The following is a 266,139-nucleotide window of genomic DNA, read 5'->3' on the forward strand; positions in this document are numbered from 1 at the left end:
AGAAAAATGGAAGCAGCCACTTCTTCCTCAAAGACAGAGCTGAGTCTGTGACTAACCATGCACCCCCCTGCTCTGCACCTTTTGACAGAAGATGCAACAGTGCCTAGTGAAAATTACCACTCAAGAGGCCACGTTTGTGCATAAAACTGGTCCTTGCTTGCCCTGCCGGGCTCACTGAGCAATGCTTTAAATCTCTATGGTAGCACGAAGCTCGCAGGGAGCCCACTGCCCACGAGGCACAAACCCAAACCCAGGCTTTCACTCCTACCTTACAGATTCTGGCTGTTCTCGATGGATCCATCCAGTGGTGGCTGCAATCGAGAAGCTCATACAGTGAAGATGTCTCATTCGACAGGCAGTTCATCATCACGTAGAGAATCTCTGGAAATCGTTGTTCTTTTTCTATGAAGGAAGCACAGAAGAACCTTGGGGTTGTGTTTTCCAGCTTTTCAGAAAGATGCTGGATCATCAAAGTCGCTCCAGCTTTCTCACCGTTATTTTTAAACAGCTTCTTATCAAAACACGCTTTTCATTCATAGTCAAACACAAACGGATTGGAATAAAAGATGCCAAAAAAAAAAAAATCAGGCTAAAAAGTCTGAAAATGTGTTGCTTAAACTGCGAAATATCAGAATTGTTGTCAAATTTTGTACCTTGAAATGCCAACATCAGTGTAAACTATCCATACATCGGTCCTAGCGGATGAACTCCTTCTCTCATTACCAGAAATGCACAATGGGACCACAAACCTTTTCCATAGTCCTATGTAGTCTTAAGAGGAATGAACGTGAGATGTTGTTAATGGGATTTAACAAAGCTCTGTAGAAATTATAAACCCTGACAAATCAAATAATGAATAAGACTGTGCCAAGTTTGAACATCAATCTACAAAACTTTATCCTAAGGAGATCATTTCCTACTGGATTTGCTCCAGTGCTGACCAGACGGAGGAAAGGTTACCAGTTTCACTGAATGCTAAAAGCCTTCTCAAATGAGAATCCATAAGGAAATACATTATATGCTGAGGCAGTGCCAGGTTTTAGGGGGATGAGATTGTAAACTTGCTTTACAAACTCCTTTACTGAGGACCAAAGAAAATTAGATGGCTCTCAAGGCAGCGTTAGAGGTAGTTCCACAACCAGAAGCATCCATCAACAGTTGTGATTCCATACTGGAACTAACGGCACCAAGCACCTTATTCTCTATTCCATCACATCTTTTCTTTCAGGAACAGCTTTCGTGCAGAGATGCCGTAACCCACTGCAGCAGCTCTCGATAAAAGTTATACCTTATTCACCATCTTGTTCTATGAACAAGAAATGTCACTGATTTTTAAGTTCCCTTTCAACCAAAACCACTCTGATTCTAACCTCTAATTTAATCACAGGGCACAACAAGGAGGAACCTCCAAAGGACAGCTCAAAGGACACTCAGCCTTCCACGAGCACCAGAAAATGCTCTTCAACATCCCACAAGACACAAGAAAAAAAGAAGACCAAAAGCTCCAACTCTAACATTTCATAGATGAACAATTTAACGATGGCAACTGTCTGCTTTATAGCTTACTGAAAATGGCAATAACAAACAGAAAACAAAATCAAGATCTCCAGCCCTGTTGAGTTTTCCATGTCTGTTTGCTCTGCCTTCATTTATTCAACACCACAAAGGACACACGGTGGCCATGTTTCAGAAAGCACCTTTGGAAACTATTCCTAAGTTCTGAGAACAGCAACAGCGCACAGGAGGGAGGGGCAGACAGCACTTCTGTCCATATCCAATCTGCCGTTCAAGCTCCTGGTTCTCAGGAAGAACACTGGAGACAAGCAGGATTGCTGACTGCTCACAGGTTTGCAGACTGCTCACAGGTTTGCAATGATTTCGATAAAAAGGACCTCTTGGTGAGTAGCTGAGGTTTCAGCAAAGACAAGCAATGTGTTTGCAGATGCTGGGAGCTATGGTTCTCCACTCTCAGGAGCGAGAATCCTTCCCATTACCTGGTCCAAATGAAACACAATTAGAGAGGCTGTTGTGCAGCAAAACCCCAGACTTTAGTGACAGGGAGAGAAGACAGCGATTCCCCTAAGCACATGCAAAGCAATGGATGGCAGTGACATCATTGGGGAGTCAAAGCTTCCTGCTGGTTCACCGGCTGCAGCTCTGACTGCAGTGCAGCCTGGCGCCCTGCGACCCGTCTATTGGATGCTGCAGAACTTGTTTTGGTAGTTCTGTGACACAAATCCCATCGGCTTTGCTAGTACTTTGCTTGTGCAAGGAACATGAAAGCCTCCACACACCACTCCATGGCTCTACGGGAATTCATTCATTCTCGTTGTGAATCATTTCTAAAATAGCAGAGAAACAAAATACCTATATCGACATTTAAATAAACTCCATTATCCCCCTATGGACGTAACACAAGCGCAACTGTTAAAAAGAGACACTTATCTCCCTTTAGTCTTGGAACACTTCTGAAGATCCCCGCCAGTTCCTAGCTCTGCTCCAGCTTCATCCCTGATCAGAGGCACTCCAGTGTGGGTGGACAGCCTATGGACATATCAGTGGAACTGGAATGAGCTCCACCTGGACGGTACTCCCTTTTCCAGCAGCAAGACCAGGCTCCGTGCAGTTTGGCAAGGGGTGCTCCTGGGCACCGCGCAGGAAAGCATGGTGCCACCAGGGCCAGCCCAGTTTTAACTGTGTTATGAAAATCCCATTATCATATTTTCCAGCATTACGGTAGTTGATTCTGCGAGCAGTAAGTTTCCACATAAAAGAAATGGCACTTTTTCTTTACGTGCTGCCAATCCTTGCGAAGTGTACAACAGAGAGCGCAAGTGTTTAAGAGATGGAGAGTCATCGTCTAAATCAGAGAAGGAGAAAGAACTTGCTGTAAACTTTTCAATGTTTTACCTCCCGCTGGTGTCAGTCTTAGGATAAACAGACGCATCCATCTGCCCAAATATACAAGTAGTTTGCATGAAAGCAGCTTGTATATTTTTATAATTGAAGGCTGACACAGAAATTACTCTATAAAATGTCAAGAGGTGCTTTTCCTTCAAATCTGAAAGGAATCAATACAGAGAAATAAAGACCAACTTGACAGCACCATCCTATATGGGCACAGACCAAAAGAAAGACACGAGCATATAATTTTTGACAGTTTGCCTCTTTTGCTGCTTTTCAGACCTTACTCCATATGCCCGAGCCAAGAGAATATACTTAGAAACACCAGGAAACAGAAAGGAAACATGGCTTCGAAGGAAAAAAAGGGAACAAAGCTTCCTATCAGAGCCACACAGGAAAATGACATCTTTTCCTATACAAAATCCAGCCCCTTGCCCGATATCCTCCCTTAGCTGTATGTGTAAGAGTGTCACAAAGCATTGCACAACCTGAAATTTGCCTCCAATTCTCACCAGGACAAGCTTCCAACCAAGCAAACAACACTAAATAACAACCCCAGAGCCACTTGACCCAATATTCACTCAGCAGTGACCTGCACTGCTAAACAGTGCTACCCAGGGGCAATGGAGCTTGGCACTCGCTGTAAACAAGAGCCATGTTCCCAATCCGGAGACTCTGGCACAGCCTCTCTGGCCCATCAGGTGGGAGAACGTGCACTCCAGGACTTAAGATGGCATGGGAAAGGCACGACTCTGCTTCCTGTGAAGGAAGAATGCCCAATTCCTTGACAGCTGCCTCTGCTGCTTAACGGTCACATTCCCAACAAACTCTGACTTTCCAGTTGACTTGACTTTGGAGAATGACAAGTTCAGGAAGCCCAGATTTTTATTTTATACAGTGCTTAAACCAGTCACATATCCTATTAAAGAGAGTGGGAGATGCAGATGGAGGGCGAGTGAAACGAGCAGCTTCCATTGTATTTAATTGCCAAAGAACATCTTGCGCTTTTCAAACACAGAGGGGAGGGAGAAGCCGTCCTCGGGCTCCTCTGTCCATGCTTCTAGCAGATTCCTGCTTCCTCTCCCAAAGCCCTGTCCCCTTTCCTGCTGTGTTCCAGCCCAAGCAAGAAGCAGTTGTGGAGCATGGGCAGCACAGGTGGGAATACCCCTGCTTGTGTTGTAGTGGCTGTGCCAACCAGGATGTGATCGTGTGCGTAAGGCTGGTCAGGAGCATCGGCTGGGATCTTCCAGGGCGAAAGCCGCTAAACAAACACACACAGCCATGGCCGGTGTTTAATTTCAAATGGAACGTATTTTTCTAAGAAATAACTGAATCAGTGGGGAATGCTGGAATCAAGTCAGAACATGAGATTCCTCGAATGTTTGCCAGTCCTAGTAGCAATCCGAGAGAGGGCCAGGTTTGGCATACGAAAGGATTGTTTTTCAGTCCGATAATAGCACAGCAGTGAAAATTAAAATAGGTCCATCAAGTGAAAATCGTGCAATGGTCCCCCCGGCCCTAGTGGAACGCAGACATCTTCATGGTCTGTGAATGCAGCACACGCTGGATAAAAGCAAATAAGTTTACATCCTATCCCGTATCCAGTCCTGATGTTCTTATTTGAAAACCACAAAGGAGTGGAAAAACTGCATACAAACAATTCCAGGCCCCGTTCTGAGTGCAATGAATCTAGAAATTGAGCATTTTGCAGAGGTGACAAGCATATGGCTAGGTTACTCAGCACTTTTGACTGTGTCATTCCATTGGCATCACGCTGGCGATAGCTAAAGTAGCCATGCAGCAGGTGAAACAGGCTCATCCCACCCGAGACATCAACACACAGTCTGGTACCCAGGCAAAATGGATTTCACAGCTCTTGCAAACGCCAGTTTCACCACAAGCACAGAAAGAAAACAACGCACTGTGCACTTGGGGCCTTACTACAGTTCGGATCAGGCTCCTGGGGCTATGTTTGGAACACGTGAAAGCGCCCTATAGAAAATGAAGAGCAGGAATTAGGTTTCAGGTATCAGAAAACCAACCAATGCCCATCAGAAGAGTCTGTCAATACCGACAACAACTAAAATCAGGTCTATTTGCAACAAGAAAGAAAGAAACAACTGATTCTGAATCCGATCTGGAGAGATTGCCATGTATTTACAAGGACCACAGTGAGGACACCCTAAGAAGCTCTTGCCCACAGGTGAGCCATGATAACTGTCAGCGTGGATAGTCTCCTTTAGTTACAAATGCCAACTTGATAAAAAAAAGAAACTAAAAGTAAACCAAACTCCATCCACGCAGTTTAAGTATCCTTGTTACCTAGTGTGCTTTAGGCAAACACACTTGATGTTGCACTTACTGCGTGCAAGGAGGGTGCACTTAATTCTTCTCAACCATTCCTCTTTCTCTGTTTTAACAAGATCACTCCCTTTGCGCCTCCTGCAGCCATCTTGCTTTGAAAATAAAGGACCCGTCATGCCACATCGTGCAGTTCCTTTCCAGTTCCTTTTACATCAAACCGAACGCTCAGGCACGAGGCTGGGCAGAGGAGGCCACACAGCTGGCTCCCAGACACGGCCACCACACTTCCTCGGTGGCGTGGAGTTCTCAGGATGCGGACAGCCAGAGTTCTCTCTTGTGTCTTTGATCTCCTCCAGACAGCTGGAAGTCGCCTGTGAAGGGTAATGACGCTAAGATACGGTTCTCGCTGACAGCTCTGTCCTTTGATCTTGAAGACCTAAGGCAAAACTGAAGTGAGCCCTGCCAGTGCTACAAACCAACATTTCCATCTTGTTTTTCTCTTGCATAGTCAGGACAACATCAGATTCCAATGACATTCGGCCTTGTCTGACCCTACATTCCCTCCAAGATAAGGAAGGCATTGACTTCGGCTTTCCAAACACACAGCTGGAACTGCATGGACATTTCAGCCAAAGGCATCATGAGGAATAAACCACAAATAGGACAGAGTTAAATTTTGTTCGTTCATTCACATTTAGCCCAAGAAAACTCCATATCCAGCCTACTAATCTAGAACAGAAACCTGTGATCAGAATGCCATTTCAGGATGCAAACAGGGATACGACACACATGATTACAAATGAGCTTAATGAAGATACACATTTGGTCACAGCTGTTGCTAGGGCTGGATTGGAAGGAACCCAAAACAGTAGGAAAGGAGAGCATTAGTAAATTAGAAGGTGGAGCTCAAAAGCCTGCTTCTGTGAAGAAATCCCCACCTTGAAATCCAGAATATTTAATCCCAACTACCAATGGCTCTTCCAGACTCATGGAGTCTTTGAAGACTGGCAAAGGGCCACCACGACTTGTCTGGGTCCTCCTTCAATTGAGGCAGCAAATAAAGGAAGAGCTCACGCTTACAACGGCTGCTTACACCTCCACACACATTTCAGAGCTGGGTATGCTCACAAAATTAGAAGACTTTTTTAATTGAGAAAGAGTATTTCTTAACTAAAAGTTGTACAGATGGAGCATAGCATGTCAGGTGTGGGAAGATTGGGGCCAATCCTGTTAGACATAATAGGACTCTAATCATTATAGATGAAAAGATGCAGATCTTACTGCTATGTGAGAGGATCACTTCAGCTGTGGTTTAAGCAAATATAACTTGGAAAAGGGGGAGCTGGACAACTGACACAAACTGGCTAGCAAATTCCAAAAGCTGCTGGAATATCAGGGATATCACCTCACCTGGTCAATGCCTGTAATACAGAAGTAGAATTTCCATTATGAAAAGGAATAACTATCACAGAATGGCTTGCTGTTATCTTATATAGGAATTAGTGGGGCTATCAATCCTTATCAGCAAGGCATAAGCTGATCACCAGCTGAGATCAGAATGAAATCCCTTCGCGGGATGTAGTATTGGATAATTAACAGAATATTGAGCAAAGGAAGATTAACATCTTGCTTAAAAGCATCCAGAATGGGAGCATTAGGCCAGATGGACAACCCTCAGTTCTACCAATGCAACTCCCACTCAAAAATACACCAGTGCTCAACGGAATTCCAGATTATGATTGGGTTTGGTGCCACATCGATCACTTGAATCACTGACACTGAAGCGGGTTTGCCATATTCTGTTGTTCCCGAGGTATCTCCAAGCTGGGATCTCTTCCACCACCTTCACTAATAGGGAATAGCCTTCTCCTTATGCCCCGGTGAAGCAATAAAAGGATTCCTGCGCCACAGGATGTGCGGCCTGGGGCTGCAGCCCTCAAAAATCTGTCTGGATTGCTGCATCATGCAGCTGCTGCCATTATGCTCCACATAAAGAGCCTGAATTGTCTAACAGATAGAAGTCGCCTTTTTTTGAGACAAGATGCTCATGTCAAAGAACTTAAGGAGAATGAAAGCAAGCACAAGTATTCAGCCCGCATTAAATTATTTTGGCAACAGAAGTGATGAAAAAAAACACAATAAAAATGCTGCAAAGAACTTTTCCAAATGTTTCTTTGAAAGAATTTGCACCCTGCCAAGAAACACTGGTCCCACACGAGATTCCTCTGCCAATCTTTTCTTTCTCTTTTCTAAAGACTTTATTGGTACCTTTAAATTTCGAAGGTTTTTATAAGACGGAGAGCGTGCCTTGCCAAAGACTCTGCCTCTGCAGCTCTGGAGGTTTGTTTGCAATGTTTTACCAGTATTTTAAAGTAATTTAGATTGCAAGCTCTTCAGACTTTGCATGACTTAATGGTGGCAAGGCTCTCTGTAGTGTCTTCCACGGCAGTGACATTGTTAATGGCTTCATGGTTCACACAGGAACCCTAAGGGAAAAGTCACCCTGGAAGAAATGAAACCCTTCTGCCTGACAGCCTCACGATTGCTCAGCTGCGGTTGATAATAAGAAAAGCCACTGCAACTCTGCTTTCCTAACACAGAGCAGGAACGCTTTAACAGTTCCAGTTCCACACTTTTAAGGCAGAAAAAGCTCTGGTAAAGCCTATTCTTTTAAGCATCCTCTCACTTGCTACTTGTCACTTATTTCCTCCATCTCCTATGGATTTCAGGCAGCTGAAAGAAGTTTTAAAAAGACAAAACTGAAGCCAAACACTAAAACTTTTGGTTTGCTTTCAGCTGCTTAAACTCTTCTTGGATGTTCAGTTGCAATGAGGATTACATACAATAATGCTTTTTGAACTGCCCTAAAACTACGGTTCATTAACGGTCCGGTTTGATTTTCTCCTGTTTGCCTTTGATTCTGTATAAATCAGGACAGGAGTTTTCAAACGACATTTGCTTCTGGGAAAACTACTTTCTTTGACTTAACACAAAAGAAATTTCCACTTACTTCTACTTTCTTTATATCAGAAAAATGTCTGGGAAATACCCAAATAATGTAACATAACCCAAAACCGAGGAGGCTGCCCTGGTAGTTTTGGAAACTGCAATCTGTTCTGGGTTACACAGTCTACAGCAGACTAAGAACGTATACGATACTGGGAATGCCATCATGGTAACTTTAACCCATGTGCGAGATGAGGACAGGACAAGCAGAAATTCATTTCAGAAGACCAAGTCACACCGTGCTCCACACACAGGGATCAGTGCCAGAAGGTTTCAGCTGAGCACCGAGTCCCTACAAGCACCTGTAAAATGAGAGTTCTTGCAGCTCATCTTACTAATTGTATGGACAAAGCAATCCTCAGGTACTCAGGAACATCTACTAACTCTGAACCACTTGCAAAAACAACCTCTGAGAGTACTATTTGTCAGCTGTCCCAAACCACTGCACTGGCTTTGGCTGAAGTGGTTGGCCACCCTGCTTCCCAAGACAAAAGACAAATGTTCCCGTGTCCCCTTGAGTCTGGACTCAAAGCAGTGGAATCCTCCTCCCTTCCCATCAATCTCTGAAGCACAACAAATGACATCTTTCAGGGTCAGGAAAAATATTTCACCAAACAAACCCTATTGCCTGTCTGATTCTTGTGGTTTCATTATGCTGGCTGGAGTTGGGGACAGCAATAATTCCGTAGGCTCTAAATCAGCATGTTGGCCGGCTTTGAGGCTGCTCTGCTGAGGACACCACGAAGCCTCTAACCACGCACGCCTGGCAAATGAAGATGGCTATTCCGGAGCAGAAACTCTCACACACACAAATCTCTCAGACACCAAGACTGCTGTCATGAATGCTGTGTGCGCCAGCTTGAATTCAGGCTCTCTCTCGGGTTAGGAATGCTCATGCAGTTTTGTAGCAAACGCTGGAACCCACTCCAGAAGCCTCCCTGGTGTAAGCTGATACGGTAATTGTGGAAAGTCAACAAATCTAAACCCAAACTTCATTGTGCAATAACACGAACTGCAGAAACACTGTATGAACTTGGTGTTTATATCTGATAGTTTTATTAACAGGCATTCTTCAGGCAAAGTCCCTAAGCAAAGCGATGCTTTTTGAGCAGCCTTGGGTTTTTTTAAAGATTCACCTGCGCTTCAGGCAGTCTGTTCGCTGGTCCTGCACCGTTCATACAACACAGAAAGGGGCAGCAGATATGAGAAGCACAGCAGAGCCCCTCGGCACCAACCTGGCTATTAGCTGCTTGGGTGGAAAGTGGAAGCAGCGCATCTGCCACCCTTTTTCAGCTCTCATCTGGCCTTCATTACAGTTGTCCAAAATGAAACTTGCTGGTTTGGGAGAGGCAAGGCAGCCACTTCCATTCTACTGTTCACATTTCCTTGCCAGCTGCTACTTCAGCACATGCATCACAAACCAATAAAGGAATCAGAAAACATTGTCTAGTCAGACCGAGCCCACCGGCCCCCCGAACGCCAGGGCCTCCAACAGCATGTTCTAGAACAGGAATAGCCATGGCCTTTGCCCACCCTGTGCCAACGCAAGGGCACAACATGTGATGGGGAGCTGAGGCAGCACTGGGTGCGAGCTATGAGAAGAGAGAGGACCCAGCCACGGAACCCACTGCACATGGGAACCCACCACTACCACAGGCAAGACAACTGCGCTGCCCAGAGCACCTGCAAAGGGAGCTGGAGCGGGCACACGCTCTGCTCTCAGCAATGAACCAAGACCACCCTTGGGAGTCACCTTGCGGAGCACGGTATAATTAAAGGAATATAAAGCCACACAAAAAATGTTTTTAAGCAAACAAACTCATCAGAGTCGGCACATAACACTAATGATATTAATAACAGTCATATTACGCAAGCATGAGCCTAATAAAGAACACAAGCCTGCTACTCCCCAGAACACGGTTCTTTATCTAAACCACTGTTACTTTTGGCTGCATTTACCATGCCTGTTGTATTTTTCTGAAAGAAAACAAGATTTATCCTGTCCTCTCTTGGATGAGACATAAAATAACAATCCTAAGGAGGTGTGGCCATTAAAAATCATCTGCTAGCTTTGGCAAACACGGAGAGCCAGATTCAGTAATCCAGCCAGGTCTCTAGTGCAGAAAGAATAACTCTACCCCTTATCCGCTTTCTAGGTGATTGCAGGTGCCGAGCTGGATCTTAGGCTGATGTTAACTTATGTCATTCTGTTCGGACACAGCCACACTGCCATGTGCCATTTTTGGTCACTCAAATTCTCTAGGCTTCATTTCCTACCTTTAAATCCACAGGTTAATGGATTTAGCTAACGCCAAATCAATTATTAGTGTTAATTTCATCTTCAATTCTAAACTGATTGCTTAACATACACCCCAAAACCAAGCAACCAAACAGAAATCAAATCTCATTGAAAGGAAAGAAATCAGTTAAATTCTCATTGGTTTTGCTGCTCCTTTAAAGGGCAGGGGTGCCCTCTTCTGGGCATAGACTTTGCTTCAAACCAAACCTCTTCTCCACTGTAAAAGCTCCCCAAACTGCGACTGTGCTTCAAGAAACAAATGGCAACTTGCGGGCAGCTGGCTCCGAAAAGCACATTAAGCACTAAGAGGCACTGCACTCCATGTGTGTTTGTGAGAAAATGTGCACCAGGGTGCCACAAAACCCTTGGGAAGAGATGCTCGTTCCAGGCTAAAAACTACTGGCAGCCTGAAAGACCTCTACGGATGCACGCAGAAGTGCGCAATTCCACCTGCTAGCATACCTGGACTCATTCAGTCCAACAGCATGGATAACAGCAGCAGTGGACACAAGCAGCAGCAACTGTATCGCACTCACACAGAGAGCAGCTTGAGCAAGCTGATGTAATCTAGTGAGTCAAAAAAGAGGTAGTGGGTTTTCTCCCTTCCAGAATACAAATTCACAGTGAGAAAACAAAAACTGACCCAGTCAGAAAAATAAGAACAACAAACGTAAGCAAACAATTCGGTTCCACACAGTTCCTTTATTCCTGCATCTGCAGCACAACGCAGTGCCGCTCTCCAACATGGGAATGCTCAAGTTTAACCAAACACACTGGAAGAGGAGTCATCACCCTTTTTTTGTGTAACGTATGTAAATACTAATCACACGCAGCCAACAGCTAGTCTGGACACACAACTGCAAACACTCCTCAGAATTCCAACAGATAGCAGAGAGATAGGTGTGTGTATGTATTTAAGCACCAGAACATACTTAGCACGCTTGTGGTTTTAACCTTCTTTTAAAGCCAAACTGTGTCTTTCTCAGCAGTGAAGAGATTCAGCCACTGCTGGGATGTGCTATCAGAAAGGGTGAGACCTCTCTGCGTAACAAGAATGATGATAAATTTGCCTCAGCAGCCAGACGTTGCTAATGAAGAGATGAATTCACCCCAGGTGTAACTGCAGGAACTGCTATAGGATAAAAAGGCCAAGTGTGATTCAAGGGCAACATAGATTTTTTTCAGAGCCTTAAAAACAATTTTTCCCACCACCCTGGGCATGTCTCACACAAAAAGACATCATCTGCTGCCTTTTTTTTCTCCTCTCCACTTTTATTTGCCCTACCGGCCACAAAACACAGCGGTTAAAGCTCTTACAATGTAAGAAGCACAGCACACACACGGAAAAGACAAACAGGCCAGCAAGGAGTGAGACCACAGCTAAGATAAAGCCCGCCAAGCGCCCACATGCTGCCCAGCAGGGATAAGGAAGGAAGGAGCCTCAGCGTGCTTGTCAGGAGAGATTTTAAACTGCCAGAGCTGACCCACGGAGCTAAATTCCAACACGGACTTGAAGAGATGTGCAAGCTGGAGGTCCCTGTGGCAATGCTGTCACTGTATGATTGTGGTCTGCACACACGGTTGTGGTCGCTCAGGTCTGGTTTCAGGAGTGCTTTCCCTGAAAATTCAGGGTAGCTCTTCTCCAAGTGCTTCTACCAGATCAGGAGTCCCTCTGGTAACCAGCAGCTGGGAGACTGGGGATCTCACCCTACTTCTCAGCAACCTGTTCCCAGTTTTACTTCTCCTTCAGCTTTGCATAAACCCAATCTCAATTCCGTTCACACAGCACTGAATAACTGCAGATGGAAGTGGGATGAAAAGCATTTAATATATAAGAAAACTCTATGAAGAGACATTTGCTCTTTCCATTGCTTGAAGTTGCAAGAGGCAGCTCAGGTAAAGCACCTTTCAGCCCTCTTCACCGCAAGTAACAGAACAGCCTGTCTTTCTAAGCAAAGAAATCAGTTCAAATGTTTTCTAGTCTGATGCTTTTAATCCAGAATTCACCGAAGAGTGGTTTTTTATGGACTGAGAGGAGGCAAACGCTTTGAGCACTTGTACAGATGGCAAGCGTGAGAGAAATAGGGAAAACGCCAACATACTACGGACTATTTAGAGAGGAAAAGCAGCTACGCACACAGATACAGTACCTTCCCTCCCATCTAGGATCTCCAGACCTTTTGGCAACAGCAGATAGCTGGACTTCAGCAAGCTTAGACAAAACGTATCTGTGTGTTCCATCACAGCTGACAGCTTCTAGAAATGGTGCTGGGGTTTGAGTTCACCTTCATTAATAGGGAAGTAGGGAACGAAAATAAAAACCACTGGAGACCAACTCATAATGCACATCTCTGCCTTTACATGCTGCTGCCTTCAGATTCTAAAAGCCATCTCACTCGTTGGAAGTGAAAGGGATCCATGCAACCTTTCAGTACTCAAACAAGGGGAAACACTGGCGTTGTGCTTTTTCAACTTGCCAAGCTGAAGGAATGTTATTGAAGACTCTCCTACATAAATGTTCCTTGACCTCTGCATGAACTAACAGGTCTTAAAAACTGCATTAGCCAAAGCAAATTCCCATCGCAAATAAAACATTTAGCCGAGCGCATCACATTTTTCTCTACGCTGCACGAAGAAAACTCCAAGACTAAAAATGGCAAGTTAGCATTTCCTGTTTGGGTCTAAACTCCAACAAACTCATGATGAGCAGATGCTAGTGTCTATATAGCAGAGGTGGAAGATCAGGGAGGGCAGCGATATGATCAGGGAGAACAGTTTGAAGCTGCAAGATGGGAGATTGAGATGACATCTTAGGGAGAAATGTTTTCCTGTAAGGGTGGGGAGGCCCTGGCCCAGGGTGCCCAGAACAGAGGTGGCTGCCCCATCCCTGGAGGTGTTCCAGGTCAGGTTGGATGGGGCTTGGAGCCCCTGAGCCAGTGGGAGGTGGGACTGGATGGGCTTCGAGGTCCCTTCCAGCCCAAACCATTTAACCATATGATTTTATCATGATTCTACATATCTATAGAGAAAGGGAATACAAGGCAATATGAAAGACGGGGATCCATGTCCTATACAAAGCATTACTTGGAGTCTGTTACAATGTGAGTACGGAAGACCAAGTTTCCACCCAGTTCTGCTACAGACTTGCTTCACCCCTTCAGCAATTTCATTCGCCTCAGTAAGTTCTGGCCAACACTTCTTACCTTTATCACACCTGCCAGTGACAGGAAACATGACTGAAAGGAGGGGACCCTGTCCAAGAAGCTTCACAGAATTCCTGTCATTAACAACACATACCACTGGCAAATCATAACCAATTTACTAATTCACCACCTGGAGCTCCAAAACCATCTTTAAGATTATTTTTCCCTCTGTAACCATTAAGTTTAAGAGAGCCCCTCCTCATGGCAAGGCTTTTCATCAACGGTGACGAAAATAAACTGTCCAAGACATTTGCATGGAGAGGAAACCATCTCCAAATCCTAACTGTCTGCTTCAATGAACATGTCCTGCAATTACTGCTTTGAACAACAGTGTTTCCAACTCCTAAAGGGCCTCTTGTCCTTACAGACGCTTGAAAACTCCCTCTCAGCAATAATCACCAGCATAGAGGTCAGTTGTCTGCTCAAACTCAGGTGCTGAAAGAAAACCATTGTACTTCAGTGCCCTGGTACCTCAGCTTGACCTCTCAAATCCAGTTCAGCCCTTCAAAAACTTCAAGCGAAATCTGTATTTAAAATCTTTAGAAAGAGTTCAAGGTTCGCCATTTTCTAAAGCATGTTTCCAAAGTGGCAACCACATGCAATGACAAACAGTCATCTACATGGCCCTCAAACAGGAACAGAGACTAAAGCCAGCCGGATGTTCTCCTCTACTCCAGTTCAAGTACTTCAAAAACCATCATGTCTCCGCCTGAAGGATCCTAGCCCGTCTCGGTGCAGCGTAAAAAGGTCATCTTAAAAGACCAGAGTAGAAAAGCAGCTTCTTGGCTTGCTCTAACTTGGCTGCTAGAGTGCTTTTTAACCACAATCCAAAGATTTATGTTTACCCCCTTGCACTTCCAAAGACTGATCACTCACCCCGGTTTTGCATTCCGTCCCCTCTGGAACAACAGCACTCCACTGCTGATCAGCACTGAGTCCCCAAGCAAATTCAAAACAAACAGAACAAGGCCCAAACTCCTGGGTCTGACAGGCCCTTTCCCTCAGAACTGGCAGATGCTGAACACTGGCATTTGGTTCTAATTAACAACATTCTTCCCATTACAATGTGTGTGGTACCCAACAACATTCCAAACGGCTTTTAAGCCTTTCTGGCCCCTCCATTTAACACGTTTGAGCCTCAGACTGAGGAAGCCAAACCCAAGCCTGTGATAACACCATGAGTTCTCAGCTACGCTCCTGGAAGAAGTACCAAATCCATCTCTTAACTCTTCACGTGATTTCCTTGCAATCAACTGCATTAATTCACCTGTGAGGTGAGACAGTGCAGTCTCTAGTGGGATATTTATCTGTCCTACACCAGCCTGCCATCCATGGACAGAGTTCGACACAGGGCAGCAGGTAATGGCTCCTCCTATAGAAGAACAATTGCTGTGCCACAGAAATTATTCACCTATGCTGAGCCTCTGGGTGGAGCTCACCAGACCCTGAGGAAGCAGCTGCAATAAGCAAGACGTGAGGGAATTCCTCCCTGCCAGCCTCACTAGGCTGTCTTTACGCTCCCATCGTCACAACGTCTGGGGAGCGCTGTAACAGGATGGTTTGCAGAGCAGAAAAGATTATCCGTCACTTACAGAAAACTGCGACCCTTAATAAAGCCTCCCTCATGCTTTAAGTACATGACATATATTAGAGAGCAGAGGGACCCAGCACAAGCAGTTTGGATAACTTCTGAGTGTGCTGTTCAAGTGAAACCAGCTCCCCAGCATTTAACATCCTATCACTTGCTCCAAAGATATTAAGTACGCGAGTTGTGAAAGCGTTCACCAGTCCCTAGAAGCACACTGGCTTTTTGTAAACATAGTAATCGTCCATCTGAAACCTTGGAAAATAATATTATTTGCCTCCCATTTTCAAGGGTGTCACATCACATTCATTTATTTGATCCAGGACAAGCTATGTTTTGTCTAAGTGATTCATCACATACCCTGCAAACAAGCTAAAGTGCACATAAGCAAACAAGAAGATAATGTGTTTTTGTAGTCTGTTTTATGCTGTGCCTAGGAAAAATAATTATCAGAAAACAAATACTAGGGATTAGCTTGAAAGAAAAAAACCCCAAACCTTAAATAAAATGGCTCAGACCATAATGCTTAGAATACAGAGGAAAAGCTTTGCCACGTTCTAGGGGTTTCTTCAGATTTGCACCCCTCTGCACGGTCCTCGGCCTCCTCCTACCAGTACTGAGTGGAATACAATGTAACTGCTTCAGAGAAACATTGACGGTCTTAATTCACCAGTTGAAATATGAAATTAGATAGAAATCATAGACTTGAATCCCAGTTCTCATTCATTGTAGTTGGTAATACTGCGCATTTCTTTGCTATTTTCTATTGCACTACTAAGTAAAAGCAGAGACTTAATTTTTATTATCATTTTATCTCCTGGTTCAAACCACGGAACACAGAATAATTTGGTCAATGAAGAATTGGTCAGAGTAACTGTGGCTGGGTGGGACACTCAGAGAGTGTGCTTACCAAATTCAAGTGTCTGACCCCGCCCGTGGCAGCAAGCAGACTCAGAGAGGCATCCGCCCCGCGGCCAGAGAGAACCCTCATTCCCCAAACAAGGGTAGTAGGGGGCAAAAAGAGCCATCTGGGCTATCACCCTCATCCAGAAGCCAAATCCCCATAAACAAAATAGCAGTGGTCTCTCCTGAACAACTCCTGCCTTTCTTCTTTGAAAAAAAGTAAGGGATCATATTAAATAAAGCATGTAAAAAAATGTTATTCACTGGTACTTCAATTGCAAAGTTAATTAAGGCATTCAAATTGTGAACAGGCAGTCAGACAAATGAGCTTAGAAAGCCCAGCTCTTCCAAGGGACACATGAATGTGTACATTCACCTTAATCTACACTGAAATTAGGCACCTAATTTACATAGGTTACCTTAAAAATCCACGACCAAACCTAAAGCCCATAGCACAAATATTATGAAATCACTGCTCAAACTTACAAAATAGAGGGGGACAAAAAAGAATAAAAAAAGTGATTAAAGACATTTTCTGTATCAGTTTTTGTGCAGGCCAAATTCTTCATCAGTCTATCCGGTCTCAAAATTTTAAGACAATACTACCTTGTAGTCTGTCAAAAACTAAAGCAGCCACTCTTATGAGAACAGCAGCTGCTGTTACTCCTAGCGCTCTGCTAAACTTCACAGGAACCAGAAGTGTTTTATTTACCACAAGGAATAATTCAAGTCAATTAAATACAGGTAGTCCAACAGCAAAAAGTGAAAAAGGGAAGAGTTCTCCTGCCAGCTGGCCGTAGCGCTGCACACCCAGACGGCTTTGCAAAGACAACCCAGCGGTCAGAGGGATTGTCCCAACACCTGCCAATTCCCTTGCGGCATCCTCAGCCCACAGAGAGGGAGCAGCTAGCCAGTCATCTTCATTATTTTAAAGATCAGCAGCGTTAAACACTGGCTTACTTCAAAGGGACACAGCAACGACGTGGAAAAGCAGAGTACACTGCAAACGGATGGGCTGATTAAGCTCTGAAACAGCACCGAGAGGAAAGACAGAAGAAAATCTTTTTGAGCTGTGGCTGCCTGCTCGCCCTCTACTAGAGAACCACGACAGTCCGACAGCTGACAACATGAGCTGCAGCTTGAGCATCCCCGTGTGTGCAGCAGCATACACAAAAACACTTTAGCATCCACATGTTCTTTCTTTCCAAAACCATGGAACTGAAGCGCCAGAAATGATACTTTGCCCTTGAAAAAATTCTTCCTTTGGACTAAAATTCTTTTGAACTAAGAATTTGGGTTCTCTGCTACAAGCACCATGAAGCAGAGCCAGGCCATGCTGCAGAGCACCTGACTCGGGTGGACGACAGCACTCCCCACTAGCACCCTGCAAATGGTGCTCTCTTATACCAACATTTGCATCTTGTTTGTGACAGTAATCAACCTGTCTTTCCTAGAGAACTTCACACTAAGAAGCGGAGGGAAGGTAAGGAGCAGACCCTCTCCTCCCTTCTAAACTCTCCAACCTTTTTAGTACTGTTGGGTTTTGGTAATTTACTTACAATTTCTTAGTTTTCAGTAAAGCCAGAATGGGAAGCAAGCAGAATAGAAGACAAAATGGTTAAGCTATATACCACACTACTGAAATAATAGCTATCACTCACGAGTAACGCTATACAGACTATTTCAAGTTTCACTGTGTTCCTCTCCAGAAACCCAACTCAGCTGGCCTGTTTGCAGAAAGGACACCCTCTAACAGGGCAGGATCGCTTGCCCGGTCACTCCCTAATCAGGCCAGCACAAAGGAGACGGCAGAGACCTCAGTGGGACCCCTTCTCCCCACAGCCGACAGGCTCCTTTGGCTGGAGCCAGGCCATTGAACCCTTCTTTGCTCCATCCCTGTCTCAATGTGGACTGAAAACAAAGGAATGATACCCTAGGCAGACGTCACAGGAAGGGACACAGCAAAGCTCTGACATTCGCAAGGAACAGCATCAAACACCAAGACAAGGGTTTTACTACAGATAAGATGCTTTGACAGAGTAACGACCATGGCTGAGAACAGAGGCAAAGCTTCTGGGCAAGAGCCTTTTTTCCAGGTCAAAACTATCTGAGTTAACAAGCATGGCAGCCCTTTTCCAACAATGATTTAGGATGTAGAGCAAGGGGAGCTGTGAATCGGAATGTCCTTATGGGAAGTGCCTGCATGTAATTACACTCATGCTTGCATGTAAAACTATTGCACACAAGCCCTTTAAGGCATAAAACATTTACACTTACCTTTAGGACTTATATTCAGATATTTAGTTTATTACCATCATTCATTCTGTTTCAAGGTGCTACTTGCCTAAATGTAGTATGTAAGCAGATGCTACTCTATTTCATTCATGTAAAAGGGACCAGAAAGCAACAGTGCTGTAACTCAACAGGTCATCACCAGAAACGATACAAGAAATTCATCCCGCTAGCTCCAAATCTAACGCACACAAGACTGACGGCTACCCATTAGACTCTACTTTGCAGCTACAGGAAACCAGCCATCAGAACTGTTACAAAGAACATGATGTGCACCACCTGGATATCGAACCAATCTGCACCAGTACCTTGATTAAACAAACCATTAAGTACAGCGTCTGTCCATCTGGTCTTTTCCCTCACCTCAGAATTTGGTGTTCGATAGCCCACAGGTCACATCCGCTTCACCACACAAAGGCAGCCTAGGCAAGTCACAGGTTTATTTAATATTCATCTGTACAATTCCTTACAATAATTCAGGAGACACTACTGGACTATTCTAACTGCCAAACTTCCCAATAAACATCCACTGGTGTTGAACAATCACTCACTATGTCCAGGCAATATTTTATTTGGAAAATAAATATAACTCCAGCTGTCACACTTTACAGTAAATAAGTACATCTCAAGCAAACGCAATTGCCCACGCCACGTTTGTGGGACAGCTCTCCGGACAGGTCAGATGACATCATTTCTTAAAACCAAATTTGGTAGCGAAGGCAGACACGATATCCCTGTATGGAGTATCCGAGTCCAATCTGGTCCGTGGTACGCAGCACAGTCGACGGAAGGCCGGAGACCGCAGCAGCAGGTTGTGTGCAAGTCCCACAAAGCTCGAGGACAGCCAATACAGTGCCATGGACTGCAACGAGACAAAGACCAAGTTCAGCCTCCCTAAACACGATGAGAATTTTCAGTTTGAGGCAGCTCTTCATGAACCACAACCACTGGTTGCTCCCAGTTATTGAGAAAAACAACTCACCTAGGACCACTCCTCTCAATAACAATGGCTTCCATTTTTCACTCTCTCAACTCTTCTGGGAAAAAAGTGTCATCTACACTGAAGTCTGACAACAGTTCACACATTAATTCATATTAAACTTGCTTGAACTTCTACATTTCAGACTAAAAGTCGACGAGTCAAGCCACCAGATACTCTGCTTTTGCTAACCACTGCAAAAACATTCAGAACCAGAACACCTGGTAAAAACAAGAAGTGTTTCAAGATGACTGTGGAAAATATCCTAATCGAAGAATTGTTCCGTTCTCCTCTTACAGTCAGCAAACCTTTATCTGTGTGTTCATATCTGAAGTTCTCCTCCCATTTTTGAGATCACAGAAAGGACGCTAACTCGCTCTTAATGTCCTTCCAAGCCCTAGCTCGTGACAATGATGTTTAGATACAGCGTGCGCAGAGTCTTTCCTCTTGAACAAAATACCGAATGTGTTAAGTATTTAAACATACGCATAGACAAAACAGCCTCTACGTTTTAGGGCATGCAGCGTTAGAGCAGCGCCTATGAAACCCCCTAGGCTGCTCTTTGAGCACCAGAACATACCGGTCACAGGAGCGCCGCTGAGACGCTGTACTTACAGAGGGGACTGTGGCAGCAACGGGGATCATCACGACTGACAGTACCCGGAAGAAATTCGTAGCAAGCTTCTGCAACCTGGAAACCTCCTTGTGCGAAGCAAAGAGCTGAAAGGCAAGAAACCCAGATATAAACAAGCTCCTTTTGAAAGAGCTAGAAAGAGAAAAAAGGCAACAGCGGGGTTCCCTGTAACCTAGCACTCTGCATCCTCCATTTCCATTTATACACTGCTACAACCTTTCCTTGAACTTGTGTGACATTTTACACGCCTGGTCCTTTGCAGGAAACACCACACCAACCCAGCAGAGTCCCTCGCCATCATCTCAAAGCAATGCAACTCGACACAGTCACTTATACACAGCTCAAGTCCCAAGGGCTCAAGCTCTCTGAGAAAAGCTGCCAACAGGGAATAGATCCAAACCGGTTGACAGGGAACTGAGTGAAAACAGAATCACATCTAGTCACATGCTGACTTTCCTTCTCTAAGTCCACTGATACAGAAGAAAATGGAGTAAGAGTGGTTAGAGTTTGACGAGAGGGGCGGGTTTAGAACAAAGCAAAACACCCCACACATGCTTCTGGACGCTTAATGCCCTAGAAGCTCATTAGAACATCATTCCAAGAGTCACATCTGAATTTTTTTGAGGCTCAAGTAAAGCCAGTGAAGCGTCTAAGATGCGTCACAGCAGTACGTGTCACCTCTAAACAAGGCACCCACACGTTCAAACTCACAGAACAATCAAGCGATCTTTCAGTATGATTATCTGGAACTATGCTTACGTTATCATGCGTAATACTGTCACACAAGCCTAGAAAATGACTTATTCTTTTGCAATCACCCCATCTATTCCACCAACATACCTCCACTATCAGCAAGTTCACCAGCCCGAGCAAAACTGGTAGGATCCAGGTGGAATCTGGTGCTGTGAGGTCTCTGAACCACAGCGCTCCACCAGTGGAAAACTGTTCTTGAACTACAAGAATGAAGAGAATAGGGAATTAAGAAGGATTTGGTTCCTCATGTTAGTCAGAGCCATCCTGCGTATGAAAATCAAATCAGCCACATTTCTGGCTACACCTCACTTCCATGAAAAATCGCTTTAAAGCGGAAATCTCTGTCTAATGGACCACGGGTCCAGGTACTCTGCTACCCATACGCATTAAGAATGGTGGGAGGTACAAGCTGAGGCCCAGCTGAGCTCACGACAGTCACCCATCAGACAATCCTGTGATAAAAACTAGCTTGAGCTCAACCACCCTTTTAACAAGCCAAGGAGGAAAATATGCAAGGGACTAATCTACAGTGGTTACACACGTTACAGTTTGGAAATGAGCACTTTTCTTACTCACTCCATAACTTGTTACTTTCTTCCTTAAAGAAGAAACAATAACAATAACTCCGTCCTTGTTGAGGCTGATAATGAACCTGCTAGCTTTGCCTGCACATCATGGATTCACACAGGCTCAACTGTCCTTGTGCTTCACTCATTCCCACCGCAGGGCAGGAATCTCAAGTGTTTTTGCTGGGTTTATCCCAGGCCCATGTTATCTAAGTACAATAGTTCTATTCCCCATACACACAAGACCAAACAACAATTAGTCCAATTTCTGTGTTTTCCTTCACCGCAGCTGCAAGTCACTTGAGCGTGTTTACAATCCTCCCTCATATTCACACATTGCTGGGAGAGCTCAAACCAAAGGGAAGGACAGGTCTCGTCCAGATGCCAGTTCTTTGTTTGTACGAACTGCGGACTAGTCGAGGACAACTTGTACAACGTACCTAATCAAAGTCTTTGAAGTTCATTTTTATCAGATATGGCTTAAGCACAGATGAATACTAAGTTTAAAAACTTGGTAGTGGAGCAGTTTTTCTATCAGCTTATACGTCAAGCTTTGCAGATTGTATTCTTTAACCACCAAAGCACGTGTAAACACAGTAACAGAATGAAAACCAACTGTTAAGAGCACATCTGTTCAGATCACTCACCTTCCGAGCCTGCGGCACCAGTGCTGCAGTTGCGCAGAGCGAGGGACACGCAGACCCACAGTGGAATCTGCACCCACACCAGCAGAGTGGCTTTGAAGGGATGGCAGTTGTCTCGCACATAGAGCTCCGTAACAATCCGACGCAGGTTTCTCTTGAAGTGGAACCTTTCAGAAAGGAAAACCAAAAGCCCTCTCACAATACCTGCTCCAGAGTTACTTCTCCAATTCCAAAACAGCATTTCTTCAAATTGGCTCCTTCAGGTGCAGCTCTAGAACACCTAAAAGTCTTTCGTCTTCAAACACACATCTCTTCTCACCCACCCCACTTCCCTCACAGCTTTTAACCCTGTTGCTATAAGCAACTTTCATATCAAAGCTTCCCATTGCCATCGCCACCCACCAGTAACTCGTGTGCTGTTTTATTTCATTGTGGTTCTTGTCCAAATTAAGGTCTAACTTCCTCAATACAGAGGTAATCAGCTGGTTATACGATCCCCAGTTTACATACAGTGCTATTGCGTAGGGTGAGACCAGGCCCACAACCACAGAAGTTGCAGTGCTATTTAGGTACCATAAAACAGCTAAGAAAACTTCAGCCACAAGTAAATACAACAAAATCACTCCTGGAGTTGGTTTTGTGAGCCTAAACTTACCACCAGGGCAGAGCTTTAAAATGGATGAACTCTGAAGGGCGATATAACACACAAGTGGTAGAAGTGACAAGAAAATCCAAGCTTTGGGCAACAGGAGAATCGTTCTACAGGATTCTCATTTGTAGGACTTTCCCTCCTGCCACTCCTCAATCTGGAGAGGGTTTACACGGCACATACAATCACCAACTTACCTGGCCACCTTTTCAGACCAACCCAGCTGCTTCCCACGCACAGACACCTCATAGCGAAGACGCTCAGACAGTGTTTTAATCTCAGGCTGCAAATTTTCCAACTAGCTGAAGAAAAAGAAAGATGTTTATGCACAGTTACATGGCACAAACACTTCCGTGCCCCACGCAACACCAGACAGACACCAGAAACGATTTAGAAGGACACAGCTCATATCTGCAAACATCTTTTATCTTTAAACATAATGAGCACCCAACGGGACTAATGAGAAGTGCTGACAGTAACAAAGATGCTCTCTTGCTGATAAATTAAACAAATACAGAATTGGACATTATTTTGTTCTCAATAAGTAACCTTTTGTCTCCATTCAGGAACTGTGACCAGCTAATTAACAAATAAAAGCTGTTAGTGCCACTTCAACAACAATTAAAACCCAAGAGGATGCACAACATTGCAGTCACAACTCTGAGGAACTAGCACAGACCCAGTTACACACAAGTGCAACACAATATTTACTTTTGCAATCAAAAAAGAATGACAAAAGAACAAGCATTACTGTAAATACAAAAATATCCCAAAGCTGCCACAATAAAAGAAAATGATGGTTTTCTTGTAGGGAGGCTACAGGGATGGTAGTCACTGAGGGAGCGTGCCTAGCCTGACTGTCCTGACCTTCACACAGGTGGAGAACCATTCCCAGCTGAGCCCAATCCCAGCAGCTGTGCAGAATCACCATAGCCCTGCTGGGCGGGCCAAAGAGCAGCACAGAACAGGCTGAGTGCCTGCTTCACACCAACCCCAACCCTCCTCCTTGCTTTTGAAGCAAAACCAGGCATTTATGGCTGGTTCTGTCAGTTTGTGTTGGAGCAGCTTCAGCGAGGGCTGTGTTTCAGCCAGCACCTAACACCACTAAGCTCCTTCACAGCTTTCTGATGCCCGTGTAGAAACCAGTCACCCCAAGAAGCACATTCTCACTTTCCAGGTTTATCTAGGCTCCCCAGGACAGCCAGATGCAGGCCTGTCCCCACAGAACCCCTGCGCCAGCAGGCCCTGGTGAAGGGGCACACGGGAGCAACCTGCAGGCTCACAATGGCTGCACCACAGAGCTCAGCTCCTTGGGGGATACATCATGAGCAAGCCCACCTGGCACGCTGAGAGACCCGGAGCTTGGAGGAACCAGACACCCCAAGGGACCCAGAGCTCAGAGGAACCAGGCACCCCAAGGGACCCAGACTCCCAAACAATCTAAAGCCCTGAGAGAACCTCCTGAGGGATTTGTCCTGAGGGTACCCAGAGCCCCAAAGGGACCCACAGCCCTGGATTACTCCTGAGGAACCCTTAAAAAGTCCCTAAGGGAGTCCATCTTGAGGGACTCAGAGTCCTAAGAAATCCAAAACTCTAAGGGACCTGCTGTGAGGAATTCAGAGACCACGGGGACCCAGAGCCACCCATAACCTCAAGGAATGCCCTGAAGAACCCTAAGCCCTGAGGGACCCAGTGCCTTGAGAAATCCAAAGCCCCGAGGCACCTGGAACCCTAAGAAATCCAAAGTCCTGAGGGACTCGCTGTGGGGAACTGACCCTTTAGGGAACCAGAGCCACGTACAGCCCCAAAGGACCTCCTGAGGGATCCAGCGCCCTGAGGTACTGGCTGTGAGGAATTCAGACCCCAATGAGAACGAGAGCCACCTACAACCCCGAAGAACTCCTTCAAGGACTTGTAACCCTGAGAATTGTCCCTGAGGGACCCAGCACGAGAGATCCAAAACCCTGAGGGACCTGGAAACCTGAAGAACCCAAACCCCCAAGTAATTGGTGCCCTGAGGGACCCACAGCCTTACGAAATCCAGAGTGCTGATCCCAGAGCTATCCATAGCCCCAAGGGACAGCTCGAGGGACCTGCAGCCCTGAGGGCCCCCCTGAACGACCTTAAAAAAATCCACATTCCTGAGGGACCCGCTATAAGAAACTCGGAGCTCAGGGGCACCCAGAGCCCTGAGGGATCGGGAACCCTGAGGGAACGGCTGGGGAACCCAGAGCCCCCTACAGCCCCAAGGGACGCCATGAGGGCCCCGGTTCCGCGGCCGCACCTTGGCGAGGAGACGGCGCTGCCCGGCGGCGAGAGGCAGGGTGACGGCGGTGCGGAGCAGGGCGGCGCCGCCCGCGATGGCGGCCCAGCACGGCAGCTCCGCCGCATCTCGCAGCGACAGCAGCGCCTCCTCGGCCCAGTGCACGGGCGGGGCCCGGCACAGCCGCTCGCCCAGCGGCACGGGGCCGCCCTCAGGGCCCGCGCTAATCGCCGCCGCCGCCAGGCGCCACACTCGGGGCGCGCGCCACATCGCGGAGGGCGCAAAGGCGTGATGCGGCACCTCAGCCGAGCGCCCCGCGGGGCGGAGTGATCCGAGCGGGAAAAGGCGGGACGGGGACCCGCGCACGCGCCAAGCGCCACAGGGCGGAGTGGGCTCGCGCCGCGCACGCGCTAGGGCGGGGGCTCGCGCACGTGCCAAACGCCACAGAGAAGGCGGGTGGGCTCGCGCCCCGCGCACGCGCCAGTTGGGGGCGGGGGGAAGAGTGTGGTGTGTGGTGGCGCGCGCGACAAGCGGCGGAGGGGCTCGCGCCCCGCGCACGCGCCAAGGGCGGGAAGGGGGAAGGAAGGCGGGCGGGGCTCGCGCTGCGCACGCGCCAAGGGAAGGCGGAGGCGGCTGCGCACGCGCAACCGCCGCGAGGACGGAATGGGCTCGCGCCACGCACGCGCCAACGGCGACGGGGGGGGGGGGGAATGGAGGAGGCTGGGGCTGCGCACGCGCCGCACGCCACAGCGCGGAGCGATCGCGGGGAGTGGGGGAGCGCACGCGCCAGCCGCTCCGAGAATCCCGGCGCGCGGAGGGATCGGAGCTGTGTAGAGGGTGAGGAGGCTGTGGGGCGTCACGTCCGCCTGGCGCCACGGCACGGAGGGAGCGGAGGGGGCGGTGCTGCGGCTCCGGCCCGAGGCTCGTTAACCTTTGGTCATTAAGGCCCGACACAGTAAAGGGGCGGGACCAGTGCAGTTGCTCCCATTGAAACCAGTGCGGGTGAAATGAAATCAAAGTGTAGAGAGATGAGAGAAAAAAGGAGAGTCCTGATCCCCCTGCCAGAGCCACAGCCGAGTCCTGGAGTCCGAGGACCGAATTCCATGATTCCATGGACTAAATTCACGACTGCCCAGACCAAATTGCTCGGATTCCCTGGACAGGACCGCACCGTCCCATGGGCGACGGGGGGCTGAAAGTGCCAGGGCAGCATCCAGCCTCTGCCTCCCCCCACAGTTTTTCACATCACCGAAATGAACAGCCTCTTTTCCTGCGGCCTCATCTGGAGCTGCAGGAAAAGCTCAGCCGGAATACCGTGGGATCAGAACACAATCGTGGAACGGTTTGGGCTGGAAGGCACCCCAAAGCCCATCCAGTTCCACCCCCTGCCATGGGCAGGGACCCCTCCCACTGGATCAGGGGCTCCAAGCCCCATCCAACCAGGCCTGGAACCCCTCCAGGGATGGGGCAGCCACGGCTGCTCTGGGCAACCTGGGCCAGGGCCTCACCGCCCTTACAGCGAAACATTTCACATTTCTCCTTAAGATCCCATCTCAGTCTCATCTCTGTCAGCCTCAAACTCTTCCCCCTTGTCCCCCCTTTCAGCACTGGAAGCTGCTCTGAGGTCTCCCCAGAGCCTCAGCCCTGAACCCAAGTCTCTCAGCGCATCCTCAATAACCCAAAACGGCACTAGGCAAAACCTAGTGCCAAATCAGGGCAAAAGGCCATTCCGAAAGCTGGGAGCGCTTCATTACCTACGCACAGTGAGGAGCCACAGTGGGGGCTCCGTCATTCCCTCAGTCTGGCCTCCCTTGTGCCACCCTCAGTTCCTCACACCACGGATTTCAGGGGAGACAGTGAGGAAAAGGGAGCTCACTTTTATGCAAGCGTTGCCTTGAGGCGTGGGCTTAGCACAGCCCCGCCACATGCATACACCTCAACTTTCAAGCAGCCCAAAGGGCCTTTTCACAAGGGCTTTGTTCTTCTGGCTTAGGAAAGAACATGGTAAAAAAATAGTAAACAGCACTTATTCCATTCCAGCTTCAACAGCGGATGATTTAACTCATCCAGGTTACTTCTTACACAGGTTGTATACCCCTCAGGACGGTATCGTCCCCAGCAGTGCTGATCCCAAGTACAGGCCAAGGACAAAAACTAGCTTTCCTTCAGCCTGCCTCCATGCAGGATAACCAGCAACCCAGCACACCGGCCCTCGCTCGTCCCGCACAATAAATCCACCTGGCAGATCCATAGGCACATGGACGGTGCGTGGATCCTAGCCAGAGCCACGTGTCCTGCCTCGCAGGATGCACCCCCATCTTCGCCTCTGGTGCCGCCCTTCCCTCCAAGTGGAAGAGCTGACAGCTCCTGAAGATGGCCGGGGGGGGGAATCCACAGTTGGACTTCTCCAAACAGACCTTCACGGGGCAGGGACACAGTTTGGAGCAAGACATCACAACTCCTGGAACAAAGACACTTACGCTGAAATAAGCCTTCCTCCAGAGCCCGCTGGCACCAGGGAAGCACTGCTGCAGCCGGAAGGTCATTCTTGAACTCGCACACCGAGTGCTCCGAAGTGCCTGTGCCAGGCAAAGGAAGGACCGGGCCGAAGAGGAGACCTGGGGGAACTCGTGAAACAGAGCAGACTTGGCTGCAGGCATAATTTGCATTAGCTACTGCGGCACGATCCATTGACCACACTTACCAGGCAGAGGAATTCAGCGTGGAGACAGCTCCGAGTGCACCAAAACGCTGTGTTCTTGAGCACTTTTTGCTGAAATGCAAAAAGCGGTCCCGGAAGGAGGGAAACTGTGGTATTTGGTTATAACTGATGTATGCTGTCTCGAAGACATCCAACACATTGGGACAGAGCCCCCTGATAACGCCCCGTTTTTGTTTATAACGTACTTAAATTACACAAGTAGAAAAGTTATGCTTATTAATAGTTTAATGTATGAAGGAAACATCCAGATTTCTGAATATGAAGGTACATATCTCACATTAATTTAAGTCTACATAAAGTAGAGCCTCTATACTGACATATTGAAATTTACTTTCTGCTTAGCCATTTGTTATGTAAACAATTGTACATTTATTTGCCATTCTAAAACTTCAGGATCAAGTTTACATAATTTTGCTAAATTTCTGTGTTTGCTCAGAAGCAGTTTACAGTACTAAAACCAACCAGCCAAAGAACAGCTTCAACAGAAAGTTATGTCAGAAAAATAAAGAGGAAAGGAAAGAAGAAAGGCTAACTAAGTTGAAACGTATGATGGTGGGGAATGGGCGGTCACAATGTTCACAGAAAAAGGTCAGTTAGTAAGTTCTTCTGCAAAAAGCCTACACACTTCAGTCAAGCACATCAGTAGAATGATCTGGGAGCACATAAACTGTTTCTGCCGTTTGTATTTTCCTCTGCAAAAAAAGGAATCCCAAGGCTAGCACGTTGATCCCACTCAGCCAAGCTGGTTCATATGCACGCTGTTCATGTGAGGTGTCCAAGTTCCAGTCCACACCTGAAACAGAGAGCTGGCTTTAACACCGTGCTCGACGCAGCATCACACGGCAGCGCGTAGGGCTCTCCCTACACCTCATTAGAGCCCCGTGTCGGACAACATGGCAGTCAACTCTAGAATCATCACAGAATCGCTTGGTTGGAGAAGACCTTTGAGATCAAAACCTCACACCACCCCGAGCTCCTTTCAGCACTGTCACCCTGCTGTAATCGGGTGAGGAATGAGGGAAATGGGGCTTTAACCTCCCTTCTGCCTTGGCCAAAGGTCCCTCTTTCTCTCCTTTTCTGCTCAGTGCGCAGCAATACTGTCCCTCGGCCTGCCTGCCCTCATGGCAAAACACAAGGCAGACATCAATGCTGTTCATGTCCACCAGTTCCTCCTTCGTAGAAACACTGATGTAAGAAATATTTCACCATCCCTTCAGACCAGGGAAATAAGCACTCCCCCTAAACACATCAGGCCCACTGCCAAGAGGAGCGAACACGACTCCTGATAAATGCCAAATCATCTGCAAGGACAGCGTCTGGAGACTTCCAGAGCAAGAGACCCTCTCTCTCTCCTCTTGGCTTTAGGAAATGCAAACCATCAAGAACTTGATTTCTGGCACCTTCAAGTACTTCCCTCCATACCAATACCCTCCACTCCGGGAAATCCAACTACAGAGCAACGCCTTCCTCAAGGGACGAAGTTTCCTCACTAAACGAGAAGTCACCTCACAACAGTCACAGCCACTTCAGAGCACCTCTGCCCTGCACAGCCACCGCCTGCCAGCACCGGGAGCTCTCTCAGCAGCTCGGATGGTTCCCAAGCCCAAACTCCAGAAATATCTTAGTTTAAAACAGTGTAACAGCTCACTGTATAATAAAAATAAACACAGGACATAACCCAGCAGGAGCCACTGCTGATCCATTACAATATCAGCTGCTGGCTCAATACGGACAAGAGGCTCAGGGGAATATAATCCCTGTTCCTAACCTGTAGTTACGGGGCAAGCCTCTAACGCAGGCGAGATCAGAGCAGTGGACAGAAGCTCGAGTTACTCCTCAGGCAGTGAAGACACTGGACCTTCCAGAGCCTGGAACAACCCTTCCGACCCAGCGCTGTGTTGGGGAAGGGAAAGCTCACCCAACAGCCAATAATGGGCTCTTCTCTCAAAAGCAAATCGATTGTGCTTTACCCAAATGCAGAACCGCACAGACTGAAATCAAGATAATATTGAGTAATATGTGCAGTGTAAAACTATCTTTTCTAGCCAGACTTGCCCACAACACATCATCAAAAAGCATCTGATTCGCAGTAATTACGCAGGTGTCTGCTCTGAGTAAAGAGGCAACTTCCTGAGCTTAGCTGGAAGCACAAGTCCCAACTCTCAAGCACAACCCCGCTCACAGAAGGAAGCACAGCACTCTCCCTTGAACTGCTTAAACTTAACGACCCCGGTTGTTTCTCAGGACAGGCCACACGCGCCTTTGGAGGGATAAATAATGCTTAGAAGCGGTCAGTAAGCGCATACAGCCCCGGCGCTGTAGTGACTAAGAGGCTGTATCAGCTCCTTGGAGACACAAGCAGAAAAAAGCAGCACTAAACTCTATTTCCATTCATTCTAACAGCTAGGATCTCACCTTCCCCGCACTGTTTAAGTTGAAATGAAATTGTGAATATAAAAATGGAAAAATTACCGTCTGAGGCCCGTTATTTTCTGTGGAATTAGAAACCATCTTTATCAGCGAGTTCCAGGATGGGTCAGCAGCATGAGGCCCATTAAATATAGGGCCTCCAGTACCATCTGCGATGGGGGCTACAGGAGGAATCATTGCGTTCCCGTACACGGAAAAAGGCATACCCTTTGGGGAGGAAAAAGCAAGAATCAGTGTGGGTCCATCAACACTGCTACTGCCGCATGGGCAGCAGGACACAGCGGGGTTCGGGTGACACAAACTCTCTGTTTTAAAGCAGCCAGAAAAAGGCTCGAATTTAAGAGAAACTTTTCTGTGCATATATTCGGACAAGTTGTTTTTCACTAGATCCAGGGTTCTGCCATACTGTGAGGGCAAGTTAGCGTTTTAGCTCACAACACTCAACTGCAGAGTGAACAGCACCTCTGTGTCGTTCATCTGCCTCACATACCGACAGGGAAATCGAGCGGCACCGCACACGCCAAGCCCAGTAAGGTCATTACCCCGACTTTTGGGAAGTCCATGTATCCTGCGGGAACGGGCTGATGGAATGTACCGGAAGGCGTTACGATTCCCGTGCTGTCTCTCTCCATGGCTTGGTGGGAGAACACTCCTGGGTCCGACATGGGCCGGTGGATCATGTGGCTCCCCATTCCGCTGTGACACCAGTCCACTTTATCTAACAGCACAGGAGACACAGCAACAGCGTTGTAACACCCGCTTTCCAGCCAAAACGCCTGCACACCCCTAACATTTCTAAGTGGCATTTGCTCAGGTCGTGGTTCCTGTGCCCCTACACCTGCAGCCAAGCTTTCGTGCATGGAGAGCATCAGAAATGGCACCTGCACATATGGTGACGCCAGGGCAGGAACCCTATGCCAGGGCACGGAGTTTGGGACAGCTCTGTGCACCAAAGCACCACCTCTGCAGTTTGCCTTCGTTTGAGAAGGAGACCTGGCATCTGTACTACTGCTTCCATCTCCAAAGCCCTCAATTCCTTGTGTCTGGTGCTGTGAGAGGGGTACGTATGCCAGAAAGGCAATTTCCTCGACTTCACTGCCATAGTTTCTGAATGATTTAATGAACTAAGAGACACAGAGGCGCTTTTGAAAGGCAAACCCAGGAAAGGGCCAGCTAGAGCCACGCGCTCCTGTTCTCATTACATGAATGCAGTAGAGGCAGCGTGGTATTGTCGCTGCAGCTCAAACCAGACAGCCAGTTTTACAAGAAAAAACACAAGGAAATGATATTTGGAGGGCAGGAGAAGGAATACAGAAACATTTCCGAAGCCATCCTAACACTCAATAAAAGCAGAGCCAGTCCTTTTCTGAAACAAACAGCAAAACGTTGCATGACATCAAGAGCGAGCAGCGCTCTGAAAGCACAGACGGCTCTAGTGGGCAACTTGTACAGCTGAACAACGCAAAAGAAAAAAATGCGGTTTCTAAGGCGTTAATGTTGAGTAGCCTTTCACTACACAGATGGGAAAAAGACCACTAGTGAGGTATAAAACGGTTTGGGTATGTCCTATCTATCGTGTATCCGGGAAAGAAGCCAGGACGGTACAATCATCGTATGCAAAGCACGTGAACACTCTGTCTATTAAAACCTTAACCTGTTGGACTCCTCAGCCAAGCAGGCGAAGGCGCTTGCCAGAGAGGTTGAGCAGCTTCCCATCCTCGGAGGTTGTAAGGATCAGACTGGAGAAAGCCCTGAGCAACCTGGTTCAACTTCTCAGCGGAACCCATTCTGTGCAGGAGGCTGGGATGACCTCCAGAGGTCCCAGCCAACATCATCTCAGGATTCCTCCCCCCAGCCCAAGCCAGAAGAAAAACCAAACCCTGACCAAATAAAAACCCAACTTGAAAAAAACATCTGTCTCCTATAAATTGCATCCAAGATTCCTGAAGTGTTTGCTGATGAGCGCTGTCCCATCAGGAACTTTGGTTTTTAATGAGTACTTGAATACGGAATTCTCCGTGGGTACAGCAGAGCTGAGCGCCCTGCGTTAGTAGAGAAAGAACAAAGGCAATGCAAACTCACAACCATGAACTGCACGATCACCACCAGAAGAAGGCCTGCCTGGGCTCTGAGTTAGAATGCAGTATTAACTCCCGTTGTACAAAATCATCTGTTTATCAACGGAAAGTAGGAATATTGTTGAGACATCACTTCCCCTCTTCCCAAGTGAAAGGATCCTTGCTCAGTTCATCCCTGTAAACCCTGTGGTTTTATTTCCTCTGCTCTTTCTCGCTTTGAGTGACCAAACTTTCCAGCGAGGGCATTTCAGAACCCCTGAGGTTTCTCAAGACCTCGTTAAAACCAAAACTGAGTGAACATGAGGGCCACAAGCCTCTGCTCCCGCTCCTTTGAGAAAAGCACTCCTATATTGTGAGACACACACTTCCACATCATCCTCCAGCTCCAAATGCAAGTCAGGAACACAAACTGGTGGCCAACTGCAAGCGCAAGGCCATCTATAAGCACTACGTACCTTGGCTGCCGCCTATGCCCTCGAAGGACCAGATCCCACTGTGCCCCACCGGAGCAGCTAAGTTGCTCCCGATAACAGACGGAGTAGAAGTTCCAGTTTGCCGAATACGTGCAGACCGTTCAGTCCCAATCGGAACAGGAACTTTTCTGTCCTGAGAAACATTGCTGGGTTTTTCTGATCCCAAGGACACTGCTGAAGGGGTTGGAGATGGGGCTCTTACTCCAGAAGACACCGACTGAGTGGGAGATTCTGCAAGGAGGGCAATGAGCGCACTTAGGAATGCCAGCAAGACGTCCTCCAGTCCCCACGAACCCACCCTTTCATGCCAAGCCACACATCAAACCCGTGAAACAGAGTTGTTGATGCAGAGTAGCACAGCAAACACTTGGGGAGCGCCGGAACACTTGTACTTCCAAGATCAGAGAGTCGTTCAGCATTGATTTGGGCTCTTACATACAGTGATTATCGCGCCTTGCCAGCCCAGCTACTGGCCATGCACAGCGCCCAATGGCAACAGCGGGTTCAAAATATGAATTGAGCATTCCTGTGCATCAGCAAGACAGAAATTCAGGATTATATCCCAAAACACAGATGAAACAAACCCATGGTGTGGAGGGGGTGGGTTTCTTTCTTCTTGGTTTTGTCTTGGTGTGAAGGTGTTTTTGTTGGGAGTTTTTTTGTGTTTTGTTTTTAACTACTGATTTGTTCTCTGTGGATTTTTTTTTGTGGGCTTTGTTTTTCAGTATTTTAACCAATAAAAGACTGATTTGTTCCCTGAATAACCCAGCACTCAACAGTTGATTTGCTTTCTTGACGAAACACGCCACTGCACAGCCAAACTCCATGGTACAGAGGTGGAGGAAGGCACCAGGGCCCCGCATTGGTACAGCAGCTTCTCAACTCATTTCCCACTGACCAGAACTCACCGTTTGATGCTGATGAACATGGAGGCAACAAACTAAGTGGGGAAAAATGCTGTCTGTTAAAATTAGCAGCTGCAGGCGCTCCGCCGAGAGGTGCCCCAGGCGCATAGATCTGACCTCCCGAGAGGTTCGAGGCAAAGTTACCCAGGTGCGTAGAAGAAGGTGTTACAGAAGCATAGGGTGAATCCATACTGACAATACCTGCGAGAGAAACCAGCACAAGTGAGTCGCAGGACTCCAAGAGCTCCATGAAGAGGTCGCTCACGTAAGAAAGAAGCAAGAGGATGAGGCACATGAGCCCCCTGATCCGGTGGGAGGTGTCCCTGCCCATGACAGAGGGTAGAACTGGAAGGGCTTTGAGGTCCCTTCCAACCCAAACCATTCCACAATTCTGTGATTCCATGAAGACTTTTATCCAGTCTGCTGGGGGTTGTTACTGTTCTCCACGGAGAACAAAATAACCAAAATAACAGACTCTGTTCTTCTGGCCCCTGGAATTCGTGGCTGCAACAAAAGCTCAATAGGATTATTGTGGGATAAGAACACCATCATGGAATGGTTTGGGTTGGAAGAGACCTCAAAGCCCATCCAGTGCCACCCCCTGCCATGGGCAGGGACACCTCCCACTGGCTCAGGGGCTCCAAGCCCCATCCAACCTGGCCTGGAACCCCTCCAGGGATGGGGCAGCCACCGCTTCTCTGGGCAACCTGGGCCAGGGCCTCCCCACCCCCACAGGAAAACATTTCCCACTAAGATGTCATCTCAATCTCCCCTCTTTCAGCTCAAAACCGTTCCCCCTCATCCTATCCCTGCACTCCCTGATCAGGAGACCCTCCCCAGCTTTCCTGAAGCCCCTTTCAGGACTGGAGGCTGCTCTAACATCTCCCCGCAGCCTTCTCTTCTCCAGGCTAAACCATTCCAACTCTCTCAGCCTGTGCTTGACTGGGAGGTGCTCCAGCCCTCTGAGCATCTCCCTGCTCCGAGTTACTGGATTAAGAGAGACAAACTCAATTGTGATTACAGAATCAGCAAAAACTATATCACAGTACCCCTTCATTTACCGTAAGTGACTGCAAAAGCTGAGCAGTCGTCAGCTAAGTGTATTATGAAGGTGTGAACGCAAACCACAGGCTTACCTGAGGGACTTGGAGCTGGCCTTTGTAGCGGTGGCCTAAAACCCGGGGCTTTGGAAGTGTCAGACTGATGTAAAGGATCTGAATTTGGCAAGAACGAAGACTTTCCCGACAGCATGGATTCCGGAGTTGTCTGAGATGAGACGACGGAACCGCCCCAGAAGGCATGAGCAGACGTAGGGCTGTTCTCAAATAACGTAGTGAAGGGCCCGAACGGTAAAGTCGCACTGAAATTGTTGCCCATGGGCTTGTTCGCTGGGTGGGCTGAACTCTGAGAAGCACTTTGTGTACTTAAGGTAGACGGAAGCTGCACTGACGAAGGAACACTGTGAGGCCTTTTGATGTGATTCACATTGAGGACTGCGACGGGAGAGTTTTGCACAGGAGCTGGGTTCTTATGGACGCTACCGGCTCCGTGGACAGGCGGTCTGATGGCCGGGGTTTCCATCTTCGCTGCAGGTTGAGAAGACCCCATCGAGGCCTGAGACATGGGATAGGTCATCGCGGCATTTGTTGGACCTGCCACAGGAGCCGACGAGCTTGTCGCTGCTAAATTTGGAGGCACAACCATTCGAGGATCTGGTGCAGGAACCTGAGGTTGCTGGAGAGGGGGTCTCGCCTCTTGCAGAGGAGCTCCCGGAGGCTGCTGATGAGCAGGATGCACGGAAGAGCTGCTGGGACCAGAACTGGGCTGCCTACTGCTGGCTGAGCTGCTCGTTTCCACTGCTGGTGGACTACCCGCTTCCGGATCAGACGAAGGTGCGCCTTTATTCGGAGAGGTTGCTGTGCAGTCAGAAGGACTGCTTCTGGAAACACCCGCTGGCTGCGCAGGAGGAGAAGGAGATGACGGGGAAGATGCAGGGTAGTGTTCTTTGGCAGTAGGAATCGGATACGTGGCATTTGTCGGCGCTGTGCTCGTGTTACTCGCCGTGGTCGTCACCGTGGTCGTCGTGGCGTTCGACGTCTTCACGACAGTGACAAAAAGCTGTCTTCTGACTGAAGGTGAACTTGGACTGCCGTTTGCAGAAGAACCAGGCACGGTAGAAGCCACTGAGCTTGTTGTAGCTGTTGGACTAGTTGTCAAAGAGCTTGCTGAATTCACCTGAGAACCGCTGCTGTTCTGGCTGCTGTGGCGAGGCACCATGTGAGGTTTCGGCGAGTTGGTAGCTCTTGCAGGGCTCAAGGGCCTGACAGGAAACGGACCCCATGTGGACTGCGCTGGTGGGAAGGTACCTCCAAAGTGCGTCATGGGCAACCGAGGCGGACGGATCTGCTGGAAAGTCTGAGCAGCGAGTAAAGCGTGTGCAAACTGCGGAGGAGGATATGCTAATGGAAGAGAAACCTGGAAGCCGGGCCGCACGTTGTTCACTGGGTTCTTAATGGTTTTGTGAGTGGATGCTGAAGAAATTGCAGGCACGGAGAGTGCAGAGGCAGTCTGAGATGTTGACGAAGCAGCTACAGCGGTCACTTTGATGCCCACGAGGGAACTGTTAGCAGCCGTAGTGGTGACAGGCGCTGATGACCCTATCTTGGAATTGGTGGCCGAGCTTTTCAAGCGGTTCTTTGGAATAAGTTCATCGATTTCTTTATCTGGATCCTTAATGAGAGCATTGATCAACTGCGTGGCCTGTCTGGTGGATTCTGTGCCCCCCCTAGAAAAAGGCAGGAAGGGAAAACACAAAGTGCTGCATTTAAAGCATTTACATATGTTATTGCCAAGAACCTCCAACCCATGATCCAGCCTTCTTCTGTCACGCTAACACAGACAGAATTTAACTCTCTAACTGAAGACTGAGCCTGGCCGTGTTCTTGCTGCTGACAATTATTTAAGCAGCTCAAGCTGAAAACACCAACTGCCAAAACACCCAAATACTTCAGACCTTCCCTTCCCTAAATACAGGTACTTCTTTAGCCATGTCTAAATACAGAATCCTTATGCCTATGCTCCACCTTGGCTCACATTTCGTCTTCCGTACAAATGCAACAGTTGTTCTTTGTTTCCCCACCCTACTCGTTTCCCCTGCCTCAAAGAAATGTCTCAAAGCCATCTTTTCAAGGTACAACGAGGTCAAGCCTTTCCATTTTTCTGTACCAAGAAGGGTTTTCCAACTCAAAGCCCCACAGGAACAAGCAAACGGAGCAACCCGCTTACCTTATTGTTATTATCCTGTCTCCGGTTTTGTCCTTCTGTTTGTCAATGTCAATGTGGGCTCCCGTGCACTCGCGGATCGCATTGATGTTACATCCTCCTCTGCCGATGACTCTGGAAATCACAGTTGATGGAACAGAAACCTTCTTGGATCTGGACAAAAAAGGAAACAATATTATTTCAAGCAGCAAGCCGGTCAAAACAACGTTACAATCCATGATTCAGCAGTTTTGTGATATCTATCGGCTCCACAAGATGATCAGTCAGCAATTCCAGAGAAGGCTACACCAGACAAAACATTTTGAAGGCGAACATCAGCCAGGGGAGTTAGGGGAATGTTCTGCTTACCTTCTCACAACTTCCTTCCATCCTTCTTCTCTCTTCTGACCACGTTTAGGACTAGCAATGGTTAGCTTCCCATTTGGAGAAGAAAGGGGAGAAGGAGCAGACTTTGTGCAAGTAGACAAGGAATTACTCGTCACTTCACTGATGACTTCGGACAACCTTTCCAAGGAATTAAATACTGTCATTAGGCAGTGGAAAAAAAGGCAAGATGACTTGAACTCCACCCGTTCTCCAGCCCCTCAAACCATTTTTCTCTTTTGGCATCGAAGCACCGTATTTTGGAGAAGTTGCTTAAGTTGGGATGCTTTCATCTCCAAAGAGCCCAACACTTCCCTAACTCCAGACCCACAACTACGGTTCTTGGGTCAGAACCTACTACTGAGTTCAAGTTTGCACTGCAACAGCATTTACACTGCTACGCGCCGCAGCAAGGACGTGCTGCTGCGTCCACTTCCTAACAACTCGCGAAGGCAAGTCCATGCAGACAGGGGCACAGCATTAAAACGCAGGGCCGCCACCCCCCCAATGTGGCAAGCATGGCCACAGCAACTCACTTGAGGGATGACTTCCCAGGAACTGCTTTCCTCTCATCCTTCGGACAAGTGACAAGAACCGAGGGTTGCTTTTTGTTGCTCTGTGTGTTGGTAACGGCTGTGGAAGAATGATTGTCACTCTTGTGGCTGCTGTTGCTATTGCTGCTTTCGTCGCTACAGCTGGAAATCCTCATGTTGTCGCTATCGCCGCTTTCACTGGTACTGCTGCTCTTGGACTCACCGTTCACTTTCTCCGGCTGGCTATAGGAAATCGGGAGCTGATCATCAAATATAATCTGGACGTTATCAGGGGTGACTTTGTTTTTCCTGTTTTTCCTTTTGGAGCTAGTTGTGGTGATGGTATTATTTCTCTTCCCATGGGAACCCGCTAATGTGGTCCAGGTTGCAGAAATACCTATGGTGGTTGTAGTGGTCGCACTGGGAGGCTCCATAAGGACCTCTGGTTCATCTGATGGAAGAGTACAGAAACAGCGGTGATTTAGCTGGCCCGAGGAACCTTGTGAGGACATCTGTAAAGCTATGCTACCTGTCAGCCTGTGGAGCCACTGCCCTGGTTTATGCTAACTCAGACATGAGTGGCATTTGTTTTCTGGAACAAATGCATTCAGGCACAGAAAGAGAAATGCGAGCAATCAGGGAGACAGACAGGCCCATGAAAAAACAGGAAAACACTGTACATTTTCCCTTTCTTTCAGCATCTCGGAGAGAGGGAAATCCACTTCTCAGACTAGTAGAATTCTGGAACGGTTTGGGCTGGAGGAGACCTCAAAGCCCATCCAGTCCCACCCCCTGCCATGGGCAGGGACACCTCCCACGGGATCAGGGGCTCCAAACCCCATCCAACCTGGCCTGGAACCCCTCCAGGGATGGGGCAGCCACGGCTGCTCTGGGCAACCTGGGCCAGGGCCTCATCACCCTCGCCATGAACAACTTCTCCTGAAGTCTAATCTAAATCTTCCTCCTTCCAGTCTAAAGCCATTCCCCCTTCTCCTGTCATTCCAGGCCCTTGTAAAATGTCCCTCCCCATCTTTCCTGGAACCCCTTTCAGCACTGGCAGCTGCTCTAAGGTCTCCCAGAGCCTTCTCTTCTCCGGGCTGAACAACCCTAACTCTCTCCGCCTGTCCCCACAGCAGCGGTGGTGCTGCAGCCCTCAGACAATCTCCATGGCCTCCTCTGGACCCACTCCAACAGCTCCACATCCTCCCTATGTTGTGGATTCCAGAACACAACATACAACTCAAGATACAGAAGAGGCAGCTTCCCATGGGTAAAGGAGAATCAGACAGATTTGGAATTGCCATACTGCCATTTTTTTCAGCTAACTGTTATTGTCATTCTGTTTGAGAGCCAAAAATAGTTTTTGACTACTGTCAATAACTGTGTGGACTTCTGTCTACGAAGTACTGTGACCCAGAAGAAAACACCCAATCCAAAAACACCCCCATGGTGATTTGAACCTGTAACTACTCCCCGCGAAGCCGCCAGCAGCAGAACCTTGCCACAGCAAGACACCAAAAGAGCCATCATAGTAACCCCTGGGCTTAACGGAACAGGTAAACAAAGGGAAAGCTCAGCAGGGCATGAGAAAGCCTGGAGGCCTGCCAAGAACGGCCATTTTTAATACTGGGCATAAAATCAAAGCCATGTTTCATAAATAAGGCAAATACTTAAAATCACCTTCAGCTTTTAGCTTCTCTTTCTCCTGAGCAGCCTGCAGTTCAAAGTTCTCTTTATTTTTTGCTTCAATTTCTTCTAGTTTTCGTCTTTGTTCTTCTTTCTTCTTCCTCCTCTTCTCCTTTCTTTTCTCTCTCTTGGCAGCCAGAGCCAGTCTCCTGCTTTCCTCCCTTAGCTGCATGCCAAGCACACGGAACAGGATTACGAGATGGCCCATGAGTTCCAAGAACAGCAAACGCTTTCTATTTCCCAGGAAGCTGCACTTCCGTTATAGTCTAGCAACATTTACCGAACAGAAGCTCAACTCCCTATGATCCGTATTTTCATGTATTTACATCTTCCAAAGAGACTGTTTGCTTGTGTTAACAGAGGGTCAGTGCAGAAACAAGAGGACAGACACCATATAAACTTCACTCCGTTTTCCAAGACTCGTTCTCTGGATTCCTGGGACTAACCTTGTGTGTTTCAACAGCACAGGCCGAACGCCACCCCTCTCCCTTTTCCCTTTCAAAGATCAGAGCGTAAGATGGTTTCAGCCAGCTTGGCTATAAAGCATGTGCTCATGTGACACTACTTGTTCTTTGATTTTTCCATCACATTTCTACCATATTATTACTATTATTTTTAGTAACTTTATTACTATAATTTTTAGTAACTTTATTACTATAATTTTTAACATTTAAGTCACAAAACAGGGTTCAGACCTAAAATCCACATCAGTGTGGCTGGGAAAGCCCACCTCTCATGCGCTTGACAAAGGACTATAGTCAGAAATCCTTCTTTTGGTGCAATATTATTCCAGAGGAAACAGTTACAGTGGAGATTCTTGATCCAATTTCTTTGAACAACAGTCAAAGATCAGAGATTACCTGAACAAGAAGCAGCTCAGGTCTAGAAATTGCACATACAGTAATTACACCTATTTTCACCGATCCTTTATATTTAAGGAAAGTGAAATCGGAATTCTATCCAATAACGTTCACAGCTCCCAACTCTTTCAACTTGCCTTCTCCAAGTCCAGTTCTTCTAAAAGAATGCTGGCGTTTTTGTTGGCTTCAGCGGCCTGTCTGTCTTTGGCTTGAACAATGGATTCCATACACAGGTGGCACTTCTTGAGCATCTCCTGGAACAACAACATGCGTCAGCCTTGCGTTTGAAGAAGTAACACCACACGTGTTGAACTGCGTGATCCCAAGCTTAACCTGGAATTTAACACCCGCTGCACAGGAGCGAAGGTGTTTAAATGCACACATGGAAGTGGGGAGTGGTCGCAGCCATAAAACACACCCCGATTTAAACACCGGCACTTCCTCAGCCCCAGCACGCCGATCACAGCCTGATGCCCAGAAAAATGACAAGTGCAGTGCGGTGGCTCACGGAGAAGACAGAGCATTATGACCGCGTTTCTGCAGCAGTTGCTGTTGTCAGTTCTCTTACTACAGAATAGTTTTTGCCCTGTTCATCTGGATTGAAGATAAACCAAATTAACCTGACACCCCTCCCCCCCCCCAGGAAGAGCAGCAGCCCCCTTGCAAGGCTGCAAGAAGCTACTTCACTGTCAATTATGTTTTCTATCTTTTCTAGTACGAATTTGTTTATAGGGTTGTGAATCTTCACACTGAGGCTCAACCCACAGTCCTAGCAGAGGTTCCTTCTTCTACCTCTATCCCACTGGAAAAGGCTCCATAAATTCAGTACGCAGGGAGGATCATGGAGCAGATGGCTGTAACGACTCAGGAAGCACTCAAAAAGAAGCCTGGATAATCAAGATAACGAATAACAGCACCTTTACTCCTGTTTCAAGCTCCAAGATGCACAAAGCTACGGTGGCTGCGTGTTGCCTTTCTGAAAATCCCACAGGACTCCTGGTCCGGCTGAAGGCCGGCGTGCCAGGAGCCTACTGACCATTCCCAACAGCAACTCAAGAGCTGCATCACAGCACTATTCCATCTCCAGTGTTTTCTCCTTCACCATCTTACCTTGTCAGTAATGGTTGCTATGTATCTCATGCATTCCGAGTCCGATGGGAACTGGTTCACCTCTTTCACCAGGTACCGCACCACCTTTACGTGACCCTGGTAAAGACAATATTTGTGTCAGGCCAGCTGCTTCTGCTTTGCTAAGAAACACTTTTTTAGCCCAAGCACTCACTGCAATACATTTATTTTCAGTTCTTTCAAACGATACTCTCAACACTTGCTTTGTTATTTGGACCTTTATTATCTCCTAAAAGAGTGAGGGATGTTTCTGGGCATTTATGGCAAAGGCAACGAGCAATTACCGTGCCTGCTGTCAAGTGACCCTTACTCTGGCCACACCTTCACACCCCTGTTTCTTTTATCGTGGTACTTTTCATACGCGCAGCTCTGGCAACCGAACAGCTGCCATTTTTCAAGTACTGCAGCGCTGGGAACACAACCCCTTGCTGGCAGTAATTCTCTCACGAGTCACATCGGGCTAAACTTCACTCGTTTCAGCAAAAGCGCTCATCCTCTCTTGCATAAAAAGCTAATCCATTCCCTCCCAGTACTATCCCAGATTCCCTTCTGCACAAGTACACTGTGATTTTCACCTCTCAGGCGCAGGAGAACCAGCGCCAGTGAAGCACCTATAGAGCAAATTTCTATTACGATTTAACACAGATATTGTAAAGGTGACACACATACCCGTTTTTGCACGTTCCATGCCAAGTATTAAAATTAGTTGACATATTTTTCCATGTGTACTTTCTGTCAGCTCTTTTATAAATAGAACAGCTGTGTAGGGACGATGGAGACAGTACTCTAGCTAAGACCAAAGCTGAACTTCACACCCTACCTTCCGAAAGGCTGCCATAAGAGGAGTTATTTTCCGGTTATCAGCAGCATCCACATCAGCACCAGCTTGCACCAGCAGCTGGACAACGTCTAGGTGCCCTCCATTTGCTGCCAGCCACAGTGGAGTATTCCCCTTCTTGTTCCGCACGTCAATGTGAGCTCCTCTACAAAAACAAACACCTTCTGTCAAAAAAATGGACATGCAATAATGCGGTAAAATTAAATACTTGTTATTACCTCAAGCAAAGCATTTGCAGAGTGCTTCAGCTTCCAAAATTGTATCATTCTTTCTTCTGATGCTGTCAAGAGCTTCAACTCGGCTAAAGGTGATACTCTAAATCCTGCTGTTTGTCAGCTATCTCTGAAGCTTCTCTCGGCACTGCACGAGCTCCCACCCACCACACACTATCCCTCAGCAGCTCACTCAGAACAACCTGCGACATCTTCAGTGCAAGCCGATAACCCGTGCTACCACCTAGAAAACGACACATCCAACAGCTACCCAGAAACATATTTACACCAGAGTGCGTGGGGATCAACCAGAAGTGATTGAGATGTATGTTTTGTGCGTGTCTTCAGTCGGTTCGCACCCTGAGCCAGTGGCGGCTGTCCCTGCCCATCGCAGGGGTGGAACTGCAGGGGCTTTGAGGTCCCTTCCAGCCTGAACCATTCCACGATTTATGATTCTATGGCTTAACACTGCCATCTAAATTGGCTGTGTATCGGGATTATGAGGGCCATGTATGTAAATCTTACAGGAAAATGCTTATTTCTAACATCCACGATCCTGGAAAAATGGAATTAATACATCTGGGCAAAAGCAAGCACTCGATAACACCAAGAACTTAATTTGATCATTTCTGATTAATAAAAATAGATAGTACTGGTCAACAGACAAATTCCCATTTCCTACCCTGCGGTGAACCTTAGGAAATACTGCAGAATGTTGGGAAAGATCAGTGGCCGTCAGGCCGCAGTCAAGGTGTTTGCCCTGAGGCCGCACACTCGCACACACAGTACCTGCTAATGAGAAGCTCACAGAACTTGTAGTGCCCTTTGTCTGCTGCAATGGTTAAAGCTGTGTCTCTGGAGGAAGGTACTGGAGGAGCGTTCACATCGGCACCTTTGTCCAGCAGCACCCTGCCCACTTCTGCATATCCACCAGAAGCTGCTTCCATTAACGGTGTGAGGCCAGTCTGAATGAAGCAAGACAAACAAACCATCCGTTCAGGAGTGGGAGGTGTTTCATTGAGCCAGGATTTACATCAACTGCCAGCACCCAAATTTCTAGTTCTGCTGTACGTTGTGCAGTTCTCCAACAGCTGAGCGACACTTTGAAGGAGAGCTCACCTCCCGCAGCCTGGAGAAGAGCTCTCACCCAGCAGCACAGCGCTGAGAGAGGTTCAAAGCCCACAGTTGCTCAGCACTAACCCAACCAACCCCGAACAATGAGCACCACCAGCATTAAGTCCCATAAAGTGCTCACGCTGTTATATAGATGATGCAGATCTTATCTCCTACTTTCAATACCAGATCCACCAAAGCAACACCAGAAAGCCAGTGTCCCTGGCTAAGTCAAGGGGACACTTAACGTCAGCAAGAGGAACACCCGGTGGCAACCGGCACCACGCAGTCCCTTCGGTGCTCCCCTGTGGCAGCCATCAATTACAGGGGAGATGGAGAACACAACGCCGCGCTTGTGACAAGTATTTTTTTCTTCTCTCTCTCAATATTGTAGCCATTTCTCTAGTGAGCAGCCTTTCCTCCCATTTAAAGAGCTGAAGGCAACTAACAGACTCAAGAACACACAACCCTTGTAATTCTCCATCACCACGGTGGATAGGAGCAGACGGTCAGGCAGATCAGACTGTGGGTGCAGCTAGGCCAGGATTCTAGCTGATTTTTCAAGAAATAGAAATCAGAAATGTATATTATAGAAAAAGAAATGTATATTAGGTTAATGCCTTGCTATTCTTATGCTTGTAAGCACCCGAAACTACTTAAGGCTTCGGAAGAAACACTTGTTTTTTGATCAACCCCCCGATACCAGCGCTTTAGCGCAGTCATCACTTTTCTTTACAATATATGGTTCATCTCAGGCAACTGAACCAGAAGTCAACTTGCACACAAGGCAGAAAGATCATCGGATGACCCTCAAGAAGAAGTGGCAACTAACAAGCACTGCTCTTTGGAGACGTACTCAGCTCCTTACCTTAGCTCTATGCTCCACATTGGCTTTCCTGTCAAGCAGCAGGCTGACCACCTCGGTTCTCCCTTGGAAACAAGCCAGGGTCAGTGCCGTGTTCCTGTTGGTCTCTATCTGGGCATTGATGTCGGAGCCCATGTCCAGTAAGAGCTTGACAGCAGCAGTGTGCCCATTCATGGCTGCCAGCATTAAGGGAGAAATGCCCAATTTGCTACCAGTTCTGCAGCAGGAAAAGAAAAAAGCCCACTCTTTAAATCATTTCTAAAGTGACTTTAACCAAACCACTGAAGGTGGAAGACTTATCCAAGACCAAAACATCATCTACGCAGCAAATGCAACTGAAACTACAAGAGGTTCTCCATAGCAGCATTGCTTAGGACATGTTCCTACCTAGGTGTACTATGCAGGATGCCTTTAACCGCTCTAGGTTTAAAGGCATCGCTTACAAGTGGTATAACTTTAGCTAGGACTGTTCATTTGCTTTGGGCCCAGCACAGCCGAGCCGTTTTCTCCCAATGGATGCAGAAGCATGCACGCACACACAGAAAAAGCTTTCCTTGAACCACACAGGGAAAACGAAAGGATAAACACAAACACACAGAGTCTTCATGTAACCCAGAGCTCATTTCAATCCAGCAGGCTAACGGAGCAAAAAGAGGATTTCTGTCTTTGACAGAGATGACTGACTGTACGATACAGGAAAGAAGTTTACAAATGCATGGAGGGAGATGGAAGTTAAGGCAGAATTAGAAACACACCGTCAAAACCTTTCATTTCCAACTCAACGGGCAAGAAGCCTCCTAAACGTGAAACACTATATTGGTTGCGATCATGGAAGAGTAGCAAGATTTTGTCCCACACAGCAGTTGTCAAGAAATCCTTCTGGAAAAAGTAAAAGCTCTGAACACAGCAAAAACCGTGAAAGAATGAATAAAAATGGAACTTGCCTGGAATTTATTTCTGCCCCAGCATTTAACAGAATCTTGATAATGTTGACGTAGCCACCAGAAGCAGCAAGGCTTAAAGGTGTGTAATCGGAGACATTGCGGTGCTCTTTGTTTGCCCCTCGAGCTAGCAGCAATTCCACCACCTGCAGTGATTGAAGAAACAACATCTGGTTTTCTCCCCAACTGGCAAACTCACACAGGGCAAATGTTCCTGAAGCCTAAATACACCATTGACCTCTTCCAACAGTGAGAAAGCCGTTCTACGCAGTTGCTTCCCCGTACTCCTCGCCTCTAAAAACACAAGAGGCTCCAACTATGCTTTTAAAGCCACGTAAAACTTCCTTTAAAAAAAATCACTCCTGATAGCTCATTACCGTGCTTAAACCATTCACAACAGATTGTACAACGCAGTGAGGCAAAACCGAGGGCTTTTTATGATCATTTCAGCCACCTTTGCACCGCCAAACCCAGAAATTCAGTTTGAATGCAGTCTAAAAAGTTGCACTGCTTTCTGTCCTCTCCCATTTTAATGCTCAGTTCACCGATGAGTTAAAAACTCATCCTCAACCCAAAGTTGAGCGGTAAACCAGAAAGCACTGTATGCTTCGAGTTTGCGTTCTCTCTTTACACCTCTGCCTGGAAGTGTGTCAAGAGCAATCCGGTGTGAGAGCTGTTAGAGTCATTAACATTTGCATCCTTGTTGGTTTTCTCTGTCCATTAACAAAACCAGCATTTCTTACATTAATTATTCCTTCCTTCCACGTTTCATTTAGAGCCCAAGCAACCGGCAGCATCCCCCGTTACCCATGAAGTTTACACTCTGCGATGAGATTTCTGCACAAGGCTGGACAAGAAAACCAACTGTCCAGCAATGTAAAAACCAAACAGAACGCTGAGGTGAAAACCCACTGCCTCACTTCTAGTGCCACATTTAATTAGCTCCGCGTTTGAATTTTATGCTTAAAACTTATTTAGGTTCAACCCACGCAACTGCAACCGAGGGCTTCTCAGTCATAATACTTTCCCTTCAAGTCAGAGGACAGAAACAGCCAAACACAAAACTGGGGCTGGAGGGCATCCCAACTGCTGGCTAGTGCCGGAAGCCAGTGTGTTCCCGTATTTTTTCCTTAAAACCATGGATGAAAACACAATGTGTTTGTCCAAGGAATGCTGTTTGGAGAAGCATGGCTTGACCTCTGAAAGGTGAGCATTAATTCAGCACTGCTGTACGGGGCTGCTGGCCTCGACGGCCGTCGTGACAACCTGGCTGAAAAGCTGCCTTTCCCTTCCCCAGAGCACACGACTGGCACTGTGGCTGAGCCCAAATTCTTCTGATGGCACCAAAAACAGGCCAGGAGAGCGACAAGTTTTCAGCAAGATCCTCCCTAGGGAAGTCACCACCTTTCAAATGCCATAGTATCCCTGGGCAAGCTGTGTCTCCAACCCCATTAATTCCCAGGTGGCCGCAGAGGAAGGTGACCCTGCACCAGATTATCCAGCCTCCTCTGTGGCTTGCACAATCCAGACAGCAGGAGCACGAACACAATTATATGCTGAAGGTTTGTAGCAACCATGAGAAGAAATCAAAACACTGATTTCATGATGAAATTACAGAATACAGTGTTTCATTTAACATTCCAAATCACCTCCCCTACATTTATTTCTCATCAATCATCCGAAAAGTGGGGTTTGTGTTTAGTCAGAGGCACTGGAGCCATCTGGAGCACTCTGACATCCCATGACCTAGACAGAATCTACTGGAAAGACTTCTTGGCTCATATCAAGAACTGAACTGTGCCAAACTCCAGCTTCTAAACAACACTGGTCACATTCACTTCCATATCTACATCCAATTAGCCTGGCAAAAGCCCCATAATGAGCCACTAATGATTACAGTCACGAAGTCATCTGCACAGCACTGGTGCCTCTTACAGAAAAACGAAAAGCAACCTATATATAATTTGGAAAACAGGAAACTCCTCGCATCCTCTTACAAAAACAATGCGCTGAAACAGAGCGGCGAGTTAAGGTACTGTAACTTCTATAAGACCGCTTCAGTCTAACTGACACGGTGAGCAATCTACAGTCTGCTTTTGAAGACGCAAGTTGTACTTCACCTCTTGTCTCCCTCCTGAACAAGCCAAAGACAAGGGAGTGTCCTTGGTTCTCTCAGACTGGGCTTCAATATCAGCTCCGTTATCCAGCAAGATCTCAACCACGCCCACGTGGCCCGCTGTAGCAGCCAAAATAAGCGGAGTAAACCCTGAAATGAAAAAGGATGTTTGACAAGCCCGTATTCGTAGCTAAGCGACACAAGTAAAATCAGCAGAGGAGCAGGCCCAAAAGCTTTGTGTAAAGACCGTGCCCACTGCTTATTTATTTAGTGGGATATGCTGGAAAAATGGAATGGATCTGGACTGCCCCAGCGAGGTACTCACCTTTCTTGTCCCGGTGTTCGATGTTAGCTCCTCTCTCCAGCAATGTTTGCACCAGCTCCTCGTGGCCACCAGCACAGGCGAGTGTCAGTGCTGTGTCATGATTACTCTCAGTCTGAAAGAAGCAGAAACGACGGACACAACAAAGTAAGTATTTCCTTTTCCAAGGAAAGGTGGTCCTTTTCCACAACCCTTGTTATGTTGCATATCAGCCCAAATGCAACTATGACAAAATCAAGAGCTCCTATAAGGCCTAAGGCACTGCTCCGGGTGACCTTACTGCTCCCTTTGTGTTCAAGTTGCTAACAGGATTCTACTGCTCAAGTGAGCTCTGTTGGGGATTTTAGAACAACTCCTGGCACAACTGAGAGTCCTCACAAGCCCAGGTTTCACCTGTGTTTTGCCAAGAAGATCGACTTCTCTGCCACTGCCCAACTGTGCCCTCCGGAGGGCGTAACGAAGGCAAAAGTGCTACCTCCAACTCCTAACTCTCCGGTTAAACCAAAGGTGGGAAAATCCCCAATCTCACCACTACTGTGGCCAAAGCCTCTGAAGAGCAGAAATTAGCTACAGTGAGCCCACAACTCACAGTCATCGAACAAAACAACTGAAAATGTACCAAAGCCTTTGAGCTTATGCTCTGCTTTCAGGTTGTTTCCTTTTGGAGCACTCACACACTGTTTCCCAGTGAGCACTTCTGGTAGCAAATAGTTCTGGGCAGCAGCATGGAGCCCTCACCAACCTTGATTCTGCCTACTCAACACTTGCAATGAATCAACGTGCACCTCATTTCTTCGTGGTACAGCCCTTGCGAATGACCACCATCCTACTTGGAAGAACAACTGAGCTACAGCGAGGACCATGGCACTGTTACAGCACAGAGACTGACTACAATGACATCTCACTCTTCTTAAACCCCAAAACAATGAAAACCCCCACATTTCTTAGCTATTATGAGAACTTAGTTTTACTCTATTCTGACCCAGGGCAGCTGGCGACTTATCACAATGTTGATCTGGTGTCTCCCATTAACGACAAGGCTGGCCAGGTTACGGCAAGCGCTCCTGCAAGTGGTCGCAGTAGAATCCGAGCAGCTGAAGCAGCCAAGCTTTGTTTCCCAGAGGTGTCTCTCCATTTCTCCACAACAATCTCTTGCCTCTCCCCCTCCACACCCACAGCTCACTCGTGTTAGGTGTACGGCCCAGAGCTCTGCACGCACACACGCTAGTTTGTACACGCAGGCTATTTTATCGGAAGGCCGGCAAGCGAATGCAAACCAGCCCTTTGTAAAACTACTTTCGCTACAGAAATGCCTTTTCTTTAGCTTTGTATTATTTCCTCCTGTTAAAACCTGCGTAAGTTATTAGTTTTAATACTTCAACACTTCTGCAAAGTTGGGTGGCCAACAACTTCAAGGGCAACCAGAATAAACAGCATGCAGCATTTTACGGCTTATTTATACCTGACCATATCAGGCCAGAAAAACATTTCATTTCTGCGGGAAGACAACCTCGCTGCTTCTCATAACGGCTCCAACAACACAGAAACATTAAATACAAGTGTTAAGTCATCCAAAGACCTCCTGTTTTATTCATGGAGAGCACAGAGGAAAGCGGGTTGCAGCCCTGCAGGGAGCCAGGACTTCCTCAAAGCAGCAAGGCAAGTCTTTAGAGCCCAGTTCCTCACACAACAGCGCTGCTGACTACCGCTGGATGATTCAGGATGCAGAAGGGAAAGAGCTCCCCGCATCTGCGTTGCAGTGCCACCGGCAGGCTCACCTGAGCATCGATATCTATAGCAGGATAGATTGGCAGCATGGCCGAAGGAGAAATGATAGGACTCGGAGTTGGCGTCTGAGGCTGCGAGACCGACGTTGCAATGCTGTGGGTAGGAGTGTTTGACATTGCAGATGCTCTTCCGCTCACTGCTGTTGAACACAAGAATCACACTTAGCAAAAGCAAATCACTTGAGTTCAAAAGTTAAACATGACAATGAATGGACGGTGGGACACGGCTCCCACCAACAAACAGAATGCCCCAAAACCTTCCTTCTCCACAAATACACATTTTCCACATTTAACCTATCTTTGAACCTTTAACTCTGAATTTAACAGCTATGACAAAGGTTAACTGTATGCAACCAAAGGAAGAGGTACGTACCAGATTGTCATGTTCTCTGGAAGACCACCACAAAAGAATTATTATTATTATTATTATTATTATTATTATTATTATTATTATTATTATTAAACTAAAAACCTACAAGTCAGCCGTTATTCGGAGCAGGATTTCCATACCTTTGGAAGCTGGACTGCAGGATAATTCTGATCAATGGGAATCTATGCAATTCTTCTTCAACGAGTTTAAAGATTCTCATACAAAAATGTGTCCAACCTTCACCCCCACCCCCAGCCCCACCAACATGACACAAAAGCAATGGTGCTGCTGTCGGGATGCTCACACGGCAGGATTTGCTGAGACCAGAGAAGCAGAAGCTTCTTAACAGCCGTTTTGCAGAAACGTTGGTCAAGATTGTTAGACAAGCAGAAGGTAACACCATCGTACAGCTGATGACAGTATTGACATGACACGGGATAGCACCGACTGCCACGCTTCCCTGGAATTCATGCATGCACGTTTAGAAGTACCGAGCAAACTTGAATCTCTAACAGCCTTTGGGGAAAAACTCCTATTTTACTACTTTTTGTGTTGTCTCCTTAAAAGAGGTCCACGTCTTTCACCCTGACCTTTCTTCAGGTGTGACCAGCAAAGGAAAACGTCAACCACTGGTCACTTCTCCCAGCAAGTGGACAAAAGCATCTTTGACTGCAAAATGCACGCATTGCCATCGTTCATACAGCAGAAACCACGGAGTAACCTGACAGAACATGAAAATAACGCCTCTTTATCCCCAGCTCCTCAAGTCCTGTTCATTTTCTGAATGGGTTTGATAGCCAGCTGCATCCCTAACCTCCAGCCATTGATAATTAGGGCCTATATTTAAACTGAGGTGGTAAGTTTTTCAACAGATGCCACAAAAATTATAGCCTAATGTGCCAATGTGTGTCCTCCCTCCTCTGCAAAGCAGCTCTGCTTGTCGTTCACTACTGATTTACTCTCTGGACTTCCTACGCCAAACTCCAGCAAACGGCTGATAAACGTCACTAAGAGAAACAGAACCACCAAACTGTAACATAAAAAGTATGATTAACCTTATATTTAAGAGTAAATCATGATTCAAACTCTCCTGAACTTTATATATGAGTGCTTTTTGAAAACCCTGATCTTACAAGACAGATCATGCTAGACATGGATCAAAAGGAACATAGAGGAGCTAAGCCAAAACATTCTGGCAGAAAGAGAAACATCGTAGCGTAAGAGAACTCTGTACAGAGCACAGCTGAGCAAAGGTCATAACAAGGTGTCCTCCAGTGGAGCACCAAACTTTACCCCGTCTCATTCCTTATTCTGACTGTAAATTAGAGATACCACCTCAAAACACAACTTCAAACTGGTCTCGCAGAGAGGCTGTCAGTTTAACGCTTGCTCCTCTCTTTAAACACATGGTTATAACCAGGAATTTTGGGCAACTGGCATATTTACCTTCTTTCTGTAAGTTCAAAGAGGAAGTTCAAGCAGCATAAAACAGTAATGGAATTAGAAAGGATAATGATTCTTGGCTCTTGCATCCAGTCCAAAAGAACCCAATAAAGATGGCAAAGTGAACTGGAAACAAAACGAATATGCTGAACTCGGATGATGTAAAAGCACGATCATCAAATAAATCCATTTTTTTACACGTGAAAAATGTTAACCCTGCTAGAGAAGCTATTGTACTTAAAAGGGTTGCTAAGAATCACTGCTGCAGCCACAGTACGGGGCCGGGGGGCATCGGCTGTGTCACAGCCAAGGTTCTTAGGCTTAATAAAAACCCAACCTCCAAAATCCAAGGTGCTTAGGAAGATAGTGCCTACTTTTTATACCAGTGGTGTCGCTGTGATTCAGATGAGTGAGCCATGTTTAAAAGCCAGCACCCCTCTTTCCACAAGAGGCTGTACCTTTATTGTACAACCTGTATGGAAATCTGCCTATGCGTGCCACTGGAGGAGAACGTGCACGTTGACTTACAGTTCTTGGGTTAGATATATTCCAAGCGTGCTTCACAGACAAAGAGAATTCACATCCCTACAGCACATTTCCCTGAAAAGAGATATTAATTTTTATGGGCAACAACTGCCACTGTATTCATTTCAGCATCACCTGCGCAGAGCTGAAGTCTGTAACGAACGTGCCCAGGGCAACGGACAGGATCTTTGCAGTGTCCAAATGAAAATATGAGGAGTTGTCAATAATCCAAAAGGTTTTCACAAGAGCCTTGAGCAGTGCAGAGTAACCACCCAGCCCGAACATCAAGTCTAGGCGTACTGACAGCCTGAGGTTTATCCTTCCCCTCTGCCCCTCTATGCACTCTGATGGAGCAGAGGCAAAATTGAACTACAAGTCTGTATGTTGACACTAAAACATCATTACTCCCTGCCTGGGAAATGATGTCCTCAAAGCTAGCTCAGTACCAGAATATTCTAGTATACGCACGCCTTGGTAGGGACCAGCTACCAGTCTTAATCACATTACAAACCAAGGCCAAGCTGCTCTGTCAGAACACATCACTCCAAGCACCATATGACCGCTCCACTCAGCCTTTTAGGTTTGTTTGGGTACGGACAATCAGTTCTGTGCTTACTGATACCAGGAGCAAAGCTGCTCTTCAGATTCATTCATTTCTGGACAGTAACTTCCTCTTACCTTAAATTAAAAGAAAGGACGTCCTGACAGGTGCTGCCTTCTCCCCAAGCCCAAGGCCTCCAGACCCAGAGGAGCACCTGGCTCACAGGCGCAGCCCGAGCAGCAGGGCAGAGAAGCCAACAGCCGATCCAACCAAAAAAAATTATCTGAAAACTAATGCAAGATACTGAACACTGGAGCCAAGAGGACTGTCACCTTTCTGATTTACATGTCCTACATCAAAACACACGCCTGGAAAAAAGCCTGGCACTTGGACAAGGAACACGGGTTGCTCGCACTGTTCAAGCTTGCTGTTTCTTTGAACACACTGTATTTTCACTAGGTGCAAGGTGTTACCAAACCCAAGAGCCTTTATAATCCCATTTCACCTTTACTCTGACCACTAAGTCTCTTATTAATGCTGTATGACTGTTGGCACATCCCTGTTCCTGGGTGTTCATCCTTTATCTCCTGCAATGCAGGAGATGTACTAGAACGGCTTCACATCACATCGCAACAAGCCAAGACGAGGGACTGAATAACAACATGTCACAAGAAATATATGAGACACCTCAGCTTTGTCCGACTCGTTTCAAGCTCAACAGGCCTGTCCCATACCAGCTTGTCCTCCTCTGCTCCCTGCCTCTCTTTAGAACCTTAAGTTACAAAAAGCTGCGCTCCTACCACACATGCTTAAGGTCAACACAGAGCACTCCAGATGCATGACATACTCTGGCATATCTCTGACTCATGTATGTTCTGAATTCAAACGCGAGCACACAGGGCTGCTCTGCGCACTCACAGCTCCACGGATAAGGCCTGAGACCCACCTCACGCCTACAGCCTTGATGAGCATCAGCCACAGTCTGAAAGGTGGGCTGTCAGGCTCCTCCACCCACCCAGCGGCCTAGCGACAGACTGAACTCTGGATATTCCAAGGACAAAGCTCTAAATGCCTTTACCATGTACGCGCAAGATCAGCGTAACCACTGCCAGCAACCAACTGCAGTGACACCAGTGCATCAGAGCCTGCACCCTCGCTTCCTGCGGCGCCGACAGAGGGCACGTGTGGGACTGAACCTCCAAACCCCTCTGTGATGCTGGAGTTCTATGGTTGTTATTTCACAAAGAGTTTCTGTGAAGAGTCAATGCATATTCTTGCTTACATATAATTTACAGTTACGGTCAGAACTGACTCATCGCACAAGGCAGCCCCCAGGAATTCATCTTATCTGGTGCGCCAAGATTCGTGAAGTTCTTTGGGAGCCTCTGTTACTGGGCAGAATCCTTGCAACAGTTACTATTTGGCAAAAACCTTAACTATTAAAAACAGAGACCTCATTTCTTTCTTTATATCCTCATCACACCAGTTAGGGTGTGCAATGTTTTATGTGAGAGTTCTGTAACTAACCTTCAAACCACTTCTCCCCACCAGTCTCACCACCAGAGCACCTGTCCAGCATCTGAAGCTGAGGAGCAAACCTTTCATTTATCATCAATTCCAGCAAGACCGCAAAAGAGCCATAAATGAAAACCAAAAGAGAATTCACTGCTATTTCACTTTATCCTGTTTCTTCCTTAAACAAAACCCCAAACCCCTTCCTTTGTTATGTTTTCTCCTGGTGTTTCCAGCCAAGTTCCGTAGAGCTCTGGTAACACCAATCGGCATCCTTGCTAGCCAGGAATCCCACCAGGCAGTCCCGGAGCTGACCCAGCAACACCACTCAACCTCAGCAGGGATACCCACGGCTTATAGTCACCCTGACACATCTCAGCATTTGCACACCCAGTATTGCTTTAAACAGGTACTTAACATGGGCAAATTACACCCATTGTTTGTACTCACCAAGCACAGTGAGGAACATGAAATGAGGCACATTTGTTTGTACTCACCAAGCACAGTGAGGAACATGAAATGAAGTCTGCACAGACAACGTGAAGCTTTGGGTTCGTAACGGGCGTTGCAAGCCACAGTGGTGGGATGGAACTATGCTCAAACCATAGATTTCACTCCAAGGGATTATCCCACTAAGGCAACGCACAAAGCTACTGATAAAATATTCAGCTGCTGCATAAATGTTTTGTGTTACATTGAGACCATTTCACCTACACACTAAGTTCTGATGTGTGAACCCAAGCTGGCACTCAAGTTGGGTACTCAGGTCTGTGCCTGCTCTCGCTTAAAACATACTAAAATCAGGCACTTCACAGAAAAGTGAAGCTGGAATTGCATTTGTACAGCTGTGACAGACTTGCCTCGAGAGCCCTCCAGAGCACAGCTCGCTGGGGGATGAAGGCGTTGGGAGCGGCCCTGTGGAGAAGGACCTGGGCGTGCTGGCGGGTGAAAAGCCAGACACAAGTCAGCCACGTGTGCTGTAAGCCCAGAAAGCCAACCGTATGTTGGGCTACACCTGGAGCAAAGCGGCCCGGCAGGACGAGGGAGGGGACTCCGCTCCTCCGCTCCAGTCCGATGAGACCCCAGCTGCATCCAGCTCTGGAGCCCTCAGACCAGGAAAGACACGGACCTGCTGGAGCCGCTCCAGAGGAGGGCGCAGAAATGGTCACGGGGATGGAGCATGCATGGGGAAAGGCTGAGAGACTTTGGATTGTTCCAACTGGAATAGGGAAGGGTCCAGGGAGACGTTTTTGTGGCCTTCCAGTATTGAAAGGGGCTACAGGAAAACTGGGGGGGGGGGGGGGGGGGGGGGCTTTTTATCAGGGCCTCTGGCAATGGGAGAAGGTGGAATGTTTTTGACGTAGAAGAGAGGACATTCAGACTAGGTATTAGGGAGACACGTGTTACACTGAGGGTGGAGAAGCACTGGCCCAGGTTACGCAGGGAGGTGGTGGATGCCCCAACACTGGCAACATTCAAGGTCATCAGGTTGGACGGGGCTCCAGGCAACATGGTCCGTCCATGCTTACGGCAGGGGGATTGGAGTCGGTGGCCTTTACCAATCCCTTCTCACCCAACCATTCCATGGTTCTATAACTTTAAGGCCTTGTTCCCGATTGCATAGGTGCATGCACACATCCTAAGAACTGCGACTAAGCAGTAGAAAGACACTGACTCAAGTACACACCAGAAATACCTGACCTTCCCAAAAAGGGGTGCACGAGCATTTTGGGTATGTGGCAGATGACCTCAAATGGGAGATTCTCAAGATGTTCTATGCAGTTAGACACATAACAAATGTCCCCACCCAAAGTTCAAGTTCTAGTTAAACATAGTTGAAGTGCATTGCAAAGATTCTTCCTTAAGTAACCAAGAACTGCACTTATCCCACCTCCTGAACCGAGTACCTGGTATCATTATGTATCCCAGCAGTTCCACACCAGAGCAATCTTCATTAGCAATGCATGGTGGGCGTAGCTTTACCTATTTTTTTTCATATGTCCAGCTTGCTTTTTACCCACTGACAGCTTCCCATCGGCTTCAATTCTAACCCAGGTTGTCAGAAAGGACCCTCTGCAGCTCCCCAAGGTTCAGCAATCTTTAATGAGGCTTTGCTGGAACATCAGCTTACTCATCAGGTGCCTAATTCGAGAAGTGCTGTTCCAAGTGCTTTAAACGATCACTACGTGGCATTTTTAACCATCAGTTTCCTCTACTCGCCCTGAACCATTCCTGTGCCCTGATAAGTCCTGCAGCGCACACGGGACCAGCCCCGCACCTCTGGGCTAACACACTCTTGGAGACTTGGCTTTCCCCGGAACACGCCCTCGCTTTACAAAGCGGGCACGTCAAAACAGACAGCACTCGTAAAAATGACACTTCAACAGCTTAACCAAGAGCATCTCAGCGAGTTTTCATTGAATGACAGTTATTTTAATGCTCTGTTCTAAGAGTTAACCTGCATTCAGCTAAGCAGACACAACAAGTATTCCAGCGACTACTTCAACACAGAAAGGGGATTAAGTGAAACAGAAGCGGGTATAAAGGAAAGCAACACTAACTATTGGCATTTTCTACAGTATTTAAAACCTGTTTCACTGTCTTGCTTTACTACTTAAGGCCTTAAAGCGCTGATGTCACTGGGTAAGGAATTCTCCAAAGCAATTAAGAAAAAATCAGTATGGCCGAATTTTTTTCTTGCTGGCAAAGCAGCTGTTTTAAAAAGGTATGGGATTATCATCTTTTCCAAAGAGAAGTAGAAGCTTCCAACAGACAAACCATCCAAGGCCAACTAGAGCAGCTCTCAATCAAACAACAAGCCTGCAGGTTCTGTACACATCACAGGCTCCACGTGATGCAAGCGCTGCTCACAGCCAACTCCGAGTGCTCCAAGTCAGCTCTTAGCTAGTCTAAAGCAATTACTGCTATCATTAAAGGCCAGGTTGGGTGGGGCTTGGAGCCCCCCCGATCCAGTGGAAGGTGTCCTTCCCCATGGCAAGGCCTGGAATCAGATGGGCTTTGAGGTCCCTTTCAATCCAAACCATTCCAGGACCGTTCCTGAGCTACAACCAGGCCAAAACAGAACCACGAGACCCTAGCACACTGCCCCCCCCAAACCGCAAGAGTGAAGAACGCCACTCCTGACATACCAACCTGACAGAGAGGCGCCAGTTAGCTCAACAAAAGGCAAGGCAACCCTGCAAGTTGAAAAGTTAAGGCTGTTTTTCTGCGCTCCGACAGACAGGGAGCAGGAGGCTAGTGGCACTGGCTGCGGAGCTAGCAGGAATACACGAACACACACACACACAAAGAGGTGGACATACCCTCAACTGGTAAAGCAAATGTTATACCTGCTCATAACAATATAAACCCACCTGCCATGATGTCATCCAGCGTGTCATTGAGCGTCTGAGCGGGGCTGGCTACCATTAACCCTTGCTGTGTTTCTGTCAGTATTCCTTGCCCCAGCCCTGCTAGTTGTGCTTGGCCCAACACTGGCTGTCCAACTATAACACCTTGCAGTTCTGTAAGGTTTGCGATGGACCCCGGAGGTAAGGAACCTGCTGCCAGAGGCAAAGCTTGTGGCATCGCCAGAGGCTGAATTGGTGCAAAACCCGTCTGCGCAGCAGCTTGCTGGGGATCATCTTTAAGCAAGATGGGGTCCACTTGCTGTAATCGTGCATAGTCTCCCTCTGAGAGTTGTTCTCCTACCCCAACAGGAGTCAGTAGTCCCAGATGCTGGCAAGACTGTTGCTGCTGCTGCTGCTGGAGCTGAATTCTTTGCGCTTTTACCTCTAGATATTGCTTTTTTAGCTGCTGCTGAGTTTTCAGCTGTAACTCTCGCTCCACCTTCTGCAGTTCCTCCAGAATCTTTTGTTTCTTCTGAATTTGTTCCTCTCTCGTTTTGTTCAGCTCCTCAATCTTCTCTTTGGTGAGCTGGTCAGCGTGCGCCAATTCCAGGGACTGCAGCTGAGCGTTCTTCTCTATGGCTTCTTTTATCCTCTGCTCCAGCTCTGTCAACTTGCCCTGAGCCTCTTCTACAATGCTCTCTGGAGACTGATTGGTGATGTAACCCTGTACATCCTGGTTGTTTGCTGGCAAATGACTGCTGGACTTTTGTTTAGAAGCAGCTGTGTGAAAAAGAAACCCCCTCAGAACCAATGGAAGTGCATACGAATGGCATCCTCACTCTAGAGCTACCGCTGGGATGCTAAATCTGGCCGGTTACGCACCAAGACAGAAGGGCAGCGTGTACTGTAAGGCCCTCACAGGAAACTTGGCTATCAATTTGAACACAGCAGCCAGATGGCAATTTAACAGGACAGATTACCACGCGTACAACCCAAATAGCCCTGTCCTGGTGCCTTATTTATTCCAACAATCGTTTACTTTTGCCAAATGAAGCGATTGCCTCAAGAGCCGCTGTTATCAAGTGGTGCTACGAGGTAAATGGAAACAAAAAGTATGCTCTCGCTTTATTTGATGTTTTGCGTCTGGTGTCGTGTTAAGACATAAAGGTATGGTTACAGCCCTGAAAGCACAGCAACTGATGCAAAAACATCTCGAGGCACAGGTGACTCGTTCTAGGCCACCAGCTTTGTGAGCAACTCGGTACATTTTAGGAAGCATTACACCTTCTGGGAGTACCGAATCCTTTCACTACAGGTATCCAGCTTTGCTCAGTTGACAAACAGCGCTAGAACCCAGGACAGTCATTTAGATTTAACATGATCTAACAGGGTACGTTTAGCCACTACGTTTTATCCATAGCAGACATGACTTTGCCTGTGTCAAAACTCGGCTCTCTGCGCAGGCAAGGCCGATATTTCAGCCTTCCTGCAAGAACGAGCGATGGACTCATCCAATTCAGCTTTTATGAAGAAGTCCACAGTAACACAGCCGACATGGTCTGCCATACCGGTTGGAGGAGGAACAATCGGTTAATTTTGAAGGGCGAAAGGCAAATCACAACTCAGGGTCTGAGTCAGTGGAGGTGCCCAGTTTCTTCCAGCCATCCTCGCTGCATTCCCAGAACAATACAAGTGCACACACAGTATTAATTTTACGACATGCACGCCTGTATTTGCACTATTGCTGATCCTTGATAAAAATTGGTTTGGAAGAGAGTTCTTAAGTACAGAAAGCGTTAAGTGTCAAAATGGCGATAGCAAAATAGATGCAAATTTAGTCCTGGGAGGACCTGAGCCACATCAGACTGAATATAGCACAAGAAATTCCGCCTTCAGTCAAATTAGTCAAACCCACTCCAAGACTACTTTATCCTAAGTAAGCAAAAGTTATCAAATCAGCTACAATATGGAGATTAACATTGTTTTTACAGCTTCCATTATCAATTTTATATAGGCTTCGGGGTGACACTTTGCATTAGTCCAGTATGTCAGCCTAATATGTGCTTTAACAGATTTACTTAGGCAGATTTCTTGACGCTTTATGGTTTCAGGGTTAGATGACTGACACTCTGTATCTGGAGGATAAGAAAATCCTTACAAAAAAAAATTGCCGTTTCCTTCTCTGAATCCATAAACACTCTTCAGAGGAACTACTCTGCCAGAAGTGCAACCCTCTATCTTCTGCCTAGGAAGGATATTCAGAAAATAAGCTCCAGAGCTAAGACTGACCTTTATTTCTGATGGGAAGGGTTGTGGCGACATTAGCAGGGGGTTTGTCAGGCTCCTGCGGTGGGACGACCATGGGCAGCGCCTGCACTGGTACACGAGGAGCCTAAAACGTTGGATACTAACAGATTACTTTTCTCATACTCTAGTCTAGTTAAAACTCAATAGAAGGTAAACAAAACCTGTTAGAAAAGCAGACTTGAAAGGTGACCAATAACATTTAATACTGTTTTTAAGATGTTGAATTCAAGAGTTAACAATGTGAGATCATCTGACTTCTATACACTTTGCATTTTCAACCAAAGGACTCGCCACGCAATACTCATCTCAGCGTTGTAAAGCAAGTACAAGCCGCAAGCGGCTACAGACATAATTCTGACGAGTCTCATTAAAGCAGACCTTTTCACGTGCTGATTTTTTTTTCCCCCTCATCATTTTTCACAATGACAATTACAGAGCAATATGAAAAACGATGAGCACACTACATGGTGATGCTCAAAGAGTCTTCACCGCTTTCCCAACAGCTCCAAGTACCTGCTGGTGTATTCACCTACAACGTGGCTGACTCTTCCCTTGTATTTAAACTCCTGAATAAGCTGCCAGAAGAAACGTAAACAAGCCCCACAAATCCAGGAACAACCAGCCTTTAAACCTTACCCTATTTAAATCATGGGATGGTGGGGTCAGCTGAGTGGCATCAGGTGGAGGAGCAGAAAGCAAGTTGTTTGGGTAATCTAGGAGGTAACAAACCACGCTGGTATGACCGCCTTTCGCGGCCTCTATTAACATAGTTGATCCGTCCTAAAGAGGGAGAGATCACAGGATTAGAAAACAGCGGCATCAAAACATGGCAGCACTGCAGCACTTTGGGAGACATGACACAAAATCTACCAACGCTGCTTTAACAAGCATTCATTCCATCTGCACTAAGTCCACAGCAAAACTTAAGGGCTTCATCATTTCCACAAAACTGTCATCTTTTAATATTAATATACTAAATATGTAATATATTAATTTTAGTATCTTCCTTCCTCTTCCACAGTTAAAACCTTACAACTGGAGTGCAATCTTGACATTCATGGCACTTAACAGACCTGCACTCCTCCTAACCCCAACTTCTATAAACACGTTCACAAGCACAATGCCTGCTCCTATACCCTTCTTCGCTATAAGACGCGCTGGGTCAGTTGCAGAGAATACAGAAGGATAAAATTTGCTTGAGTTTCATTAGTTTGAAGATTAATGAATGACCACCTCAGAGGAAAATACAGTATTTGAGCAACTAACCTTCAGTCTGTGCGTAGGATCAGCACCATGGGCTAGCAGTAACTCCACAACTGCCAAATGGCCTCCAGCGCAGGCCAGCGACAATACTGTGTGATCGTTGTTAGCTGTGGTCCTGTTCACGTTTGCTCCTGCAAAAATAGAGGGAAAGATTATTTAGAGAGACTTCAAACAGTTCTCCTCTACCAAAGCATACAGCAAGTTAAGCTGTTTCTTCAACATGATGACATAGTTCTCCTTGGCTGCAGTCTTACAACTGATAAATTAAATCAATGTCAATTATTACCATCATCAGAAAAGCATCTAATGTCACAAAAAGAAGAGCACCATAGCACTCCAAACTCTGTTCAGACAGCTAAGTGGGGAGAACAGAACATCAAAGAGCAGGGGAACCTGCTGCTTTTAAATCTGCCAGCAACTGTGTGAGGGCTGTGCCTCTTTGTAAAACAAACAAGTGAAATTCAAGCACCGAGAACCAGTGCAGGGATCCATCCATCTCAGCACCAGCAAGCAGGTGGTCAATCGCAGCTATGCCTCCTTCCTCCACAATCTACACACAGAAAGTCACATGACACTGGAGGCTTCAGGCCAGTCCTTCTCCGTGCAAGGAAGGTACGGAAAAACCTGCCAGTATCAGCTCGAGAGAGAGAAAACAGCAATTCCGAGCTCTGTACCAACTCTGCGCTCAACAGGGACAGAAGGCTGGAGCTGATGGTTCTGATATAATCAAGCAGTTGTAGGCAAAAAGTGGAACCAAAGAGGCACTGGTAAGTGGAGTTACCCTTCTGAAAAGGCAGGGCTCAAATGCTACAGCAGGAGCATAGGAACACCCAGTAGCCAGTGCTAGGAATTAGACTGGAATAGAGCTAGTTTTAGAAGTAGTCACAGCTCCAGTAACCTTAGAAACCAGAGGTGATGGTTATCACGTCTAGTCTGAGAATCAACGACTCAGGAGAGTTACAATACCTGAAACCAATTCAGGAAATTTACCCTCTAGTGACGTGTTTATAACTCTCAGGGTTTCTCACAGCAGGAAAACCAAACTCTCTTCACTCTTACCTTTGCTAATCAAGAACTGAACAGTGCAAACGTGGCCTGCCCTTGCAGCTTTCATGAGAGGAGTCCTTCCACCTTCAGATTCATGCTCCTAGAGGACAGAGAGAAAGGCTTACAAAAATGCATGTGGGAGGGATGCGATTCAGCCTTCCGGTTTTTGGGATGAGAAGACACCAGGCACAGAAGATTCCTTCTTAGCGTTTCACACATAAAAAATTAGTTAGTGTTTGAACTGTGTATATCTTGCAGACAGACGAAACTCTCCAGTTACCTGTGTACAGGTCTGGGACTCTGGACAAGGAGCACTCAAGCACATGGTAGGCATTTTAGTTAAATAAATTGTTTTCTGCCACGCTTACCTTTGTTTTCTGATAACACACTAGGCTATAAGCCTACTGAAATGTAAAAACTAATTTGCCTCTGTCATCTTAATTCCCTAACGGTACAGCAAGCAGAACTAGCAACTGTGCTGTGTAAGGAATAGAGCAGATTTGGAGGTACAAGTCGTACCCCATAACCTGCACGGAGATTCAAGGCTGAACACCATTCAGGACCGCGCGTGACCAACAAAACCCTCTGTTCTTCTGCACAAGCAACGTCAGAAATGCTTTAGACCTCAGAGCACTTTAACTGACCTAAGCACTTTCGGGTAACTCAAGAGCCTAAAATCCACTCAACAAGCAGCACCAATTCCTACCTAGCTAAAAGGAAAAGGCTGAAAGATAATATGAACACAACTACGATAATTAATAGCAAGCTCAATAAGTCTGCAGCAATGAAACATAAGTAGGCATTTATCGTTGTGTTTCCTTATCTGATTTTTTAGGAAGGTAACTTAAACGCTTACCAGATCTGCGCCTGCCTGAAGTAAGACATCTGCTACATCAGTATGGCCGTTTTCACAGGCGTATGTCAGCGCTGTGTCGCCCGTTGCTGTTGTTGCATGCACGTTAGCCCCTGTGGCACCAGAAATGAGCACATAAGCTTTATGAAGTTCATGACAAGAGAACATGCAAGTCTCATCATAACCTTTATCAGACCAGATAACACTTTTTGAACTCCTCCCTTTCCAACCCAACATCTATGAAAGTGAGAACTTAATGACACTCTGGAGGAATAAAAAACTTAAACACAAACTCCAAGTTCAGTTCCCAGTGAGTTTGCATCAACTTAATCTTCAAGACCTGAATTAGGGTCCAACTAGGGTCCACAGTCAACTTCCAGAAGCTGCTAATGAAAACGTATATGAATACAGACAAAGCCAATTTTCTCTTAACGCTACATGAAGTCTCTATAAAGCTGTAAACAACGTTACTCCATACCTGCCGCTAGTAAGTATTTCACCAGCTCCAAATGCCCCTCTTGGGCAGCCTCCATCAAAGGTGTGGAACACCCGAGTTCTATGTCAGCTCCTGCTTTAATAAGGAAATCGGCCACCTCCAGAAAGCCTCCGCAGCAAGCCAGAGTCAGCGCCGTCTCTTGTGTCTCCTCTGTCTGAGCGTTGATGTTTGCTCCTGAAACAACAACAAAAGAAACTCCAAAACCATACATAAATCAGAAAACTCAAGATACTGAAATCCTGTCAGTGACAAAGCCGCTTCCTGATGCACAAGGCATCTTCTTATTACACACCTCATTACCTAGAGCTGCAGAAATCATCTTCTAAAACTGTAACCTATCAACCTAAAAGGCTTCAGCCTTGTTTAAGTGCTTTGGAAGCCCCTCCTTAGCCCTTTCGGCGCTTCTCTATAGCTTTTCAGCACTAACATGACCTGAAGACAGGCCAAGGCCATCGCACAGAGAGTTACTGTCAGTAACTCTTCACTGTTTGAAGTCTGCCTGACAAATGCTAATCTGTTCTAAAGAAGGGCTCAGAATGGCCATTTACTGTGTGAGTGAGCAAAGCAAAGGCTATTTTGCTAAAAAATAAAACGCCAACAACTGCTCGAGAAGTTGAGGGACATTCAGAAGCTGAAGAAGGAAATAAGAAGTGCAGTAACCCAGCCTTCCTCATGCAATGTATGTGGACACCTATGGAATGACAGCACACAGAAGGCAGCACAGTAGTTACCTTGACCAAGTAACAGTGCCACCATCTCTTCATGGCCTTCTCTAGCTGCCTCCATGAGTGGTGTGTATCCTTCATCGTTCACCTCTTCCAGGTTAGCTCCACGTTCGATCAACAGAGCTGCCAGTTCGACATGCCCGCCGCAGGCTGCCAAAGTCAATGGAGACTCAAAGGAGTCAGCAGGCATGTTCACCTGAGCCCCGCTGTCCAGAAGTAACCGCGCCACTTCCACATGGCCGTCCTAGAATTCAAAACAACAACATCAAAAGATTAGCAAAACAGAAAAATTGCTCTTCTCCAAACATTTTAGTTACCGACTCAAATTCCGTCAGAGGAGACAGAAAGCAACGAGTAAAAAAGTTCAAAAATTTAATGGAATTTGCTCAGTATTTTTCTTAAGTGTCTGGATAGAAGCTGAAAAGCTCCTGTTAAATAGGCACCTGGAGGCCCTCAAGTGTGTTTGACTGAGTGTGTTCAATTCAAAACAAACAGATTGTGAACCACAGCTCAAACCTCTCTGCCAATGGGGTAAGGAACACGCTGGGCAGTTTCTTCATACCAGACTCAAGTTCAAGGGTTTGGGATCAGCTTAGCCAAGGGACAGATACAAAACAAAACCCAAACAGCTTAGAGGGAGGGAGAGCTCGATGCTATTGTAGAAGGATGCCTCCACCCCAGGAACGATTCCAACTCCTCTAACAACCCGCACTCCTCTCAGTCAAAGGCTGCAGACACAGAACTGTATGTGCTACATTACCTAAGGAACATAGGCTCCAAGAAATGGATTCCACTCAAACGTACTCGTTGCGTTCTGCCAACAAATTCACTACTCGCACCACAAGCACTCAAACAAATAAAGGAGGATTAAGAAAATTTCAGTAAAAAAAAAAAATCCATCTTCTCTATGATACAGGAACAAGTTTTCATGTTCTTCCTAAAGACTACAAACCCTTCCCCTTGCAAACCAGTCACTCACTGCCAACGCTCCCCACTTTGTCACAAAGAGGGGATTCGGATTTAAATTTAATATGCAGCTGCACAATTTGTTAAATAGAGCATATTTTAGTTATAAAAACAACACATCAGGAATACAGCTCGTCCTCACGTCCACGCAGACGGTTAGCGTCTCGGGATATTTACATTACAGACTCCCGGCTTTTGAGGTGGGAGGCAGAAGAGAGGACAGGATTTCAGTTCAACAATTCTGCTTCCTTCCTCTAATGACATCGCCTGCCTCTTGGCTCCTACATGACTATTTTGCTGTTCAATTTAACAGCAGAGTCAGGACTTGCTTTTTCCCTCTGCAGGAAAAGCCAGAACAAGCCTGTTTGCCAGGGGTTCCTCACACATGGCAGGAGTCACCCGAATCCTTGGCAGGATTTCCGGGTACCATTATCATGCTGTCAAACTCATTCCAACGCAGGTCCTAAGTTTGCTTTCTTCCTTTAAAATATCAGAGCCTATGTTCTTTGTCACGTTTTCAGTATGCCGTAAATCCAGGAGTTATTTGAAGTGGCTTTTCAGCTCCGTGCTTCCACAGGAGGCCCGATGGTGACATATCCAACTGCCACGCAGTTCAGCTTTTGTCTGGGCAGAGGCTGAGGCTGACTGCATTGCTGCGGGCCAAAGGCAGCACAAGTCTGTTTTCCCCAGGAGGAAATTGCCATCACTCAGACGTGGAGTAACCATAATGGAAAAGCTCTGACGCATGAAACCGAGGGCTGCGTAGAGAAGGGAGCAGCTTGCCAGGAGCACAAGGGTGTCCCAGAGCACTCCCTGGACAAGGCAAGCACACCTGGATCTCAGATTAACTAAGAGGCAGCAAATCACAGCCACTGCCACCCTCACCAAGTAAGAATCACAACCCCAAAAAACTCTTTTCCAGACCAGTGAAACTGCCTCTGGTATTGTTATGCTTCATTTTCTTAAGACTTATATTCCTCCTTCTGATATCCAGGGAGCCAAGCGTGATTTCCTCTCGGAAAAATATCTAGGACATTAACTAGGACATATTCCCCTTCTACATGAAACGGCAATACTATTTTAGGGAGAAACTCCAAGACTCCACAAACAATCTTTCCTCAGGGGAACGCAGAGATGGTGCCTCAGCCATCAGGATCTGCCAGACAGCTCAGTCATCAGCCCCAATTCCTGACGACGGTGGCACACAGCAGCGTAAAGGGATGCTTCAAAGCTGCTTACACGGGCTGGGCAGCCTGGAGGAGAACTGCTGCTGTACCAGGGCCAGCACCAAAAAAGAGGGACTGCATCGTAGCTCTAGTCAACAAATGAAGACAGTCGTCTGCAGCCCTTCCGAGCAGAGCCCTTCCAAGCTGACCCACAGCTGCACACGGTGCTGCCAACGTCCAGAGCCACTGCACAGGTCATGTTCTCAAAGGCTGTTGAGGGTCTCCATTGGTTTTGCTTTCACATCTTCTACCGGCAACAAATGGGCTCCTCTGAGCACCGCTGGGATCTTTGGGATCTCTTCACCATCAGCCTCAGACAGTAACTGAAATGCTTCCATCACAGATTTCTTGAGTTTCACAAGAAACTGGATGTTCAGATGTTCCCTCACTGTTCCCTCCACAGAGGGACATTCCCCAACTGAGGGTAAGGAAACATCTCTATTTGAACACATATCCACTCACACTGAGTGAGGCGGTCGAGCTGTGCCAGGTCTGCCTGGGACAGGTCAGAACACGTTCCGTACCCCTCTCTCGGTCTCTCTCCTCCCACTCTCAGTTCCTGAGCTATCAGGTTAGTCTGAAGTTTTCTGTCAGACCTCAAACAGGCACACAAGGTGGTTCTATCCATGCTTTAACGAACCTTGCGAGGGAGCAGTGCGTTCAGCTCTTCCACAACAGCTGGGAAAAGCCTCACTATTGCTATTAGATCACACAAAGCCGCCTGACCGACTGCCCAAGGGTGCCAGGTGTATTCTAAAGGTCAACCGCCGAGAGCCCTAACTGCAGAAGACAAGGCTGCTTTGGTAAGAGGAAGCTCAAAGCAGACAAACCTGCTCTTTGCTCCCACAAGGCAAGGCACATCGCCCAGAAACTCATTTGCCTCAAACCGATGTTAACTGCTGTCCATAAAACACGCTCTACGTCAGGAGTCTTCCCGAACGCCTTGTAGGACAAGGTTTAAACAGTATCACTGGCTTGCTAAGGTACTGAGACTCTCAACTACCTGTCAACTCTAAACAGCAGCACAGGAACGCCTCCTTAGGAACAATTCCCTGCAGAAATACGGGAGACAGACTTCTTCTTACTGCTCAGGCAGTCTTAATAAAAAGTGGGTCTCAACATTTCTGTGAGCCTGGTGGACTTTTCTTGGTCTGTTGGAGAGGGAAAAGGGTGGCAAGGAACAGAAGGATAGCTCCTTCTCAGCAAACTTCTCATCTGTGAAGAAGCCTCCCCAATGAAACAGCCACCACAACATCAAACAATGTAATTTTGTCACTCCCTTCCAGGGAACTCACTGGAAGGACAGCCCCGTGGAATTCATATGGTTAGTCTATTAAGAACTCAGGCCAAGATAAACCACAGTCCTGTTTATCCATACACCTTTCTTTCTCTGCTTCTTGAGCAGTATAATGGGTTCTGACGATCATTCCCCTATCCGAAGCCATGAATTTCCTTGAATAGACAGAACTGGCTGATTTTAGAAACATATCAGCTATTTCTGGGAAGGGAAGACTAAGTATGCATTTGCGGCACCCCTCCATGGCCACAGATTCACAACGTGACACTACAAAAAACACAAGAAGCCCAACCGGTGAGAAACCTATTCACAGAGGAGGGTGAAAAAGGAAACCTAAGAGCTAAGTTTGCAGTTTTTCGCTTGTGTTCCCTATTCAGACAAAGTACCTTGAATACATCGGCATAAACCAACTCCTGACCTACCTAAGCGTGCTGCAGCCCCGCATCCTCAACAGCAGAGGAAACCTCTGCAGCGAGCGACGCACAACAGCCTCCTGCACTCCAGGATCACAAGGGAAACTGAGGGGGTCTAAAAATGGAGCCTAATTCTGCTCGGTTTTGTTTAATTTTCATTTCTCCAGCAGGACAAGTTTGAAAACATTCTCAGTTCTAGAAACAGCAACCGATGCCCACTGGCCTTGTCACCCTGTGAGCTTACCCCTGCCAACCCTTGATGGCGGCAGGGGTAAACACCACAGCAGAGTATTCCTTTCTCCGAGAGGGGTACATCTAAACAACGGGCATTTATTCCATCATCAAAAGACATCCTCAAAGGAAAAGGCCACAGCAATCGAATCCTATTGCCTCCGGTAACACAGAGGAAATAGTTTTCTATTTGAAGAACTGTTAGGCTCGAACAGCTATGCAAGTCCATACACCAGAGCCTTTTCTTTAAAGCGTGTATTCTATTGGAAATCTATCTGAAGACACTGAGTTTTCTTAAGCACAAAAGAAGAATTTCAAGTCCAGCATCAATTATACCATTCCAGCATGAAAAAGTATCCATACATACACTAGATATAGGTTGAGGGGGCTGGAACTGCAGGACCTTTAAGGTCCCTTCCAACCAAACCCATTCTATGATCCTAGTACATACATACTCATAGGTAATGTTTTCAAGGGAAGCTTCACATGAATCTGTCTTCTACACCAAAAAAACTATTATGCAAAAATCAGGTCTTCTCGGAATCTGACTGCATTTTATCAAAAGGTGACTTGGCTACACTGCCATTTTACAATTACCTGAGGTGGGCAAAGCAGCAACATGAAAGTACTCTCAGGACTAAGAAGTTAATGATTTCCCCTTCCATTTCCTCACTGCTGCCCAAACAGCTTCCAATCCTGTGCTTTCAAGGAGCACAGGGCTGTGTGAATCATATTGAAATAAGTGGTCCACACACACCTGAACGTAACCACCTACACTGAAAGAGAACTTCCCTTCCAAGCTCCCAAAACATGACACCTCCACGAGACAGGTGATGACCACATCCACTGCCTCTGTTGAGCACACAGGAATTGTTAAAAGCATCCCAATAACTAGTGACGTTCTTCCATTTGAAGTTAATTTACTTTGAAGTTTCCTGTATGAAGGATTTTCCCATCTTAAAATCAAAGTTGCCCACCCAGAAGTGTTCAAAGCTACACAAGGCACAACAAAATGGTTCTGTTCAAATACACCACTACTATTTACTTTTGATTATATCTTAGAGTCATTAACTCCTCTGAACTGAGGGCACAAAACCATTTCTAACCAGCCTCCATAATGATCAGAAGGGCAAAAAGCAAAGAGTAAGTGACATGTAGCAACGCAAGGTGGGATGCGGCCGACAGAAGGTGTTTTGGACAGTGAGCAGAGCCTCAGTCACCAACTTCGGCCACTGCAGAAAAGAAACAGCATGTAACTGGACATACAGGAACTGACTGATCCACGGATGGGTTAACAGAGCCCTCCTGCTAAGTAACGCTCACATGGTGCAGATTTTGACTGACGTCTCTTAAAAGTTCGGCTACATTGTCAGCCATGAGAGGAACGAGTTCAAGTTTCGCCATTTTAGGAAATACTATTTTTCAGAAAGGTATTTCAGCCACTCACACCCCCCTCAATGTCTTCTGCTAAAGGGCCATCAAGAACACAGGAGGACAGAACCATCCCATAGTTAGGTTCTGTACCAAAAGGAGACCAAAAAGATTCACTTTATTCGCCTCTGGGGAGCGAGGAGAGCGCACATGCGCTTCTCTGCTCCAGCAACGGGCCTCTTACCATGCAAGCCTCCATGAGAGCCGTGTGCATCTCATCCGTTTTGTGTTCCTGGTCTGCACCAGCTTCCAGCAGAAACCTCACCATCTCTAGATGCCCTGCACGGAGAAAGTATCGAACAGAGAAAGTACCTTAGAAAGTGCATTTCACAAGTCACAGGCTGGGTCTGACACACACCATGAAGGGAACAGAAGGTCATGTTGCCCAGCAGTGACACCCAAAAGCAAGGTCCAAAATTCTACGTGTTTTCCTTGTGCTGAAGCCCTTTAAAATTAAAGGATCTTTGCATCTAAGCAGAAGGATCATGTATAATAGAGAAAAGTTTACCATATTCTAAAATAATGCAGATGAGGTCCTCATCTCCTAATTAATTTAACAGAGACTCCTTTAAAGCATCACAGAGACGCAGACAAAGGCTTTATGTCTTGATCCTTACACTCTCCACACTGATCACCACTGGTGCATACCCTGCTGTGTGGTATCACAGCCACGACTAAAGCATCACAAACTGTCTATTTACAGCCTTAAAATTGACTTTGTCCGTGGCAGCAAGGCTGAATAAAGGCGTCTGAAAAGGCTTTTCAAACCTATCCCAGTTCTCCCCTCTGTAAGGAGCGTTATACTGGTACCGTACCTTTGTAGCAAGCCAGCGTAAGTGCGCTCTCCTTGAATTCATTGGAATGCGTGTTGATGCCCGCTCCGTTTTCTAACAGCACTCTGGCCACTTCGACGTGACCAGCACTTCCCGCTTCCATCAGAGGAGTGTGACCGTTCTCGTTGTGGTCCTCAATGCTAGCGCCCGACTCCAGCAGGACTTTGACGACATCCACGTAGCCTCCCGCGCAGGCGTACGTCAGTGCCGTATTGCCTGAGGCCCCAGGAGAAGAAGGGTTAATAACAGCATTTGGTAGCACTTCTGCACTTCAACTTCCGCTCCCTTTCATCGCTACCACACGGAACGGCCTTTTTCAGGCTACAGACCAAGAACTATAGGGAGGGAAAACCAGCACAAACTGACACGTGCTCAGACACTGAAGGTCTCCATGTGCCTGGTGACTGTATCCATGTACTTCTCTTCCTGTTTCTATCCCAGCTTTTGTCACAAACCCCCACCCCTTTTCCCGTTATCAGCAGGGCAGTACTATGCTGTAAAAGGAAAGCTCAAAACGTGGAGCAGAAGGAAGTGCTGCTTCTAAATCAAGTCCCGAGATCTTTAAAGGGCTGGTTCAAGATTGCCCACAGTCTCTACGAGGAGACGGAAACTACAGAGCTGTGTATCTGAACAGTCAAAGAATCTGCAGTTATGAAAGGTACCTTGAAAAAAGTTCAAGGTCAAAGCAGCATTACGGCTCAGAACTGCTTCAGTGAAGGAAAAAAGGCGTCTCCTGGTATTCCAGCTTTCCTGGTCACTTCAGGCCAGTGCTCCGTTGGTCAATGATTGCTGACTAAACAAAACCTTTCCATTTCAAGGTCATACAAGCCAAGAAAACCTCCCACTTTGGTCACACCCACACAAATGCTACCGAACTGCCAGGGGAGAGGGGAAAGAAGGAAAAAGGAGGCCATCTTCTCCTGTTTAGTGTTTTCACTTAGTCTCCCAGATCTGACACCAAAAACTTGTCTAAGTACAGTGAAACTTCTGGAACTGTGCTGTAAATACCATGTGAAAAGAACTCCTACAAGGCAAACACCTTTCTGTTACTAATTGACTGCATCCACCTCTGTAGGTCCACAACCAGCGTTTCACAGCTTCCTTAAAAACTACAAAAGCTGAGCAATAAAACCACGAGGAAGCATTCTGCGCTGCTTGGCCAAGAGCCATTCTTCCCAAATTTTCCTCCACACTGCAAATCTCAGCTTTCCAGCAGCTCTGGACAAGCTCTAGGACACTTCTTTACCTGTCGATGACTGTGCATTCACATCAGCACCATGAGCTAGCAGCAGCTTGACGATTTTGACGTGCCCACCGTTAGCGGCAGCCATGAGAGGTGTGATGTCTCCCTTAATGCCTCGGTCCTCCACATTAGCATGCATCGCCAGAAGAACCTGCGAACAGAAGGGCTATCAACAACACTGCCAGGTGACAACTTAGCGTGTCGAGATGGCTGAAACCCTACACAAAGCCCCCACCTTCAGGACCTCAGAGCTTTCTGTTAGAAACTATATGGCTTAGTTAGTGTAAAGAATGCATGAACAGTGTTGTGTTAAGCCTTCATTTGCCACTTAACTGACATTTCCCACCAGCTTAGCACCACCTTGCAGGTGCTTAAGACTGGGGTACCTTAATTCAACACTTTTTGTACACTACACACATACTACAACAGCTGGGAAACGAACCTGCGCCAGCTCATAATATCCTGCCGAGCAGGCTAAACAAAGGAGGCTTTCTCCTTCTTCCGTGTGCTCATTCACACTTCGGCCTTCAATCAGCAACTTCCGCACAGCGTTTACATCTCCTTCAGAACACGCCTCGGCCAAACTGCGGCTGATAAGACAGAAAGCGTTTAAAAGTGAAAACAGACTTGAAATGCTTGCTCTACGCGCAGGGCACGAACCCAATATGTCACGAGGACGCAGTCCATGAAAAAGGAAACACAATATAAGGAAATGTCAACTGCTAATTACAAAGGTGCCATTGCTACACTTGAGGTCTTCCACGTAACCTCTGAAAGATGAGCAATGTGCACGTTTCACCATTACTAATTTTTAAGGGAAGGTTTATGACATAACATACAGTCTCAGCCTATTCCTGCTTTGTAGTTCCAGTCTGAAAACCCGAGTGGGACGAAACCCATTTTCTGAAATCAGGTTCAAAGAAAAAGAGAACAGATTAAATCATGGCAAGTACACCAGCATGAGTATTCCCTTCCAAACTGGCAACTGCTGTGCAGAGCTGCATTCATGCTCCCTTTCACCCCAGGACCAGAGGACATGCAAGTCACCCGTCCATCCTAACAAAACTTTAACTTCTGATCAGCACTGTAACTGTTAATTCAATTAATACTAACCACCTGCATCAATCTTCTCCTATAATAAAATGCACCACTGCCCTCCTGCCCCCGACCATGCTGAAAAGCCTGGAATTGTGTAGCACCACCTGATGTTCCAATTATGGCCCAAACTCAACCAAGCAGCGAAGTATAAAACTCTCCTAGCTAGGCAAGCCCTGTGTCAGTGTGCTTCTGCTTCTCACATCACTCTGAGTGCTTCACTTCTATCATCCCAATTCTGGTTTGGTCAAAGAAGTGCCTGCTGGCAGCATATTATCCATCCCTCTGATTCTGCCTTTTGTCTACACTGCCTTTATTCCAAAAGAGTTACTGCTTTGTGAGAAGCAAAATTCCGGTCTGACATATTTCTCTATTCTGCTCCAAATAACTGGATGAGTAGTAATAAACCCAAAACTCACCCGACCCACTGCTTTTTCTCCATTTAGGAAGCTTCACCCACACAGAACTACCTCAAAAAGTGAGTGGGAAAATAATGCATTTGACAGAAAGCTTTGGGCAGCTATGTAACTCAACCAGAACATGAGCAATTCATAAGACACTCAAGGTGTAAAAGCGTGTATATGTGGAGCAAGGACTGACTTACACCTGTATATTACACCCAAGACTCCTGCTTGATTTGTGCCATCAGATATAAACTTAATACACAGAGAAAAATGTCTCAAATATGTCTGTTCACTGCATTTCCCAAATTCGTTCTTATATTCCACATCCTTTCTCCCAGTCACAACTTCGTTCACAAGTAAAGAGGCAGCTGGGGCAGGGAGGGAAGCGCTAACCCCAGATGGTTCTGCTGCTCTTCACATGTCCTGGTCAACACACCAGGAGATGTTTCTTTGGAGTTATCCAGTACACTAACTGCCAACTATCACAGAATCATAGAATCCAGGTTGTAAGGGACCTCAAGGGTCGCCTGGTCCAACCTTTCTTGGCAAAAGTACGCTCTAGGCAAGAGGGCCCAGCACCCTATCCACCTGAATCTTGGAACTGCCACAGCAGCACTTGGGTGTTCCTCCCAACAGTTTGTTGAGCCTTAAAGACAGTCTAGAAGGCAACCCAAAGGCACCATCACAAGGCAGTGACTCTGGCAGAGGCTCTGCCCCAGGTCCTACCAGCCACGGGAAAGCTGCAGACCGCCAGGAAGGCTCTGGTCCCTCAAAATTGTTTTTCCCTCCTCAATTAAAAAGACACTCCAAAGTTCTCTAAATCAACAAACTAGGTAGTTTTCCCTTCTCTTCATTCCAAAGCTATGACTGAATGACCCATGTCAGGATTTGCTTGTTTTAGGTTCTAAGGGCCATTCTATTTAAGAGCTTAAATAAGTTGTTTCTGTAGTTGGTCAGGTTTAGTTTCTTGGAAGTGTGATTTCTGGATTCTAAGCAGTATAACTTGCTTTACTCCCTGGTGGGAGACCTGACACTCCAGGAATATTTAACACGAGAGTCACAGGTGGAAATCTGGCATTAATTTCACTTGAGTAAGAGCTTCACCACCGTGTGACGAGAAGCAATACAACAAGAAAAACTACTTCTAAAAGTAGGAAGCTACTGTAAAAAAGAGTTTGGCTTACTTGTCCGTCTGCCCTGCATTCGCTGTGCTTTCTGCTCTCATCCGGGTCAGTGCAGCGGCAGCTTCATCCAACGCGCAGCTGACCGAGGAAGTCAGCCTGCGCAGCACCTCGGGATCTGCGAATGCTTTACCATCAGCTGTAGACAGCTTACCTATTCCTTCCATTCCAATTTACGGCAAGCAGGGACACGGGCCAGAAAAGGAGAGAAGAGACAATTTGCAATTGAGCCTATGAGATTTGTTGGCAGAACCATTCCAAGCATAATAAACTACAGCTTCCACAATGGAGGGATTAACTGTTTACAGCATTGATTTAAAAGCTGCGCTCAGATGTGATGCGCGTGAGTGAAACCCTCCAACTAGTGAAGCTTTTCATATGGTAACAGTTACAAAACAAAGCCGCACTGAGCTATTTATTTTTGATCCAAGTCAGGTGTCAATTTTTACTCAGGCTTTAAGAAACTTAGGATTGGAAGAATTCCATTAGAAGCACAACCTTCACATCAAACTCTGACTTCCTAAAATTTCCAAAGATTTAATGAACTCCAATGACTTTTCTGTCCAACGACTTGCACAAACATGCTGAGTTCAAACCGCTTTATGTTCTGCATTTGCATTATGCTCATATGGATTAGATTTATGCAAGCAGTTTCAGCATTGTCTCCTGTGTAACGGCTTCGGGGTTAAACCTGTGTGGGACACGGGGACTTACCTGCAGCTTCAAGTAAAGCTTCTAATCTTGCCTGGGTTTCTGGATCTACTGTTCTCAGGTCAGCACCATCAGCCGTACTGGACAAAAGCAACTTAGAGGCTGTTTCCAGCATCGGGTTTTCGAGATCATCCTGATCCAAGATAAACGATTCCACCTGAAAAATAACACATCTGGCTTAGGAATGATATAACTGACCAAAATATACTTAAAAAAAAAAAAACAACCCAGAGTTGCAGTTATCACTTCAGTATTTGCTTCTCAAGTCCTCTGTTAGCCATTTCAGTGATGGAAGCAATGAGATTTTCCAATCATAGACAGAGAAGGTATCCATCACTTTATTCATTTGCTCCAAGACTTGAAGTCACGTTATACTAGAACAGTTTAAGACTGACTTCACAGCTGCATGTGGCACTTTGCAGTTTTCAAGTCCAACTTAACAGTGGGAGGGAAAAGCAGAACCACTGCTATCACCCCCGAAGGGTTGAAGGTAGCAGCTCCCAGGAGCGTCTATGCAAGCTGTTGGGTTGGGGTTTTTCTCTCCCCAAACCATGAAAGACACATACAACAAAGACAGAATTATTTCAAACAACCCAGTCATCTTTCAAAGAAGTAACCTCCCCTCAAATGGTATTAAACTCAACTAGCACAAAAAATCAGAAGAAATTAGTCATCACTATTTTAGTGTCAATTATTTTCTTCCTACTTGCAGAAAAATCCTTCCAGTCCTCTCTCTTCCTTAGAGTTTGATGTCTCCTAATCCAGCAGATGGGACTTGGAGCCCCCTGATCCTGTGGGACGTGTCCTTGCCCATGGCAGGGGGTGGAACAGCATGGGCTTTGAGGTCCCTTCCAACCCAAACCATTCCGCGATTCTATGAATAAGCCAAGTAGTTTAGAGAGGATGCTCCTCTAAGATTACTTTCACGAACACACCACTAAACCCGTGCATGAACAAGCCAGCAAACCATCTATTAGGTTAAAAAGACAAAGTTTAAACAACCCCCTACAAAGCTCAGCTGCCCCAAAAATCCACACCTTCAAAAAAAAAAAATGAAAGAAATTAAAAAATAAAAGCTAAGACCAATCCATCTGAATTGCATCTCAATGCAAGTCTGACAGACAACCCAATAGCATGTGCCAGCCACCCTACCACAGAGTTAACAACTTCAAACGTGTGGATAAAGCAGCCACTGTCTGTAGTACAGCAGCAATCTATTTCCACATGGGATCCAGCAAGACAGGAATACAATTTATTTCATTCTGAAGATTCACGCATGTCTCTGAAGTTTCAAAGCCATCTCATGAGCATCACAAGTTGAGATTCCTGCAGATAAATGCCCCGATAAGCCAGAAGACTGACCACTTCATCTCAGGACTCCTCAGTGGTCTCCATCCTCCCAGCTACTCTCTCATCACAAGCGAAGAGTTCACACAACTTGTCCTTCTGCCGCCTGCCTCCTGCTCAAACCTTACTGGGATATGGTACTAGAACACAGCTTGAACCCAAACACCTCGTTTGTTTAGGAAGGGAGGCCCAGAATGGCTTTCAAAATGCCTTCGATTTATCACTTCAACAATAGCACTAAGAAACAACATCTCCCACCAGACAATACACAAGGACACATGTCAAGGGCATCTCTGAAGCCTGCTTCCACTCCACCAAAGCCTCTGCCCTCCTCCTTCAAGCCTGGGAACATAGCAGGCTGATGACTTCCAGCTTCCGACTGCATCGGGTCTCATGCTGCCAGCCACTGACCACAGGACAGTCCGGCAGGACTGCACATTGCTCCTCAGCTTTCCTGTTTCCAAGCGATACTCACGCAGGCTGCGGCTTTGGCAAACTGGTAAGGGCACCTCTGAGTCCTCCACCAGTCCTAAGGCACAGGTCACTCCTGCCTCACTAGCGTCCTTGCCTGGTCGCTGCCAGCTCTGCTCTGTGCACCTCCACTGCCCTTTTTCAGCTGGGTCTGGTTCATCTGAGGACTCGCCATTTGTCTCCTTCCAGAGGACTAAGCCCACTGCAGCGAGCAGCAACAGAAGGGAACTGCGCCGCTGTTCAGGAGCCAAGTGACAGATCTCACCACTGGGAAGGCAAACAGCTGAGCCGTTGGAAGGATTCTTGGCTCACTCAACTCCTGCACAATCCCTGCTACCCAGACTAGCTGAAAGAAACCCATCCGGGTGCGAGATTTCACAAGTGGCCACAGCTTTTCCTAACCCTGTGAAATATTGGCTAAGAGAGAAGTCCAAAGAGGAAAACATCTCTCCCCACTTATATCCTCTCCCGCCAAAGCAGACCTTTTCTTCAGTTTAAGTTTCAAATGGAAAAACCTTCCTATTTTCCTTCCAGATAAGAATAAGCACAGTATGATTAAATAAACAACTTAGTAGGAGAACGGAGAGAGAACAAGCAATTCACCTACAAACAATCAAGACAACCACAAGTCATCAAGAGAAAACTCCTCCTGCAATAAAGTTTTGAAGATGTTTATACTGTGTACTGTCACTCAAAACATTCCTGAGCAATAAGAAATTAATTTATTAAATGACACATTTAGACTGTTTTAGTACATTAAATATAGCTGTGTTTCCTTTCCTAAGGCAGAAGAGATCCACCTTCAACCTGAAGCTTGCAGACTTCCGTCAAGCCTCCAGCTACGTTCTCCATATTCCCACAATCCCCTTTTAGCTTTGGAGCTTCATTCCATCTACAGCCTTGTCCCTTTGGCCGGCTCAGCGTGACACCCAAAAAACACACAAGGCAACAGAGACAAAATACGGTGCCTAACAGCGGTGAGAAAAACTACTTTAGGAGAAGAGAAAACCCTGTTTCCATCTTTCAGAAAATACTGCCCTCCCTACAGAAGCTACAAACCGAAGACAAAGCGTTTCCATCCACCAGGCCAAGTAAGCAGATATTTCCTTAAACAATCTTCAGATGCCATTTCTTTTATTTCACCAAAACCCCTCAGAGCAGCACATAAAAGCTCCACCTCACATATCAGAATATCTAATCTGGGTTCTCCCTCAGCATTTGTCCAATCAAACCATCATCTGACATAACTCAACTGTTCAGACAGCCCCACAGAAGGCCACAATTCTACAGGGCTGCCTCCCCCTCTCACCCCGCAACAACCACCTCCTGTCCTGCCCTTGCCAACTTTTTCTTTGACCATAATCACTTCTGGGGTATTTGATGCTTTTACAATCAAACAAGGTGTCGGGGAAATGAAAGTACTGAGTTCTGCCCCATCTCAGAAGGAGCAGCGTGCAGCATTGAGGCCCTGAGTGCAACTGTGAAGAGAACAGGAAAAGCGGCTCAGAGCCGCAGCAGTAACAGCTACATAAATCCAAGCCACAAGAACAGCTCACGCCACAAGGACTTTAGCATATGTTTCGAGTAATATCTTACCAGGCAAAAAAGTAATTCTAAATTCTCCAAGCACTGTAATGCCAGACTAAACTTCTATTTTCAATATCACATGCTTTTATTATATCTTATTAGAAAGAGGAGTTCTTCCCTGCTTAGCAAACCTTTGCAACACCACCAAATTGGGTTCTACACTGTCGCCCTCTCGCTCAGCATCATTTCTGCTCCCTTGCCCATGCACATCCCACCAGACACCCGCCATGTGCACGCGCTCGCGCTGATCCAGGCACCCCGGTTCTCTCTTTTCTAAAGTACAGGCTCAACCCCCCCATTCTTCCTCCTCCAGCCTTGTGGTGACCTGTTTGCTCCTCGGTTTTCCCCATCAAGCAGGAAACAGAACATCAAGGGATGTCCTCTTTACCAGACCAGAAACAGGAGGTGTCACCCTATGGGCCCGGCTGCTGCTTCTGCTTGCACAAAGAAACGTACCTCTACATTTTCGGTGCTGTTTTGCACATGGACGCACAGAAACCTCGGCCAGGTAAAGCTGACCAACCAGGACCCATCTCCATACACCTTGAAGACAGCCCTGCAAGCTGTCAGTAGTTTTATGTTCTGACTGCGAAGTACCAGATACTGAACATCCAGATTAATAAATGCCAGGTTAGAGCCAAAAAAATCCAAGCACAACTGCTTTACTTGGCTCAAACTGCACAGCTCCTGCCCCCACATCATGCTAGATCAACAAGAGACATTATTCATGCTTTGACACTAACTCAGACTCGATCAGCTTCTCTCCATCAAGCCATACGCCTATAGACCTGCCACCAGCAGAGATCCCACAAGGACATGATGATGTAAACAGCCTCTGGATCCCCGTGCCAGAGGCTTCGAGTCCATACACACAACTTCCCATGGTCCCACACACAACCCAAGGTCGAACAAACTTCCTCCTAGGGTCCTCTTCACAAAAAAAAAAACCCTAATCCCACCCGAAAACACAACCAAAAACCCAGAACTCCCCAACTCCATGCATGAAGGATGTGAAGAGGAGCTGTCAGTCCTCCACCTATCTCAATTTTACAACTTGTGAGGCTAAACACAGACTAGCGTCTTCCTAACTTTACATCAATCCAAGGAAGGCGGGAGGAAGGCAGATGCATTCCATCAACAAACAAGTACTACACTTATGATACAAAACCACAGCCCTCCACAACAGAACAACTTCTCTAGAGCCTCGCCACTAACTGAGCTATTCAGCTCGGCAAGGTACTTTCCTACCAACATCAGGACACAGAACCTAAATTAACATTACTAGCATAAAAGAACAGCAATTCTTATCTCACTCTCAGCAGAACTGCCCGCCATATAGTGGCAATTTAGAATGAAAACTCCTTAGTCACATTAAAACGCAGAACCTGGTGTCACACACCTGACCACGACACGGTTCAAATCTGATGATCTCAAACAACTCCATTGATAAGAAGCTCTATTCTTGTTTGATGCACAAAGAACCCAAGAGAGAAGCCAAGCCCTTTTGCTATGCCAGTGACCTGGGTACCACTGGTTTAGTGTCCGAGCTCCCTTTTTTCACACACATCTAACACTTTTATACGCACTTCACACCAATAGAGCCGCCAACTAAACTTTACCAGAGAGCTTTATGATGAGCTAAGCTTTATCAATAGTAAAGAGCAATCAAAGCAACTATTTAATGTGTCGTTTAAGAACAGTGGCAGAAACGAGTTAGTTTCCAGCATGCACCATGCACTAAAGCATGACAGAAGCCCATTATTTATCCATGCCAGCAGTGCATGGCTGCTATGAGGAGCTCTGGTCATTCATCTGCAGCATCTCGGGCATTTCTTTATCACTCTTTTACAGTTTTTCTTCAATCAGAGCTGTGCAGTAACACAGGCATTAAGTAAAGGCTGTAAAAAGTCATTTTCAGCTTCCCACCTCAGGTTCCCTGACTTGAAGAGCCCAAGAGTATATTTGGCCCACCCTATTCCCTGGTCCTGCTCTTTAAGGCCATCAGGCCCGCACACAGTTTCCATCAGCTGCGAAAGGGGAGATTGAGATGAGATCTTAGAAAGAAATGTTTCGCTGTGAGGGTGGGGAGGCCCTGGCCCAGGTTGCCCAGAGCAGCCGTGGCTGCCCCATCCCTGGAGGGGTTCCAGGCCAGGTTGGATGGGGGTTGGAGCCCCTGATCCAGTGGGAGGTGTCCCTGCCTGTGGCAGGGGTGGAACTGTGTGGGCTTTGAGGTCCCTTCCAACACAAAACATTTCATGACTGTATGATTCTTGGAAGCAAGGCAAGTTCCTACCTGTGTTTTAGCCACTGTTTATTATAACAAAACAGACAATATAATTCTGTATTCTGAAGCCTTACATAAAGACAGGCTCAAAAATAAAAAAAGTAGTAAATGCTTCTTTAAAAGTCTCCAGCCGACAATGAAATGCGGTTGAAGTGTCTGGCACTTGGGCTGCAACCAGCAGATCTCGCGGGCTGTGAAACAGCAAGTTGCACTCATTAACATAATAGGATGAAATGCTTTTAAGCCTCAGTGTTGTTAAGCTTCATAAACAACAGCATCTGAAACCTGGCTTGGATGAACCACACTTGCCCAGGCAAGTCTTTTACAAGGCCCAAAGAAACTCTTTTATGAAAAACTATCTCCTCCGCATGTTCCTTCCTTGATTTTGGGTCTGGCCCCTGTTTTCCAGGTTTACAATCCAGCAGCAGACTCAGTTCTTACCTTTTGCCCAATGACTCCCATGAATTTTGCCCCATATCAGGCACATTTAGAATCTGCTAAATTTCTACCTTTGGCCTTTGATGTCTCATACCCAGAGGGCGCAAACGGTTCCTACGTGCATCCAGACGTCGGACAAAGCCTTTCAGAAGCCCCTAGCTCCGGAACAGCTCCTAGCAAGTAACAGCTCATGGCTATTGCCATGTAGTCAACTCGACCGCAAACAGACCTCAAGAACCCATTTGTGTTGTTCCTTGTGGAGGTACAGGAGGACTTTTCTTCTTTTGCAAGTGCCACAACAATTGATCTTCCCAGCTGTGACATTTTTGAAAAGCAGCAAAAGCTTTTAAAGACAATATGAAATTTAACAGGGATTTTCAAGCCCATCAGGTACTGCAAAGCTCCCTTCAGACCAATACTAGCACTGCCTTCCCCTTGTGCTCCAACAACTTGTATCCAAAATGATCTCAGCACTTGCTCCAGAACAGTTTTAGCTCTCAATTCCACAGGCACAGCACTGTTCTTTGCTGTTCCCATCCTTTCCATCACTAAGAACTGCTCAGATAGTTCTTATGGCCCATGTCATTTACTTGCTCAAAGTTGGCCCTGCCGCACTTCCACCTCCCGGGGTGGTGTGCAGGACTGGGCAGGCTGGAAGGGCTCACACACACAAACCTTCCCTTGGAGACCCGGAGCCTGGGACAGGATTAGGGATTTGCTTGTATCTGTGCTTGTATGAAAAATGGTCCCCAAGTCTTTTTGGCTGCTGATCAGCTCCTCTGAGCATCTGCTGATGCCCTCCTGCAGCCCTGGCAGTGACAGTGGAGCCATTTCAAGTTATGGGAAGACGCTGCACCAAATAAATAAATACATATATATATATATATATATCTGTCTTTCATAAAACTTTCATGAGCATTTCTTTGAAGTATTTTCCACAGTTCCCTTCATGACTACACCACATGAGTCTACTTTACACAAAAATAACAGCTTTTATACTATTACTTTGCAATCGGAACACACAAGAGGAAACAAAACAGCATTCCCAGTGCAAGAACAAAGTCCAGTCCCGACTAATAACCAGCTCAGTTTTCTCTGCACGACACTGCTAGGTATTTTCAATGTCTTATATCTAAACATTCAATGCACAACAAGAAACGTGTGAAGAAAGAGTGAATCAAAACAAAGAAATGATATATTTGGAACATGGAAAACCAGGCCAAGTATTTCAAGCACTGGATTGTCACTTAGGTCCCCAAACCCTAATGTACAAATAGCAAATCCAGAAACTCTGCAAATTACAGTGTGTAATTCCACTGTTGTTTTAGCCTTAATGCGCTAATAAAACTTTCATATGCAGCTCTCGGTTCTAAGTGTGAAGAAATCATTGGGAGTCTTTAGAAGACAAACAACTCACTATTCCAGAGTTGCTTCAAAATGTCCACATTACTGACACGCACTGCATTTCTCACAGATTCACAGAATGGTTTGGGCTGGAAGGGACCTCACAGCCCATCCAGTCCCACCCCCTGCCATGGGCAGGGACCCCAAGCCCCATCCAACGTGGCCTTGAACACCTCCAGGGATGAGGGAGCTACGGCTGCTCTGGGCACCCTGGGCCAGGGCCTCCCCACCCTCACAGGAAAACATTTCTCCCTAAGATCTCACCTATATCTCCCTCTTTCAGCTGAAAACCATTCCCCCTCATCCTGTCCCTGCACTCCCTGATCAAGAGCCTCTCCCCAGCTTTCCTGAAGCCCCTTTCAGTACTGGAAGCTCTTCTAAGACCTCCTCGGAGCCTTCTCTTCTTCAGGCTGAACAACTCCGACTCTCTCAGCCTGTCCTTGTACAGGAGGTGCTCCAGCCCTTGGATCATCTTTGTAGCCCACTTTCCTTCATCTGAGTCACATGTCCATTCGGGGTAAGAACGGGTGGGAGTTTTTTCAGCCCCTCATGTCCATGCTAAAGGTAGAACTCCACGCCTGTTCTCCTTTCCCCACTGCCTTGCAGCCCTCAGAATATCCCCTCTTACACTTTCAATTCGCAGTATCGCATTCTAGCTGAAAGGCAGCTCACTGGAAAAAATACTGATTTGAAACATCCAGACAAACATCAACGTGCACATATCCTACAGTAAAACACTAGGAATAGATTTTGACTTTATCAAATTGAATATTAAGGTGTAGTGGATGGTTCTGTCTTTCCACTTAAGGCTACATGTTCTCAAGTAAAAAGCAACCCAACACAAGTTTCAAGCCATTTCAAGAGGTAGATCCTACAGCATTCATAATATGTTATAGCAAAAATTCCATCTCAGAATTTTACTAAAGAGAAGCCTCTGGAGCTGCTTGCCATTCTTGTGGGGATAAATCAAACACCACGACCACCTAATTTATAGGGACGGCTCTGAATAGAAGTGATGGTTTAACTGGAGATTGACACAAGACACCCTGTTCTTTAGATAAAGATAAGTATTTCCTGAGACGGAAGGCACACCCTGCAGCTAAGCCAAGCAGACGACTTTGCCCACTCCATGTCAGTCCTGAAGGCTTGAGTCTTTCCTTCAAATCTATATGGAAGCAGGAACACACTGTGTGCTTCTACCTTGCCCTCCCCTGCTACTCCAGTGACACCATTACCACAGACAGCAAGCTTTACAGCAGTGTTTCTTCCCAGTAAGGGAAAGATTGCTTCCATTTATCTGGGATCCATCATCAGAGCTGTTGTCTTTCCGACACACAGCAATCCTCCCCAAACCTAAACGCCTTGTTCAGCAGAAATCTGCAGTCCGGCAGCTGGAATGTCTCAGCAGCCTCTCCCTTCATTTTATTCCATTAACTAGATGCTCTGTTATCCCGCTGCTGCTAAAATACAACAAGAGGGAGGGGGAACGGTGTGAGGAGTAACAGTCTGTGCTGCTGAAACGGCATAACAGTGCTCGGGGCTGGCACCAGCACCATTCCTGCTGCAGGGACACCTGCATTATCACTGCAGTGTTCCTGACAGCAAGGCAGGTGCTGAGATAGTCACGGGAAAACTCCCTCTTCTCTTTCTGTAGTCTGCATCCCCAGCTTTGCAAACAACGGAGAGGCAGGCAGAACAAAACCCACACCTACAAGAAGGCTGCGAAGCTACAGGGGAAGAGACCTTCGGTTTAGTAGTTTTTCCCAATTCAAACCTTCATCCCACGCACTCAACATACCTCCACATTAAGCCCATTTATGCATTAACTGGTATTCAACTGCAATTGTTTGTATGAAAAAGATATTGCGCCAGTGTAAAAATAACAGCTCAACTCATTATCTTAATAAGTTCCCTGCCCCAATTTCACATTTGTGGGGAAGAAAAATACAAACTTTGGCCTCTGACATGTGTAACAGGAGATGAAAATCACAAGAAATTAAATTATCAGAGCACTGGCTCTAAAAGTGCCTGCCTTCATGCTCCTGAAAGCCCAGCTTCTGATATTTGATGTTAACAGTACACAAGCTGACACGTTCCCAACCACTTCAACACAGGTATGCACTTCCTCTCTCCAAAGCCCTGCAGAAAAGTTCAACGCGAACAATTGACAAAAATTTCACTTGGCGCGAGCTTGGAAAGCACCAGCCACAGCCGCAAAGCTTTGGAGGTGTGTGAGGAACTTAGCCTGCTGTCTCCGGCCCAACCTCGAGATGTGGTGGTCTAGGGCACAGCCGCTGACAAGCAGGGAACATCCATGAAGGTTGCTCCCATACTGTCACAAACCAAAAGGGAAACTGCTTTCTGCAAAGCCATCCTGACAACCAAGGGGTACTGAACAGACAGCCTGACCCTACCCAGGCAACCTCTACTGCCCTTAGTAAGTAACCCATCACACTTCCCCACCGATATGTCTATACATTAGAGACACAAGAAAAGGGACAACAACCACAAAGAGATGAGGCTACGGAGCTTCCCAGAACCACCTTCTCCCCTCATTGCCGAAATCCTCCAAATGTCACTCTTGAGGAACAACCACAGCCTCTAAGATCCCTGCATATCCGAGGTAAGCATCGCTTAAGCTACTTAACAAGTTACTTACGGGCCCACACAAACCAGAGCGTACTCACGACAGCCGTAACAAGCTTGGAGAGCTCTGCTGCCTCCGACCGCCCAGCCACCTCTCCACCCAGGCCATATGACAGGCTCTGAGCCTTCACAGCTATTTGAACGACACTGGAGAGTTTCCCACTTCCCCTCCCGCTGAAGGACAGCTCGAGGGCTCTCAGTCTCTGGACAACGACCACTCAAGGCACACCCTGACAACCACCCCCCAGATGCAGGCTGACACCCAAGGATGACCTGGCCAGCTTCCATCGATCCACTAATGAGAATGAAGGGATAGAGAAAACACAAAGAGCACAGAACAACATATCTGTATCAAAGTCTTGTCGGTTCTGCCATTCGATACGTGAAAATTGAGAAGTAATTAAGAGTGACTGTCCTTAACAACAGGTTTTAGAGGGCTACCTGAAGAGCAAGTACCTTGATTCCCAGCGATGCCAGCATCTCTGAACAATGTGCGTGCTCCCGAGAAATAGCCAAGCAGAAATGTGTGCCCTGCTATGTCCTGTTCCTCACTGCCCTACTTCCAAGGGACTAAAGATTTTCTTAAGCCTTGTTCAAGGAAGGTGAGCTCACAAGAAAATCATGGACTCGCCTTTTGCCTTGACTATGTACTCCAAAGATAAATTCAGTGGATGAACTCTCAATATAAGTATTTCCAAACTCGGAGTGAAGGGCGTTACTGCACTGACAGACCTACGACAATCAATTTAAAACCCTGAAGCATCCTCCTTTTAAATGACACCTAAGGACAAAGTGAAAGCTTGAAAAACAAAATCATGAGCTGTTATGGGAACATGTGCATTGTTCCAATTCTCATGTAAGAGCCACGCTTGAAATCCAAATGATTATGTCTTGTCTTTAATATCTGCATGTCTGTTGCCTGCAGAGTCTTCAAGAAGCACCTTGAACTTTCTTTCCGCGGCTCAATAAGCAGCCATCTCTCCGTCGATCTCAAGCTCTCCTATAACCTATCAGGACTCTTACCTAATCCTTTGAGAAGGGAGTTAGAGCAGCTCAGCACAACTGAAGGTGGCCCAGCCCATCACAAGTGCTTTGTTTGGAATGTCACCAATTCCTTTTCACTGGCCTGATACACTGGGTTGAGGTTTCAGCTCAGAGCCACACACGCCCATCCATTTCCAGCTGAAACAAGTTGTTATTCTAAGGACTGCAGGTCAGCACAGCTGAACAATGGAAACACGGCATCACAACTTCTACGTGGACAAAGCCAGCAGCCATACAGCTCCAGGCAGTGACAGCGCCGTGAGGCCCTGCCTTCACCTGGCTTTTCCAACAGCACAGTTGAGGTCTGTAGTACAAGAGCTGCTCTCCCAGATGTGACCACACACTTGTTTTCTTGCCACGAGGCCAGGCCTCACATGACCCGAAGTGGATTCTCTGTAGCCCACGCCAAGGAAGTGCCGAACTCAGCAAACCATGGAGATTCAGAGGAAAGGGAGGACATGCACTCCTAGCTATTCCTGTCAGTCATTGCAAGACCATCCTCCTATCCCCAAAACACAGGAATCCTACGTCCATACAAAACATGTTTTCAAAAAGAAAGCCTCCATGAACGCTGCTTTGTGGTGAGTTTTCACTGTTAAGAGTAAGGTTATGAGGAGGGAAACCACCAACTTCCCCAGCATTCATGAGGAGATGCTTCACACTTGCTACGCTCCATCTATCATAAGCATACCTCAGACACCTCAGCTTCCAATCATTAGCCTAGTCAGCTTGGCTTCAGTCCTCCCTGCACCCATAAGTAACTTCTGTAGTGGTAAATCAGGGACAATCCCCAACAGGAGTTTACTCCTTCCTTCCTAAGTTAAATGGCTTATTTCTGTTTCCCAACTCTGACCTTACAGCCAAACTAAACCCCAAAACACAAGGAGGCTCATGTGCTCATGTATTCCACTAAATGGAATACCATTCATTAGTGAAAATGTCCACCTAATCTGGAAGTCATTCTGCCAAACAGAAGTCAGATCGCTCTGCTGTGACATGCAGACAAACTATTAAGTCAACAATATTTTGCTTCAGAACTCAAACGATCCATGCTTGTCCACAGACTTTCATCCCCAAACACAGATACTGATATAGAACCCATCAGACACGCTTTTCCCAAACTGGCACTGGTGGGATTGTGCTGGAAGAACTCCGCAGTTACTCATTTCAACACGTTGGTGAAGGTGCATGGGGCTTAGATCACAAGTGCACTCCTCCATTACATCAGCCTTCAAAAGGTGTAGGAGAAACTGGTGGCAGTTACACCAGTATGACGGTACAGAGCCACCAGAGACTTTGTACCAAATCCCTTGCACAGCAAGATGCACACCCAAAAACTATAGTTTTGAGGGCACCACACTGAGGGTGAAGCTCAAGTTTCCCCTCAAAGCACCGTATTTTCTCATTTTAATAGAGCCTGATGTGGGAGCTAGCATGAAGCATCAGAAGTAACAGCCATCTTGGGCTGGGAAAACAGGATTTGCCATTTAAAGGATGATTTACCAACCCTGGGGTGGCAACACTCCAACTGTGGTAGTGGCGCAGCAGCTGCTGAGCACAGGGAACAAAGTGCAAACGACGTCCTGCAGCCCCAGGTGAGATGTGCACCCCGCTCAACCCACCCACTCCCTGCCTCCTCCAACACAACGCTGGAAGGGTACAAACCAACCCAGAGAGCCCAGAATCCCTCTAGGAAATGAACAAACGGTAATAAAACTAGTGTTAACCTGCCCTCCTAGCCCCTCCCTGTCTGTCCCCTCCACAGCGGCAGACAGTCTCTGCGCATACACTCAGAAAAAAAGATATGCTGTAGAGGAAAAGACGTCCCAATGACAGACATCCATCCTTCCCAGCACAGCAAGGCAGAAAAGCTGTTAGCCTCCCACTCCAGTCTGCCTGTTTTGTCCACTATGCATAACCTCTTCCCCATCCAGAGCATTTTTTTATCCTGTAAGACACCACCAGGGAAATCAAGAAGAACAACTTCAGACAAAGAGCATTTTCACTGCCCTCAACCATGACGCTCAGTAGCACTATTGCTCCTTTTCACCAAAGCTGCATGTTTCTTCCTCACTGTTCCTGTTAAAAAAGGAAAATCCTCTTGGATTCATGTTCTCCAACACATGTATTTTGGGCATTGAGTCCACAGCCACCAAAAGGACGGGTGAATTCATTCTACTACTATTCACTGTGGCTACTGAGCACAGAACACAGTGAGCAAGTGGCCTGAACAGCCGTTGGGCTTGAAACAGAAATAATGTTAAGCAGCCCACATGTTTCCTTACACAGATTTGGCAGGAAACCATTCCCTTCTGTAAGTAGTTTCGGTCGGCTGTTTTTCACAACAGCAAGTGCTGTGCGGTAAAGGCTGAAGGCAGAAGGGAAAGAGGACATGTGGAGGAGGGACAGGATGAGCATGCCGTGAGTCCAACTCAGAATTACCTTTGGCATTAATGAAACACCGATGTGTGCACAGGCATGTTCACAGCACCATGGTACTGACTTGTGTGCAGAGATGTACAGCAAAACACAAGAACGCTGGAACCTTTCTTGTCTTCAAGCCAGGCAGCGTGTAGCTTAGCTTTGTCACAGCTTTCCCCCGTGTCACCCAAGTGATCGGAGCAGCAGCCCACTGCCTAGGGCTCCATACCAGCACCAGGCTCCATCCCTCTCAGCACAACACGCTATTCCAGGGACTAAAAACCGGAGAAACACGATGCACATCCCTCAAGCCATCTTTCTTGATGCGAGGTGGTAGTGCCTTTAGTAAAGCCATGCTAAATTAAGTGACCAACAGATAGGAAAGATGGATACTAATGTACATCAGTGACAGAAAAAACAATAGAATATAGGGAAAAATCACAGTTCTCTACCAATTTCTACAGAAATTACATTTCTCTGCTGGTAAAAAAAAGATTGAGGCATAGCAGACATTTGTGCTTTGTTTCCAGCCTCCCCAGTGTGTAAGTAAACTTGCCTATCTGTTTAGCACATACAGATTCAGTTCTCATTTCCTCCCATCTGACTTCCAAAGCGAGGAAGAGATGAGCAACACCACTACTGCTTAACTTGACCATTGCAGCAGAGCAGTCCAGAGAACGGCTCCGTCAGTAAGGTGCTGTAAGTCAGGATCAGTGGAAAGGGTTGATCCCAAGCAAATCAAACACTGTGTGCCATTTAACTGCACAAACTACAGGAAGCCCTTTTTTTGTCCTGCGCAGATGACAATTAGGAACTCGCTAGGATATTGCCCCCATAAGTTCTGCGGCCTGCATCCAACTCAACCCATCGGGATTGGGGAGGGGAAGGTGGAAAGCAGCAGCCCTTTGAAGCCATCTGTTTCCCAGCACATACTGATCCTCCTGAATAGCCCTTCAACGTCTCTCATCACGCACCACAACCGAGTCCAGATATCAAGTAAAGATATTTACGAAGTTAACCAGTAGTTTGAGGAGATACAAAGAGTTAGGTCACGAGCTCTGAAATGACTTCAAGTCATTCCAGGCTTTGTGGTATTTATCCTTGTCCTGTAAAGCTAAATGGAGAAACAGCTACACAACTGTCCTGAAACAACCAGCCACGCTTACAGACATAGAATTGGAGCCCAAAGAAAAGCCAAACGGAACCACCTGAACTATAATGCAAACTGCCTTTCCGGTTTGGGCATTTAGAACTGAAGCCTTCATTTCAGCAAAAGAACTGGTATGGCCTAGATTACCAATCTTCTCTGCTGCTGAGCAGCGAGAGGATAAAGTTACAGTAGGAGACAGCCGAGTTCAGTATCTGATTAGAATTTCTATTGTTACTGCCTGAGGAACTAAGCAGAGGGAATTATTCCTAATAATTTCAAGTCATTTGGTTAAAATTCTGACAAGCTATACAGTCATTGAACTCTGCCTTCAATACAAACCACTGTTAGGCATACCTAATAAATGAATTACATTTATTTTTGCTCTATTTGGCACATAACTGAAAGCTTCTGCACACTGAAGAGATTCAAGCAGTTCTTACACATACTGAACTACAGACTTCTGGAGGTAGCTAAGTAATACACTAGTATTTGACTAAACCCAAAGAGATCATCTTCTCTTACCAAAACAAGGTCTTATTAAAAAATAAATCAATCAAGGTTTAAGGGCAAAGACAGCGATTTTGAGTCCTTCCTTTTCAATATTGGCTTCACGCACTAGATATAAAAATCCTGCACCAAATTCCTTCAAGCCACTACCACAATTTTGATTTCTACTTTTCCCTGAACGCTCTGATCACATCTACTCCACAAAGATATTTTAGCTTATTTCTTCAATGCTTACACAAACACAGCTCCTCAGTAGGACAAGCTGCATCAGGAATCGTTTCCTCTCCAGCCTCCCTGAGTAACAAACCACACTCAGCCATCTTTCGATCACAGGCAGAACTGCTGAGACGAAGTTCCCGTTCCTACCACAACACGCCAGTCCACAGTGAGAGACAGGAATATCACACTTCTTCCCAAAACAATATCTAAGATGCCCAAGTCCATCCAGGAATGCTGTTTAAGAGCAACAAAGCTGAAGAACCTGTGCCAGAATCGTGCAGCACGGGAGGAGATGGCCACAAAGCGATGGAAACACATGGTTCTGCCTATTTCCTTCTTGCCCAGTGGGGATGCCGGGCGGTGTAACAGCTTGTTTGGAGTGTTACTCGTTACTGGTGTATGGTTAAGGTTACTGTTTTAGAGTGTGTGACCTCCTACTAGTCCCCACTACCAGCAAATTCCAGCACAGCAAAGATCTGGAGAGATTTCAGGCACACGCAGGAAAACACAGAAAAGTATCTTAGCCACAAAAAGAGCCCTTTCATACATTTCTGCAGCAATTTAAGGACAGGATTTATGGAGAAAAAATCTAAAGAAATTCACTTAACATGTCTCTCAATTCACTTGCTGGTTTTGATGAAGTACCTGATTTGAGCTTACTACTTGCAAGACTAAAGATGCTCGGTTGGGAGAGATCTTTGTAGAGAGCCTGATCCCACCCGCTTGTCGAGGCTTTGGCTAAGTTACCCCAGTCAGCAAGACCCTCACCAGCTGTGTAACATTGACCTCTCAAACAGCAGCTCCCCACGTGCCCCAGCACTTACTGCCTTAAAGAGCTCTCCCACAGTAATTGCATTTCCCTATTACTGTGCCGAGAATGAACCATCACTGAAATAGATAAAGCAATAACACATAAATAAAAGGGACAGATACCAGCTATACCAGCGAGCTTGTAATCTCTTCCTGAGAGGCAAGGAGAAACAGCTTCAGACCCAAAGAAATCATATCGACCACCTTTTACTGCTTGCTGGTTGCACAAGGGAGCCCAGATCCAGCAGGGAACAGCCTTACCCAATTAGTTGGAAGGGGAAAGGAACAGGGATCAAAGCTGGGGTTTGCTCTTCTTGAAGACTCCACACATGCTTGTCTTAAACTCTCTGCCTCCCACCACAGGCAGAAGGGCTGAGGATGTAGTATCAAGGGCAGAGTGGTGTAAAGGGAAGGGCAATCACCTTCCCAAGTTGTGCTTGAAAGCCTAAGACAAGGATACAAAGAGCCCTTGGGCAGCAGCCAGGCAGCTTCGCTTGTGTTCCCACTCACCTTGGTGAGCTGGCAGAGCGTCGGTGACTGCCAGCGCTGCCGCTCTGTCAGGCTGACACCATTCTGCCACCTCCATCCAGCCTGGGGAAGGCAGTGGCAGCACAAAGAGGTTTTTGCTGCATCAACAGTTGCGTGGTAGATCAGTAAGATGTATAAACACCTCAGCCAGCACGCTCAGAAAGATTTCATCCGGGAAAGCTCCTCTTCTCTGGCCGATTCCAGTCGTGTGACTTGTCTGGCTAGACAAGGATGTGGTAGAGGTTGCAGCGTCCTGGCGCTCCTCACAGGATGAGCCTCACCAACAGTGTCTCTACTCATCCTCACAGGCCATTGCCAGCGGTATCAGTGCCACCTACTGAACAGGAGCTGGGCGATGAATTCCAGCCTCTCCTGTTAGCATGTTCCACTCGCTTTTCTCAGGCCAGTTCTCCTCTCTGAACAACACTTGAGGGAAGACACGCTCAGTTTTCCATCTTCCAGAGAGCTCCTGGAACCTGAGTTTACCTCAGAACACCCTGAAACAGCAGCCATACCCATCTGCTCTTCTTACAGTTCAGGCAAATTCAGGATCAGGTAGCCATCGTCTGACAGCAGGGCACCACACCAACCAGAACCAAACCACCAGCGCAACACAAGGCTGGATCTACTCTCCAGCAGAAGACACACCCCAATAAGAGGATCATTTCTCCTTCAGCCCATTAGACAACAGCACAAGTTCCCAGCTCCACAGCAAGTCAGAGCCTGGCTCCTGATGTACTTCTAGCACTCCATACTCCGTTCCTACTTCTCTGTCACCAGTTTCAGCAGAACCTTCTAAACATCGCTGTGGGGCAACCTCGCAGCACTTAAGTGCTGTCCTCAATATCTAAGAGAAAACGTCAAAAATCCTTGGACTCAGTCATCAATGAAAGCTTCCAAAACTCATCCCCTGCACTGAGACAGGACATGGCCCAGATTGGAAATGATGCCTTAACAGAAGGAAGGCTACAGCAGTGCGCCAACTTACTCCAAATAACATGAAGGAGTTACTCCAACAGACAATTTAGGAACAACTGCAACACATCACTAGGGAATCCTCTAGCACACTAGTAGCCAGTGCTGGCTTCATATAGGCACTCGCTTTAAAACGACAGGAAAACAGGTAGGAAGTAGAACAGACAAGGTTACCAAGAGAAACTCTGAGAAAGGGAACAGGGAAAGGATTAGCCTGTTCAAGAGCTGGAACGTGGGAAAGCTACTAATGCCCAACACAGAAATACTGTAGCATAACCCTGATTTCTATCTTCAGAGCAGGAGACTGCAAGGTTTATAAATATTAAAAGCCTTGGCCTGATAAAAAAAAATGGCATTGCAGAGGCCTCCCTGATCTCCGAGCATGCATTAAAGACACCATTCCTCTATTTCATGCTTGCTCTTACTTGCATCGTTGTTTCACCACCGTGGACTCAAGCAGAGTGGGCTCTGCTCTGAATAAAGCTTTTGTGCACCATTTAAGCCACACACTACAACGTCTGCGCTGTGGCTGACAAGGCTACAGAATGATGGAATGGTTTGGGTCAGAACGGACCTCAAAGCCCATCCAGCCCCACCCCCTGCCATGGGCAGGGACACCTCCCACTGGCTCAGGGGCTCCAAGCCCCATCCAACCTGGCCTGGAACCCCTCCAGGGATGGGGCAGCCACGGCTGCTCTGGGCAACCTGGGCCAGGGTCTCCCTGCCCTCACAGGAAAACGTTTCTACCTGAGAGCTCATCTCAATCTCCTCTCTTTCAGCTTTAAACCATTTGCCCTCACCCTATCACTGCACTGTCTGATAAAGAGCCCCTCCCCAGCTTCCTATAGCTACTGAAGGTGCAACTGGTGACCCTCACACATCACCTCACCACTCAGCCACTCAGCGACATCAGCAGCAAGCACACAGAACATAACCAAGGCAGAACCTTCAGGGTTATTCAAACATCCCCGTGACGCCAGTACAACACTGAAAAACATGCCTGCAGTCAGGAAATACTCCCACCATCACAATAAGAATGGAAGCTTTGTTCGCCATGATCTTCAGATGCACGTCAAGGTAGGTGAAAGATATTTACCTTAAGCTAGAAAATTAAAGGGTTGGTTTTCTTTTAAATGCACTTACTAAGGACACAAAGAAACTGCCGCACGTGGGCCTGCGTTGCACTCCAGCCCTCTTTCTCCGAGGTCAAGCACAAACAAGCTCTCAAAGAATATGAAGGTCAAATCACATGGCTGCTTCTCTTGAGAAGCCTCAGATCAACACAGGGAATATAAATTTACCCCTCAATTTTCTGCTGTGAGCCTGAGTTCAGTACACGACAATACAGACCACATCCTCATCTCTCAGGACATAGCGCACCTCCTTTTCTCCTGACTGCGTAACGTTTCTGTTGACTAACTCAAGCATCAGACACTCAACTGCAGGTTTATGCCTCCCTTTGGAGACCACGGCAAGGGCTCCTGCAGCACAGTTATTCCTTCACCAGCACAGGAACCAAAACCTGAGAACTTACACCAACAAAAGGCCTTGTTGTCAGTTAGGTCCCCCATCAACACACAAGTATGGCCAAAATACACTTACCAGAAGAGCCAAATGAGCAGAAGCCATCTGCAGATGAACCCTACAATAGCTACATTTTATCCAACTGCATTCCCACGCAGTCTTCCAACACCAGATTCCAGTATCAGAGCCAAGACAATATTGTTCTGCAGCTGGCAGCAGCAAAGCCAGCTCAGGTTCTGCATGAGGGACACCTTCCTTGAAGGTGGTGTAGGCACACGGCAGTCAGGCTGCCACACGGCATCCTCTAGGCTAGCAACCATTTCTGCCAGCTGCTACATTGATCTGCAGGATGTCTTGTAGTTTTATCCTCCAACAGGAAAGAACTACATTAGAAACCACTTTTCCCAAGTCCTGCAACTTCAGTAATGAAAAGAGCAGAGGTTATGCCTCCACCTCATCTTGTTTACTCCTCTCCCTGAGGAAGCAGCCTTCGTATTGGGGCAAGATAGAATATTCAAACTATGGATAACATGGTTAGTATCTACCTTTTTAACTCGGGAGGATTTTTGCCCCAGAAGCATGCACTTGCTGCTTGCAGTGAGGACCTCCAGCACGGTTTGACCTGTGGTCTCTTGCTAACTTATCAACATCACCAGCATGCTACACAAAATGCCTTTTTTCCCTGTTTTACATTATAGATAGATTAAAGGTGACAACATTCATCAAGATTTTATGAAGAGGTAAGGCCCGATCCCTCCAACTTTAACTACTAAGCAGTACCAGGTCTGCTTAATACTACAGAGACCAGACAGCATCTGCTACCTAAGCAAGAGCAGTTCTCTCCATCTTCACAATGCTGTCTTCAAACGAATATCACAAGCTGTTCCGCAGGAGAAAAGAAAGCCTCAAGTGAGAAAATAAAACACACACCATAAAAAGTTATAACAGAAAGGATTTTCAGGAGAATTGAGTTCTACTTCTGGACCCTTACCGGGAACACCATTATGCTGCTTCTACTGATGCACTAGCAATTCTGAGCCACCTCTAATGCTATTAGAGTATTTCAGAGACTCATGAACAACCGATTCAGTCATAGCTTACACAAACCTCAAGTCAGACAAGCCATACTTGTTCTCTAAAGGTATTCTCCTTGGATGCAGTTGGTCTCACAACCAGGAAAAGAATGTGTGATGAGATTATCGACAGAAAAGTCATAGAATCATAGAATGGTTTGGGTTGGAAGGGATCATGAAGGTCACCCAGTCCAACCCCCCTGCAGAAGCAGAGACACCTTCTACCAGATCAAGTTGCTCAGAGTCTCATCCAACCTGACCTTGAATGTTTCCAGGGATGAGGCACCACATCCTAGTCTGAGGAGCAAGATATAATTGCTTAGTTCACAAATACAACCCCAAAGTACCGTTATATGGACACAATTAATTTGCTAACAGCCTTTCCAAACACGAATATTAACAAACACCAAGCATTTCATTCATTTACAGTACTGCACCTGACAATTACAAGAAAGCAAAATTAGAAAGAAAAGCTTTCTATTCAGTGAGACGAGTGAGGAACCAAAGCATTTCTCTAATGGCAGAGAGCCCAGCTCGCTGTTGGTCTCCCAACCTCACCGCAACAACCGAGCCACAGGCAGGCACTGCTAAAAGCCTCGTCCATATATCTGTACTAGTTTCCTAAGCAGAAACTGCAGTTGTGTTCACACACTGGATATCATTATGTTAAGCAGTTCTAAGGTCTACAAGGAAGTTAATGTCAACACCACATACTTCAATCAATATAACATTTTAAAACCACGTCAAGAGCTACTTAAGAATGGCTGTGACAGGAAAAACCCTACAGAACATGGATCACTAAAAGCACCATTCTGTTTAAATTCTAACAGCACTATGAGGTAGCAGCTTCTTGTTACGATGAAGAATAAACGCAACTTACTCTGAACAGCTATCTGGCAGTGAAGTTATGTTTTCGCTTGCAAAATCAAAAAAACCCCACAAGAACACCATTAACAAAGATATCTCCTTGAACAATTCAAGCTAACATGATCTGGAATAGAGCTGTTTGTCAGTGTGAACACAAGTTTCACTTCAGGATTCCTAGGTAGGCCTCTCTTCACACGGCTAAAAGATCCTTTCCAAGTTCCCCTCAACAGAAGGGACAATGTTATTCATTTTCTAACGCAGCACCTCATTCGGCAGAGGAAACCCAAGCAGAGTACGCCTAGGACAGCTGGGAGCACAGAACCTACAGGCGTAGCACAGGCTCAAAGGGGGAACAGGAGCACTGGCGCAAACAGGAGAGAGTGATACCCAGCGGTAGCTCCACAGGAGGGCTCACCCTTGGCCACATCACTCTGTTAGCCGCAGGCTCACAAGGGCACTGACTCTCTAGGACTGATCCCTCGGCACCCCAAGAACCAGTCCCCTCCCATTTCCTGTCAGCAGCAGTGGCATCCAACCCTGGGCAGGAAGCAGGCCCGATCCCTCATCACCCCAGGAACTAGTCTCCTCTATACAGCATTGACCCATCCCTGGACTGCTCCCAGCACCCCAGAAACTGGTCCCTCCCACATCCCATTGGACCAACACTGGGTACACACTAGGCCTGACTCCCAGCACCCTAGGGAACAGTCCCCCCCATATCCTAAATGCACAGTGCTGGTGCCCAGTCCCCAAACATGCATTGGGACTGAACCACCAGCACCTCAGAATCAGAACCCCTATTCCATAGGGGCAGCACCAGTGCCCACCCCCAGATAGACACCATCCTGATCCTGCTGCGGGCATCACCCCAAGAACCAGTCACCCCGATTCGATAGGAGCAAAAAAGGTGCCCCGCACGGGGCACTCATCTCCAGCAGCGGGAATGAGTGCACACTAGGCCTGACCCCACAGCACCCCAGGAATCAGTTGTCCCCCCTCCACCCCGGTGGCCCAGCCCTGGGCACGCACTGGGACTGACCCCTCACAGCAATTCAGGAACCTGTCCCCTTCATGCCATAGGGGAAAAAGAGCTGCCCTGGGCACACAAAAGGCCTGATCCTGTGGCACCTTGAAAAATGGTCCTCCCAGCACCTCCTTGGCCTGGGCCTGTGCACACAAATCCGACCCTCCCCAGCACCCCAGGAACTGGTTCCTCTCATTCCACAGGGGCAAAAAAGGTGCCCAGCTCTGGGCACACACTGGGACTGACCACCCCCAGCTCTGGGCACACACTGGGACTGATCCCCCCCCCCAGCGCTGGGCACACACTGGGACTGACACCCAACCCCCCCCAGCGCTGGGCACACACTGGGACTGACACCCAACCCCCCCCAGCGCTGGGCACACACTGGAATTGACACCCAACCCCCCCAGCGCTGGGCACACACTGGGACTGACACCCAACCCCCCCAGCGCTGGGCACACTCCGAGGCTGCCCCCCAGCATCCCGCGAAACAGTTCCCCTCATTCCACAGGGGCAAAGCAGGCGTCCAGTTCTGGGCACACATTGGGACTGACCCCTCTCCTTACCCCAGGAATCGTTTCACCTTACTCTATACGGGCCAAACCGCTGCCCAGCGCTGGGCACACAGCGGGACCGACCCCCGGCCCTGGGCCCAGCCGAGCCTGCCCCCCCAGCACCCCGGGAACCGGCGCCCAGCCCCGTGCTCCCCCCGCCCAGGCCCCGCCGCGCCCCGGCCGCTCCCAAGGCCGCGTCCCCTCTTTGTTCGCGGGCTGCCCCGGTCGTACCTCCAGGATGTCCTCCAGCACGTACGCTTCCATGGCGGCCCGCCTCACCGCGCGGCCATGCCCGCCGCGCCTGGACGGACACACGGACCGGTAGCCGGCGGCCGCCCGCCCCCCCCCCCCGCTGTCACAGGGGAACAGGAAATGGACTGTTCCACCTCGCGCCACCAACGGCCGCGCCGGGACGTACCACCAGGCCGCGCGGGGGGGATGCCAACAGGCAAGGGTAACACGGGTCGGGGGGGGGGAATTACACGGGGTGGAGGGAGCTACCACTGACTGCGGGGGTGTGGGTGGGTGTGAAATACTACTGAGCTGAGGGAGCTACCACCGGGCTGTAGGGGGTAAGAATGTGTTAGACCAGAGCAGCCATGGCTGCCCCATCCCTGGAAGCGGCCAAGGCCAGCCTGGATGGGGCTTGGAGCCCCTGATCCAGGGGAGGGGTCCCTGCCCACGGCAGGGGGTTGGAACGGGATCATCTTTAGGGTCACTTCCAACCCAAAGCATTCCACAGTTCCATGATGCTACAGATCTTTGAGGGCCCTTCCCAGCCAACCACTGCACGGTTCCATGAGTCCCCCTGCATCCTTCCCACACGAATGGCGCTGCAGTGCCACTCCTCAGTTCCCCCCTCCCCGAAGCCCAGAGCTCCCCACTCACCCCACGTTCAACACAGACACTCCAAGTCTGGCCAGGGCCTCAACCAACTCACTTGGTGGCCACCAGGCTAGGAACACCAGCTCTCATCTGCCTCCAAGCAGGTCCCCCAGTGGAAGCTCCATGACGTTCCCTCCCATCATGAGGCTGCCCCCCCCCAGCAGGAGTTCCACGAGACCCCCACCATGAAGTGCCCCCACAGCAGGAGCTCTTCAAAGTCCCCTCCACGAGCTGTGTGTCATCAACTCCCCCACAGGAGAACCTCTATGAGATCTTTCCGTCTGTGAAATCCCTCCCTAAGCTTCCCCCCAAAACAGGAGCTCTGCGAGGTCCCCCCTGGTCCGTGGTGGGCCTGCTGCCAGTCTCTGCACACTGAGAGCGACTGAAGGCTGTTGGGGCACCCATCACCAACCCAAATGCCCATTCTAACCCAAGGCTCACAAGTCCAGGTGCTTTCCTGGAGCCCATCCGTTGCCACCGTGTCCTAACCACTCTTGAGAACGTAGCCTACTCCTCAAACCATAAAACTACCCCAAGCTCCAGACTGAGCAGATCCACAGCAACGCCCACATTGTGTCTGTGCTGTGCCCTGGCTTCCCGTGCCAGCCAAACCTCCTCAGCCAGCCCACCCACCCCCAGTGCCCTGTTTCCAACCACTCCATCCATCTCGCCTCCACCAACCCAGGGCAACTCCAGAGACAGTCTGCGACTCGAACGACAAAGCTATCCATCATGGGAAGAAAGGTCTCCACAAGGTAGTTGTGAGAACCACCATCATCTCTGCTTCACCCAAACCACTGAGTCTTAATTTGGGCCAAGATAAATAAGTTTTACAGGCTCCTCCCGACACTGGGTGATGGTGACACCCATTCTACACAGAGAAGGTTCAAATCACTCAGCAGTCGTATCTGCAGCTCTCCAAGTATTAATTTTCCAGGTCAAGACATAATAAATGTCGTCAACCCCACAGAAGTCTCCTCTCGTGGGCTCATCTGAGCAGAGCACAAATGGCAGAGGGAACTGAATTCACGGTTTTTCTTTGAGAAATGGAAGGAGGGTTTGATTCTTTTAATCAACATCATCTTTTTCCAGAAAATACTCTGCTGGTAACAAATACTCTCACAACTGGAAGAACGTTCTTTATTTTAGAAGGGTTCAAAACACAATGGATGTGGTGCTTTGGGACATGGTTTAGTAGGCATGGTGGGGTTGGGACTGGATGAGCTCGGAGATGTTTTCCAACCTTAATGATTCTATGAATCTGTGAACACTCCAACCAGGTTTAGACAGCAGACCAGGCCAACCACTAACATCACAAAGGGAATTTCTACTTGATCAGTCTAAATGTGAGGCACAGCTATGTTGTTCCACTAAAAATTCTGTTCTTAAAAGAAAAAAAAAATACCAAAACAAAACTAAACAAACAAACAAAACCCACCCAAAAAAAGGGGCAATCAATCCTGCCCAGCTCTCAAACCCCCTCGTTTTCCACAAACACTGCGCCTGATCAGGCCATCCATACTATCTCTCCTCTTTAGGGGACACCCGAGATTCTACACCAAGTTACTGGAATCCATTCAGTGAGCACCTCCTCGATGGTGGTTCATCTTGAACATTGTGTAATTGTCTTAAACCTGCTGTCAGAACTTACTGTGTCCTACCCAATTCATGTCACAGAAGAATTCTTATGCTCTCCATAGAATCCTGGAATGGTTTGGGTTGGAAGAGACCTCAAAACCCCCTCAGTCCCACCCCTGCCATGGGCAGGGACGCCTCCCATTGGCTCAGGGGCTCCAAGCCCCATCCAACCTGGCCTGGAACCCCTCCAGGGATGGGGCAGCCACGGCTGCTCTGGGCAACCTGGGCCAGGGCCTCCCCACCCTCACAGGGAGACATTTCTCCCCAAGATCTCATCTCAATCTCCCCTCTCTCAGCTTCAAAGCGTTCCCCCCTCGTCCTCTCCCTGCACTCCCTGATGAGGAGCCCCTCCCCAGCTTTCCCAGAGCCCTGAAGTACTGGAAGCTGTACTAAGGTCTCCCTGGAGCCTTCTGCAGGCTGAACAAACCCAATTCTCTCAGCCTGTCCTTAAGGAACTCTGCCTGTTTGGCTGTTCAGGTTTCCTTTCCAAGGTATGATGCTGGAAGAGTCAACGGATACATCTAGCCATCAATATTTTGTCTGCTATTCAGCCAGTGTTTTAAGTTCTAAACAATGTAAAATGTTCAAGGCTGGGCTGGATGGGGGTTGGAGCCCCTGATCCAGTGGGAGGTGTCCCTGCCCATGGCAGGAGGTGGAACTGGGTGGGCTTTGGGGTCCCTTCCAACCCAAACCACTCCATGATTCTAAAAGCCAATCCAGTGACTCATCCTTATTGGAGGTTAACTCAGGACCAAGACAACATTTGCCAAGATCTGCTGTAGACTCCAATCCACTTAGATATGCCCACTTGCTGCAGGGCCTCTTCCAATGATGCTGGACTTCCTACCAAACTTTACTGGGCACGTGCCGATGGAAGCAGCAGCTCAGCAATCTAAGCTTAGATAGGCAAGGGGACGCGTGGAAGTCTTCGCTGCCTCGAGGGAAATGAATCACGCTGACATCTACATATCGCAGCCTACTTCCCATAGCAAACTGTAGTCCGTGCAAAGAATCACTGGATGTTCCTGTGTCCATGTTCCCCTCAAGGAGTGCATTTCTCATGTCCTTAACAGCCCTTTGCACCTGATCCTGTGTACATGTAATCACACACAATGTCAGCCCAAGTACCAAGCTCTCCCTGCCAAACTGAAGGATTCCTATATATAAAACAAGAAAAAAGCCACCATCTCCCGCCAAAGGCTTGTGTCTCAAAAGACTGGTTTATTCACTCTCCTGAGCATGAGGGGGAATTAACAGATACCTTATATCACACACAAAACAAGCATAAAGTACCCAGCTCAGCGCTGAGATGAAGATACGAGACACACAACACCGAAAACATTCTCTGATGGAAAGACAGCACAACACAGGAACAAAAGAAGCTGCCTGTTCCACACGAAGCAAACTGAAAAGCATCACCTTTCCTGGTGTTACGAAACAAATGTGAAGATTTCAGCAGAAGAGAACCACACTCACCTCAAAAGCTGAACCATTTCCCATCCCACTTCGAAGACTACAGAGAGTTCTGTCCACAACAACACAACTTCATTTACAAAACCCTAATTGAAAGCATAATTCAGACCAACTCACCCAGTTCAAAGCTTCTCAAGTTGTGCTGCACCACCAGAAACGCCTCGAGGAGGCGGGTTCTACGCATGAGCAATGCAGGCAGCAAACCACCTACCCAGTTAGATATTTCACCAAAAGCAAGTCACACTCAACTTCTGTTCACTTCCACACCTAAATACCAATGCTCCAAGCTCCTTTGTGCCCTTGTTGCCTGCTCAACTCCTCCCCTCTCCCAGTTCTCCTTCTCCACCCACAGCCCTCTAGTGCAGGCCTGGAAAGATCCATTTGTTTGCAAAATGACACCCGCTACTAACACTTAGAACTTAAAAAAAGTATAGTCTGGAATATCCAGAACCTCCATTCCCAATGCTTTATTTCACACCACTGTGAGATATTCAGTACAACGGGCTTCCATCCCGTCCTTGCAAGAAAGGAAACAATGCAGGTGGAAAACCCAACCAAAAGACCCTGTTTAGATGTCCATGATTCATTTCTTTACTATTTCAACTGTGCGATTTTGGGTTTTAAATACAGGTGAGGAAATATATCTTCAAGTACTACAAAGGTGAACACAAATCCATTTCTTCCTTGCTTTCAAGTCCAGTTGCGCGAATTACCTGCACTAGCTGTTTTTAGGATAAAGCCCACTACCTTTTTGAAACCTGTCAGCTGGTATTTGAAAGCTGATTATCTCTGTTTTGCTGTACTTTGAAGAGCTTGATCTAGTCAGCACTCTCATCTATCACCAAACAGCAGCCTTCTGAACAAGCAGTACTGCAAAGGAAGGCAGCCGTCCGAGTCACACATATAGAATCATCATAGATTCATTCAATCACCAGGTTGGAAAGGACCCACCGGATCATTGAGTCCAACAGTTCCCAGCGTTCCCTAAACCATGTCCCTCAGCACGTCATCCACTCATCCCTTAAACACCTTCAGGGAAGGTGACTCCCCCCCCTCCCTGGGCAGCCTCTGCCAGTGCTCAATGACCCTTTCTGTGAAAAATTTTTTCCTGATGTCCAGCCTGAACATCCCGTGGCAGAGCTTGAGGCCGTTCCCCCTTGTCCTGTCCTCTGTCACTTGGGAGAAGAGCCCAGCTCCCTCCTCTCCACAACCTCCTTTCAGGTAGTTGTAGAGAGCAATAAGGTCTCCCCTCAGCCTCCTCTTCTCCAGGCTAAACAACCCCAGCTCTCTCAGCCGCTCCTCGTCAGACGTTCTCCAGCCCCTCACCAGCTTTGTTGCTCTTCTCTGGACACGCTCCAGAGCCTCAACATCCTTCTTGTGGTGAGGGGTCCAGAACTGAACACAGTATTCGAGGTGCGGTCTCACCAGTGCCGAGTACAGACGGAGATATCCATCATCATGTTTCCTTAGTCCCGTCTCTAACATTCCATAAGCCTAAGCCACCAAAAAGTCCTGATGTTCCCCATGCAGAAACTGGAGAGTAAACATTTAAAGTGCAGCTCAAGGAAACAAACTTGGAACAGCACTGAAAAGAGAGCCCTATTGCAATCTATGCTGGTATGTGTTAGACCGGAGGGAATCCTGGGGTGGCATTTCGTGAAAGCCAAAGCCAGGGACGAGCACAAATCAAGGGTGGTTTACTCCATGCTATGTTCCCAACACAGCACCTAAGCAAAAAGTGTGTGATTTGAGCAAAGGGAGAACAAAAGCACCAGCAAGAGCACAGCTGTTCATGCAGGATGAAGTTTATAGCGTAGCTATAAATGCTCAAGAGCTGGCGAGCAGGCAGTTGTAAAGAGATCTCAGTTCAATCTTCTGGTACGAGAGAGGATCAAACCAGACCAGCACCGTGCATTCCGAATGGGCACTGCCTGGATTACATCACCCTGAAACACAAGCGTTTGAACAATTGATCTGAGACAGATTCTGGCACCCAGAAATGAAAGCGTTGGAACAACCTATCAGACAATTCCCACTCTTATATCACAAAAGCACACTGTTGTCTGTTTACAGCTGATCGAGCAGTACTGGTCACCAACCCTCTCACAGCACATAAACATACTTTTTGTGTGCTCACGGAGTCGCAGAGCTCTGTGTCAAGGTTGGGTTGTTTAAACCATGGCCCACACGGTGCCAACACCTTCTCCAACAGAACCACAAGGTGCATTCATTGCTAAAAACTCAAATCATTTTGAGATGGAAAACCAGCCCTTCAGTGCAGTACAAAGCATCTCTCTGCTACCCCCTTCAGCACGCCTTTCTCATGCATTTCTCTTCCCAGGTAGGCAGACAGATGAGCTCAGATCAAATCAAGAAGTTCCCGAGACAGTTCAGATCAAAAAGCAGGGTGGGTTTCCAGTTGGAATTTTGTGACATTGCCATTTTCTGCTAAGTGTAGAGCGCCACGACAAAAAGATCCGACCGTTGTCACACAAAATACCTTGTGAGGAGGCATCTATCCTAAGTGAAATCAATTTGAGCATGTTCAATATGACAAGACACACTTGCAGAGACAAGACTGACATTTCACAGGGATTAGAAACACCCAGAAAATGAGAAAACTCAATCCATAATGGGATAAATTCCACCACTGAAACTTACTAATGACCACGTTTCCTCTTCTAATGTGAAACCAAAAACTACGAAGAGATACACGAGCAGTTGTTCACACGCAAGAGAAACATCCAGTGGTGTGATTAATATTGAGACAGCATTTTCAAAGGCTGCTTCAAACTTGTTTTTGAAAGACTTTGTGGGCAAGAAACACACCCAGGCTCGCAGCAGTGAAGTAGTGGATATGGTGGTGTAGAACCCAGGAACTCAACCCATTATGGAAACTATCCTGAGTTTTATCATTGGCACTGGGAGCACACTCCTAGCGCTCCTTAAGGGGAGAGCAAAAAACCCATATGAGACAAGGAATCACCTACAGAATAATCAAAAATCAACACGTCTTGACGTTTTGTAGTCTGGACTTGCTGTATTCTCTCTTAGAGGCTGCAGAAGTGCATCACCAAAACGTTACTTGGAATGCAACCACCTCCTATAAACCCAGGCAGCCAGTGTCCCTCGAAGGCAGAGGCACTTACTGAAGCTGTTCAGTATTAATGCATATGGAGTCACCAAGATTACCTTAAAGATAGCACAGGGACAAGTGAAAAAAGGCAAGAAACCTAACTTAACTGGTGACACACTAACGGTAAACAACTCCAAATGACACACTACAATTACTCAGCACTGAACCCACCTCTCCCCCTCCTTCTGCTAACACCGGCTTTCAGCTCTGGGCCCATTTCTTCCTTTTTTAGAGAGGAAGACACTCCTACCCACGTTCCCTTTGCTGGACTGAGCCAAGTCCTCCCGATCTGCTCTTGGAGTAAAAATAGAATTTCAAACTGTCTACAACTAAGCCAGAACCAAATGTTTCCCCAATCAGACACTGCTGCAGGTATACATGACTCCAGAAAAGCTCACTGCTTTGAAAAACCACAGTAGCATTTCTCAGCCTCAGATGGGAACTCCATCCCCACCCATGCATAGACCTTTCATCACTCCATCACATCATTAGCTCGCTCAGATAAGCGCCAAGACACTAAACATGTTTTTCTCTGCTAGTTCTCGTATCACCCGTGGTTTTGGTTTGTAATACAAAATTCTTTTTATACCACAAAAACATGAGCTCTGCTTCCAAGTAGTGAGCACCACCTGGTGCTTCTTGTAAGGTCCCTTAGTTCTATGTCAACACCAAACAGAGAGCTTTAACCCTACTGTTCCAGCTTCTCTCTCCAGACAGATCTATCGCACTCTTCACCCTTGATCCCCAGCGGTTCGTGACTACGTAAAATCAACTCCATCCAAACCCGAACCTCAGGAATCATCTGAAACTGACTCTCACCTGGATTTCCTATTTTCACACAGTGTATTGTTTTCTTTTCCTTCACTTCTTACAGCAACCACATCTCCACAGCTGCCACCCTGACTAAATGCCCAACATCCTTCAGGCAGGTGCTTTAGGGAACTTCGGATGAAAGAAATCACTTCTTTCCTTTACTCTTTTTTTTATTCGGGGGAGAGGGGTGCAGGGATGACAAACTTCAACCTGGTAAAATCTACCCTTTTTAACATCCACTTGTATTCTAATTACTCTTTTTTCTTTTATCCTTACAATTCAGTGTCTCTTACTGTGCTTTCAATGCACAATGGAAGCGGAGCATTCCCTGAGGGTTACAATCGCAAGCTTATCCTCGCTGCCCATCCTTACTATCACACCATTCTTGTTTCAGCACTGTTCCCTCCCACAGATAAGGAAACTTCCAGAAGGAATCCACCTATTTTTTTGTTCTCTAACAACTATGTAACAACTCCTTTTAACTCTCCAAGATTACCTCCTGCTCAAACACCAAGATTTCTCCCAAGACAGCTCTTCCATTCCTGTCCAGCACGTTTCTCACTTGGCCCAGGGCAGCAGCAAGGCATCCAACACCCTTGTGACACATTGAGTATCTTCCATTCATTTAGTTACACTCGTTTTGGTAAGCTTATAAAGCTGGAGTGGATGAAATTCTATTCCCTAGGGGGTCTTAACGTGGCATTCTTGAGAGCTAGGTTTTCCACAGCTCCAAGGAAACTGGTGTCTTTGAAAGGTGTCGGTGTTTAACTACCTTTGAAAGTGCCAAGATAAACATGTCCGAGCTTTTTATGTCAATTTAAAAGACTGCATAAAACTCAAAAGCTTTTAAGACTGACTGCTGACCAAAGACGTGGACATTCATGATCTGTTTGAGTGCATAAAGCCGCCTGATTCCCTTCACACCACCCTCCTCCGACCTGTTCTCCCTTAACAGAAGCCCTATGCAAGCAATGTATACTTGGCAGCTCACATCAGCTACCGGGTTCTGGTGGGATCAGTGAGGATACCACTCTGTATCCAGAGAATCATTTTCAGATATATATTACCGCCTCCCAGTCATTGCTGATTATCTCAGCATTCACACCGCATTTCACAGATGATTTCTTATTCTAGGGCCAGTAAAAAAGGCAGTAGCTTCCACAACTGAAAAAGGTTAGCCACACAGTGCCAGGGAGCTAAGGGAACCAGAAGGATTCACTGACAGCACTTACAAGCATTCAGCTTACAGCTCTTTTCCAAGACAAGGAATGCCAAAGGTTAGCTCCATCTGAAGTGTGACTGCAACACTCGAGGCATACAGTTAACAGCCTTAAACTCTACTGGCAGCCTCTCGCTCTTAAACCACCAAGCTCTAAACAGAAGGTAGAAGCACCATATAAAGGTATTTCTAAGATCAGGCTTCACCTATACCTAAATGAAATCACATCTAAAGAGAGTTTTACAGCCTAGCAAGGGAGCGGCATTCCAGCACCGAGCCAGAGAAACCCTTCCCATCCCCTTCCCCAGGAAGTGCCTGCATCAGCCCCATAATTTTGGATTTCAAATCCACATGGCAAATCTGAGCATGGGAAAAGGAGGAAAGAAGATGTCTTGACTCATACCTAGCACTGTCCTGACGACAAGCTCAACTAGAACATTATTAAAAGGCAACTGGGTCGAGACATATCCCTGAGGTTCTGCCTTCTCATCCATCCAACGCGTTCTCTCTCTCTCAGTAATGGAGCCGCTGCGATTTTGCTCTGGAGGAACTGCCCGACACCGGTTCGAATGCAACTGACACCAAGCAGCACCAGCATGACAAAATTACAGAGCGTGACACAAGCATTCTAAAAGTGTTTTTCATCAGAGCTGTAACAGTAGTGGCACAAATATTTGTCTAAGGGGAGCTTTCTGTAGAGGAATGCCCTTTATGTTCTCTGCTTTAAGTAGCCCATGTTTTCAGAGCACAGAACCACGTTCCAAATCTTTAGTCCAAGAACTTTCAACACATTAAACTTTCTCCTTCCACATGTGAAATACCGGTGATGGGAAAACTACGTTTAATGTAAGCAGCATTTATACAGCCTCTAAACAGAGCAATGCTTTCTCACCTGCTGGAGTCACACACAGTCCTGATACATTTAGGCTAACACCTCTCAAACTCTAAGATGGGGACAAATCCAAGTTATCGTTACATTAGTACCTGGAAATTTGAGTGCAAGGTAAAAACCACCTTCATTTAATGTATGGTCTACGTATGTACTCTGTGTGATACACAAGCAGGAGAATGTGCCTGCTCCTCTATCTCCCCCAGTTGATATCAGAATACAAGCCCTCAGACACTTTCTCTTCTACCATCTGTAACACAAGGTACCGTCAGCAACTTTGGCTCCGCACTCGCAGAACACTATGAACAGACAACACTGCAAAACCCCACGACCACAAAAAGGACTGAACGCACTGCGCAGGAGTCTCACCCCTCATCCAGTTCTGCATATATAATTATATACTGGGACCTGCACTTTCAGCAGGTACAGCTGAAAGCCCTTGGAAGCTCTGGAACAGCTGAAGTGCAAACATTCCCTGCAAAAGCTTAGGAAACTCTCAAACAGAAAAAGCCACTTTCTAGAACAAAGCGCCTTCCTCCTTCTTGAGCGGGCTGGTCCATCAATTTCTTGCTATGCATAATCAGTTAAGTGAACATTGATATAGAGTATTGCCACATCAAATTCTATTCCAGGATCTGCTGGATTGGGATAAGCGGTCCCCTGTTTTCCCAGCTGTGAACCAAACAGTTATTTCAACGGCTCTACATGCAGGCAGGCTGTTCGTAATCAATGTGGACTCGGTTATAATCAGATGTCCTAACAGTCACAGAAATAAGCAGGACCCACAACAATGTACTTCATGCTTCTTTCACAAAGCCCACAGTAATCAGAGTTCCTTAGCCGGCTTCTTCAAGTTCACGGACTAAACCAGCTAGGAAGCCTATTCCGCTTATTGACAGCCTGGAATTTGACAGAGAACAAGCTGGTAGAAAAGGTCGAAGAAAGAAAAACACAAACTGGTCACAGGTTCAGTTCATCTCACATTACCAGGAGAAAGACACAAACGCTAACTTGCAAAAATTTGCCCTTTGCGATTCAAGATGCATGCACAGTAACAGCCTGATTTTAGCCCAAGATGAACCCTAAAGGCTTTCGAGAATCCAAAACCAAAATATCTTCAGCCTTCAACAGCACAGCCAGCAACACTCACCACCCTGATAGCTGAGGGACCCTTTCAGCCAAACAAATCCGCGCTGCCTCCCCCTCCACTTGTAAATTAAATCCTTTTAAATTAAACCCTACACGCAGAGCCTAAAGGAATTATTCTACTGTGACAACATTTAATAAACGCACTGGAAGTTCACAAAAAGTATAAACCAGAATTAACTATGTTCCAGACTGCGTGCACAATGCTTTTGTTACGAAATCACTCAAGTTATTTCTTTTAATGCTTATTCCAATGGTTTGGGAAGATTGCATACCCCACCATACCCATCCCCGGGTTACAATAACGGCCATCACCAAAGACATCTGCCTTGACTGAAAACAGTCTGGGGTATTTTTAGATGTTAAAATTGGATTTTTAAATGAAGTTCACAGAGAGTACTACTACAAACCTCCTTTTAAGTCAGATTCACTCCAGAAGTGCTTCTGAGGTGGGACCGCTTCACATATTTCTCCAAAAGCCATAACATTAGAGTTACTGAAAGGAGAGATGTGCAATCTAGCTGAGGTTTGGGCCATACACACTGGCATAACTATGTGATGTTCAGAACAGTTCCAGAGCACAGGAGGAACAGCAATTCTGAAACAAAAGCTTCCCTTGGCAAAGCTGTCTCGCTCTTCAACGCCTGGCTGAAGAGGACCTCTCAAGTCCTCAAGTTACACGTTGAGTAACACCTCCATTGCAAACTCAAGAGACAAAACAACTGAAAACCACACTCTGCAGTGCTCTCTCGCTTGCTTCCCCTTTGTATCCACGTTATCACCTCGTAGACAGTGCGCAGGCCAGTGACCAGCTGCAGAGAGAGCTGCAAAACACAAGCAGTGTGAATGGGAACAGCCCAGACGGAGAGATTCCCCTCTCTCGGCAGAAGGAAGCTGTTAGATCAACTCACTACATCACGGCTCTGCAGACCCCAGCTTTGGGCCACCGTGTATCTAAAAGCCCACCTCACCTCAGCCACAAGTACATGCAGAGTGATTCTTACACACGCGTTGTGTGGAAGCGTAACTGTTTCCCCAATGCACAGCCTGCAGAAACGCCCTTTTTCAAAGTTTAGCACAGAAAGTTTGCCACTATATTTATCTCTGAGGAGATCCTCTGTGGAGCTGATGCTTCACAAAAATACCAGCGTGCTGTTGTGCCAACTTCCACTTCTGTTAGTGCCGGAGATGGACGGAAGGCATATGTTCATCTGTCTTGCAGGCTGGCACGTTGAAAGCGCTCTTGTTCCTCCAACCAGCTTGGTTATTTGTCTTGCGATTACCACGCTGATCCCAGTCATGCTTTGTGAGTATTTTATGCTCATTAGTGGGCAAAGTGACACCTTTTCTGCACTGGAAAAAGCTATGCAAGAGCAGTGATGGTAATACTCAAAAGTACAGCTACATTTTAAGAAAATACTACTTTGTTCCTCTCCCTACCCTTAATGCGCTGCTTTGAAGAACCTTAAGTAGCACAGACAAAAGAAGTTAATGCTGAAGCTTTCTAATTTTAATGCCCCACACAAAAAAAACCCCAAATTCTGTGTGATTTATCTTTCCAGGACTGTGCCAGCCACTCACAAACAGAAGATCCAAAGGAGGAGAGTCAAGAGGACTACTTATCCCTTGAATGCAGAGCTTCTCCCAGATGTGTAGCATTCCTAGCAATCCAAGTCCTCACAGACAAAGCAAGTGTTTCTTTGACATTGAAATGAATGGTTCCCTCAAAATCTGCAGCCCTCATCCCTCCTCCCTCCCCAAGCTCCTGGTTCTCAGCTGCATCAGCACAAACTCTTGTGACACACTGGATCAAGGAACTGATCAACTGTAAACAGGATTTTTCTGTTGCTGAGGTTTTTTACAGGGGATCATTTCCCAAGTGGCTGGGAGGAGCAATGAATGCTTTTTTTTGTGTGTGTGTTGGCAGCAGTGTGCTCACCACAAGCTTCCTACAATCCCATTTCCCCTGGCTTCCAAGAGCTCGGTACCCCACGGCGACAGAGGCTGAACACCACAGAGTACCCGAGGAAAAGAAACTGAGTCACAACATGACTTGACATCTTAAACTGCGTTAAAGCGCTGCTCACTGTCCTGGGGAGGAGAACCGAACAGTTCACACCTGCAGAACAGCATAGAAAGGAAAATTCCGCTGGCAAAGCATTTCAGGACAAGACTGAATGGACAAGAGGAAAGAAGTACCTGACATGGTTTGGAAATGGCAAAGCCCGGCGGCAGGAAAACCTGTGGGCCACCAGATCCCTGCCAGACAGATGTCCTGGGGATCCCCAGCTTCTGGTCCAACAAAGTGGTTAGCACTGTTCTTGCACATGGGGAAACAGGGAGGATAAAACACACCTTCCTCCTCTTATCTCTGTATCGCTCCCTGCCTTACAGAGACGTTTCCGATGCTCCCCTTCTGTGAGGCTGCAACCACAAAGAGATCCTGCAAAGGACAGACGTACAGGCTTGGAAACAACGGTCCTTTTCATCAGGGGAAGGGGAGACAAACCTGAGCCCAAACACGAGGCAGGCTCCTCGGCCACAGGAGGAGACACCCTGCTGCGTGAAAGATACCTTTAACCTAAAGAAAGAATACAGACACTTTACTTCTGGACTCTTTCAAGCTGAACTTGAGGAGAATTTGTGCCAAAAGCCCAAAGTGATCTTTTAAATAGCAACTTTTCATCATATGTAATACTCCAAGCTTTGCTTTCTAGCATCTGAACAGCTGTGTATTTGGGAACATTATCTGTTCTTGACGCTTAACACCACAAAGGCTTAAAATGCTGGGGTGGGGCAGGAGAAGGACTAAAACCAAGGTTCATCGCAGCTCATTTCCTAGAATACATAATTATATGCCTAAGACTTGAGGCTTCGGCAGTGGAAAAGCACCTGCACATCGAACACCAATGATGGGAATTCATCACAACCTGCCATGGGCAAGGCAAACAAAATCATCATAATTACAGCATTCAGCGTACAAGAAAACAGTGCAAGCACAAAGGTGTATTATGTCCCATGGCAGAATATGAGGCTGGTGTTCATCTATTACCTAATACGAAAATAAGGTGACAACAGCTTGGTAATACCTCCACAGGGCTTTAGCTCTGCAGATAGTTATGAGCTTACGATTGCATATGGGGGGGGAAACGTGGCTGACAAGCGTCTGGAACACCGAGATAACCCCTCTGAGCACCGATCAACACAAAGCATTAACTGCCTAGTGAAAATGGAGCAGAAACGCTGCCCTTTGCTGGTCAAGGGTGTATTTTCTTCAAATATTCCTATCCATGCCGAAGAGAGGTCACCAGAACTCACACACTGACACCGAGACACGTTTACGTGCACTGGTGAAGTGAACCACATGTTTGGGAAGCCTTCTTCCCCATGTTCATTAACGGACCTTATCCCGGCCTTCCCCACCCACCCAATCAGCATTCTGTCTTGGAACATCAAAGTTAGTGCCAAGATAAAAGCCCCACACTGGACAGAGGCTCTACAGACGCAGCCTGTCTCCAAGGTGCTATTCCAACTGAAGTCACCTGCAATGCCACACTGTCAAGAAACCAGAGCACGTCACCAGTTCAGAGAAGAAGCAGAACGTCCACTATAGCAGCCACAAACACTCCTCCAACAGCCTCAAACACACCAATCTTGGGCAATTCCTCTTTCAATTTATCACAAAGTACAAAGGGATTGTTTCTCTAACCTCAGAAACAAAGCCTTCTCACTTACCTTGGATCTGCTGCATTCATTTCTCAATACTTAAATCCAATTTCCAAATCAGCTCTTTCCTAAATAAGCACAAATAGTTTTGTTTTTAAAACACAAAGAGAGAGAAAACCCAAACACACGTAATCCCACTTGCCTTCAAAGTTGACAGGCAAGGAAATTCTTTCAGCTAAATCTCTTCCAGAAAACCATTCTGTTTAAAGAACTAAATTACTAACCTAAAATATGGAGGGTTGACTCCAGCCTGCGCACAGGAATTCTGTTTATAAGGACATTTCCTGAAGGATTGTCTGAGGAAGTGAACCAATTCACACGGCACCACCAGCACCTAACTCGGCCTTCTGCGGGGGCCTTCATTTTAAACCTCTATATTCACCCATAACTTCAATTAAGGAAGGCAGACAAACAAGATGGTTAAGGTTTTTATTAAAACCCACACTAGGTCTGAGGTGACACCGTTTATCAGCTCCGATACCTGGACTCGCAGCTGGGCACATGAAGACACCACTCAATTTTGCAAAGCACCCCAGCGAGCTCACAGCACGCTCCATCTCCTAACGAGCAGGCGAGCTCCAGGAACGCAGGCCCCTTCGATAAGAGGCGCCACACACCTACAGGATGATGACAGCAACAACTGCAAGGCAGCTAGCAGAGAACGGCAAAGCCAGCCAAATCATAATCCCAGTTTTTGAGACTGATTTTGCTGGAGCCTAGTCTAGGGCAGAAAAAGGATGCCACGTTAAACACTTCTGGCTAATGCTTCCGGGGTCAGTCACAGAGGATTTCACTGCTGTGAAACGGCTGTGGGATTTGCCTGCCCTGTTATTTCAGGGGTTTCTGAGAAACATCCTTTCACGCTACCAGGCCATCTCCAATTCCACTCACGGCCAGATACAATTAATGGATGCTGACCCTTGACAGCTACATTACATCATACTTACCATATCCCTCATGCAAGACAAAGCCAAGATCTCACCCGCCTTGCTCTTACTACAGATCGAAAACGAGTCTGCTGCGGCCCCTGCTGCGGCTCACCTGCTTTTCCAGTCACGTCAGTTCAGCTGATGTAAGGAAACCACTGCTATGCCAAGCTATACGTTGTAGTACCCACACCGACGAGGAAAATGCCAAAATCACCTTTGGTCTTAACACAAGCTTGGATTTTCCTAATGGATTTCACTGTTAATTATCTCTTGTTTGGAAGGGAAGTAACACAACCTTACAGGCAAAAACTGCCAAAGGAAACAAGAGAGGGAAGAATCACCGCATAAAGAATGTGGCAGAATACAAGACAGAACTGTACGTCAGGATGGCACACACTAAACAGGCCAGAGCCCAATTAGGTGCATGTTCAGTCACGTATTTGAAGACACGAGGAGATGAAAGCAATGGTAGCACAGCGATGTATCACACAGTGGCCAAGCGAGACATACTGGCTCTCCTGCAGCACCCACAGGCCATATTCCCAGGTGCTAATTAAGACAGCTGGGATTTAAAAAAAATTATCAACAGCTTGCTTGTGCGCTTAAGCTGTTAAAGCCTTTTGCAATACAAGCGTTACAACCATGTGCCTCTCGAAATCCCACCCAAGTTTCTAGATCAAAACCTTGCATCTGAGTCTGAAGCTAGAGAAGTTCAGAGCAGCTTCTTCAGCACTAAGACGTTTTGGAGGACCAGTGATGTTTTGTTGGTTTGTTTGCTCCAGATTACTTGCTCAGTTCAATTACTAATTCAAATGCAGCTGAAAAAAACCAAAAATGAAATTTTATTTGCAGGAGCTCTGAGCGCCATGTCAAAACAAGAAATGAACAGCCAAAACATCTCAAAACCATTGTGTTCAGGTATAGCAAACACTACAGAGGATTCCTTTTAGGAAAGAGAGTGTGCACATCATATGAGAGTCTGGTAACAAACTACACCAGTCTGAAACAAGCAGACAAACCCAAGCCTGATCTACACCTGACCATCACGAGACTCTGCTCTAGGAGAAATTTAAACTTAGAAACTCTTAAAATGGACAGGATGCTAGGAAAAGCAATTAGAAATTTCACTGCTAGCAGCAAGCATCCTTCAACTTCAAAGACGTGACATAAGCTTGTAAACAGAGTTTATTAAACAATTAAACTTGTGCTTAGCGCAAGAAGTTCTAATGCAGATTTTTAAGCATCAACTTCTACAACTCTACCGCTATTTATTCAAGAGAAACGTTTAGCGAAACTGGTCCGTACAAGAAGCCTACATACTTATTGTCTATTTGAGCCTGTTCAGAAGAACTGCTAAACCTTATTTTCACAAAATAAAACCCTGATAATAACAAAGTTCTATATTAACAATGGTCCCAATCTTTATATAATATCTCAGCATTTGTTCCTTTAACCTGCTCACAACCCCCTCTTTTTTTTGCATCACGTCTTTAAAATCATTTATCCACACAGCTCAGAAGACAGACCTTTCACCTGACGGAAGGCAGAAATCTGACAGGCAGTTTTCTTCACACTTATTTCACATATTGACATAGCAGCAATCAACCACGTTAGATGGGGATGGAGGGAACATCGTGCAGAGCCCCACTAACAGTAAAGGCAGCTTCTCGTCGGGGATGCAATGAACAGACAGGCCCAAAAGCATAGCTGTCTGTAACGGCACTACTCACAGAACTCTGGTGGAGGAGAGAGGCCTGTTGTACACAGGCCATTCACGGATCGAGGTCACAACTTTGCCGGGAAGCATGCACGCTGCTCTTGCCAGTATATCTGCTTCTGTCCTTTTTCTCTTACCTTAAGATCCCTCTTTTTGTGCACGTAAGGGTTACCACTGTTTCGTTAGATGGTGGCTGGAGGAAAGGTGATCTGCCATTCGCAGACAGCACTGCCTCGTGCTACCTGGAACCTTGGGTTTTGGCAAGCAGCAGTTTCAAAAAGCAACCTCAGAGGCTGCCACGAACGTCGCAGCAGGAGCTCATTAAGCCATCAGTATGAAACTTTCATTTAACCTCTCCCAAAGCCCTGTCCAGTGCCTTTGCTTCCGCACTGACATCTGAAGGAGACCGAGATGAAAACATCTGATTAAAACTTTAAACTATCAGCTCAGCAACAACTGAGCCAAACAAGGTTTTTCCACTCACGGGGTTTCTGCAATTTAGTGCCTGCCAGGTTTCCGATTAGAATGCCTCTGACTTGTTGCTACTGTACTCCTGATTTTTGGAAGCCGTCTCATTAGCAGTCAAACCTAGAAGTGCTTTGCTTCACAAATTAGAGAAGTCTTAGCGCATTAAGCATGGGAAGGGCAAAAAATAGCCTATGAGAAACTGCCTTAAGTTTGCAGAGACAACAAACTGAATGGCTGGGAGGGAACACCATCCTACGCAGCGCTTCCACAAGTTTCCATTTACAGCAAAAACATACACTTCCATGTCTTTCTGCTTGTCATTTCAGACTGCCGGTGGTCAAAAGACAGTGGCCCAGCTGCTGAGGCCACTCAAGCCAGGCACACCTCAAAGTATGAGCTAAAGAAATGCTAAACCACAAAGAAATAAAAATCCCACGGTTGAAATGCAAACTTTTTTTTTAAAGCCTTTAAAAGCTAAAATTAATCGCCAGGTTGCTTTCAGAGAAGGAAAGGTCCCTTGCACTACAAACACAAGAAACACATTTCCTCCCCAGGAGCCACTGGGAACTACTTTGAAGTCAGATCCTCTGCTCCATTAATCAGGCCATCCCCACGTTCACATTCCTGAAAACTGTGATTTCAGCTGTGCAGATTCTATCGAGCTGCATCGCTTCATCCTGAAGTCAGGGACAGAAAGACTAGAAAAGTTTTCTGCAAGCAACCTGAATGATCAATAAAAAGAATTTTTCTAGAAGCGAATAATTGACCCAACGTATGCTATTCTTAACTTAATAATTTAGTTTACTTGTTAGTCACTTCCCTATCCCTGCTTTATATCTAATCCCAGACCACCCAGACTGGGAAAGCCTTTGCCTACTATGAACAAGATGACAAGGTGAGGGAAGATTCCAGATGCCAGAACTGCCTTGACAGCTACCGGTATCTACAACACATGTCATTCTGTCAAAAGAAGTGAAATGTCCTCCTGCTGCCACGTGAGAGTTCAGTGACCATTTGCTTCATTTTCTCTGCAGAGGTCTCGGATCATATTAAATACAGACAGGCTGGGAGAGTTGGGTTTGTTCAGCGTGCAGAAGAGAAGGCTCCAAGGAGACCTTAGAGCAGCTTCCAGTATTGAAAAGGGCTCAAGGAAAGCTGAGGAGGGGCTCTTGATCAGGGAGTGCAGGGACAGGATGAGGGGGAATGGTTTGAAGCTGAAAGAGGGGAAATCTAGGTTAGATTTAGAAAGAAATTCTTTACTGTGAGTGTGGGTGGGGAGGCCCTGGCCCAGGCTGCCTAGAGAAGCCAGGTTGGATGGGGCCTGGAGCAACCGGATCCAGTGGGAGGTGTCTCTGCCCACGGCAGGGGGTGGAACTGGATGGGCTTTGAGGCCCCTTCTGACCTAAACCATTCCATGATTCTACAGCTCTGTAAGGCACAGAGCGCCATTAAGGGCTCACCCTGCCCAAGATCATCTCTATTCCTCAGCTGCCTCTGCCCTTCTCATTGAGCCACACACAACCACGTTTGGACGCTATCAGCATAAAGAGACACTTAGAAGAGGGACTACTGACTACAAAATGAATCTGCCCACAACCTTATCTTGCCAGTTGGTTGGGCTTTACATGAATTCTGTCAAAGGCTGCTGGTACACAGCTCAGCCCAGGGCTTCACTCTCAAGCGCTGCCTCTGCTACATCATCGGAGGGCCTGCATCCTGTCACCACGCACCACCACAGCGAACCTCCACGTTTAAGGCAATTCCTCAGGTCTCTGCAGGACTGCTCAACAGAACAGTTCAGCACAGAACCACACCCGCCCATCTTACAAGCTTTACCCCTCAGAAACTTCTACCCACATGATGATATTCACTTTCCTACAGAAACAAAACGCCAGGCATAATTCCTTGTTAATTGGCACACGCTCATTGTGCGCAATTTATCTCACAGACATTGGATAAAATGCTGCCTTGTAACAACTTCTGCAGAAATAAGATGCACAGATCAGCTTAATCGTGTAAAGCCTACCTCCATCTTCACTCAGCCCGGCCTTAAATCTATCGGACTCTTCCTTCCCTTTCTTCCTGCTCATCTCAATTCCCTACAGAGAAGCAGAATGCGCTAGTTTGGGCTGGGACAGAGCTGAATTTCTCCCCAGTAGCTGCTGTGGGCTGTGTTTTCAGTTTGTGCTGGGAACAGCGCTGATAACACAGGGATGTTTTGGTCACAGGGCAGTGCTCACATGGCACCAAGGCCGTTCCTGCTCCTCACCCCCACAGGCTGAGGGGCACAGGGAGCTGGAAGGGAATGCAGCCGAGACAACTGATCCCACTGGCCGAAAGGGTAGTGCACACCATATGGCATCACGCTCACCGTACCAAGCCAGGGAAAGAGCAAGGAAAGGAGGGATGGCATTTGCCTTCTCAAAGAACTGATGAAGCCTAGCTTTCCTGAAGATGGCTGAACACATGCCTGTCTATGGGAAGTGGTGAATGATTCCTTGGTTTGCTTTGTTTGCGCGGCTTCTGCTTTTCCGATTAAACTGCCTTTATCTCATCCCACGAATTTCCTCACTTCTGCCCTTCCTCATCTCACCAGGGGGGAGTGAGCGAGACAAGTTGCCAACCAGAGATAAACCATAACATAGAAAAAACACTTAAAAGCCAAAGTGCTTACAAACACACTTAAACAAAAAGCTTTCAAACTTGAAGTGGCTTTCTTTGAGGACGCTATTCAAATAGAACGGGACTTTCAGCTTACAAGGGTGCAGAATTAAAACCACCCAGCAAAGCAGGTCTGTGCGATTACACACAAATAAGGAAGGGGCTTCCATGGCTTGTTTTTTCCAGCAATAACTACCTGAAAAAAACAACATTAAATGAGAACAAGTTAACAATGCTTCCTGGTGCTTGTTTCAGTGCTCTATTGGAACGACGGCTGACTCCAGGCTCAGAGAATGCACCGGATGAGACCAAAGCACACAGGGCTCTATGAGAGCCTTAACTTCAGCTGCCAGATCACCCGCTTTTCTCCAAGACAATCTATTCCTGTGGTCGGGAGTGTCAAAGGCCTTCGAGCAGCGCACCCCAAGCTCAGGCCTATATCCAAAGCCTGAGCCTGGGTGCACTACAAGCACGCCCTATGGCTCAGTGCTCCCGGCTCCGACTGAGATTGTGATATGGCTCACGCAGGCACAAACGACAGTGTCGAGGGGGCACCTCCAAAGTTTCCTGAGTCTTTCCAAGCAAAGCCATGTGCATACAAGCCCAGAGACAAGGGCAGATGCCAGCTGGGGCTCCTTGGGAGCCTCTGAAATCCTGGGAAACCCACAGGCCCCCTCCATCCCCTCCTCAGGTCTCCCCTGCAGGCATGGGGCCCCATCCTGCCCTGGCCTCTTGGCCCCGCCCTGCAGCCACCTCCTTCCTAGGTCCCCACAAGAGGCGGGAGCAGGGGCGAGTTATGAAACCAGAGCAAGAGGGTAGCCCCTGGCATCAGCCCCCCAGCCTGACCTGGCAGCCCACCCCCCATCTCATAGACTCATAGAATGATTTAGTTGGAAAAGATCTTTGAGATCAAGTCGAACCGTAGCTACCCACTACTAAACCAGATCCCTGAGCACCTCATCTACCCATCTTTCAACCCCTCCAGGGATGGAGACTACACAACCTCCCGGGGCAGCCTCTGCCACTGCCTGAGAACTCTTTCACTAAAGAAATTTTTCCTGATGTCCAATCTGAACCTGCCCTGGTGCAGCCTGAGGCCATTCCCTCTCATCCTATCACTTGGTAGAAAACACCAGCACCCACCTCTCCAAAACCTCCTTTCAGGCAGTTGTAGCCAGTGATGAGGACTCCCCTCATCCCCTTCTTCCCCAGGCTGAATAGCCCCAAGTCCCTCAGCCACCTCTCATAACGCTTGTTCTCCAGCCTCTTCCCCAGCTCTGTTCCCTTCTCTGGGCTACAGCCTCTCAAGATCCTTGTTGGAGTGAGTGGCCCAACACCGAACCCAGGATTCAAGATGGGGCCTCATCAGTGCCTAATCCAAGAGCAGAATCACTTCCCTGCTCCTGCCGGCCACACCACGGCGGGTCCAAGCCAGGATGCCACTGGACTTCTTGATCACCTGGGCCACTGCTGGATCACATCTGGCCGCTGCCAATCAGCACCTCCAAGTCCTTTTCTGGCAGGCAGCTTTCCAGCCACTCTTCCCCAAGCCTGTGGGGCTGCACGGGGTTGTTGTGTCCCAAGTGGGGGTCCCAGCACTTAGCCCTGAGAAACTCCATTCCATTAGTATTGGACCACGGATCCAGTCTGGCCCAACCCCTCTACAGCCCTGCTCTCCAATCTCTCGGCAGAGTCTCAGCCGATGGATCCACCCTGTCCAAATTCCTTTTCAGAACCCCAGATCATGGATACAGCCTGTCCAAGTCCCCCTGCAGACCCTCAAGCCATGGATCCAGCCCCTCCAGATCCCCCTCCAGAGCCTCCCTACCCTCCAACAGACCCGCACTCCTGCCCAGCTTAGCACCACCCGCCACCTCTCCCCGGTACCTCGGAAACTTCCTCCTCCTCTTCCTCATCGTCTTCCTCCTCCTCCTCCTCGTCCTCCTCGCTGCCGCCGTTGCTGCTCTCACTGCCGCCGCCGCCGCTCTCGCTGCTGCTGGCCGGCCGGCCCGCCCTCCCGCTCCGCTTCGCCTTCCCGGCCGCCTTCTTCTTCAGCAGCAAATCGCACACCCGCACCAGCCCCCCGGGGCACGCCGGCAGGGAGGGCCCGGGGCCGCCGCTCAGTCCTTCGGGGGGCCCCGGCCCCGCAGCCGCGGCGGCGCCGTCCCCCGCCTGCTCCATGGCGGACAGGGAGGGAGGAGGAAGAGGAGGCCCCTGCGAGGCCGCGGTCACCTCTAGCTCCGGCGCCGCGCCCCCTCTCGCGATATTTCGGCCCGCCACCGCCCGCGCCCGCCGCCCCGCGCTCTCCGTGCCGCTTGCGGCCGCGCCGCACCCCGGTGCCGCCCCGCGATCGCGCCCCGCCGCGCCTCCTCGCTGCCCGCCGCCCGGCGCCCGCTCTCGGGCCTGGCTCCCCCTCAGCGCTGCGCCGCCGGAAGTGACGCGGACGTCATCGCGGCGCGACGCCCCCCCACCCCCCTCCTCTACCCCGCGCGCGCGCGCGCGCTCGACGCTACCCTTCCCTCCACCCCCACCGCGACGCCCTTTTCCCGCGCGCGCCGGTACTGGCTGTGACGTCATCACGCAACGACGATGCCCGCCCGCGAGCGACCCCCCGCGCTGCCCCCGATCCCGCTTCCCCAGCGGCGCTGACGCCATCAGCGAGCGACACTGCCCGCGCGCGCACCTGCCCTTCACACAGCTCCATGGCGGCCGCGCCTCCCCGTGAGGCGAGGCCACGCCCCTCCCGATCGCCGGCCCGAGGAGCGGAGTTTGGCAGCCCCGGGGCCGCCCAGGAGCTGTCAGGGGAGAGGGAAGGCTGAGCCATGGCCGCCCGCCGAGCGCGATCCCCACCGCAGCGAAGGGAGAGGGAGCGCAGGGAGAGGATGAGGAGAGCGGTTTTCAGCTGCCAGAGAGGAGATTGAAATGAGATCTGAGGAAGGAATGTTTTCCTGTGAGGCGGGGAAGCGCTGGCCCAGGCTGCCCAGAGCAGCTGCATTCCTGGAAGGGTTCAGGTGCTCTCTGTGAGGAGAAGGCATTGAGGGACAACGAGTTTAAGAACTTTAACGGGGCTTTAGGAGAGCTAGGGACGGGCTCTTGATCGGGGATTGCAGGGAGAGGAGGAGGAGGAAAATGGTTTTAAGGTGAAAATGGGGAGATTCAAGTGAGATGTGAGGAAAAAGTTCTTCACGATGAGGGTGGGGAGACGCTGGCCCAGATTGCCCAGAGAAGCTGTGTCCCCATCCCTGGAAGTGCTCAAGGCATCCTCATGAGGGGAAGGGCTCCCCTGATGGCCTGAGGAGGGGTTTGGCAGTACTAAATCAGTCAGATGCTGCCAGGGGAGCAGTGAGGCTGAGCCATGGTCGCACTGCCACTTCACGTCCTCGCCCCCCACCCCACTGCCTCCACGGCTCTGAGGAGAATGGATGAAGTGGAATGGTTTTAAGTACTGAAAGGGGCTCCAGGAAAGCTGGAGGGAGGGGGGGTGGGCTCTTGATCGATAGGATGAAGGGGAATGGTTAAATCTGAAAGAGAGGAGATTGAGATCAGACATGAGGAACAAATTCTTCACAATGAGGGTGGTAAAGCGCTGTTACAGGTTGCCCAGAGCAGCTGTGGGTGCCCCACAGGCTGGAGGTATTCAAGGCCTCACCTCCCTTCCCCGTGAAGGGAAAGGCTCCCACGCCGATGTGAGAAAGGGGTTTCGCAGCACCGGTTCAGTCAGAGCTGTTGTTGATGCTGCCAGGTGAGCGGTGATGTCCACGCCGCCGCCTGCGGAGCCTAGAGCTCACTACAAGAAGGATATTGAGGGGTTGGAACGTGTCCAGACACGGGCAACAAAGCTGGTGAAGGGGCTGGAGAAAGAACCCCTTGTCCTTTGCCAGCTGAGGGCCTTGGGTTTTTTTTTATTCTGGAAAAAAGGAGGCTGAGGGGAGACCTCATCGTTTTCTGCAGTTCCCTGAAAGGAGGTTCTAGTGAGGTGAGTGTTGATCTGTTCTTCTAAATGACAAGGGATGGGATGAGAGGAAATGGCCTCAAGTTGTGCTAGGGGAGGGTTAGGTTGGATATCAGGAAAAATTTCTTCACTGTAGAGGTTCTCAGGCACGGGCAGAGGCTTCCCAGGGAGGTGGTGGAGTCCCCACCCCTGGGAGGGTTTGAAATACAGGCAGATTAGGTGCTTAGGGATCTGGTTTAGTAGTGGACAGGGATGGTTGCACTTGATGATCTCAAAGGTCTTTTCCGACCAAATGATTCTATGACCAAGGCCCTGGCTCAGCTCTGCTGTGGAGCTGCCATGTTCATGGTTTCTGTCACAGGCGATGGTCGTTCACACCAGCCCTGCAGGCTGCCCCCAAGCCCTGGTATAGCGGAAAGCTGGGGCAATGTCACTAAAAAGTGGGAAACTGGGCATCTCTGTCACCAACCGCAGGCTTTAACAACATCCTCCCACTCTGTCACCTCATCCTGTCTTCCCTCAGCCCCTCACACTGGGCCTTCATCCCTAACATGGAGTGCAGGCATAGGGAGTGCAGGAACAGGACAAGAGTGAATGGTTTTGAGCTGAAAGAGGGGAGATTGAGATGAGATCTTGGGGAGAAATGTTTTGCTGTGAGGGTGAGGAGGCCCTGGCCCAGGATGCCCCGAGTGGCTGCCTCGTCCCTGGAGGTGTTCCAGGCCAGGCTGGATGGGGCTCGGAGCCCCTGATCCGGTGGTAGGTGTCCCTGCCCGTGGCAGAGGGTGGGACTGGGTGGGCTTTGGGGTCCCTTCCAGCCCAAAACATTCTGTGAATCTGTGTGCTGGGAATTAACTGAGTGTCAGGACAACACTGTCCCCTCCATTGGTGCTGGTCAGGTCTGCAGTGACAGAAGTTTCGGGAGAGTCGAACACAGGCAGACCAACGTGTGCTAATCAAAGGAAAGGGGTTTTTTTTACTTTTTAAAATCTTTTTTTCCTTAGGCCTGATAGAAATGCCCATGGCAAATGTTTTTAACCAAGGAAACACGTGATTGTAGAGATTGTTAATAGCTCTAATGCACTGGTTGCGCTATGAATGTTTTAGAGTGATGTTTCAAGCCAATGCTGTCTTTTCCAGTTAGAGAAATGCAAAGAGCTCGGCATTATTAGATTATTTTCCTCTTCTGTCTTATTTGGATAATACTGGAAAGCACCGGTCGCATCTGCAGCGCCTTGGAAATGAAACATTGCTTGTAAAAAAATTCTGAAAGAACTAACCCTCCTCAGGAAAGCCAGTGTGCACAGTTTCCCTCCAAAGCTTCCCTGTATCCCACCAAAACCTGCCTCATTACATGCCTCTTAATAAAGGGATTGCATTAGGGCAGCAGCACCACTGTTAAATGACATAATTTCCAAGTCATCCGTCTAGAACTGCAGTTGTTGACCTCTCATCCACAAGTCCAAGGTCTAAAGTGAACAAGGTGCTTATAAATATCTTTGTAAACGACAGTTTGATCGGAAACTGAATGTTCCAGGCACCTAGCACTTCCTGGTATGACTGCACAAAACCCTCACACAGTGCAAGATTCCTGGAGGCAGATCCGTGAAGACAACACTTCATTCCTCCTGTGTCAAATACATTGATTGTTACCCATTTATCACAAAATGCAAGCAAAGATGAAGCATTTTCCGTAATCACAGCAAGCAGAAAGCAGAATTGGAAGTGAATACAGGCAATTTCGGCCTTGCTGCCTGAGATTTGTGGTGCATGTGTGGAAAGGATGTCACCTCATTCGGATGATAAGCCTGGAAAAGTGGCCCAGTCTTCCCAGTTTGATCCAGGATGTGATGGCCTTCTGGGATTTTGTTGGCTGTACAGCAGCCCGGCAGAGGAACAGATTGTCATCATGCACGGAATGCACCCGCCTGGATTCAGACAGGGCAGCTGCAAGGCTGGATTTTACCCTTTAAGCTGTTATCAGGGAGTTGTCCACTCAGTCCCTTTCCAGAGCAGCACAGGGTTGGGAAATGGCATCGAAGGGTAGCCCTGCAGCTGAGCTGGTCTAAGCCATAATCTGGCTAAATTGTGTTACAAATCTACATCTTAATACTGAGCTTCAATATTTGCACATTACTTCATGTATCAACGTAAGTTGTCAGGCTTGGAAAGGCTCTTTTGAGCTATCCAGACCAGTTTTGTGCTAGTGGAAGCAATGGCATTATTTTAACTGCTCTGCATTGTGTTCTCAAGCCCTGAATCAGATGGAGTGGTCGCAGAACCCCGCGTTTGTTGGCACAGGCAGGGGACTGTTTGTTTCTTTTATGGTGGTGACCTCTGTTCTGATCAAAGACTTCCTCTTCCTAATGTCATGGTGTAGAGCAACTCAGTTCCCTCCATTTCTGTCACAAGGTTCATACGCGCTCTCCATACAACCCTTGCTAGTTTGAACCTTCTGAGAGTGCAACAGCAGCAAAAGCGCTTATGTTCTTTAGAGAAGCACAGTGTTGGACTCATTGGCCTTGTAAGCTTTGGTTTTGTCGTAAGCTAAATCTGCGAGCAAACATCGTCTGTCAGTGTTGTCACAGTTTGAGTGACAGGACACCTTGGGAAGCACCTGGAGCTTCACCAGGTTGTGTAACTTTGTATTTTAGAAACCCAAAATAAACCATTCTTGCAGATACCACGGTAATCATCAGGACAGGCTTATAATGAAATAGTAAATAATGAAGGTAATTGGTTTTGTATCCCAGTTTCCATATGGGTGCGTGATCTAAAGCTGTGCTTATGGCTCCTGGGGCTCTTAGGCAATGGATTACACAGCACTGGGAAGTCAGGGAAGCCCTGGTCAGGGAATGGATCCCTGACAAATACCTTATCTTTTGTGAGATGGGTTAACTTTGGCCATTTAGTTTTGTTGCTAGCATGAAGCTGCAGAAAATCTTAAGAAAAATAATGATCCTTGTTTATTCCTTGGATATGCAACTTGTCCTTCAGTGTTTATTCTGTCCCCTTCTGGCTACTGATGACTCCAACACTCAATAGGAATGCTGGGAGAACCTGAGGCTGGAATTCAGTGAATGCTCTCAGGAGCTCTCTCATGTGCCAGATTCTTTATAAGGTTCCACGGGCCAACCCACCTGTTTCAACCTCTGCTGTGGAATATGTGTCTCTGCCGACCTGCTTTCAGTTTCATTTGTAACTGATGAAGGCAGGGTCACTGTCTAAGTCATGAAACTGGGATGTTGAGTTTTGTTTGCAATTATAACTCCTACAGGAACCGAAGTTATTGCTGGTTTGAGTTTCAGTAGCCCCTCCTGCACACGCACATGCCCGTAACGTGCACATTCTCACTCCCCGAGAGTCTGGCTTTGCCTCCAACTGCTCCGATTTTACACATGTGCTCTCCCCCTCCTGCTTCCTGCATGTGTCAGCTACTGCCACCCACCTGTGCTCTGTGCCGTGCCACTCAGCAATCCCCAACACGCTCTGGTTACAGGCAGCTCTTATTTCTTAGTTACTTTTTCAGCCTAGGAGCTCCTGAACGATGATCAGAACTCCTGCAATTATCATATGAGGGCTGGAGAGACAAAAGGGTGAAAGAGGGTGTCACATTCTGAAGGTGCAAAGATTAAATAATCCATCTTTTAACTTTGATAACTCTTAATGTAAATGCACTGAACTGGCACTTCTAAAATGCTGATACAGTTTTCATTTTGGGAGGGGGTGAATATATTTTCTCTCTTTACTTGTTTTTCTGAAAACTTCCGGAGCTTTTAGCCCAAACTCAGGACAGCTGCAACTGCCACAAATCTGCTTTTGCCATTGTCTCCCTCTAGCCTGTCTCACTAGTGGCTTTTCTCTTTTTGTGCTGCAGTTGAATTCCTCTAAGTGCTGAAAAGGGACTGCCTCATACAAAGGGTGAAAGCTGTCAGCCTAAAACCACACCCTTAAATTTTTGTCTCTTCATCTCCAGACTGAGTACATCTCATTTTATATTAGTCTGAGTAGGAGAAACATAGGAGGAGCGCATAAGTTACATCTCCAGTTGAGATGATTATCTAAATGAGCTGTGAAATTAATCTCAAACCCAAGTCGTGCCATTCTCACTGATTACAAAATGAATGAAGTCATCAGATATCATAGAATCATAGAGTGGTTTGAGTCAGAAGGGACCTTAAATATCATCCAAGTTCCAACCCGATGCAAACAGTTCTGCAGTTGCAGCTTCTCTATGTGCTGCAATGTTTTAATTCCTATCATTCTGGGAATTCTGAACTCCCAATTATTGCATTCCTTCAATATACGTACCAAAAGGAGCGAGTCCCTGAACCTCCTTGGGGCATAGCCTTCTTTTAAAAAAAAAAAAAAAAAAGGGAAGACCCATCTGAAATGGGAGACAAGATAAATTAATGAGACCATCATTAATTACTCTAAACGGATATAATAACATTGAAGTTGTTCAGCAATTGCGCAGCTACTGCTGATTAAGTCAGAGGGGGAAGGAAGGATGGAAGGATGAGAACATAAATGCCTCTACCTTAACTACTACTCTCTGTGATATGTATTTTAAGGTTCATCTAAAACAGCGTTAATATCTAAATTACACATGAAAAAGAATGCTTAAAAATCATTTCTATACAACCTTGGCATTTACTTTAAATTACATTTTGTTAATACCTGTATTTCTCCATTACAGCAAGTTTCTTGTGAGTGTCTCCATTGGTGTAGCCTTGGGAATGAAAGAAAGCAAAGAGAATCCAGACAGATTCAGAATTTAAGAAGAGCCGTGCAAGCCTGGGAGAACTGCTGGGAGTTACATCGGCCCTGTTGAGCAAGGTAAAACCTTGACATTAATGCCAACTCTCAAGAATACCCAGCACTAAGGGCCACTTGGGAGTGACCTCTGTCTGCATTTGACCTGGTAAGCCGGGGGGGGGTGTTGCCATTTGCTACAGTTATCCACATCATCGTCAGTTGAAATATGTGTACATCCTGCTTGGATGGATTTAAAATGATTTGCATTCCATCTCGGATACAGATATTACACGTTTTGATAGTTCCCCTTAAACTTTACTGCAACATCGTGGTAGCTTTGAACACTTCCTCACGGGGAGGATTAGGAAAGTAAAGACGAGTCCCGAAAGCAAAACCTTTAAAAGACTGGCTAGCTGAAGAAATATGCAAGTGCTGTGTGAAAAAGAAAAGGAAATGATGGCATTCCATCCAGCTAAGTGTTTGCTAACAAAGACTAACCTTTTCCTTGTTCCTCTGTGGTGCCATCACTCAGAAGGATCGAGTAGGTTTTGAGGAGCGTTGCCAATCGTATTCACTCACCCACACGACATCAAAGCCTCGTGTGGTGTTTGATACCGGGGCATTTGCTGGGATGCCAGCAGGAGCGCTGGAGACTTTGGGTGGGGTGGAACAGGTCTGGTTTGGGTCTGAATGCGGTGGTGTCTGCCAGTACGCTTGGGGCTGGTTCAGACGGTTTAGTAGGACTTATTCACTGCTGATTCCGTCTGTGAGGCATTTCTCTGAGGGAAAACACTCCCAAGTTAAGGATGCACGTTTTCATCTTGCTGTCCTCACTTGAGCGTTTGGCCAGAGGCGAGCACGTTAACATAACAGCGACCTAGCGAGTGGTGGACATGCCGGCCTCCTTTTATCCAAGGATCTGGCACGTGTTAAAGGTACAATAATGGCACCAGAATAACTAGTGGTATGTCGCACACCACTGCTCTTTGGGGGCTGGGAACTCAGGGTTCTATGTGGAGAGAGGAGTCTGCCTGTAGGAGGACAGGAGCCTAAAGACTGCAGTTTGTGGTAATCCTTGAGAGATCTGTGAACGCTGTAGGGGATACAAGATGGCTGACCCTGGCAGAAGGCTGGGCTGGAACCCTGACGGCCCTGGACAGACGTGAGCCATGCGACCTAAGCCTGGTGAGGCAAGGGGAGGCAGCGCTTTTTGTATTAAAAAAAAAAAAAAAAGAATATCGGTTTTGATGTGAATTTGGACTTTGTCTTTTACGGTGAGCTTTACAAACTAGTCCCTGTTTTATACCCTTCTCTACAGTCCCAGTACCACCAAGCATATAACAGTATTTTGTGCTTAGAAATTCTAAAGGATAATTAGCTAACAGCTGTCCTAAAGTGTGAAGCTAAAAAGATATTTATTCTGCAGTATGTTTAATATTTTGGGAGTCTGTATCTTATTTAAGAAATGGCTTAAGCACGTGGAATCCTAAAACTTAGCAGTACGCCGAGACTTGCATTTTTACAGGCAGAATTCATATATGAAAGTGGATTTGCATGTTCCTAATTTTCTTCACATAGGTTTAAAATGCTTACCTTTTGCGACTATAAAATTGAAAAATGCCATGGCAAATTGAGGCAAATAGCATCGGGGTGAGATTCTGGGTTTCTTCCTGAGTCTCTGAAAATGCTGTAAAAGAGAAAAATAAAATAAGAACAAGAGAAGTCGTAAGATAAAGAGGAGTTTGGTGTGTCTTATATATATATATATATAACACATCTGTGATCCCAGCCTGCGAATGAGATCTCTCAAGGCCAAACCTCCTGTATTTGGGTATCAAAGTTTTCTTGTCAAAATCGCGTTCTGTTGTTTGGGGTTTGCCATTACTATCATTTAAAGTACAATCAGCTGCAGACTGCAGAGGAATCAGCTAGGAGCTTACATGTCTTGTGTTTTGCTTGAGTCCTGCCAGCCCACTTTTTAAGTAAACAATTGATTAGTCCTGAAATTAGTCCTTGAAATTGTTTCTCTTTTGCACAGCGCAGGAGGTCTGAATGCAAGCAGCCTTATGCTGGCATGCAGAACACCACAGTCTGAGCTGTTGCTTTGCTCTCTTCGTGTAAAGTATGCCTGTGCCAGGGTGGTTTGTCTCTGGGTGAGAAAGGGGGCTGAGAATCTCTGTGTAAAGCTTCGTGAGAGCTTGCTTTCAGTCAAGGCAATGTAAGAAATTGTTTTGCTCCCTTAGAAAGATTAGTAAAGTGGAACAAACCTGGATTTTGCACAGTTCAAATGATAACTAGAAAAACAGTCTGAAAACCCTCAATTGTTCAAAATTATCTGTTTCCCCTTGAATCTGCTGTGCAGCCTCTAGTTTTCAAAGCAGAACCTTTCCTCCCTTGCTTATTGTGTCCTGGTCTACTTATTATCTCATGGTATTTGCCATTTCATCTTCACTTCAATACATTTTCTTTCAACAATTCTATAGTGTTGATTCTTGATCTCTCATTTTAGTAAAGGGCTGAGATACAGGTTTTTTAAGATCAATCTTTTTTTTTATTTCAGTTTGGCACAGTAGATGGAGCTAGAAGCTGGCAGTCCATCTTCATCTGCAACAAGTCAGAATTGAGGGCCACGAATGACAAATTCTTGCTCTTTCCAACATTCTGGGAATGGAATTGTACTAAAGCTTTTGATTCTTAAACATACCTATCCTAAAAATAACTTTTTTTTTTTTCCATTCAACAGTAAATATATAGTGATTATTTGATGTCATTTCTTTCCAGCTGGCTAACCAGGGATTTTTTGCTTGTGACATCTACAGCAATGCCAGTGACTTCAGCGCAAGCCAATTACAGGGTTACGTGCTGCCTTGAGTCGCTTTGTGTTCCTGAAATAGTGCCCTTTCCAACTAGCATTTCATGTACATGAGACGAAAACTGCTGATGGGGTGGATTTTCATTTCATCCCCTGTCATTCTCTTGTTTTCTCCTTCATGAACGAGGTTTCAGTTATATTTTTAAGGAAGGCCCTCCCTGGCAGAGCGCAGCAGTAAAACGGAACACACATTGCTGATGGATATCTGTTGAGCAAGTTATGAGTGCTTTGGGAGGTCAATGTGCGTCATTTATTCTCATTCATGAATTTTGATGCACAGACACAGCCTACAGCATCTGATTTGTTTTCCCAATTGTGTGACCTTCAATTCCACACAAGATATTACTTTTAAGGTTGTATTCCAGAGTCAGTTTGAGCACAAACTCATAAGCTTGCCTTCAGCCGGCGCTACAGCCTCTCCATGTTTGGTGAAGCTCTTAAATGCCACAACTTCAGTGAGATTTCAAACACCCTTCTTGTGTTCAACAAAGCACAGCTTACATGAAGCTTTGCGTGCCCTAGTTCCCCATCTTGCACCCTTCTGTTAGCCAGTGACTGCTACTAGCCAGAAAAGCTATTTGCTGTTTCTGGAATGCTGTGCTTTATCAGTGTTACCTACTTTCTTAAAGCACTTTTTCCCTTCTGTATTTCAAATATCTTTAATTTAAGATGACTTGTGTAAGGACAATGAAAACGCTGTCCAAGACAATGACACTTCCAGAAGTCTTACACAAACACTTTGCAGTAAGAGCACAAAATAAATCTCACAGGTCAGGTTTTCTCCTTCTATTAATCAAAACTCCACTGGGAGCCGATCTCTTTGTTATACACTTCATTATGGCAATTTCATAAGACCATCACTGGAACAATCAGATGTGTTGTTTTGTTTTGTGTGCTAGAATATTCAAACTAAGATACATTGCTTACCCGCCTACGTGGACTGTCATTCCTCAGCAGACGCACCTGACTTCCGTTAAACAGACTGTCAGAGGCAGTTCATAAGAAGTTGTTTGCTTAATGACTATTTTACTTTCAACTAATTTATTTCTACTAACTTTAACCTGTTGTGGAATTATTGTAGAATCACAGAACGGTTTGGGTTAGAAGGGACCTTAAAGCCCATCCAGTTCCACACCCCGACACCTCCCGCTGGCTCAGGGGCTCCAAGCCCCATCCAACCTGGCCTTGAACCCCTCCAGGGATGGGGCAGCCACGGCTGCTCTGGGCAACCTGGGCCAGGGCCTCACCACCCTCACAGCAAAGCATTTCTCCCCAAGATCTCACTGCAATCTCCCCTCTTTCAGCTTAAAACTGTTCCTTTGATCCTCTCCCTGCCCTCCCTGACCAAGAGCCCCTCCTCATCTTTACTGGAGCACCTTTCAGTACCGGAAGGTACTTAAAGGTATAGAATGGACTGTTATGGAATAGATTCAACGAGTTTTACTTACAACAGCCTGAATAAAAGAGGGAAGAAAGTGCAATTAACAGAAAGCACACTCTCCTCCTGGCCTAATGGTATGGCCTGATTCCTGCAGCACTTGCCAAATGAGTACAAATAACTGATATCTTGAGGTTTTTTAGATGTTGCTGAGGCATTCTGGTGTTCTAGCATCTTCCACCAGTGTGACAAAGTATGCAGAAACACCTTGCAAGCTTTTTATCCTGGAATAGCGAGTCACTAACTGGGAATAGTTAGTAGGAATGATGTCCGTGAAAGAACAGCCCTGTCCTCGCCCGCACGAACATGACGTTTATCTCCCATGGTGAGGTCCAGGGCTCCTACGTGCAGGAGAGTTTGTTAACAGTAGGTGGCTGCCTTCTCCTACCCGATGACTCTGGAAAGGCTTGCTGGCTGTTCCTCCAGACTGGTGCTTACTGAAGGCGAGTACCTGTTTACCTCCAGACACACTGCAGTGTTCTCTGCCAGAGCGCTCTTTTAGGAAAGAATTAGGCTTGAGCATCAGGTTTAGAATAATCTCAGTGTAACCTAAGATGGACCTGCTTTTACTGACCGTAATTGTCCCCTCTGCATTTATGCCAGAGTTCCTCCCAGCTGTACTTCTCCCACAGCTCATTGCAGCAGCCTTTTCATCTGTTATCACTGTCTCACCAGCACGAGTCCTTGGCTGCAGCTTTGAGTGGGGTGCTTGGCTTCACACACAGGAAGTAGTTAAACCCAGACTAATTCCTTGCTGTGTGACAGCTTGCTTCCTACTCTTCTGCTAACCATACTAAGAATATTTGTGTGATTTGCTATGAAATAACTTCCTTAAAATATTGTAGAAAGTCCATATGAAGAGATCCAAGATAGGATTTCCCATGGACTTCTGTGAATGAAACCCCCGCTTCCAAAACCGAGGCCTAATAAGAAGCTTTTTGCATGAAGAACAGCGTCCCACTTGGAATTGTATCCACTTGTGTAAAATAAAAGAGAATCATTCAGGTTGGAAAAAGCTCTTCCAGTCCACTTGTCAGCCCCACCCCACCGTGCCTGCTAAACCATGTCCTGAACTGCCACATCTACGCATTTTTTGAGCCCGTTTAGGGGTGCTGACTCCATCACTGCCCTGGGCAGCCTCTGCCAGGGTTTCACCACTCTTCTAGTAAAGAAATTTTTCCTAATATCCACTCTAAACCTGCACTGGTGCAACTTGAGGCCATTTCCTCTCATCCTATCCCTTGGTACTTGGGAGAAGAGACCAACACCCACTGCGCAACAGCTTCCACTCCAGGAGCTACACAGAGCGATGAGGTATCCCCTTAGCCTCCTCTTTCCAGGCTAAACAACCCCGTGTCCCTCAGCTGCTCCTCATAACACTTCTGCTCGAGCACCTATACCTGCCTTGTTGCCCTCCTCTAGACAGTCTCCAGCCCCTCGATGTCTTTCTTGTAGTGACGGGCCCAAAACCGAACCCAGGATTCAAGGTGTGGCCTCAGCAGCACCCAGTACAGGGGCACGATCCCTTCCCTGCTCCTGCTGGCCACACCGTGGATGATCCAAGCCAGGATACTGTAGGCCTTCTTGGCCACCTGGGCACACTACTGGATCATAATCGGCCTGTGATTTATCAACTCCGCTTCCAGTGAAGTCAGGCAAGTTCTAGCACTTTGTCATGACCAGAATTAGGCCAATGCTGAACGTATTTCAAAATCCTCCAGTGAGGGACTGATAACCTTACTGAGCTCTCGAATAGCCACTTAGGCAATAGCAGTGCCCTATAGACAAGAGGCTCAGGTTTTTCTTGTTTAAAGCTGTCTGTACCCAACTTTAACTGCAGTTACATACTACAAGGAGGAAGCAGTACTTGATTTTCCTTCCAGAAATGGAACTAGGTAGCCTATTTGATAACCAGCAATCAAATAAAATAGTCTTTTCCTTTGGGGGGGAGAAAAGGATACAAATAATAAACTACACAGAAATTTCTTGGGAAACCCAGTTTAAATTTCACCTTTGCCACACAATAATTTTTAGTGCCAGTGTACCATCTTCCTGTGTTGAATTTTATGACCAGCTTGATCACAAGGTGTTCTTTCTGTGGGTGGCAAGATAAAGTGACCCAAACCCATCTCAGTGGGGTTTTTCTCTTGTTGCCGCATGGTACAATGTGTTTTTTTCCAGAGAACAGAAAATTCTGTGCAAAGTTTCATGAAGCAGTGCCATGAGGACTGACAGAAATACCCATTATCAGGAAAGCAGGGAAGGTTGCTGGCCAAGGGCTTCCATGTGTGTTGTTCAAAAGCCATGACGACTACGAATCTTTTACAGTGTTCTGGGTCTGTAGGTCTTAAACAAGGAAAAGTCATTCTTGGATTGTCATAGAGAAGATGTTTGAATTTTCAAGGCAGGCTTGGTGAGCACGTGATATCGTTTTGTTCTCTTGATTTCATGCTGGGTTCTAAATGGCTGCATTTTATTGGCAGGTCTGTTTACAAGGTATCTTCTGATTCGCATCGGACTGTTGCATGTCATGAGGTGCCTACCAAAACAGGTGGGGTTTGTAGGTATAATTGACATTACCTTAGTTTCTGTTCATTCTGTTTCCTAGCAGTGTTGGACAAAACTGGGCCCACAGGATGAGAGCTGTTGTTCTGTTTTCTGTTAGCAGGGATGGCAGTGAACCTGACACTGCCGATAATAATGGATCCTGTGCTTTCCCTCTGCAGGATTCCAACTGCAGCCACCCTTCCTCATGCACATCTGGGTTTGCTCATGTTGTGTTCCTTTTTATACGGATTTTCTGACAGAAATGAAGCACAGAAGGAACACGCGGCTTGGTCTTTTTAAGACTCGTTGAACTTTTTATATTTTCTGGTGTCAGATCTCCAGGAATTATATTAATCATCTTTTGGGTGACTAGTTTAATCCTGGTAAGTTTTTAGATTTAAGGTTGTTCTCTGTGGTTAGAAGGATAACTTCAACGCTCAGACTTGAATTTACAACGTGGAAGACGTGGAGTGGGTGCAGGGTTAACTTCTGGGACTCATACGGACTGATCTGCACACTCCTCTGAGTCTGAAGAAGCAAATAATGACCATTCTACATTTCACAAACGGCCAGTCTCGGGCTCTGAGAAGAGGTGCTGAGGTCAGGCAGAGTAGCTGGACTCTGTCATTTTGAGTCTGAGAAATGGGCATATGTCCGTGTAGGTCACAGTTGAGCCCTGGTTCTGGGGAAGCAATGTTGTCATTTGTTCTGGTGTTTTTGAGTTTTTATTGGGCATAGGTCAGGCTTGGCAAATTTAAAGAAGTTTCTTATTTGAAAGGTTCGAACATTTCAGACATTCAGTCTTGAACCTCTGTGGTTGTAGATCACAAAACACCACCCCCAGGGACAACGGATGCATTTGGAAGGGTGATTTCCCGTGGATTCAGTGCTATCCTAGCTCAGACTCCTGTTGGGAGTTTTACTGTTGCCTTCAGTAGGAGCAAAGACATGCTGTGATAGACAAGCAACCATTGTGATGTAAAGTGGACCAGATCTGCCTCTTTATCAAACAGTTTTCACATAAAACGTCGAGGAAATGAATTCAAAGTGTTTCACTGGAAGCATCAGAGTTCTGATAAACAGTCCTGAAATCCAAAGTTATGTTTCCTGTGGTACCATACTGGCTTTAACAATCCTAGAGGGAGTCAGGTGCTGGACTTGTAAGATTTCTGGCTTTGGAGACCCACTCAAATGAACATCAGCGTTCTGGGATGCCAAAGCATCCAGGCTCTCTGGCAGGTAGCAGGGAATCCAAAGCTCTCATGGTGCTGACAGCAAGGAAGTTGTGATACCCAGCTGTGCCACAGGACATGGGAGGCTGTGAGGCTCATGTTCGGGTCAGGCTCTTGGTGTTTTCAGGCTTCCTTTTCTTGCACCAGGAGCTGAGCCCGGGGTCTTGGCTCAGCATTAGGCTTTCCTCTCCATTCTTACACCGGGAGCTCGATCCAGGGTCTTGGCTCAGCACTGGCCTTTCTGAACAGGGGCTCCCCCCACTACAGTAAGGGACACAGGGCAGGATTCTTCTCTAATGCAAGCACCTCCATTTTCCTGGATGATGAGAGTCCTCTGTGACTGTCTTGACTCGTTCTGCAGTGGCTGTAAAGGAATACTTGAGGCTCTTTGCAGTGAGAACAGCTCAGGTGCCTGTACTGGTGACAGCTGAAGCTCTGCGAGACCAATCTCACTCTGTTTGCAGTGCTCACAGTCATAGGGAGAAGTCACAAATCAAAGTTCACTTAAAAGCAAAGGAGCCAGGAAAAGGCAATTCTGAATTCATCCTTATAATTTAATTTCCCGAGTTATTTTTAAGGTAGGTGAAGAATATGCTTGACTGGCAATATCGACCCCCTGCTGGTATTAGACTAAAAGGCATTTGAGCAGAAAACAAATGTCAAGGGCTGTCAGCGTGGGACTGGAGGGCAGGGTAGAGGAATGGCCTAGTGAGTATCGCTGCTGGCTAATTGATCCAGAAGACAACACTAAAAGCTTCATGTGCAAAAAGCTTGTTAATATTTCTTCTCATGACTTGAGAATGATTCTTGAGTTAGCACTCAAATTAAAATAACCCAGCACAGCTACTGGGACTTCGCAAAGCCATAGATCTATCAGGTGCCTCTTTCATTCCTTTGATGTGACAATCTGCACCAATCTTACTATTACTCATTTAAATGAAACGCATGAATCGTGTGGATCTTTTCTAAGCTTAATCACATTGTTTGGTCTCTCTTTTAAAAGCAGATCTTCTTGAAGGCTGTCAAATTAAGTCCACAAATCCCTTGTCTCCTTGAAAACCAGAGTTTGCAAGCCCTACTTTAAAGCAAAACCAACCAAACAAGCAAACCAAATGATGTTTTCTCAGTTCCATACCATCTTTTAGTCAGTTCCTTAACTTTGGGAATCCCAGTTCTCTAGTCTTTCATGACCTGTTCTAACAAATACAGGTCAAGGAGAACATAAGAAGGAAAAGGGCAACCAGAAAGACATCTTCCAGGCACGGTGCCACCAACAGTTTCTTTTGGGTTGAATGCCACTTATTAGCTAGCGGAAACAGAATAGCCACAATAGAGTCGGGACGGTAGAAAGGAGGGACTGCAGAGACTCTCAGTGAGGATTTTCAGAGAACTGACAGTGGATCTGTTATGATCATTAGAAATAGGTGAAGTAACTCCCAGCTAAACATAAGCACAAGAACAACAGATTCAACAACAGCTTATCAAACATGAATAATATATCAAAATTGATGGGAAATGGACAGAAATAAAGAGTTTAAACGAAATCAGTGCTTGGTATGCTATAGAAAAACTCACTGATGACATACATATGGTTCCGCACCTATTGGCTATGCCAGCTGTTTTTAAATGGCATGTTAAAGATGAATGCAAGCAGGCATTGAGAACATGGGCTTCTGTGGAGATATGACATCAGCAGAATACAGGGCAGCAAAACGAGGTGGATAGCAAGCTCAGAAGAACACAGGCTGCAAAGGTCAGGCAGCAGCATGGAAATTGGCAACTGGGTGCCAAAACATTTCTAGGGCACAAGTGAACGTACTGGATTCCAAAGGCCTCCTAAGAATTATGTAAGATGAAGAAGAAAGATCCCCCCCGACAGTTATATCATGAAACAAACATCAGTCACACCACCGCAACAATTTGAATTCCAGCTGGCTTGTCAAAGATGTTTATTGAAAACAGAGAAACCAAAGGTTCTTTCTGATAAGGACTTTGTGAACTAAGTAGCGCTGCACCCCGGGTAATTCTTCCCCACATCAGTTTTGTATTTGAAGACGTGCACTTCACTCATACCAAAACATCACTTATTCTTTGAGGGACCTTGTAACTAGAAATGGATAAAATAACCAAGCCAGTACCTCACCTGGTTTGCAGATTGCCTGCTTGTAGTGACACAAAAAAACTTCACAGGGATATGGAAGAAAGAGATTGATCCTTAGAAGTCACAGAACTTTCCAGTTCGTAGCCCTCACAAAACACTGAAGGCTTTGTATGTGGATAGAGTCAAACAATTTGATGCATTATGAAGGAGTCAATACGAGCTGCCACCATCAGGAAGGTATCACCTCACAAGGCAAAACAACACCGCTCTTGTACTGGCTGCCAAAGTGCGAGACTGGCAACTGTCACTAGACCAGGAAAACAGTTACATGACTACACTGTGCATTTCATGAGACAACTGGGTAGGGATTGTAGAATGCCCTAGGGATCAGTTGTGCAGGATTCGAAAGGCAGGACAGGTGACAGGGTTTGATAAGAGGACTCAAACACCGTAGAGATGGGTGTTGCAAGGAAGAGTATTTTGGTTGTGAAGACAGCAGAACTGTAAGTGTGGCAGTGTGTGAACTCTCTTCTCTTTGATGACTGTTAGTAGGGAAGGTGGGAGAACAAAGTGATTTCTGGCTTACTGTTGCACGGGACTTATCATAGAATTGCAGAATGGTTTGAGTTGGAAGTGACCCCAAAGCCCATCCAGTTCCACCCCTTGCCAGGGGCAGGGACACCTCCCACTGGATTAGGGGGCTCCAAGCCCCATCCTACCTGGCCTGGAACACCTCCAGGGATGGGGCAGCCACAGCATCTCTGGGCAAACTAGGCCAGGGCCTCACCACCCTCATAGTGATATCTCATCCCAAACTGCCTTCTTTCAGCTTCAAACCATTCCCCCTCGTCCTACCCCGTCACTCCCTCATTAAGAGCCCTTTTTGAGGTTTCCTGTGAGCTCTAAAGTGAGACTATGAATGGTCATTCTGGTTGATTTAAAAGTGCATATTTTAATGAGAGAGGACTCTGTAAAACTGCAGGCAAGTGGCTGATCACCCAAGATGAAAGGTGTAGTAGCATCAGAACTGAGGGTATGCCTTGCAGATGTGCCCTGTCATGGAATGCTGTTAGCTACATCATAGCACGTCTGTTCTGCTGCAGTGATCAGATCCTTTCCATGTTTATGTTTGCCCATTAAACGGGCCTTCTTGCTCGCTTTGTATCTGTGCGTCTATCTCTGTTCAAATACAAGGCATATATCTGTTTGAGATGTTTGACTTCTTTGGCATGGGAGCCAAACATCAGCGATAAGAATAGCAAACACAGCGCAGCAGAGCAGGAAAAGCTCTGTACCTGACTGTGTGTCCAGAACTACAGATATTAATTTAAAAATACACTGATAATTACAGTTACTTAATAAATGAGCTACTGTCCAATGGAAAAATATAACAGCTAAGGCACATGGCCGTAGGCACAGGACTGGGAATAGGGGATGATGACACCTCGTTCAGCATCATCTCCCCTCCACGTGCAGACAGCAGAGAAGGGAAGCCGCATCCTTTTTGCTGCTTCCCTCTGCTTTGGCAGAACAGTATTTTTCATTTTGAAGAAGTAAAAATAATTGCTAGTTAGCTGCCCTTCTCCTGTTATCGTTTGATACACAAAAAGGCAAAGTGAAACAAAGAACAAACGCCCTTCCAAACCAAAACTGGCAGTGCCGGTGGCCCTGGCACACGATGGTCTTAAGCTTTGTTGTGTATCTCTCAGTCCATCCACACAAACAAAACTTTTGGTCTTTGGAACAAAGGAGAGAAAACAGTGAATAAATCCAAGGGCCACAAAATTGGAGGATTACTTTTAGGTTTTGAGAGATCGCTTTGAAAAGGACTTCCCCAAAGTGCTCTGGCAGCTGTTCTTAGGATTCTATACACAGTCGCTTACTCTAGAGTCTCCTTCAGTTTTAGTACAGTTGGGTCCACATACATGTAACTTTTAGCAGGAACATGAATCCTGGTGGAATATGAATAGCTTTCCCTTCAATCTCTGGGTGCTTCCCCCTCTCCTGCAATCTCCTTCCAGTGCTAAACACCTGAAGAGAGATGGGCATGTGGGTTTTTTCTGATAAAGGAGGTGTCTTTCATGGCTCAGGAATTCCTCCAGAGTTATGGCTCTGCTGTGACATCTCTGTCTGTTGTTTTATCTGTTGTATCCAGGATAAGAGAGCATGCAGCACAAAGTGGATCTGGCTAAATAGGTATCCCTGAAGTATTTCTGCAGTGAGAGCCTGAGAATGAAGCCATCCACTCTGTGCTGTCTCACTCTGTGCACCGTGCTATGATGGGATACTTAAAAACAATGCATCCTTTTTTCCCAGCTCAGTTACTCTTCGAATCACTGTCCCTTGGTCCCCCACATCTGAAAATAACACTGACAACTGTCTAACTTTAGCCATAGGTTGGTATGACAATGCATTCGTCTTACAACGCGATTGCTATGTTGCATTCTGTAACACCAGGAGAGCTTTGCGGAGAGCGTACTCAGCATGGAGGAATTGAGTAACAGGAAGCTTGGGATAATAGTTGATATTGGTAAGCAAACACCAGCGCTGGAGCTGAGCTCTCTCGTTCAGCAGATATATGAAATGTTGGCATAAAGTACAGGACAGACAACAGAAGATATCTGGAAATAAACATGGACCCTGTATTCCAAACTTACATATTAACTCCAGGGGACCCGTGTGTTCTTGCTAACACTGCACAATGCTGCCGGGGAAAATTCCAGATGGCTTTCAAGATGCAGCGTTACCTATGGAGACCTTTTCTGGTGCTAAATTGCAGTGTGACAGAAAATGCTTTCCCTCAAGTCCTTAGCTGTCATTTTCTGAAGGCTATGAGCATTCCAGGAGCTGTTCTAAGGCAGGATTTGCCACGGCCACATTTTTTCACCTTTTTGTCTTGGGCAATGTCCCATTCTGGCTGCGTTTTACAGCCCTTTTATGGTTACCAACAGGACACCTAAGTGTGTTCTTATCTCTCACCAACTGCTCTGCTCAGCTGTGGAAGGGGAGACAGGCTTGAGAGGCAGGTGAATCGAGCTGATGGATGTAGGAGAGCTATATTCCTTTTTACAGTGGCTTTCATTAGGGCAGAAGGTGCTGGTCAGATTGCTGAGTTAGCTCCTTTTATCTGGGATCCTGGAAAAGGTGTTGCTAAGCCCCTGATTCCAACATTCATATCAATGCAAACTGCGTGCAGACGCTCCCACACTGGGAATGCCGATATATCCAAATGTCAGCGATGTGCGGGACTGCAAAAAAACTGCTTGGTAGTCTGCACCATTCTGAAGGTTACAGGTTAATAAAAAAGATCCACATTTTAGTGTTGGGCTCTTATTTGACACTGGGATATGGACAGACTGAAGCATTTAACCAACTCTTCCTTGGGATTCTGTTAGCCTAAAGCAGCACAGGTCTGAAAGATGCACATTAGTCATCCTAATTCCCAGCATTCTCCACAAAGCTGGGATTTTGCTACAACCACTTGAAAATAATCACTATTTCTATCAGTAGGATGAAACCAGGGTGCTTTTCTGCAAATTTGGCTTTTCCCCACTCATCCTTTGTGTAAGAGTTACCCAGATAAGCTTTAATTCCCAGACCAGAGACTTGTTCCTTTAAACCACAGACAACAATCCTGGTTTTCACCTACAAAGCTATCAGAACCAGACTTGGAAAAGTGCAAAACCTGCTTGCAAAAGCTACAGCTTGTACATATGTCATTGCGCCAAACTATTCCATTCACTCCTCTAAGGTTTATGTGGTTATGGAGAACAGAACAGTCTTTCTGGAAGACAAGATGCACTGCCTTGACATTCCTCTAACTGAAAATTGCCTGCAAATATTTTCTGCTTAGTCACATCATTTGATTTCTTTAAGACTTGTCTTAAAACTCAGGTTGAGAAACGAAGTAAAGTTATTTATTTATTTTATATTTCACACAACTGAAGTATTCGTCCTGCTCCCAGTAGGACTAATGGAGAGTTGTGATCAAACTACTCAGGGGAGAGGAAAAGCAGAGTAGGAAAGGGAACCTTAAGGCCTAAGGAAGAGTTAGGGGACCTCGCTCTGGCTGCACCAGGTAGTCACTGGCTACTGGAAGCACTGAGTTGTGAGGCAGAGCACCACTGAGAGCGGTCGTGTGGGTTGACATCGACCACTGGGGAGAGAAATCCATTCAAAGGAAAGCATAGCATTTCCAACATGGAACTGCATCACTTTCTACTCAGTAAGGACCCAACCTTGTACTTGGTATTTGTTTTTAAGGCTCTGGAAAAACAATCTCCATTCTATTCCATGTCCTAGGGCCCTCTTAAACCACACATTTCTCCCTGTGTCTCACCTCCTACCCTACCAACCGGTCAATAGCCAGGTCATTTTTGAAGAAGAGGGTGGTACTTAATTAAGAGATTACTCTTTGAAGGATGTCATCACGAGCAAGGATTATGAAATTACAGCTCCTGGAAACATTTACATGCGTACTTGGCAGTTTTCTGGATCCCGGGTAGCAACAGCACCCACAGAAACCAGAGCGGGACCTGACAACTCAGATGCTCACATTGGCCCTTTGGCTGTTTGCACAGCCTTCCTCATGGGTGTTACCCTACATGTATATCCCAGAATTTGGAGTGAGATGCAGTCTCACACAGTGTAAAAGTGTCAGTTCCGACTTACTGACATGGATCCGTTTCTGCATGCACGTGTTTTGCTCCGGAGTTACCTATATTGTGCGATTCAGATTCCCTGGTACTCATTCCATACTTCTACCTCTGTTTCTTTAGGCGGATTGAAATTGGAGACACTGATTACCTGTACCTTTGGGCTCATCGCTTATTGTGCCCATCTGTACTCTTCATACCAGAATCTCGAGCTCACTTTTGTCAAGTGATTTTAAATTATAATTCTCTAATTACAAGCAGGTATGAGCACTGAGTTCTGCCTGGGTGAGTTATTACTGTACAATACCAACCTGCTTTGCTTTTGGACAAACACAAGTGAAAAAAAACCAACACGGCTATAGGATTAGACGATGACTTTTTTGTCTGATGCCTTGAACTCCGTGTTTGTCATTTGATAAGGAAATTTACGCAAAACTTTTATCTATTTGGGTGCTGGAGGGTTCAACCTTTTCTGGACGAAAAGGCCCAGAGTAGCACATAATAAACAAATAATACCAAATTCATTTTTGGCAAGGACAGGCCAAGTTTTGTAATCTTCCTCAGGCCAAGTGGAAATCTACAGATGCCAGCTCTGTGGTTAATATTTTACAGACACGGGCAGTAAAGGGTATATAAGAAACCGCTTTCCCTTCAATCTTCCTAGCACTTCTGAGCTATTTAGCTCACATCAAAATCTGCAACCATGAAGTGGGTAACATTAATTTCATTTATTTTCCTCTTTAGTTCTGCTACATCCAGGAATCTGCAAAGAGCTGCTCGAGATGCAGGTAAGAAAGGACTCATTAGCTGTCTTTGCAGCCTTTGTTAGAGCACCGTAATGACTTGAATGCAATTTTTGCAAGCTTGATCCAAAGAGATAAGGAAAATTTGGTTGTCTTGAAAAGAAACTAAATGGAGATATGGTGTGGAGGTGGGTAGGACACTCCAGATAACTCAGCTTAATGGGATGGGTCAGTTTGGTGATATCCCTCTGCCGTGTAGTGCATGAACAGATATAGATTATTCAGAATCTGTTGCTTCCCAGCACTGTGCTTTTGAAAGTGCTGTCTTTGGAATGGTCGTAAGTGAGCTCCTCACTAATTAAAGGCAACAGCTTTCACATGAGTGCGTAACAAAATCCCCAGATCTATATCAGGTAGGACTACAACCCATATTTATCACCATCAGGGCCAAGTGAAGGCCTTCATCTGCTTTCCTTGAAGAGCACAGATGATATGCATTGGGAGGAACAAGAGGATGAATTGGCTGAGCTAGTAATTTTGTGTTCCAGAAGAGAAAACTCTGCTAATGCTTGCTGAAATCAAACTGCAGCTGCAGTCCTTTATTTGCGGGAAAGACCCAATAGTGGTGTTCGTTATACAAAGGACGCATTTGCTAACCCTTATAGTAAGCTACAGCAGTCATTTTATGCTTACAGAGGTAACTATTGCATTAGAATCCTAAACATTACACACTGGGGTCCCTTCAGAAAGATGAGCACACGCAAGAGCTAGGTACCTGCAGACAAACGGACAAGAGTAGTTGTCTGAGACAACAAAGAGTTCAAGGGGCCTGAGGAAAGGTTCAACTGAAGTACCCGGGAAAGCAGTACAGATTACCTGGGATACTGTACCAAAAGATGGGATTTTGCCAGTGCTCAGCACTAGCCTGGGCTGTTTCTAAGCAATTCCAAAGCTGCCTTAAGCATGGGTGACAGCTGAACGCTCATGAAAGCCTGGCCCGAGGCCCCCAGGACGTGTTCCTTAGGGCTGTAGCATAGCCAATGTGACCACAAACATCATTGTTCTCTCTGATTTTCCTTGTAGACCACAAGAGTGAGATCGCCCATCGCTACAATGATTTGAAGGAAGAGACATTTAAGGCAGTGTAAGTGAACGCTCACCTTGCATTTTCTGATCGTTTTCCATCTCTATTGATACTGGACGAAAAAGGAAATGAAAACGCTGTATGAGCTAGTGGAGACGTATTTGTCTCACTGAAGCGTGGCAGCGAGTAAGCCTTCTTACTGTTAGGATACAAAGTCTATGAGTATTGTAAGACCTGCAGAAGTCACAAAGACTTCCTTGCTCTCTGGGAAAAGAACTCCTGCAAACCTTACTGGAAAATCTGCGTTCCTTATGTGAAAAGAAAATACGCGTGAGTGATACAGCTCTGATAACATTAGGATGGAGAGAAGTTGCGCTGGGTTAAGACATTAACACAACCACCCCAAAAACCAACCCACAACCTCAAAACACAAATCTGTGACAAGTTTTCTGACACAATTCAATTATTCTCTTTTTAAACTGTTTTGAGGAATGGCAGAGGGCACCAACAGGAATATAACTATTTCTGAAAGAAGGTGGCCTGAGGATCATTTGTAACAATGGCAAAACCCAGCTTAGTTTATGGCATTCACAAATACGCTGGTAAAAGTGGCCGAAAACTCAAATCAGCCTTTTCTGTTATGTTTATAATTTGTTAATTAAGCCTTTTGTTCTTGGAAACTAAGGTGAAAAAACATGCTTCAGAAAGGAGGTGAGAAGAGAAAGGTTATGGGACCTGGTGCTATGCTCATCCTGGTGCTCTGTTTCACACCATTTGAACAACTTGACATCCAGAAACACCTTTGATATTATTGCCTGTTACGTGTCTTATCTCTGTGTTACAAAATGTGCTCTGTGTTTCAGGACCATGATCACCTTTGCCCAGTATCTCCAGAGATGCTCTTACGAAAGCCTGTCTAAGCTGGTGAAGGATGTTGTTGATCTGGCACAGAAGTGCGTGGCCAACGAGGATGCCCCTGACTGCTCCAAGCCCCTGGTAGGCAGTGAACCCTTTGATGTTGTGTTTCTCCTCATTCTAAGCAGCTACCAGCATCATCCTCAGTGAGGATTTGTGCCTGATCCTTTCAGGTGTTGCTGTTGTCATTGGCCAATGCTCAGATTTTAGTCTTGTTTTTTGTCAGATTCAGCACTTCTGCCTTTCGGAAGTGCCTAAATGATCTGTGGAGCCACAAGTTGGAGCCCAAGCACCACACTTGGGCACATTAAGTTTAGCTTTGTCGGGAAATAGGTGTTAGCATTTAGTACAAATAGCCCGGCTATAAAATACAGATATAGTTGTAGGTATTAACGTGACCAAAGCGTGTGGAGTTTCACACTGGGCTGACTTGAAAAAGGTCGGTGTGCTAATTTAAGGTACTGCAAGGAGTTTTAAGAAAACTCCTTTAAGATCATGTAACTAAAGAAGCTTGCAGGCACGCGAGATCTCTGGATGTCCAGCAGGTTCAGCCTGTCTCTTTGGAAAGCCAGGTGCCCATGTGCTCGCAAGCTCTGATATTCGGACTGAACAACATGACTACATTAGTTCTCTCCAAGATTTTCCGAGGCTGATCATCAGGTAGAATAAAAAATCCTGCTTCAGTTGATCTGAAACTTCAGTTTAGTCATAGTCAAACTTAATCAAATAGAGTTGAAAACAATGGGCGATTTGTGGTCTGAATCTTGTCTAGTAAAAGTGTATTTACTTTTCAGTCTGGGTTTTCTTTCATAGATAACTAGAATGTACACTGCACATTCTATAAACGGCAATCCTGACCCTCAGCATCTCCCTTACAGCCCACCATTTTCCTGGATGAAATCTGCCAAGTAGAAAAGCTCCGTGACTCATATGGTGCCATGGCTGACTGCTGCGGCAAACCCGATCCGGAAAGAAATGACTGTTTCTTGTCATTTAAAGTGCCCCAACCAGACTTCGTTCAGCCATACCAAAGACCAGCTGCTGATGTGATCTGCAAGGAGTACCAGGACAGCCGGGTGTCTTTACTGGGACAGTAAGAAAAATGGCCATTTTGTACGGTTTGAGTATTAAGTGGTGCAGTAAAAGAGTCCTCAAGCCGCACGGTGCGTGGGGGCACGCAGGACATGTGGAGAAGCTGCAGATATTTAACCTCATATCTGCAAGTTGGAAACAGTTGCTGAACCATTGAATACCCAAAGCTCTGATCACATTTTTTCATTCCGTGCTAAAGCAGGTTTTCCCATTAAAAAAATGACCTTTAATTAGTCACAATTTATATATCTTGAGGGGGTTGGTTTTTTCCCCAAAACCCCAGAAAACCCACAGTGTTTTCAATATTGATTTAATAATTTACTCGCTCCATCTTTCTGCTACACCCACTGTAATTGGAAACGATGAAGAAAGGTAACAGTAAAAAGAGTAAAAATCAGCAATAAAATCTTGGCAAAATGGCCACAAATTCATTTTTCCACACTCAAAATCAGAATTTTCGAGTGTCTGAGAATGCGTTTGAAAATACCATACATACATCTAAGCTCACAAACACAAAAGAATTCATCCCTAGCAGGCATTGTGTTGGGAAAGCAGATTACCTTTCTAAACAAGAAGTAATAGTTAGAGAAGCTGTAAGGGATTTAAGGTTGTACTTGGATATGTAACTGATGTTTTCCTTTTCCTTATAGTTTCATCTATGCCGTTGCGAGAAGGAACCCCTTCCTGTACGCCCCAACCATCCTCGGCCTGGCTGCTGATTATGAACATGGCCTTCAACACTGTTGCAAAGAGAGCGACATCGGTACTTGCTTGGATGAAAAGGTACATCCTGTTTTCTTAGTGGAAGCTAAGGTGGAAGGCAAGCAACTGGTCTATTTTACAGAGGTCTCTTGTGAGCTTAGCGGCAGTTCTCTTTAAAGTGAGAAGCTGCTTTAAAAGGCCAGTGTTAAATTATGGTTTATGATTCCAAAACTGTGCTTTCGCTTCATGGGTTTCGGTAAACATCTTCTATGTGGCTTCACAGAAACCAAAATGGTCAGACCCCTCACATTTGGATTTTTTTTTAAGAAAAAACAAAAGCGTCAAGCTGTAGGTTAAGCTTGTCGTTTTGTCCCTTGGCTAACACATTATCAGGGAGCTACAAGTATTGTGCAGATGCACTGAGAACAAAGAACTTGTAGCGCTTGGGATTTCTCATCTGTGGTGAACTGTAGTGAGAAGGCTTGCTGCTGAAGAAGCAGCAAAGGGAAAGACATATTTCCCTCGGCAGCCTAACATGCCAGCACCACATCTGATGTGCGAGTGCACAGGAGGTCTCTCCTATTCTTCCCTTGCTTGTTGCCCAAGCAAATGGAGGGAGAGGAGTGAGAAAGGGGTAGAATCTTCCTGTTCATACAAATCTTTGCATTAAGAACTTAGAGAGAAGGGTCAGGATTAATCACATGATAGCCCCATGAATCAATAGCAGTTGACTTCCACAGAGCTTTGGCCATAGAATGCGATGGGATGGCTCCCAAAGCCTATCCAGTCCCACCCCCTGCCATGGGCAGGGACACCTCCCATGGGATCAGGGGCTCCAAGCCCCATCCAACCCAGCCTTGAACACCTCTAGAGATGGGGCAGCCACGGCTGCTCTGGGTAACCTGGGCCAGGGCCTCCCCACCCTCACTGTGAAGAATTTCTTAGTAATGTCTAATCTAACGCTTTCACCCTCCATTTTAAAGTCATTCCCCCTCACCCTGCGGCTATATGCCCTTGTAAAAAGTACCTCCCCAGCTTTCTTGTCGTACCCTTCAGGTACTGGAAGGACTTGAGAAAACTGAAGCCAAGATTTCATGTAAACCTTAAGAATCACACAAACAAAACTTTTCTGTTGTCTCAAGCTCAGCCCCATTGACTTCTGTGTAACAGCGCTAACGGGACCAGAACCTGCTCTTTCCGAAGGGGGATTATCAGATCTGCCTTTATGTCAGTCCATTACACATAATCAGTTTAACGTGACAATGTGCATCCTCTTACTGTAGGCAACTGCCATAAAAGAAAAAGCCAAGAAAATCAGTGTGAAGCAGCAGTACGCTTGTGGAGTCCTCAAGAAGTTTGGAGAGAGAACCTTCCAAGCAAAGTAAGCTCCACTCATTTTTTTTTATTTTTTTTTTTTAATAAGTAGTAACCTAAACCTGAAACTACTCAAGAGAGACATAGCAACATATATATGATTTATTTCCAACTGTTCAGTTTGAACACTGCACTCATGGTGCTTCCCAGCATGCTTTTTTGGCTGAGGACCATTGTCCAACAGACTTTCAATGCTGAGATGACAGTGGTTCCTTAACCTGCTTATTTAGATGTAGGATTTACTTCTGGTCGAGTTTCTGCGTAAAGACTAGACACAAAATCCCAGATACAAGCAAGAACCCTCATTTCCAAATTCACAGACCTGTTTCCTTCTGGTTCCTGGTGCAGGTGTTGATGTTCTTTTGTTGCAGCCACCAGAAATGAGAAGAAAAATGAGGGACTATTTACTTGAAGTAATGCTGATCTACACTACAATAAGTATTAATGACTTACAAGGTTCTGTTTGATACGGAGCTCTAAAACAAGTGTATTTCTTCTTTTTCACCTAGAAAACTTTCTCACCTGAGCCAGAAATACCCCAAGGCTCCATTCTCGGAACTTGTTAAACTTGTACAGGAAATAAAGGGTGTCTATGAAGAGTGCTGCTCAGGGGACATGATAGAGTGCATGGACGACAGGGTAAGTCAGAAATGTTTATCTACTTGAAGAGTGTTTCAGACAACAATAATTTTTGCAGCTGTTTGTTCACAGTGCAGGGAGCTTGAGCTGAGCACTGCTAGAAGATTCCCCAGGCACCAAAACACCCATGGCCACCTCAGCTGGCTCTTACCGGAATTAGGTTTTGGACTGGTTACAGAGCCAGCTCTTTATCATCATGAGGGCAAGAAGCTGGTGCTCACAGTATAGCACATCTTTGGGTGAAGTCTAAACACTGATCAGGGAGACTGAGGGTACTCATTTCAAATCAATCCTAGACAAAGCAGAGGCAAAAAAGGCACAATTTTTTTTGGCTGCCCTGCTGTCTGTACTGCCATTATTCTAACTTTCCCATAGCGCCAGGGAACTCTCAAGAACAGCTTACATGCAGGGATTAGGAAAAACTGTGCAGTAATGACAGGATTTAAATGTTTCCTGGCTGGCTGGAACTTAGGCACACTTTTTGAAATTAGCTTTGGGGTGTTTCTTGTTTTGTCCTTTGTCAGAGCTGGACACCTGCCTGGATTGACAAGATCAATCTGGCCTCCCTGTGACAAGTCACTCAGTGACCTTCCTTGGCTTTCCAGAGTTTGTCTTCTCAAACCTTAAGATCAGGGAGAAAACAGCATTCTCGCCCGTGAACATCATGCTCAACACACACAGGACGTGCCCGCTCCTCTGATTATTCCTCTTTGTATGGAGACAGTGTTTCTTTAGAAAAGTTCTAAGTGTGATTGAAAGGGAAGGGTCTGAGAAAAGAGAAAGAAGATTAATTAATCTATCTTTAAATTATTATTTCATAGCTGGTCTGATAATGTTTTAATTTTACAGGCAGAGATTATGGCCTACGTATGCTCTAAACAAGATGTTTTCTCAAGCAAAATCAAAGAGTGCTGTGATAAGCCCATTGTGGAACGAAGCCAGTGCATCATGGAGGCAGAGTTTGATGACAAACCCGAAGGTCTTCCCTCACTCGTTGAAAAATACGTGCAAGATAAGGAAGTGTGCAAAAGCTTTGAGGCAGACCACGATGTGTTCTTGTCACAGTAAGTAGTGCAAACAGTACATGTTCTTGTATTTGAACGTTCCTGCAAATGATCCTCTCTCTTTTCTGGACTATGGCCTTTTGCAGCACTGGAAAAAACTGTCCTCTTTGGCATTTCAGGTGCCTATGGAGAAAAGGGATAACCCCACAGAGTCCCTAATGCAGCTTCAACCTGAGATGAACCCCCAGTTTCTCATTCATGCTTTTTGACTTTTCCTACTTATCAGAGTTGAATTTATCAGTGCCTCTCTTCTATTTGAAGGCTTTGTGCATGCCCATATGGATTATCTGCTTAAGAAGTACTCTGTCCTGGGGAGCTATTTAGTTCCTCTCACCTGGGCCCTGTTGGCAGACAAGATTGTTGGAATGACCAAAAAGTGCTGCTAAAGCAAGCAAACAGCATTCCAAGCTCATTGTCCACCTTACTTGGTGTCACCTGAGGAACTGTTATTGTCATTTGCTGTGTTGTGCATGAAGAAAGCAGAATGCTATTCAGGAGCTCTCATTCTGCCAGCCTGTGTGTCTTTCAGGTTTGTATACGAATACTCACGGAGACATCCCGAGTTCTCCACGCAGCTGATTCTGAGAGTTGCAAAGGGGTATGAAACACTCCTGGAAAAGTGCTGCAAAACAGACAACCCTGCCGAGTGCTACGGAAAAGCTGTAAGCGCAAAGTTTGTTTGTGAATAACTAGAATGCTTGGTCGGTACCTATCATGAAACGATTGCGTTGAGAAGCTCCTATGGAAGAGCAGGCAGAAAGCATTTTGAGAGACTAATCCCAGGCGAAGTTAGCGATCTGAGCGGAGATGAAGCACTCCAGGGCCCATGACAAGGAGACAGAGTTTTCTCAGACCAAAAAGTAACTCCGTTGGTCACCTCACAAAATCTCAGACCAGTCTCACTCAACTGCCCAATGCCTCAGTCTCTTAGAAGTGTTTCTGCTTGTGCTGAGGAAGACGATTAATAGCTGGTTAGTGGAATTACCCCGTGGGCTCCACTGCTTAAACCAAGCATGGCTGCTCATGGATCATGATGGGAAACCACTGACTCAGAGATGCCTAAACTTAGGTCTCCTCATCTTGAACCAAATCACACACACAGCAAAAGCTGAGGCACTGCCAGCTTTGCCAAGGGCTAGAAAGAAGATGTTCTCCTCATGGTTTATAATCCTATACTTCAAAAACTTTCACACGACTTAAACAAGCAAACAAAAAAACTTCCATTGTCTAGAAAGGAAGTCCAATGGGTAATTAATTTAATTTAAAAAAACAACGAGGTTTTTTTAAATGTCACAGAAATTCTGTTAGAAATGAAGGCTCTCATGAGAATCAATTTCCCCCCGCCGTCCAGGCTATAAAGCAGTGGTTGGCCTTGCAAAAGAGGTATCTTGCAGCTAAGAGGTTTTAGAAGAGTTCAAAAGGTATATTTGAAGGACCATTACCAGGATGTCCTGCCCTAACATTACTCGTCCATTTATACTTGTTTGCAGCAAGAGGAATTGAACAAACACATCCAAGAAACTCAGGATGTTGTGAAGACAAACTGTGACCTTCTCAATACCCATGGCGAAAAAGACTTTCTCAAAGCGTAAGTACTTTCTGATAAATCTTCTTGAGGGTAAACACTGACAGTGGCTGCCTTGGGCTTCAACTGTTTGGTCTTCACTTCTGTTTTCACTTCAGTGGTTGAGCTCAGTAGAGCATTCTTCAAACATCAGCTAAGAGCAATTCTGATACATCTCTTTCAGAATCCTGGTCCGCTACACTAAGAAAATGCCTCAGGTGTCAACCGATACTTTGCTTGAAATTGGAAAGAAAATGACAGCCGTTGGTACCAAGTGCTGCCAGCTGCCTGAAGACAGGCGTATGCCTTGTTCTGAAGGATATGTGAGTACAGTTGTTTATTCTCTCTACTCCTCCTGGAGGTTTCTTCTGCTCTCAAAAATATTGAGTTCCGGCAACACAGTAAACTCGTAATGGTTTTCCATAAACCCCAAGCTACGCATCTAACAGAATTCAAAGTCTCGTCATTTTTCTCGTCAAAGTCTCTAATCATTTTTAATGGATGCGAGAACCTAAGTAGCTGTCTCATGGAAGCTTATGAACGCTTGAGCTAAACTTTGCTCTCCCTCAGAAAGCAAAAGTCAGTCAAGTGGGCCTGCGGCAGCTTGCATTTGGAATAACTAAGCAGTCTCGAAACCCCTTTTACTTACTGATGGTAGCCCAGTGGATGGACTGAGAACCCTTGCAGGTTAAGGAATGCCCCCACTCCAGGAATACCTATTGCTTTTAAGTCTTAAGACCAGGCCATTGGCAAGCAGGTGTTCAGATCCAACACCTTCCACTTCCAGCTATGCTATTGTGACACAAACATTACATATTTCTTCTGTTATTGTCAAAGGCGTAACTCATGTTTGTCCTCCTTTCTTTCTGTTTTCAGCTGAGCATGGTGATCCAGGATATGTGCAGGAGACAAGAGACCACACCTATAAATGACAATGTGTCCCACTGCTGCAGCGATTCCTACGCTTACAGAAGACCGTGTTTCACTGCCATGGGAGTAGATACCAAATACGTGCCTCCAGCATTTGACCCTGAGATGTTCAACTTTGATGAGAAACTGTGTACCGCTACTCCTGCTGAAAAGGAATTAGGGCAGATGAAGTAAGCTACAAGAAATACCTTGTAGAAAAACTTCTGACCTGTAATGCTTTGGGGGGGGGGGGAGGGGGGGAAAGAGGCACAGAAGGAAGCTACAAAGCTCTTGTTTTGTCCTCTGATTGGGTCTTCACCACGGAGAGAAAACCAGATGGAACTATGTGTTTGTACTGAGCTTGTCAGCGCATAACATCATGTGCTTTGGAAAAGGCAAATTGGGCATTTTCTTCAAATGAAATCGATATCTTAGCTGACCACAGCTTCATGTCAATCCACTGCCAGTGCAAGTCGTTAAGACAGCATACAGATCATGTCAATAAGTCTCTTCCCAGTCTGTATCTGGGATAACGAAACGTGAACAGATGGTTGTGTTAAACTGTGAGTTTGGAGTCACAAATAGACAAAGACTCCTCTAGGCATGACAAAAGAAGACTTTCACAGTCCATTCCAGACCATTCTGTGTTTCTAAAAAAAAAAACGCCCTTATAAATGAGCTGTACCTGCCTAGAGTGAGTTGTACAAAGTTGAGAAATCAAACTACAAATAACATTAACACTGTGTTGTGGCTTCATTTTCAGATTGCTGATCAACCTCATTAAACGCAAGCCTCAGATGACAGAAGAACAAATCAAGACAATTGCTGAAGGTTTCACTACCATGGTAGATAAGTGCTGCAAGCAATCAGATGTTGAGACATGCTTTGGGGAAGAGGTATTTTCTATCTCCTTTAAACAAACAAACAAAACAAAAACATAAAACACAGACAGGAAACTGGAAAATCACTAGGAAACCATGCACTAGGACAGTGGTTCTGCAGACTGCTACGGTCCCTTGTCGCTGTGCCTTTACAGTAAACCTGCCTGCAGAGCACAGCGTCTGTCTTGACTGCACAGGTTTACAGCCACAGAATGTAGCCACTGAACAGTTCCATGTGGAAAGGTTGTCTGGAGCTAAACTAGTCCAGTCATCTGCTCAAAGCTTGGCTAAGATCTTGATTAGATGAGGTTCTTCAGGGCCTTGTCTGGAAAAGCTGAATATCTACAAGCTGCAAGTAAAAAACATGTATGTGCAGAATTTAAACTGTGTGTCTAGCATACATCAACTTCCTTTTGTGCTACAGATTCCTGTGAACTCTGAAGGACTGTCAGTAAATAGGGCACCTAGATCAGTTAATGGAGCTGCCTGGCAAATAGAGAGATATTGAGCCCCTGATCCGGTGGGAGGTGTCCCTGCCTGTGGCAGCAGGGGGGTAACTGGATGGGCTTTGAGGTCTCTTCTGACTATTCCACGATCCTGTGGTTAGCAGGGGGAGTCCGGCTGATTATGTCCTCCAAACAGTCACCCCATTCTTCTCAAACTCATCAACTACAAATACGTTCACGCGTTCAGCGTTCGCCTGTCTTTGAAATAACCACAGGAGAAGTTTATCCGTAGCCATATTGCTGGGCAGGCGCAAAGCGGTTACACGGAGTACAAGTGACAGTTCACACAGCGACCGTAAAGCACAGGACTGTGTTACTGATACCCTAAACTGCTTATTGATTGAATCCTTTTTTATTTCCAACCAAAGTATTGCACAGGTAAATATATTAGGAAGACTTAGGAAATAATTATTTGTCTCTAACTCACCCTGAAAGTTTACTTTATACCTTTGCAAAATTGGAGGTTGGACAAGATGACCTTCATGGTCCCTTCCAACCAAAGCATTCCATGATTCTATGAAGAATACCCAACGTACAGGACTGCACAGATTCTAGGGATAGGAAGTGCCATTGGAATTATCCTTTGAACACAGGCACAAGTTTAAGTTTATAAAAGTTCTTGCTCAAGCCCTACACACTTTGTTCCCCTGGTTTCTTTCTCACGGGTGTTTGTATTCTCTTCTAGGGTGCAAACCTCATTGTCCAGAGCAGAGCCACATTAGGAATCGGCGTGTAACACGTGGTAGGTAACAGCAGCAATGCTTGTCTCTCGCATCATCCATCTACCTGCCTCTCTCTGCCCACCCTCCCACCCTTTCTTTTCCTTCAACTCAAAGAAGCATCAAGCTTCCCTTGACCCACCAGAGTTTGCTTGAAAAAAGCAAACCTTCTGCCACTGCGCAGCACGTGGAAAGCTGAAGCACTGCCAGTGTGCTGCCATTTCACAAAGTAACCCTTTCTGTTTCTCCGACATAGGTTGCCAGGGGGGAAAAATACGAAGAAAAATCCTTCCGTGTAACTTCTCCCACCCATTACCACTTTTCCTTTGATACCGAATGAGTATTTCATAGATCGTCAGTGTTTTGTCACATGCTTTCCCAGGAACTTTTCAATCCTATTACTTGGAAAAAAATGGAGAACAAATAAAAGCTTTATAAGTCTGCATCTGTCCTTGTCTGCTGGTGACTACCATAAGGCAAAGCTCTGCAGCGCTCCCTGTGCACAACCATTGCCAAAAGTGGCATTTGGGCGCAGGGATTCCACTGGGGTTTTTCTGTTCCTCGCCCTTGGAAAGCAGGTGTGAAAGAACAGGGAAGGCGGCAAGACATTTAGATAGACTTCAATACTCTGAGCCAATTACAGGTTATTCGATGCTTTCCTTCAGCGATTGTAATTAAGAGACTGTTCAAAGAACTGCTCGCTCTAAATAAGGAGACTCTCACAACAAGAATCTTTTTACATCAGCCACAAACCAAGTATCTCTTTGACCGTGAAAAGTTGCACAGATCTGATTTTAGACATTTCTTTCTATCTGAGGTTGCTTTTAAAACAGGTTTTGACTTTAGGAACGTCTCTGGAAAAGCCCACCCTCTGAATCGTCTCCTAAAAGAGAAATCTTCCCGTTCTAGGCCACTAAAGCAGCATGTTGTTTCTACTACTTATTTAGTTTCAGTCCACAAATACAAAGACCGCAAATCTTCTACACCTTAGCAGGCCCCTTGCCTCGTTAGAAAAGCCCTTGCGTAATGTGTTTCTCAAAGCCAGTTCTCTCAGCTTTGAAACTCTTTGTGCTTGTAATTCCCGACCTGGGAATCTTCTCCCAAACCACAGAAGCGCACATAGAATGAAACATCCTGAGACATTGGGTCAAAAACATAAATGACTAAGTCTTTTTATGAATTGAACGTTCTCTCACTGCAAATCATAGTTCTGTACTGGTTTAGAGGCATTCAGGTGACCCCAAGGGATTGACAAACACCTCCTTCAGATTAAAAGGTTTGTGAATTTGAGCAAGACTCACTCACCCACTTCAGTTAAGCACCTTTTCCCTTAGTTTAAGGGAGCACAGTCAGTAGAAGGACCACTACTGATATCTAATTCACCACCGAAAAAGCTGGCAGTCATTTGCTGCCACTAAAAGTGACCAGCTCTCAGACATCAGAGCCATATTAATGAGGACAAGTTAGCTTGTCTGAGGAAAAGGTTCAGGGGAGATTCCGAGGCACAGAAACCAGCTTGAGCCCCACAAATCTACCAAGAAGAGTAGGTTTGTGGTTCAATTCCCAGCTAATCCCCACGCCACATTGCATTACGATTCTTTGGTGTGCTGGTTCACTTCCTGTCATATCTGGCACAGCTTTTCAACTGCACGCTGAATAACGCGAAATACAAAGCAGGTTAAGGATTCTGTTAAGGTTTAGTAATGAAAGGTGTGTTCAAAATTAATGTGCTTGTAATTTTGCTGGCTCCAGAGAGACACTGAATCCATATAGAAGTGGTTTCCAGGCTGCATTTATCAATGCTGAAAAGTGTAATGTGTCAAGAAAGCAGAATCAACCAACAATGAACTGAAACTATGTGATAAGCATAGGTTCCACCCCCCCCATCCCTTCAATTCACAGAATCCATCTGTGTCACTCTTGCGTGTCACAAGGTCTTTCAGCCTGCAGAAGGACAGCCGAGCTGCATCACTTACAGCTTCCTAAGCCTCGGTGTTGGTGTGGTTTTGAAAATCACCTCTGAAGAGCTTTTGCTCCCTTGCTGATCCATCTCCCTGGGGCTCCCCTTGGGGCTGTGGTTTTCCACAGCTGATACAGTTTGGTCCATCTGGGTTTCTTTGTAATGAGATGACTTTCCTTATTCCCTTGTAGACTCCGAGTTCAGAAGGAAAAGGAATAAGCACACCTGCAGCTGTAGCCAAGGCCACACTCGTACAAAACCAGTCTTTAAGCACTAAAGAGGTAGGGAAACATCTCCTGTTACCTGGAACATGTCGAAGTTTCTGCTACCAAGCCTGAATGACACATTCAGGTTTTAGAAAGCCAACTGTTACGGTCACTTAGCACAACACCTGTGACCTGTTTCATGCAGCAGCTTTTATTAGATTATTTCAAGAGACTTCTGGGTTTTTATTCCTTCCATTGCAACTTTCAGTAGCTTGAACTCACTGAAAGTTACACAAATTCCCAAGTATTCAAAGGGGGAAACGAAATAAAACTCAGCACATCAATTTAAAAGCAGACATGAGTATTTCCAAGGCCCACATCCTTGACTGTGAACAACAAAAACAACTGCCATAAATCAAGTTTTCCAATCTTTGGAGAAAGCCTGATGGGAACCACACACAGCCTTTCAAAGAAACAATTCTGGCAGCGCCAGACATTAACAGTAATTGCTAGAAATCCCCTCAGACTTGGCTCCCCTACATTAACTTATTTGCTCTATGTAGATTTCTTATGCTAAAACAGGGCGACAAACAGAATATCATTAATTCTTAACACTTGCAAAACTTACCAGTGCTGGACAACGTAGTCTTTCCTGCAGATTCCAGAGTTTCTGGAGTCACAGCCAAATCCAGAACTTCTTTTTTTCTGAGGTGATTAGAAGGGAAGCTCTTCACTCCACTGGTACTGGTGTGAAAGGGCAAGGAGCTACATCCACTTCCTGCTGCCTTCTCCTTCAGCCTTTAATGCCTTCAGCTGAGCACTCAGATCTGCATCCATCAGACTCCCCTCCCACCTGCCCTAAGCTCCTTGCCTTCCTCATCCCTGAATTAATCAGTCATGTTCTCCTCTCCGCACCTTTGCCACGCTCTGAATCATAAAATGCTGGCCAGATCAAGGGCTGAAAATCCCCCCCAGACACAGAGGGCTGCCTTCATCAGCACAGTCCTTGCCAGCGGGGCAGGCCGGAGCCTTCCCGCTGAGCCTGTCTCTTGCAGAAGCCTCGTGGCAGTGATTTGTACTGAGTGTACCCTGTCACCAGAGCACTTGGGACCCTGAGAAGCCTTTAAGTCACCAAGCAGGAATGCCTCAGGACCAGGCAGTCGCAGGCTGACGTGTTCTGATGTGTTTAAGGCCAGTTTGGTCCATACCAGCTGAAGGCACTGGTACTGTTCCCATCAGGAGTTGGAGAAACACTGGCGTTTCTGTGAACTGCGACGCAGCACCTGAATTCATTCCCAAAAGAGGCAAAAGCACAAACATCTCCCTGAGCAAGTGCAGCACAAAGCCACGTTAGCCCTTCCTTTGTTCCCCAGAACTTGAATGTGTCCACAGGTTCAGAATCACACAGGCAAGCAGCTTTAAAGCAGACTAAGTTAGCTTAAGAGTTCTCATTTCATTTCTGCTTCTCCACAGTGGAGGAAACCCCCAGCTCAGACAGATGCCTAAAGCTTGCTTGAATTTGGTTTCAATATTCTATATTCAATATTCTAGTAAGAACACCCGTGATTTCTTAGGTTTGATTCTCAATTTCTCCACCTTCTTTTCTTCTCTGTTTCCCCAGGAGGAATAACAACACTCTAATAAAAGCCTTGAACTTGAGAAAGCACAAAGAGGAGAAAACTGGTAAGCATGGGAGTGAGGATTTCTCCATTGTAAATCCCTTGAAAACTTTGACTATTGTCGTATTTTTATGTGCCTGTGTGTATACGCATTCTTAGATCCTAACCCTTTTGGGGCTGAAAATGCAAGGACGCACGTGAAGAGTTTCATAATTCATTTGGGCCACTTGCAGATGCACAAATACCTTTATTTTTTAGTGAAATATTTCTTCTTAGCAGCTCTGTGTGGCATTCCCATGGCTCTTAAGCTTCCTTTTAATTACCGGTACATTCACATCGTTGCAAGGAGATCTGCCTTCCTTATGCTGCTGTACTTGTGGGTTTTGGCTGTGAGTGCAGCAGTTTACCACTGCCCAGACAGCCTCATCCCAGTGGTTGCTTGAATCTCAAGATATCGGGGTTTTCTCCATTCAAACACATTGTATTTTGGTTTTGTTAGCAGTTGTTTGTTGCATTTTTCAAACTTGGGTGCATTTTTGTCCCCTGCTGCAATGATAAAAAAAAGTGAAACCCCTCTAGATTCCAATAACGTCAGATTTACATAAGAAAAAATATTTTTGGGGGTTCTCTCCATGTCATTTTAATGGGTAACACACTCATTATTGTAACTTGTTCATGTATGCAAAGGAACCAAGATGTTAAGCACGATTCATGGGTGGAGCTGTGAGATTCTGAGGAAGTTTGCAGTGACAGGTTTCAAACAGACTGTGTCCCAACTCCATTTCAGAAAGCAAAGCAGACAGGCTGTCCCGCAAAATACAGTGGAGAACAGAGACAGAGAATGATCTGCAACTCCCATACTATTCCTAAGCAGCAGTTCTTCTAGAACTATGTCTGTGGTTCTGATGCTGCTTTCTAAGTTGAATCCCTCTGATTTTAATGTAGGATAGAAAGGATGGTGAAACTGTGTCTGCTGCTTTACATGAGGGGAATCACACACACGCTATTCAGAAATGAACATTACAGAAGCATCGGCTACAGCAGCAAGTTTGAACCAGCTTGTGAATGCAGGTCCTTCTCTCTTGGAGAGAGCACCACGTCGTGCTTGCTTCAGGCCAGAGGGAGCCCACATTCTGGGCAGTTAGCACTAATGCACTTATGCCTGAACTGCACAAGTTTACCAACCTGTGATTTACCAGCCCTAGCAAGTGACTTCGTGGGGGTTTATGTAAGCATTAGACTGGTCTACCATCCGCTTGGTTTCTCTCCATTTAGATTCACAATGCTAGTCGCAAGAGAAAGCCTGGGCAAGGCAGGGCCAGACACTTGGCTCCACCAGTCAAGGGGGAATTGTGCTCTGAAACGCAGCCTCCGCTAGACCCGCAGTGGGCTGTGCAGTACTTGGGAGCAGCACCTTCCACAAAGCGGCTGCAAGGAATTCATCTGGTCCTCCTCCAAAGCGCACACCTTCTGTTTTGCTACCTGTGGGCAGACCGAGTACATTCCCTGCTGAACTGCAAAGCGCTGTGTAAGCAGGTCACCGCAACCTGAGTTTGCGCTGTGTTGAGATAACAGCGATTGTGTTGTGTTAAGATAACTTGTTATGACATTCGGCAGCGGCCTTTTGCTTGGCTGGACCATCACGCCTACAGGTGCCCGATAAAGACAAGGACGAGCTGTAAGTGCCACCCTTTGTACTTTGTGGTGTCCAGCTGGGTCACAGTCTGCCCACGGTGGGATTAGGAACATGGATAAAAGTAGGAGGGCTTTGCCTAGGGAGTTAAAGGGAGGCTAGTTCAAAGGATTTTAGCTTGAGGAATGTCTCCCTTTCCAGATGTCGTAGGGCCATCTTACACTCTCCTAATTAGCTGGCGTATAGGCTTTGCTTCCCAACAAAGGGCATATTGTGTTGGTAACAAACATGTACGCAGCAGCCTCTACAAAACATCTCTCGTGTAAACCTTTCACTCCCAACGCGGGGCTGCAGACCCCTCTCCCACTACCCAGTAACCACCCAGGATCACTTCTTTCCTCCCTCTTCAGAGGTGATAAATATGTCAGCCTTAAACCTCCAGCAGGACATCCACTGCCCTGAACACGGGAAGTGGAAGAGCCTCTCCTGGAAACCATCCTCACCTAAGGCAGAGCGAGGTTATATCCAGTGAAACCGTTTCATTATTGCATGAACGAGAGTGTCACACAGAACAAAAGCAGACACTCGCTTCTCTTGATGAAACTGTTCTGACAGCAGCACCAGTCCTTGAATGAGACTGGAGAGGAGTCAGTTCTCTACACCCAGCATAACTATCTGTTCTCTCTCCTTGTTTACTATCAGAAATGACTGCTAAAAGGGAGATTCGCCTCAAGATGAGCAATAGCTTCTGGAGTTATTAGGATATTTTTGTCTGCTTTGTAGGAGAAGTGTATTTTGCTGTTGTCGTGGTCCTGGAGTTAAATGGAAGGGGAGGAGTAGGGCAAATCTGAGTAGCAAAACTCACAGGGTGCAACTTGGTCCTCATGTCACAGACGTGACCAAACAGCCTTTTACAGGCAAGCTCAGAAAGACAAAAGCATAAGGCTGTCAGCTGTGTGGAGGAAGTGGGAACAGCGTCACGGAGCTCCACTGTGGCCGGCGGCCGTGTCGGGGTGGCTGCTTCTTCCTCTTATGCTCCTTGCTTAACCATGTGCCTCAGAGACAGGCACAGCTCCGTGCAACTGGAGCTGGCAGAACAGGGTGAAGCCTGGATTTTTTCTTAGGAGCTCAGGAGGAATTCTCTCAAGAACAGGTCACCCAGGGGTCCTTCACTGTGTATAGAAAGCAGTTGCCTCTGTTTGGGCAGTAAAGTGACCTTTCATGTCCCTGACTTCAAGAAAGCGTGGGGGCTCTGTGCCCCTGCTACCCACATGGTGTCCCCCAGCCCGCGGGCATCCAGAGAGCAGCTGCCCTGTCGGCGTCACAGCCAGAGCGGAGAGGAAAAGACAGGGCATGAAGGGAAAGAGCAGTCACAGTGCAAGACAGGTTGAGAATTTCATGTGAATTTATCTTGAAGAGGACCATAGACTCTGAAGCTAATGAGAGTATCATGTATGTGAGGGTTTAATCTCTTGGTTTGTTAACAGCCTTAGTTCCTTCTCTTTGTCTTTGTACCAGAACCAGAGAAGCTGAGGACAAGATCTGCAGAGCAAAGAAAAATAAAGTTACCCTCTGTGCTGGCACACCAAGAGACCTCCTCTACGAGCACCCGCACAGGCGCATCCTCCCGGGACACCCGTCAGCTGATGGCCGATGGTGGGACCTGGTGCACTTTCACCCCCGTGCCCCTCTGACAGAGCACGCAGCCATGTGCCCCTGCCAGCCCAGACACAAGCCGGAGAGAGAGGAGCCCTGCCACAAAAGCCAGGAGGAAAGCGGGTTTCGTTCCCAGCCAGGTGACTCAGAGGAGCTGAAGGACTGAGAACTTGGTTCCCAGCTCAGGGCAGCACATAGGTGTGCGTGGCGTGGGCGTGCTCCCACCTGTGCCGCAGCTGGGCTCCTGTGCTGGCACGCTTACACACCCGCAGGAAAAAATGCTCCCCGAGACAACGGCTCAAGGGAAAAAGGTCAATTCCTTCTCACTGCTTGGGAAGAAACTGAGCTCTTCCAGGTGCGTGAACTTCCTAAGACAAGAATGCTATCTCCAGGTCTAAAGAAAGGGTGTAACTGAATGCTTTGAATCTGTTACTTAGAATCATTAAGGCTGGAAAAGACTGCTGGGATCATCAGGTGCACTTCAGCTACCAGAAAACACTGCTGTTGGCTTTCTGATAAAAGAATTAAAGTATTGATAAAACCACAACAAAAGTGACAAAGGGATTCACAAATTCTGCTCTCATTAAGATCAGAAAGGAAATAGCTGAGCTCTGGGGACGTACACTTGCTCTTTGTTGGTCTGGTTTGATAAGCAGTGACTGCAGTCTATCAGGAACAGAGATCAGCCTAAGGCAGAGCCCTTCCTCTGAAACCCAGTGAACACCACCATCAGAAACCGCCCCCCCAGCAGGAGCAGACTCACCTCTCTGCTATGGAACCCCGAGCCAAGGAGCTCCCCGAGAGCTGCTGCCGGGCATTTCAGGAGCTGCTGGCATCCCCCGCTAACCATCCCCAGCTGTGGGCCGCTCACAGCTCTGCCCCCGGGGGCAATCGCCTGCTCCTAGCTCTGATTTGTCCTTGCAGACCCTTTCTCAGAAGTTCTGGACACAGTTGGGTCCTCCATAGGTGTAAAACCCAATAGGCCACCATGGTTTCCGTACTGTGAAGGACACTGGGAACTCTCAACAAGGACATAAGCTCTTGGGTGGGCTTCATCTCTAGTATTTGCCCCCTTCTTTCTTTCCAGTTCAACTCTACACATACATTTCTATCCTGTGAAGGGGGGGTGTTCCCAGCAAACAGGCGGAGCGCCATCCAAGTACATTCAAAGGAGAGCAAAAAGCAGTTCACCACCGTGCTGAGCTTGGAAAAGGGCAGTGGGGCATTAAAGGGTTTTAAATGCAGCAGCCAACTGCAGCTTCCAGGAATGCTTAGGACAACACGTTACAGGTGCATCATCTTCGAAACGCACTCTTTTAGGCCAAAGATGTCTCTGACGTCGCTATCACACTGATGGGAGCAGCACATCATTTTCAAGTCAGTAAAATAACTGCATTAACCACTGTTTTTCTCCGCATCCCACCGTTTTGGAGTGGATTTTGTTTCACGATTTGCAGCTATTTGAGTTAATGCTGCAAAAAATAGTGACTCCTTCGTTCAGCCTCTTCACCAGGACCCCCCGGGAGGTGGGAGCGAGCGTTGTTCCCCACAGAGGGGCACAGACAGCAGGTTAACAGCTAACGGGGGGCTGTCAGTCACCAGCCTGGTGGGAAGGCATCTTCTGCACAGCAACCACCTTTGAACAAATCTGTGAGTGGCTGAGCTCATTGCACACAATAAACAGCTCGGGAGTGTTTAAACTTCTTGTTTGAAGTGCGATAAGTTAAAAATTTGTCTAAATTTCGGGGGAAAGAAGAATCTTCAAGGTCCTTCCATTGCAAGAGGCTGCTCAGTGTCATCCTGAGCAAATAACAGCACGCCTCGTTACTGTTGGGACTATCCCAAAAGGGCCAGTGGTCCGTGTGACAGTAAAAAGGGATTGGTTAATGAGAGACCGCTTGGGCGAGTATAAAAGTAACTCTTTCCCCTGAATTCTTCCTGCTTTTCACAGCTGAATGCGGCTCACCCTGGGCCCCCGCTGGAATCCAGCAGGATGAGTGGCAGAGCAGTCGTTTACGTTGGTTTCTTGGTGAGCCTTGGTGCAGTCGGAGCCCTGCCGAGGAGCTACCAGCACCCGGGTAAGAGCATCTCTCCCATTGTCGCTCTGGTCTGCGGTATAACACTTGGCACGCAGCAGGGTTATCAGTAGCTTGTGGTGCCACTGGTTGGTCCCTTCTGGGCCCAAACTGTATCTCTATGAAGGTTTTGTGAGCGGCCTGAGCTGTGGGAATTCCCTATGGCTCGAGGCTCCCTGCGGAGTGCCGGGTGGGCACTGCTGCTGAGGGGGACTGTCCGGGAAGGTAAGTCAATCCACAGGAATGGCGTTTGCCGATGATTGTAGGTACCGCCAAACCTGCTGAGGTAAAGCCTGGGGTGTTGCAGTCCCTCCACAGAACACGGGGAAGCGAGAGAGAGGAGTAACACTGAGCGGATGCGCGTGCTATTTCTCTGGGGTTACCCCTCAGCTGACACCCGGCAGCACTCCCTTTGGGTTGTTTGATCCTTTCACAGTGGCCTCAGCCCTGCCGACACGAGGGTGAGACTGTAACATCTCCACTTGGGAGCAGGCTCCTGGGTTTAAAATTGATTTCTTGGGATATTCTAACAAACAAGGAACTATTGCAAGGAATTATTGCATTTAGCTTTGCCTAGTAACAAAGGCCCCGGGGCAAAGGGAAAACATTTGCCCACGATCTCGGCCACATTTGTGTTCCTCTGGGCCAGTTCATATTAACTCGGCCCTATTGTATTGTGGGTCAGAAATAAAGTTTCCCACCCTCGTGGTTCAGTCCAGTGGGAAGCAAACCGTATCCCAGGCTCCAAGTTATCTTTCTGCAGGGCCCCCGTACCGAAAGAAAAAAGGCATTTGATGAAGCATTTAGTGAACATTTTTTATTCAAATTATCTTGTTTTTCAGAGGAAAAAAACAGCCTTGGCCAACACTTTTCCCAGCTGCAGGAGAGAAATTTCAAAGCCATGTAAGTTATCCAGGTTAAACGTCTGTCTGCGTGCAAATCTGCTGCCCCGGAGCATCCGTGTCATTTAGAGATGGGCACGCGCGGGGAGTTGAACGCTTGCCCGCTCTGCCGGCCCGCGCGGGGTGACAGGAGCCCTCCTCCTGCCTCACACGTACAGGCAGTACCGGTAGTTTCCAGGCAGCTCCTGGTTTAACGCTGTGTGTTCTCCTCGCAGTGCCATGATCATGTTCGCGCAGTACGTGCAAGGAGGGACGGTCGGCAGAGCAGCCGAAATGGCTGAGGCTGTCACAGCACTTGCCAAGCGCTGCGCTGCTGCAGCCGGAGCCACCCCCGAGTGCCTGAAGCCTCTGGTAAGCACACGGATGTTTCTCACGTGGCAAACAGTTTCAGCAGTGACTCGCAATTTCAGAGCCCTTGGATGAGCTTTTCCAAAGATGGGACTCCCTCACGTGTGCCTATTGACTCGCTCCTCCTCCAGGCTCCCAGCGGTAAAGCAGCCCAAGAAAAGTGGAGGAAACAAAAGCTCCTCTGCTCCCCCCACCCCAGATATCACAGCAGCTTTTGAAATCCTTGACCTGTGTCTTTCTAAAAGCTGTTTGGAGTTGTGCTTTTACGGCCTGGGTAACAAAAGTCAGAAGAAGCCAAATTAGCCATTTCTAGCAAAGGCAGTTCTTAGCAAATCGCTTCACTCTGTTAACTCACAGCCCTCGGCTTTGAGTTCTGATGGCTCTTTCATAGCTGACAGACTGAATCGTGACCGTCAGTCTATGTGGCGGCTCAGCTCTGCTTTGTTGAACGCTGAAACAGACGCTGAATTAAAGCCGCTCCTGGCTGAGGTGTGAGTGCCAGCTGGGCCCTACGCTTGGTGGATGAGACGAGGTGCTTCTCAGTGTACAAACCTGGCTGCCATAAGAAAACGTGGATCCCGATATACTGCAAACAGCTGTATGCAAATTGAATCATGTTCGGTATCAAGAAAAATGGACTGAGTAACGTCATAAGCTCAGAGCGTTTCAAAGCGGAACAGTTTTCCAGTCTGTCCTGGCAGAGCAGTAGCTCCCCGGGCTCGGGAAAGCATCACCTCTGGGGTTTAGAGGTCAGTCCCATTGTCACTGCAGTCAAAGCAGGAGGGAGTAAAGACAGAAACTGTGAATTTATTCAGGCTGGGGCCTGATGGCTGAAAGCAGCCTCCTCGAGTTGCTCGGAGGAGTGAAATGGAACCCTCACACATATTTTTTGTCCTCATTTTTCCCAGGACAAGATTTTCCTCGACACAATATGCCAGGAGGAAAGTCTCCCCAGATTTACTGACTGCTGTGCTAAAAAGGATCCTGAAAGAAATGACTGCTTCCTCACCCTTAAAAATTCATCCAGAGCATTCGTTTCTCCTTTTGAAAGGCCGAACGCTGAAGCGGCCTGCAGAAACTACTCACAGCACCACCAACCATTAACGGGAGAGTAAGTAGATAAATCATGGATTGGTTGCCTGGAGAGGAGAGTTGTGAGCCAGGAGATGGCAAACACAGCATCAACCAAATATTTCTGTCTATGGGTCTCTGCAGTCGTGTGCTCATTTCTCTTCCTAATTTGAATGACGTGCATAACTCATCCAGCTGCAACTGTCATTGTATGAGGCCCATCCTACCCCCACCCCCGCTGTGGATATAGGCCCGAGTGACAAACAGTGCCGTTGGGTTTATTGCAGTCTGCGTAAGGGACTCCTCTGAAGCCACTCCGAGCCTTAGTCCTTAAAAGCCAGGCAGGAGTTTTGCTGCCTCTAAGCCAGAACTGGTAGGATTTGACACTCCAGTTTGCAGGAAAATGGCAGCGCCGTCAGCATTTTCCGAGGTGAACTCCTCACTCTGCAGCCCGTCCTTACGACAGGAACGCAGTCGCTGTCTGGAGCTGTCATTGTGTCCTACAGCAGAAGCTGCAGTGGTGCTGCTGCTGCCCCCGTGCAGGGACTCACCTCAAAACTGAAGATTTTTCTCTCAATTTTAGCTTTATCTATGAGGTCTCCAGAAGTCACCCCTTCCTCTATGCCCCAACAATCCTTTCTGTCGCTCTCCGGTACGAAGAGATGCTGAAGGACTGCTGTGGAAGTGTGGAAGAGCCCGCTCCGAACCTGGAGGAATGCTTCCAGAGACAGGTATTCCACTTCCATCGCTGGGCATTCATTGATCAGCGTGCTACCAGGGGTGTCCCTGGAGCTAAACAACTGCTGATGCACAGAGATCAGGCAGAGATCCGCGTTAGCGTCTCAACCTAATGGAGCAATTCCTCATTCGGGACAACCCGAAATCGGGCCGAGCTGCTCTCTCGAGTTATAGCTCACGCTCCTAAACGGCAGTGCCCGAGCCGGGGATGTCGGGCAGATGCAGCTTTTTGTCCTATGGACATCTCCTGCTCGGCGAGCCTCGTCCTGCAGAGACAGCCCACGTGGAACCAGGGTCAGCAATCCAGAGCTAAGCACATGCACAGGGGAGGATAAGGGCGAGGAACCCGCCCTGGCTGGATATGCTCTCCGGCCGGGCTGCGAGCGATGGGAGTTGAACACGAGCAGTGCCAGTCTGGTCACACAGCTCCCAGGTGACAGTGTCTTCCCCTGTGGTAAAACCCGTGACCTACTGCCTAAAGGCGTCTGGTTTCCTTGCACAGAGCACTTAATGAACGGAGGTGACTGAACTGCCAGCGCACCGGTCGGTTCACAGTGCAGCTCGGACAGCGTTTTGCTGTCACTATTAAGCTCCGCTGTTTAAAATCCTGTGGGCAGAGCAGTTTTAGTGTAACGCACCGTCGTTGTCCTTCCACTGCCCTGGTCTGCCCCTTCTCTCTGCCAGGCACCAAAGGTGGTGAAGCCCATGAAAGAGGACGGGCTGCGGCAGGAACACACCTGTGCGATCCTGAATAAGTTTGGAGAAAGAACACTAAAGGCTCTGTGAGTTCCCCCCACCCTTTATTGTTACTTTGAAATGGAGCGTGGATGCCGCACGTTGGCAGTGGGTGGCTCTGTGCCTGCACACGGCACACTCTGAGTGTGCCACATGCCTTCTACGTTCCCCTCTCAGCAGCGTCCAGCAGGGCAGGAAGATTAGGACACAAATCACTGTATGACAGCAGCCACCGCTTCCTTACAAACTGCCATTCACTCTGGAAAGCTAAGCCCAGTGTTTGAAAGGAACACATCTCTCAGTGTGGAAGTCAGCAAAATCATCTCATCTCTCAATCATTTCTGACACAAGGTTGCTCCTGTAATTTCATGCTCGCCCACCACATTCCTTTGCACCATCCCACATGGAAATTCACCTCGGATCCTTAACGCTGAAAATATCACTTGAAGCCAACAGTTATTTATTTGTTGACTTCAGTGGGAGCAGGGAGCGACCATTCCTGAGCAGCTGGGATCCCCCTCCTCAGAAAAAGGGCGCTCCCTGTCACTGTGACCACTCATGCCATCGTTATAAACTACAACTGCTTTTCTCTGTTGCAGGAAACTCACTCAGATAAGCCAAAAGTTCCCCAAAGCTGACTTTGTTACCGTTACCAAACTCGTGACGGATATTGCCAACATGCACAAGGGCTGCTGCCGCGGGGACACACTGGACTGCATGCACAAGAGGGTAAAATTCATTTCATACGTACATGTTTGCAGGAGTTGAACGCGTTTTTGTCGCTATTTTCAGATTTGGTTTTCTCCTGTGCTCTGTCGATTGCTCTCCAGAACTGGGGTTGAGCTCTTCAGCTGAACACCTGCTTGATTTTCCTATTTGCCTTGCCCTGGTCAAGACATCCAGAGGGGCAGAAAGATCATTTTGAGACTAAAAAGCCCTAACGCTGCTCCAGCAGATTTGGTCGCAACTCCTGGCTGCGCCGGGTGCGTTCTGGGCAACTTTAGGCAGAACACAGACAGCTGCTGCCCATCCTGCGTTCCCTGCCCTCTTCTCACACCCCAAACCCATTTAGCTCCTTGCCTGTCTAGAAAGTGACTCCCTGGCTCGGAGGTTCCTCGTAGCACCCATCTGGGAGTCACCTTCTCATAAAACACCTGATCCAAACAACTCTCCACCTCAAAACCTGTGTAGTGTCCTTCATTTCCTTTTTTTCCCTGCAGGAGGAGATCCTACACTACGTCTGCAGCCACCAAGGCATTCTGTCCAGGGAGATGAAGAAGTGCTGTGAAAAACCCCTCTTACAGAGAATCGAATGCCTTGTTAGCACAGTAAATGACGATCAACCTGCAGAGCTGTCCCGTCACATCAGGGAATTTATAGAAGACAAAGGAATATGTGAGCATTTTGCCCAGGAAAAGGACACACACCTCGCCAGGTAACTCAGCCCTCGGCTCTCATTTCCCTGTTGCAAAGCAGGGTGACAGTTGGGACGTTAAGCCCAGCTCGCAGCCTCGGGTTCCCGTGCTCCGTGAGCAGGCCGGCGCGGGGCAGCACGCAGGCCGGTCTTTATGAGAAGCGCAGCTCATCGATGCGTGGGGTGACTACAAAGGAACGGGTCTGTCACCGGAATAAGTAAACGATCATTTTGAGACCATTCAAAAAGAGCAAACCCTCAGCCCCACAAAGCCCGAAGCTGTGCCTGAGCCACGCTAACGCTGAGCCGGGGCTGTCACACGCACAGGACCAGCGCAGGTGGTGCTGTGCTGAGCCACAGCCACGCTTTGGGCCGGTTCAGTCCCGGGCTGAGAGGCTGTGAAGTTCTCTCCGCTCCTCCAGACGTCAGACAGACCCATCCCAAATGCACCCCTGCTCGCCCCGCTGCCGCCAGCCCGCAGGGCCGCTGGTGTGGCTCACCTCTAACTGCTGATGCTCCACCTGTTGCAGGTTCCTGTACGAATACTCCCGGAGACACCCTGACTTTTCCGCTCAGATGCTTTTACGTATTGGGAAAGGATACGAGGAGCTACTGACCGAGTGCTGCCAGCCCGGCGCTCCGGACGACTGCAGCAGCAGAGGGGTGAGTGCTGTTGGGCTTCACAGCGGGCAGAGGGAGTCGAGCACGGCACCACGTGGCTGCTTCCACCTAAAGAGCAGAGATCCCTGCTCCAGGTCCAGAGCGAGGCTGCACGGTGCCTGTAGCGAACGCAGCGAGTCTGACAGGGCCTAACTACGCTGTACAGAAAAGGCATCAGCAAAGCTTTTGCAGCCTTCCAGCATGAAGCACTTTAACATGGATAGAGCGGTGCCAGGGAGACGGAGCTACCGTTGCCCTGCTCCCCTCTGGGCTCCCCAGCAGTGTCAGTGGCCCTCTTGCGCGTGAAGAAAGTGCTTCTGGTTATGGCCTCAGAAGGCATTTGCGCTGTAGATGAGTGAGGTCAGGAGCCACCCCGTGTCCCCGCCCTCGCACCCCACCACTCGCACAAAACTAAGAGGGTAGAGGGTGGACGTTTGTGCCACTCGGGCAGTTTGTAGAGGAGTCAGAGGGAGGCGTTCTCGAGGGGTTAAAGCCACTCGGTGCACGCCAGGTGAGATGTAGCTGCCCGCATCCAGGCAGCGGCGCATTCGGCCTTCCCCAATATGGTGGCTGCTAAAATCAACTTCTTTTTTTCAGGAGGAAGACCTGAAGAAACACATTTATGAAACGGAGAGTGTCATTAAGACAAGCTGTGACGCTTACAAGGAGAAAGGCGATTACTATTTCCAAAACGAGTATTACTTTTTATGTGCTTTTGTTACCCCTCACCAGCTGGGCACAACTCAGAGTGGGGCAAACCTGCGCATGTTGCATGTGCAAGGCCAAATGGCACCGCTGGCATATTTGGGCCAACGTCCTGATGGCTTGTATGATTTTCCCTCCCTTTTCCAAGGCAACGTGCTGGCCCCTCATGAGTTCTCTCCCTAACCCAGCTCACCAAGCGGTGAAGTGACAACTGGATCAATCTCTCATCCATGATTCCTACGACCTTCTCATTTTATAGCTGCATTTTTAGCTGTGCCGTATAACTTCAGAGTCAAAGTTGGCCGAAGGACACTTGCTGTGTCTTTTGCAAAGACTTTGCTCTCCCCATCTCCTGCAGCAGATGTGAACGCACACAGCTGCAACAAACCCGTGACTGCAGTAGAGAGCAAAACCAGACTCGCTGAACCATGTAACTGTGCTTACATGCAGGCACAGGCCTCCAAGAGGAACTCTGGCCCTGATTTCAATGCTAATTAGCCCATGCCTGACTCAAGTATGTAAGCAATCTCAAGGAAACCTCTAAAATGCCCGCACACTGCAGGCTCGGCTTCAGCCTGCCTTCTCCGAGGAGATGCTGGGCTTTCTGCGCTCCTGTGCGTGTTTGATCTTTAAAAGCCCCTCAGAACTCGAGGTTTCCACAAACCCGGTAGGCGCTTCTGCCTGGGAAGGGTTTCCCGGTCCCGGTGGTTCATAAGCAGCTTTGGAAAATGAGCAAACAAGTGAGCCGGTGTGAGCTGCCCTCACGTCCTCAGCCAGTCTGCCCAGGCAGCGCTCGGGTTTAGTTTTGCTCTCGGACTGCATTGCCAGGAAATGCGTAACACAGGAAAAATGTCTGAACCCTCTGGAAAGAGGGCGCAGCAGCACCTAACGGGCAGCGCTGTCCTAAGGACATCAGTCATTTAACCTGGTAAGAGACCAGTTCGAAAGAGGAGAACTCAGACAGAGGGAGCCCTTTTGCCTATGCGAGTTTCTGAACTCGGGCCGAACGCTGCCCCTGTACCGCCGCATGTTCGGGGGGTTTTGGCCCACACTTGGCAGGGCTTACTCACTGCTGCCTGGTGGAACAAACCCAGCAACAGCAAAGAAATTATCATTTCAGGCTTCTCGTGAGCTTCACCAAGAAGATGCCCCAGCTGATGACAGCGGAGCTGATCAAATTCACCAAGCAAATGACTGCCATCGGCTCCAAGTGCTGCCGGTTAAGCCGGGACAAGCTGCTGCCTTGTGCCGAGGAGAATGTGAGTATTAACCTTCCCTATCTTCATCCTACTTCTTCCTGAAACTCCACCACAAATTCTGCTGTCCAAGAGCTCAGAACATTCACGGGGCTGTTGTGCTGGCCCGAGGGCGGACTCGTACACCTGAAGGAAGCGGAGCTCAGCACGGCTGCACTTGGTGCCTGAATCGACCTGCAGGAGGACAGGACACGGGCTGAGTGGTGCTCAGCTATGAGCAGTTACACAGAGTCCAGTCCTGGTCCTGCTGCAGCAAATGATCTTTTGTTGAGCTCTTCCTTTCCTGGTGCCTGAAGCCGTGGCGCTCTATGGAAAAGGATCAGTTTTGGAGAGCTCTCCTGTAAGAGTTCTCCAGGCCCGTGAGCCAGAGCACTTCCAGAGCTTCAGCCCATCCTCCAGCCACCCACTGTATAACCTCACAATCCCGAGAAGAGTAACATAGGCACGGGAACCCTCCTGCTGGGAGCAGATCACACGCAAGCAGGGTTCGAGGAAGCACTCGCATCATTTCTTCGTGTGAAGGACAGCCCCTACATCTCCATGTGCTTGTTCTGAAACATCTGAGCCATTGCTGCACTGACAAAAGAATAAGTAGAAATACAAACGGTTACCTACCTTACAGCAAGGTTTAATTCAGTTCTCAGTGATTCTGTAAGTTTGTGAAGAGCTGTGTGTATTCCAGGGATTTTTGAAAATGAAAAAAATAAGGCAAAGTGTTTTTTTCCTCTTCTCTTGGTACAGTTAGATCTGGTGCTCGGAGAAATCTGCAGGAGGCACATGGCTGACCCTATAAACCCAGGAGTTTGCCACTGCTGCAGTGCTTCCTACGCTTTCCGAAGGCCCTGTGTGGGGAAACTGGAACTGGATGAGAGTTACGTGCCCTTGCCCTTGACTCCCGGTCTCTTTGATTTCCATAAGGACTTGTGCACGCGTGAAGAGGAGCAGTTACAACACAAGAAGCAGGAGTAAGCTGCGCCCATTTCAGTCACCCTGTTTCCCATTCTCATCCCACCAATGCTCACCTTGGCCTTTGCTGCTCTCTCTGGCCACGCACCCCTCAACTCCCCTGCCAAGCTCCCCATCTTTCCTCTCGTGCTGGTCCCAGGTCCTTCTGCCATTTGGTTCAACCTGTACTGAGTTGCCTCAGGCAAGAGGAAGGGCATTTCCCGAGGTGGGAACTGCACTGGGCTGCGCCCCACGGAACAGCAGCAATGAGTGCCCGAGGTTGGGTCTGGTAAAGGTGCCCTCCCACTGCCCTTCTGGGGATTGCACGAGCATAAACAGACACCAGGAGAACAAGGACGCTGCTGCCCAAAGTCCTGCCTGACCTTTATGGCCCAGTTCGGGCTGATTTCCCCTCACCCCAGGCCCTCCTCGGTCCTGTGATCTGGCCAGGGAAAACATGGATGCTGGAGCACCCAGAGCCACTGCACAAGCAGGGAACGCTGCGGCCGTTAACTCGTGCCGGGACAGTCCCGTACTGTCTGGGCCCTCTGGAGAGGTGTACAACACAACCCATCCACAGGCTTTAGGCAGGGCTATGGCAGAGCAGCAGAAACGAGCACCGAGAGTTGATTGCAGAGGGGAATGGGGCGCATCCTCTCTCCCTGCTGCAAAGAGAAAGCGGGCAGTGACAAAACAGGCAGTTCTTTCCAAGGAACTCCCCATGATCTACCTGCTTACCTCCCGGCTTGTGTTGCTTCCCTTACAGGATGCTTGTCAACCTCATCAAGTACAAGCCCCGCATCACCCAGGAGCAGCTGAGCTCCATCACGGCCACCTTTGCTGCCATGAGGGAACAGTGCTGCCAAGCAGGAGACCCCGAGGCGTGTTTTGCCAGAGAGGTATTGTTTCTGTCTCACCCACGCGTTCTGAGTCACTGCAGAACACTGAATACAAGGCAAGAGAGTGGATTTGGCCCTTAGGCTCTAGCTCAAACCCTTGCAGAGAAAGGATATATTCAAACGCAAGACCAAAGCCTTCCATTTATGCTCCCTGTCTCTGTTTTCCTGTGTAATTTTAGCTCGCTGACCTCAATCTGCAGGGCTGCTTGGGCTTCTCTTCACCTTCTGGTAGATCTGCTTTTGCCCGCTTATCTCATTGATACATTCCGACCCTTCAGCTTTGCTCTCCTTTCTCCTTACGCTTTGCCTTTCTTTGCCCTAATATGAAATGAAACACAGGCACTTCTGTCTTTCATGAATAAGAACTCTCCCCTCTAAGCAGACTCCAGCTGCAAAGAGGCACTCAAACTCTTCTCAACAGAGCTGTATGTTAGTATTTTTCCAAAAGATAGCGGCTTTGCAGGCGATCGGAGCTGAAGGGGTATTAAACAGCGGCAGAGGTACCTCCCGCCGCAGGTGCACTGCTGGGACACAACTTGCAAAGGAGATCAAGCACTTCCTGCTGCTGCCGTACTCACCACCTGGCTCACAAGATCATCCTCCTTGCTCTGTTCCTTATGGATATTTTGCCTTTTTTCAGGGTCCAGAACTTATAAAGAGAAGTGAGAAGATGCTGTCAGCATGAAGAGCGGACACAGCCCCCGGGAAGACGTTGGCTGAGTGCTGTTCAGTCACACAAACTGAGCAGCGAGCGCCTCTTCTCTAAGTGTTCACCGGGTATAAACAGAGACATATGATTTATCACAGTAGAGACAACTGACTTTCCTGACAACTCTAACACAGCCGTGGTTGTTTCCACCCGCCACGTCCTGCTGCTGCGGCCAAAGTAAAAGAATAAACCAGCAAATTCCCACAAAATCCACTGAGCTGTGGCTCCACAAATCCCATCTGCTCTCAGAGCTCAGCTTACCTGGAAATTAAACATGTGATCAATGTTATCAATGTTCTTCACATGGGGAGAAACCTGTAGCAAACTTCATGCCTGGCTCTCATTGCTTTGATTCCAAACGATCAAGGGTACGTGAACTATAAACCAAACAAATCACTTAGAGCCCATTTAAGCCCAGAGAAAGGGCATCACCTTAAAGGGATCCACCGAGAGAATCAGTAAATGGGTGGAAATTTAGGATTTAGATTGGCTACGGCCTCATGGAACATAACCTTCCTTATGCCAAACAGTCACTGGCACATAAAGAGAAAGGTGGTTTAATCCTTAAGCTATGGAACATAAACACCAATAAGATCTAATTAAGGAAATCTGCCTGTAGCCACTTCAAATTATTTTTCTATCACTAAATCATTATTTTTGCACTTACACACACACACACACACGTCCTTGAAACTCGGCCCGTTCAGTCATCAGTACAGTGCTTGAGGGCAGTTGTAAAGTTGCCTTTAAGCACAGAAAGATTCCCTGGGGCATCCTAAAAAAGGAAAAAGAGCACAACTTGGAGACAACTGACCAGTAGGCTGTGGCACAAGCAGCCAGCAGGGGAACGGTCAGGGAACGCACCAGGAGGGACCAGACTGACAGCCCCCCTGGGATCACACCCCCACGGCTCTCAGGTTTTACTTTCTCTTTACATTAAAAAAAATCCCAAGGTACAGTAAAAAAAATCCCATCAAAGCCAGTACTGACAGAAATGTTTTTCCTGGAAGCCTCTGGCTGGAAGGAAGAGACACTCAGCTATGAGGTTCCCTGGTGGATGGCAATAGAAATTATTAATAAAGAAACAGACCAAACAAACATCTCAAATGACAAACCCAGCTGAAAGCCGCACCAGCAGAGAGAAGGGTTCAGGTCAGACACTGACCAAAGCAGGACCTGCACAAACCACTCGGCATCGTTCATTAGAGGTGTAAGTAACGAGCAGGGAAACCACTCGTTAGGTTTGTGGCTGAGAAAGATGGAGACACTGCTCCAAACCCCTCTGTAACATTCAAAATGTCAAATTGTTATAGGAAATTAAAGAAAGAACATAGAACGTCCAGCTGTGCTCTGTGAGGGCCCATCTAACCCAGGACATCGGTGCGATGGAGCTGCTGCTCCCTTTGGGCACGGGAAACCTGCCCCCAGGGCCCATGTGAGTACCAGCGCTCTCAGTGCTTCAAACACAGCAGGACCAAGAGGAACGGACCCCATGACTGGCTGGAACCACCAGCGGCTGCTGCTCGGGGTGGGGTGGGAACCTGAGTGTGGTCAACCTCAGCCCTCAGAGCAGTCCCCCTTCCCCGGGGGAGTTCCACACTCTCAGAGAAGGTTCCTGAGCTTGGCTGATGCGTCTTTGATTCAATGCCCAGGGAAATACCAGTGATGCTTGCAGTGCTTCTGTTGCTTCAAGGAGCTTCTGCTCATCCCTCCAAGGCAACCGTTACTGAACACCACGTGTCTGAACTGCTGCAGTACCTGTTTTTTCTCCCCTCTGTGCCCCTTGCCCACGTTTCTTTTCCTGGGCAGGATTACACTAAACCATACATTGAAATAAGGCTCTTGCCCCGACCACAACAGCTGCAGTTGGCGCACGGGCTGCTCAGCTTTCCATTTCCACCCACAGAACAGCATCTCAGGCCGGGCAGTTTTTCACGTTTGGTTTATCCCATGTGATTTCTCGGCAGCATTCTCTGCCCCTCAATTCCTCCCTCTCAGTGTTTGTCATCTGCAGAAGCCAAAGGAGACTGAGCCAAAACACAGACACCACGTAAACCACACACTGATAGAGGAGGGCAAATTCTTTGTGCATAAGTGGGATTTTATTGACACCTCTGCAGTTTGAGCTCCGATATCGAGCACAACTCGGACCCCTGGGCTACTGCACACTGTGCCGGGGCCAATCTGCCCCAAACCACACCCGCGGGGGACACACCCGCACAGGCCCAGCACAGCTCTGACATTCAGCCTCTCACTGAGCGCTTCCAACTTCCTTTTCCACACAAAACACACAGCAACGACACAGACTCATTTGCTTCCACCACCACCAAAGCTGAGGTGCCTCCCCGCTCCCAGGGGCACTCCTGCAGCAGTGTTAATGACAGCACTCGCTGTGCAGCTCAGGAGAGGCTGTGGAGACAAATCTGCTCTCGGTTTTAAGGAGTGGAGGAGCTGTTACATGGGAAGGTTTCCGTTTACCTTCTTTTAAGCGCAGCTCCAAGCTGAAGCAAGGCAGGCACCCAGCAGCCTGCAGGCACCAGGATTTCAGGTCTTGCGGAGATACATTTTAGAGTAAGTGAAAAGCCTCACTGTGGTCTTGGATACACCACCACCTTTTGCCACTTAGCATTACGGAAAAGCCTCCTCCAAATCTAATTCAGCTTTTCGTGTTTTCTGTACCATTAACAGACGGGTTACTGTGATGTTTTCCCGCAGTGCTATAGGCCTCTGGCGACGGTTTGTGGATCAGCAGGGTCACAGCCTAGGGATTCTCACAGGATTCTTCCCTCGCTTAAGTTTCAAGCTTGATTCAGGCTCCACCTTGGGAGGATCAAGTGCATCTTCATAGGCGGCTCCAACTTGTGCTGCAGAGCTGGAGAGGAGGGGGCTCAGTTTTGGTGGCAAAGGTCCCAAGAGAAACTCCAGGACTTGAAACACCTGTGCTGTAAGTGCTGTTCAGTCGCGGCGCGTGCACACACCCACTCCCCATCGGCACGGGCGGCGCGTGGGGTACTCACAACCGGGCACTCGCATCAGACAGTCGTCTCTGTTCTTTTAGCAGCTCGGCTGTGGAGGTGTTGGCTTATCAGTCTCTTCTCCTTTAGGTACCTGAGGATAGAAAGTAACAGAACCCTGCAAAAACTGAACCCAAGTTCTAACGCGCAGGTTGAGTGGCTGAAAGATGTTCTAACTGAAGCTTTTCTGACAAAACATGGCCATTGCCTCTTATTTTCCTTTAGAACTTGTGGCTGCTTCAACTCACAGTTATTATCAGACTGTGATTTGATAACAGATCCACAACTGACATTGATTCTCTCCCTGCTTTTGACCCCAGGACTGTTCAGAAACAGCTGTGCCTCTCTAACTGGTACCTGGTGGGCATCTCAAGTGATGGTTAGAACTCGTGCTACTTGTCAGAGGGGGAGTTTCAGAGGGACATCGAGCATTTGGCACTCATTTAGCCTAAATAGTGCACTGCCAAACCAGTATCTGGTATGTGCTGCCTTTGGAGTTGTCAAGGAAATACACGACAACGAGCAGAGACTGAGAAACCGGGCTGTGGCTCAGAAGAGAAAGTAAGCAGAAGTGACCCAGAAGGTGCCAGTTTTCCAGGAAGATTCCCAGCATCTGTATGTAGTCAGCATTTATTCTGGAATCTTGCACAGCTCATGCGGGTGTACAGGATACAGAAGGGACTGTAAATCCCATCAGGTTTCACAGCAGCAGCCGTGTGGTTACAGAGATGCACTCGCCTTTTTGGCCAACCCCCAAGTGTCAGTGTTCTCCTGGACTCCAAGCGGCCCCACTCATTTTACTCCTATTTACCTTGCAATTGTCTGCTGGATCTCCTGCTCTTCCTCTTCATCGAGTCTGTGCAGAATGGACTCCAAAAAGGGAAGATGGAACTGAATATACTGAGCAACCTGGAATGAAGGCAACAAGAAATGCCCATGAGCAAGGCCGCTAACTCGGAAAGACACGGTGAGCTACCAGAACTGACGATATACGTACATCGCTGCTGACCTCTTCCACATCCCCGTCCATGAGGAAGAACTTGGCGATCTTCTCCGAGGGACCCTGAAGGAGCCTGTACAGTAAGGGGACGTCTCCGCTCCGCAGCTGCTTCTTTTCTGGGAGGCAAAGTGAAGGTTGTGATGCACAGCACACAAGGGTGCCTCGAGGTACCTCACGCAGCCTTTTGTCTTGGCAAAGATCCCCCATTTGACTGCTGTGCAGCTCTTAGAACTTAAGAAGTCTCTGACGTACCCACAGGAGGATGCGGTGCCTTACTTACACCGTGCAATTTAAAAGGATCTGGTAGGTACACCACAAAGAAACTGCAATTCCAGTGGCCAAATAAAAACTGAAGGGTGATCCCAGGCCCATCAGCCTGACCACGACTCCCTGAAGCAAAACCCACTCCATCCTTTCAAACACCATTCCAGCTTTGTACGTTGACACGCAAGGCTCATGGCCATCAGTTCTCTCCCCCATTCCTTTATGTATTCCTTTCAATAAAGAAAACTTCCTCTTTCTTCAGGGAACAGAGAAGACTGTTGCAGAAGTAAACTTTCTCCAGTGGAAAAAAACCTGACTACTCTAACGAAGCATATGTAACCCAGGACTATGGTCCAAAGCTCTCAGTTCAAGTATCCTATAACCCCATCAGCAGAAGCCTGCGATCTCCCAGTTGCGGTGCAGCTGTGCAGGACAAGAGTGAGAGCAGAGGAGCACCTTAAACACCACCTCTAAACACAGGTAAGAGAAGGCCCATGGAGCTGAGCCAACCCCACTGGCAGCAGGCTGCAAGCACCCAGCAGCCTGTTTCTCGGACTTTCCTCTCATCAGAGGACAACACGTCTCTAAGGGCCCTCTGGAAGAGCGAGCGTGCCACGGAATGCCGTGATGAATCTCTCACTCCCAGTGAAGTAAGCACACTTACCTCCAGATGCGTGGATAATGTAAAGTGCAAATTCCTGCGGGCTGTTCTCTATCTGCAAAACACAACAAATCTCCTCAGGATGACGGATACGCTTTCCCAGCATTCCACCATCAGGAGATGCGCTTCTCAACTCAGATACTTAAATCAAAGTCTGTGATGGAATCCTGTCTGTGGAACAGTTCAGACACTGGGTTTGGGTGAGCCTGAAAGCCGTGCTGCCACGTTCCTCGTGGCTGTGTCCCACTGCCCCATGACTGCCTGCAGCATCACAGCGCCCAAACCAGCAATGCGCCTTCTTGGGCAACACACTTTACAGCCTTGTTTCCTTGGAACATCCTTTCCTTCATACCACCTCCTCTCCAGGCGTCTCCCATGTTTGCCAGGAGTATCCCCACTGGCGTAGAGCCCTGCGTTCTCTTCCTCACTGCTTCCCTGCGCCGCCACATTGCAAAAAGTCCTTTGGAACACCTGGTCTCAGCTTATTCTCTGTTAACTTCACAACCCGCTCTGGAATTTCATTCCTAACAGTATTATTCAAGGAAATCAACTCTTCATTGTTACAGTACCGAGGCTTACCAACCGTATGAAATAACCGTGCAACAGCAAAGCCTCCAGACAAGGTACATGGGAAATGACCAAAAACTGTACACTAAGAAGCTACAGAGGATACAGATTTTGGAGCCAGGAAATGGTAAACATTTCTGACTGGATATACTTACCAGCTCCAAGAAACAAAAAGGTGATTCAGGCAGGACAGCGCTGACCTTGAGCACTGGCTTTAACTCTTTCTGGCGCATCTCGTGTGCCTGGATCCAACCCCAAGCACATGCCAGCCTCTCAGGCTAAGGGTGAGCTCCCCGCTCTCTTAAGCGCTCCACAGTGCGAGGGCCCCTCCCTAGAGGGAAGCACGACCCCGTTCACTGAACAAACAGCCGTTGCCTGTGCTGGAAATGCTGAAGCGCGGCAGGTTTCCCCTCCTGTGCCTGAGTTTAAAGAAGCAGTTCTGCAGTTCTTCCTTCACTGTGCACTGTACACCCAATACACCTTTTCTAGACTCAAATTACTGACAGATGTAAAATAAACCCTCCCATTCCTTACACACAGCCCAGGTGGTTTTTCCTACGCTCCGTTCTGTGCGCTCTCCCCTCCCGGTGATTTTCCACCTTCGCGCAGCACTGGTGTGAGAAGTGAGTTAACATTTCCAGCACACTGGAGCCACTCTTGCTCCTGCAAACGCTCAGAGTTACCTTAAACTTTCGAAGCAATTGTTCTATCACTTGTCTTGTTCTCATCTGGCTGTTCACTCTTATTTTGGTCTCTGATCCAAAAGCCGGAGTAAAAACAGATGTCTAGGAATAAACACAGCAAAAGGTGCATGAGAATGGCTGTACTCAACAACTGGGACTCTAAAGGAGATAAACCAGCAGAGCACGAGCTGTCAAGGATGCTGCCAGCGCCGTGGTGCCCCAGGAGAGCATCCAGGAGTGTGGCACCAGTGCAGACCACCACCGTGGAGCAACCACGCGCACATGGAACCCACAGAGCCTGACAGCAGATGCGAGGGGCTGGCCCAAGGGTAGCGACGCCAGGCTGGCCACACGGAGGGGTCAGGAGGCGCTGGGGAGGCCGGCAGCATGCTGGACATTCCTATCTGTCCCGCTCCACCTCAGGGATGAGCGACAAGCACCAACATCCATACCTCATAGTTGTAGAAGTGGCCATTAATTGAGAACCTATGAGTTTCTACTTCCGTCCTCATTATCGTGGGGAGCCGGCTCCTCTTCCGCATGGCCACAGCATCACGGACAGCCCTGGGCAAGGTAGCACAATCATGTTCCTGCTCGCTCTTCAACTTCAGAGTGCGGCTTTCATAACAGGAATAACCTGGACAAGGTGAAACCACATCAGCATATCGCACCGCCACGCTGCCCTCGCTGCCAGCAGCCCTGCAGGAGGCGGCTCCGGACACAGGGACCACTTATTAATATTTGGGGTGAATAAGGGGGAGTGGGAGAGGAACACCGACACTAACTTGGCTCAAGGGTTGGCTCTTCAGGACATTTCACTGTCTCCCCACTAATATGATGCAGGTCATCAAACTCTCCCCAGCGTGTCATCCCCCTGCAACACCAAACATCAATTTATAGCTGATTACTCCACATTAACTCAGCGATTCCAATTTATCCCACAGCCAGGCTCCATGGAACACATTCCTATCCCTGTTAAAAACTCTGGAACACAGCTGCAGAGCTCAGGGTGGGATGAAAAGCCACAATTGTATTTCATGTTGCCATAGAATTAATAACAATGTGGTATGAGGAGCCCACTGGGCATTGGCCAAGATGCCTCTTCAGTAACTTGTAATAATTGTTTATCTTGGCCAAGTATACGAAAGCATTAAAGATCGATTTCCAGTTTCCTATATAAATTCAGCCAACTCCGACAAGCGTGCCAAAGGATGCTCTTGGTGTTCCGTGCGTTTACAAAGTTCATTTGAGATCAGTCACGCTGCGTTGCACACCTTAAGGCGTGCCCAGGCAGCTTTGCCTCTCTGTGATCACGAATTAATATTGACTTTAAGATTCAGATCCCCACCACTCCTAAGGACTTTAGAAAGCACGAGGTGAAGGGTGACCTGAGCGGCCGTCCCTGGCTTCACAGTCACAGCAGCTCAGCAACTGCTGTGATGGTGGAATTGCATTCACCTGAGATGATGGGTGATTAAGAAACTCAGCTCTGCAATAGAGCACTGAACAGGGAGGTATTCTGAGTGGACACGGGCTCAGCCTCCACATTACCCTGCCATGAAAAGGGACACGTCCCACAGGATCGGGAGACTCCCAGCCTCATCCAGCCTGGCCTTGAACATCTCCAGGGATGGCGCAGCCATGGCTTCTCTGGGTAGCCCGGGACAGGGCCTCCCTACCATCACAGTGAAGAAATTCTCCCTTATGTCTAGTCTATATTTTCCCTCTTCTGATTTAAAGCAGTTTCCCCTTGTCCTATCACTACAGGTCCTTGTATAAAGTCCTTTCCCAGCTCTCTTGCAGGCTCCCTTCAGGTACTGGATGTGACAAAGGTGCTACGAAGATGCATCTTTCTGCCCAGCAGAACCTGGTGAAGGACCACACCACTTCAACCAGCGCCAAGTGTTGCTGTGTGAGCGACCACCACAGCTTTGGGGAACCTGGGATACGCAGCCCCATCCACTGAGACCACCCACGTGAGTCATCTCTCCCGAGCCCACCTCCTCCTTAGGGAAGTTAGTATATTACCTTTTACCAGGGAACACACCCACACTCTCGGCTGACTTCAAGGTTACAAAAGAGGGTATCTGCTTCTCATCCTGAATTTTCAGTCGGATGGGATGTCGAACTCCCCAAAATATTGGCAAGATTCCCTCAATAAATGGTTTGCCTCCTTCTTGCTGGAAGGAAAAAAAAGGAATGCTGCATAATAACCAAATAATAATAATCAAGTAATAATAATACATTTCCTCTCAAAGTAACAGGAATAAAATGGAATGCTAGAAACTGGAAATTCCTGCTGGTCTGAACTCTTTCCGCTCTTCTCAAGCATTTCCCTCCAGCACCTGCTGTGGCCTTTTCACTGCTGTGATCTGTTCCACCTAACCCACCATCGCCCGACAGGCCCTGCGCTGCTGTTCAGTCCCGCCTCGCTCAACGGCAGCGTTCGTTGGTGCTTTCCCTGCTGCCACAGTTCTTTTCAGGCTGTTTTCACACAGCTCCTTACCTGAGTGTAGGAGAGCTGCAGATTTTCTTGATCAGAGTAGTACGAGTTGTACGTCTTCAGCAGGGAACTGAGCTGCTCTCTAGAATGAGAGATGACAATGAAATGACATCTTAGCACCGTGACACCTGGGTGCTGAGCCATGGGCTAACGCCCTGTATCCCTGTTACTCTCTCTGTGCAGCTCTGCTAATGATCAACATGTCATTTCCCAGGAGTAAAATTTAGTCAGCATACTGGGTTGCTTATTATTTGCTTCTTTAAGGACCTGAAACACAGTGGATATTAGTTAGTCACAGTCCAATGTGACACTAGTCACACTGCCCCAACGTCACGTGTACTTTGGACTCTGCTACAGCGTCGAAGGGGAAGCAAACAGGCACAACGTTCCCAGGAACCAGCCTCAAAGATTATTTTGGTTCAGTTACCATTTGTTCTCCCTGCCTAATGGTTTCCATTGGGGTTTTACATCTTCTCAGATACTCTGACTTCATATATCTGCTGTATGCCCAGACAAAACATGCCCATTCCCTTTAGCATGAAAAAACCAGCTCCGCACTAAGGCTCTGATTAAGAGGAGAAAGGATGGGGCTGAAGGAACCCTCTGCCGACACGCCAGGATTAGGAACTGCCCATCCCCTTGGATTTCAAACAGAAACTCAGCATGAGATCAAAAAAAGCGCAGCACGTTCTGCTCTGAAAACCGTGTGCTGAGGCAGGAGGGCGATGTGAGGCATTAAAAACCTCTAAGACCCACCACAGGTGCTATAACAATACCTGTCGCCACGCCTGACAAACCAACCCCTCTGCAGGAGAAAAGGGTTTAGGAAAACCTTTCAACTCTGACGGCATTTCAAAGTAACCAGGTTAGAGCTGCAGCACATCCCAGTTCCTAGGCCACAGCTGCCACCTCCTCCCTGTGGCAGACTGGTCTGGAAGAACAAACTTCAGCTACCGGATTGTAACTGATTTCCAGACCTTCTGGGGAATTTCAGCAGGTGGGAAAAGATCAACAAGGCTTTTACTCAGCAGGTAAGATCAGGGCCTCACCCCTGAATTCAACAGGTTACCTGCATTCCCTTCTAACACTGTAGGTGTCAATGATTGACTTGGTTAACCTACTGCTACTCCCCAACAACAGTGTGCTGGGCTCCAAAACAACCTTTTCAGCGTTTACTTCCAGTCACGTAGCTTTTATATCCCAGTAATAGGGGTGGTAAAAGCCTTTCCTTGTTTCACTTTGGAGCAGCTCCCTACAGGCTGTGTCTCATGGGCTGTGAGCGGCTGTACTCAGGACATCCCATCACAAGGTAAAGCTTTACTTCACTTCGATATGAAGCAGGTACCAGGGAAATTTGTATCGGGCTGGTTCAAGGTGGGCAGGATTAAGCGAGTGTTGGCCTTGTGCACAAGCAAAATCCAGCTGCAATTAAAAATTAACACTCCAGTAAGAGATACGTTTGACAGGAGTTGTTCTAGACCTGCCAATCCTGTTAGTAAAGTGCTTAAAACAAAAGTATTTACTCTGCAACTATAGTGCCTTTGGCAATCATTTTATCAACAGCTGCTATTTTGGCATGCTTTTCCCAGGTACAAAGTTGCGGAGATCAGCTCACTGAATACAGACTGGGAATGAACAAGGATTGAGGTCACAGTGAGGCCCATTCATTAGCCTATAGGAAAGCTGGGGGGGGAAGATGTTGATCAGGGAGTGCAAGGAGAGGGTGAGGGTGAACATATTTACCTGAAAGAGGAGAGACTGAGATGACATCTTAAGGAGAAATGTTTTGCTGTGAGGGTGGGGAGGCCCTGGCCCAGGGTGCCCAGAGCAGCCGTGGCTGCCCCATCCCTGGAGGGGTTCCAGGCCAGGCTGGATGGGGCTTGGAGCCCCTGAGCCAGTGGGAGGGGTCCCTGCCCGTGGCAGGGGGTGGAACTGCATGGGCTTTGAGGTCTCATCCAACCCAAACCATTCTAGGATTCTATTACTCTCAGTACACATTGGCTGCACAGGTAAATAAAATCACAGGCTAAAAGCACCAAGTGATGGGGTGAGGGCTAAGTCTGAGGCAGATTATGTTTCTGAGATTGAGGTCTGAAGACTTTCCCTTAGTTTCTTCCCTCATCTACAATTAACTTCCTCATCTTGCCTCATCTTCCCATCAACTTCCCAAGTTTGCACAACTAAAGCTTTCACGTTTCAGTCTCGTACTGGTGCAGTCAACGGTGACGAACTGCTCAGGCAGTTAGAAAAGCCCCAAGGGAAAGACTGAACAGCAACTCACACCCACTCATTTGTCCTTGTGCAGTGGAGTCATTAGAAAAGAAACTCTTTACCTCTTTCAGCCCCAGAAAGGTGCAACCCCCATCCCAGCCTACCAGTTCCAGAACAAATCGTATCGTAGCTCACCTTCTCTGTGAAGGCCCAAAGACTCCTCTAACCAAGAGGCTGATGGTCACCTCATCTGACTTACGCTGCCAGAAAACCAACGGCTCTGTCGTGTTGCAAGACTCCTCGTGCACCTTTGCCAAGACCCAAACACAGCTTTTAATGGAAGCCACAGCTAAGTAACTGGTCAAACGACTCGGACAAACCCAGCATGGGTAACACCTACTTGAGACCGACCGCTTTCTTCAGTAACAAAGGCAGAACACAAGGGAGCCATAAGGTCAAGTACCCTCATGGTAAACCACAGCCGAGCCCAGACTGCGTTCACATGAAACCCTAACCCAGGAGAAGTCACCCGTGCTCTTCTCCTGAGCCCTAAGCATTTATCCATGGATATTTACGGCAGTTATGCTTGAAGACAATAGATGAGCCACGTGCTTCAGTCAGCCGTTTGAGTCAGCTGTTGTGCAGCTCCCAGACAGCAGGATTGCCACATCAGCAAGACCTGCAGGATCCAGCTGGAAGAAGAGCAACGCAATAGCAGATTCAACGTACAGATGAGGGGCAACAATGGAAATAGCATTGGAAGCAAGTTGGAGCGCGTACAGAATAAATGCTTCAAGAATCACTTACGCATTCGTTTTGTCTACAAGGCAAAGAAACCTGAAGAGTACTTTAAACCTCAGCTACAAGGCAGAAACATCTCAACCAAGACCCACATGTCACCACGTGAACAGGGAGATACACAGGGGAATAAAATCCCAGAGGTTGGGTCAGATGTTATGTTTTCAAGTGCCTTTGTACACCGAGTAAATGAAGGTTCTGAGAGATTAATAACCTCTGACACAAGCACTGTCCCAAATGCGCAGCTGTATAAAGGAACAACTCTTCAGGAGAGGAGGAGGGATGCACTGATGCCTGAGTGCTTCGCACAATGTTCTGGCACCTTCCTTAAAGGGGAAGAAACCAATAGCACTGCTTATGCCACACATCAAAGTATCAAGATTCAGACGTAAATACCCACGGCAGTGCAAGAAATCCAATCCAAGGCCCCATCCGTGGGTGCCTTTACAGCCAGCTTCCCCCACAGGAACATCACAAGGCAGGGAAACGAAGCAAGCAGAGAGCCCCCTGTTCCAGCTCTGTGCTTTGTTCAACAAGGGAAAAAACAATCCCCTGAAAAGGGGATGGAGCTCTGCACAGGGGCTTACGTATCACTGCAGAAAAGTCCCATCAGCCAGAGTTAACAATGGAAAAGCAGCCCATAAGACAGAGCGGGAGCGCAATTCCAAGCCTTTTGCAGGTAGGCTAAGGGACCACCTCCACTCACCACAGCCCAGAACTGGCAGAGAAACCCTGCCACCAGGACTGCAAACCAACCCCACGTCTCAGGCAAGCACAGCTTAAAAACACTGAAAGTTGTGTTCGATTCCAACGGATTTCAGAGATTGGAAGATTTTCTTCCCCAGTTTGGAATTTTATTGCAGCAGTCTCAGAAAGCACTGTTATACCTAATGAGCAAAAGGTTTAACGCTCTGTTCTTTGAAATCCTTATGAAGGGCAATTTTGTCCAGTGGACAGACGGAGGCAAATAAGAGGTAGGAATTGTTGTAGGAAGAGCTGCTGCTCCAGGCTCAGCTCTCTGTAGGATCCCCTGTTAAGGAATGAATGTGGAGTAGCTTGAAACAAGGCAGCAAAGTCACTAAGCTTTAGGGTTTTTTGTTAATAGCTTACCTGGTAATGAACTTCTCCTCGCTGATGGCGACAGAAGGCAGGTTCTGTGCTTTCATAGTCACTTTCTTCGTTTATTCAGAAGAGACAAACCTAAAAAGGTTAAAACATAATGATATATCTGCTAATGCCACAGACAAACACTGAACACAAGGCCTTAGTCAAACAGGCACGAACACAACCTATGGGCTAACTATGCCAAACTTTGATTTTAAGGCTAATGATGAAGTGGATGAAGTATTTCCCACTCCTGGCCAAACAATCATAAGCCATTCCCACCCAGAATCCCATACTACCTTAAATCCCAAGCACTACACATACTGGGGTACTCCCAGGCAACTTTAGCACTTTATACAACTCCATGATTATGCCTCACTTGTGAGGAGCCTGAGACTGCAACCCATTTACTCCTCAGGATTCATTTGTTAATTACGGATAGTGCATTGCTCAGGGTCGCCAAAAAGAAGTGACTCAGCAAACCAGACTTTACCACCATAACACGAGAGTGGAGAACTGCTGAGCGTTGGCAGGGTCCGGCAGCACACAAAGAAAGCAGCTAAGATATTAAAGAGCTAATAAGGCTGTAATTAAAGTGATGTAGCAATAGAATTTACAGATCTCCGCGCAGCGATTTCAGCACGTTGTGTGGGCAGCACGCCAGACCCAGACTGCAACAATGCATTCTTCAATAAGCTTAATGACAGCGGCTTGGCTGCTGTCATCCCCCTCAGGTAACAGGAGAACAGGCAGGCCGAGGAAAGGAACTCGAGAGACTCCGGCTCAAGACTGACAATTGCTGCTGCACTGAAAAACCTCAGTTTCAGCCCAGCAAGTGCCATTACAGGGATGATGGAGAGGGGGGAAACGAATCCATAGAGAGCAGCAAAACCTCCAAAGACTGCGATGTTAGGCAATAGCTCCACTTGCCTTTCTCTTACTTGGGCATGATGACAGAGGAGTTTCCTAACAGCGCCTGACGTCCATCGCCCCTTAACCCAGGAGCTGGACCCCAGTCCTATTTTGCACGGGACAGAGCCTGAAAAGCAGTTCATTGTCTGCAGTACCAGTGACGGGAACCCTTCAGAAAATCCATTCAGGAAAGAAGTACAAGCTTGTAGAGATCACGTCTATCTAAAGAGTAAGTGCTGGGCTTCTGTGCAAGGATCCTACACTGCTGAGCTGCTTCCTTGGAAGGCTCCATAGTTATGATGAAAGGCTTCAAAAAAATATACATACGTGGAGAAACAAGAAGTTTTGCATACAAACAAATTATCTTTACCCTACAAACACACTGGAAGCTATTTCACAACCTCTCAAAACAGAGGGGGGTTCTGAAAAATCAGGGATGGTTCAGTAGTGGACAGGTACAGTTGGACTCAATCTCAAAGATCTCTGCCAACCAAACAACTCTATGACTCTATGCAACGAGCTCTACGTGAGCAGCCAGAGCTTCCAACAGTGCTTGAGCAGTGGCTCACTGAACAGAGCATGAAGGATCCCACGTCCCCATCGTCCTCTGGGCGGCATCCATCCAGGCAGAAGCATTCCTGACAGCCAACCAAGACCAGGGACTTGTGTGCAGCCACAAGCTTGCATACAAGGAAGAGACAGCTTACAGCAGTGTAAGAGTGGCGTTCCTTCGCCTCCAAGATGAGTTCAGCAGCCACTGGCCATACCTTGAAATCCAATTCTATGTGATTTACCAATCTCCAACCAAACCAACTGCCCACGCTAAGGGTAATTTCAACCTAATTTTCAAAGCTGCAGAGGAGTTTATGTGCGTTGGCACTGGAACACCTGGACATGCACTGGAGCTTCTTCCTATCCACTAGGAAACAATGCGGAGAGCCAAGTCACCGCTATTTAACGGAGGGCAGCGACTCCAGCAAGCTCCAGCACCGCTTCATTGCTCATGGCTGCATTCTTTTCAGGAGAATTTGACCTCAGAACAATTCACACGAAAGAAAAAGCTGATGTCTACAGACTGAGAAGTGATCCATGCACAAAAAGAAGGTGATCACTGAACAGGCTGTTCCCCTGCACACCGGATGGCCCACACTATATTATTCGCAGTTAATCAGCTAGATGCCCTTGAACTGCTGACAGTGAAGCAAACTGGAAGAGCAGTTGGATGGGAACAGTTCTGCCCCACCGCCTCTCTCTTGCTGCCTGTTAGCCCGGACGAGGGCTGGCCCCCCTCTCCTGTCGCTGGTGCAGAGCACAGACAGCGCTCATTACATCTTTCTCACCTAAGTGACCAGTTGCGCTTATCAGGCTTAGATTCTCACACCACAAGCTCACCCCAGAGAGGAGGCATTTCTCCATGCACCCTTCCCACAGGCCTGTTTGGGCTCCACACACCTTGCAGCCCTTATTTTGAGTTAACCCAGAAACCCGCAGGTTGAGAACGTGCAGTGACTTCTGCAGCACAGTGACCTCGCACCACAAACGATCGCGTGTTTACATTGGCCCCATAAACCCACGAAGCCGTCACCTCTCATAGTGCCTTCTAGCATCCCATTGTTTTCCGGGTCACTTTCCTGTAGCTCCTTTGAGCAAGCAAACATAAGAGGGAAGTGTTTTTTCCGTTGTTCCCTTCGATTTGAACTCACAAACATGCTAATTTTCCAGCTCTTCCAAAACCATAGGGCTGTATCCATCTATTAAAGCCAACTCCTGACTTGCCTGGTGTGAGCCAGGCATCTGCATTCCATTCCACTGGACTAGAACCACACAACTCCCTCCGGTAAGACCTTGAAAGCAAGATGTGGGCTGGACCAGAGACTGAACCAAGACAACTCAATGCTCGAGGGAAGACGCACTGAAGCCTAAAATATCTGTGGAAGGAAAGAAAAGAAACCGAAGGGAAGGGTGGGAGTAAAGGGGAAGCAAGCCAGACATAAAATGAGCAACTCTAGAGGAAGACTGCTACACTTAAAGGAAGAAGGAAAAGGAAAAGTCTAGGAAAAGGAAAGGGAAAAGAGACCACTGCAGAATGCCAAAGCTACGAGAGGATCAACAGCCGCATCAGGGTACCAGACACATCTCAAAGGTAGTGAACTTCTCCTCTGCAAGTCTTAGGTCTTACCTGGAATGTGTTTTTCCAGGAGAAAGTATAAGTTAGAGTGGAGAGGCAGGTGAGAGTGCTTGATTCATTTTATTATCACTATCTTTAATACTTATTCACTTACGGGACAAGACAGCAGAGAAGGGATGCAGCAAAGGTGAGAGCAAATGTCCACACTAATCTTGACACACTGATAAAAGGAGGCAGCTGGAGAGGAGGACTGGGAGGAACGGGACACCCGGCACGCAGAGCTGAGCCATGCAGGAGCAGCAAAGCAGCACTGCAGCCCTGTAACCACCTGGATGTGGTTTCTGGTGCATCCGTCTGTTCAGGTGGGACAGCAGCGCGAGCAGTGTGCAACACAGTGCTCCTACCAGCAGCAAAAAACTCGAACCCCAGACCTCCCCACACATTTCCAGGCATTTTGACCCAGTGCTTTCAAAGCTGTTCCAAAGCCACAGCTAGTGAGGATGGAGTGAACCTGCTCAGCATCTCATACGGGAACCAGAAGGCTCAGCTGCTTATGAACTGAGCTGTTATCTTGGATGCCCTCACTGCCAAAGGAAACAGCTGATCAGAAGAAAGGACTTGTTCCAAGAAGTCACATTCTGCCCACTAAAAAAAAAGGATTTTTCCTTTGCCCTACCAACTTCTTTATGCTTAATTTTAACAATGAACTGCTACAGCACAGAGCTGCAACAGCACTATGGGAGCACAGGACTCAGCATAACTACTGGAATACAAACCACAGCATAACCCCTCTGCCCAGGCAGGGTCAGAACGGGCTTGGATTGCTGGAACCACAGCTGAGGGTGCGTTTCTACATGGATATGGCCCCTTCCCGAGTCACAGAGGGAGAAGTATCAGAGCTCCCTGCTTCACTCTGCAATGACAGAGCAGGGCTCACATCCTACCTGCTCCCAACAGTAAGCAATTCATTGGTATGAAGTTACTTTCTATTTCAGGAGAGAGAGCTTTTACCCGCCAAAAGGCACAGACAAGGTCACTGATACAGCCTCTGGAACCACACGAGTGTCTGGATGAAGGACAGCAAGGGCTCGCGCCCCTGAACGCACCAAGCAGCTGCCCATTATCTGCCTATTTTAATCACAACCCTGACTCACGCAAGCCACCTCGAGATTTAGGAGCGTCTTTGCCGAGGATTCCCGACTGAACGCTTCTCCCCGACTCCGATACCCTAATTACCCAAATGGAATCCGACTCAAGCCCTGGGTGCCCACACAGGACCCAGCTTTGCCTTGACGCTGCAGGTCACACAGCAAGTGGAGGAGAAGTACATTCCCTTACCTGTGCGTGGTGTCCAAGGAGGAGCAGCGCTGGAGGAGTCTCACGCACCTTTCCCTGAGCCCTGGCAGAGGCATGACAGCACGCACCGGCTGGCGGCCACCTCTGCCACTCCAGGGAGCCCACGGAGCCCGTAATTTCTCTTTTGCTTAATAAACTGGGAGCGCTGGAAAGCCAGGACACTCCCCACACCTCAGTGCATGTTGGGAACATTTACCTACCCACTTTCCTTCCTCCAAGCGCTGACAGGAGCCCTCCCTTTGCCACAGCTACACCTATGGGGAGGCTCCAGTTAACGCTTTAATCACTAACTTCATAACGAGAAGCAACCTGCTGACTCTTAGTAATCATTCCTTGGCACGGCACACCCTGAAACGTCCCGCGCTGGAAGCACTGCCAGGCTTTAACCACTCGCCTGACGCGCTTTCCACTTGACAGGATAAAGTCTTTTTTCCTTCTCTGGATAGACACCAGCATTTGGTGTTTGGAGGAGTAAGAGACACAGGCAATCGGATTGTGCCTAAGTATGGATATACGGATTTATAGTGTTATGGCAGAAATGGGAACAGCACAGCCTGCTCACATCATCACATACAGCTGTAGATTCAATTTCTTGCTTAACCTACAATACTCTTAAGGCTATTACTCACCGGGCACGAGTTGTCTAAGAGAATGCACTGCTGCTCTGCTTAATTGCCCAGCAGCTAATTGTATAAGCAGATGTTTAAGCAGTAAAATCTACGAGCCAACACACACCTTCCAGTTCCTACTGTCTGCCCACCTCTTTATGACAGCAACTCCTTCACAAAAATCAGCCCAAAACTGTAAGAGCAAAAAGCATAAAATACACTGGGCCTGAATTCACCTTCACACCCATCTCACCGCACTATGACTTACATCAAGTTACTTCTGCTGTATGTGATTTGATGTCAGGGAGAAGCAGAACAGCCCCATAACTACTGGATTCTTGCTCACATGGGTCTCCGCTGGTGTCCTCCTCTCAAGCCAAACCAACCACTGTACACACAACACCAGATGTGTCATATTTGGGACTGTAATTCACATTGCAAGATGTTTCAGCGAGGACTTCTTTGGCATATACAAGGCTGAGAAATCTCGAAACACAGCAAAGAGTCAATGTGCTGGGTTTTTGCTCAACTCACCACAGCCCAGAAGCTCCATGCCATGGTGGGCTCGGAGCTTCCCACCAAGCTCGACCTCTGGCACTGCACCATCTTTTGTAGAGTTGTTGAACACAAACCCATACAGCTGGGTTAAAACCAGAGGTTTGACCTTTCCTGTCACAGCTGTAGACAATTCAGTCTGGGGGGACTAGTCCATGCAGACTGGCAATATCCATCAGGAGAGGAGAACAAAGAGGTCTTCAGGGCCCCATCACAGCAATGAGTTTAGTAGACACCCCAAGAAAGAGAATGGTCTTAATCCTTTCACAGGCAAGTAAATAATCAATGCACGGAGAGCGTTACTCTTCCATCTCTTATAACAAACATAGTTCATATGCCTTGGAGCTGTAAGAACAAGTCACAACTTGGTTATGCTATTTCACCTCTTCTGTGAAAGGGTAATGATGATTTCTGTAGAGAAGGCAGGGAACGTGACCATCCTTGAGGCTTTAAAGGCATTAAAGGCCATGATATTTCTGCCTCCTTGCACAATTAATATTCAAATACTCTTAAGTTAATAAATAATTGCAAGTTGAAGCTCAGCTATTTAATAACTTCGCCTCAAATCATTAAGAAACAGACTTGCAAAGCTAGAACAACACCTCAAATGGGAAAAGCTAAGGGATTCCAGTTCTACTTTTGTGGAACACAACCACAATAAACAGGCTGGCTATGGGCAGATGCTGGACTGCAGGAAAGAGCTCATCTTCAGGGTTTTTTCCACCCCAAACCATTCTATGGCAAACACAACAGGATATACACGAGCTCACAACAGATTTCACTACTTTGGTGAGAAGGAAAATCCCTGATATTTGGTGCCAACAACTGTTTCTGGATGACTTTGGATCATTAACAGTAAACGGCAAAATCCTTCTTGGACTTCAAGCCAGCTACTGCAATGCAGAGCTAGAGCCTGAGCTGATAGGATCTGAATTTCACCCAACCTGAGTGACTAATCCTTCCCCCTACATCACAGAGGGAACCAGGAGGATTGCATTGATAAGTGCCACAAATCAAGGAATTCAAGACAACTGGATTTTCCCTACAAAGAGCCTCCTGTTCTTTAGCAAGATTGTTTTCTGTCATCACACCAAAGCGCCAGCAGCAATCCCTGTGTGCCAGGACATGTTTTGCAGCCACAGCTGATAAGCACGAAGAACAGAAACTAGGGAACAGATAATCGGCTCAGATAATTAAATAAATATGCAATGCATATGCTCACTTCAATGCCTCAAAAATCTATAACCTCTCATATGGAATATTTCGTGAGTTTTAGGGGCCACAAGTTGTTAAGGAAGAAAAGAGAAGCAGAGCTAATATTTGCAGCAGCACATGTGCCACAGGCTGTGGGTTCTGGCATCACAGAAAGAGCAGGAACATCCCAGGTACTGACGCTTGCCTGCACAGAAAGCAGCTTGCAGCTATCACTGTCATTATCCTCACGAGCCACTGGTAGAGGGGCAGGTCCTGCCTCAGCATCTGAAACAGTCAGCTGCACACCATGGCTTGGTGTTAATTATATATCCACCCGTTAAGTCATCCATTTGATATTACAGGATTTCCTAAACTTATACAAGGCTTTTCATTGCCTGAAGCTACAAAATATTTCAAAGGACAGAACTGAAGAGAACTGCCCTGCCCAGAAGAGCTACGGTCACAGAGCTTTGCACTCCCATTAGAGCTCAGGCAGGAGTAAAATCACCTTTTCACCACACCCAGCAGACTTACACAGCACACATAAGCCCCAACTCCTCCACCCTCAAGGCTTCCAGGCCCAGATTTCCCTCAGCTCCAAGGTTTTTCTAATAAACATCACTTTCTCAGATTTCTTTCTGCATATCACTGGATACCTGTGTTCCTCTGCTTTCAAGGTACAAACCCCCTGGTTCACTTTTCTGTTAGTAATCACAAACAAGACCACTCGAACTCCACCCACAAATCCCAACCTTTCTCCTTCTACAAGACTCGATTCAGGATCCTTTCATGCTCAGGTCCCGCCCTGTAATGGTCAGTTGAGCACCATGTGACTGAGGCACCTGACTCCCATTTTCCATATGCTAATGACTTTTCTCTCATTACTGCTTCCTTAAGGCACCTGAGTCAAAACGTGGTCTCCTGTTCTCTGTTTCTTCTGAAAAGATCAGTCCAGCACCCCCCACAGCGAACGGCCATCCCTGAGCTGAACGAGGGTTCTGGGGAAGCTTCCGATCTCAGTGTTTGTTACCTTGCAGCTCTTGCCATCATTCCAGTAATGGCCTTCCCACCTGCTGCACCTGGGCCTGCCCCTGCAAAACAACCCCCTCATTTCCTGATACTTAGACATTTCCCTTTAGATTGTGTACGAATGGGAAGAGTCCATTTGCAAAGCGTGTGACTACATAAGAGGAAACAGTTGTTGTGCCCAAATTGCCCCCGTTCTCCTCCTCCTTCGATGTTCCAAATCATAAAGCAAATCTCAGCAACAACACTAATTCGCATGTATTTTCCATCACAGACCTATATAGGCAAGTCTGGATGTCCACAAAGTCAGTGAAGAAATGGGCAATGTCCAAACCCATCCCAGAGTCCCGTTACAAACACACAGACCTCACACAAAAGCACCTGCCCGTCACCACTGTGAGTTTAGTTTCTAACACAATGCAAACCAGACACTGTTTTCCTGTCCTTGCTGCAGCCTGCGGCGCTGTGTCATGGATGATTCCATATCTGCTGCACGGCCTGGAGCCCTCCTGAATGTCCCTGCATGCCACCGAGTCCGAAAGGATCTGGGAGTCTCTTGGCTGTCGTGCTATCAGTGTTCACTGCCCTATCAGTCAGTGTCAAAGATGTTACCCTGTCTTCCTCTTAACTTCATCTCTGAAAATCTGCACAGTTCCAGACTCTGAGATCAAAGAATCACAGAATGCTTTGGGTTGGAAGGGACCCTTTACAGGTCATCCTGTCCAAGCCCCCTGCAGGAGCAGGGACATCTCCAACCAGACCGGGTAGCTCAGAGCCCCGTACAGCCTGGTGGCCTTGAATACTGACAGGGTCGGGGCCTCCCTGGGCAACCTGGGTCAGTCTCACTGCCCTCATTGTGCAAAATTTCTTCCTTATATCCAGTCTGTATCTCCCCTCCTGAATTTAAAACCATTGCTCTCTGTCCTGTCACAACAGGCCTTGCTGAAAGTCTGTCCCCAGCTCTCCTGGAGACCCTTTCAGTACTAAAAGCTGCTCTAAGTCTCCCCACAGCCTTCTTTTCTCCAGACTGAACTACCCCAACTCTCTCAGCCTGTCCTCAGAGCAGAGGTGCTCCAGCCCTCGCATCATCTCCATGGCCTCCTCCAACAGCTCCATGTCCACTTGGCTGTTTGAAGAGAGCCTTCTGACTCCTCTGCTCTCTCTAAGACAGTTCACCCTCTGACAGAGACATTCCTCATCTCTGCTCAGGGTTCCTGTTGAAAATCTCTCCACAGAGACTGCAACTACTTGCTCTGGATCACACTTGTCCTTCTGTAGCGCTGCGTATCCATGACAATATCAAACAGCCCCTTTGGGCATTCAGCTGTCTGAGACACCGTACAGAGAGGAAACACATTTATATACGTACCGTGTCATATTCACATTCTTCTTCTGAGCATCAGACTGTACTGATCACACTGTTCTCTCAAATTCCAGATGTCCCGTGCAGGATCCCGGAGCACCATAGGCGCTGTGTGCTGTGGGTGGCAGCTCAGTGTCATTCGACGGCAGAGGCGGTGGCATTCCAGGGGCGCTGGGGGAAACAATAGTGCCTCTAACTCTGAAGGGCTAAATCCTGTCACAGTGCTTGGCTAACGCGCTTACAGCCTACGCTGGGTTTCATGGGAACCGACAGGGCTAAAATGCAATCTCATCGTTAAGGACACCTGAATGTCTTTCTAAGTCTAGAAAACAAAGCTAGATGAGAACGGAGGCACATGGAACACAGCGGCATATAAAACCGCTGTCTGATTTGGATGGTGAGCTCTACGTTCCTGGGTAAGGCAACACAAACAAGTCAATAGTTGTTTAGGAGATGCTGAAATTCTGGAAAAGATTCTTCCCTGCACAGTTGTTCACAGGGTGTGTCTTCCAGTCTGGAATTTGATCCATCTGAAACTGTCATTCTCAGCCCTGCAGGCGATATTTCGCTTTTAGCCAGTGCACATGTCCTTACAAGTGAAGAATCCGCGCGAGCTGCCCACTGGAAATGCAAACTCAGCCTCTGCGATGGTGTCGTCCCGGTCTCTCCAATGCATGCAGCTCGGGGAGAACGCACACTTGCCAGATGCGATCCTCGCCACATGAAACGGCGGGCTGCTGGGTGACAGAGAAGCTGTGCAGAGAGGATGGTCAGTCTGCTGAAAAGCTGCAGAGAAACAGGAATGTCTTTAGGGCTGTGAGCTGGATGTGCGCTTGCCCAACCCCGTGCGGAGAGCACAGGTTCCAACAGGTGCAGGAATGGAAGCAATTTCAGGCATGAAATTTGATGCAGAGGTTATGGCAGAAGCAGGAACCACATCTGAGCAGTGAATGTCCAGCTGTTATCGGAGGCATACGGACAGGGAGCTGAACGCCCCTCTGCCAGAGCACTGGTCCTCTTCGGCCCCTGCAGTAGCCAGCTCAGCAGCGCCACAGGAGTTGGCTCTGAATTTCCATTCACAGGATTTCAGATACCTGCGTGAAAAATTCAGTGTGGTGAAACACCCTGACACTGAAGACTCACAGATCAACACCCATTTATACAAAACTGATGTGAGCATTCAAGCCTGGCATTGCTCTCTTGACACAGAACATCACAGATCTGCACTAGAAGGACAATGGTTTCCCAAGAGGCACAATCCTTTGTTTCTGCTGTTCAGAGACAGCTGCCTTTCTTACCTGAAATCTCATCGAAGGCGGTATTCTTCTGGGGCTGGATCCTTCTTCTTCCTCTTCCCCACCAGTGAGCGAGGCCCTGACAAGTGCAGGATATACTTTTTCCTGGTGTAACAGACATCATACGGCAACAGCACATGTGTAACTCCAGGCTGGAAAAAGAAAAGGGAGATCTCTTTCAGTGTCTGTGCTCTGAGGACACTAATTCACCTTAATGATCCTGCTTTGCCTCACCTGGAACGTCCATCTCCCTCAACCTGTGTTCCCCTCCCTCTCCCATCTCCACCCATGGGCCTGTGACCCTGTTTAGGCTCAGCCTGGAGGAGTTGCTTTCATTTTGAGGTGGGTTAGAGGGCTGTTGAGCTCTGGTCCAGTGTAGACATTCCCGTGCTTGGCCATGGACCCTACCTGATCCTGATCTGCAGAATGGGTTGTTTTCTGGCCACTCTAGGCTTGGAGGGTGATCACTGGATGACCTGATAGGGGTGTGGGAACTGATTTCTTGGCTTTACTTTACTGCCGTTTCACCAATGCAACCTTGCCTGGTACTTGGACTCTTGGTTCAATGTGGCTGCTTGCTCTGATTCTGCTCGGCTCGGCTTGGCTTGTTGAGGCACCAGAAGTGCGCAGCAAGGGAGACGATAGAATCATGGAATGGTTTGGGTTGGAAAAGAGCTTAAAGCCCACCCAGTCCCACCCCCTGCCATGGGCAGGGACACCTCCCACTGGATAAGGTTGTTCCAAGCCCCATCCAACCTGGCCTGGAATACCTCCAGGGATGGGGCAGCCACGGCTGCTCTGGGCAACCTGGGCCAGGGCCTCCCCGCCCTCACAGGAAAACATTTCTTCCTGAGATCTCATCTCAATCTCCCCTCTTTCAGCTCAAACCCGCTCCCCCTCATCCTGCAGTCCCTAACGATGACCACGGCTCTGCTGAGCAGCTGAACTGCTTCCAGGAGAGCAGCGAGGCAGCCTCTGCCCGGGCTAAGCACGATGAGCCTGCACTGGCCCCTGCTGGCTCCTGCAGCAACGTGTCCGCTGGAGACCCACCGTGAGCCAGGGCTGAGCACTGGACACCGTCATTTACACCAGCTTTGTGTGCTGCTCTTATTTTACTACAACCAAAAAACCAATGTAACAGCAAATGTAGGGAAAAAAGGCTGAGCTAAGACACTCAAATCCTCATGTTGGTACCCAGGAACTTGGCTTGCACGCGTTCCTGCAGTGTGTACATATTACACACTGCCAGGGCTCTGCGGGGTAAAAATAACTCCAAAGATATGCTGTTAAAATACTTTTAGGAGTGAAGAAATTTTTAATTAATGCATTATCTGTTCAAACTCTAATGTTTCCTAATATAATTTAATGTATCGTTTTCTACTTGATTTACCAGCTGAAAGCAAACCAAAATGGCTCTTGGGTTTTGTGAGGAGTTCTTGTGAGGGGTGAAAATAACATCTGCCTGCTCTGACTTTGCTTGTGGATCTTGGTCTCCACCTGATTCCCTTCAGGACTATTTCCCCACAAGTCTGAGAAAAACACATTACTGTGAGGCTTCCCAGCCACGTAAACTGAGGAACGCTGCTGTGTTCGAACATTCAGTGCAAACAAGGTGGGCTAATAAAGGTTTTTCCATATGCAACCCCTTATCTTATGCTGTGCTTTTTTCCTTCACCTTTTCCTGAGTGTTTAGACTCTAAATGCTTCTGCTGGCACATTTTTTAGCCTTCAAGGAACTGAAAAAGTTTCTATTCCGCTATAAACACTAGTGCTAAAAGCACAGGGCTGGGGGTTGGTGTTGAACGTTTCTTAGCGTCCTTATGAGCAGCTCTGGCTGCTGTATCCGAGTTGGCCTCAGGGTGGAACTGTGGACCTGTAGACCCAGCAGAAGGCCACAGCACCAGGAAGGCTCTCAGCATCTCTCCTGCTGGGAGAATGCCTGTAGTCACTGCAGCACCAGATCCAGAACTGTTCACCCTGGTTTGGTTGAACAGGAGAGGTGGCAGGGGGTGAACTTCAGGGTGGACTCCTGGCAGAAGGACTTTTCACGCATTGGCTCTGCTGCCTGAGCAGTCTTCTCTACACCTTTTGGCCAAACGATACCTGGGGGAACACTTGACTTCCTTGTTAGACTGCCTTAAGCAGCCCTGCGATTATATTTTATGGTGTCTGTGGTGACCTCTGGCAGAGAAGAGGGAGGGAAGGGATGGACAAAGACCCATCTGTCTGTCTCACACTCCCCACAGCTCACCTGTGACCACTTGCACCCGAATAACCGCACTGAGCACTTCCCTACCAAAGGGGTGGGTGTCCACGCTGGGTCTGGGCCTATGGGAGCAGAAGTGAAACAGAAAATGCATCCATCCTCAGCAGTATCAGTAGTTCTTCCTGGACAAGAAAGAAGAGCAGAAAAATAACATGAGGTGTCTGGTTTTGGTTCTAAGATCAACAATGGTTAATGACAGAAAAGAGGACTGATCCTGGACAAAGAACTCAAAAGGCCACCACAGCCTCCTGCTTACCTGAAGCTGTTAGCAAAGCACTTTCAAAGAGAAATCTCAATATTCCTAGCAAATCCAATAGTATTAAAGGAAAAAATCTGGACCAGAAGTGGTAATTCCTGGGCAAAACCAGAAGTGTATACAGCCAGCACAGCTCGTTGGGCTATAGGTGCAGGAGGCTGCTCCCTGCCACTGCTGTCAACAGGGAAATATCCTTTCTTTTAGCTTTCAGATGAATGAGTTTCTGGACTGCAAAGAGGCAAAGCATCCTCTCCCCTCAAACACTGCAATCACATAATCAGGGCTGAGCGCCATTCTGCTGGATCTGTCAGCACCTAAAACACTTGAGATAGGGGTGTGCTGCCACTCTCAGGAGGTGAGGCAGCCCCGCATGACCTGCAGGAAGGATAGGTGCCAGCCCTCACCCTGGCAGCCGCTCTGGCTACATGGACAGCAAATAAAACCTTTATGGGAAAGATCAGGGGTGATACTGGGACTGATGCTGCAAGAGGATCCCACTGAGAATTCTGGGAGGAGACCCTCATGGTGTTTCCACTGAGGCTGCTGAATGTCTCGACTTGTTGATAAATGTGAGCTCCTTTCCAGTTATGACCCATGTGGATAGTGGGACAATTACCAGGAGCAGGCCATGTGCCCGAAACCAACACAGCAGAACATGACAAGGGCAAACTCCAAACTAGACTTGCCGATACAAGGCAACCTTTGTGTGCAGAAGAGATGGCTCGGCTGCCAGTCAGCAGCTCGCTATTTCCTGGGAGGTGCGTGCAGGCGTGCAGTGGCGTGCAGCTACGGGTTACTGTCAGTGTACCGTCCCGAATAGTTCTGTTTCTCATCAAATTTTTTGTTGACAGTGGCTGAACACGAGCCAGCAGTGGCCCAGGTGGCCAGAAGGACAACGGCATCTTGGCCTGTGTCAGAAACAGCGTGGCCAGCAGGAGCAGGGAAGGGATTGTGCCCCTGGACTCGGCATTGATGAGGCCACATCTCAAATTCTGTGTTCTGTTTTGGGGTCCTTGCTACAAGAAGGACATTGAGGTCCTGGAGCGTGTCTAGAGAAGGGAATGGAGCTGGGGAAGGGGCTGGAGAACAAGTGTTATGAGAGGCACTCAGGAATGTGAGGTTGTCTAGTCTAGAGAAAAGAAAACCGAGGGCAGACCTCATCAATGTCCACAACTGCCTGAAAGAAGGGTGTAGAGAGGTAAGTGTTGGTCCTTTCTCCCAAGTAATGAGTGATAGTGTGAGAGGAAAGGGCCTCAAGCTGAGCCAGGGCAAGTTTAGATTGGACATCAGGAAAAATCTCATCACAGAAAGAGTCCTCAGGCCCTGGCAGAGGCTGCCCAGGGAGGTGGTGCAGTCCCCATCCCTGGGGGGGATTAACAGATGGGCAAACGAGTTTCTCAGGGATGGTTTAGCAGTGGGCAGGTACAGTTGGACTTGATGATCTCAAAGGTCTTTTCCAACCAAATGGTTCTGTGATTCTCTGAAATAAACACATTTAGAGATACATAGTTGCTGGGATTCAAGTAACAGCAAGGGAGGCTTTTTGCTTTGCCATCTGTGTTTGAATAAAGATGCTTTCAAATGCTGTGGCTCAGCACCGGGGCAGTGTGGAGCACCGCGAGCCTGAGTCACCGCTACCGTGATACATTTTTGCTGAGGCAGTGCGCAAAAGCACAGATTCAGCAACGTAACCTCTTATTCTAGAAACTGGAAAATGGGATGCGTGCTGGTGCTGCAGTTGTACAACCTGCTGTAAGCCCTGCACCATGGGCTCTAGGCTGCCAGCTGGGAAAACTAGAATTGCTGCTCCAACTCTGCGCATGCGCTCTCTGCCATCCCTGACTGCTGTGAGTGTGTTTGCCCAGCGAGGTGGTGGAGTCAACATCCCTGGAGGGGTTTAGAAGATGGGCAGATCAGGTGCTCAGGGATGATTTAGTAGTGGACAAGGATGGTTGGACTAGATGACCTCACAGGTTTTCTACGGCCAAGTGATTCTATGATTCTATGCTGCCTGCCAAGTTGATGCCAAAAGAGGAGATCTAACACATCCACTTACGGATTCTCTCACAGATAGATGATTGCTCTGACCCCACCGATGAGCCACACCAGGAACACCAGCTTAGCAGTGGTGAGCTGCCACCTGCTCGGAGCAGAAGCATTCTTGCTTACCAGAAATGTTAAAATGCTGACTCCCTCTCCTAGGCAGGAAGCACTTCTGCTCTCCTGGAAGAGGGACCACCGCTGCTCTTGCAAAACAGCAGTACCGTACCCTTGGTTGCGTGCCGTCAGTGCAGAAGTGAGTGCTGACACAGGGCTCCCGGGATGACACTGAGACACAGAGAGATTGCAACACGCTGCGGGTACACTTCATTGTCTTGCTGGAACTCATTACCGAGTTCCTGCCTCCAAGTGAAAGAATGTCATGAAAATGGCCTTTAGTTGTCCTCACAATGAATGATTCATAGAATCACAGAGTCATTAACCGTGGAAAAGACCTCTAAGATCATAAAGAAATGCGCGATGGCTGGTACGTGGGCTTGAGAAACAACGTGTCGGCATTGCCTTCTGCAGAGAAACAGGACAGGGAGACATTCACAGCCTGAGAGGTACCAGACACCTCTATGAGAAACTCACCTGGGGCCACGATTGCTCCTCAGCCTCCAGCCTGCTCGTTTCGCTTTGCACCACAGCAGTCACGTGCAACGCAGGGCTCCAGCTCTGGTGCTGTTGTCGTAAGAGAAGATGTAAGCTAGAAACAATCACAGTACGGCCTGGCTGCTTCCTGAGAGCTTTGGACACCTAGTCCCCTCCCTGATGTTCAGGGATTCAGCGTAGCATCAGAGACAACCCACACTTCTGAAATTCACAGCCCTGCTGCTAGGGAAGAGCCAATGTGACCAAACTTGCCACAAAATGAAGTTAGTGATGTTAGTGAGGCTTTGTCAAGCAGCCTTCCTTCTCCAAAACATGTCATTATGTCTTGCAACTCCATTGTGTTTTATAACTTAATCTGATGGCACCTGAGTCCTTTCAGGTGAAAGTAAGTTCTTTCAGGTTCTTTCTTTTAGAGCCATCGTTGCTAATCCTTCAGACCCTATCTATGAGCTAACACAGCACAGCTGATGCTTCACACAGTGGAGAGATTTCCAGGCTATGTTGTGACAACTAGGGCAGTAGTTTGTCACGTGCAGCTGTGGGGAAGCCGTCATAAGATGTTCCTGGGCCTTCCTCACCCCTTACCTGTCATTCCCACCTCCGCACGGCAGCTTTTGCACTGTCTTGTCAGTGATTTCCCTAGCCCTACCATGGCAGCCCCTCAAACCAAGAAGAGTCACCCTAAAAATAAAATGACCGGCTTTGCTTTGAAAAAAACCTGTCTGTAACCATGAGCACCTCAGAAATCAACCTATTCCCAGAAGTCCTCTGCTGAAACTCTGCTTTGACTGTACGTTAATCAGAAACACTATTCCTTTCCGGGTTAACCTGTCCAAACCACAGCAAACCAGCACAATAACTGTTCACTATTGGGAAATACCTTTGATTCAGAGAAGAAATAAGGAGAGGCCAATAAAGGAGGGCTCTGAAGAACTCATCGTGGTGCAACACAATTTGCCTTTAAGTTCTGCCTCAACAACAAAACGTGATTTGTAGTGCCTTCAGCAGGGAAACAATTCATTCCTCATCTGAACTCGTGCCACCTCGTCCACACTTCGTACCATCAACACAGTAGGTACTCCAGAAATGCATGCAAGCCCCAAATTTTATGTCTTCTGCCACAGACACTAAGCTTCCATCTGGCACTGCTTTTGGGAAACAATTACCATAAGGTTTGGCATTTCCTTTTGGATTGGGTTGTGAAAAGAGGAGGACATGCACTGACTTATACGGAATTACAAGCATTCCTTTTAGTGTGCACTATGATGAATTTAAGGCATGACACACAAGTTCTAGTTAGTAACTTCTTAACTATCACAAAACATCAAAGAAAAAGTACCTGATGAAAAGCGCTGCTGTGACAGAGAGCCTTGGACAGGGTCTGCTTGTCCATCTTGGCAGGAGTGTTTACACCAGAGCAACACGGACTACGTCAGCCTCTGTCATTCTGAGTGTGTATTCCAGCAGACGATGCTTCAAGGGGCGATGAGAAATGGAGCTCTGTCTTCAAACTGGGCAAGGAAGATTAAAAATGTCAGGGAGGCTGCAGACACACCCACCAGAATTCATTTTTACCTCTCACTGTCCAGTTGTATACCTTGAAAGACAAGCATTATTAATTAAAGAGTCTATTAACAAAGGCTGTGAGTTCAAGCGTAATCCGTAGCTATTCCCTTTCCCACACTTCCACAGCACACTTCAAAACCTCATGTGAAAGGTGAACAGGGTGACAGTGAAGTCAGCAAGTGTACATCCTGCTCATTTTGCAACCTTAGCTGGAAGGAAATCAGATTCAAACTCTGGTTTAGTAACCATTCCCTGCTCACAAACGCTGTGAGTTTACCTCACCAAAGGAGGTGAACTAACAACTGCTCAGTGTTCACAACTCAGCGCCAATATACTCAAGGACTTACTGTATCAGGTAGGAATTAGTTTGGGTTCTGGATTTCTCTGGTCCAAAAGGGCTAAAAAGATGATTCCCTGACCTGTTCTAAAGCTATCGAGACTCAGAATCATGGAATCATGGAATTACTCTGTTGGAAAAGACCTTTGAGATCATTGAGTCCAATCATGGACTTGGAGCAACGCGAGAAAATGGGACTGATTTATTACCTGCAATCCTTTCCAAAGTGGCTTTCAACACAGAGAAGCATGTAAGAATTCCAGAAGCAGCCCTGAGAGGTGCAGGGCAGCTGCAGAAATTTGCAGTTCCACATGTAGAATTAAAGCTTTCACCAAAGGCGGCTCCAGGCTAACCCAGCTGCGATAAGTACAGAACTTCCTCAGGCCGGGCAGTCAAATACTTTGAACACAGGGAATTACTCTTTGAGGTACCATTGCCTGCAAACCGTTGCTGTCCCAGCTGTCCCAGCTTGCTATAGGCCTTTGTGCTCACGGAGGCTTCTGTCGCTCTTGGAACACACATCATGCTCCACCTGCAATAAGAACTGGATTTGCCATCAACAAGAATAAAGCTCGGGTGCAGTAGGAGTGTTAGAGCAGCCGTATCCATGTGCTACAAGACCTGGTAGGAGTCGAGGGCGGACACAGGGTTCAAGCTGTGAAAGCCAGACTTTGCCAAAGTAACTGTCACCGCCTCACTGCTTTGCCAGCACTCATGAATCACCTGTTGTTAGAGGTGACACTGAGTCACAGAGCCAGGTTCTGGCAAAAACTCTACAACGGTTGGTGTAATGGTGCTCATTTCAGGTCTGAGAAATGTCACCTTCCTGTTACCATCCCAAAATGATTCAGTTATCAACAAAGGAAGAAGTGTTTTCCTGTGAGGGTGGGGAGGCCCTGGCCCAGGGTGCCCAAAGAAGCTGTGGCTGCCCCATCCCTGGAGGGGTTCCAGGCCAGGTTGGATGGGGCTTGGAGCCCCTGATCCAGTGGGAGGTGTCCCTGCCCATGGCACGGGGTGGAACTGGGTGGGCTTTAAGCTCCCTTCCAACCCAAACCATTCCATGATCCTGTGATTCCATAAATCATACTGGGGGCAACTGTGGCTGCAGCACCCACAGTGGTAGAGGTCAGGATCTGCAAAGGGGAGGCAAGGCAAAACATTGGGTCAAAGCTGTGGACTTCAGAGGAGCTAACTTGGGGCTCCTCAGGGACCAGCTCAGAGGGATTCAATGGGAGACCATCCTGGAGAGCAGAGGGCTCCACGAGTGCTGGCAAGCACCACCTCCCTGCCCTGCTCATGAGTTTTCCATCCCAGCAGGCAGGGAGTCAAGCAAAGGCAGCTGGAAGCCTGCATGGATGAAGGAGTCTGGCGAAACTCTAATATAAAACTAAAACACACAGAAGTTGTGAAGCCTCCACCCCTAGAGACGTTCAAAACTCGACTCGACATGGTCATGACCAACCTGCTCTCATTGACTCTGCTTTGGATAGGCAGGAGGTGTGTGTTCATGCAACAATCTCTTAAGGAAGTTGTCTGAAATAGGAAGAGGGAAATCTCGGAAGCCAGACAAGGGACATCTGAATCTGAATAACCTTGGAAGCTTTGGGGTGGTAAGGAACGATAGTTCTTTTTACAGATCAAACTAAACTGTACAGGCAGCGCAGGGGCTACACCTTTGAGACAGCAGACAGCAAACCTCAAAGTACAACAATACAGCTTTGTCCACACCAGCTTCAGAGAAAGGGAAAACACTTTTAGTTGTGGTGACTGGTTTGGTGCTTGTACCAGAAAAAGGTGACCTGGGGAAGCACTGACTCCCAGGGCTGTGTTACGAATCTGACTGGGAGTGGTTGCTCTGTGTATTCCCTCCCAGCTCTGAAGAATGTCTGGTCTCTAAGGTTTGCTCTGTCAGACCTCTTCAGTGGTGGAAAGGGCAGAGTTGCTTTTGGACCACCTCAAAAACTCCTAGGAAGGACACACTAAGAATGAAGGAGAAAACAGTTGCACCAAAATATGTCAAGTCCTTTTGGATTGGCAAATCCTTCGTGGGTTTGGTGGAACGGGACTTGGCCAAATGCCTCTATTAGAACAGCAGAATTAGAATACATGAGGGCAGTATTTTCAGAAGGACCTTTTAAAGCTCATCAAAGAGTGCATGCAAACATAAGGTCTGATGAAGAAGCGGTCCTAGGTCTCTCACAGTTCTCATTTATGCTCTAATAGCCTGTGGCAAACTCTTCTGCGAGACATCTTACTGCCTAAGTCGGTTTTGTACTCCAGAACTGCAGAAACCATGGAGGTTTAGCAGAAGCAACAGGAATCTTTTCTGAAGAGTGTGTGACTGACAGTATGAACCTTATGGAGGGCAGCCAGCCAGCGTGAAGTCATGCATGCCACTGCCGAAATGAAAATGATCAAAGATAGACTGGAATCGAGGCTTACAATAACTTATAACAGTTCCTAAGATCCCCGGCAGTTATTGCACTTCAGAGGAGTGGGGAAGGGATATTGGTTTATGTGGGTAGGTACACGCGGGGCTCAGGGACTACCCCACTGCATGCCTTACGCTCATAATGGATGGTTTCCTGCTTCACCATCTGGGGACGGGATACCCTGGCTGGTTGGACCTCACAAACAGGTATTGTCAGGCTTTCGGGAAAAGAGTGCTGGGGAAAACCAAGCTCCTCACTGTAGGTGCCTATCCTAGACTCCGAGAGTTGGGTTGGGCACCACTAATGGCCTGTGTCAACACAGCCGTCCATGATAAGTTGAAGCGCATAAATTCCTGTATTCTAATTATACTTACATGCAAATAAATTAGCTCTGGGCTGAGAGTCAGACGAACAGCAAATGATTGTCACGTCCTTCATTGCATCCTAGTGGCAAATACTTTTCCTACAGTAAACAGGAGAAGATGCCTTTTATTCCAGCAGAATCCAAACCCAGAAAGGACAAACCCTGCAGCAGAACACTGAGGAGAGGGAAGGCTGGGAATGGCAGAGGGAGACAAGGGCTCTCAGGAGTTGAGGAGACACCTTAGGAGCTGCTGAATGTACAAACCCCCTTGTAGTCCTGTGACAGATCAAGCCAGCTTGGCACTTGGCTGGTGGAGGTTTGGCAAGCGTCCGACCCACAGTCATACCGGACACAGCTCAGTCAGAGAGAGATCGGGCAAGCAGGGAGCATTCAGGGTGGATTATAAGTGATGTTTTCAACTGACAGGTCACTTCCTTTTGGAGTCAAAGAACAACTCCATCACCTTCCCCAAGCATCAGGGTGAATTGCAAAGGCACCAGGAGCCTGATTCAGATGATCAGACATGGATTTATTCCGCTAAACAAGTGGTTTTAATTTCAAGTTCACAAAATCTGAGAAGCTTTACACATAAATAGAGTCGCTTTCCAAAGGGCTAGAATATTGCAGGCTTAGAACCGTGAATTCTGTCTTTGCATCACTGGGCCTTTAAAAATCTAGAGGGATGCTTCTGAGTGCTTGGGAAAAAACGAGGTGCAAATCCATAATCTCTACCTGTCACAGAGGTGCTCTGGTTTGCTCTTACATGTCTGAGGAGTGGGGAACGTGAAACGGCTCATACCTAAATTATCCAACAAAGTACCCAACGCCTTGACAGGAGCTGGCTTAGAGGAAACCTGATTCCCTTGTACCAGTACATAAACGGTGTCTGCCAAGAGGACGGAGACTCCCTTTCAGAAGGAGTTACATGGAAAAGACAAGAGGCAATGAGTACAAGTTGTCCTGGAGAGATTCTAATTGGATTTCAGAAGAGAATTTTTCCCCATGAGAACAGTTAAACGTTGGAATTATCTCTCCGGGGAGGTGGTGGGCTCCTCTGCACCAGACACTTTTAAGGCTCAGCCTGGCAGGGTGCTGGGAGGTCTCATTTCAGCTATAGATCACCTAAAAGGCTGAACCAGCTGATCCCTGAGGTCCCTTCCAACCTGACACTCCATGATTCTATGATTCATCCGTGTGTCCTGCTGCTGCCTGTTGGTCAGTGTCCCAAAATGCACACGAGTCAAAGGATGTTCCCCACAGGAGGAGTTGCCAAGGAGTCTGAATAAAGCAAATCATTCCCTGGGGTTTTCAGTTTGAGACAGGAACAAAATGACCACATGAAATGAAGGGAAGAAGACGGAAAGCCAGCGACAAGAAAAACAAGTTTTGATCCCCTGAAAACCACTACCTTCCCGCACAGTGTGTGCTGGAGGTGCTGCCTTTGCTCTTTTGCCTTGAGGAGCAGCGGCGGGTGGGAAGAGACAGGAGCCGGGCTCGGCTCCCACCTCAGCTGCCCAGCATCGGTAACACCTGCAAGAGGGAGCAGAACCTCCTGGTGCCACTGCAACACAAATCCTTCTTTGCGCCTATTAACAGGGGAAAAGAATCGCAGATGTTCCAGAACAAGACATTGCAGCATAAGCACCACCTGTTAACCACAAAATCCCACGCCAGGCATTCAGCAGGGCAAGTATTTAACTGTCAATAAATGAGCAGGAAAGAGTTCCCAGGGAAAGGAGGTCTGCTTGGAGGCAGCTCGTGCTTCCGTGGGGTCTGGCTAGCAGGACTGCACCGGAAGCAGATTCCTTGGGATGTGTTTATTCCATTTGGGCCTCCAGCTCGGCACTTCCTCAGGGGCATTGCCAGTGTCAGGGGTCTTTGTTTAAGGAGCTAAAAACTGCCTTGGTTTCAGGCAACGGAAACATATGAACAGTCTTGGTGATCCTGCTCATCCCAAGAGGAGCCAGCTTTCCACACACCGGGGATGGGCCCTTCTGGATGAAACATGCTGCAGTTCCCTTCCTCGACAGGCTCTTCTCTCTTCACCTTTTGTTCTCTCAGGTGCAGACAAGACGCTGCACATAAGCCTGCCCTACACGTATGCCCTCTGTCTCCAGTCCAACCTGATTTTTCCTTGGCACAGCTGGAAATTTGGAAATAGACAACGCCTTGACGATTTCCGTACAGGGATTTGAGGCCAATACACTCTCTTCTGTCTCCTCACAATCGTGCTTCACACCACCTCACCGCCTCTGATTTCAGGACCTTGATCTCTTCAGATTTAGACCCCACGCTGAAGCATGACTCCATTGATTTTCATTTATCTCTCGTTTACACCGGTCAGTGGGTGACTGGAATTGTGATACTCATGCAGCACAGGTCTGTTAATTCTGCTTTGCTTTGCAACAGGCTTGAAAATACTGCAGCTTTGGAGAAACTGTCATCACTTTACCCTCCTCCCTCTAGCAGATAAAGGCTGCCCAGAAACCAGACCTCTAGTCTGGGCAGGGCTGAGGGGATAGAAACCTGCAGGGGGAGGCCAGGGAGTAAAGGAGGGAGTAAGAGCGAGTGCTGTTCCAGAGTAACTCATGTCTCCAGCCCTTGCCTTGCTCTCAGCCACTGCTTCTGCTCCATCCTGCGAGCCTGGGCCTTGTCACACTGAATAAGGTATTTGCTGAGTAACTCTTTTGTTCGTGCACTGTACCAGGTTTTCAGTTATTTACGATGATTAATGAGAAAAGGTATTAGTTGAATATGAGAGACAACACATGGCGATACCGGCTGAAATGCTGGAAAGTCCCTGAGCAACCCCACTGCCATTGTTTATTTTAGTGCACCCGATGCAATTATTAAACCACAGGGGTCAGTTTTTCTTTGAAAATATTGCTGCCTGTTGAGTAGCCTGCACATCCTGGTCATGCTCGGGCAGCATCCTGTCCCTTGTCGTTCCCTTCTTTCCCCCCAAGTACTACTTCCCTTTCTGGAGATGACTTCATTTCCTCTGCAGTTACCACACAGACAGGAAAACCCCAGGAATACACAAAGGCCAATATTTTCCATCAAATATGACCAGTGAATGGCTTCGGATCCTATTGTTAATAGGCCAAAGGGTGCAGAAAGGAAGGGCTGCAATTCTGGATTCCCTTGGACTGCTGGGCACTGTGATCAAAGCCCTGAGTCAACCACAAAGGCTCTGCTCAAGGCTTCAGGTCTTGGCTGAAGCGGCAAAACAAAGGAAAATGGGCAAACAAAGGGAAACAGAGACGCTAAGAGAAAATTCAGTGCAGAGAGAAAGAAGTGGTAGCGATGGTTTGAGGTGTGTGCATAGAATCATGGAATGGTTTGGGTTGGAAGGGGCCTCAAAGCCCATGCAGTTCCACCCCCTGCCATGGGCAGGGACACCTCCCACTGGATCAGGCACTCCGAGCCCCATCCAACCTGGCCTGGAACCCCTCCAGGGATGGGGCAGCCACAGCTGCTCCGGGCAGCCTGGGCCAGGGGCTCACTACCGTCACAGGAAAATATTTCTTCCTAAGATCTCACCTCAATCTCCCCTCTTTCAGCTCAAAACCACTCCCCCTCATCCTGTCCCTGCACTCCCTGATCCAGAGCCCCTCCCCAGCTTTCCTGAAGCCCCTTTCAGTACTTCAAGCTGCTCTAACATCTCCCAGGAGCCTTCTCTTCTCCAGGCTGAACAACTCCAGCTCTCTCAGCCTGTCCTCGTAGCGGAGATGCTTCAGCCCTTGGATCATCTCCAAAGCCTCCTCTGGACTTGCTCCAACAGTTCCATCTCCTTCTTAAGGTGGGGACTCCAGAATTGGACACAGGACTCTAGGTGGGGTCTCACCAGAGCAGAGCATAGGGACAGAATCCCGTCCCTTGCCCTGCTGGCCCATGTGTTCTATGATTGTGCATCACTGGAGCCCTTGGTCGTGCTGCAGGGAGGTCCCCGTGTGAGGTCCTTTCCAGACAGAACTTGGAAGCACTTTTCCTGCCCCTAAACCAGAGATTTCATCAGCAGTGAGGTGGAAAAAAGTACTCACTAGCACAGTTGTTGCAACTGCACTGCTCTGCAGCCAGGGTCATGGGCTGCGTGGGGAACACAGGGACGGGGATCAGTGCCTCCTGTCATGGGAGGAAGTGGCCCTGCGGAACAGGGGAGCTCTGGCTTGCATCCTCCTTCTCAGAAGACTTTGTGCAACTGCATGACTAAGGGATGCTCCTGTGTTAAATGTCTTGCACAGTGACCTTTGTAACACCTGCCCAGCAGAGCACTGACTGGTGCAGAAAAATCACTGCGCTCCATGCTCAGTGCTCCAGAAACAAAGGCACGCCGTTCCCATCCTGTTAGTGGTGGCAAATACCAAGGATAAACAGAAGGGATCATCAAAACGAGTTCAGCTTTCAGAATTAACTGAAAAAAGAGCATGAATATTTTTGTAGAGGCTGACCCAGACACTGCAGAAACACATGAGGATGATGGGTACTGAACATATATCTCAAGGCTGCATTTCTATTTGCAGCCATGTATTCAATTTCTTTCTTATGGAATCATAGAATCACGGAATCATTCAGGTTGGAAAAGACCTCTCAGCTCATCCAGTCCAACCGTCAGCCCAACCGGACTGTGTCTGCTGAACCATGTCCCAAAGTGCAAAGTCTACACATTTTTGAACGCCTCCAGGGACGGAGACTCCCCCAGTGCCCTGGGCAGCCTCTGCCAGGGCTTCACCACTCCTTCAGTAAAGGAATTTTCCCCAATATCCAACCTGAACCTGCCCTGGTGCAACTTTCCTCTTGTCCCGTTACTTGTTACGTGGGAGAAGAAACCAAGATCCAGCTCACCACAAGCTCCTTTCTGGGAGCTGCAGAGAGCAGCGAGGTGTCCCCTCAGCCTCCCCCTCTCCAGACTAAATGCCCCCAGGGCCCTCAGCCACTCCCCATAAGATTTGTGCTTAAAAGCCATGCAGCGTGCCAGCTGGCAGGCTTAAAATCTTGGGGCGGGGTTGTCACTACATATTTCAGAAGTAGGGGAAAAGACACCTACTCCTGGTATCCGTAGCTGTTAGTAAGGTCTCTGCTTGCCTCAGGTGAGGTCCACAGTAGAGACTGTGACACCACCAGGACACAGGTATGACACTGAAGACCCAGGCTGCCAGAGAAAATGGCAAAGAACTGGAGATGTTCTTCCCTTTGCCGATAAAAAGCACACATATGGTTTGCATGCAGGGCCACAGAAGTATGAGAAAATAAGAGGAAGAATTTGCCTACAGGGAATAATCAGCTCAGCAGGACTGTTCTTTCCTGCTGAGCTGAGTATTCCCTAAATAAACCTAACAGGAGCTGTCACATTCACTGACTCAGCCACACAGATATTTCTAAATCAACTTTTGCACGTTTGGATGTAAAATTCCAGGCATGAGGCAGCATTTCTTAAGATACCGGTGAGCAATTGCTGAGTGAGATGTGGACAGAGCAGAGCAGTGGTTTCCACAGGGCAAAGGAATCTCCTGCTACTCACGGGAGTGTAAGGAGACGTGAAGCTCCAGGTCACTCAAAGTCAAGGAAAGTTGGGGAGCAGCGTACAAAAAATGACCTGAGAGGCTCCTATTTCTCACGTGGGCATCCCACACTTTCTCCTGCCCTTTGCTGGGCCGTGGCATCACTGATGTGGAGCCTCAGTCAGTGGAATTAGCGAGCTTTATGCCTGCAGTAGCACCTGCAGATCGATCCCAACTAACCAGTTTGCCAGGTGGTACATGGATGTCAAAGGCCAGACACAGGACCATCTGCATTCCTGTGGGCCATGTGTTGCTGGCACAGTCTCATTGCCTGGGAGGCATAAGGCAGTCATGCCAAGAAAATCAGAGCTTCACAATAACTGTTTATGTCTCCTATGATAAAACCAGTGTTTATTCAGCTGGAGCTACCAGGTACTGTTTGCGACAATCATACTTCAGGCTTAGGAATTCTCTCTTCAGTCAGAGACTGTGTGCATCAGAAATTCAGCAGCATTTAATCCACCCGCCTCACATCCCTCCCAACCAGGCCCTTGTAAGTGAAGTGAAGTGAAGTGAAGTGAAGTGAAGTGAAGTGAAGTGAAAGAGCAGCTCCTCTCTTTTGCCCACATCGCACAAGTTCACAACAAGCCACGTGATCTTTTTATCTATGGTTCATCTTTTCCAACTTCTTCTTGTAACCGCTGAAGGACTTTTTTCTTTGTGGACTATGGGGTTTTTTTTTTTGCAGGTCACGTCCTCCACTCACTACCTCTTTGATCCCAAGTCAGACCACAGGCTCCAGAGTCCTACTCCGCTCTCCCCATCACTCCACTGCAAGATTTGCGATGCTGGAGTCATTATGCCATCTGTTGTAGAGGTCAGACACCCCAGCCCTTTCTTCACCTTTGAGCAGTTATGTACAAAAGCCTCCAACATTAAAAGCTTATGTCTAACGTTGGCTAATCCTGCTATGTTCACTGTGAGCAGAGAATCTACAGAGAGGCAGGGGCTTAATTCCATCGTTATACATCTTATTACCTGTTGAGAGCATCTCCTTTGTTTATAAACTTGACCGCGTAAGCTCCAGGCACTGATATCTGCAGTGACAGTACGGGAATTTCAGCCTGGCACACAGAAATCGCTGTGTCCTTCATGACGAGTCAGAGAACAACAAAACTACACTCATCCATACCTGATCCTATGCTTCGTTCCTTTGGCCGTCCCCGTTAACTGGCAGAACAATATTAACAGATCCCTTAATGTTTAACAAAAAAAAAAAAAAAAAGCCTGCTTGTGTTTGATTATTGTTTTCTATCACTAATAAAAATGGTTGCACTGACTTTATCCGAATAATCCTCCTTCATGCACCCTTTTCCTTTAATTTTGCCAGAATCACCTCTTTACAGGGTCAGATTTCATTTTGCTGAAAGGCCTCCCTTTGTTTCAGATGCAGAATCCTGCAGAACCTTTGAGAATTCTGCTCTACTTGGATTCAAAGCAGAAACCAGGTAAGAATTTTGGGCTTCAGAAGAAGCATCCATCCTCAAAAGCCTGGATTCTCCTGTTGATGTCAGGGCCACTTGATTTTCCTGTGTCAAAAAGAACTGTAAGCGGTTCTGCAGGGGTTATTACAGTGTGGAAAGGGAGGTGTTTAAAAAGATGATTGTATATAAGGACAGGGGGGGCTCATGAAAATCCACCCCCAGCACCTCTGTTTTCTGCAAAGCATCAGCTCCTACTTCTGTCATGTCTTAAAATGAGAAACAATCACAGCCCAGAGACACATGGATGGGGAATCACTTACCAAACGCCTTTTGCCAGAAGTGGGAATCTACAATGTTTAACCTAAGAATAGGCAAAGCTGGAAGATATAGAAGGAAATCACCACAAGAAATGGAGAATTACAAACACGTACAGGTGCCGCAAAGCTAAGAACAGGGCAGTTCTGTACATATTCAGTGTTTCTAAACTTCTTTAACTAACAGAGTGTTTCCTGTTAATGAAAAGAAACGTTGTGGTCATCGAGGAAAAGGGGTTTACCCGTACCCTGTGACTCATTTCAGCATCTGACAGGTTCGGAATTTCCACCACAGTGACCCATTCATGATGCCAGAACGCTGAGGGGAGCATATAAACCCAGGTAGTGCCAGAGCAGAGGCACTGGACAACCCAGAGCTGCCAGAGCTCACCTCACTGCAGAGCCAGGCCAGGACCGCACGAGGAAACAACACTCCTGCACCATGATGGGCAAGGCTGTGACTGCTATCCTGACTCTTCTCCTAATCTCAGCCCTTGGAACAAAAGGTAAGGACATCCTCCCTAGAGCTCTGCTAACAACTGCGAGGGTAAATGCTGACTTACAAGCACAGCAAATAATATTTACAGTTGGAATTGATGATCTTGAAGATCTTTTCCAACCTCAATGATCCTGTGATTTTCTTCCAATGCCCTAAGCGCAAAGAATATGTGCTTCCCATGGAAGCAGTGAAATGATCCACGTTATTCTTTTTCTTCTTGTTATACAGGCGAGGCCCTGCCACGCTCCGCAGTAGAGCTCAGGTGCCAGTGCATAAGCACCTACTCCAAGTTCATCCATCCCAAGTTCATCCGTAACGTGAACCTCACCCCCAGTGGACCACACTGCAAAGACGTTGAAGTCATGTAAGTGCTTTTGCAAGCTCCTCTCAGTGAGTTAACACGTAGGAAATGGTTTTGACACAAGGGATGATGTAAGTGTGCTCTAAAGGATGTGACAACCCAGCAGGCACGGCTGCTCGTTGCAGGACAGCGGCGTTCCTTGCTCTTACAAAGTATGCTGTGTGTTATAAGCTGAGTGGTTTTTTGCCAGTCTATACTTCTTAAACAACCCATGCAATATTTCAGCCCAAACCCACAGTCACCAGGCAGCAAATAACTTTCTGAAGCTCTGAATTCCACCAGCACACAAGAAGAGAATTAAACTCACAGAGCCGTGCTGAGTGATGATGATCGCAACATGAATTGTAATGGCAAGGTCAAAAATAAGATCACACTCCTACCTAAGTTGATGAAAAAAATACTGTTAGCACAAAAATCATATAATCTGGGCACAATTCCAGAGCTCTTACTGTAACAAAATCCTAATGTACTGGGCACTAGTTTCAGAATCAAGATGGGAAGGTTTAGCCCTTCAGCTAAATCCCGTCACAAAGACAGAGCACGCTGGGGAGGAAAAGCAGCAACGTTGAAAAGAGTGAGACTCCTGCAAATGATTAGATTCACTTAAACAAACAGATACAAGAAGATATCAAACAATTTAAAACAAACAGCTTTATGTTTTGCTCCAGCCTCAACTGATAGAGCTAAGGCAAAGGGGAAGATATAAGTGTAACCCGGGAAGGGTGTTATGAAAGAACAGGGAAATGGCCTTGGAATTCACTGAGCAGACCTTTTCCCTTTCCTTTTCCTTCGTGCAGAGCCACCCTGCAAGATGGCTCGGAGGTGTGCCTGAACCCCTCCGCTCCCTGGGTGAAGCTGATCATCAAGGCGATCCTGGACAAGTGAGTCCCATGTTCCCGATATGCACAGCTCATCAAACCCGTGTTTCAAACGCTTGAGCAAACGTACAGCAAGAAGCGTTCAAAGAACCTGCCTCCTCAGGCAGCTGCCACCATTTGTGTTCCCGAGCCGGGACAAGCACTGCGATAGCTTTGAGCTTAATTGCAGTGCCAGGTCCGATCCCACACCCCCGTGTTAATGCCAGCTACACCTCGCCTCCGGCACACCACCCTGAGAGCCTGCAGCTCAGGGGCTCAGGAAATCCAGGTGTTCTCCGAGTGCTCCTCTCTTGCCTGAAATGGTAGAAAGCAGCAACGAGGTTTTCAAAACTAATGGCACTTAGATGCGGGGGAAATGAGGCCCAAGGGGTGTCAGGAGAAGCATGGACCTATGGGAGCCACTGGTACCGCGTACTTGTGACAAGGTCACAGTGTACCAGTGCCCCTTAAGTTCGGCAGCAGCTAGTAAGGGGCTTGGACACCGAGGCACAAACCCCTCCTGGAGGACCTTGTCCGAGTCCAGTGAGCAATGCCTGTTCTATGGACAAGTTCTAATCATCTCCTTCACATTTCCCTTCTTTCTAGGGCAAATACGAAACCTGTGGCAGTGTCCTAAGACAACGAAGAAAAGGGTCCTAACACTTCCAGGAAGGCAGAAAAGGGAGAGATGCTCATCTGGCTTCTGGCATGCAGCCCTGCTCCTCCTGCCTCCTGCTCTCACACCTCCAACAGCATCGAGTCTGCATTCTCTGCTTCTGTAGTCAGCTGACAACAACACTTTATGTCTTCTCAAGAGGTCTCCCCATGTAGGAGAGAAACCATCATGTAGGAGAGAAACTTCCATCTCATGTAGGAGAGATGGAAGTGATTCTGAGCCAGTTCTGCCCAGCGCAGTTGGGTCAGCATAGCGCCCTCTCGGCAGAGCTGACTCCAAGGGACACCTTCCCTTTTTGATGGCAGCTTAGGAAAAGAAAAAACATTGAGTCCTGCACCCAGGCCACCACCGCTCCAAACAGGCAACTGACTGCAAGAAGGGAGCTTGCAAAATTAGGAAGCCAAAAGCCTGAGACAGGAGGGTTTCTGCCATCATTTCCAAGCTGTTATTTACTGAGAATTAATGCTGTGAAGCTATAAATGTGTATTTTAATGTCATCTTTTCATTAGAAAGAAGCACCTTGTTAATTTATAATTTTTTAATTTATTTTTTTATATTTATTTACTTTCACATAAGAATGCAGCTGGTCTTCACTATTTATTTATTTATGGGAATATTTATGTTTCTGTTCTTAATAAACACTTGTTGAAAAGTTTTCCTTTCCGTATCGCGTGTTATTATTACAATTTCCTTGTTGCAACACAGAACTGAAAAAGAGGACGCATTGTCTCTCACTTTCCATCATGTTATGGGCTTTTGGAAGGCCAAGTGGTGGCCGAGGTGTGGGGGCAGCTAATTACAGGAGCAAACTCTTGCCTCTGGGGAGAGCAGGTGGTTTTCAATAGGAGGAATTATAAAAATTATCTACTTTCTTCCTCTTTTCTTGCCTGATCCCATGTTTTCAGAGATCTGGGTGATAACATTCAATGACAGAAGGCAATGAAGAAGTAATAGTTAGTGTCAAGGCCGTGGCAGTGGAGGTGCTCAGCCAGGATGTCAGCTGGGCATCAGGCACCAAACAAGGTTTCTCATTAACTTAAATGAGCAGGAAAGCCTGATAAACCTTGGGGAAGTCACTGAGCATCCTCCCTAATTCTGATGAGGAGGAAGGACTACATTGGAATGGTCTTAAGAACCAGAGCCCCGAGCATACGGCCAGGCATCTGCTGTGACACAGCGATTGACAGCAAAGTGGCTCGGATACGAGCAGCAAACACTTGGGAAAACAGAAAAGCTGAGCAAATGGGTTGATATTTGGTTTTGTTCTGCCTTCTCCAAGAAGGAGCCGCTCCGTGTTCTGCACAAACAGCTCATGTTTGCTGATGGTGCAAGATGGAAAGGGCATTTCTGGTAGTGTTTGAGAAAGCTCTTGTGCGAGATGCCAATGATTCCGACCGCACTCTGCTCCCTGTCCCCATCCCTGTCCCTGCCGCCCAGTGCTGCACTCCACAGCCTGCCAAACCCCATCCTCGGAATGTGAAGGAGGGAAACCTTGCCAAGGGAACAGGCTTTGTGCAGGCTTGTCTTACGACACCGAGCCTTCCTCTTTTCTGACTGATTTTGACAAGCTGCCTTCTTTCAGAGGTCTAATTTGGAGGTACGCATGTCAGGAATATCAGCCGGGGATGGGGAGAGATGGGGAACACCCACTTTAGACACCTGTTTGTAAAAGAATGTGTGCATCCTAAAGGCCTGGCACCACTTTTAGCGCTACACAGGTACTTATAGTAAGTGTGTCACTGTTGGCACCAGCAAAATCCCAGTCAAATTACCGGGAGCTGAAACACAGCCAAGGTAGGGCTCTTCCCAGAAATTCTTCTGCCCAATCTGTCAGCAACAGCTGCGCTCCCAGGACCCCGGGCAGGGCACCTGCGCGATGGCTGAGCCATAACCCTCCTTCTCCACAGGTCACCACTCACCGGAGGGATGGGGTTCAGAGGCTGGCCAGAAATGATAAAATACTGCATGTGTTTTCTGTGTCACTCACAAAATACCTTTCTGGGGAACACAACAACCACCCTCACACTTCCAAAACCACCTTTCGGAGGCTGCTCAGAGAAGCACTGCAGCTCTTCTGATTTGAAGGCTGCCTCTGGTAAACACGGGCTGTTCTGCTGTGCTGCTTCTGCCTTCCGTCTCTCCAAAGCTGAACTGGGGCTCCATGAAACTACTGATTCTCCTGGCAAATGTGTTTACATCAAGACATTTTGCAATCAAACCCGCTGTGAAGTAGTTAATGATCTCAGCCAATGAATCCCAAGTGCTGCCCTGCTGCCCAGCGGGCAGAACCAAAGACCACGTGTGTCCATCTCCCCCGCACACAAAGCCGAGGCTCTCATTTGTCAGGGTCCTGCTTTCCAAAACCCAACTGCCTTCCTAATTTCACTAAAGTATCAAAACCCACATGGACAACAAGTTTTATCAGCTTGGTTCATGTTCTTTCCCCGAGACTGCCTTTTCCCACCTCACAGCAGAAAGACTACCATACATCCCAATGACTAAACCACGCACGCTCTGGAGACGGATTCCTGAGGCACATGCGAGAGGTCGCACTGATGACATATGTTTATTCTCCAGTTCAAAAACTTGTGATTATTCTGGACGCATGAGGGCAGAAAGAAAAACAAGCAAGTGCTCGTTTTGATCAGGGGTTCTGGCAGCTCCTATCGTCAGGTCTTCCCTTTTTTCATGCTCTGCATGAATGACGTTTTCAGGAGAGCTTAACTGACCAAGGTGACAATACCTCAGCCTTTTAAGCTCATTCTTTCCTACTCAGTGACGAGAGAGCTCTGCAAGACAGAATTAAGCACCTAAATCTCTTTAGCCAAGCTGCTAACGACAAAACCCTTTCGGAGCACTACAGAGACCAATCATCCTTGCTTTCGTAAGACACTGGCTTAACAACTCCACCAGAGTCATGCTAGAATAGAGTCTGCAAGACCAGGATAAACTGTTCCTGTCATTATCCTGGGTTAAAGTTTTTGCACAGGCGTTTAAACTGATGCAAAGAGCTGGACAGAAATTCTACATTTAGAAAGGAGGAAAGTCTCTTTATTTGGGGTTGAGGGATGCCTGGTCATGCTCTGTGGATTCCCAAGCACAAGCCCAGCTTTGTAGCTTGAAACCAACATCCCAGGGAGAAGGGCAAATGGAAAGGGACGGAGGATAATCATAATCTAAAGAAATAATCAAAGATAAACAGCGTCAGAAGGAGCCAGTCAGAAGGTGCTCAAAGCTCAGGTGCCGGTGAAAGGACCGTGCAGAGATTTGGGTTTTGGATGCACCACTCATATCAGGAAACCTGGGCACATGGAGCCCCACACTGTGCTGGAGCGCAAAGTCTGACACTTGTGAGTACCAAGTCAGAGATAGTGTACGCTTCATTTAAAGTCACATCAGGAGCTCCTCACGTGAATTGGATAATGCAGGAGGGACCTGGCATGGGGTTATGCTTTCACTGTGGTTTCACAAGCAAATACCTGCACGGTCCTCCCCTCTGTGCAGCACTGCACATCATCAGCCTCACCAGTGACCGGTAATTTCAGTCAGGTTGGGTTTGAAACAAAAGAACTTCACAGATGTATAAGTTCCTGGAAGATCTGCTGAACTGTGACCAGAGAGAGAACAGAAACCACAGCAAAAATTCAGCAGGCTCGTTAAAAAGCTTGCCAACCTGCATTGGCCTGGATGTACCCACAGCACAAGCAAGCACGGGCCGACACCTGAGCCATCTCCGGTGAGGAACTACCCTGGGTCTGCTTGACAGCTCAGCATCACTGCCATCCCGGGGCAGCCCAACGGCTGCAAGTTAACCCTTCCAGAAGGAAATAAATTCAAATTAGAGATACTAAATTACTGTGTTACTTCTGAAGCCGTATCTGTTGTGCTGCAGTTTCCAGTTACAGGTAGGGAGATGCAGGCAGAGAGACACGTATATATGTCTATGCATATATACATATAGACAAACAGAAGTTTGGAAGTCATATTTCTGAAGGAAATAAACATTATTGATTTTAATAGAAGGGGAAATATTTTTCTATTTATTTTCTCTCCCCTGACACTATAACAGACCATGGGTTTTTTGCAGCCTGCATATTTATAATGTTAAACATTACAGTTCAAGGGTCTAGGAGACCGCTTGTAAGACTGAACATGGGTTTAATGTGTTAATCCTCATTGCTTCAATTGTTAATTGCTTTCTACAGTCACAAAGGGCTTTCTCTTATGATTTGCTACAAGTTGTTTATGCCTGGCAGCACAAACCTGGTTTGAGGACAGACAGCACTGCGGGCAGGTTCCGGCAGCCCTCGCTGCCAGATACACAGTCAGAGCAGAGGAAGAGTGAGGCGAAACCACCCTGACCGCCCTGCGGAGTCTGATCCTATTGAGCCCCAGGCTGTGTGAGGCTGTCTGGGGAGTGCGGGGAGATGGAACATCAGCCTGCAGACGGACAGGTAGGGAACGCTCAGGATGTTCTCCCTGGGGCCTGTTGTCCACTGGGACCACCACCCAGAGCAACTCTGGACTCAAACTTGAGTTTGAAAGCCAACTGAATGCAACAGCTGTTCCTTCTCAGTGCTGCCCGCAGGTGTTAGTGAACAGTAAGATGCGATCTACGCCGTGGATCAGACAGTTTATATACAGCAGCCTGTATGCAGAACCCATCCCATTTATTATTCTAAACCAGCTGATTGTGGGTTTGCCCATCTTCTACAGCAGGCTCTCTACCCGTGCCCACCTGCGTGCTGCCAGGAACCCCTTCATCCCTGCACAATCCCTGACCACGCTGCCAGGGCGCATCCAGGCTCCAGGTGCCAGGTGGTGCCGCCTGCGGCTGGAACAGAGGGCCAAGTGACAGCGAGCCACGGTCTGACAGCCGGAGGTGAAGGCGTGACGTGGACATTACGTCCACTGACCACTTCTAATTTGGTCTGAAGTTCCCGGCACAAACTTCCTAAATGTCACCATGTGCTTCCCCCACAACTTCCATATCTTATTTCTGCACTCCAAAAAAGCTTCCTGCCAAACTTGTAAAAGAGAAATGCAACTGAAGCAATAGAGCAGCCCTCCCAGAGCAGCAAAATCCCAGCTGCAGGTCCCTCACCGTTCCTTGTCACAATCAGTCCCTCCGCTGGTAATACCAGGCAGAGCGAATGTGTTCTTAATAAGAATATTTGTCAATCTTTGCTCATATTTTATGTTAATATTATAATCAACTGTGATGATTTCTTCTCTAATATTACCTCCCTCACATTAACATCATCAGTGAGTTCTCATATTGAATGGTATCAAATTAAATGTCTCATTTAAGCCACGACTTGTAACCGAGAGTTGCCACAGAACTGACTGTTCACAGGTATCATAAATCAACCTGCAGCCTCATAAATACCCACCTATACTGTTACCTTTATAAATACATAAATTAAAAGGCAAATCAACTAAAAAGCTGTGTTGTGGAGGGAAATACTTTACAAACACAATGTTTATGATTACACACACAATTTTACAATTAATTGCTGCTAAAAAGCTAATGATTTAACTATCACTAAATTCTAAATTGCTGATAAATCATAATTGTATACACATTTCCATTCGTCATGAATCAGTGTAGTCAGCAGGGTGAAGCGTAAAATCCCCGAGGATTTACCAAAAACGTGGCATTCCCACCAATCCCACCTCCCCGGGAGATTGGATTGGTTCTAACTGGCACAATTGGGATGCGATAAGGAAAGAGTAAACTGTGGCAGCGAGGCGGCCAAGGCTGCCGGGAGTTCAGATAAGGCTGAAGAAGACAAAGGTGTAATTTGTATAAGGTTGGAATTGTGCCGAGAAGCCTGTCAGGATAAAAAAAAAATACAAGAGAGAGATCTGAGAACAGGAATGGGCGGCAGAGAGGGAGATGAATTGAAACCGTCCCTGCCAACTGCACAGCTATGAACAACAGCGGGAAGAGAGAGACAAATGGCAACAATAACAAGAAAAGGTTAAAATCATGTCAGTGCAAACTCCAACACCCCCGACACAGCTCAAATTAAAACTTGACGGTACCTCCAGAGGACTAGGGTGGGATCTGGGGTGATCCTGCTGGCTGTGCTGGCAGAAATGAGCCCTTGTTCCCCTCGGGCCCCTCTGCATACGAGGCTCAACCAGTCATCAAAGCAGGAATCTCACTGCAGACACAGCCGGGCAGCTGAGATGGGTGGCAAGGGATTAAAGTGAACACAGCAAGTATGGCAAAATCAACTGCAAAGCTTAATTTAAGGTTCCCAAGCAAGAAACCTGTGTCGGGTACTCCCTTTGCAGTTAAAGAGCACCAAGAAAATGTTCTGGGTTTTGCTGTTTTGAACATCGCTGGCACATGCTGGATGGCAGTGCGGGAGCTTTGGTCCAAGTATTGATCCTGGCCCTGTTGAGACTTGGGAAGCCACAAGTTTCAGTCACGGTGGCTGCACTTATCACCCAGAGAGTGCCAAGATCATCACGTTCGTCCTCACCAAACACTATGCTTCTGTAGCTAACATAGACCCAACCACTGCATTTGGATTATATCTCCAGGGAATCATACTCTGTCCTGTAAAACATATAGAGTGTGGGCCCATCAAAAGGAGGGAAAGTGGTGAACAGCTGATGTAAATGCCTGCACTGAGTGAGAATAACAGTTCATCTGCCAAAGCTCAAGAGACCTGTTTGGACATGAAGCAAAACATATGCCACTTTGAAATTCATCCAGTTGAAGCCCCTGAAGCTATCGTTATCTCTGTTGGGAGTGGATGTGTGTGCATGGGAACGTTGTGTGAACCCACAGCGATACAGGAAACTGTTCACATGTAAACAAACACTTTAACCTGCGTGTGTAATTCCTCTGTGCTCACTGGCCGTGTTGTTAACTTTTCTGTGCCATTAACTACTCACAATGATTTCTCTATTGATTACTTTATATCACAACCTGTGACCAACACCTATCAGAATAAATCTAATTATATATTACCACATAGTAAATAAGTGAATATTGTCATTCCAAACCTGTAATTAAGCCACTGTTTTGATTATACGGATTCCATCCAATCATTTTGTTAGATACTATATTGGTGTATGATTAAGTGCTGCTAAAAATCTAATTACTAATTACCTCCAATTATCATTAAGTTCTAACTTGCTGCTCACTCATAACCGTATACAATATGTGCACCACAAGCCATGCTGCTGTTCCTCCATTCCAGAGTGGCTCAGGGAAGCCCAGCACTTGACGTGACCTGCCTAAGGGGACATAATCTGCTATATTTAGACATGTGAGTTTGAAAAAAACAATCAGAAACAGATCTAAGATTTTGTCCTTTCTTGGCTGTCACTTCCTCCTCTAGCAAGCCAAACACAGTTGTCTAGGAGACATCTGTTTTCTACGGATCTGCTCCCGACACTCTGCCTCTCTGTGAACTTCCACAAGCGTTCACACTGCGTTATGCCCAGATTCTGAGAAGCGGAAGTGATTCTTTCCCAGCCCCTGCGTTTGCCCCTTCTGCTCTCCGCGGCTCAGGCAGAATGGCAGGCTAATGCCAGTCCCTTTGTGGGGAAAAGGAGGTGGCTTTGGAAGACAGAATGGGATTTTTCCCCTGGAGAGCAAGAGTGGGCTGGTAGAGGGGAGGCCCAGGAGACAGGATTTGAAAGTCCATGTTGCGCAGGCAGAACCCTCAGTCCAGTGAAAACTTTGCCTCCTTCAGATCTTGTGCCCAGCTTCTCAAACGAGAGATTTGAATGCGTTCAAAATGAGATGGATTCTTGATTTCCTCAGAGAGAGGAACTTTATCAGCCTGCAGGCTGGACAGTTGCCTTGGAATTGGGGTGACTCAAAGCAGTGCAGGACTGGAGCTCAGCTCTCCCCTGTCCCTCACGGTGGTCTCGGTCACAAGAACACATGTGAATCCCCCTCACCATGCCCCTTGTGTCTGAGTATCCTTTGCTACATGCTGAGACTCTAAGTGATCCCAGGAAGATTCCCTTTTGACTTTTGTGTTCCTCAGACAATGCAATGAGTCATGAAAAAGAAAAAGCAGTCATTTCCCTCCTGTGGCATGGAGAACACATCAAAGAAACACGGAATGGTTGAGTTGGAAGGGATCTCAAAGCCAATCCAGTTCCACCCCCTGCCATGGGCAGGGACACCTTCCACAGGATCAGGGGCTCCAAGCCCCATCCAACCTGGCCTGGAACACCTGCAGGGATGGGGCAGCCACGGCTGCTCTGGGCAACCTGGGCCAGGGCCTCACCACTCTCATCATGAAGGATTTCTTCCTAATGTCCAATCTAAATCTTTGCCTTTCCAATTTAAAGCCATCCCCCCTCATCCTGTCACTCCAGGCTCTTGTAAAAAGTCCCTCTCCAGCTTTCCTAGACCCCCTTTCAGTACTGGAAGGCCGCAAAAAGGTCTCCCTGGAGCCTTTTCTTCTCCAGGCCAAACAACCGCACCTCTTTCAGCCTGATCCATATCCTAGACACTGCCTGAAAGCGCAGGCCAGGAAGGTACGCGCTTCCCTTTTCAGCAGCCTTTCAGCAGTCAGACTGATTGCACAAGCACTGTTTCGATGGTTACAAGCACACTTTGCACAGCACTAAGCATGGAAGAGGCCTCTGCTTGCGGCGGTATCAGCTTGCTCAGTGACGTTATCTTTCAAAAGGAGCAGCAATTCCATTTGCGCAAGTCAGCCCTGCTGGCTGGCGGGAAAACACACACTGCCAAGATCAGACAATGCATTTGGCATTCCCATAGGTAGGGGCTGGGATGAGATCCTGGGCGAAGAATTGAAGGAATGGAGAGAGAGCCTGAGCAAAACAGGGCAATCCCAGGAACGCAGGTGAGGAGTGCCTGGCCGCTGGGCTTGATCTCACGGCTCAAGCCTTTTATGCTGCTTTTGGCTATGTTACCCCCACTTCCCATTGTCCCGATGAAACTGTGCGGCACCAGAAAGAAAGCGGAGCTGGCAGAGCTGCTTCAGCTCTTAGAAAACCTAGTGGATTTTTCTTTCATTACCAACATCCTGCTTTTGTAGAGAGATGCTTGCTCCTACCTCAGGGGCAGAGTTAATCACAGAGGTGGAGCAGGCTCTCGCCCTCCCTTTTGACCCGGGGATTTCTGCCGCTCCGTTAGTGCCGCACTCAGGAAACAGCCGAGTCTGGTTGGAAGGAGGACAAGGAGTCAGTGGTTTTGCTTGGGGATTTGAGGGGGAATTTCCTCTTTTTGCCTTGGACATTTCAATGCACACCAAAATTAGATAATAAGGTTGCAAATAGTAACGAGGAAAAGTGAGACCTTAATCACGTTTTAATCATTCTGTGTGTGTGTGTGTACGTAGAGACCGAGAGAAAGAGTTGCTAAAACCTCATTAAAATAACCTGGTTAAAGCCCTAATATCTGTTGGAGTGAGTCCAGAGGAGGCCACAGAAATGATCCGAGGGCTGGAGCACATCTGCTATGAGGACAGGCTGGGAGAGTTGGGGTTGTTCAGCCTGGAGAAGAGAAGGCTGCTGGGAGACCTTAGAGCAGCTGCCAGTGCTGAAAGGAGCTCCAGGGAAGATGGGGAGGGACTATTTACAAGGGCCTGGAGTGACAGGATGAGGGTGAATGGCTTTGAATTGGAAGGGGGAAGATTTAGATTAGACATTAGGAAAAAAATCCTTCATGATGAGAGTGGGGGGACACTGGCCCAGGTTGCCCAGAGAAGCGGAACACATGATACATACGGCAGGCAGGGTAAACCACAACCTTCAGTACCTGCTAAAACCCCTCTTACTAAAGAGAACTGAGGTTTACGAACTCCTCAGAGCAGCAGAGAAACCCCTCTATAGATCCTCAGACCACAGAAACATGAAGCTTTGAAGCTGGAGATGACTAGCAACAAAGACATCATGGTTAAAAGGACAACATTTTTGCCACATCAGAATGGAATGGCTCATCCTGATCACTCATTGCAGATGGGTTAGAAACCCAAATCTTCACTTAAGCAATACATTAGCACTTGGGCCCAAGCCTTCCCTTGAAACTGGCCCCTTGCCGGGCAAGGTCTCTACCAGCCCCGGCAAATAAACCCTCAGAGTTCTGCAGCAGGTTCCGCAGCAGTGTCCGTGGTGCCAGGACACTGGGTATTCCTTCCCTGGGCTGAGACCCAGTGTTGCAGACAAAGCTTCCTCTGTTTATAATTCATTCATGTGTGACATGAAAAATGCAGACATTATTTTTTCCAAACCATTTGGAATTTGATATCTGCTTTCCGCAGGAAGCTTTGAATGCTGCAGCCTCGATTCCTTTATTAGAACGGTAAACAGTATCAGAGTTGAATCGATTTACAGCCAGTATTAGCCATGAATTTACATTGGAAGAGGCCACTTGAAGAGACAAAAAAAGAACAGTAAATTCAAGTCACTAACATCAAAATGATGCTGAGATAAAATCTTGACCCCAGTGAAAAAGCTTTGCAGTGATTTCAGCACTACCTGACTTCCACTCCAGTGGCTTAAAATCAGATAGGTAAAAGCTATGACTATAAACAGAGGTAAAAAATCTATTCTCTCAAGTCTAATCTGGCATCCCTACAAGTAACAGTTATTATCCTGAAGAAAGTAATGAAAAGCTACACCAAAAGGTAACTGAAACCATCAAAAGGGCCACCACTGACTGAGGGGTGCATTAAAAAAGCACAGCACGTAAAGAAGGCAACATTGCAATGCATATTTTAATTGACATATTTTAATAAATCAAAGCATCATTTCGTCCTGAGCAGAATAGTTCCTCGTCATCGAGGAAGGAGTTTCACAAGAGTCATGTGACTCATTTTTACAGCATGTGGGAAATTCCTCTAACGCAATCTCCAGGCTAGCAGAGTGCACGGCTCGGCACAAGCCCTATATAAGCAGGATGGGTCTCCCAGAGCAGGCACCAGCAACCCTCCAGGACAACAGAGCTCACCGCTCCTCAGAACCAGAGCTACACCTCCTCGCAAACCTCCTCTCTAACCATGAACAGCAAGCTCGTGGCTGTCCTCGCTCTCTTCCTGATCTGCGCCACTCTGTCCCAAGGTAGGTAAATCCCTCCCTGAATCCCAGGGCTGCAGCACTCTCCAGGCACCTACTGGGATGCTTGTCCTTGCAGAGAGGTGGATTTATGCTTTTTTCAGCAAATTACCTTCTTTTGAGAGGTTCTCAGCAACTCTTCAGTCAGAAATCTCCCATGTAGCCCTTGAACTGAAGAGTTACTGACATTTGGTGGGAAAAACTCTAAAGAGGCAACTTCCATATGCTCTGTTTCTGTGTTCCACCTGCGGTGCATGCAGCTAGAGATGGGATCTTCTTCCCAAGAGTCTGCATCTTTCTCTTTCTTCCCCCACACAGAACAGATTATGATCTCTTATTTCTTACCTAACGATCACACTGCCTTGAGCAATATATACAGCTGGGAGCAAAGAACAAGCAATATGAACATATAAGCAGGACCGAGCCTTGAATTAATGAAAAAGCTAAGGCTCTGCCTTCTGTAGAGCTGCCAGCTTTTCAATCCAGACATTAAAACAGTAAAATTAAATGTACACTGGGGTTGGTCCTAGTAACAACAGAACACGTGAGTTTGTTCAAAAGAGAGGGGTTAATTCAGTTTTAAGCGAACTTGCATCAGGAAAGAAATAAGCAACCGATGGTTACAGCGAGAGGATTTGTGCAGCTTGGGCAATTCATAGAATCGTAGTTGTGAATGTTGTTAGAACAAGGCCATCACGCTTTGTGCCTGACACAGGCATGGCAGGACTGCCCCTCAACCCCGATCTACCTCCTCTGTTCACAGGTATGACCCTGGCACGGATGGGGACCGAGCTCCGGTGCCAGTGCATCGCCACCCACTCCAGGTTCATCCCTCCTAAATCCATCCAGGATGTGAAGCTGACGCAGAGCGGCCCTCACTGCAAGAATGTTGAAGTCATGTAAGTAGCCCTGCAGGAGCCTCTCTCCTCTCCTCACCCACTTTCTGCCGCCACAGGGGCTTTTACACTGCACGGCTAGCACATCAGCCAGATCTGTTTTCTCTTGTGATAAAAATTGTTTTAAATAATACGCCATGTTTTCCATGGTCTCTATGACCCTGAATGGATCATTAATTATCCATAGGGCATATTGAATATTCCTGGTGGTAGAACATCAATTTCATTGACTGGTCAGTTCTTAAAACCTGAGGCTTTTAACAGCTTTAAACTGTAGTTTAAACCCTGCATTTCCTAGGCAGGCACAACTCCCTCTAAAACAGCCTCAGAGAGAAAATGAAGTTCCCACAGGCAGGTTTAGGGTGACAATGGAACTGATTTTGTCTTTAGTAGCACAGAGGAGGAACGAAGGTGCTGAAATCCTTATATTGCTGAAACACTTTTTTTTTTAGCAGCATTGTATAAGAAAGCTTTTCTGATGCAAACTAAATCAAACCAATTACCCTTAGATAGTTAGAAAGGGTTTTGGGGATGCATGACTGCTTTGAGAGCCCCAGCACATTATGGACGGCTTTAGTCTCCTCAGCAACAAAGTGGCCAATCAAACCTAGAGCAGAGATGGGATAAGTTTATACTGACTAATATAAAACTGCAATATTACACCCTATGACAAAAACAAATCCATGTAGGAGTTTCCTGACTTTTCTTCATTCCTCGTTTTGCAGAGCTACTCTGAAGGATGGCAAAGAGGTGTGCTTGGAGCCCACTGCTCCCTGGGTACAGCTGATAATCAAGGCAATCCTGGCCAAGTAAGTTCCATTCCCTCTTAGTTTGGGTAGCTGAGTGGTAAACCTCCCCCAAAAAACAATTTGTAGCATTTCTTACCAATATTTTCCATTTGCTTTCAATCAGAATTAAGGAACAAGGAAAAATGCTGCTTAATTACAGGATTAGTCTCTGTCTCTCTGGCAGCAGCAGGGCCCTTGCTCAAGCCAGTACGTCATTGCTAAAGCTCTGAGTATCGGCCTCCCCATCTGGAGGGAAAGACTCACCTGAGCGTTTGGCTTCCATTCAAAAGAAAGCTTTACAAGATTCATCTTCCCCTTCCCTACAGTAGCATACGTTAATAACTCATATTTCTGAGTTAATGAGTTTCTTGCCGTGAGCAAATGCAGAAACTCGATCTGCAGCCGTTTCCCAGCAGGGCCCCAGCCACACACACACTAGGACTTCAGGGGTTGCTTTCAAATCCTCCCCTTTACTCTCCTGATGCCTCAAGCCAGCACATGGAGCTGGCAACAGAGCCCTCGTCCTTACCTGTTCTGCAACGCTAAGCATTGAGAACCCCTCCTGAAACCCCTTTTAAACCATCCTCTTCCCTCACCTCCTCACAGGGCTCAGCTCAACTCTGACTCGCCGCTCTAAGGAACACCAGGACGGAGAAAAGCTGCGAACTGCTCCTCTGCTGAGAGAAGCCTTTGGGAACAGCACCCTTGAGGCAGCACAACGCCTTCCACCTCCCGCGCCAGTGTTACCATGTGAATTACGGACTGTTTGGTTTACATATTTATTTATTTAACTGTGTTTATTTAAGCCAGCCTGTCAGAAGGGTCAGTGCTGCCTGTGGGACAGGCTGCTCACTGGCATGGAGGATGCTGCACGGAAAAGTGGCTTAGCTAAAGGAAATGAAGAGCCCTTGGCAGCCACTTCAGCCGGATGCAAGCAGTTGAGTGCAGTGCACTTACCCTAAGCCTGACTATTTTGCTATTCTACCGGCAAACCGGCCGTTCCCCCCGCTCCCCTGGAGTGCCCTGGTATGTTGTGTCAACAGCCTTCTCCTGAACTGTGAGCTCTCCCTTTACGTACCCAGTCTACGGGATCTGTAAGAGAGTAGGTCTGGTATTTATTTATTGTGATATCTATGGTATTTATAGACATATTTATTGACTAGTTGCTATATGAGAGAGAGAGTGATGATAATTTATTTAATTTCTACTGGATTTTCCACTCCTGCTATTAATTTCTTAAGAAATAGTCACCATCACACTGCTCTGTACAAGGATTTGCTGTATGTCTAATTGGCTATTGAATCAGCATCGTAGATACACAGGATTTACTTGTGAGAGTGTAATTATTCCTAAGAACGCATTATTAAATATTTTCTATTAAAACCGTTTGTTATCTCCTTATTTCACATTTTCATTGGCTTTATTTGGAAACAGCCTGCTTCATTTTTGGACATTTTAGACACATATTTGAAAACAGCCTGCTTCAGGCTGAGAGAGTTGGGGTTGCTCAGCCTGGAGAAGAGAAGGCTCTGCGGAGACCTTAGAGCAGTTTCCAGTACCGAAAGGGGCTGCAGGAAAGCTGGGGAGGGACTCTCGATCAGAGAGTGCAGGGAGAGGATGAGGAGAATGGTTTTAAGCTGAGAGAGCGGAGATTGAGATGAGATCTTAGGAAGAAACATTTTTCTGTGAGGGTGGGGAGGCTCTGGCCCAGGTTATCCAGAGCAGCCGTGGCTGCCCCATCCCTGGAGGTGTTCCAGGCCAGGTTGGATGGGGCTTGGAGCCCCTGATCCAGTGGGAGGGGTCCCTGCCCATGGCAGGGGATGGGAGTGGATGGTCTTTGAGGTCCCTTCTGACCCAAAGCATTCCATGATTCTACGATTCACTTTTGCCACCTCAGCCTGATTTCTGGAGCTGAAATGAAAATGTTCGGTACCTGGTACCATCCTTCATGCTGTTACAGCAGCCTGGCAGAGCTGGATGCAACCACAGACTCCCAGGGCAGGGTAGAATGCTCACTCTGCTTCCTTCAGGCTGTTCCCAGCCCCTGGGGACGGGCCAGCTGTAGAGCAAGGCTCCATATTTAAGTGCCCTGCACATGAGAGACTACCACCACTCACAGATGCCTGAACACTGTCAGTGTCCAGCCCCAGACTGTAAATCTTTACTGTACCAAAAGGCTGCTATTTACTATCAGAATGGCAATTTGTGACTTTTACTTTGGGTACCAAATATCCATTGTTTGCCTTTGTGTAACAACTGCTTCCTCCTCTGACCCTGAAATGGAACGTGTGGAGAGCAGGTTGCCCGCATCTTTTAAACAGCCCAGCCGTACCTCCCCACCATGTGCAGGCACAGACGCTTGGTCCCTTTGGCAGAGAAACACTCACATTGCATACCAACACCGAAGAAGGATTCTGGGAGGTAAACCGGGATGCTTTGTGTTGTTCCCACTCCAACTCCTGTACCCCGGGGGCTGTTGGAGCACACAGGTCTCGTGGGTGCAATGCATCTCCCAGAGCAGTTCATACAACAGCAGTATAAAGCATGCACACCCAACAGCTCTCAAACCACCTCCTCCGAGTGCAACAGTGGCTAAATTAAAGCCAGCGATGTGTTGGGCACCTTCAGGAAGATGAGAATAAGAGAGAGATGGCACAGGTTTAAAGCCTGTTGCTTTACCCTAGCGTATCCCTGTCTGCTTGAGGCACACCTGCTTTCATCTCATTTTAACCTTTGATCTAGACAGCCTTAAAACAGCGGGAGGATTTTTGCCAGGTACCTTTGCAATGATGAAATAAGAGCTGACTTTGGCTTGCTTCTTCTAAAACCCCCTTTGCAGTAAGGCCGATGCCAGTCCTCTCCTTGACTTAAGTTGTTTTGGCGTCAGTTTGAGGCACTTGGCCACAGGAACTCTGGACACTGTGCCCTGAGGCCCTCCAGCCATCACGCCATGGAGAAGCCGTAGGAGAAATCCACAGCCCTTGAAAACATGAGAACTACTTGGTAAGCATCTTTAAGTGTGTGCGCATATGCATTTCTGTGTAAGGAAGGGTCAGGACGTTTGCATCACAAAGAGAGGAAGGACCTTGAGATTTCACTGCGCGTTCTTGACCATCTTCTCCTTTCCCCAGTCTCATGCAAGATTCTGCTCCCCTTGGCCACTTCATTCAGCATCTACATCATGTCTCTACGACGCTGTCAATCGGCCATACCATGTTCCAGCCACCACGAGTGTCCATCACCCTCATTCACTCTTGGCCTGCCCTCCACGCAATCAAACGCATCAGAAGTGTCTACCCGTCCCTTCTGTCCTCAGCTATTCGCTTCGTCCCACACTTCATCTCCCTTCCAAACCACTTCCACTTCTTTCAGTTTGGAGGCAAAAAGACAGTAGCAACAACCACCCAACTGAGCAACACTCTCATGTGTCTTCCCCATCCCCAAACTCCCTCCCGTGCCTGGGTGCTGCACTTCTGCTCTTGTATGCAGAGCCTTTTCCACCAGGAACGGGAATTGGTTCCCTCCACTTTCAGCGTTACCGTTCTGTAAGACCAAAAGCATATTTCTCTTTGATGTATGAACACTGCAAACCATAGAGGAAGTCATTCAAAGAAATACTGGAAAGTCCCTGAAAAACACTTTTCCCTCTTCCTTAGGAGAACAGGGAATACAAACATGGGTTTGCTGGCCTCTGCTTCCCCATCTGTGCTGAATATTGACTAATGCAAACATCCTGGTTGTGCATCAGATGACAGATGCATTATCCATGCTATACTTGCTTTTGTTTACTGATTCCTTCCCATTCTGGAAATGACTGTATTTCTTCTGCTGGAATCACACAAGATGGGAAAACCCCATAACAATTATACATGGCATTGGTTCGGTATTGCAGACGCATTCCAACTGTTGCATTTGTTCTTGTTTATAAGAGAATATGATCAGCAGCGCCATGGGAAATGGATCCTTTGGAAGTCAGACAGACAGCTATGGAAACCCCTGGGGTGGAAACTGGGCATTCAGTTTCTGCGTGCAGAAGTGATGCGAGAATTTTGCCACCCATAAACATAACCCCAAGATCTCTGCTGTCAAACCCAAAGTGAACATTTATTTTAATAAGTAATAATTACCTGCAGTTAATTATTTTTAATAATGGCTGTTAGTGCCAGGCGGGGCAGAGACAACTTCACAGTTCCTGTGGATTTCTAGAACAGGAGGTACTATGCATGAAGAACCTGGAAGGCAGGCTGAGACTCTAAAGAATAAAGGAATAAGCTGTTCTCCTTTGGTCAGAGCTAACACTTAGCTGCCCCTGCACTACGGCAGCTGCGCGTTTGCAACACATGCGATGCATTTTCCTCAAACCTACTGTATTTCTGACCTGCTCAGCACCTTGTGACAATGGCTTATGCTGTTCAGTCACACTATGGAGCACACAGCCAGTTGCCTTCAGCACAGCACACTGAAAGGAATGCAGTTTTCTCATATTTTCTCTCTTCCCCGCCCCCCCAATTCCTTTCTAAATGCTTCCTCAAATCTAGAAGCCTTTTTGACTGCTATGAGATGTTGTACATGGTTCTATAAACCCATTAAACCTGGGCTATGTCCCCGTGTTTCCAAAGGGAAATGACACCACTAACACAAAGTACATGGATTTTGCCTATAAGTTAGCATCAGCCTCATGTCTGGTTACATTTCGGCCCTCAGCAAGGTTTCTGTTGTGCACAGCCAGCTCCCTCCAGCCCAAGGTGACAGGCCACTTGCAGGAAAACTGTCTTTTTTGCAATGTTTAGGAAGTTTTTATGACATAACTAACAACTGAACATGAAACCCAAGCTCTGAGGGTGCTACAGAGGATGAATTACACTTCTCAGATGTCTGTGAAGCTCTGGAATGGGCCCCACCTGCATAGATTGACATCTCTTATCCAATCATGAACAGAATCGCTGCTGCCCTGGCTCCTCACAACAGCAGGAGCTGTGTCTGAAAGTGAGCACACTTTTCCAGTGCCTGTGACTGAAACCAGAGCAGCTTTCTCAAACCACCTGGTGACCTGCCTGCTAAATGCCAAGCGTGTGTTTGTACCCACAGGCAGTGACAAACACTTGACAACTTATTCTTAGTTCCAGCAGCCCAGGCTCACTAGGAAAGCTCCCTGTCCTGCTCAGACTCACTCCAAGCTCCTAGTGTAGAGTGAAACATTCAGCTCACATTCAAAAACTATTTGTGCCCTATTTTCTTCTCATCTAACGTCATTCAGGTTTAGGTAATACTTCCCTTTACGCGGTATTCATTTGTCCCAACTTTGTATGAAAGAGCCATGGAATTTGGTTTGTATTTGGTTTTCCATTGTAACAATCATTCTATATGAAAAATGATTACATACTTCAAAACAGTAAGAAATAAGTATTTGGAAAGGCATTAATGCCTATTTAATATTCTGAATTCTGTGCATTTCAGAAGTGTACAGAGACTGGAGACGTGAGTCAACCAGAACATAGAGGAAAATCCACTGGGGCAACAAGAAGCACAGGAATGGCATCTGGCTCTAAAATTGCCTAGAGTGTGAGGATATTCTAGACAAACAGCCTCAAACACTCGTCCTCTTCTTTTCCTCTTTTCCAAGGCATTCCCAGACCAAGAATAAAATACCGGCTTCAATGGATCTTTACTCTGATCCTCAATGGCCACCCCTACATCTTCTGTTGTACACAGAATCCAAGGGGATTTATGAAGGAAACTTTAAAACTCTGAAAAACTTTATGGAGATGCAGGAACTCTTGTGGGTGACATGCCTGAATTGGATTTGGGTGGGATTACTTCTAGTGCCAGTGTCTAAGAGTACAGGCTTACATGCTTTCTCAGATAACAACATATTTAAAGGTTTCTGTCCAGTCAAACAGAACTATTATTAAGACAAAAACTCATTTAAAGTAATAGCATTTAGTCAAAATTCCTGAAGACACTCCAAAAGGAGCCATATTAATTCCTTTGCTATTAATCCAATCTCACCACAAGCACAATGGACAGGACATGAGTGCCACCACCACCAGCACTGACCTCAACTCAGGCTTTTCCAGACTGGTCCTTTCTTTGCATGGACACAGACACCAACCAGCACCTTCTCACACCACTCGCATCTCCTTCTGCCAGAAAATTGCTATTCTCCCTCTTAAGACCCATAAATTCTGTCTGTTGTGGCAAACAACTGCTTCCATCTATGTAGAGATCCAGGAAGTAATTTCAGATCAACATTTCAGCCTCGCTGATGGGAATTTCAAGCCCAGTAATGTTCTTCCGTGGAAACAGTTATTATTTTTAAGCAGAAGAGGCTTAGTCTCTAAAACAATGTGATTCACTGACTCTGATCCAGCTGCTTCGTTTTGACTCCCTGCCCAAATTCTGCCAAGACACCCAACCCCCTTGTGCAGACAGGAAGCAGACAGCCAAGTGCCCTGCGTGATCTGTCTCTCCGAAATACTTACTTTCAAACAATGAAACTTACCTTATGAGGAAGACTCGCTTGATTTATTTAACCCACAGACACCTTGCTTCCATGCAGAACAAGCCTCCAAGTATGCACTTGCCTACCTGAAACAGTGCCTTCTGGGACGTTTCCATCCTCAACACTTAATGCCGGGACTGAATTCCTCCTCACACCTGTAGCACTGGTAGCTCTCATCATTGCTGTGGTTGGCCCTGCAAAGAGCATAGAAGCGACACGTGAGGACTGACCCCTGAGAGTTCACATCACCTGCAAAGAGCTCTAGGTGAGCCGGAGGCTTTCTCCATCTCACGTGGCTTTATATCCTGCCTGCCTCACGCTGTACAGGCCTGGGATACCAACATTAAACCGGGTGTGAATAGAGAACGGAGGGGAATATCCAGGTGTGGATGAACCAGGAACGGCAGAAGGACCATAAGAATATCATGTGGGGGTGGCAGCAAGATCCCAGCACACCTCCGGGGGGCTTTGGGACACTGATGCTGAAGTAAATACGGTGTATACAGAGTCATAGGTTAAGGTCATAAGTCATAGTGAAAGTGACAGCCACTGTCCCTTGTTAATAATAATTTTTATGAACAAGTAATATCTCCTTCAGATGCAAAAATCGGCAGCAAAACAGAAGCCCATTTCACCACATAAAGCAGACCTGGGAAAAGCACATGCAAGAGAAGAGATAGAACTGACCGAGGCAAGCGAGATACACAATAATATCACTTCACAGCAGCTCCATCAAAAACAATAGTTTTGAGAGCACTCCTCAACTCTTGGAGATGCACAAATGATCCAGCTGCATCTCAACCCCCTGTCAGGACAGCATCTGTATTTTCATCATCCCCTGCCACACTCTTGACTCCAGGGTGAAGAAAACTGGACACACGGGGAACATGATCAGGCACCAGACCGGAAACTGCCCTTTTCCAGTACAGTAGGGAGACAAGGAGATGGGAATGGAGCAGGATAATATAAAGAAACGTGTGTTCAGCCAAGAAAAGCCCTAGGAACGCGTTCCTCAGAAAACGCTGGGGACGCTTGGGGCTAATCGTTGTCTGGAAAGAACAGTGTAAACAGATTTTTGGCTGCTACCATCCAGGTGAAAATAACTTAGTGCTTTCTTTTATTTTTGTAAGGAAAATCAATTCCATCAAAGTAATATCTGGCTTCATTGCAACCTTCTCCTGTTTCCCAAATTCATGTCTCTGATCCCTGAATTCAGGTCTTGTCACAGGAACTGGGGATGCTATTTTCAGGTCTTTGTTGGCTGATGCAGGTTCTGCAATGAGCATGAAGGGAAGTTGGTCTTTTGGTGGGATATACAAACCCTAACTTGTTCACCTGTCCCTGGAAACCAGATGTCTGAGCATGTGGACTCTGTCTGTGAAAGGGGACAGCCGGGCACCTCAAAATAAGGCTTGAAATTTGGGACACTGTGAAAACCCTACATTTAGATCCAGCCTTTAGAAACCCCTCCGATCTGGCACAGCTACTTGACAAAACTCCCAAACACTGAAGTGGTTTTGTAAGTAACCACATAAGTGTAGAACTCTAGAAGAATGGCATTTGGAAATCAGAAAACAGAAAGAAATTGGACCTTTTGTTTTTTCTGTGGTCCTACGGGGTGAAAGGATTATAACTTAACCATAGCTGGCAGCACCGCTAGAGAGCAAATGTGATACAAGGAGATACAGATGCTGTGAACTTACTTAAAAGTGGGTTATTTGAGATCTCCTGAGTGCATTCAGTTACGTTTTGCATCCGGAAGAGAGGAAATAAGCTGATTTTTTTAGTGTTCTGCAACAAAGCAGAGAGTTTTCAGACCACGTCCAACATCACCTGCATCTAATTTTTATCTCTCGTTACAGGAACATCTAAAACGTGTCCATCGAGTGAATAGGAAATGCCAGTAGCTGCAGTTGTCCCTGTCCTCCTGCAATACCGGGAGTTGTGAATGATTTATGGGAACCTGTCTTCAGGATGCTGCTTCTGATGCCTCGCTGCTGCCTGGGGCTGTGTGCATCCACTGTTTGTTTAAGCAGCACAGGGCTCCAGCTATGAGCTCGGCTGCTCACAAACAAGGGCACAGCTAAGCTCCTCTCAGTAAGCCGGAGCTCCCTGCAAGCTGACAGAGCCATCGATGTGGGGGAAAGCATCCATTTGCCTCAGGCTTCACAGGTGCCTCAGCATCCACCCAGTACACAGAAAGAAAACCTGGGAGGATTCTGAGGTTAAGAAATCACAGGTTTGGGGCTATTCCTGCCACTGAAATCAGGCAAAAGGAATGAAAATCAAAAGGAAGGGAGGCTGTGAAATCCAAGAGATGGAGAGGGTTCAAAATAAGCTGTGATGTTCTAAAAGAGGGGCTGGCAGCCTTCCAAAGACAACTGGAAACTGTGTGCGGTTAGAGGTGAAAGCACTTCTTTTGGAACAGCAAACATGAAACTGCTGCTGTGAGGGGAAGGCGAACTGGAGCGCTGCCAGTTCAGAATGGAGTAGGAATTCTGGAGGAAATGGGTAAATTGACCTTCCCCTCAAAACCGGATGGGTAGGAAATTTCCACTTAGCCTAGAAATCACTGCTCAGAGACACCACAATTTAACAAAACTGCAGTAATTTGCCCCTGAAGCACAGTCCATGAGAAAGGGATTTCCACGGCAAGAGAAATCTGAGGCTGCCAGCAGCTGGCCCGTCTCCACTGAAGTCCAGAGGTGCCGGCTCACAGATTTCCCATCCTGTTAGGCAAGACATTTTGGCATTGCTTTTATTGCACGACGATGACGCTGGCCAAGTGAGAAAGCAAAGCAGTCAGCAGAATATTATTCAGCAGTTCTACTGACAAACAGAGCCCTCAACTCGAATTGCCCACGTTCCCAAATGTCTATCACATCCAATGTCGATGCCGACTCCTACAGTCAGGAACAGCATTGACTGACGCACCTAAAGCTGAAGTCTAAGGTTGCCTCCACAAAATAATTCCACCCAGCAGAAGCTTCTACAAGTTATTAACCTCTTTGTTACTTCTTGCATAGGAAAAACCCCTCGTGGCCAGGACCAATCCTGCCTCCTTGTGCCAAAATCTAGGGAAAGCCTCCCAGCAGGTTAGGAACTGCAGTGCTATGGCCTCTGCATTATTCACAAATCCGAGCACAACCACGACAGCGCCAGGGCCTCCCCTAACCAGCACTGCTTCACACAAGGTTCAGCACCGACCCTCTGGCAGCTGGGACCGCAGCAGATAGCCTGGTAAAGTCATTAATCACCTAATCTGTGGGTCAAGGTGGATGAACAAGCATCTGAGTGTTCCAGGAAATTAATGGATTCCAGCTTAAAAAACTTATGTCGACACTTGGAGCAGATGCTGGAGAAGCTCAGCAGATGTTGGGGAGATGAAGGGCTTGGCGCCGCAGGATGAGCACAGGGGCAGGAACCAGCAAATGCTGGAAAGGAAGAGAGAGCAACTTTACAAGAACTCCAATGCTCCTCGACCTTTATGTTTATGCTATCAATAACAGATAATAACTGCACCGCAGTCTGGCCAGTTCACAGCTGACTAAGCCAGGCATTGCTAGCAGCAGAGAGATATCAAGCCAACACAAACATCTTCTCTGACTCACTCAATCTGCGTTGTCAAAATTCTATTGACTCCTCACTTTCTACTAATCTTTCTTCCAGAAAGTTAAGACAAGTGGGGTCCCTGCCTCGTCTGGCTCCTCTTGCGAGAGGCAGAGCGCACAAGGTTGCACCAACTCCTACTTCCCTCTGGCCTTTCTTGGTTTAGTACCCACCCCCCCCCCGACAGCAGAGACTGTCATTCAACATAAGAGTAGCAATTTACCTAAGCTCTGCTCACCTTTAACACCACTTTAATAAGAAGAGATGCAAAGAAACAGGCATTGTTGGAGCTGGTTCACATTGAACACAACAGCTTTACCTACTCCTCTCTATATTTTACACCAAAAGGGGTGGGTTTTGCATACCCAAACTTTTCCCTGAAGTCAGGAGAGGACAAGATTAGGTAAGAAACATAAGGAAGAGCTGTAAACCTATCTGCACACGCTTGACTTGCTGGCAGGCCAAATGCTATCGAACCACTTCCTTGTTGGAAAGTTCTCGAAACGCTATTCCTGCTTGGAGGAGAGGAGGAAGGAGGCATGCAAATGGCTTCTGGTACCAAAACAGCTATTGAAAGAAACGGAATGGGAAGGAAAAGGACAATGCTGGATCAATAAGGGCTGCAGGAGGGGGCTGTCTGTAAGAAGTACGGAGCACAGCTTGTTTCCAATGGGCTGTCACAGTGGGAAGTGTTCTGCCAGGATAGTGTTCCTCAAGAAAAACAAGGATTCAAACTGAAAAATGTCACTAGAAAGCAATGATTGTGTCAAATTCAGGCATATATTCAACCACTAATGGCAAACTGCTCATCTAAATTAAACTACTCTGATAACTGAAATGACTCTTCTCAATCTCCTGAGCAATTTAATTTTATGAGAATTCTGCCTGTTCAGAAGAAAACCAAAGGGAAAAATTCCTAACTTTACGCAAATCAGAGGTTGCTTTTCTCAGCAGCCTATGTTTTAAGGTATCCCCCCCAGCTCACTTACTCTCTTGCCCCTTCAGGGCACTCTGGACATCAACACTCCCACACTCCCTAGCAATTGAAATAAGCTGAAGCAGGAACCTGCATGCAGCACTCAAAAGTGCTTTCAGAAAGTATTCCCTGAGCTGGCAGCTCTATTACCTACTAGGGAGTAACTCAAGGATGACTGCTTTGCTTTTCCCTCATTGCAACACAACCAACGAAAGTAACACAGAGGATCAGAGTGTGGGTGTCAGGGGAGAAGACTTCAAAGACTTTGTGTTGATTCCAATCAGAGTTCCCATTTCCATATGGTCACCAGTCTCGTGTCACTGCTCTCTCAGCTATGTCATCACTTCAAGCAGAAGACCACAACTATCCACAGCACACCCTCAGAGATTACCCAGCTCCACTCGACCCAAGCACTGAGAGGGATAAAAATCGGATTAACAAAGGGGGGGGGGGATTTTTTGATGTTTGGCATTTTGGGTTGGGTTTTTTATTAGATGAACAGTTCATTTATTAATTGGGTGAAGAGTTCTCGTTTTATTGCGTGAACAGTTCATTTTTTATGAGACTCACATTTGCTTTATTTCCAGCTATTTGCAGATCTAACAATTTTTTCAACTCGTTTCCCAGGTGAGGGAAATCTTTGCTACCAATTGCAAGAATGGCAGGACCTGGTTTCCACAGCTTCTTTGAGGGGTGTCCTTGGGAACCAACAACTTCATCTGAGTTAACAGTGCCCTGAAATGAAGCATTTTACTGCTCAGGAGCTGCTCGGATGGAACTGAAAATACTGTTTTAAGTTTTCAAGCTGATAAAACCCATTTTTTAAAATCAGTCTTTTGATCACGCTCCCTGATCCATGTATGTCTATCAACTAGTGCAAAGGAAAAGGCTGACTGGTTAGGACCCCCTGCCCCATTAGAAATTGTCCATGGTAAATGGTTTCTAGGTGATGGTGAAAGGTTGTCCTAAGATCTGTATCCTCCAAACTAATTTTTGTGCTATCAGGAGAAGTCTTCACTTGCTGGAATGAAAGAGCTGCTATTGCTTGTCTAATTGCCTTTTAGCCTTTCCGGGCCGGCTGCCAGCGACTGCACGTTCGCAGTGTGGATGCCAAACCAAATACCTGCCATCAAAAGGCACGCAGCCAGAGGGTGCAACGGGATCACTTCCTACATTTCATGGATTAACAGCTGAATAATGTGAAGAAGACTGAGTCATGTGGCTAGTAAAGCTGTCTATGTGTCTCCCTAGGGCCTGCCTAAACCAGGACAGCTTTCCATGCTCTGTCAGCCCTCAGGCCCACGCTAAGGTCACAGAGGGATTTCAAGGTGCCTTCACACAGCAGAGAATCCAGGCTATGTGGGTAACGGGAATGGTAACGTCAACAAGGCAACTGCAAATGCTTGGTGAGCTCTGTGACAGCCATTCTGGTGACTAACACAAAGTGAACTCCCACATACCCTCACCACCTGCAGCTCCTGCACAGCAGACTTATCCCTCAGGACAGAGACGTGGCAGCAGACAGGGGAGAACTCTGCTTCCTCTATTTTGGCTGGCATGATGCTACCCATTCCCTGTCTTCTCCATCAAAAGGAAATGTTCCAGAGGCAGTGAGAGGAGCTGGAAGAAAGGAGACTTCACGCACAGCTCAGCCTTGCTGCTGTCAGCTGGATGGAGGAGAGCTGACCCACGTTCACCTGGAAGGGACCTCAAGGGGGTCAGGGAGGCTGCAGGTACAAAGCCTTGCACGGAAGGGTGGCCCTGCCTTTCAAAATACCCCCAGAAACCCATTTCCCTCATGCAGGGCTGTCTGTGTGAGCACTGACTCACCAGGCCAAGCTCTGTAGTGCTACTGCAGCCCAGAGAGCTCACGACCTCTGACAACCACTGGCCTCAGCACAGGCCTCTGCAAGAGAGCTGCTGCCCAGTTTCACACATTGCTGCTCTGCACCCCAAACAGCCTCATGCTCCAGAGCCCCGGGGACTGCTGGAATTTCCTCTGCGGTGGAATGAGCCTGACAGTTCAGGGGTTTTGAAGAGTCCTCTGGGCATAAAATCCAGCGCTGTCACGCAAACATTCCTTACTCACTTATGCTGTCCAAGGATGATACGTCATCTGACTGTGTATGAGTGACGATACCTTAATCTACAGATTCACTCTGCACATCTATTCCGAGCTGCACCCGCTAACCATTCAGTGACCCACACTGGATTATCTGTGCATCATTCTCACTCGTCATTGCCTCGGTCTGCTGCAGCTGGGCAAAACCTTCCTGGTAGCACAGAGCACGCCTCGGGTTTGCTGTCCAGACTGGGAGGGCTATGGTTAGGAGAAGACTCATTATGGGCACACAGAGATCCACGAGGGTGGAATGGGGCACCTGATTCCCACCGATTCAGGTCACTCAGGTGTGTGTGTGTTCCTACCAACGCAGTAATGCACACGTGCAAACAAAATCTGTGTTCATCAGCGCTGTCCTGAAAAGAACATGGCACTTCCTTGGGCCGCCACATCAAAGACTCACAGCACAATGCTCATGCTGCTATAGCCTGGAGGGAACGGTGGCTCCATCCCTATGATCTCAGGGGATTCCAGGGAAGGTTTCCAACCTTCCAATCCTAAGCATCTGCATCCAGTTGCCCTTTCTTAACAGCTGTATTCTTTATGGCTTTCTTGGGGAACCTCTCTAGTTTTCAAAGAAAACATGCCCCTGCCTCTCCCTGACTCTCCTAGCTCTTCAGCTGCCACTCTGCTGCCTCCAAAAAACCCACAAAACACTGCTATTACCGCTTGCAAGGATGAGCCAGGCTGCAGAAACAGTGCCTGGAAGAGCACTGATGCTACGAAGTTTTGTGTTGAAGAGGAGGCCCAAATTACATGATGCATCAGCTTTATGCAGAGTTCATATCCACATCAGTGGAGAATTCACGTTCATCAAAACCAATCAATTAGGTTTCAACTCAATAATAATGAAAGAGATGGTGTAAAACTTGTGGGAAGAGAACAGGCCTAGATTTAAAGATGTGGCCTTCTTCCAGTCTACTTACACTAACAGCCTCTGGACTTCACACACCCTCCATGTGCTCCAGCAGCCAGAGCCCACAGCTGCTTCTCCTGCCACCTCCCCATTTATCCTCAGAGCCATATAAGCCACCCCACACTTCCCAATGTGTTTCACGCTCTAATCGTTCTGCAGGGGCTGGGCCGGAGACAGTGCAGGAGGCAGCAAACTCCAAGCTATGCACGAGTCGCAGGCAGGAACATCTGGATCAGCTGGCTGGCAAGGTGGAAAGCACTCACCTCATGCCGCTAACTGTCCCTCAGGGGCAGCACTGGTCTGGTGATCTCTCTCCTTCCTTCCAATGTTCTTTTCACTAACTCAGCTGATATCCTTTGACAGCCTGTTGTCCAGTCTTTCTGAAAGTGGCCAACAGATACAGACTTTACCGGAGGAGTGGAATTGAATCACAGAATCATAGAATCCCTATGTTGGAAAAGACCTTTGAGATCATCGAGTCCAACCATCCCTGTCCACTGCTAAACCAGATCCCTAAGCACTTTATCTGCCTGTATTTCAAACGCCCCCAGGGATGGTGACTCCAACACCTCCCTGGGCAGCCTCTGCCAGTGCTTGAGAACACTTCCAGTGAATATTTTTTTCCTAATGTCCAATCTGAACGTGTCCTGGTGCATTTTGAAGTCATTGGGGATGGGGGGGAGTGGCAGAGCAGAACAGAGAAGTCTGGGTCATGTAGTTTCCTTGTAAGGCCAAGCTAGAAGCCAACAGCTTCCAAGGATGTCACTACCAAACTGTAATTGGAAAGAGGTGCAAATTACTCATTAAATATTCCCTGATTACATGGGGAAATCGCCATTTGCCTATGACATGCAACCTTCCCGCTCAGATGATCTCTGGGGACACTGAGCCAGCAGCCACAAGAACGATCTGATCTGTAGGTGGCAAAGCTCAGGAACGAGAGTATTTGTGTGACACTTAGTTAAGAACTCGCTAGGACGAATTCACATGCTGCATCCTACTTGGTTTGACTCCTGATTGAGGTTTCTTCTCAGACAGTAAATTCTCTAATGGGATTACTGTACTGTAATCCTGGGATTTTCAAACATCCCCTTATTTTGCTTTCGATCTTGGCACCCCTGCCAGTACAGTTTTACCGACAGTTAATTCCTATTCTGCCCTGATGATGTCATTATAATACAATGATTTCTTTGTTTCTCTCTATCAGAAATTAAACAGAACCTACATACTTCAGTTGCAAGAAGCCACCTCTGTGCTGAGAGTCTTCTTATAAGGAAACAAAGTCGATTTTCCCCAGAAAATCAAGTCAAGCCAGTTCAAAACAGTCTCTATAACATGCTTGGTTTCAAGTCACTCCAGTAATGATTCATGAGCACATCTCTTCTTCACAAACCAATAACATTTCGCTGAGATCTGCCTGGGATTGTCTGATTTTACATCAGCTTCAGATGTATATGTTACAGCAAAGAACTAGTCATTAAGTAAATAAAGATTAGAAAATTGCAGAGAAAGGGAAATCTAAGAACACAAATCCTCTTGCAAATCTTAAGCTGCATAGTCATAAATAAACATGTCATAGATTAAAGCAATATGTGACGTGTGGTACAAAAAAACTAACCTGGAAGCTTTAGGGATACACTAGGTGTCTGAGTTGTCGGAGCAAGACTCATGGCAGCCTGCCCCAGGGACAACTGGATTTGTTGAGCTCCACTCCTGTTCACGAGTACCTGCGGAAGAGAGAAAAAGGATCGGCTGCAGAAAAAGGAAGTGCAAAATGGTGGTTTTTTACTATTTCATTTCAACCTCATTCCAAAAGGAAGTGCTTTGACCACCAATGAACTAAACCCTTGTGTAAATAAAGCTCAGAAATTTGCATCATCTGATTTCCTTTAAAAGCTCCCAGAAAACCGTTTTTTTGCTACTTTACATCAAAAGTTACCAAAATGCCTTGGCAGTCATGAAGACAAAGAGAGTGGCCTGAAGTGGAATTGGTGGCTTGTATTAACGGAGTGTAGGTGTGGAAATTGGAGTGTCTCCAAACTGCCGGAAAATGGACTGGCAGTTCACAGAGAAGGGGGTGCTCAGGGAAGCAAGCCCCATGGGATAGGAGTGCATAGTTCCATGGAAAACAAACTGGCATCCTCCACAGAAAAGCCTCAGCTCTTTCCAGAGAATGGGCAAATCTTGTTGAGGTTCCACGCAAGTCCAGAGCGATGCCTGGGACTCTGCAGAGCCATGCTTCCCCCTGCCCTGTACCCAAAGAAGTCGCTGTGCCCGGAGCTGCTCAGGGCACGGAGCAGCCCCCTTCTCTCCCTTCCCTGCTCCCTCGGCTCCCAGCATCCAGTGCTACAAGGGGGCCAACAGGGCTTCCACTTCTCAGAGGACAGGGGAGAGTGTCAAGGACAGACTGAGGGAGAGCACGAGCTTGACAGGGCTTCTCACCTCACTTTGAAAATGGCAGCAGGATTTTAGCATTCCTGTCCTCATCCACACCTTTATCGTTCCACCTCCCGCCCCATCTCCTCAGTACACATGTACAGAAACATGTCTGGAACAGAGGGATGCCCTCCTCACCTGCTACCTGCCTGTGGTTGCCACAAACCTGGGGATTTGCTGTCTGCACTGCTGTTTTGCAGATGTGATTCCTTTACCTGGATGAGTGCCTGGGAGTGGAATAGTACGGAAATCCTGCTTCATATCTGCTTGGTGGCACCTAGTCTGGTTCTCTCATTAAATAAAGTCTATGATGTGATGTAGCTGCCTCATTTGTTCTGTATCCCTTTGCTCCCCTGGCAGCTTCTGAGTGTTGGCTCTTTCCAAAGTGTTAGGATCAAAGATATTCCCTTTCTGGATGCTTTCTGACAGCTTGTGGGTAGCTGTAGAAATCATGTTGTGCTCACGCTAGGGAAAAGGCTGCAGTGCATGCACATATTGTGCTTCAGTAACACACTGGAGATACCAAGGCAGAGGGAGAAAGAGGATTTACGGATGCCTTAACTGGGGAAATCCTTGGATGGATTGTGTCCCTAATTAGACACTAGAGAACCCAGTCACCAACCTTGAGTCCTCTTAAAAGCAGTTTTATCCATTCTGCTACGTGTTCGCTTGAGGCACCTTAATCACTCCTTGCAACTATCCTTTCCTCATGGGAGCAGCTCTCAGGGCTCCTTGTACGTGCCAAGGGGAGGTGGATGTTACCAGGCCTTCCCTCCATTTCCTAAAAATATCCCCCAGGATGAGCTGTGCCGATTGCACATTTGCCTTAGGTTGTGACACACATTCTTGATTTCTTTGTGTCATCAGAGACCTCTTGACACCCTAACCTCACCACAGATAAATGCCTTCAAAGTTACTCCTTCTCCTTGGGCTCTCTGATTCATACTTCTGGCATAAGAAAATTACCTGATCCACCTCCCCTTCTTACCTGACTTCCAGGAGGGCACTGGTGCAAGAGGAGAGCACACCTATGGCCTTTCAGCACGCTAACCGGCAGCAGACCAGTCAGCTTCTCCTCTCTCACCAGTAACTAATGACCAAGCATGACTGACTGGTTCTGTCAACGAGAAAAGGGAAGTGAATGTCCCCATAGCTGGAAAAGTCTGGCCAGGAGGCTGGGCTGGTCCGGTCTGCAAAACTCAGCTAATTGCCCAGGGCATAACCCTTCAAAGACATCACTCCTTTGGAATGATCCTGAGTTATCTTCCTCTCCACTTTGTTGGGAGTCTATCTAAAAGTGACAGAGCGGGTCACGCATTCACAATTCCCACTGCCTCCGAGTCACAGCCCATGTTGTGGATTATCATGCTGGCTCCAAGACAAAGGAATAGTGCAAACAGCACAAGGTGTTCTTGGTTTTGAGGAAAGGGACAGAATAAATGATGCTCGTCTGCTGATCTTTTATTGCCTTTTTCCTTAAAACAGGCTCCCAATAACACTGCTTTGAGCATTCCTGGGTGGATATTTGCACAAGACCTTCCCAAAACTCCAGCGCAGGCTAACGGCCAGGCCAGCTGCCGAAGAGTTTGGCCTGTCAGAGAATGAAGACATCCAAACCCATTAGTAACTGTTCTTTTGTCAAGTGAGATGGTGAATTACATCACAGGGAAATGACGGTGCAAATAAGCTGCCTCATAAGCATTGCAGATGTTCCACAGCAAGAGCATCCATGGGAAGCAGATGCATGGGAATGGATTTGTCTCAGTTGAAGAACAGCAAAGCAGATTGATTTGAAAAGCTGTGTGGGCAGAGGGAGGCGGTGCTGGGCCCAGGAGAACATGGGCATGGTGTCCAGTTGGTTCTAGGAGACAAATTACAAACAGATTATGTTCCAAATCCCCCCCCCAACACCTCTTCTCTGGATTTTGAACTTGACCGTTCTACTAGAAAGATGGAAACCTTTCCAGTTCCCAAGAAGCACAGCTTAACTTGACAGCAGCTTGTGGTTTTTAAGGCCCTCTTGATTATTTGTTACGAAGTCTCTCACTGGAGACAAGAAAGACTGAGAAGTGGCTTTTCAGATGTTTGAGATGGCAGAGGAAAGCGATGAAACTTAAGATCGACTTAATGGTTTGAAACCCATGGGACAAAAGGCCCACTGAGGAGTTTTTCACCACATGGGGAGTTTGTCACTGCTGTTTCAGCTGGACTAAAGCAATGTATGATCTCCAAAGACTGAGAAGAAAGGGTGGGACCATTGCGGCACCTCAGGGCTGCACCTGGTGCTTAGAGGCATCCCCAGATCCCTGGGCAGCCGTGACATCTTCCCAGCCTGCTGGAGAGGGCCCCTACCTCTCATTGCTCTGCAGAACATTCAGGGCTCTCTGCTCGGCAGCGAGCGATTAAATCTGCCAGGAAATTACTGTGTGATTGGCAGAGAAACCCAGGTGCTAAAATGAAACATGCACATATCCCTACATGCAGAAGACAAAGGATTTGATGTCTCAGTTTTGGCTGGCATCTCCCTGGCTTACAGACTTTAACAAAACTTGGGCTGGGCAGTATTTAACCTCCAAACTCTGGTGCCTACAGCATGATCCATACCGATGCGAGTTCCCACACCAGCTGAGCACTCCCGAGTGAGCGGAGCAGGCTGGACAGACACCTCTAGCCGAGACACTGGGGCAGAGAGCTGGGGCAGGTAGCCCACCAGGAGCAGGGACCCCTTAGCTCCTCCACGCACCCTCGGGATCCGGGCTGGTGGCAGGGAGGAGTGTGAGCAGCTCCCGCCCGGGATGCGCAGGGAGGGGAGAGGGACGCGTGGCGGCGGGTGAATCAGGTTTGTCCTGCCCGGTGGGGATAAAAGCAGAGGCGGGCGCGTGAACCGGCATCTCGGCCGCCGGGACCAAGCCATGAGCCCGCACCTCCGCCTCCTCCTCCTCGGTCTCCTCCTCCTCCTCCTGGCCGCCGCTCGCTGCCGGGGTAAGCGCAGTCCGGAACCGACGGGGCTGGGGCTTCGAGACCCGGCGGGGTTCCGGGCTGAGGAGTCAACACGCAGAAGGGTTGGAGGCTCAGGGTTCCAGACCCCGCGGGGTTTGGGCTTCGAGACTCCTGGAGGATCAGGGCTAAGGGTTCAAGACCCGGTGGGGTTCGGGCTTTGAGACCTGGCAGGGTTCAGGGCTCGAGACCCAGCGGGGTTCAAAAGGCTCAGAGATAGAGCTCCAGCAGTTTGGGGTTGAGGGTTCAAGACCCAGCAGTTTGCAGTTCAAGATCCAGTGGGGTTCAGGGCTCAAGACCTAAAAGGATTCAGGGCTGAAGGCTCAAGATCAGCTGTGTTTGAGACTGAGGGTTCATGACTCAGCGGGACTCGGGGTTCGGGGTTGGAGACCCAGCAGGGTTTAGGGTTCGTGACTTGAGACCAGGTGGACTTCAGGGTTGGGGTTCAGGGCTCGGGGTGTTCAGGAGCCGGTGGGGTTCAGCACTCAGGGTTCAAGACACAGCATTTTGGAGTTTGAGACCCAGAGGGGTTCAGAGCTGAGGGTTCGAGACCCAGTGGGGCTCGGGATTCAGGGCCCAACAGGGTTTGGGGCTGAGGATTCCAGACGCAGATGGAATCAGGGTTCAAGACCTGGCAGGGATTGAGGATCAAGGTTCAAGACTCAGTGGGATTTGGGGTTCAGATTTTGAGACTCGGCAGGGCTCGTGGCTCAGGGTTCCGAGACCCGGCAACGTACAGGGATGAGGGTTTGAGACCTGGTGGGGTTCAGAGCTCAGGATTCAAAGCCTGGTGGGACTTGGGGTTCGAGACCCAGCAGTGTTCAGGGTTCAAGACCTGGCAGGTTTGGGGTTGGATGGTCAGGATCTGATGGGGTTCGGGACCTGCCAAGGCTCAGGGTTCAGGGCCTGGCAGGGTTCAAGGCTGAGGGTTTGGGGCTCAGCAGGGTTCAGGCTTTTAAATCCAGTGGGATTCAAGGCTGGGGACTTGGGACTGGTTGGGGTTCAGGGCTCGTGTGAGGGGTCCCCGAGCTGTCTGGACCCAGCAGTTTCCCCCCTTACAGGCGGGCCGCCAGCCGGGGGGCTGCGCTGCCACTGCCCACACACCATGTCCCAGCTGATCTCACCACGACGCCTGGCCCGTGTGGAGCTGCTCGCAGAGGGCCCGCACTGCGCCGTGCCTGAGGTCATGTAAGTGTCCTGTCCCCTCCTGCCTAGTCCCCAGCTGGCCTGGCCTCACCTATTCCCTTGTCCACAGAGCCACCACGAAGCAGGGACAGACCATCTGCCTGAACCCCTCGGCGCCGTGGGTCAAGCGCATCCTCAACATCATCCTCAACAGGTACCACTAGGCAGCTCCTGCTTTCCCAGTCCCCTGGGAGCCAGGCCGGGCTCTGGCTGGGTTGGGAACTCCATGGGTGGTGTGGGAGGTGTCCCTGCCCATGACACGGGGTGGAACTGCATGGGCTTCGGGGTCCCTTCCAGCCCAAACTATTCCATGATTCTATAATCATCACTAGGCATCCCTTCCAGAAGACACTGCTCCTGTGGGACTTATTATCTGGAGTGAGAACTTAAGGAAAGCTTTCCTGACTGGCTTTATGATTTCATTTCTGCCTGTTGCAGATCACAAACCAGCCCTGAGGGAAGAAACACTTCCAAATGAAGCTACCAGGGCTCAGCAGAAGACAGGGGGAAGTGGAAGCTGGAGGAAGATAACAGCCTGCCTCTCTGATGAGTTTTCAGACCAGCAGCTCGATGTTCAGTCTCGCCAAGATGCTTCCCTCCTTTCATATTTATTACTGCCTATTGCTACTACTTATTTATTGACTGATGAGTTGACTGAAACTGTTTGATAAGATAGCACAGGCCCAGTTAGGTGCCTTTTGGCAACCTTGCTGCCATTCTCACCAGTCGAATACCCCCACCTCTGTGCCAGCTCCTACCCTCCAAACCCCGTTAGCCAACGAGTTCCTATAAACAGCATGGCTGTCCGAAAAGATGACAGGTCTGCTGGCGAATGTCTACACACAGAAGTCTGAATGGGTTTCATGCCGAGAATGATTTGGGTTCTAACAAGGTAATATTGGGGTGGCTTGGTTGGGTTTTAAATGAGTTTACATTTAATTATTTGATATTTATTCGCATAAAGGAACAGTAAATGTTCTGAAGAGGCTTAGATATTTTATGTCCGCTTGTATGGCATACTGTCATAATTTGTACAGAATAGGGAGTTTTCCTTACTCTGCTGTGGGAAAATGTCTTGATGTAAAAAGGTGGATTTATAATGAAATGATAATGAAATGTAACACAATAAAAATATTTTCTTGATGAAAAACATGCTGAGTTTTGCATTGAATTTGGTATTAAGACAGCCCCGTGTACCTATGTCCATGTGACTAGCTGGAAAACAGCAACCTCTGTGGTGCCCAGGCATTCTGCGGTCCAGCTCTCTCCCAAGAGGCGGGAACGCTGCACTGAGCAAAGGTGCTTTTAAATTCAGAAGCACTTTAGAATGAACTGCTCACCCAGAGCTGCCAGATGAAGAGATTGACCCCAGGGCGGATGTAGTAAATCCAAGGAAGCCCCTGCACGCGGCAGGGGACTTGCACCTTGGTTGTTCTCCTTTAAGGCCAAGCCTGAGATGACGAATTTTCGGGTGGTGGTAACCGGCCCATGGGGTTGCGGACACCTGCCCAGGAGGGGCAGCATCCTCCAGTGAATAGAAAACCTGCAGGTATTGCAGTGTCACTGAGATGTTCAGACACAGCAGAGTGGCCCGTGAGAAGGCAAACCCACCTGCCTCCGCCTTATCTATACGGACTGAAGTCAGACTTTGTGCAAACAAACACAGGGACTAATGCTGACAGGTTCTTCGATGGGCAGTGCCAGCAGCTCCTCAGACACACACAGATACACACAGATTATTTTATCCCTTGTCTTGGAGAGAGCAATGATATTTTCCTACTATGAACTATTCACGTCACTAAAACCCTACAGATTGCCATCGCACTATGACACAATCTCAGCTCTGAAAATAACCTCAGAGCCACAGAGTGGCCAGCTTCACTGGATGTCTCTGAAATCAAATGCTTTTCTAAACACATACTCTAGAAAAATGTTCTTACTCGTACTTTCAAGTTAATAAACAAAACGCACACAAAATAAGATGCTTCTTAACATTTCAACCTATTTTTTCAGTCGTTTTCTAATACTGCCAGCATTTCAGTCATTCCATGAACTGACAAGATCCACAATAAATGCACACACAAGCCCACAAGTAGCTGTTCATGTTGTGGGAACCACTCATTCGCGTAACAGCACAGGTGTTATGGCATTGACAGGATGGAGCGACGCAGTTTCAGGATTTTTTTCTGAATGCAATATTTTCAGTATCTTAAAATCATCAGTTATCATTCCAAAGGAAGGCAGGACTGGAGTGGGATGGAAAGCAGTGTGTGTATGCATGTCTGGTCACAAGCCAGGAGGCAGCGACCAGTGGATTGGCAAATGGATACCTTCTTTTAGTAGAGATGGGAATTTTCCTTTCTGGAGAGGCACCCAGAAAGAGATGGGAACAAGAGATCTGAAAGAAGAGATGCATTCAACAGGGTTAACTGCAAGACTGCAATAAGAGGCAGCCTCTTTGTGCCTGCAAATCTGCAGGGACTTGCAAGTAGGAATTCAATTGTCCTCGGCTGAGAAGAGAGTAAAACCAAAGAGGGCTAAGGGCACCAAAGGGAGCAGGAGATGGTGGCTGTTTCTAGCACTTCCACAGCTGTTTTGCGTGTGTGTGTGTGTGTGTGTGTGTGTGGTGTTGCACAAGTAACTCAAATCCTCGTTAAACAAAACATTGAACCACACATTCCCTTTTAAAGGAATAGGAGTTGGAATGACAAAGTTAAAGCATAGCTTGAAGTGCTTTTTTAAACACCGCCCAATATCCAGAGGTGTTGAAAACACAAATCCTTTTAAAATCTCCTGTTTATTTATTTTTATTATTGTATGGCATAACTAAAAACAGGAGGTCAGGAGCTGTTTTCTGGCATGGCATGCCTCAGCCATACAGCTAAGGGCTCTGTTCACACAGACAAGTGTGTCCTCAGCCCCAGGAAGACTCCCTGCTCCATCCTGGCCCATGGAAGTGCTGGGCATTACATGGGACAGTGGATAAGAACATATAGAGATCCTTAAAGACGATTCTCTTAATATCATATAGCTTTGACTTTCTCATCCTACCTGAATAACACATTTCCTAGATTTTCACCTGTGTTCCATTATTAAGTCAGTTCCTCAGCATGGAGGGAAAATAAAGCAAGCACTGCACTGCAGATGACAACAACCGACAAAGCTCAACTCCCCGCTCCCTGCTTTAACAAGCGTGTTATTCTCTCTCAGTGTTTTACGGTTTCTTTGGAATAAAGAAGGAATCACAGCCAGCAGAGTGGCTCCAAGGTACTACTTGGTTTCAGGTGTGTTAGCATGCGCTGTTCCACCTCAGATTTCCCCACTAGTTTTTATGGTTGTGGCAAAAGGCAGAGGTAAGAATGATTCCCTCTGTACATCCATATGCTCAAGCAGCAGATCCTGGAGTGAGGCAGCGTCAGCAGTCCCACGTGGGTTTGGAAAGAGCAGAGTTTGTTTGCAGTTCACCACAGGAAGGCACAGAGAGCAGTCATGGACAGCAAGGCTGTCATCTCCCTCCTGATTCTCTCCTTTATGGGCAGCTTTCCTGGTAAGAAAACTCAATTTATTTCCTTTGTATTACAATTCTTCTGTGATACAGTTCTGCTACCCAAAGTGTTTGTAGGGTATGTAGGACTTTTGCATTCATGCTGTCTTTGCGGTGGCAGGGCAAGAAAACCATATTCACGGACTGTCAGGGTGGGACTGTTTCTCATCTATTATTCTTTCACTAGTGAATATTCACAGGCATTGAGTTTGTTCCTTAAATACTCTTGAGAACAATGAGATTGCAGCCAGGGCCTGAGGAGTGACAGCCTGTAGTACCTGTGTGGCATATCACATCGCTGTCACTTGCCATGCTGTGTTTATGATAACAAGTCCAAAGATGAAAGCTTGGAATACTCAACCCAGTTTGAATCAATCTATTTCTAATCATCAGTCATCTGCTAGAGCTTTACCCTGAGAAGTATGAGGGGAAAAATAAACAAACTCTGCAGGGAAAGGCTAAAAACTATTCTGTGGGCAGAAATTTTGCCAAGTTGAGGGGTCTGGAATGCTCCCAAGCCTCAGCACCATGTAGTTGCTTGTTCCTGCTGCACCCTGGCTTCATGTTAAGACGGCACACATCTGCGGTCTCGCCTGAGCCAGGAAGAGCTGGATGTGGCCAGCCTCCAGTCTGGACAGCTGGCTGATGGGACACCTGTATCAGTGCACACACCTGCAGCGAAGCCCTGGCACAGCCTTTAGAAATCTTTTTCAACTCTGGAGCCTGCGGATGGGATGTTGCTGCTGTGCTGCAATGCTCTGTGCCTCCTAGTGCTTGATTTTCAAGTGTATTTGCCTCTGCTTTCTGTCAGGTGGGTAAGGAGGTGTCAGTCAGACAGAAGATTTCCACACAGATTTCCTCAGAAGGAAAAATGGACAAATGTGAGAGTTGTGATTGTATGCTTTAACTTGTGATACCTGACTTAAAAACAGGACAGAGTCCCAGTGTCTGCAGTGAGTGCAGCTGAGAAAGCCCTGGGCTTCATGGCTATCTTGGATAAGTTCTGTCACCTCTGCTGCTTTGTACTCGGTCCCACAAGCTGGGATTTATTCGCAACCCAAAGGAAACTGGGTCTGGAAGGACTGCCTAGCAACAGCAAATCCAGTCCATAGACTTAATTTAAGGCATAATTTAATCAAAGTCTATCCTAAAGCTTGTTGTTCCTGGTATTTACCATTTATTAGAGCCCCACACGTTTCCTAGCATCCCGAGCTTCTAAGCCAAATACATTTGCAGCTCTTTCACACCAGGTACCAGTGTGGAATTTTATCCCAAACCTGTTTTAACTCCAGGCTGCATTCATGCAGAATTCATGCCCACCTCTTCAGCTCTCTTTTTTCTTCCTCTCCTAAGCCAGGAGCCCCACACTTCCCTGCGCTTGACGTTGTGGGATGCCAAAATAACCATAGTAGTGATGGGAACTTACAAATTGTTATCTGTGCAAAGTCTGCAGGTCTTTCTTGCTCAGTGAAGGTGCTGCCTCAAACCCACCATCAGCAACCGTGTATACCTGGTGGCACAAGGTCTATTTTATCCCTCCTGCTGTCGTTAATTGATTTTCTCCCTGTTAGCTTGATTCAGTTGCAGACATTCCCACCTTCCCTGTCCTCTCCTCACAGAGACGGTGCTGGCGGCAGAGCTGCGGTGTCACTGCATCCACACTGTCACAGGAGTAATGCTGCCCAAGTACCTGGCCAGCGTAGAAATCATTCCCAAGGGCCCACACTGCAATACTGTGGAAATCGTGTAAGTAGAGTGCAGGCAAGAGAAGTCATGGCTTACGAGTGCTGAGGAGTTGGCAGCCCTTAAACTTGCAATCCCCAGCCTCATCTGTGCCCTCCCCTAACCTCCTCGAGTGCCAATATTAACTAAAGTGAAATCTTCATCTCACTGCAGAGCAACGCTGAAGAACAGCCAGCAGATCTGTTTAGATCCCCAGGCCAAATGGGTGAAGATGGTAATTAACAGGATTCTACACAGGTAACTGCCAGGATTACCTAGTAACTAGGATTATGCCACCAAAGAGCCTATTTCTTCCAGTATAAACAACAATGTGTGTGTAATCGTCAGTGCTCTTTCTCTTAGATCTTAGGAAGAAATTCTTCACAATGAGGGTGGGGAGGCCCTGGCCCAGGGTGCCCAGAGCAGCCGTGGCTGCCCCATCCCTGGAGGGGTTCAAGGCCAGACGGGATGGGACTTGGAGTCCCTGATCCAGCGGGAGGTGTCCCTGCCCATGGCACTGGGTGGGACTGGATGGGATTTGAGGTCCCTTCTAGCCCAAACCATTCCATCATTCTATGATGACTCTACAATTCAACTAAAAAGAAACAGAAAAAAAAGTAATTCCATTACTTTCCACTAAAAGGGAATTACTTTCCTTACTTTCCATTACTTTCCACTAAAAGGGAGGTTGGTTTTGTCCAGTTTTGATGTTTGTAAATTAATCTCACTGTGCCTGCTGTGAATCCTTACAACATCTGTATTACAGTTCATCCAAGAAACAGCATCAGTGAAGGAAATGAACGCATCTCTGCGAGCAAAAGAAACCTGCACAGAAACGCCTTTAGCCTTTAAGTGTCTCCAGCACCAGGGTATCTGCACTTTCACTCAGGCTTTTTCTGCCCTCCCTGCTCTGCGCGCACAGGCTGTTCACCTGCAGAAGGCTCTGCTGGGCTCACGAGGCTGTCACAATGCTGTCAGGCTCTCACTTGAAAGCAAAGTTTCATATGGTGCTTAAATGCAAGGTTATTTAAATCAATTCCTAATCAGACCCCAGCCCTGCCTTGCACAGCTGGGAACACAGGCACAGGTTCAGCACCCACGGATCACAGTTACACTGAACCAGCTCTGCGCCTCCTTCTGAAGGACTATGAGGTGCAGTTCTGTCCAGTGAAAGAGGGCTGTAGTTTCAAAGTAAAGAAGTGTGAAACAAAGGAGATTAATACTAAAAGAAGAGAAAAAAAAATAAAAAGGAAAATAAAGAGAAAAAAGGAATTCCTTGAACACCTTGAGGTGTTCAAGGCCAGGTTGGACGGGGCCTTGGGCAGCCTGATCCAGTGGGATGTGTCTCTACCCATGGCAGGGGGGCTGGAACTGGATGATCTTTAAGGTCCCTTCCAACCCAAACCATTCTATGATTCTATGATTCTTTATCAACCAAAACCTTGTTCAGAGGCGATATGGTCAATGAAGCAAAGGCTTAAGATTTCAGTGTTTAAATGCCACATCAGGTATGGCACATTGTCTCCAAGGTACAAAATCACGCCTCTGCTGGCCTGCGTTCTGTGAGCAGCTGCAGGAATCTCTCCTACACACCAAATGAGACAAAGGAAGCAATAAAACAGAGCAGTTTCTTTCACAGAAGATGCTGAGTTGATCTCCCAACCCTCACGCCACTAATCTCATATCCTGGGTGGATCACAGGAATAGCAAAGGCAGCAAGGAAAAAAAAAGAAAGTGGAAATTCCCACCGTGGAAGGATGATTTAGAAACTTCTCAACATTATGAGGAAGGGTAGTGATAGTTGTGAAAGAATACACCACAACTGCGTACCAGAACCATGGTAGAACCAGTACATAAATTCTACTGGAATTAATCATAGCCAAGTAACTGCAGGCAACACACTGGTTCAGAAACTTCTGATACTGATTTTAACTGGGTGCCCCTGTTCCTGCACCCCTCAACAATTTGATATGATTTGGTATGATTTACGCACCAGGGCAAGTTCAGATTACACATCAGGAAAAAACTCTTCTCAGGCACTGGCAGAGGCAGGGGTTTGAAAGATGAGATGTAGTGCTCAGGGATCTGGTTTAGTAGTGGACAGGGATGATCGGACTCAATGATCTCAAAGGCCTTTTCCAATCAAACAATTCTATATTCCATATTCTACATTCTGTCTGATTAATACAGGCACTTACCCGTGTCAGTTTTCCAGAGGGTGAGGACTCCATACGGGATTGTCCGCTGCTTTGTCTCACTCCCAGGAGTCAGTACCAGGGCTTTCACCCTGGCAGCTACATTGTACTTGCAAGAAAAGCAGGCAGGGGGTACCTAATTAAAGGTCTGTTCCCTTAAACACTAAAAGTTCAGGTGCTAGAAGCCTCACAGGCACACTTTCCTCTGTTTTTCAGTCAGTTTTGAAGCAAATTGGAAAGAAATGTTTTTGTATGCAATATTTTCACTGACTTTAACAAACATTCTTCCCCATCTTGTGTGGAAGAGAAAAAACACTTTGCTAAGGACAAATCTTTTCAAGCAGAACACATTGGCTGGTGCATATTTGCTTTGTTTTGTGTTAAAGATAGAAAAAAAGAAAAGAATATTAAAAGAAAATAAAGAGAAATATTCCTCACTGTGACTTTCTGAAGTGATCATATGACAACTGCAAAACAAAATGGCTCATCAGTATGAATTCCAGGGTGGTGTAGTAGTGAAATATTCAGTCTTTCAGGCTTTGCCCATCTTTACATGGGTACATGCAAAACTTTAACCTCTTATGAAGCATTTTCTTAATCCAAGGTTACAAAAAGCCCATAATAAATAGGGAACAAATTGTCCACATTCCCTCAGTCACCATCTCGGTGCTTGATCTCCATCTGCCCATTCTGAGTAAGCAATAAAGTTGTCACTGAGCTGAAGCTGCCAAAAAGCAAGATTAAGCTATGAGATAATGTTGGTGCTGAGCAAATTGGTGTGGTCAATGAAATCAGTTAGGCCCAGCTCCTTGGCTGCTTGCTAAACCAGACAGTAAGCGATGCCAACATAAAGGCATACGTTGCACCACAACGTCCACAGGGCTGTTTGGGAGCCTGGAATACAGCATCACCCAGGTCTTGCCACAGTTTTGTACAGGGAGGTAGCCACAGAGGCTGTATTCTGCACTTGTATTCCCAGCATTCCTCTTCTTTTTCCCAATTCCAGGTTTACGCAAGCCTGGCCCCAGTACAAAGCACCAGGGAGTGCATAGCACCAGGGTGAGATCACACGCAGCCCAGAGTGGCTGAAACGCGCTCTTTATGTAAAGACATAAACAGTGTGCTGTGTCTTTATTGGTGGTGTGCTCTGCGCCACCTTTGTATATATATGACAACCTGAGAGAGTTGGGGTTGTTCAGCCTGGAGAAGAGAAGGCTTCGGGGAGGCCTTAGAGCAGCCTCCAGTGCTGAAAGGGGCTCCAGGAAAGCAGGGGAGGGGCTTTTTAGCAAGGCTTCCAGTGACGGGACAAGGAGCAATGGTTTTAAACTAAGGAAAGGAAGATTTAGACTGGATATAAGGAAGAAATTTTCTGTGCTGAGGGTGGTAAGACGCTGGCACAGGTTGCTCAGGTAGGTGGTGGAGGCCCTATCCCCGGAAACACTCAAGGTCAGGTTGCAGGGGCTTTGAGCAACCTTGTCTGGTGGGAGACATCCCTGCTCCTGCAGGAGGCTTGGACCGGATGACCTGTAAAGGCCTCTTCCAACACAAAGCATTCCATGATTTTATGATCTTGAGGTTTTCACAGAGTGAGCTGCATTATGAATCTTCCAGTGAATTATAGGAGAAATTTTTCTATGACAAGCACCAGCAGCAGGGGTTCACCACGGGTGTTTTCAAGGCTGTGTGCTCACTGCAAAGGCTGTCAGTTACCTGCGACAGAATCGGGTCAGCATTTGGAAACTGATCCAGTTTAGGGAAAGGAAAGCACTGCTAACTGCACTGAAAGCCTTTGCGTGAGTCTTGTCCTCAAAAACCCAGCAAAATTAACTGCAGTCTTCTTACCTTCTCCCACAGAAGGACCCTAATTCCAGGATGCTTTTCTCCCAGTGACACGTTACTCCACACACACAGGGTCCATAGTAAGAGCTGATACGAACAGTTTCTTACAAGAGCCAAGAGGGAGATCAATGAGAAAAGCTGATCCAAAGGGAAAAGCAGCTGGAGAAGTCCCGAAAAAAGGAAGATAAATAAGGTTGAATAAGGAAGAATAAAGGAAATATAGGAAATAATGAAACAGTAAAGATTCCTTAGAGGGTGTGGAATCTTCCTACTCCCCTCTGCGCTGACCTGACTCACTACAGCATTAGTTTCGGCACTCAAAATGATTACCCATTTCATTGTATGTCAGAAGGAAACGTGCCATTCTGGTGCCGATGCAGGAATTTCTGTGAGAAACACTGACTCACCACAAGGAAAATAGGATACTCATAAAAACTCACCTGTGCAGCTTGTGGCACACTGAATAAAAATAGCCTACTTTCAGTATTAAATTAAAATGGTGAATATGCATGTAATTCCTCCATCATACAGAATCAAAATCTGGAAGGAAATGTAAACATTTTTTAGCTACGTTGATAATTTGGGTACCAGCACTTGGGGTTTGAAGCAGCAGTTTCTGTCTAGTGCATCATTCTGACCACAAAGGAGCAAATACCCATTGGCCGACAAGACAAGACTTCTCGGTAATGACAATACCTTTATTAGACTTCTTGGTAATGATATCTTTATTAAGCTAACTACTTTGTGTGGGAGAAATGAGTATATGGACCACAAAGCCTTCACCAGGCCACTGTTACATTGCCTTTTGCAATGAAAATACCCAATTATTTAACTGTCTGGTAGAGTTCTGACAGAAAGTTCAGGACACACTTCAAGAATAGGACTCTCAAATAACTATGCACGGCAAGCCACACCTTGCTCTGTCCCGTTAGTACAGCGATGGAGTTCTGCATGGGTGTATGAGTGCAAAAGAACACTTAACTTTAGAGCCTTCTTCAGTGAGGAACTGAGTCTCCGCTACACGTGCTACTGCCTTCGGCTTAGCTGTGGGGAAACTGTATCCCTAAAACCGCCAGAGCTGTGAGCGAGGCCTCCTCACCTTTAAAGTTACACACTGCTGAAGGATTGTCCGCAAATCGCCACATTTGGGAGCCTGTCCTGCAGACACAGAAACCTTCTCTTGTCAACAAAACAGAACATCATGGTAATAGGATTAGAAAATGTTATAGGCAAACGTGTGTTCCTTACCAACTCATTCAGCCTCAGTGGAAGAGAAAGATCTTCCATTAGATTTTTTTCATGCTGTCCAGCAGGGTAAAATCAGCTCTTACTGAGAAATACAGTAAAGCACAAAGCGAGACATACCTTCCTACCTAATCCACTAATCCTGTGTATTAGCTTGTTAGGATGGACAATGAAGAGCTTACTGAACTATGGAAAACACCAGTTTTCTCCACTCTGTGCAGCTGCAATTCTTCCTTTTGGGGTTTTTCCAAAGGCACACCCTATTTACTACTCATCATCTCTGAACTATTAGCAACATTTTCCTTCCACGGCACATGAACAACAGCACTTGGTAATGGCCTGAAGGTGTTATATACCTTAAACTGACTTCTGAGCAGGAACTGGGCAGCACACCACGATCAAGCCTGACTGTTGTCTCTCCTTGACTTCTGCGTTTTTTGTGGAAGTGCTCTCAGACAAATGATTTTGGGGATTAAATTGTCCCCGTGCTCACTCTGGGAGATTTTTTCATATTTAAAGTTTTAGTCACATTTTTTCGATGAGAGATGAGTTGTTTTATCCCAAATTACAAACGCACACACACATGCGTCCCACTAGTAATGCTATGGTCAGATAAAACTGAGAATGATCGCAACAAACAATGGCAGAGCCAACACATGCTAAAAACCTACTGAGAAAAAAACAACATAGCAAGATGGTGGATCAGGGAATGAAGATGAAAAATCGTTGTGATTTGAGATAGGCATTTCCTCGTGTCACTGCCCTTTTCAGAAGTGATGCAGCATGTCAATGCCTCAGTCAGACTGGAAGCCAGTAGAACCGATGTGGCATAGTGAGCTCATAGGTTATGAATTTAAGATATGAGTAGTTTTTGTGGTCAAACGTGCCAAGGGCATCTATTCTGAAATAGAAATGACTATTCCCAGTTCATTCTTACCACACCGCAAGTGAGAAAAGGTCAGTGTTCACATCTATTGCAATACCAGTATAATCATTAATAGTTATACCATTCTAGTTTGGCTTAACGTTTCCCAGTTCAGTTGAGCAAAGTGTGACTTTCAAAAAGCTGTGTTTCTACAGCACTATTAGATGCAGACATTGACATTTAGAATCTTTTGGAACTTGTTCAGACTTCCTAACTGCCCCATGAAAATCTTAGTTGGGTCAGCACTGGAGGGTGCTGCTGTCTGAGGCTTTAGATAGTTTGGCTGTAGGGTTTGACTCCAAGAGGGTCAGACTCATTGAAATTCTGCATGGTGGCCAACAGCTTAGAAAAATTATCATCTTCCACCTGGGTACCTACAGGGAAACTAAAACCAGGTAAATGTATTTTTATAACTCAAGCACACACAATAAAGGTAACCAAGCTTTCATTCCCTCCCAGAGGGGACCGGGGCACCACATGCACTGAAGACACAGCCAGGAACAAGACTGGGGACGTGAAAACCGGGGTGCAAGCCTAATGTACTGACACAGTATGTCCGCTTCAAAATCAGGCGAAAAAAAATCATGTGGCAAATATCTGGTGGTTTCAGACATCAGGAATGCATTTCCTTTCCAGCTAAGTTCATATAGAGCATAATAAATCCTACCAAGATTATTCTTATCTTTGCAGCTGCCTAAAATCCTTTGCCTGACATTCAGGTCAGCTGCCATCCAGACTGATTTCTTTTCTACTGCTAAAAAACCACTGCATTAAAAAGCGGTTTTAACTCTATATGGAACACGGAAAGGCTTTTTTTTTGCATATCAGCAAACTTTATTTTATCTTTATTCAGAATGGTATAAAAACATTAAGCCATTTCAGAACACAGCTATGTGACTCAAACCGCCATGTAAAAGCAGATGTTTTAGAAAGCTGTCTTTCTCCCAGGACAGCTTATTTGATATCAGGAACTGCCTGAGACAAGGAACTCTGTGCTGTCTGGGCAAGCTGCTTCTCTGAGGAAGGTTCCCTAGAGCACGACAGGACCAACACTGCCCAGCTTGCACCGCACTGGAAGGTCACTCTGGGAAGCTGCACAGCAAGAAGCCACAGTGAAGAATGCAGATCTGCAAGGAGCACTTCTTCCCCGTCCGCACATCCTGCCTCACTTACTGGAAGCCCTCTGGTTAAATGCCTGCCTGCCTGGTAGGGTTTATGCCCCCATAATGATGCTGCCCAAGCAGCCTCGTGGTGCAGTTGTGTCTGTCCCTGCCTTCTCAAGAGGGAATAGAAGGGATTCTGCAAGAGGCTTTGACAGCCTCTGATTCAAAGCTGTGCCACTACCAAAAAGTTTTCCAGGTTGAAAAAGGTGATGAAAAAGGTAACCTGACATAGATTAAACGAGTTACCACATGTTCGGCTGGCAGAGCTACTGGGCAATGACCTTCTCAGCTGCTCCTCAAGATCCAGAAGACTGATGGCAGGCTGAGGGAGGAACGAGACAGTCATGGCAAAGCTGCTGTCCCCCTTGCTGATACAGATAAGCCAGCTGAGTTCTCCTGGTAGTGACACAGATGGAGTCATTATCGTGACTTTCAGGAAACAGAGGCCGAGTGTAATTGATATTCTTAATCAGCTTAATCAGCATGACCTCAACAGTTTTTTTCTGCAGCCAGTCAGGAAATCAGAAACAAAATGGAACGGTGAATCCCTACCTAACTTGCCAGGGGGGCAGCTATTCCAAGTCAGCCCATGACTGCTGTTGCATGTTAAGGGTTTGAAACTCCATCGCACACATGCACTGAACTCAGTTCAGGGTCCAAGTCACAGATAATGCAACAAACAAGTTGTAGAACAACTACAAGGAAAAGTGCACCCCGTTCTTGCATAGCTGGCTGGGGCTGAGCATCACCTAGGTGACTGATACCTGCAGTTTGAGAAATTCCCACTGTGGTCAGACTGTGTAATTTAGATCAGTAATTTCAGAATGTTTCTGATTCAATCTCAGAGGGATTTAAAATAAACGGCCGGTGTTATAAACAGTTCTCTCCACAAGTAATGTTTTTAAACCACAGGGAGAACACAACCCCAGGTAAATGTGCCTGATCACCATTTTTAATGCCAATTTACTAACCTTTATAAGTATGAACTCCACTGAGTTCAGTTAATCCACCCCAACATACAGCCTTACCACAAATTTACCATTGCAACTCATATTTCTTAGCGTTACTGGGCCTCAATTCCAAAAAAATCCAGCACTTTATGTTTCATCTCACAAATGGCGCCAAATCAGAATGCTGACCTTAACAGTACTCGCAACTCTTTCCCTGTATGGCAGGAACAGGCTTAACAGAGTTCAGCCAGGCTTCATAGCAAATTCCCTGCTGTGTTTAATGGATTATTCCCACCCACAATAGCCACAGACAGCAAAAGAAAAGATCCACGTAACTACTTACATCTAAATACAGTCAAATCCTTTACCAACATCCCTTGTTATAAAAGAAAAAAAACAAAATTCTATTTTCTGCCTCACACCAAGACTCAAACTCAGGAAACAGAACATGCCCAGATGACTTATGTTTCTTACTTTTGCCGCCAAAACCGCTGTTATCCTTGGCATAATTATTTAAGCTAAATCCATGATGGTATATATTGAGAACCACAGCTTTATTACCCTTTCTGCTCTACCTGCCCCTGCGACATTAAGGTGAGGACAGAGGCACAGTCTCAGAGTACAAGACTGGGTCCTGGGAATAACTCCAGTGTTCTCCAAAGAGCTGAGCATCCACCTGTTCTTTCCAAGGTCAAAAGAAGCAGATGAGAGCTGGTATTCGGGCATGGCATGTCAAACCCTAGCTGATGCGACAAGCCCTGTTTAAACTTTAACAGGCCCGCCGCATTTTTAACCTAATTCAGAGATAACATCAGGCTAGGATGAGAGCTAAGGCAAGTCCCTCATCTAAACAGCTAGAACTACTTCACATTCATTCCAAATTGCCTTTCTTCAATTCCAAATGCAGCACATGTGATGAACACTGGAATGAGAGGATGTACAGGCAATGAGCTGCCTGTGGCTGCTCCTCTCACGGCATCTGCACCAGTTGGAAACACTTCAGCAGGAAAAAGGGAGAGCCTGCTTCCTCAGCATATTAATATTTGGACATAATTGCGTAAAGATGTAATCAGATGACTTTTTCTTTATGTTAAAGGAGTCCATTCCCTATTCTGTCCATTAATTTGTTACAAAGTGGATGGATTCACATGGACAAGGTTCAGTAGACGTAGCCACCTCACCAGTGGTGCACACCTTGGTTGAGCAGACATCACAGACCAGGGCGAGCACATTACGCTGCCTGGTCAGTGCCAGCTGCATCATCACATCCACCGAATCCCTGGTATGTTCCTGTGTGGTGTTATGTGGTTATGACGAATACAGCAACGCAGAAACCATTACAACATAAGATATATGCTCTTACTCTTTGTGCATCTTGCTATTTCCTTGTGCCTCATTTGGTTTGCCCTTGAGGGGGTTGCTTGAAAGTATTTGGGGTGCTACAGATAAATTTTTCCACATGGATTTACTATGAAAGGAACTCCACAGGGCATGCCAGAGGGATGAATGTCCTCTTGGTTAATCGTGTAAGGGGCAGAACGGCCCCAAATCCAGAATCTGAGGTTAGAGTGACAAATAGAGCCCTCCTGGGAAAGCACTGTGATGCTCCTAAGAGGCTGAAGGAAGTGCATCCTATTTCAAGTAATGTTGCGCAAATACATTTACACTGAAAAGCCACTAAACCCAGGGACCTGCAGTTTAACTCTGGTGTTTTAATGCCTCTGCATTGCACAGGCACAGTCAGTTGCCTCGCTGCAGCCAACAGGATGGAAACTAAAGGAAGGTAGTTAATCACATCACTTGTAGCTAAGTCATAGCAAAACATGTTGTAAATATCAGGAGCTTACAGGAGTCTCCTATGGATAATGTATGAATATGGCAAAAATCACCCAGGCAGTCCATGAAACAGAAATCACTGGCAGTACAGGAGTAACTCTGGAAAACTACTCCCACGTGCCCTGTCTGCTCTTGTCTTCTTCTCTAAAAGTAAGCTTTTGGCTACCACCTGGGGCAAGAAACTGGGTTAGATGGATCTCCGGTCCCATGCAGAGTGGTTGCTCTTATGAAAGTCACATGCACTTCACTCTGCAGATGACCATTATTAGAGGAAGCTGGATTTATCCTTCACCCTCCTCATCCCTCTGCTGGAAAATAAGCGCATGGATAACAGATCTCTTACTGCATTGCAACGACAAAGCACTCTGCATTTTGACAAACCAGGACAAAGCAAACAGACACATGAAAAACTATCTCTTTCATCGGGACTAGGGAATTGCTGTAGGCAAAGCACCCTCTCTCCCCAAGCTTGG

General features: G+C 47.3%; 9 protein-coding genes across 22 annotated transcripts; 6 read left to right on the forward strand and 3 right to left on the reverse strand.

Moving 5' to 3' along the window:
• Positions 1–268: 268 nt before the first annotated feature.
• Positions 269–25,357, reverse strand: LOC104063883 (cytochrome c oxidase assembly protein COX18, mitochondrial). Of its 5 annotated transcripts, XR_008449788.1 has the most exons (7): positions 25,006–25,356; positions 22,919–23,019; positions 22,076–22,239; positions 20,950–21,062; positions 20,091–20,195; positions 19,479–19,563; positions 19,220–19,358 (listed from the first exon to the last, which is right to left on the reverse strand). XR_008449788.1 is itself a non-coding variant. In XM_054066141.1 (6 exons), exons 1-6 carry the CDS (start codon positions 25,252–25,254, stop codon positions 367–369), a joined length of 768 nt encoding a protein of 255 aa, XP_053922116.1. In that variant the 5' UTR covers positions 25,255–25,357; the 3' UTR covers positions 269–366. The 5 variants fall into 5 exon arrangements, 3 of the variants coding, with proteins under 3 accessions (XP_053922116.1, XP_009564454.2, XP_053922117.1); XM_054066141.1 differs by lacking the exons at positions 19,220–19,358; positions 19,479–19,563 and adding an exon at positions 269–402 and having other exon boundaries at positions 25,006–25,357; XM_009566159.2 differs by lacking the exon at positions 19,479–19,563 and having other exon boundaries at positions 18,225–19,358; positions 25,006–25,354.
• A 2,544-nt stretch (positions 25,358–27,901) lies between these two features.
• ANKRD17 (ankyrin repeat domain 17) lies at positions 27,902–121,090 on the reverse strand. 5 transcript variants are annotated; one of them, XM_054066369.1, is made up of 34 exons: positions 120,562–121,090; positions 75,105–75,258; positions 74,394–74,550; positions 72,153–72,300; positions 71,714–71,861; positions 70,450–70,683; positions 69,819–69,913; positions 64,077–64,314; positions 63,328–63,519; positions 62,853–62,962; positions 62,009–62,096; positions 60,953–61,080; positions 60,323–60,466; positions 59,669–59,771; positions 57,404–58,159; positions 49,630–49,775; positions 47,855–47,966; positions 47,534–47,679; positions 45,417–45,559; positions 44,476–44,689; positions 43,284–43,459; positions 42,265–42,427; positions 41,427–41,522; positions 40,454–40,570; positions 39,451–39,622; positions 37,774–38,221; positions 37,223–37,378; positions 36,878–37,027; positions 34,729–36,377; positions 33,596–33,793; positions 32,670–32,918; positions 30,679–30,854; positions 30,179–30,343; positions 27,902–28,499 (listed from the first exon to the last, which is right to left on the reverse strand). In XM_054066369.1, the coding sequence occupies exons 1-34, from the start codon at positions 120,853–120,855 to the stop codon at positions 28,440–28,442; spliced, it is 7,725 nt and encodes a 2,574-aa protein (XP_053922344.1). In that variant the 5' UTR covers positions 120,856–121,090; the 3' UTR covers positions 27,902–28,439. The 5 variants fall into 5 exon arrangements, with proteins under 5 accessions (XP_053922344.1, XP_053922343.1, XP_053922345.1 ...); XM_054066368.1 differs by having other exon boundaries at positions 49,630–49,778; XM_054066370.1 differs by lacking the exon at positions 120,562–121,090 and adding an exon at positions 98,206–98,329 and having other exon boundaries at positions 27,903–28,499; positions 49,630–49,778.
• Positions 121,091–142,857: 21,767 nt separating this feature from the next.
• ALB (albumin) lies at positions 142,858–154,863 on the forward strand. The gene is made up of 15 exons (XM_009570218.2): positions 142,858–143,014; positions 144,053–144,113; positions 144,917–145,049; positions 145,847–146,061; positions 146,711–146,843; positions 148,046–148,143; positions 148,646–148,775; positions 149,625–149,839; positions 150,369–150,501; positions 151,330–151,427; positions 151,588–151,726; positions 152,280–152,503; positions 153,076–153,208; positions 154,385–154,441; positions 154,675–154,863. Exons 1-14 carry the CDS (start codon positions 142,930–142,932, stop codon positions 154,433–154,435), a joined length of 1,848 nt encoding a protein of 615 aa, XP_009568513.2. The 5' UTR covers positions 142,858–142,929; the 3' UTR covers positions 154,436–154,441; positions 154,675–154,863.
• A 1,705-nt stretch (positions 154,864–156,568) lies between these two features.
• Positions 156,569–175,281, forward strand: LOC104067482 (alpha-fetoprotein). 4 transcript variants are annotated; one of them, XM_054065011.1, is made up of 18 exons: positions 156,569–156,659; positions 158,206–158,267; positions 159,479–159,881; positions 161,355–161,847; positions 162,994–163,570; positions 164,410–164,470; positions 164,685–164,820; positions 165,726–165,928; positions 166,472–166,619; positions 167,311–167,408; positions 167,961–168,090; positions 168,582–168,796; positions 169,306–169,438; positions 170,033–170,130; positions 171,261–171,399; positions 172,138–172,361; positions 173,108–173,240; positions 173,881–175,281. In XM_054065011.1, exons 5-18 carry the CDS (start codon positions 163,486–163,488, stop codon positions 173,923–173,925), a joined length of 1,848 nt encoding a protein of 615 aa, XP_053920986.1. In that variant the 5' UTR covers positions 156,569–156,659; positions 158,206–158,267; positions 159,479–159,881; positions 161,355–161,847; positions 162,994–163,485; the 3' UTR covers positions 173,926–175,281. The 4 variants fall into 4 exon arrangements, with proteins under 4 accessions (XP_053920986.1, XP_053920985.1, XP_053920987.1 ...); XM_054065010.1 differs by having other exon boundaries at positions 161,355–163,570; XM_054065012.1 differs by lacking the exon at positions 159,479–159,881 and having other exon boundaries at positions 161,355–163,570.
• A 747-nt stretch (positions 175,282–176,028) lies between these two features.
• Positions 176,029–196,508, reverse strand: RASSF6 (Ras association domain family member 6). Of its 3 annotated transcripts, XM_009570219.2 has the most exons (12): positions 191,133–191,388; positions 186,761–186,850; positions 182,645–182,723; positions 182,167–182,318; positions 180,924–181,012; positions 180,591–180,775; positions 180,139–180,240; positions 178,892–178,943; positions 177,961–178,079; positions 177,775–177,872; positions 176,967–177,057; positions 176,029–176,821 (listed from the first exon to the last, which is right to left on the reverse strand). In XM_009570219.2, the coding sequence occupies exons 2-11, from the start codon at positions 186,814–186,816 to the stop codon at positions 176,982–176,984; spliced, it is 1,008 nt and encodes a 335-aa protein (XP_009568514.2). In that variant the 5' UTR covers positions 186,817–186,850; positions 191,133–191,388; the 3' UTR covers positions 176,029–176,821; positions 176,967–176,981. The 3 variants fall into 3 exon arrangements, with proteins under 3 accessions (XP_009568514.2, XP_053920990.1, XP_053920989.1); XM_054065015.1 differs by lacking the exon at positions 191,133–191,388 and adding an exon at positions 195,903–196,508 and having other exon boundaries at positions 176,030–177,057; XM_054065014.1 differs by having other exon boundaries at positions 176,030–177,057; positions 191,133–191,385.
• Positions 196,509–214,733: 18,225 nt separating this feature from the next.
• LOC104067483 (interleukin-8) lies at positions 214,734–217,253 on the forward strand. The gene is made up of 4 exons (XM_009570229.2): positions 214,734–214,872; positions 215,094–215,229; positions 216,024–216,107; positions 216,690–217,253. Exons 1-4 carry the CDS (start codon positions 214,809–214,811, stop codon positions 216,718–216,720), a joined length of 315 nt encoding a protein of 104 aa, XP_009568524.1. The 5' UTR covers positions 214,734–214,808; the 3' UTR covers positions 216,721–217,253.
• Positions 217,254–227,629: 10,376 nt separating this feature from the next.
• On the forward strand, positions 227,630–230,882 carry LOC104067474 (interleukin-8). The gene is made up of 4 exons (XM_009570220.2): positions 227,630–227,826; positions 228,584–228,719; positions 229,442–229,525; positions 230,111–230,882. Exons 1-4 carry the CDS (start codon positions 227,766–227,768, stop codon positions 230,139–230,141), a joined length of 312 nt encoding a protein of 103 aa, XP_009568515.1. The 5' UTR covers positions 227,630–227,765; the 3' UTR covers positions 230,142–230,882.
• An 18,062-nt stretch (positions 230,883–248,944) lies between these two features.
• On the forward strand, positions 248,945–251,363 carry LOC128852007 (growth-regulated protein homolog gamma-like). The gene is made up of 4 exons (XM_054065016.1): positions 248,945–249,047; positions 250,124–250,250; positions 250,318–250,401; positions 250,686–251,363. The coding sequence occupies exons 1-4, from the start codon at positions 248,978–248,980 to the stop codon at positions 250,723–250,725; spliced, it is 321 nt and encodes a 106-aa protein (XP_053920991.1). The 5' UTR covers positions 248,945–248,977; the 3' UTR covers positions 250,726–251,363.
• Positions 251,364–253,667: 2,304 nt separating this feature from the next.
• Positions 253,668–258,093, forward strand: LOC128852008 (C-X-C motif chemokine 5-like). Its single transcript, XM_054065017.1, has 4 exons — positions 253,668–253,794; positions 255,411–255,537; positions 255,688–255,771; positions 256,280–258,093. The coding sequence occupies exons 1-4, from the start codon at positions 253,737–253,739 to the stop codon at positions 256,302–256,304; spliced, it is 294 nt and encodes a 97-aa protein (XP_053920992.1). The 5' UTR covers positions 253,668–253,736; the 3' UTR covers positions 256,305–258,093.
• The last annotated feature ends 8,046 nt before the right edge of the window (positions 258,094–266,139 follow it).

Source organism: Cuculus canorus, chromosome 4 (assembly GCF_017976375.1).
Source record: "Cuculus canorus isolate bCucCan1 chromosome 4, bCucCan1.pri, whole genome shotgun sequence".
Lineage (NCBI taxonomy): Eukaryota > Metazoa > Chordata > Aves > Cuculiformes > Cuculidae > Cuculus > Cuculus canorus.

What these genes read in the sequence shown, in the direction of transcription:
- LOC104063883 (XM_009566159.2), bottom strand. Translation starts at nt 25,254, where the DNA reads ATGTGGCGCGCGCCCCGAGTGTGGCGCCTGGCGGCGGCGGCGATTAGC. An exon ending in AGCGCCGTCTCCTCGCCAAG is followed by an intron (nt 23,020 to 25,005) that starts GTGCGGCCGCGG and finishes TTCTTCAGCTAG; the next exon opens with TTGGAAAATTTGCAGCCTGA. An exon ending in TGAACTTGCTGATAGTGGAG is followed by an intron (nt 20,196 to 20,949) that starts GTATGTTGGTGG and finishes CTTGCCTTTCAG; the next exon opens with CTCTTTGCTTCGCACAAGGA.
- ANKRD17 (XM_054066368.1), bottom strand. Translation starts at nt 120,855, where the DNA reads ATGGAGCAGGCGGGGGACGGCGCCGCCGCGGCTGCGGGGCCGGGGCCC. An exon ending in AGGAGGAGGAAGTTTCCGAG is followed by an intron (nt 75,259 to 120,561) that starts GTACCGGGGAGA and finishes GTTATTTTTCAG; the next exon opens with GTGGAATCGTTTATCTTGGA. An exon ending in AGAGAAGCTAAAAGCTGAAG is followed by an intron (nt 38,222 to 39,450) that starts GTGATTTTAAGT and finishes CTCTTCCATCAG; the next exon opens with ATGAACCAGAGGTCCTTATG.
- ALB (XM_009570218.2), top strand. Translation starts at nt 142,930, where the DNA reads ATGAAGTGGGTAACATTAATTTCATTTATTTTCCTCTTTAGTTCTGCT. An exon ending in AAGAGCTGCTCGAGATGCAG is followed by an intron (nt 143,015 to 144,052) that starts GTAAGAAAGGAC and finishes TTTTCCTTGTAG; the next exon opens with ACCACAAGAGTGAGATCGCC. An exon ending in GAAGAGACATTTAAGGCAGT is followed by an intron (nt 144,114 to 144,916) that starts GTAAGTGAACGC and finishes TCTGTGTTTCAG; the next exon opens with GACCATGATCACCTTTGCCC.
- LOC104067482 (XM_054065010.1), top strand. Translation starts at nt 163,486, where the DNA reads ATGAGTGGCAGAGCAGTCGTTTACGTTGGTTTCTTGGTGAGCCTTGGT. An exon ending in TGGACTGCATGCACAAGAGG is followed by an intron (nt 168,091 to 168,581) that starts GTAAAATTCATT and finishes TTTTCCCTGCAG; the next exon opens with GAGGAGATCCTACACTACGT. An exon ending in ACGACTGCAGCAGCAGAGGG is followed by an intron (nt 169,439 to 170,032) that starts GTGAGTGCTGTT and finishes TCTTTTTTTCAG; the next exon opens with GAGGAAGACCTGAAGAAACA.
- RASSF6 (XM_009570219.2), bottom strand. Translation starts at nt 186,816, where the DNA reads ATGAAAGCACAGAACCTGCCTTCTGTCGCCATCAGCGAGGAGAAGTTC. An exon ending in AATTGCTTCGAAAGTTTAAG is followed by an intron (nt 178,944 to 180,138) that starts GTAACTCTGAGC and finishes TGTGTTTTGCAG; the next exon opens with ATAGAGAACAGCCCGCAGGA. An exon ending in TGGAAGAGGTCAGCAGCGAT is followed by an intron (nt 177,873 to 177,960) that starts GTACGTATATCG and finishes CCTTCATTCCAG; the next exon opens with GTTGCTCAGTATATTCAGTT.
- LOC104067483 (XM_009570229.2), top strand. Translation starts at nt 214,809, where the DNA reads ATGATGGGCAAGGCTGTGACTGCTATCCTGACTCTTCTCCTAATCTCA. An exon ending in CTCAGCCCTTGGAACAAAAG is followed by an intron (nt 214,873 to 215,093) that starts GTAAGGACATCC and finishes CTTGTTATACAG; the next exon opens with GCGAGGCCCTGCCACGCTCC. An exon ending in TGCAAAGACGTTGAAGTCAT is followed by an intron (nt 215,230 to 216,023) that starts GTAAGTGCTTTT and finishes TCCTTCGTGCAG; the next exon opens with AGCCACCCTGCAAGATGGCT.
- LOC104067474 (XM_009570220.2), top strand. Translation starts at nt 227,766, where the DNA reads ATGAACAGCAAGCTCGTGGCTGTCCTCGCTCTCTTCCTGATCTGCGCC. An exon ending in TGCAAGAATGTTGAAGTCAT is followed by an intron (nt 228,720 to 229,441) that starts GTAAGTAGCCCT and finishes CTCGTTTTGCAG; the next exon opens with AGCTACTCTGAAGGATGGCA. An exon ending in ATCAAGGCAATCCTGGCCAA is followed by an intron (nt 229,526 to 230,110) that starts GTAAGTTCCATT and finishes ACCTCCTCACAG; the next exon opens with GGCTCAGCTCAACTCTGACT.
- LOC128852007 (XM_054065016.1), top strand. Translation starts at nt 248,978, where the DNA reads ATGAGCCCGCACCTCCGCCTCCTCCTCCTCGGTCTCCTCCTCCTCCTC. An exon ending in GGCCGCCGCTCGCTGCCGGG is followed by an intron (nt 249,048 to 250,123) that starts GTAAGCGCAGTC and finishes CCCCCCTTACAG; the next exon opens with GCGGGCCGCCAGCCGGGGGG. An exon ending in CTCAACATCATCCTCAACAG is followed by an intron (nt 250,402 to 250,685) that starts GTACCACTAGGC and finishes TGCCTGTTGCAG; the next exon opens with ATCACAAACCAGCCCTGAGG.
- LOC128852008 (XM_054065017.1), top strand. Translation starts at nt 253,737, where the DNA reads ATGGACAGCAAGGCTGTCATCTCCCTCCTGATTCTCTCCTTTATGGGC. An exon ending in CTTTATGGGCAGCTTTCCTG is followed by an intron (nt 253,795 to 255,410) that starts GTAAGAAAACTC and finishes CTCTCCTCACAG; the next exon opens with AGACGGTGCTGGCGGCAGAG. An exon ending in ATTAACAGGATTCTACACAG is followed by an intron (nt 255,772 to 256,279) that starts GTAACTGCCAGG and finishes TCTGTATTACAG; the next exon opens with TTCATCCAAGAAACAGCATC.